This window comes from Lissotriton helveticus, chromosome 3_1, assembly GCF_964261635.1.
Source record: "Lissotriton helveticus chromosome 3_1, aLisHel1.1, whole genome shotgun sequence".
Taxonomy (NCBI): Eukaryota; Metazoa; Chordata; class Amphibia; order Caudata; family Salamandridae; genus Lissotriton; species Lissotriton helveticus.
The window spans coordinates 1,058,018,808-1,058,307,165 of NC_136061.1; positions in this window are offsets into that span (position 1 = coordinate 1,058,018,808).

A 288,358-nucleotide genomic window follows, 5' to 3' on the forward strand; every position below is an offset into this window, starting at 1 on the left:
CCCTCTGGTGGGCACCCAGCTTCATCAGCAACCCCCAGAGCTTGGTTTGTCCTCTCAAGCGGCCTTGCTGCCACAGCTGGATTTTCTTCTATGAGAGGAGCTGTTTCTTCTGAGGGTTCTGAAACTCTGAGAGTATGGAAGGTGTGAATCCAATTTGGCAAGCCTCCGCACTTCACCGCTGTATTTGTCACCAAAATCACCTGGTAAGGGCCTCTCTACCGGGCATCAGGCAACTCTTCCTCACATGCTTACGGACTAGCACCCAATCACCCGGGCACAGGTCGTGGCAGAGGTCCCTCGAGGTTGGGGCAGTTGCAGCTACAACCTGGTGAAACACAGAACAGACCACGTCAGCCATTCCTTTGCAATAATCAAGGATCAAATCATCTGTGATGTTTATCAAAGCTGTAGAGGGCACTGCTGGTAACCGCATCGCCCTCCCCATTAGGATCTCATGTGGTGAAAGGCCAGTTCTCCTATCGGGGATACTATGAACACTCATCAACACCAGCGGCAATGCATCAGGCCATTTCAGAGACGTGGACGAGCACACTTTTGCCATGTCCTGTTAATCTGTTCCACAATTCAGATATCTCTGGTCGATAGCTACAATGGAGTCTCTGATCAACATGTAAAGTGGCACAGAGTAGCTTCATAATTTCTCTGTGGAAGTGTGTTCCTCTATCCTACTCCAATGAAGTTGGAAACCCAAACTGTGGTATCAGCTCTCTGAGTAAAAATGTTGCTATTGGGAGGCTATCACATCTCCTTGTCGGATAAGCATACACCCATCGTGAGAAGACACACACCACAACCAAAATGTACCTCACGCCATTGCACCTAGGCATCTCTATGAAATCGAGATGGATTCTATTGAAAGGCCCTCCAGACCTCCCAATGTGAATCAATGTAACCACAGTTTTCTTTCCAGCATTCATTTGCTGACATATGACACACGTATGACACACTGCCTCAGCAAGCGCACAGAACCGTGGATTTTACCACGTTTGTCTGAATACTTGCACCATAGCATCCCTTCCAATGTGCATTGCTCAGGGAATCTGTCTTGCCATTGGGCTCAATAAGTCATCTGGTAACACTGCTCGACCATCATTTGAAACCCAAATGCCATCATCTCTTTTCTCACATCCTGCTCAAATCCAAGCGGCCTCTTCCTGTTCTGAAACTTCTCCCTGCAGACGCTTGAGCTCATCCCAGGTGTCTGCCATGGCATGCTGAGCTCGGTTCTTTCTGGGCTCTCGCCAGTATAATCTCCATTGAAAATGCACCCCTGTTCAGCACAAAAAACAGCAACTTCATCCGCATAGCGATTTCCCAAGGACTCAAAATCATTCCCCCTCCCATGGGCCAGACATTTTATAACAGCTGTTTCTTGTGGTTGCTGCAAAGCTTCCAATAGTTGTCATACATATTCCCCATTTCTGATAGGTGATCCTGATGATGTTAAAAATTCTCTTTGTGACCATAGCTGTCAAAAGTCGTGAACCACACCAAAGCCGTACTGGCTGTCGGTGTAGATGGTGACTCGAATTTGATCAGCAACCAAACAGGGATGAGTCAAGCCAATGATTTCAGCTACTTGTGTGGAGTAACTTCCTTAACTCCAGAGCTGGTATATACAGCAAAGGCTGCTCTCAAATGACCCACATTGTCCCTTAAGCATGAAAAATCTACAAAAAAGATTTCATCAGACTCGGGCAGAGGTTCATCAACAATGTCAGGTCTCGGTTTGGTGCAAAGTTCAGTCACATCGAGGCAGTCATGGTCCTCACAATCTTCATCATCAACAATTGGCAAAGGCATCAAAGTAGCAGGGTTTAACACAGAACACCATTTCAGAGTCACATTCTCTGAGGCAACTATACCCTGCTCATAAGATGTGAGTCTGTAATGCGTTAGGTGCTGTGTCTTAGTCCTCGTAATCAGGAGTTCAACTGAATGTGGAACAAAAACTGTAAGTTGATGACCCATAACAATGCTCTCACATCTCTCAATGCTGAAACCAGTTGCAGCAACGGATTTGAAACATTCGGGCAACGCTGAAGCTACTGGATCCAAATGAGCTGAGAAATAGGCAACTGGTCTACAGACACCTCCATGACTTTGAGTAAGAACTGACAATGCGCAACCATCTCGCTCATATCAGAACAATGAAAAAGATTTGTTGTAATTTGGCATCCCTAGAGCTGGAACACGACACATGACCTCTCTCAACTCCAAAAACGCAATCAGACAGTCATGATCCCATGGTACTGGATCACTCACATCCTTGTGTGTCAGCCTCTGCAAGGGCTTCGCTTTCAAGGAAAATTTGGGGATCCATTGGCGACAGTACCCAACCATTCCCAGACACATCCCGACTTCCTTCTGAATGGTAGGCACAGTCATATTCATGATCGCCTCAATCCAATCTGGTGACACCTTTCTATTGCCTTTCTCGATCCAATGACCAAAATACTGAATCTCAGTCAGATAATACTGTAACTGGTCAGACAATTCCAACTCTGGGTGTCTTCCACATCACAAATGTATCCTGGGATCTTAGGTTGCTTCTTGAGCCTGAAAAAATCCCAAAACAAATCACCTGGACCACGCACGTTCAGTCCATCCCAACTCCGCAAGACATCACACAATCAAATCATCGCCACAATGTAACAGACATATATCCCTATTCATACTCACTCCACCACGAACTGGTGTTTCCGCCGTACCCTCACTCTCCGACGGTCTCCACCAAGGGCCGTCTTTCTCTGCTCTCAATCCTCTGGACAACCATCTCTTGGGCTCATTGGGGCTTACAACTATCTTTTCCCTAGCTTCTCCCTTTACTGCAGAGGTAACCGTCCTCTCGCTACCAACTGATAAGGGCGAGTTCTGCTACCTGAATTTAACTAGGAAGCCTAGGTCAATGGCTACTGCTGAGAAGTGTAAAGGGGAGAAATAACTCATTCAGGGACAATCCAACATTCCCAAATATCGTGACTCCAAAGATTACAGACTCCGAATTCTAAGATTAGTTTGTTTATTACAAAGTCAAAAAGTACATGGGAACTAATACAAAGCCAGATCTACGAGTGAGCTTAATCCGATGGATCATGAACAGAATGAAAAGTTCCAAAAACAGAACACAGGCGAGGACTGCCCCAATGTCTATGTCAGACTTCATCTGTGGCTGAAAAGTGAAAAGCATTACGCTATCCCTACTCTATCTCTAAAGTGACATCCCTACTTAGCATTCTCCAGGCAAGATCAATTAAAGGTGTCAGCTCGTGAAGACTTCAAAGTACACTCACGTTGTATGGGCCAGGTAGCCAAAGCTACAGAGCTCATTCTAAGAGACTCACTCCTTCTCTCCAGATCGATCTCCTCACCCCTTCTCCTAACTCCGTCCCATGGGACACTGTCCCTAAAACAAAATGCACAGATGTAAAACATGCCCACAAATTACCTCATTTCACTGGACACTTCTCATAGTAAAATTTCCACCGTCTTCCTTACTTCATCCAAGTTCAGCTCGATGACCTTGATTCCCAGGCCTCCTTAGTAAGAAAGAACACTGGCTCCCAATTATCGACATTCCTTTTACAAAGTATCTCTTCTCCTCCATGCCTAACTCCTAAAACAAAAGGCATTAGTTTTAACTAACAAAGGCAGCTTCTTCCTCCTGCAATGGATATGTGAGAACAGAAAAACCTTGCATGTACATGAAATTCGCTGGCTACCTCCAAATGCGAGAGCTTACCAGGGAAATTACATGTTCAGGCCTGAACAAATCGACCAACATAAGAATACGAATAGGCCTTTCAATTACACAGAATTGAACATTTCATTTAGGCCTTTAAACATCAAACTATACATTCAAGTTAACTGTGCTTTCCTTTGCAAGCATCTACAATTGTTACACGTTAAGCACAATTAGTCATCTTCATGTGCAGACTCCAACATGATGCACCTTTAAATCAAAATGCATTACATTACACATGAGCTTTTCGTTAGGCAATTGCAATATACCAAAGGTTACTCTTTCCAACCAAAATGTCATTTCATTTCTCTTACATGCAAGAAACAATTTATATCAATTCACTTGAAGTTATTATTACAACACGTTTTCTAATGACCAAATATTAATTCAACACAGGAGTATATGCAGGTGCGGACTATCCATGATTATGATGCACCCCTACAATTTTAGGGCACTATGGCGCTCCATCACAGGTAGTGGTCCAATGTATCGAAGTGTGCTGTGAGTAGCCTGCTGCTCCAGCCTACCAATTGCCTGCAGAAGTCTAATGCACCATGACAATCAAACATGTGTGCCTCCTTAAGCCACAGTGCTCTCTGTCCTCTTCCCACACTTAGGAAAAACAAAGTATTGATCTGATGGGGTAAGGCGGTGCCAGCCCACAGCATTGGGGGTCCTTCTGTAGCATAATTGGATTTTTCTGAGCCAGCTTCTTCACTGGGAACAAACCAAAGAAACCCCTAATTTGATCTGCGCAGGAGTCAAACCAAAAGGAAGCAGTGCACCATAACTGCCTGGTTACAGAGAAATGTGCATGGCAAAGCTCTGAGATTTTCAGATCCCATAAAACAGGATTTTGACATTCATTTAGTTAAAATCAGTTTTTTTGTATTCTGTACCTTATAAACCAGGATTTTATACACTGGACTACAAGTACCAGAATGCAAAAGAAAAATCTGGATAGCACAATATACCAATACTGTTTCAAAAGGTGAGAAATTAGAGGCAAGACCCCGCGCTCTCCAGCACCTGCTCAGGAAAAAAATCATTCTCGGCGTGTGCACGTATTTCTTATAGAAAGTTTTGCAAACAAACTGGCATCGACTGTGTAATACCATGCAAAAGTACAGAATGTTGACTAAAGGAATAGCACTGCGATGCCAGATGCTTATCACCCTTTCATTCCATTTGAAGCTTCAAAAGACCGCACTCCAGAAGAGAAAACATAGTGTGATGATAAATAAACTCAGCAATGAGGCTGCAGCAAAAAGAAATAAGAGCAGAGATAAGGAAGAGAAAGAAGGCAGAGTGAAAGTTAGGGTAGAGACTGCCCATTAAATTCACTTGTCATAAATGTTCAATGTTAATATTAAATACCCACTTCCAGTAAGGCAGCATACTACACTCTACTTACTGATGTGTGAAGAACCTATTAGTGTGAAGCACCATTATTTTTAATGTAAATGAATACTTGTGAAATACCTAAACGGTGTTCGTTGTTCACTAATGAACAAATAATTCATACATTATCTATAAGTCTTATTTTTTGTAACTAAAATGAAACCATAACAGAGAAAGTAATAAGCAATTCCTCCTCAAAACACCAGGGCCAGTTTAATTTTGAGAGTGCCTATGAAGTAAACAGATAGTCATCTTTAAAGCATCCTCAAATCATCAGGAACCATCTCATCTTGAGAAGTCATCAACTGCTCATCGTCTGATCATCAGGAACAATCACATCTCATGGAGTCATCGGATACTCATTGTAAAGTCATCCTCAAATCATCAGGCTCACATTTCAAAGCTCTGCTGATGACTTCAAGAGCTTGATGATGTCTGATGGTGTGAAAATGACTTCTAGAGTAGTTGGATGATCATTTGACGAGTCTGGGATGGCTTCTAAAGTAATCCTGTTTGACCAGGAACAATGCTTTCTGCCTTATTTGGCTTCACTCGCATAAAAAGATCTCTTTTAGTGCCTGGCAGGCTAATGGAGATGGTTCTTACTCACAAGTCTGTTTATATGTTCCTCACAAATCCTGTTTGTATTAGGCTAATATGTGTCCTTACTGTAGTGAGGGAGTCTGTAGCACTTGATGGTGCAAATGTCACACATTGTCGCTACTTAATCCTGGTTTCCACAGTAGGACACAGTCAATGTCTGTTCCAATGAACTTCAAACCAGAGCTAAATCACTACTGAATCACAGGCAACACTTTGTGACTCTTAACTACAGCTATGACAGGGAATGGCCTTAACTAAGAACATTGCAGCATTCATGATAGGTATACATCTGTAGCAAAAGAACTACTAAATTTTAGTAAAGAAAATATTGCAAAATAAATGCCTTTCAATCTACATCCCTTTGTTGCTTGTTCAAGTACTGAAAGAAACCATATTTTCATGTCTGCTTCAAAATCTTATTTTATGGTGTACGCCTGATAAGAGGTGCTTCTGAGCATTTGGTTCATATTATGAGCAACAATAAAGTATTTTTTTTCCCTTTATATTCAAATATGAGCATGTTTGAGTTTGAAGTTCAGTTTTTGCTTTCCACCAGTACATGTTCTCATGCCAATTCACTGATTGTCCTCTCCAGTGGAATTACCACTCTGGGAGGGGGGAGACCTTCTGCCTATGTAATGATTGGTTTTGCAACCAGATGTTCCTGCTTGCCTTTTAGATTAGCGTGATGGGTACCTGCTGTCACAGATGACTTCTGTGTCTCCTGAGATGGACATTTAACTATGATATTCAATTACCTGGACTTACACTCTGGTTTCAATTGTATCATATTTAAAATAGCAGCAATGTGTTCTATTTATTGGCTGTATTCAAAGCAGTAGACCAACACTTTGTACCTGCAGTCTTTAGCCATCAAGTCTGAACATGTACTTTAGTCAGAAACACCAAGCAGAGTACAGGCTGCATTTTTGCGGGTCAGCTGACAGTAGCATCTGTTCTTACTTCCATATACATTTACATCGGTTATAGTTTGTAAATTTGGAGTCGCTGATACGGCTGCTCTGTATCTTTAATAACATTATCAGCAACAACTTGGAAAGTATTGAATGAAATAAATGCATTTACAGTGTAGCTAGCATGACATATAGCTCAAAAAGAGGTGTATGGGCACTCTTAACCCCGACCATTCAGTAAGAAAGAAAGAATGAAAAGCTGGAAACTGAAACGGAAAATAGGAACTTAGAGCCAGATATATGAAGGCCCTGTTTTGTGATTTCCTATTTGCGAATCATTGCGATTAGGAAATTGCAAAATCGAATGCATGAAAGTGTGTTTAACACTTTTTGTAATTCGTAGGGGATAGCAAATGACATACCTCATGAATATGAATGAGGTAGGTTGCAATTTGCGACACCCTAGGAATCACAAAAACCACAGGGTTGGTGGCCTGCTGGGCTCTGCAGACTACCATGTCTGTGATTGCTTTTAAATAAAGCAATTATTTTTTTTGAAATGCAGCCCGTTTTCTTTAAAGAAAAAAGGGGTGCATTTAAAAAAAAAATGAAGTTTATCTTTAATTTTTTAAGAGCAGGCAGTAGTCCCTGTCACAAACATTCATACATACCGATGTGATTCGGTATTGGGAAGGGACGTCCTAAACACACCTCTTCCTAATATCGAATCGCAAACCCAAATTGCGGTTCGGTAACAGGTTACCAAATTGCAAATGGGTTAGATACATTTGAAAAACATTTTTTCCGTTTGCAATAGGGCAGAATCTGTGAATTGGACCGTTTGCAAGACAAAAACAGGTACATACATCTGGCCCTGAAACTGTTAGGTTAAAAAGGTAGGTTTTAAGATGTTTGCGCAAACTTGCCAAGTTTTTCGAGTACAGTGAGAAATTGGGTTGTTGGTTGAGGGAGGTGTAAGCCCTTTTCAAACAACAACCGCAATCCTTGTAGGGATGAACTCGAAAAGCAATTAAGTTAACCTGTAATTAACCCTCTGGTAGCTTGGCACAAAGGCAGCCAGGCTTAACTTAGAGCCAATGTGTAAAGTATTTATGCAGCACTTAAACAGTATTAAAGTGAAAACAAGACACAAGAGAAATCCCAAAACAATTTTGTTTTTATTAAATAAAATGATATCAGAGCGACAAAAACGCAATCTGTAGAACTGGAGATATGCAATTTTAAAGTCTTAGATAAAAGTAACACCAAAAAGCACAAACCACCAAACTGTGGTCATCTGGTTGTTCCAGCTGGACAAAAATCACAAGTTCAGGTTGACCACTATGGGCTGGATGCAGGAACTTGGTTAGCCCCACTGAGAATAGTACCTTACTTCGTTGATGCAGAGTCTTGCATCGTGCTGCATCAGCTCCTATCAGGAGATGTTAGGGCTCGAATGCGAGGTTCGTCATTGAGTTGCATAGTGCTGCGCTCGTTCCAATGAAGTTGTCGATCAGGAGCTGTGAGGTTCTGCATTGCAAGGACCTGCATCACACTGCGTCGAGTTGCATTGTGCTGTGTTGGTGCTAAGGCAACCCACAGTTCGGTCAGGAAGAGAAACGTGGACTAATATTGAAAATAGAAACTTTAAGATCTTGAAATGCTGGCTATCCCTCCGCCTCATTCATCTGGGTGGTCCAGATGTCTGATTTGATAGACTGCCACTGTGGTCTGTTTAGTCTCCAGTATGGAATCCTCTTGTAGCTAGGTATCTGTAATAAAAAGACAATATCAGTTGTGTTCCAGGATAATGTGGGAAATGTATATGCTCTGCGTAATTAGGGAGTGAACATTAGGAAGGGCACACATAAAGTTATGATACCCGGCAGGGCTGAGTTTTGCTCTCTTGTGCCGACCACTGGAAATTCCTCGTACAGTTAAAATAAAGTAAAATATTTGCAAGTAAGATGTGATCAAGTAGGTTGTGTGAGAGGGTGCATCTAGATGGCCACCACCCAGTAGCCCACAGTCAGCCTGTCACCTACAACAAACATTAATATATATTAAGGGCCATTTTCTTCACGTAAAAGGTAATTCTTGTTTACCTTTTTGCCTTAGGCTCTACTTCGTGCGCCGGTCGGCAATATGTGCTGTTATTTGCAGAGCCAAATGCCTCTTGGTGGCTCTGCTTGGGATCTCCACACTATTGAGCTGAAGTCCCTGTTAGCAGGAGCAGATCTCTCATCAGGAAAGGACAGACTTGGGCCTACGATCCCCCTACAGCTGGGTTTAGCTGCTGTACCTTCAGAATCTCATTGGTTTGACTGAATTCAGAATTTCTATTCCTTTCTTCCTGCTTGCCTATAATTTTCCTCTCATATTCATCGCTATGGAAGACAAAAATATATCTTTGAAAATCAATAAGCATAGACAAACAGTTTTTCCACCACCTACTATATGCAATATTGTTGACACCTTTGAACCATCACTTGTCACGATTAAGGAAAAGTTACAAGTTGTTCACTCTAATACTGACAACAGTGTCATGGAAACTAAAAGCATTCACAAAGATATGGCTGGTCTCTCTATAAAGTTTCTGATAACAAAATTAAAATACATGACAATAAATCTGAGAAAGACCAGCTACTTCCTCTCACAGCTAAAATTCTGCATATTAATTAATTACTATTGGATTTGGAAACAAGAAACAGACAATACAAGTTATGAATATTCAGTCTGCCTGATGACATAGAGGGCATTGATTGCCAATGCTATTTAGAGAACTTATTACCTAGATTTCTGAATTAAACATTTCCAGAGACATTTGAGATTGACAAAGCCCACTTTATATCAGCACACTGTAAACCTGGTCAAACCAAACCATGTCAAGTTATTTTTAAGGTTTTGGATAACAACCATTTAGTGATAATAAGAAAAGCTGCAGGAGATATTCCTTCTCTCCTGGTCAATAGCAATACAATCTTAATTTATCAAGATATTGCTAAGGAAACAGTCTGCCTCCATAAATAATTCACTGCTCTATGACTGACTATGTAGTTCTGGATTCAAATATGAACTTTTCAACCCTGCAAATATGCGATTTGGAAAGATTACATTTCTAGATCATTTCATCGTCCTGAAGACCTCCAAGCATTTCTGGATCATCATTTTCCTTTCTCTGTGAATACTTATGAGCCTTCCAACTTATATACCTATAGTACTCTCTCTTCTTTCTATAATGGTCTTCACTTAATATGACTTTTTCACTACAGAGTTGCTCTTCCACAGACTATTCTTCTGGATGTGTGTATGTGTTTCACAACCATTATTAATGTTCTCTGTTGTTTTCTCCATGTTGGCATTTGTCTTTTTTCTTTACTATAAATCTCCTTTTTCAGAGCTACTTCACCATCTTACCTCCGTATTTACTTGCTTATCTTATGGACTATGATTGTTTTTGTTTCCTTATTTTCTTTTATTTTTTACAGTTATGGATACTTCTAACCAGATGAAACTTATTTCTCTTCAGTTAATCAATCAGTCAGGGGCTGGTAAAGCGCAACTACCCACCCGTGATGGTCTCAAGGCACTGGGGGGTGTTGGGGTGCGGGTTCGGCTCCATAGTCAGCTGAGATCTTCCGAACAGCCAGGTCTTGAAGTCCTTCTTGAACTCGGGCATTGTGGGAGATTGCCAGAGGTGGATGGGTAGAGTGCTCCAGGCTTTGGCTGCGAGGTAGGCAAAGGACTTTCCTCCTGTTCAAGTCTTGACATGAGGGACGGTGGCCAGAGAGAGCTGGGCTGATCGAAGGTGTCTTTTGGGTGCGTGGAGGGAGAGGTGACTGTTCAGGTATGCAGGTCATGTGTTGTGGAGGGCCTTGTATACATTGGTGAGGAGCTTGAAAGTTATTCTTCTTTCGACTGAAAGTCAGTCAAGATAGTGCTGCCGGGTGATGTGACTGCAATGGGGAATGACGAGGATCAGTTTTGCTGCGGCGTTCCAGACAGTCTGGAGTTTGCAGAGGAGTTTCTTATTGATTCCAGTTCAGAGAGTGTTGCCGTAGTTCAGTTTGAGGCTGATAAGTGTGTGTGTGATGGTTTTTCTGGTTTGGATCCATCTGAAAGTCAGAGTATGTGGAGGGTGTTTAAGCAGGTTGAGGATATGGTATTGATCCTGCAGTTCATTGTGAGCGATATGTCTAGTATGATGCTGAGGTTTCGAGCATGGTCCATCGGGGTGGGAGGATTTCCGAGGACAGAGGGTCATCCGGAGTCATTCCATGTGGAGGGGGTGGAGCCAAGGAAGAGGACTTCTATCTTTTTTGAGTTGAGTTTCAGGCAGCAGTTCTTCATCCAGGTGGCGACAGCTTTCTTTCCTTCTTGGAAGTTGTGTTTGTGATGTTGAGTTCATTGGTGAGGGAGAGGATCAGCTGGGTGTCATCGGCATAAGAAACAATGTTGAACCTGTAGTTCCTGACGCTGGTTGCAAGGTGGACCTCGCAACCATGTTATAGGGTTCCGCCATCCAGTTAAACGTGTGAAAATATTAGTCTACTTGGCTATACATAAAGCTAATATTTGTATGCTTCAAGAAACCCATGTTGACAACAATATTTTATCATACAGCATAAAAAATGGGTAGGTCACATTCTTTCCATTCTAGCCTTAGGTAAAAAAAAAAATGAGAGCAGCCCTTTTCTTTTCTAAAAAACTTCGAGTACAGATAATGGATACGCATTCTGATGCAAATAGTAGATACTTATTTGCTAAAATCAAAATCGATATTACTATATTGCATTTAATCAATATTTATGGTCCAAGAGGTGGTGAACCAATTTGTTTTGGATAATGTCACATCAGAAATTGTTAAATTGGGCAACGTTCCGCTTATTGTTGGTGGTAACTTTAACCTAATATGTGATCTTCTATTAGAGTCTCCTGTACCAAATCTAGACCTTCCCAAACTTTTTCTTCACTAAAAACATTGTTCGAAGCTTTTAAACTTGTTGTTATATGGTGCTTGCATTCCCCATCTCATAAAGATTTTAGCTTTTTCTCTAACCCTCATAACTCATATTCACGGATTGATTCTTTAATATATTCAAGATCTTTAGTCCATTCTATTACTGAACCCATAATTGGCAATATTGACATATCTGATCATGCTATGACTCAGCACGTCCCTTTCAGTACCTTTGGGGCAGCCTCAAAGGCATGCAGGCTTACCCAGGACGGTGAGGAGGAGGAGACAAGCACCGCACTAATTTTTCCGACTTGACAGCAACAACAAGCACATTTAGAATGGTGTGGGGAGGAGATGAAGTGCCACGCTTATTTCTCTGACTTGCCAGCAGCAACAGACATGCTCTAGACAGTGCGAGGATGAGGTGGAGCACTTCGCTCACTTCTCTGACTTGCCAGCAGCAACAGGCATGCTCAGAATGGTGCAGGGCTGTGGTGAAGCACAGCGCTCACCTCTCTCACTTGCCAATGGCAACAGGCCCATCAGGACAGTGCTGGGATGATGTGGAGCACCATGCTCACTTCTCCCACTTGTCAATGGCAACAGACACACTCAGGATAGTGCAGGGATGGGGTCAAGCACCACGCTTACTTCTCCATTTTGCCAGTGACACAGACATGGATGGAGCAATGCAGGGGCTGAGATGAAGCACATGGTCTTTAATGTCCCTGAGACCTCAGAGCAAAAAGAGGGCAAGCCAAGAAGCCCATGGAGATCACATCAGGGGAGAAAACAAAGTGCAGCTCTGCTTCCACGGAATCAGGGAGCTGGACAACAGCCACGAAAGCAGTCCAGATGAGTCCTTTGGACAGCACTTGAGTCCTTCTGACAGAGTTTCAGTCCAAGGTCCAGAAGTGTCTGATTTGATGGGGTCCGAGAACTAGTGCGTATACCCAAATGTGCCTTTGATAGGGGGTAAGCTTCAAATAGTGGTTTTGAATTGCACCATTATCCATTTCAACCCAGCCTTGGCTCCAGACTACCAGTGCGGGGTAAACAGATGATTAAAATCATCCCAATATCAAAGTCATACGTAGTACATTTGTAGCTTGACTGCTTATGCTGGCACTAGTACTTTGGTTCCAATTGCCCAAGCTATGTACAAGAATTTAGAGGCACAACCAAAATTGAGGCAGTGTCGCTTTTGCATATTCTAAAAGCTTCCACTAGAATTTGTAAGCTAAGGGATCTGCACAAGGGGATGATCCATTTGGGTCCTGGATTGGCGTTGACTGGGCAGAAAAATATCAAGTACTCATCACTTTCTTTGACAGTTTTACAGTAGAAACAACAGTCAGATCATTGCTTCTGCTTCCCCCAGTTATCAGTGAAAGCTGCTACTGGTAGGGTCCTGTACCTAAATTGTAGAAAAAGGGATCGAGTACGCACGGGGTGGATAAAATCCAGGTATTCCTCGCCCTTTGTCACAAATTTGTGGAGAAGGAAAGGACATGTTGGGCAGGCTAGGGTAGATGAACAGTCCCCACTGCTAATAACTTTCTACTGAGACACTTTTTAAACTTTGAGAGCATCTGCTTGATGAATAGATTGGGGCTTAGTCCCAATTTTCTCAAGCCCTAGCTCGATCCAGGCATTTTTAAGCAGCCCCAGCCATCTAAACTTTCCTTCCCTATTGGAATCAATGACTTCCTGCAGGCCCTCCCTAACGTGGCACAGTTCATGTGTACTCCAATCCAATCCCCAAACAAAAATGGTGTCAACGCTATCTGCACTGATATCTCATGGATCCCCAAATGAAGATGAAGGGGGACAGACAGTGTGCCTTTCCCTTAGCTCAGGAGACCCCATAGAAAATTATTTTCTGCTCTGCTAAAGGGACTCGTCTTGCAATGACCCTACAATTCTACTCCATATAAGGCACCCCTCCCTAGCTTATGCCTTGTACATTTCAATTGCTTGATGGGGATGGGTATAGGCTGCTTTTTTGGCGAATTTGTGAATGGCTCCAGCTCGGTGGTTCACCCATACATATCACAAAGTTTTCACTTTACATGGAACCCTGTGTACCTTCAGTGCAATCAAGGTTCTCAATGATTTACATAGATAGACTCAGCTCATTCACCCAAATGGCTTCAAGCTGAACGAACTCTAGTTTCACCCTTACCTTTGCCTTCAATATTATCCATATCTAATTTCAATATTATAGTCAAATCCTCTATCATTATTAAATCCACTAAATTAATTGTACAGGACTTTGGCTCTGTATTTCAATATCTGATTCTCTCAATCTCTGATTCTCTAAAATTGTTTTATTGCATAATCTGGGATAAAATATGCTCATAGCATTCAATTCTTGAAATCTGAATTGATGCAGTACTTTGAACCTCCGTGATTACTTTTATCTTTCATAATTACAACATAAGCTTCCATTACCCTCTAGTGATACTTCTAAATATGATATTTTTTGTAACTCTATTCTTAATTGTTTTCCTACTAATATACCAGTTATCAAAATCTCTGATTTAGAGATATGCATCAATGCTTTCAATGCGTCTTCACATGCGGTTTCTGAATTCTATAAAAAAAATTACACAACACATGTGAGGTGAATTTACTTTTTATTAGTAATTTTGGGAATATGGAACTTTACACTTCCTTTTGTTTGGATACTTAAAGAAAATATGCTTAGCTAACATTTCCGTTTGATTCTCCGTTACCCTATATAAACAAATACTCTTGTTCAACTGTCTATGGACACCACATACATTATTGAAAGTCAAATTATTCGACTATATTGTGTTGGCATTTCAATGCAATTGATAGCTCATTCAAACATGCACTGTCTGATTGTACTGGGAGTTCAGACTTGAAAAGATACATGGGACATTATTTTGAAAATACCTCACTTTCTGATAATCTCTCCTATGACACGTGTATATGTAAATCCTTTTCTCTGAATAATACATGATCTGATATACAAAACAAATTGTAGATCTTTCTGTGAGCTGCAGCTCTCAAATCAGTTATAACTAATTGGAAAAGTGCATCTTTATTATCAGTTCACACTTAGTGGTCCTGGATTACATGTGCATGTCAAGAAGCCCATTTATTTATTAAAGGTTTTGTTAATAATACTTCCTCTTTTCAACAGTTCTGGAAACCTATTGAGGATTATATTACATTGTATTTATAATGTTCACTACTTAGTTATTTAGATCGTTTTAATCTAGCAATGTCATATCTTCTATACGAAGTGGCTCTTGTTTGTTTTTCTTCCTTTTTAGTTCCATTTCAGTTCATGTACAAATCGCAGCAGTAATACTTTTAACCGGTTGCTTCTGATATCTTACTTCAAGATTTAACTTTTTGGGATACCTTTATGTATTGTCCTTTCCATTTTAAAAATGTTACTACAATATTTTGAATTGGAAGATGCAATCGAGTAACTTATTTTTAAATATTTAATGGTGAAATGACATTCACAATCCTAATGATTATCCATGCTTTAATAATATAAATGATATATAGGAGGGTTATTCAAATAGAAAACATGTTTCGTGAGGGAGACCAGTGGAGGTGGACTTTGAGAGTAGATTATTGGCAGTTTTATCCAGGTTTTACTGTGGTTAACTGCACACTGATTATGCTGTTTAATGGCTTACTGTCTTGTGTGAATGGAGGAAGAACCGTTTGCGGTATTAACTGTGTTGATCCCTCGGCAGGGAAGATAGCTGATGAAAAGCATGCTCTGAAAGCTAGCTGAGGTCTTCAAGCTAGATATGATGCACAGTGGTAACCTAAGCTTTGCATTTGCGTGCTTATTTTGAAATATGTTTCCTGGCAAACATATTTTTGGGCTACTTACCCAAGCAATCGATAGCCATGAAGAGTCTGTTCTCAAATTTTGGCTCTGAAATATAAGCATTTTAGGAATATCAGAATGTTTATATAAATGCACAGAAAGTTGTTAACCAATAGGAAAATTAACGTTAATGTGAAATATTTCCCATGTTGTGTATCACTTTTCAGTGGATCCAAGTCCAATGTCTTTCTAGTTTTTGTTGTTTCGAATAATGCCAAGTCCTCTACAAAAAATGTGATTTCAGTCTGTCCAGCAAGGTGAATTTATTGTCTAGAAACCCAGAGTGTGTATGGAAATAGTATATTACGTACATAGGTCATGTTGTGATTGGGTAGACAAGCATCACGAAACTAAGAGTGACTTTGAAGCCCGTTAAATGCAGACACGTTTTGTATATAAAAAACAGAAGAAAGATCACAGGCTTCCAGTTTACTTCTTCACTACAATATACACAATCATATTATCATATGCAGGGCCAACTAGCTAACACTGTATACAAGAACCAGCAACGAACAGATCAGCATCGGCACTGCAATGTGTACTGCACAAAGGTGGCGCTTTTGCTCTACTTGGGCATTATACAACATGTAGATAATGCATTAGAATACTGAGCACTGCTACTACTGAGAATATTGCTGGCAAGGTAGCTCAGCAACTTAACACCTCGCCGCTGATTCATGCAAATCATGATTTTCATTCATGTCAAGGTGACCTTAGTCTTCCATCCTTCCAAACTCAGTAAATGGAGTATCATTAAACATCTGTGACACTTGTTAATGACAGCGAAACAGCAGGAGTTCTAATAGAGCTAAGCATAAAAATAATGGAGTGGAAAAAGGAAGGAGAAGAGGAGGAGGTGATTTGCTATGTGTAACCTAGTAAAGCGGAGTTGCCATTCTGACAACAGTAACAAGTAGGTATTTTCATTGCCTAATTAAATGTGCTGAAATGATAGACCTCAGAAGTAATAAGGGATGAGTAAACCATGTGGAAGTTCGATCTCGTGACCAAAAGGATGTACACAGACTCATTTATGTATTAATTATTCGAAGCAGTACATGAAGAAAGCTGATGACAACGCCAAGGAAGAGGGATTATTTCGAAGACTATCCTAACACTAGTGAAATTACTTCAATCACAGCTAATCAAGCACAATCAATCACAATAGGACAAATCGACATTTTGGAAATGGAAGTGAATATGAAAGTAGCAAACGCTATAGCAGCACAAACATGTCAACAGAGAAAGATCAGAGTCAGAGATAGACCTGTGCATTGCATTCACTATAGCTTTGAAATTCATAGCCCCCCATTTTGAGTGGTCTGATAAATATGCCGGTTTTTTTTCCATTGCCAGAGTTACTAATGCAAAGGATTCTGGTAACTCTGGGGGTGAAGAAAATCCAGCTCATACTAGTCAAATCCAGGGGCACAACATACAAATTAGGAAATATAGAGGGAATCAGTATTTCGGAACCAATTCCCCATGTTGTTTCTTAGCTTGGGCAGATCTCTTAATTCCACTGGGTGCAATTAGCGGCTGTTACTGGCCCCATCGGAATCAAGAAGCCACTTGAAATGAGAATGTTAGTGTTTGACCCAGTGAGTGGAATGTTGAGGGTATTTTAACATTTATTTTGTGGTTTTATATAATGCTTGTGAGAAAATGGATTGTTGATTGAAGGGGGTGGCGACCCCTGTCCAAATAACCCACAATCCCTGTCAAGGTGAATCATAAAAGTCAGTAAATTAACCTGTGCTTAGCCCTCTGGCAGCTTAGCACAAAAGCAGTCCGGCTTAATGTAGAGGCTATGTGTAAAGGAGTTATGCAGCACACCAAAAATAATAAAGTGGAAAACACAATGCAGGAAAAATCCCACACCAGGTTAGAAAAAGGGAGTACATTTTAACAAAATATTTAACAGCAAAATGACAAAAATCCAATTAGCACAACTGGAGTTATGTATTTTTAAAGTTTAAGGAAAATGGAAACACCCAAAATATCAAAGTGCCAACCACGGACATCTAGTTGCGCACAACTTGATCAAAGTTGATAAATATGGCCAACTGCGAAGGAGTGCTGATTGCATACAGTGGATTAGGACCAATCAGCACTTATCTTCGGGCTTAGAAGAAATTCTGAGAAAAATGTGCTAAGAAGGTAAAGTTCAGCAGTGCAAGGATGCAGGAGGTGTCTGAGGAGGGAGCATCGTCTTTAGGGAGTCGCTTGACGAACTTGCTGTGAAGATTTCTACGTTTGGCTTAGCCCTTTTTGAAAAGTCAGAAATCGCCAGAGACAAGGCAGGAGGCTGCAGCTGACAATAGTTCAATGGAGATGGATACCCCTATGGCAAAGGACCCCTGAACGGGATTTGCTGCTCTGAGAAGAACGCAGTGGGAGCTACTGTGAAGTCAGGCCAACCGACGACGCTCCTTGAACTGATAGGTGACTATGTTGATACTCTCCTTCTCTCTGTTGTCAGAGCTGTTTTTAGTAGTTTATTTCTGGTCTCCTCTCAGTGCAGTATTTAGTACAAGATTTTAAATGTCCCTAGTTTTGGACTGTGGCTATCTGGGCAGCTTTAGGACCCCCAACAGGAGTCCAGGACAAGAGATGCACCACTTGCGGGGGTTAGGACTCACTCAGTCTGGGTCTAGGTGCAGGTTCAAGATGGTGGGAGCCTTTTGCAGTCCCTGAGGCTCTAAACAGGAGGCCAGCTAACTAGCCCTTGTAGTCACTCTGGACAACCATTACAATGCAGTCATTACAACCCACTACATTTACAACACAGTCATTGCAACGCAACAGCCTTTACATCGCATGCCATTACAACGCAGCCAAAACAACGCATGTCACTGCAATGCATGCCATTACAACGCATGTCACTACAACGCATGGCATTATAACACATTTTAAGGTAAGTAATGGGGAATAGTAGTTTTTAACTCTACATTATCCAACACTTACCCTACTGTTGCACTCACTGGAGTGGGAATAGTATGTTTTACCCCTACACCATCCAACACTTACCATACTGTTGCACTCACTGGAGTGGGAATAGTAATTTTTACCCCTACACTATCCAACACTTACCCTGCTGTTGACCTAAAAGTATTATGCGTTGTAATGGTATGCGTTGTAATGTTATGCATTGTAATGGAATACGTTGTAAATGTAGCTTCTAAAAATGCGTTGTGATGGTATGTGTTATAAAATCATGCGTTGTAATGGATGTTGCGATGTGAAAACTGCATAGTAAAGGCATGCATTGTAAAGTTTTTGTTGTAACGTGTCCTATTTAGTCACTGTATTAGTCCATGGGTTAGGTGATGTAACAGGGCTCAAGCAACATGGCAGTCCTCTGAGGGATCAAGGTAGGCTATAGGCAGAAAAGCAGTCCTTCCAGGTGCACCAAAGCAATCTTGTGGAGTACAAAGCAGGCCACAGAAGCAGCCAGTCCTTTGGGAGTCCTTTCACAGGTCCAGAAAATGGGTCTGAGAGTCCTATTTTTACATGGGGCCTTCTTTGAAGAAGAAATTCAACACAATTCCCTTTGAAGTACATGAAGATTCCTTAACTCATCTGCCCTGGGTCCAAGTTGACTGCATGAACAATGCAGGGATGACAAGTCTAAAGAGTGAAGCAGAGCCTATTCAGTTGCAAGTGGGTATGTGTCCAGCTCCGACCACCCATCCTGCCATTTGATGGCCCATCCAGGCACATCTATTCTCTCTAGTGTGTGGTTGTTTGAGAGGATTAAACAAACTACTAACTATACCCAGTAGTTTGACTCAGGAACAGGCTGTAGGCATCAAACAGGCCATGAAAGTGCCAAATTTCTAAAAGTGGAAATTTCAAAGTTGTAACTTAAAATCTGACTCTACCATTAAAGAGGATTTTTGATTACAATTGCTCAGACACCAAAGATGAATTTCTCACCTGTTCCCAATCAAAAGATAGCACCTATTAAATGTAATAGGATAACCCAATATTATCCTATGGGAGAGGTAGGCCTCACAGTAGTGAAAAACACATTTAAGAGTTTTGCACTGCCTGGATATGTAAATTTTAAACATACATGTCCAACCTTTTCCTTACAATGCACCCTGCCCTGTGGGATACCTATGGTCTACTATGGGGGTGACTTATGTGCAGTAAAAGGAAAGTTTAGGGCTTGGCAAGCGGGTTATATTATCAAGTCAAATTGGCGGTTTAAAACTCCATTCAGGCTGCAGTGGCAGGCCTGGGACATGGTTTAAGGGGCTACCTACATGGGTGGCACAATAAGTACTGCAGGCCCACTAGTAACATTTAATTTACAAGCCCTGGGTATATAGCATAACACTCTACAAGGTAATTATAAGTAAATTAAATATACCAATCAGGTATAAGCCACTATTATCATGGTTAAATGGGAGAACACATACCTTAGCACTGGTTAGCAGTTTTAAAGTGAGCAGAGTCCTAGAGCCAACAAAAACGAATTTCAGCAAAAATAGGAGGGGTGAATGCAAAATGTTTGGGGGTGACTCTGCAGAGAGGTCCAAGTTCAACATTACTTTTCCACTATGGGGCATTGTGGTGTTTTTCAATAAAACAGAGAATAATACTTCGTAAAAAGATAAATAGTAGAGTGATAGCACCACATTAAGTGTCAGCTTTGAAGAGTGGAAACATTATTTGAGTTAGGTAGCTGTCATGCAATCCAAGTCTATTCAGAAAAGAAGCATTTTTTGTTTGTTTCTTATATGCCGCACGGAAGATGCTGTCATAGCTCAGAAGGGCGGTTGCAGTCACATGCTAACATGTAAGAAAAGGATTGGTTCAGTGCTTCAAAAGGTTTTAAGTTCTGGAGTGGAACACTTCTACTTCTCTGACCTCTTTTGCCTCCTGAGATGTTTTGAAGAATAGCTATATAATTGGGGCTATAAAGTCGGACAATACATTTTTCATGCAAGGTATCATTGGATGTGGAGCCTGGACCTGACTTTATCAAACCTATCCTCTAAGATGGGTTTAATGTGGTCAAATTTGAGAGAAGAGGGGGCGTGCCACAGATGAGATTACCGCTTTGATGGGAGCCAGAGATCATTTCAGTGTGCTTGACAGAAATGCATTTCCACAATGTAGATGAGAGAGGATGTGCTCTTATTTTTTAGTGACGCGAGGCATGAGAGATATTTTTTACTTCTTGAGCTGGAGCATGTAGAAGTAGGCTCACTTGGTGATTCAGTTTATGTGTGGGATGAAGGATAGAGCTAGATCAAGGGTGGAACTCAGCTCAACAATCACTTTTAGATCAATTTGTCTTATTTATGGAAAAACCATGAACCCTGTTCAGAAAGATTGAGCTGCAAGGCACTGTTTGACATCCAATGTTTGAACTGGAGATGGTTTGTGTGGTTATCATGGATAAATGTGGTTTTTTTATTTTATTTATTTATTATTAGAGAGTTTTATTGAATGTGTACATGAACCTCAGCTATTAGATTTCTGTCCATAGCACAGATTGCTTTAACATAGAAAGTGAATAAAACATAAGGGCGCTGCTTACTAACAGTATGTGCAGGTAAGTATTACACTACAAGATCCTGGGTAAACCATAGATGGGATGCGTACTTGCACTCTATACAGGTAATATAAGGTAGCATGAACTCTAGTCCATGACCATCAGTGAGTACAAGCAATGGCCTGTGAGTTGCTGTGTTTGACTTTGTCAGTCTGTGGAAGATCGGGTGGTTGTCATGGACCCAAGTATTTCTCAAACAGTATAACTTTCATGTTTCTTTTTAAGAAAGCTGTGGAGGGGCAGGTCTTTTTTGTTGTGGTGGGGGGTTCCAGGATTCTGGAGCATTTCCTGAAACGGATCATGTCTGCAATATTTCTTTCTTCAATCTGGCCTGTTCCAAAAGCATCAGGTCTGCACTACCTAGTGCAAGCAGATTTCCAGAGCTGATGTTTTTGCTAGGTATTTTAAAATTCCAAGATGGAGTTCTTTGTAGGTAATGCATGCAGTCTTCTAGATACAGTGGGCTTGATGGGGAACCCATTTAAACCTGGTGAGCATTGGTGCGATATGATTATATTGCCAGACTCCTGGGACAAACCTGGATGCAGCATTAAAAGTTGCTGTCAAGGGGGCCTTGGACGTTTTTGAGGGTCAGTAATAGTTGAATTTCTGTAATTCGGTCTGGAAATGACGAGCACCTGTACCACATTTTTTAGGACATTTTCATGGATGAAAGTATTGAGTTTTTTCTCAGCCATAGGCAATGCACCACTGAGCTGGCAGTAGCATTGATATTGGCAGTCATCTAAACCTTCTTGTCCAGTGTTATTCCCAGTGATTTGGTAGACTCCATGGTTTTCATATTGTAGTTGTGTGCATTTATATTTGAGATTGAGTCTTGGAGATGAGGGAAACAATATGGAGGACAGATGAATTGAATTTCTGAAAGTGATTGGTTTAGGTGCTGCATGCCATGCCGTACAGTTTGTACTACATCAGAAAGACTGTGCAAATCGACACCATAAATTTGCGAGAATAAATCCACACACACACACCATCGGAATATGTTGGCCTTAATCCGGGCTAGCTCCCTGTGCACCATCTGGACCTCTAAACCTTACAAGGCACTGGATTGTATGTGCAACCTCAGAACATGATAACTACGATTACCCAAGGAAATGGGGGAAACAGATTAGTCCCTTACGTTAGTAGCTCATGCTTACCCAAAGGGGGAAATACGATAAATACTTGAATTGGTATTTCAATCATTTATTGAAGCAATATGATTTTTGTGTTAAATATGTAGACTGCAATGATTAATAGAAGGAAACAAAACAGAGTAATCAGCATTACTAGAATGGTAAACAACATAAACAATTCAACCATGGTGCTGTGACATTGATTTTAGTGAGCTTAAGCCTGGTGCAGAATTTTCAAGGCCCTGATAATATGCCTATGAAGACGTGTAAACGTAAGTAAGTCCATTTCAGATAATATTATCCTACATGTGCATGCATGTAAATGTGTGTCAAGAGTTAACATTTAAGAAAGATGTCAACTTTAAACGTGACCATGTCAACTGGTGTTGTTCCCTGTCCGAGACCTACATAACTACATTACAGTCATGGACAGAGTTGTGCTTCTTTGGTAGAGGTGGACTGAATTGGCGGAATTTGAGTCTGCAAAATTCAGTCAAATTACATTGAAATTTCACAAGAATCAGCTGAATCCTGCAGTTGGCAGAGTGGGCATTTTGTGTTATTTTCTTTGGATGCGAGAATGCATTTTGTGCTAAGAAAATAGCTCAGCTAAATGCGACTCGGTACCCCTGCATACTCTGCAGTGATTACTGCAAAATGTGTAAGGGCACCGCACTTAAGTGGTATGCAGTGGTTTCTAAACTTTAGAACCCACTGCATATCACTCTGCAATGCATACTCCTTGGCGCCTTTACAACTCTGTTGCAATTACTGCAGAGTATGTAAGGGAGTTGAGAGGTGTGCACTGCAGTGATTTTTGAACATGGCCAAAAGAGGCAGCAGTCCCTCTATGTTTAAAAACCACTACAGTGGTTGGGTCAGAAGAGGTAGTAGTCCCTCTATGTTTAAACACCACTGCAGTGGTTTTTAAACACAGAAGGACTGCTTCCTCTTCTGGCCCTGCTTAAAAATCATTGCGGTGCACTACTCTCTGTGCCCTTACATACAGATTGTAAGGGTGCTGAGTGGTATGCACTGCAGTGTTTGTTTCTCCCTAAACAGGGCCACAAAAGGGAGCAGTCCCACTGTGTTTAAAACCACTGCAGATCAAACTTTAATCTGCAGTGCTTTTTAAAGATAGAGGGAATGCTCCCTCTTGCAGCCCTCTCATAAACAGATAATTACTGCAGAATAATTCCACTGGCAGAGAATAGGAAATGAAAGTAATTCTGTGTTAAAAAGTGTTGTTTCACACAGGTACCCCGATATAGGCTCAGGTAGTAACCAGACCTTTCACCTATATTTCCCCTGCCATTACACTACATAACGCTTCTTGGTACAGGCCTTTTACCTAGTTACGGTACTGCTTGAATTACATGGGGTTTTCTCTGAAAAATAACCACATTCACTATGCATGAAGAGTAAGCATGGGCGCAAAATCCGTTCCACTCGCGGATTTTGCGGATTTTTGGCAAATTCGCAATCCGCGAATTCCCGAATTGCTGAAAATCCGCAATCCGCGAGCGGAACGGATCCGGGGGCAAAATTTCAAGCTTCAAGCTTGTAACTATTTTAGAATGGCGCCGGCAAGCTGCCAGCGCCATTCTAAAATAGTTACTAAGTTAGCTTCAACAGGAAGCACTAATAGAAGCAGGTGCTCGAGTTTAACTGAATTCGAGCACCTGCTTTATTTTATCTATTAGTGCTTCCTGATGAAGCTAACTTAGTAACTATTTTAGAATGGCGCTGGCAGCTTGCCAGCGCCATTCTAAAATAAAACAGGAGAGGGGCAGAGGGCAGAAGGGCACAACAACGAGTGGGTAGAGGGCAGAAGGGCACAACAACAAGGCTGGCAGAGGGCAAAATGGCACAACAATGAGTGGGGCAGAGGGCAGAAGGGCACAACAACAAGTGGGGCAGAATGGCACAACAACGAGTGGGGCAGAGGGCAGAAGGGCACAACAACAAGTGGGGCAGAGGGCAGAATGGCACAAAAACGAGTGGAGCAGAGGGCAGAAGGGCACAAAAACGAGTGGGGCAGAGGGCAGAATGGCACAAAAACGAGTGGGGCAGAGGGCAGAAGGGCACAACAACAAGCGGTCTCGCACAAAAACCCCCCCGCAAACACGCAAAGCGCCCCCCGAACACGCAAATCGCCCCGTGAACACGCAAACCGCCCCGCGAACAAGCAAAAATAAAAAAATCCGCAAATTTGCACGAATTCGCGAATTTTGCGGATTACGAATTCGCAAATCCGCAAATTTGCGGATTGCGAATTCGCAAAATTTGCCCATGCTTAATGAAGAGTCTTGGAATCCCAGCAGGACTACCATCTTCTCCATAATAACTATGTATAAGGGTCATTCCTTCCGTCATCCAAGTCCAACATGACACAGAAAGGTAGATCCCCTGAGAGTACCCTTTGGGTACATAAACACAATATCTTTGCTGAGGCAGAGAGAGGAGAAAAAGGACTTCATGCTGACACACTGATGCAAGACTCTGAGGTTCCTGCATGCAGACACTCTAGCTCTCAGTGGTTTGTCATCCCTCGCTGGATGTCCATCTGGAGTCCAAGATTGGGTCCCACAGTCTCTCACTTCAGGTAATGGGGTTAGCTTTATCCTGAGGAGATACTTAGCTCTATACCTATATACATGATAGTTACACTTAGGTACTTCTAGTTAGCGTCTCATTGTAGGAGTATGCATTATCACTGTCATGTATTTTTATACCTACCTGTATTCATTGTTTTAGCACTATGGTAGGAATCTACCATCCTTTTACTTTGTTGGTGCTTGTAATCATGTATGTCTGTTTCTGTATTATGGTTGTTTCAGCACACCTATTTTACACTAGAATTACTCTGGTTCAATATATGCTTATTGAAAACGTCCCCTCCGAATATTCTGTGTATATCTTTGAAACAAAATGAGTACGAGTGACTGAGCGAAAGGTACCGTACTGTTTCCAAGATCCCTGATTGGACAGCGTTATCATGTTCCATAGTTGCCAAGAACTAAGAGGAGTTTACGGTGGAACTGTGAGCTAGCTGATATACATGTGAACGTACCCGGTGGGGGTGTCTGGAACCAGTCTGGACACCATTCCAACAGTCTATGTTGTCTAAACATACAGATCCTATATAGGTTTATAGGAACTACACAACATGTCGCCGCCAATGTTGGTTTGGTACTTATGTAATGGTTACATCTGAGTAGTTCAGTCGTGCTATTCTCACAGACCCTTACTCACATTTTCCCAGAGACATCTGGAGTGGGAAAGGGAACAATCCGCCACAGCTGAGTATGCATATTCTATGTATTGGCTGAAGGAATGTCTGACAAAATATCGACATTCACAATATCGACGTACAAAAATATCGGAGCAAAAATATCGAAATCAAAAATATCGGCTTCCTATACTTAACTAGATATATACACAAATATCGATTTTTTAATATCGATATACAAAAACATCGTTTACTTTTATATCGACTACATTAACATCGGAAAACAAAAATATCGCTATCTACAAAAAATAATGACATTAACTATAATATCGACATCAAAAATATCGTGCACTTAAATATTGGATTATCAGCTATATTGACTTTTTATATGCATCTGTTTGCATAATTAATTAACGTTTTATATGTTTTCACATCTAAATAAACACACAATACTTACATTAATACTATAGACACACCATTAATCGGTCAAAAATATCCTATTGGTATAATTATATCACCTACACATATAAAAATATTCTATACTACTTTGTATAATTTTATAATTTTTGGGGGATTTTCACTTCTATTACAAAGTAATCACAACTTAAATTCAAATATACTAACTAACCAATCACAAACCTAATTTTTTAAATGAACCAAAAGCAAAGTAATTACTACTGACACTCCCCTATATAAACAATTAAAATCTAAGCACAAACTACTTGCCAAAAGTCACTGAAGGAGATTCATCTCTATCCGAATTGCTGCACAACAACTAGAAGAACCAGACTATCAACCTACTATCACATCTTCTAAGTAAGTAAATAAAATAGAAACTGCATTATTTGCTACTACTACTTACTTACCTGCTAAATACCCAGTGCCCCTTTGCTATTCATACTACTTAACATGCTAAATAATTATATGAAACCATTTTTTGTAGATACAACGAATACTGAATATTCTACTCAAAATAACTGTGAACAAACCCTAGGAATACAGATTCTAATAACTATGTAAGTAATTTCACATTGTTTCATTATGTGCACATAAATCTAAACACACAGAAATAATGACTTTTGCCCCACATATTTCTTTTTTTCTGTAGATTCTACTACTGAAAACTGCACTACTAATGAACTAAGGACATCAGTACTATTTCTCCAATACATTTTACTAAGTAAGTATTATGCAACTGAAATAAATGTGCAAAAACAATACAAACATTTAGAACTGTTCTAATTATTTTCTATTATATATTTTTTATTTACAGAGCAAACACAACGAATAGATATACAGACATAATACAGAACTCCACATTCTGAATAATACAGATACTAATCACAAAGTAAGTATATTAAAGAACATAATTACCAGATAATCTATTAAAAAACATACCAACATGGTGATTATTCTAACACATATGTTCCTTTTTTATTTAAGATAACACTACAAACTACTCTCCAGAAGCAGAAGAAACAACTATACTGGCAAAGACCAACCTAAAAAAATATGTAAGTATCTTCACAATGTGAATCATGAAGATACACTTTTGTAGTAGAAATGAGCTCTAACATTGCAAATGTACCGAAACATTAATTAATAATATACTACTTTCATGTTTTTCATAACAGCTACAACAACATCACAAACAATTATCCCCAACTAAAGAAGCAAGCAACTCCTAATTTTGCTGTAAATTCTACAACACGTAAGTATAAACATTCCTACTTATCACTAACATAGATTATTTATCACATTTAATTTGACATTAACTATTATATATATATATTTTATAGATATACAAAGTACAAAATGACCGAAGGAGCCGAATTTGTGACCAGCCAGAAAGGAAAACTATTACTATGCTACATGGGTTACACTTATACACAAGAAAAGCAATATGGCAGGAAAGTTAATTGGAAATGTTGTAAATATTATTCTAACAAGTGCTATGGCAGAGCAACAACTAGAGAAGCTACAGTACTGTATACTAGGGAACACAATCATCCACCTAATGTTACAGAAATAGAAGTTAGAACAGCTTTGGAAAATATAAAAGAAGCTAGTACAGGTTCCCAAAAGCAAACAAATGTCATTTTAAAAGAAGCCATTCCTAAAATCCCAAAAACTGCCACAACTCAAATGCCAAATATCCTCTCCTTAAAAAGAACTATAGCACGAACTAAAAAAGCTACTACTGCTACAACACAATCTCCCAGAACATATCAGGATATAAATTTAACTGCTAACCAAATAATAACTTTAAATAAACAACCATTTATAGTTTACGACAATGAAAACAATGACAAAAGGCTTATAATTTTTGGTACCAATATGAATTTAGTTAAACTGCAGCAAAGCCAATATTGGATGATGGATGGAACATTTAACGTCTGTCCCAAACCATTTTTCCAATTATACACAATACATGGCCTCTACCACAACTGCAACATACCTTTGCTATATGCACTATTACCAAACAAAAATAATTCCACATATATGGAATTAATAAATATAATTAAACAAAAAACTAATGATTTTTCTCCTGAAAGTATCATTCTTGATTTTGAGCAAGCAATGCTCTCAACTATCCTAAAAATCCACCCCCATACCTGCATTCAAGGCTGCTATTATCATTTCAACCAGTGTTTATGGAGACACCTTCAAAAAACTACCCTAAGTGTTGAATATGCTACAAACTCATCTTTTGCTTTCCAAATTAAAAAACTCATTGCACTTGCTTATGTCCCTGAAACAGACGTAGCTGAACACTACAACATTGTTATAGACAGCCCCTTCTACAAACAAAATGAAGCTAAATTAAGTCCATTTCTCGACTACTTTGAAGACACCTGGGTAGGCAGACTCCACAGATCTGGCCACAGACGAAATCCCAAATTCCTCATACCCTGGTGGAACGTTTACAGAAGTACCCTTAACGGAGATTCAAAAACTAACAATGCAGTGGAAGGTTGGCACAATGCATTTGTACAATCAACTGGCAGAACCAAACCTACTCTAGAACATTTCATTAAATGCCTACAGAAAGAACAGAGCTACCAGGAATTTAGAATGGACCAATCTGTAACTGAACTTGTCCCTAAAACATCAAAGCAAAATAAACAAATGCACAAGTACCTGGAAGAACAAGTTAAAGTTTACCCTAGTACAAAAGGCATAGAATACCTAAACATCATTGCCAAAACACTACTCTAATTAATTCCCAAAAAGGTAAACAACACTAAAAGTATCACCTAAGTATGCAAAAATATGTAACGTGAGCTTCTAAAGTATTTAATGTATGCAATATATAGAGATATTATTATAATATATGCACACATTAAAACTAAATAACAAGTAAAAAACAATTCCATAATAAAAATAACATTACCCACCCACACAAAATAAGAAAGCAAGGACTTATCAATCATGTTGTCAATCCAATAACGTCCTCCTCCCCCAAAGTAATCCAGGTAGTGCAAAATTAACCCAAAAAAAATGTAAAAATACAACTGTTCCAAAATTAAGACATCCACGTTGTCCAGAGCCATCGAATAACCATAAAAAACCCGGAAAATTGGAAAAATAGAAAGAATCGCTCCAGCAAAACCGAAAAATATAAAGAAGTGTTTGTAAAGCAGTGTTGAATTAAACAAACAAACACTTCCTTTAAAAAAAAACGGAACTTCCGATGTAGCGTACACCTATGACAAAAACATAGAAAACAGACATTCCCACCCACATTAATTAGCTAGTAATTAGGTACAAACATATTAAAATTGATGATTTCACTTGTAGATATACCGTAAAAGACTAAAATTCACTCTATATATAATGAGTTAACTAACTAACACTACGTGTATATACCATAAGTAATTATCTGTTTTCGAAATCTAAAACATAACTCCCTCACATTCAACAACACAAAATATAAGGTCACTAGTCTCAAAACATCATTAAAATACACATAAAACATATAAAATAAACCTTACCTGAAGCGACGTGAAGTGTCTCCCAACCGCGATCAACCCTTCTTCCAAATAACCCAAAACGACCTAACCCGGTTACAAAATAAAGCACCCAAATGCAATAAAATAGTCCCAAGTATAAAATATAATATCTATACTTAACTAAATAGGCAAAAATAAACCTTAAGTTTCTATTATTGTAAAGAAATATTTACTTTAATCCTACAATGATTTGATTAACAAATATGTAAATGAATGTAATAAATACATATTATGAAAAGAATAATATTTATGTTAACAATGTCTAGAAATATAAGTACATTATCACAAATTATAATAATTGAAAAATGTGTTAAAACTTTTTGTACAAAAGTATGAAAATAATAATGCTTCTGTATAGTTGCTTATCATTGTGTTTATAAAATATGTTTATAAAACCAAATGTAATAAAAAGATTTTTGTTATGAAATAACATTTTATTTGTGAAACATAAATAAAAATAATGTTTCTACAATCATGTTGAACTATTTGTATCATTATCTTACTATAATGTAACAATCTTATGAGAAAATTTGCACTGTATATTAAATGTGAGTATATGTTGGACTCTAATAATTTAATTATTACTATACCAAATCCAGCTTACATTAAATTAAAACTGACCCTGAACCCAAAAAATACCCCTTTACCCAAAAACTGAGAACTGACCCTGAACCCTAAAAATACCCCTTTACCCAAAAACCCAAAACTGACCCTGAACCCTAAAAATACCCCTTTACCCAAAAACCCTAAACTGACCCTGAACCCTAAAAATACCCCTTTACCCAAAAACTGAAAACTGACCTTGAACCCAAAAAATACCCCTTTACCCAAAAACTGAAAACTGACCCTGAACCCTAAAAATACCCCTTTACCCAAAATCCCAAAACTGACCCTGAACCCTAAAAATACCCCTTTACCCAAAAACCCCAAACTGACCCTGAACCCTAAAAATACCCCTTTACCCAAAAACCCAAAACTGACCCTGAACCCTAAAAATACCCCTTTACCCAAAAACTGAAAACTGACCCTGAACCCAAAAAATACCCCTTTACCCAAAAACTGAAAACTGACCCTGAACTCTAAAAATACCCCTTTACCCAAAAACCCAAAACTGACCCTGAACCCTAAAAATACCCCTTTACCCAAAAACTGAAAACTGACCCTGAACCCAAAAAATACCCCTTTAACCAAAAACTGAAAACTGACCCTGAACCCAAAAAATACCCCTTTACCCAAAAACTGAAAACTGACCCTGAACCCAAGAAATACACCTTTACCCAAAAACTGTAAACTGACCCTGAACCCAAGAAATACCCCTTTACCCAAAAACTGAAAACTGACCCTGAACCCAAGAAATACCCCTTTACCCAAAAACTGAAAACTGACCCTGAACCCTAAAAATACCCCTTTAACCAAGAACTGAAAACTGACCCTGAACTCTAACAATACTCCTTTACCCAAAAATAACAATTATGTAATTACAAATTAATTATTAATTAACAATAACAATAAATTAAATATATTAGCACATTAGCTGTAAATAAATAAATTTAATTATTAATATTTTTTTTCCAAATTAATTTACAATAAGTAAAAAATATATATTAAACTAAATGAAGCTAATTAATATAATTAACTAATTAATATTAATTAATTACCAATTAATTATTATTTAACATTCTGTAAAAAATTATATTAAGTAATTAACTAATTAATAATAATTAATTACCAATTAATTATTATTTAAAATTATGTACAAAATTATTTTAATTAATTAACTAATTAATATTAATTAATTAGCAATTAATTATTATTATTTAATTACCAATTATTTATTATTTAAAATGATGTCCAAAATTGTATTAATAAATTAATTAACTAATTAATAATAATTAATTACCAATTAATTATTATATAAATTAATGTACAAAATTATATTAATTAACTAATTAATATTAATTATTTACCAATTAATTATTAATAAAAAAAATGACAAACATATATTAATTTATTAATTATTTTTAAATTACTTCCCACCCACCCTTATCCCCTATAAACCCAATAACCCGCTCCTAAAACTTGATATCTATTATTATTTTTTAATATTATTAATTTAAATATTATTTTAAATGTTATCTTTTTTTTAATCTTTTTTATTATTTTATGTATTTTTACATACATTTTTATACACTCCCCACCCTTATCCCCTATAAACCCAATTACCCGCTACTAAAACTAGATATGTTTTTTAAAAATATTTTTTTATTAAATATATTGTAATTTTTTAATATAGACCTTTTTATCAAATTTTTATGTACAATTATTATATTTTTTCCTATACTATTTATTTTTTCCATTACTACACGATATTTTGTATTGTTGATATTTCGTCATACGATATTATTATTTTCGATATTTATACTTACTTACCTATTACGATATTTTTGTATCCGATATTTTTGCTTCCCAATATTTTTTACCTTCGATATTTTAACTTCGATATTTTGTCTTTACGATATTTTATTTTCGATATTTTGTCTGTGTACCGGCTGAAGGTTTATCAAGCTTGAAGGACAAACAGTTCCCTAATGTGCTTAAAACCTTATCTGAGTTGTATTGAATCTCTTTCCTGCTTCAAATAATTGCTAAGGAAGAGGTGCTGCTTCAGCACAATGTGCGAACACAGTATAGGAAAGAGAACAAGAAGGCGAAATAAACATATCAGAAAATGTCAGAACTGCCCTTGTCTTAAAACCAGCAAACTATGGAGTCACAGCTAGGGGTTGGACAGTAACATTTGTGATTGAAGCACACGAGTCATATAGAACAGAGTTATTCTATTCTTGGGTCAAATTCCCACAAGTAGATGCACGCACAAATAAATTTCATTCTTACACTGAAGATGAAACACCAGATGAATACTGTCCATATGAGGACATTGAAATTCAGCTCAATTACCAGGAGCACATAAAGGCACCCTCCCACATACAGAAGAAAAAGTGAGACTCAGTCCGTACGGAGGAGATGGAACAACCTGGCCAGTCCTAGCTTCATCTAGACATAGACACAATGCATGTAGCAGACTTACATCCACTTCATAAAGAAATAACAAAACTTTACAGAAACCTGACGCAGTTTGTGATGAGAACACTCACACTTCAGCCAACGAGGACTACACCTACAGGACAAAATCAGGAAACTACAAATACAATAACTCCACAAATGCTACACGCAGTTATGGGCAAAATGCCCACTAAACGGGAGGGAATGCCAGTCTGGATAGCTCAATAAATTTCACAGTTAGAGGCAGTGTTTCCTTACACAAGCCCTCAATAAAAACACAGGATGCTAACAATCTGCTTGCCAATGGGGATAGGTCCCCAGATAGTGGATTTTACCTCTGGGGGAACAGTCTTCGCTGCCATATATACCAGAATTCATGGTATCCTTTCAATAGCAGTAATACCAGATGTATTAAGACAAATACAGAACCTGCTCTGATCTTAGGGATGAAATTGTTAGGAAACTTTGCCCAGGTATCAACTATTATAATAGCAAACATAAAAGAAGAGGAGGCAGTAGTGGCAATACGCCAACGCCTGAGGGATTTCACTCATTTACAGCTGAGCTCGTCATGACCACGCCCGTTACATGGAACGCTCACACACTGGGCTGATTCCCCTGCTGTGCTGAACGTTCCATTGGAACAGGCGCGGTCATGACGAGCTCAGCTCGTCATGAGCACCAGAGCGCCGTGGCTAATGACGAGCTGACCTCGTCATGAGCATGGGGCGCTGTACGCGCCCCCCATGCCCTCCAGCACAGCGGGGGAATCCCGCCAGCAGCAAAGGGGCTAAAAAACCTGGCAGGTATCAGGATACTGATACACGTTCCTTTCAGGATTCATCAAAAAAGTCAGAGCGAGAAGGACGTTCAGAACACAGACAAGAAGAGCATACAAAGTCCAGACCAGTATTTTTATGTTTATGTTTTTTTTGGGGGGGATTTATTAAGCCCTTGTATACCAAACGGTCTCTTGGTGCTGTGAGAGGTGGGAGAGCCTTCCTAAGGAGCTCTACCAGTAGGCTAGGGTGAACAAGCATGTTCTCAGTTTTTTCCTAAAACTGGTGTACTCAGATGTTAGTCTGATGTCTATCGGCAAGGAATTCCAAAGTGTGGGGCCAAGTACCAAAAAGCGAGAGCCACCCATTCTCTTATGCTTCGATCTAGAAATAGTCAGAATATTCATAGTGGCTGATCTAAGATTTCATTTAGGTAAGTACCTTGAGACCTTTGTAGATATCAATTGGGGGCCCGTCTCGTAAAGTGCATTAAAGACCATGCACCCTTTCTTAAACATGGACTGCTGAGTCACAGGGAGCCAGTGTAGCTGCATCATAAGTGGCTTAGTGTGACAGCGCCTTGAGACCCTCCGGGTGAGTAGTGCGCTCTATAAATGTCTGTGATTGATTGATTGATTGATTGCTGAAAGACTAGCCTAGCCGCTTGATTTTGAATGAGCTGCAGCCTATGTGTTTGATTGGCAGGGAGCCCTAAATAGATGGCGATGGCATAGTCCAGCCTGGACATAATCAGGGTCAGCATGATAACCATGCTTGCCTCCCTGGTGAAACACTTCCTGATTTTCTTAAAGGTCTTCAGGTGGTAGACACAAGATGAGGTAGCCAGGTTGATAAGTTCCTGCATGGATAGATTGCCATTTATTTTAATCCCCAGACTTTTGACTGAATTTTTAGGGATAGGTGGAGTACCCAATGCAGCTGGCCAGTGTGCTGGCGTCCTCTGATCAAGTCTGTTGTTGGAGATATCTACCTTTGTTTTATCAGAGTTTAATTTGAGATCGTTGTGACTCATCCAATCTTTAATCAAAAGCATAGTGTGTTGGAAGAAGTCCTTGGATTCCTCTGTCTCAGCAATCGGGAAAATCAGCTGCATGTCGGCTGCATATTTATATACCTTCACTCCCTGGTTTTAAAGCGCGTGGATCAGGGGACAAATATAGATGTTGAACAGATATGTGGAAAGTGATGATCCTTGAGGTACACCACATGTAATATTGACCAAGGCTGAATTGAAAGATGGCAACCTAACAGACTGGGTACGTTCCCCTAAAAATGAGAGCATCCATTCCAGAGCCGTGCCCCTCTTTTCCGCTGTTGCCATTCTATCCGCTAATATGGAATAATCCACGGTATCGAACGCAGCGGACAGGTCTAGTAATACCAAGGCCTGTGTATACCCCCTATCTGCACCTTCCCTTAGATCATCCACAACACTCAAGATAACTGATTCAGTAGAGTGTGATGGTCTGAATTGGTACTGTTAATGCTTTACTCTAGTTCCTTAGATTAATCCTTGCTGCTCACAGCCACAGCTACCCAGAGTTGAGCTTAACATTTTACAAACAAGTCTGACTGGACTTTAGAGTTTTTGTGAGTGTATCACATGGTAGGGCCACACAGGCATGCTATATAATACATCAAAATCCTCACAGGTTGGAGTGAAACGGCTTAGTGAAGTATCAAGAGGGAATTCCTATGAGTCAATGATGTAGTCAGGATTGAGTTTGAGATAGTGGTGGGTTTGGTACAGGAGAGTCTTCTGGTGGTAGGGGTTTAATGGAGTGTAGTCTTGGAGAGTGGAGGTTAATGAGGGGTCTCTGGGGAATGGACAAGTTGGTTGGAGGATGGGCTAATAGGAGGTGTCCTGATGCCCGGGGACATTTGTGAGTGTCGTGAGGGCTGGGGATGGGCTTGGAAGTATTGCTTGTGTGGATAACTCTTTGTATGAATAGTTGTAGATCATCCACTTATTAATACTCTATCCCATTTGCCCACTGGATCACCAAGCTCAGTGTGTGAGCCAGTATGGGACCCTGTGGAACTGTGCGGGATATTGGGGTTTGTGTCAAAGGTGTACTGACCAGTTAAAAACAGTTTGGCAGGACTAATGTTAGAAAATGGGGAGAAATTACCAATCCCTTTGCGCCGCTGATGCATCATTTTTAATATGGGAAAAAGTGACATACCGGTGGTACAAGGAGCTTGTAAATACACTTCTGGGTCTCTGGTTAACAGAGGCACCTTGTTCAAGTAGGAACCACATGTCTAGCCAGGGTAAGCTAGATGCACACTAAAATATAACATGTGCTCACCCTCTGGTAGCTTGGCACAGAGCAGTCAGACTTATCTGAATAGGTAGTGTGTAATGTATTTGTGCAACACACACACACACACACACAGAGTAACACAATGGAAACACCACAAAAATATTCCACAAAGGTTGATAAAAATAAAATATATTTTTAGGAGAAAATCAAGACCAAAATGACAAAAATCGAATAAGTAGGACTAGAGTTATGAATTTCTAAATAATAAACCAAACATAGTGCTTAGAAGTCAATTGCGCTAAGGGGTTATTTGATGTTGTGCTAGACCGGGGTAAATCCAGAGTTACACATGACTGCGAGGGCGGGCAGGCTAGCTACAGGACTTAATTGATGGGTTTGTCTCCTTTATGCGCGGGCTGGATTTGTCTCCCAATTTTGTTAAGTTGTTTGTGATGGAAGTGGGTTGTCGAGGAAACTATACAACATCCTATAAGCAGACTCTTCCAGTATATCCAAAGTTCCAGCCTTTAAATATTTGGGGGGTTTATTTGATGCCAAATTAAACTGGAGCACTTTGAAAGGAGAGAAGGTGACGAACACAAAGAAAGCAATGGGATCTATAGCAAGGTTTGCACACAGATTAGGTACATAGTCGCCTGGGGTGATTTAAAAAATATATCAATGAATTTGAATTTCTATGGCTGTGTCAAGGACTAATATCTGGGGGTACAAGGTAGTGGCGGAATTACAGACAACGCACAATAAATATCTGAGACGGCTGTTAAAAGTCCCACAGGGAACCCCCGCCTATTCAGTCCATGAAGAACTTTGGGTGAGGTATGTGTCTGATCTAGTCACGTTCAAGCCTCTCCTTTGCTGGGTGAATAATGGGTCCAATGAGGATGTCTCCATTTCACCAAGCTGTAATTTTGGACTGCCTTTCCTTGGATCATGCACTCAAAATACCCTAGCTAAGATACATGAAAGAAACACAATGTTGCCTAGGAAGGTTAGATGTTTTCACAAACTATAGAACAGTGAAGAAAGGGGATAAAGAATCATTAAATGATATATTCTTCAAGAAGGTTAGCACAGAGCAAGAAGGCAAGTAATTGATCAAGCCAAAAGTTAGAGCACATGCCCTAGCTAAATCAGCACTGGGAATAGAACACTAGCTCACAATTTTAACTAGCGCCTATGATCGTTTTTTAATTACCTGGTTTAGATTTAAGATATTTCATCATTTAGTGGCCTCCCCTAGGAAAAAGGGCCCTGTGCCTGCGACAATAGATCTCCACTGGATATTTTACATTTTGTTTTTTATGCAAATATTTGACGTATCCCCGACGACTTTATCTTAAAGCATATTTAAAAGACATGAGTTTTAGACAGGCTTGAATTGCACTGATGCACATTCAACTTTTGCAAAACAATCGCAATTTATTCGTGGTCACAGACTTTTGAAGAGCAATGGTGAGATCCAGGAAAACTAGAAATGACCAAGATTGAGAGGTGTATCCAAGAGTAGTAAGATGTGGACATAGGCTTGGTAGGTAACCAGTTGGCTCTTACAGTCATAGAGCTGATGAGATGAATTTGGCATTTGATTGAATATGATATTTTAATGTATTATATATATTCCTGGGCTCTATGCTTTGCCGAATAAAGATTGTTTAATAATAAATACAGGACTCATGCAGGTCATGATGACAAAGTATCTTGAATGGAGCATGTGCTGAGAACTTGATGCAAGGAGTTGAGGAAGCGTTGTGTCTTCATCGATCCTGAAGGTGGAGGCGAATTGTTGGTGCCGATCCGCGCTGTCAATGAAGGCTCTGGTATCAAACCCCCTTATGATGCTGGCACTGCATCAATCTCAAGATGGGCTGTAGGTCATCGTCAAGCCGCGCAGTCAGTTGGGGTGATGTCATCTATCAGCTCCTGCCATGACACAGAAGGCAATGTGTTGGTTCCATTCAGCATAAAGTCCTCACTGCATCAATTTTGATGGCTCTGGATAATATAAATCACCTTTAAAGGGCTCAATACTGGATTGTCACAACTTGGCAGGGCAGGACTCACAGATGGTCGAGTCCAGGTGCCATTGCAAAGTTGAAGGGAGTCATTGATGGCTCTGAGACTTAAGAACAGAGGGCAAGTCAGCAAGCCCTTGGAGTTACAATGGGTTCAAGTGAGAAGGGTCCAGTTCTTATCCTCACCAGGGCAGAGTTCAGCAGGTAGCAGTGCAGCTCAGCAAAGCAGAAAGTAGTTCTTCAGTTATGCAAAGTGGCAACCCTTGTAGCACAGCAGACTTTACTCCTGGCAGAGTTATTCACAGGCCCAGTATTGTACTGCCTTGGTAGAATCAGAGATCCAGTGCATATACACAAATGTGCCTTTGAAGTGGTGGGGACTTCAAAGCAGGCACTTAAAGTACACAGGCCCCCTTTTATACCAGCTCTGTCTGCTAGGCTATCTGGGGGATGGGGTAATCAGCCCTTTGTGCAGGACACAGTATGCTGCCTATTCAGGTTTAAGTGTCAACTCCCCCTTCCTCTTCATGCCCAGGAAGAGCTTTCAGAATGTAGATGAATGCAGATGAATACAGATAGGTTCTCTGTCACACCTACTCTTTTTGTGTTTGTGGCTGTCTAGAGGGAATGCAGAAAGTGTAGCTGTCACCCACCCCAGACGTGTATTGGAGACAGGCTGTTAGGCTCTCAGAGCAGTAAGAGCAGAGAAATGTCCACTTTCTAACAGTTACATTTTTAAAGTAGTATTGTTAAATACAACTTTAAAATTAAAGATGATTGATCATTACCATTCTAAAGATATAAAACATAATGCTACTACTCCTTTCTGATTAGGAATTACAGTTATAAAGTGTTGCAGGAATTCTCAATGCTAGCCTATGAGAATAGTAGTCCTCACAGTAGTGAAAAAATGATTTCAGATGTTTGTCATTACCAGGACATGTAAAACCTAAAAGTACATGCCCTGCCTTTAAGTTACACAGTACCCTGTAGGATATGGCCTACCTTAGTGGTGACTGATGTGTAATAAAAGGGAAGTTTCAGTCTGGCAAGTGGTTTAAATGCCAAGTCGATGTGACAGTGAACTCCACACACAGGCCTTGCAATGGCAGGCCTGAGACAGGTTTGCACAGGGTGGCACAACCAGTGCTGTAGGCTCACTAGTAGCATTTCAATTACAGTCACTGGGTATATGGTATACCACTTTACAAGGTACATAATTAAACTAAATATGCAATTTGGGTGTACACCAATGTCACCATGTTTAGGGGAGAAGCACATGCACGTTAGCACTGGTTAGCAGTGGTAACGTGCTCAGAGTCCTATGCCAACAAAAAGAAACAGCAAAAAGCGAAGGTAAGCAGTAAAACACATGTGGAAAGACCACCCTAAGGATAACAGGTCTAACAACTAAGGAAACCCATTTTTGGACTTAACTACGAAAGCCTATGTAATTGTAAGATAATGCCTCTCCTTGTATGCTCACCCCCACATTCTATTGACTAATTCTCCTGGTTTTTTCGACACAGAGAGTGTACTAAGGTCTGCTAAACAGACCTCAGAGCTAGTGTTCTTAACCCTTAACAAGCTTATATTGAATTGTCTATACCAAAGATGTCCCTAATATATGGTACCCAGGGCACCTAGGACATGTATGGCAGAGTGTCCACAAAGGAATACAGCACTGAGTGTGCCACTCTGAGTGTGATAAAGGAAAAAATGGCTCCCAGCCTACCACTGAAGACTGGAAGGGCAGTGTGTACATGGATAGTCCTATTTTGCCATTAAAACTAATGACAAAGCCACCACTCTCTTGACATTATATGTCAGAATCCCCTAATGAAGGCCTTTGAAGTCCTATGACAGGGAGATGTATACAGTTAAGTAAGACATATATCTTTTAAATGTTTTACAGCAGCACTTCAATATTATCATTTTGCTTGGGAAAATTTAGTAGCCCCATCTGCTAACACAGAGTTACCAGCTGTTATCCTACTAGAAAGTCCTAATGCTGGTCCAAATTGCTGGCCACCAGTATCCTTCCCTAATTCTTTCCTTTGTCTTAGATAAGCCCATATGACTTGCGTGGGTGCTATCAATCAGTTTTCTCCTTAGCTTTTGAGGTTGTACCAATTTGCGACCTATTAGCAGTAACCCATTCATCACCGTCAATTCATTTCTCATCTACCAAAACCCATAAATATCATCATCACATTTGTTTCTGTCAAACAAACCACATGTCATCATCTTAATGACCTTCTGTATGCACTCATCCTCTTGAAGTTCCTTCTTCCACTCATCTTCTTGTATGACTCCATCTGTAATCAAACAGACATTCACTTTTTAATAAAACTCTTCATCTCCAAAACATTAATCGGAGAGATAATTATCTCCTTCCTGCACCAGGCACATCCTTGAGAGGCAATCTGCTTGCAAGTTGCTTGCCCCAGCCCCTAGGACAATTCAAACTCCTGAAGTGAAACCACTCACTTTGGAATACGATTGGATGTCTGATCAATACATTTCTTTAAACAATCCTCTTTGAGAGGCTTTTGGTCTGTCTTGATTTTTATTCTATGCCCCCACAGAAACTTCCTTAGTTTCCTTACAGCCCATAAAACATCTAGGGCCTCCGTCTCAATAACTGATTAATTGGTTTCAGTACCTCTGAAACCTCTTGACACGGACAGAATAGTTCTAGACACACCCCCTGACCTTTGCAATAAGATGTCTCCTAAACCTTTGGAGCAGTCATGATAATAGTCTCATCTTTGGTGTCAAGACTTATTAGACCCGCAGAATTTTCCAAACTAAATTTCACATTGTCAAATTCTTTCTGACTTGTCCCACACCATAGAAACTCCTTCCCTTCTTAAGAAGCAATCTCGTCCATTTAGTCCTGACTACAAACTTGGGAATTAACTTATTGTAAAACTCTGTCATCCCCAGAAAGTTTACTAACTCCCCTTTACACTCTTAGGACGGTAAGTTCTTGATTGCCTCCACCAAGCTACCTTTAGGCCAGATTCCAGCACTCATTATTAAATGTTACAAGTACTTTATTTCTGGGGCATTAAACTTGCAATTTTCCTACTTCCTCTGCAATCTCTTCAATAAGTCAAGCAACCTCCCATTGTGCTCACCTATGTTAAGTTTAGTTACCAACACATTATCGTGATACATTCTAACCCCTTCTACTCCCTTTAACAATCGTTCCATGGCTCTCTGAAAAACAAAGGCCACAGATATTAGTCTGAACGAAATCCTTAAAAATGTATACCAAAAAAAGAGTAGTAAAAGTTATTAAATCTTGTGAAGCTCAATCAAAATCAATTTGATGGTATACTGAACTCAAATCAAAAGACAAAAAATATTTGCCACCATTAAGAGAACTGAACATTTCAATAATATTAGAAGTGGGTAGTGGTCCTTCATCACAGAATTGTTGCGTTCTCTCAAGTCCACACAGAATCTAGTCTCACCATTGGCTTTTCCACTTCTTCTATATTGCCAGTATCTATCAACTTATTCTATCCCTTCCTCATACTCTCCGATGTACATTCCTAACTCTGACAATCTTTGGTGAGCATCTGCCTTGAGTTTGAGCACTTGGTGCTGCAACAAATGCTGGATAGAATGCAGAATAAATCAAACATTCACCCTAGTCAAGAGTTCTGGGTTAAATCCGACATTCTTTTGCTCACCACACCACCCCAGTTTGGACCCAACCATATGCAAATCAGTCTTGAGCCTGCTCCTCATGAGAACAGTCTAGACTGAACTGCCAAACTGGGTTCTCCCTGGACCGGAAACAAGGACCCTGGGACTGGTTTAGGGGTAACATCGCTCATCAATCAGGCTAGTTCTAATCCAGTGGCACAGCGAGCAAAGTGACCAATGTCTGGGTATACCCATCCCACTTAGGGTGAAAATTGCTGCTGCAGTAAATGATGAACGGAATGTTGAATAGATCAAACATTCTCCACCAGTTAAGAGATCTGGGTTAAAGCCAACATTCATTTGCTCACTACATCCCCCCAGTTTGAACCAGTCACATGCAAATCAGTCGTAACCATGCTCCTCATAGGAACAGTCCAGTCCAAACTACCAAGCCAGGTCCTCCCTGGATCGGAAACAAGCATCCTGGAACTGGTTTTGGGGTTTCACCCCTCATCAGCTAGGCTATGTTGAATCCAAAGATACAACAAGCAAAGGACCGACGTCTGGGAATACCCATCTCACTTAGGGTGACATGTGTGTAGTTATCACGAGGGAAGTGTAAATATGTTGTTAAATTTAGAGGGCTAGCAATTTTCTCTGTTTTCTGGACACGATACAACCTCACACTGCTTGCAATGTGATGAAAATGTTGGGTGAAAATGTGATGTCCATATAGACATGACTGTATGTCAGAATATTGCATAAAACAGTGTCAACATATCAGCTATGTTGGACTTGGCCTATTTTGCAGGGTTATCACTGAACATTTTGCCTTCCTCCTGTATTTTGTCTGACCTGTTTTAGTTGGTTTTATGACTCTGGGCACACTACCACTGCTGATCGGTGCTAACGTGCATATGCTCTCCTATGGTAAATTGTTTTATGGATTAGTGACTCCATGATTGGCTGGTTTGGTTTACTTGTCAGACCCTAGTTCAGTGCACAGCGTGTGCCCAGGGCTTGTAAATCAAATGCTGCTGGTGGGCTTGCAGCACTGGTTGTGCCATCCACAGAAGCAGCCTGTAAAGTGTGTCTCAGGCCTGCCATTGCAGAGTCTGTGTGCAGTCTGGTACTGCCCTGTTGACTGGCAAGTGCATCCACTTGCCAGTCCCTAAACCTTCCCTTTCTACATATCAGACAGCCCTATGGTAGGTCCTAGGGCAGGGTGCTTTGTAGGTAAAAGGTAGGACATACCCTGATGTGTGTGGCATTTCCTAATAGTGAATTACAGCCATTTTCGTTTTTCACTATTGCAAGGCTACCTGTTCCCCATAGGCCAGAATGGGCAGTTTGATTATAACATCTTAGAATCCTAACTGACCCAGGGAACATGATAGAAATTTTAATTTAGTATGCCTGAACTCAGAATTATAAAATACATCTTTTAGTGAAATTGGTTTTAACATTCTGTGTTTGAAAATACCACTTTCAGAAAGTTCAGTGCACAGCGTGTGCCCAGGGCTTGTAAATCAAATGCTGCTGGTAGGCTTGCAGCACTGGTTGTGCCATCCACAGAAGCAGCCTGTAAAGTGTGTCTCAGGCCTGCCATTGCAGAGTCTGTGTGCAGTCTGGTACTGCCCTGTTGACTGGCAAGTGCATCCACTTGCCAGTCCCTAAACCTTCCCTTTCTACATATCAGACAGCCCTATGGTAGGTCCTAGGGCAGGGTGCATTGTAGGTAAAAGGTAGGACATACCCTGATGTGTGTGGCATTTCCTAATAGTGAATTACAGCCATTTTCGTTTTTCACTATTGCAAGGCTACCTGTTCCCCATAGGCCAGAATGGGCAGTTTGATTATAACATCTTAGAATCCTAACTGACCCAGGGAACATGATAGAAATTTTAATTTAGAATGCCTGAACTCAAAATTATAAAATACATCTTTTAGTGAAATTGGTTTTAACATTCTGTGTTTGAAAATACCACTTTCAGAAAGTTCAGTGCACAGCGTGTGCCCAGGGCTTGTAAATCAAATGCTGCTGGTAGGCTTGCAGCACTGGTTGTGCCATCCACAGAAGCAGCCTGTAAAGTGTGTCTCAGGCCTGCCATTGCAGAGCCTGTGTGCAGTCTGGTACTGCCCTGTTGACTGGCAAGTGCATCCACTTGCCAGTCCCTAAACCTTCCCTTTCTACATATCAGACAGCCCTATGGTAGGTCCTAGGGCAGGGTGCATTGTAGGTAAAAGGTAGGACATACCCTGATGTGTGTGGCATTTCCTAATAGTGAATTACAGCCATTTTCATTTTTCACTATTGCAAGGCTACCTGTTCCCCATAGGCCAGAATGGGCAGTTTGATTATAACATCTTAGAATCCTAACTGACCCAGGGAACATGATAGAAATTTTAATTTAGTATGCCTGAACTCAGAATGATAAAATACATCTTTTAGTGAAGTTGGTTTTAACATTCTGTGTTTGTAAATACCACTTTCAGAAAGTAGATATTTTCTTGCCTAACTGTCCAAGCCTGTCTCTGCTAGTTTGTGTATTCCCTGTCTGGAGTTTGAGTGACAGGGGCTGGGGGATTCCAGGAGACAGGGTGAGTCAGCATAGGGCTGAATAGAGCTATCTGCATGTAGATGAGTGGGAGGAGTTGCACCTAGGCCGTGAATAGGGCTGTTTCTTCCCTCCACAATGCTGGCTCCACCTCCTGTGATGCGTCTGATGTCCCTGGTCTACACTGTGAAAGGAAAGAAGGAGTCTTGTCAACAAAGTGCTCCAGTACTGACCAGAACTAGTTTGGACTAGGCAAAGGCCTCTCTGCCTTCAGAGAACAAAGGGAAAATGAGTATAAAAGAGGGGACCCAAACCTCAGAACTTAAGATCACTTTTGGGAAACATGAAGAAACCTTTGCTGAGGAGAGGAACCAGAGGAACTGTGAAAGAGACTATCCCTAAGCTGAATGCTGTGTGGGGGATTGGCCTACAGTGGTTGCCTTACTGCCAAAGAAAGGAGAAAGGACTTTGTGCTACTTTCATTCAACTTGTAAAGGATCTCCAAGGGATTGAGAGAGAGCTTGCCTCCTGCTGAAGACTCAGGGACAACAGAGTTCACCCACCAGCTCCCCAAGAGTTCTTTTGAAGTGCCTGCTGTTGTGTTGGGCCTTCTGAAGGAAAGCATGTCAAAAGGAGCTGGATGCGCGTATCACAAAGCAGAAGCGTATTGCTGTCCCAGTCGCTGTTGTCGCATCGCTGAAAAAGGGTATCACCGCTGCAGCTGGCGCTTCGCAACACAGAAGCGACTCACATCGCCAGAGAAGAGGATTGACGTTGCATCAGATGCTCCTGCATCACCGAAGAAGCATGTTGCAGGGTCTGTGGTGGCTCAGAAGAATCGTTGAGTCGCCGCATGGCCGTCGGGCGCTCACGCATCGTCTTGCATCAAGAAGACACCATCTCTGTTTCATTGCACCGGATCTTCATTGCATCACGGCGTTGCTGGTCGCATCGCCACGGAAGCGCAGTAAGAAACTGACGCATCATCTCCCCATGCCGAGAAGAACCAACGTATCCCCTAGGCATCAGTGGGGACTCGACGCATCACTATTCTGGCGTGTAAGGAACAAACGCATCACCTTCCCTGCAACGCTTTCATTCTATAGCGTTAGGCATTCAAAGGTACATTGAACTCAAAGTGTCGCATTTTACATCTTAAGAGAACTAAGCTAATTCTACTATTTTTAAAGTACAGTATTGTGGATTTTTGCCGTTTGTGGTCTTGTGTTAAGTCTATATAAAAATATTTATTTTTGTACTACACCTTGTGTGGTGTCCATCTGTAGTGTTGTCACTGGGTTACTGTATGTGTTCACAAATGCTTCACACACTGCCTCTGAGGTAAGCCTGCTTGCTTGTGCCAAGCTACCAAAGAGGTGAGCAGGGGTTATTTTAGTAGTGTACCCCCTTACCCTGATAGACGCAAGGGTCCGTATTTGGACAAAGGTACCTACCTCTGCCAACTAGAGACCCCCAAATCTAACAAACAAGTTAGAGGAAGCATAAGGGGAATACAGCTCTATTATTCTAACTCCTCTCATTACTTTGATGTTATTGTGTAAGTCAATAACTTGTAGTCGCCATTACTGTAGTTCAATATTTAAAATTGTGGGACACAAAACGATTAGCATCTGATAAATCACATACTGCATGTTAATAACCTTTCATTGAAGCTGTAGGTCAAGCCAAATGAATATGTACAGGCTCTGGATATTTTGGGTCATCTAGTCCCCGTGGTTTCCTTTTTTTAACTGGCCTATTAAGCCCCTTCTATATTCTGAAAGTTTGTTTTCATAAACCATGTCTCAGATGTTCACTTGAGTCACTTGAGGGCATGACTCTAAGGGGCATATTTACAAGGTGTTAACACCACCAGGACATCTCTTTTTCCGGCGTTCTATTGGTGTTAACTCCTTCGCCTTATTTACAAGGCGACATTCAGTCACTTAACATGGCTTAATGCCGCCTTGTAAATCATGCCCCTATTCACGCAGCACTTAGTGAGAAAGAGGTGTGCAATGGATGCTATAGTGGGTGTTCCACTGCAACACACATTGCTTTTTGACGCTGTCCCATATTTACAAGGTATGTGGCAGCACAAAAAATATTGCATGGAAATTCCTGGTCTGAAGCAGGTGATACGAGGAGAAATGTTTCATTTCGCCTTGTATTTTACACATTCTGCAGCACACATAGAAACAGCAAAACGCCTGTAAAGATCGTTTATGAGCAGGAAGGTATCCCTTCCTGCACATAAACAATCACCCCTGCAGTGCAGGAACCCTTGCAACATGGCGCAAGGGTGCCTGAAGTGGAGCTAGGTAGCTTCTTTAGCACCAGCGCTAGGTGAAATGCAGGGTTGTGCCTCATTCTTGTAAATACAGGCCATCCCTGCGTTTTGAAACTAGCGGAGCGCGGCATTACCAAATTTGGCATAACACTGCCCTCCGCCAATTTCTAGTAAATATGCCCCAAAGATACTAAGGAATAACTGATGACAAGAGCGGACACAACAATTCACAATACAAGACAGTTGAGACAGACTAGTGCTCCGGGTAGATATAAAGAGTAAAGTTGAGTTATTTTGTCTCTTTTATCCGAGACAGGAGGCTGTTCTGAATTCACATTCCAAGGTCTTGAAAAGCATGGCCAGTGTTTTTTTTATCCTCTGAGGACACACCTATGATTGTGAGAGATTGATCTGGGGAAAGAAGTGTGGCACTTTGATGTATTTCAGAGGCATAAGTGGAAAAAACTAGATCTGTTTCAACATTGAAAAATTTTCCTTTTCTTAATCTATTATTGAACAGTAACCCACCTACAATTAACTTAGTAATATTTACAAATAGCTGCTGGAAGTTATTTTCTGCCCAGTGCCTTGGAACAGTACCATCAGATTTGGTGATAATCTCTCATATTACTGCCTCCTCTGCAGCCTTCTCCAGAAGCGATGTTCTTTCTGTACACCATTTTAATCCACAGTGGTCGGTCAATGCTGAATTACGTACCTCTTATACATGGGAATCAGATGTTGCACGATCATTTACAAACCTCAAGGAACAGTAGATGCATTCATTAGGTTCAGGGTATGTAGTGGAGTAGCTAGGCCTTTTGCAGCCCGCGGTGGTCCCAGCCTTTGCCACCCCGTGGCTGCCGTAAGAGCGGGATGGTGTGCTGGTGATCGATTTCTGCGGTTGCTGGTAAAAGCGGGGGGTAGGGAAGGCCGCCACCCCCAAAACTTGTGCCACCAAGGGGGGCCCGCCCTGCTGCCCCCCTGGCTACGCCACTGGTGGTATGCCTCAAACACCGTGCTGATATGTCCCAATGACCTTCTCTAGTTCTTAGGCTATCATCTTTGCCTATTGAGTTTGAGGCAGTGGCTTAGCAGCAGCATGAGAAGGAGACACTGGGCGTACTGAAGAGCAGCAGCGGGTCCTTTCATTCCACCTGCAGGTATACTGATGTGTTGCAGAGATGCAGCAGTCAGGGAACAGGATGAAAAGGAGGCGAGGGGCACATGGGGCCCTATTACAGATCAGCTCTGTGGCAGGATGATGGGTGCACTTAACAGTAGCATCTGTTCCTTCTCATCCTGCAGCCGTGTGCTTTGGAGGGTGACAGTGGCTAGGCAGCAGGATGAAAAGGCACAACCCATGAATGACAATGACATCCGAAGTTTTGCAAGGCCATGCCTTTTGAAGTTGAAGTTGATATCTTGATATTTGATATTTGATAGTTGATATTTTTAAAATAGTAAGGGACTTCACTAAACCATTAGCTTTGTCACAAGAGATTCCCCCCTCACAGGACCTCTGCAATTCAATTGCCGATTATTTTGACAACAAGATTGCTGATATTGTGAAGACTTTTCCTCTACCGTTTTCCTCTCCTTGCAGCTTAGAGCGGGCTGAGGGAGTTGAAACGGCGAGGGGGACTTCACGCTTTGAGTCCTTCACACCTGTCTCGTTGGAGGACACAGCTAAAGCCATCTTGGCCAGTAAATCTGGATCGCCTTTTGATCCTTGCCCACCCTTGGTCCTTCAGGCGGCGGTGGAGGTTGTTAACCCCATCATCAACGACCTCATAAACTCATCGCTAGCCACAGCGGTAATTCCACCTGAGTGGAAACTCGCAGCAGTTAAACCCCTTCACAAAAAGACCATCGCTGATCCGTCGACTCTCTCCAACATGCGACCGATATCCCTGCTTCCCGTGGTTTTCAAATTGGTTGAAAAGTTCGTTAACAATCAACTTACGGACTACTTGGAGGTGAATAACATTCTACATCCCAACCAAGCTGGGTTTCGGTCGAAACATTCCACCGAGTCTGCCCTCCTGTTCACGGCGGAAACCTTACGAATGGCTGTCGACCAAGGCAAGAAGGCTGTCCTAATACTATTAGACTTGTCGGCAGCCTTCGACACGGTCTCTCATACCATTTTAGTAGACCGGATGGTGGCTGCAGGAATAGGAGGGACAGTTTTGGGTTGGTTGAGAAATTTTCTGAACAACAGACGACAAATTACTGTCTTGGGCAAATTCCAGTCAGAAGCTAAGGTCATCAGCTCCGGGGTTCCTCAGGGATCGAGGTTAAGCCCGATCCTGTTTAACCTATATATGGTACCCCTGCTTGAGCTAATTGCATCGTTTAACATCAGCACAATATCATATGCAGATGACACTCAGCTAATTCTGGTACTGGATGGAGAACTGCTGGGAGCGGAAGAAAACTTGAAGAATTGCTTAACAGCCACATTCAAATGGATGACTGAAAACCACCTTAAATGCAATTCCGGCAAAACGGAGATCTTGCCGTTTGGAAATCGAAACCTGTTTTCTCCAAAACAATGGTGGCCAGACGATGTTGAATCGCCCCCTGAGACCATAACATCTGCTCGGAATCTGGGCATCAAATTTGACGACCAGTTGTGCTTTAAACAGCAAGCGGTGGCCGTAGCTGGTATGTGTTTTCACACCATTAAATCCTTGAGGAAGTTTTTTGACCTCCTTCCTCTGTCAGCCAGGAAAGCAGTTGCAGTAGCCTTAATAAACTCATGGCTAGATTATTGTAACAGCCTGTATGCTGGAGTTAATAAGTCCGTACTCCATAGGCTGCAGATGATCCAACATGCCGCTGCCAGACTTGTGCTACGCTGGCCCCGAAAATCATCTGCGTCAGCTGCACTAAAAGCGCTACACTGGTTGTCAGTTGGTAAAAGGATCCTTTTCAAAATCCTGTTGATCACATTTAGAGCCTTCCATCAGCATGGGCCTAAATATCTGTGCACTGGCTTTAAGCGATATTATCCCACTCGCTGCCTGAGGTCTGCTAACCAGAATCTATTAACCATCCCCAGATTTAGATTGGCCACCAAGGGAGGAAAGTCTCTTTTTGTCCTGGGTTCCAGAGCCTGGAACAAGCTTCCTCCTCACCTTAGGTTACTATGTCATGAAACACAGTTCAGGAAGGCGCTAAAGACCTGGGTGTTTTCCCTCACAGATGCAGCCTGCATAGCACTGGTTTAAGCGCCCCCATCGATCCATCTCTCCCTAAACCGTTTTCCATCTGGTTGAGCGCCAAGATACTCCATGGAGTGATAGATGCGCTATATAAGTGTCCCCTACATTTACATTTACATATCACAAGTCTGTGACCATCTTGAGGGGAGGCTGGCCCAATGTAGAAAGTGGCATGCCTGAGGAGTCAAAAGATGCTTAAAAATGGACACAACAGTGCAAGAACAAACAGGTTGTTTTTGATAAAAATGCATGTGACTCATAAACTATAGAATGTGAGAAAATGTGTAAGGATGGACCCTCAATTGTTTATATGAAATGGACCCTTATGACTACATGTAGCATAATCATGCAGAATTACTTAAGAATTCAGAGAGATTATGATTGAATGAGGTAAGAAGATTGATTCCGCATATGGTGTAATTGCTTAGCAGAAAAACTCCCCCTCCCATCCAAAATGGACATGAGGGCATTTTTCACTAAGAAATAGCGCTACGTGTAACAGAATACGAATAGCCTCACCCTTGATAAATATATTCTTGGGGTAGGATTTCCCCTCAATTTACTACTGGCATTCAGTGCTCTATCCTTAGTGCAAAATTCACCCTTGAATCCAAAATGGAGGTGAGGAATCATTTTGTACTAAGAAAACGCTAAATGTAACAGAACAAAAATAGCGAGAGTCAGCTTTCGCCCTCCAAATGTGCTCTTGCTAAAAGATATTTTTTACTTAATTACTCATGCAGGAGTAATTTAGTAATTATCGGTGATTCCACATCAAAGAGTAATGCAGAATTATCAAACGTACAGTGAATGCGCCATCGTAATCGAAATTCTGCCCAGGCTTAGTCTCAAGCCAAAAGCTCGGTTATCCATATCCAAAGAAGCCATTGGCTGAAGGAGGCCAAGCAAATCTCACTATATATGTATATTACATTGTTTTGGAAAAAAATATCATTCTTAGCTCATTGGAGGCTTAACACGTAATTATATTAATTATGAATGTGTACACTTTCCTACTCTGTAGCATAGACGTCAAATGGGAAAAATAGGCATAGACAGGAGTGCCGGCCCAGAGTATTCTCCAGCTGTTGATATTAATTCAAGCATTTCATCAATCATCAATTGTTTTACCCCAGTGCACTGCATTAAAGCCACGCCGAGCTTACAGGTTACCACCTACCTTACCCTACGCACAGGCTATTGCACCTATTAATGCAAAAACAACAATTGATGGACAGAATGCAGAACAATGTCATACATTCCCCCCAGTACAGAGATCTGGGCCTAAATACATCATTTGTTTGCACTCCACACCACCCCAGGTCAGACATGGCTATATGCAAATCAGCCTTGACCCTGTGCCTCATGGGAACAGTCCAGCCTGAACTGCCAAGCCATGTCTTTCCTGGACCGGAATCAAGCATCCAAGGACCGGTTTCTGGCTATCAGCCTTCATCAGCCTGGATAGCTTGACTCCAGTGGTGTGGAGAGCATGGGACTCACGTCTGAGCATACCCATCCCACTCGGGGTGACAAATGCAAAAACAACAATTGATGGACAGAATTCAGAACAATGTCATACATTCACCCCAGTACAGAGATCTGGGCCTAAATCCATCATTTTTTTGCACTCCACACCACCCCAGGTCAGACATGGCTATATGCAAATCAGCCTTGACCCTGTGCCTCATGGGAACAGTCCAGCCCGAACTGCCAAGCCATGTCTTTCCTGGACCGGAATCAATCATCCAAGGACTGGTTTCTGGCTATCAGCCTTCATCAGCCTGGATAGCTTGACTCCAGTGGTGTGGAGAGCATGGGACTCACGTCTGAGCATACCCATCCCACTCGGGGTGACAAATGCAAAAACAACAATTGATGGACAGAATGCAGAACAATGTCATACATTCACCCCAGTACAGAGATCTGGGCCTAAATCCATCGTTTTTTTGCACTCCACACCACCCCAGGTCAGACATGGCTTTATGCAAATCAGCCTTGACCCTGTGCCTCATGCGAACAGTCCAGCCCGAACTGCCAAGCCATGTCTTTCCTGGACCAGAATCAAGCATCCAAGGACCGGTTTCTGGCAATCAGCCTTCATCAGCCAGGATAGCTTGACTCAAGTGGTGTGGAGAGTATGGGACTCACGTCTGAGCATACCCATCCCACTCGGGGTGACAAATGCAAAAACAACAATTGATGGACAGAATGCAGAACAATGTCATACATTCACCCCAGTACAGAGATCTGGGCCTAAATCCATCGTTTTTTTGCACTCCACATCACCATAGGTCAGACATGGCTATATGCAAATCAGCCTTGACCCTGTACCTCATGGGAACAGTCCAGCCCGAATTGCCAAGCCATGTCTTTCCTGGACCGGAATCAAGCATCCAAGGACCGGTTTCTGGCTATCAGCCTTCATCAGCCTGGATAGCTTGACTCCAGTGGTGTTGAGAGCATGGGACTCACGTCTGAGCATACCCATCCCACTCGGGGTGACAAATGCCAAAACAACAATTGATGGACAGAATGCAGAACAATGTCATACATTCACCCCAGTACAGAGATTTGGGCGTAAATCCATCATTTTTTTGCACTCCACACCACCCCAGGTCAGACATGGCTATATGCAAATCAGCCTTGACCCTGTGCCTCATGGGAACAGTCCAGCCCGAACTGCCAAGCCATGTCTTTCCTGGACCGGAATCAAGCATCCAAGGACCGGTTTCTGGCTATCAGCCTTCATCAGCCTGGATAGCTTGACTCCAGTGGTGTGGAGAGCATGGGACTCACGTCTGAGCATACCCATCCCACTCGGGGTGACAAATGCAAAAACAACAATTGATGGACAGAATGCAGAACAATGTCATACATTCACCCCAGTACAAAGATCTGGGCCTAAATCAATCGTTTTTTGCACTCCACACCACCCCAGGACAGACATGGCTATATGCAAATCAGCCTTGACCCTGTGCCTCATGGGAACAGTCCAGCCCGAACTGCCAAGCCATGTCTTTCCTGGACCGGAATCAAGCATCCAAGGACCGGTTTCTGGCTATCAGCCTTCATTAGCCTGGATAGCTTGACTCCAGTGGTGTGGAGAGCATGGGACTCACGTCTGAGCATACCCATCCCACTCGGGGTGACAAATGCAAAAACAACAATTGATGGACAGAATGCAGAACAATGTCATACATTCACCCCAGTACAGAGATCTGGGCCTCAATCCATTTTTTTTTGCACTCCACACCACCCCAGGTCAGACAAGGCTATATGCAAATCAGCCTTGACAATGTGCCTCATGGGAACAGTCCAGCCCGAACTGCCAAGCCATATCTTTCCTGGACCGGAATCAAGCATCCAAGGACCGGTTTCTGGCTATCAGCCTTCATCAGCCTGGATAGCTTGACTCCAGTGGTGTGGAGAGCATGGGACTCACGTCTGAGCATACCCATCCCACTCGGGGTGACAAATGCAAAAACAACAATTGATGGACAGAATGCAGAACAATGTCATACATTCACCCCAGTACAGAGATCTGGGCGTAAATCCATCGTTTTTTTTGCACTCCACACCACCCCAGATCAGACATGGCTATATGCAAATCAGCCTTGACCCTGTGCCTCATGGGAACAGTCCAGCCCAAACTGCCAAGCCATGTCTTTCCTGGACCGGAATCAAGCATCCAAGGACCGGTTTCTGGCTATCAGCCTTCATCAGCCTGGATAGCTTGACTCCAGTGGTGTGGAGAGCATGGGACTCACGTCTGAGCAAACCCATCCCACTCGGGGTGACAAATGCAAAAACAACAATTGATGGACAGAATGCAGAACAATGTCATACATTCACCCCAGTACAGAGATCTGGGCCTAAATCCATCGTTTTTTGCACTCCACACCACCCCAGGTCAGACATGGCTTTATGCAAATCAGCCTTGACCCTGTGCCTCATGCGAACAGTCCAGCCCGAACTGCCAAGCCATGTCTTTCCTGGACCGGAATCAAGCATCCAAGGACCGGTTTCTGGCTATCAGCCTTCATCAGCCAAATAGCTTGACTCCAGTGGTGTGGAGAGCATGGAACTCACGTCTGAGCATACCCATCCCACTCGGGGTGACAAATGCAAAAACAACAATTGATGGACAGAATGCAGAACAATGTCATACATTCACCCCAGTACAGAGATCTGGGCGTAAATCCATCGTTTTTTTTGCACTCCACACCACCCCAGGTCAGACATGGCTATATGCAAATCAGCCTTGACCCTGTGCCTCATGGGAACAGTCCAGCCCGAACTGCCAAGCCATGTCTTTCCTGGACCGGAATCAAGCATCCAAGGACCGGTTTCTGGCTATCAGCCTTCATCAGCCTGGATAGCTTGACTCCAGTGGTGTGGAGAGCATGGGACTCACGTCTGAGCATACCCATCCCACTCGGGGTGACAAATGCAAAAACAACAATTGATGGACAGAATGCAGAACAATGTCATACATTCACCCCAGTACAGAGATCTGGGACTAAATCCATCGTTTTTTTGCACTCCACACCACCCCAGGTCAGACATGGCTATATGCAAATCAGCCTTGACCCTGTACCTCATGGGAACAGTCCAGCCCGAATTGCCAAGCCATGTCTTTCCTGGACCGGAATCAAGCATCCAAGGACCGGTTTCTGTCTATCAGCCTTCATCAGCCTGGATAGCTTGACTCCAGTGGTGTGGAGAGCATGGGACTCACGTCTGAGCATACCCATCCCACTCGGGGTGACGAATGCAAAAACAACAATTGATGGACAGAATGCAGAACAATGTCATACATTCACCCCAGTACAGAGATCTGGGCCTAAATCAATCGTTTTTTGCACTCCACACCACCCCAGGACAGACATGGCTATATGCAAATCAGCCTTGACCCTGTGCCTCATGGGAACAGTCCAGCCCGAACTGCCAAGCCATGTCTTTCCTGGACCGGAATCAAGCATCCAAGGACCGGTTTCTGGCTATCAGCCTTCATTAGCCTGGATAGCTTGACTCCAGTGGTGTGGAGAGCATGGGACTCACGTCTGAGCATGCCCATCCCACTCGGGGTGACAAATGCAAAAACAACAATTGATGGACAGAATGCAGAACAATGTCATACATTCACCCCAGTACAGAGATCTGGGCCTCAATCCATTTTTTTTTGCACTCCACACCACCCCAGGTCAGACATGGCTATATGCAAATCAGCCTTGACAATGTGCCTCCTTCGAACAGTCCAGCCCGAACTGCCAAGCCATATCTTTCCTGGACCGGAATCAAGCATCCAAGAACCGGTTTCTGGCTATCAGCCTTCATCAGCCTGGATAGCTTGACTCCAGTGGTGTGGAGAGCATGGGACTCACGTCTGAGCATACCCATCCCACTCGGGGTGACAAATGCAAAAACAACAATTGATGGACAGAATGCAGAACAATGTCATACATTCACCCCAGTACAGAGATCTGGGCGTAAATCCATCGTTTTTTTTGCACTCCACACCACCCCAGGTCAGACATGGCTATATGCAAATCAGCCTTGACCCTGTGCCTCATGGGAACAGTCCAGCCCGAACTGCCAAGCCATGTCTTTCCTGGACCGGAATCAAGCATCCAAGGACCAGTTTCTGGCTATCAGCCTTCATCAGCCTGGATAGCTTGACTCCAGTGGTGTGGAGAGCATGGGACTCACGTCTGAGCATACCCATCCCACTCGGGGTGACAAATGCAAAAACAACAATTGATGGACAGAATGCAGAACAATGTCATACATTCACCCCAGTACAGAGATCTGGGCCTAAATCCATCGTTTTTTGCACTCCACACCACCCCAGGTCAGACATGGCTTTATGCAAATCAGCCTTGACCCTGTGCCTCATGCGAACAGTCCAGCCCGAACTGCCAAGCCATGTCTTTCCTGGACCGGAATCAAGCATCCAAGGACCGGTTTCTGGCTATCAGCCTTCATCAGCCAAATAGCTTGACTCCAGTGGTGTGGAGAGCATGGAACTCACGTCTGAGCATACCCATCCCACTCGGGGTGACAAATGCAAAAACAACAATTGATGGACAGAATGCAGAACAATGTCATACATTCACCCCAGTACAGAGATCTGGGCGTAAATCCATCGTTTTTTTTGCACTCCACACCACCCCAGGTCAGACATGGCTATATGCAAATCAGCCTTGACCCTGTGCCTCATGGGAACAGTCCAGCCCGAACTGCCAAGCCATGTCTTTCTTGGACCGGAATCAAGCATCCAAGGACCGGTTTCTGGCTATCAGCCTTCATCAGCCTGGATAGCTTGACTCCAGTGGTGTGGAGAGCATGGGACTCACGTCTGAGCATACCCATCCCACTCGGGGTGACAAATGCAAAAACAACAATTGATGGACAGAATGCAGAACAATGTCATACATTCACCCCAGTACAGAGATCTGGGACTAAATCCATCGTTTTTTTGCACTCCACACCACCCCAGGTCAGACATGGCTATATGCAAATCAGCCTTGACCCTGTACCTTATGGGAACAGTCCAGCCCGAATTGCCAAGCCATGTCTTTCCTGGACCGGAATCAAGCATCCAAGGACCGGTTTCTGTCTATCAGCCTTCATCAGCCTGGATAGCTTGACTCCAGTGGTGTGGAGAGCATGGGACTCACGTCTGAGCATACCCATCCCACTCGGGGTGACAAATGCAAAAACAACAATTGATGGACAGAATGCAGAACAATGTCATACATTCACCCCAGTACAGAGATCTGGGCGTAAATCCATCGTTTTTTTTGCACTCCACACCACCCCAGGTCAGATATGGCTATATGCAAATCAGCCTTGACCCTGTGCCTCATGGGAACAGTCCAGCCCGAACTGCCAAGCCATGTCTTTCCTGGACCGGAATCAAGCATCCAAGGACCGGTTTCTGGCTATCAGCCTTCATCAGCCTGGATAGCTTGACTCCAGTGGTGTGGAGAGCATGGGACTCACGTCTGAGCATACCCATCCCACTCGGGGTGACAAATGCAAAAACAACAATTGATGGACAGAATGCAGAACAATGTCATACATTCACCCCAGTACAGAGATCTGGGCCTAAATCAATCGTTTTTTGCACTCCACACCACCCCAGGACAGACATGGCTATATGCAAATCAGCCTTGACCCTGTGCCTCATGGGAACAGTCCAGCCCGAACTACCAAGCCATGTCTTTCCTGGACCGGAATCAAGCATCCAAGGACCGGTTTCTGGCTATCAGCCTTCATCAGCCTGGATAGCTTGACTCCAGTGGTGTGGAGAGCATGGGACTCACGTCTGAGCATACCCATCCCACTCTGGGTGACAAATGCAAAAACAACAATTGATGGACAGAATGCAGAACAATGTCATACATTCACCCCAGTACAGAGATCTGGGCCTAAATCAATCGTTTTTTGCACTCCACACCACCCCAGGTCAGACATGGCTATATGCAAATCAGCCTTGACCCTGTGCCTCATGGGAACAGTCCAGCCCGAACTGCCAAGCCATGTCTTTCCTAGACCGGAATCAAGCATCCAAGGACCGGTTTCTGGCTATCAGCCTTCATCAGCCTGGATAGCTTGACTCCAGTGGTGTGGAGAGCATGGGACTCACGTCTGAGCATACCCATCGCACTCGGGGTGACAAATGCAAAAACAACAATTGATGGACAGAATGCAGAACAATGTCATACATTCACCCCAGTACAGAGATCTGGGCCTAAATCCATCGCTTTTTTGCACTCCACACCACCCCAGGTCAGACATGGCTATATGCAAATCAGCCTTGACCCTGTGCCTCATGGGAACAGTCCAGCCCGAACTGCCAAGCCATGTCTTTCCTGGACCGGAATCAAGCATCCAAGGACCAGTTTCTGGCTATCAGCCTTCATCAGCCTGGATAGCTTGACTCCAGTGGTGTGGAGAGCATGGGACTCACGTCTGAGCATACCCATCCCACTCGGGGTGACAAATGCAAAAACAACAATTGATGGACAGAATGCAGAACAATGTCATACATTCACCCCAGTACAGAGATCTGGGCCTAAATCAATAGTTTTTTGGACTCCACACCACCCCAGGTCAAACATGGCTGTATGCAAATCAGCCTTGACCCTGTGCCTCATGGGAACAGTCCAGCCCGAACTGCCAAGCCATGTCTTTCCTGGACCGGAATCAAGCATCCAAGGACCGGTTTCTGGCTATCAGCCTTCATCAGCCTGGATAGCTTGACTCCAGTGGTGTGGAGAGCATGGGACTCACGTCTGAGCATACCCATCCCACTCGGGGTGACAAATGCAAAAACAACAATTGATGGACAGAATGAAGAACATTGTCATTCATTCACCCCAGTACAGAGATCTGGGCCTCAATCCATTTTTTTTTGCACTCCACACCACCCCAGGTCAGACATGGCTATATGCAAATCAGCCTTGACAATGTGCCTCATGGGAACAGTCCAGCCCGAACTGCCAAGCCATGTCTTTCCTGGACCGGAATCAAGCATCCAAGGACCGGTTTCTGGCTATCAGCCTTCATCAGCCTGGATAGCTTGACTCCAGTGGTGTGGAGAGCATCAATCAAAGACATTTATAGAGCGCACTACTCACCCGTAGGGTCTCAAGGCGCTAGGAGCATGGGACTCACGTCTGAGCATACCCATCCCACTCGGGGTGACAAATGCAAAAACAACAATTGATGGACAGAATGCAGAACAATGTCATACATTCACCCCAGTACAGAGATCTGGGCCTAAATCCATCGTTTTTTTGCACTCCACACCACCGCAGGTCAGACTTGGCTTTATGCAAATCAGCCTTGACCCTGTGCCTCATGGGAACAGTCCAGCCCGAACTGCCAAGCCATGTCTTTCCTGGACCGGAATCAAGCATCCAAGGACCGGTTTCTGGCTATCAGCCTTCATCAGCCAGGATAGCTTGACTCCTGTGGTGTGGAGAGCATGGGACTCACGTCTGAGCATACCCATCCCACTCGGGGTGACAAATGCAAAAACAACAATTGATGGACAGAATGCAGAACAATGTCATACATTCACCCCAGTACAGAGATCTGGGCCTAAATCCATCGTTTTTTTGCACTCCACACCACCCCAGGTCAGACATGGCTATATGCAAATCAGCCTTGACCCTGTGCCTCATGGGAACAGTCCAGCCCGAACTGCCAAGCCATGTCTTTCCTGGACCGGAATCAAGCATCCAAGGACCGGTTTCTGGCTATCAGCCTTCATCAGCCTGGATAGCTTGACTCCAGTGGTGTGGAGAGCATGGGACTCACGTCTGAGCATACCCATCCCACTCGGGGTGACAAATGCAAAAACAACAATTGATGGACAGAATGCAGAACAATGTCATACATTCACCCCAGTACAGAGATCTGGGCCTAAATCCATCGCTTTTTTGCACTCCACACCACCCCAGGTCAGACATGGCTATATGCAAATCAGCCTTGACCCTGTGCCTCATGGGAACAGTCCAGCCCGAACTGCCAAGCCATGTCTTTCCTGGACCGGAATCAAGCATCCAAGGACCAGTTTCTGGCTATCAGCCTTCATCAGCCTGGATAGCTTGACTCCAGTGGTGTGGAGAGCATGGGACTCACGTCTGAGCATACCCATCCCACTCGGGGTGACAAATGCAAAAACAACAATTGATGGACAGAATGCAGAACAATGTCATACATTCACCCCAGTACAGAGATCTGGGCCTAAATCAATAGTTTTTTGGACTCCACACCACCCCAGGTCAAACATGGCTGTATGCAAATCAGCCTTGACCCTGTGCCTCATGGGAACAGTCCAGCCCGAACTGCCAAGCCATGTCTTTCCTGGACCGGAATCAAGCATCCAAGGACCGGTTTCTGGCTATCAGCCTTCATCAGCCTGGATAGCTTGACTCCAGTGGTGTGGAGAGCATGGGACTCACGTCTGAGCATACCCATCCCACTCGGGGTGACAAATGCAAAAACAACAATTGATGGACAGAATGAAGAACATTGTCATTCATTCACCCCAGTACAGAGATCTGGGCCTCAATCCATTTTTTTTTGCACTCCACACCACCCCAGGTCAGACATGGCTATATGCAAATCAGCCTTGACAATGTGCCTCATGGGAACAGTCCAGCCCGAACTGCCAAGCCATGTCTTTCCTGGACCGGAATCAAGCATCCAAGGACCGGTTTCTGGCTATCAGCCTTCATCAGCCTGGATAGCTTGACTCCAGTGGTGTGGAGAGCATCAATCAAAGACATTTATAGAGCGCACTACTCACCCGTAGGGTCTCAAGGCGCTAGGAGCATGGGACTCACGTCTGAGCATACCCATCCCACTCGGGGTGACAAATGCAAAAACAACAATTGATGGACAGAATGCAGAACAATGTCATACATTCACCCCAGTACAGAGATCTGGGCCTAAATCCATCGTTTTTTTGCACTCCACACCACCGCAGGTCAGACTTGGCTTTATGCAAATCAGCCTTGACCCTGTGCCTCATGGGAACAGTCCAGCCCGAACTGCCAAGCCATGTCTTTCCTGGACCGGAATCAAGCATCCAAGGACCGGTTTCTGGCTATCAGCCTTCATCAGCCAGGATAGCTTGACTCCTGTGGTGTGGAGAGCATGGGACTCACGTCTGAGCATACCCATCCCACTCGGGGTGACAAATGCAAAAACAACAATTGATGGACAGAATGCAGAACAATGTCATACATTCACCCCAGTACAGAGATCTGGGCCTAAATCCATCGTTTTTTTGCACTCCACACCACCCCAGGTCAGACATGGCTATATGCAAATCAGCCTTGACCCTGTGCCTCATGGGAACAGTCCAGCCCGAACTGCCAAGCCATGTCTTTCCTGGACCGGAATCAAGCATCCAAGGACCGGTTTCTGGCTATCAGCCTTCATCAGCCTGGATAGCTTGACTCCAGTGGTGTGGAGAGCATGGGACTCACGTCTGAGCATACCCATCCCACTCGGGGTGACAAATGCAAAAACAACAATTGATGGACAGAATGCAGAACAATGTCATACATTCACCCCAGTACAGAGATCTGGGCCTAAATCCATCGTTTTTTTGCACTCCACACCATCCCAGGTCAGACATGGCTATATGCAAATCAGCCTTGACCCTGTGCCTCATGGGAACAGTCCAGCCCGAACTGCCAAGCCATGTCTTTCCTGGACCGGAATCAAGCATCCAAGGACCGGTTTCTGGCTATCAGCCTTCATCAGCCTGGATAGCTTGACTCCAGTGGTGTGGAGAGCATGGGACTCACGTCTGAGCATACCCATCCCACTCGGGGTGACAAATGCAAAAACAACAATTGATGGACAGAATGCAGAACAATGTCATACATTCACCCCAGTACAGAGATCTGGGCCTAAATCCATCGTTTTTTTGCACTCCACACCATCCCAGGTCAGACATGGCTATATGCAAATCAGCCTTGACCCTGTGCCTCATGGGAACAGTCCAGCCCGAACTGCCAAGCCATGTCTTTCCTGGACCGGAATCAAGCATCCAAGGACCGGTTTCTGGCTATCCAGCCTTCATCAGCCTGGATAGCTTGACTCCAGTGGTGTGGAGAGCATGGGACTCACGTCTGAGCATACCCATCCCACTCGGGGTGACAAATGCAAAAACAACAATTGATGGACAGAATGCAGAACAATGTCATACATTCACCCCAGTACAGAGATCTGGGCCTAAATCAATCGTTTTTTGCACTCCACACCACCCCAGGACAGACATGGCTATATGCAAATCAGCCTTGACCCTGTGCCTCATGGGAACAGTCCAGCCCGAACTGCCAAGCCATGTCTTTCCTGGACCGGAATCAAGCATCCAAGGACCAGTTTCTGGCTATCAGCCTTCATCAGCCTGGATAGCTTGACTCCAGTGGTGTGGAGAGCATGGGACTCACGTCTGAGCATACCCATCCCACTCGGGGTGACAAATGCAAAAACAACAATTGATGGACAGAATGCAGAACAATGTCATACATTCACCCCAGTACAGAGATCTGGGCCTAAATCAATCGTTTTTTGCACTCCACACCACCCCAGGTCAGACATGGCTGTATGCAAATCAGCCTTGACCCTGTGCCTCATGGGAACAGTCCAGCCCGAACTGCCAAGCCATGTCTTTCCTGGACCGGAATCAAGCATCCAAGGACCGGTTTCTGGCTATCAGCCTTCATCAGCCTGGATAGCTTGACTCCAGTGGTGTGGAGAGCATGGGACTCACGTCTGAGCATACCCATCCACTCGGGGTGACAAATGCAAAAACAACAATTGATGGTCAGAATGCAGAACAATGTCATTCATTCACCCCAGTACAGAGATCTGGGCCTCAATCAATTTTTTTTGCACTCCACACCACCCCAGGTCAGACATGGCTATATGCAAATCAGCCTTGACAATGTGCCTCATGGGAACAGTCCAGCCCGAACTGCCAAGCCATGTCTTTCCTGGACCGGAATCAAGCATCCAAGGACCGGTTTCTGGCTATCAGCCTTCATCAGCCTGGATAGCTTGACTCCAGTGGTGTGGAGAGCATGGGACTCACGTCTGAGCATACCCATCCCACTCGGGGTGAAAAATGCAAAAACAACAATTGATGGACAGAATGCAGAACAATGTCATACATTCACCCCAGTACAGAGATCTGGGCCTAAATCCATCGTTTTTTTGCACTCCAAACCACCCCAGGTCAGACATGGCTATATGCAAATCAGCCTTGACCCTTGGCCTCATGGGAACAGGCCAGCCCGAACTGCCAAGCCATGTCTTTCCTGGACCGGAATCAAGCATCCAAGGACCAGTTTCTGGCTATCAGCCTTCATCAGCCTGGATAGCTTGACTCCAGTGGTGTGGAGAGCATGGGACTCACGTCTGAGCATACCCATCCCACTCGGGGTGACAAATGCAAAAACAACAATTGATGGACAGAATGCAGAACAATGTCATACATTCACCCCAGTACAGAGATCTGGGCCTAAATCAATCGTTTTTTGGACTCCACACCACCCCAGGTCAAACATGGCTGTATGCAAATCAGCCTTGACCCTGTGCCTCATGGGAACAGTCCAGCCCGAACTGCCAAGCCATGTCTTTCCTGGACGGGAATCAAGCATCCAAGGACCGGTTTCTGGCTATCAGCCTTCATCAGCCTGGATAGCTTGACTCCAGTGGTGTGGAGAGCATGGGACTCACGTCTGAGCATACCCATCCCACTCGGGGTGACAAATGCAAAAACAACAATTGATGGACAGAATGAAGAACAATGTCATTCATTCACCCCAGTACAGAGATCTGGGCCTCAATCCATTTTTTTTGCACTCCACACCACCCCAGGTAAGACATGGCTATATGCAAATCAGCCTTGACAATGTGCCTCATGGGAACAGTCCAGCCCGAACTGCCAAGCCATGTCTTTCCTGGACCGGAATCAAGCATCCAAGGACCGGTTTCTGGCTATCAGCCTTCATCAGCCTGGATAGCTTGACTCCAGTGGTGTGGAGAGCATCAATCAAAGACATTTATAGAGCGCACTACTCACCCGTAGGGTCTCAAGGCGCTAGGAGCATGGGACTCACGTCTGAGCATACCCATCCCACTCGGGGTGACAAATGCAAAAACAACAATTGATGGACAGAATGCAGAACAATGTCATACATTCACCCCAGTACAGAGATCTGGGCCTAAATCCATCGTTTTTTTGCACTCCACACCACCGCAGGTCAGACATGGCTTTATGCAAATCAGCCTTGACCCTGTGCCTCATGCGAACAGTCCAGCCCGAACTGCCAAGCCATGTCTTTCCTGGATCGGAATCAAGCATCCAAGGACCGGTTTCTGGCTATCAGCCTTCATCAGCCAGGATAGCTTGACTCCAGTGGTGTGGAGAGCATGGGACTCACGTCTGAGCATACCCATCCCACTCGGGGTGACAAATGCAAAAACAACAATTGATGGACAGAATGCAGAACAATGTCATACATTCACCCCAGTACAGAGATCTGGGCGTAAATCCATCGTTTTTTTGCACTCCACACCACCCCAGGTCAGACATGGCTATATGCAAATCAGCCTTGACCCTGTGCCTCATGGGAACAGTCCAGCCCGAACTGCCAAGCCATGTCTTTCCTGGACCGGAATCAAGCATCCAAGGACCGGTTTCTGGCTATCAGCCTTCATCAGCCTGGATAGCTTGACTCCAGTGGTGTGGAGAGCATGGGACTCACGTCTGAGCATACCCATCCCACTCGGGGTGACAAATGCAAAAACAACAATTGATGGACAGAATGCAGAACAATGTCATACATTCACCCCAGTACAGAGATCTGGGCCTAAATCCATCGTTTTTTTTGCACTCCACACCATCCCAGGTCAGACATGGCTATATGCAAATCAGCCTTGACCCTGTGCCTCATGGGAACAGTCCAGCCCGAACTGCCAAGCCATGTCTTTCCTGGACCGGAATCAAGCATCCAAGGACCGGTTTCTGGCTATCAGCCTTCATCAGCCTGGATAGCTTGACTCCAGTGGTGTGGAGAGCATGGGACTCACGTCTGAGCATACCCATCCCACTCGGGGTGACAAATGCAAAAACAACAATTGATGGACAGAATGAAGAACAATGTCATTCATTCACCCCAGTACAGAGATCTGGGCCTCAATCCATTTTTTTTGCACTCCACACCACCCCAGGTAAGACATGGCTATATGCAAATCAGCCTTGACAATGTGCCTCATGGGAACAGTCCAGCCCGAACTGCCAAGCCATGTCTTTCCTGGACCGGAATCAAGCATCCAAGGACCGGTTTCTGGCTATCAGCCTTCATCAGCCTGGATAGCTTGACTCCAGTGGTGTGGAGAGCATCAATCAAAGACATTTATAGAGCGCACTACTCACCCGTAGGGTCTCAAGGCGCTAGGAGCATGGGACTCACGTCTGAGCATACCCATCCCACTCGGGGTGACAAATGCAAAAACAACAATTGATGGACAGAATGCAGAACAATGTCATACATTCACCCCAGTACAGAGATCTGGGCCTAAATCCATAGTTTTTTTGCACTCCACACCACCGCAGGTCAGACATGGCTTTATGCAAATCAGCCTTGACCCTGTGCCTCATGCGAACAGTCCAGCCCGAACTGCCAAGCCATGTCTTTCCTGGACCGGAATCAAGCATCCAAGGACCGGTTTCTGGCTATCAGCCTTCATCAGCCTGGATAGCTTGACTCCAGTGGTGTGGAGAGCATCAATCAAAGACATTTATAGAGCGCACTACTCACCCGTAGGGTCTCAAGGCGCTAGGAGCATGGGACTCACGTCTGAGCATACCCATCCCACTCGGGGTGACAAATGCAAAAACAACAATTGATGGACAGAATGCAGAACAATGTCATACATTCACCCCAGTACAGAGATCTGGGCCTAAATCCATAGTTTTTTTGCACTCCACACCACCGCAGGTCAGACATGGCTTTATGCAAATCAGCCTTGACCCTGTGCCTCATGCGAACAGTCCAGCCCGAACTGCCAAGCCATGTCTTTCCTGGACCGGAATCAAGCATCCAAGGACCGGTTTCTGGCTATCAGCCTTCATCAGCCAGGATAGCTTGACTCCAGTGGTGTGGAGAGCATGGGACTCACGTCTGAGCATACCCATCCCACTCGGGGTGACAAATGCAAAAACAACAATTGATGGACAGAATGCAGAACAATGTCATACATTCACCCCAGTACAGAGATCTGGGCCTAAATCCATAGTTTTTTTGCACTCCAAACCACCCCAGGTCAGACATGGCTATATGCAAATCAGCCTTGACCCTTGGCCTCATGGGAACAGGCCAGCCCGAACTGCCAAGCCATGTCTTTCCTGGACCGGAATCAAGCATCCAAGGACCAGTTTCTGGCTATCAGCCTTCATCAGCCTGGATAGCTTGACTCCAGTGGTGTGGAGAGCATGGGACTCACGTCTGAGCATACCCATCCCACTCGGGGTGACAAATGCAAAAACAACAATTGATGGACAGAATGCAGAACAATGTCATACATTCACCCCAGTACAGAGATCTGGGCCTAAATCAATCGTTTTTTGGACTCCACACCACCCCAGGTCAAACATGGCTGTATGCAAATCAGCCTTGACCCTGTGCCTCATGGGAACAGTCCAGCCCGAACTGCCAAGCCATGTCTTTCCTGGACGGGAATCAAGCATCCAAGGACCGGTTTCTGGCTATCAGCCTTCATCAGCCTGGATAGCTTGACTCCAGTGGTGTGGAGAGCATGGGACTCACGTCTGAGCATACCCATCCCACTCGGGGTGACAAATGCAAAAACAACAATTGATGGACAGAATGAAGAACAATGTCATTCATTCACCCCAGTACAGAGATCTGGGCCTCAATCCATTTTTTTTGCACTCCACACCACCCCAGGTAAGACATGGCTATATGCAAATCAGCCTTGACAATGTGCCTCATGGGAACAGTCCAGCCCGAACTGCCAAGCCATGTCTTTCCTGGACCGGAATCAAGCATCCAAGGACCGGTTTCTGGCTATCAGCCTTCATCAGCCTGGATAGCTTGACTCCAGTGGTGTGGAGAGCATCAATCAAAGACATTTATAGAGCGCACTACTCACCCGTAGGGTCTCAAGGCGCTAGGAGCATGGGACTCACGTCTGAGCATACCCATCCCACTCGGGGTGACAAATGCAAAAACAACAATTGATGGACAGAATGCAGAACAATGTCATACATTCACCCCAGTACAGAGATCTGGGCCTAAATCCATCGTTTTTTTGCACTCCACACCACCGCAGGTCAGACATGGCTTTATGCAAATCAGCCTTGACCCTGTGCCTCATGCGAACAGTCCAGCCCGAACTGCCAAGCCATGTCTTTCCTGGATCGGAATCAAGCATCCAAGGACCGGTTTCTGGCTATCAGCCTTCATCAGCCAGGATAGCTTGACTCCAGTGGTGTGGAGAGCATGGGACTCACGTCTGAGCATACCCATCCCACTCGGGGTGACAAATGCAAAAACAACAATTGATGGACAGAATGCAGAACAATGTCATACATTCACCCCAGTACAGAGATCTGGGCGTAAATCCATCGTTTTTTTGCACTCCACACCACCCCAGGTCAGACATGGCTATATGCAAATCAGCCTTGACCCTGTGCCTCATGGGAACAGTCCAGCCCGAACTGCCAAGCCATGTCTTTCCTGGACCGGAATCAAGCATCCAAGGACCGGTTTCTGGCTATCAGCCTTCATCAGCCTGGATAGCTTGACTCCAGTGGTGTGGAGAGCATGGGACTCACGTCTGAGCATACCCATCCCACTCGGGGTGACAAATGCAAAAACAACAATTGATGGACAGAATGCAGAACAATGTCATACATTCACCCCAGTACAGAGATCTGGGCCTAAATCCATCGTTTTTTTTGCACTCCACACCATCCCAGGTCAGACATGGCTATATGCAAATCAGCCTTGACCCTGTGCCTCATGGGAACAGTCCAGCCCGAACTGCCAAGCCATGTCTTTCCTGGACCGGAATCAAGCATCCAAGGACCGGTTTCTGGCTATCAGCCTTCATCAGCCTGGATAGCTTGACTCCAGTGGTGTGGAGAGCATGGGACTCACGTCTGAGCATACCCATCCCACTCGGGGTGACAAATGCAAAAACAACAATTGATGGACAGAATGAAGAACAATGTCATTCATTCACCCCAGTACAGAGATCTGGGCCTCAATCCATTTTTTTTGCACTCCACACCACCCCAGGTAAGACATGGCTATATGCAAATCAGCCTTGACAATGTGCCTCATGGGAACAGTCCAGCCCGAACTGCCAAGCCATGTCTTTCCTGGACCGGAATCAAGCATCCAAGGACCGGTTTCTGGCTATCAGCCTTCATCAGCCTGGATAGCTTGACTCCAGTGGTGTGGAGAGCATCAATCAAAGACATTTATAGAGCGCACTACTCACCCGTAGGGTCTCAAGGCGCTAGGAGCATGGGACTCACGTCTGAGCATACCCATCCCACTCGGGGTGACAAATGCAAAAACAACAATTGATGGACAGAATGCAGAACAATGTCATACATTCACCCCAGTACAGAGATCTGGGCCTAAATCCATAGTTTTTTTGCACTCCACACCACCGCAGGTCAGACATGGCTTTATGCAAATCAGCCTTGACCCTGTGCCTCATGCGAACAGTCCAGCCCGAACTGCCAAGCCATGTCTTTCCTGGACCGGAATCAAGCATCCAAGGACCGGTTTCTGGCTATCAGCCTTCATCAGCCAGGATAGCTTGACTCCAGTGGTGTGGAGAGCATGGGACTCACGTCTGAGCATACCCATCCCACTCGGGGTGACAAATGCAAAAACAACAATTGATGGACAGAATGCAGAACAATGTCATACATTCACCCCAGTACAGAGATCTGGGCCTAAATCCATCGTTTTTTTGCACTCCACACCACCCCAGGTCAGACATGGCTATATGCAAATCAGCCTTGACCCTGTGCCTCATGGGAACAGTCCAGCCCGAACTGCCAAGCCATGTCTTTCCTGGACCGGAATCAAGCATCCAAGGACCGGTTTCTGGCTATCAGCCTTCATCAGCCTGGATAGCTTGACTCCAGTGGTGTGGAGAGCATGGGACTCACGTCTGAGCATACCCATCCCACTCGGGGTGACAAATGCAAAAACAACAATTGATGGACAGAATGCAGAACAATGTCATACATTCACCCCAGTACAGAGATCTGGGCCTAAATCCATCGTTTTATTTGCACTCCACACCATCCCAGGTCAGACATGGCTATATGCAAATCAGCCTTGACCCTGTGCCTCATGGGAACAGTCCAGCCCGAACTGCCAAGCCATGTCTTTCCTGGACCGGAATCAAGCATCCAAGGACCGGTTTCTGGCTATCCAGCCTTCATCAGCCTGGATAGCTTGACTCCAGTGGTGTGGAGAGCATGGGACTCACGTCTGAGCATACCCATCCCACTCGGGGTGACAAATGCAAAAAACAACAATTGATGGACAGAATGCAGAACAATGTCATACATTCACCCCAGTACAGAGATCTGGGCCTAAATCAATTGTTTTTTGCACTCCACACCACCCCAGGACAGACATGGCTATATGCAAATCAGCCTTGACCCTGTGCCTCATGGGAACAGTCCAGCCCGAACTACCAAGCCATGTCTTTCCTGGACCGGAATCAATCATCCAAGGACCGGTTTCTGGCTATCAGCCTTCATCAGCCTGGATAGCTTGACTCCAGTGGTGTGGAGAGCATGGGACTCACGTCTGAGCATACCCATCCCACTCGGGGTGACAAATGCAAAAACAACAATTGATGGACAGAATGCAGAACAATGTCATACATTCACCCCAGTACAGAGATCTGGGCCTAAATCCATCGCTTTTTTGCACTCCACACCACCCCAGGTCAGACATGGCTATATGCAAATCAGCCTTGACCCTGTGCCTCATGGGAACAGTCCAGCCCGAACTGCCAAGCCATGTCTTTCCTGGACCGGAATCAAGCATCCAAGGACCAGTTTCTGGCTATCAGCCTTCATCAGCCTGGATAGCTTGACTCCAGTGGTGTGGAGAGCATGGGACTCACGTCTGAGCATACCCATCCCACTCGGGGTGACAAATGCAAAAACAACAATTGATGGGCAGAATGCAGAACAACGTCATACATTCACCCCAGTACAGAGATCTGGGCCTAAATCAATCGTTTTTTGCACTCCACACCACCCCAGGTCAGACATGGCTGTATGCAAATCAGCCTTGACCCTGTGCCTCATGGGAACAGTCCAGCCCGAACTGCCAAGCCATGTCTTTCCTGGACCGGAATCAAGCATCCAAGGACCGGTTTCTGGCTATCAGCCTTCATCAGCCTGGATAGCTTGACTCCAGTGGTGTGGAGAGCATGGGACTCACGTCTGAGCATACCCATCCCACTCGGGGTGACAAATGCAAAAACAACAATTGATGGTCAGAATGCAGAACAATGTCATTCATTCACCCCAGTACAGAGATCTGGGCCTCAATCCATTTTTTTTTGCACTCCACACCACCCCAGGTCAGACATGGCTATATGCAAATCAGCCTTGACAATATGCCTCATGGGAACAGTCCAGCCCGAACTGCCAAGCCATGTCTTTCCTGGACCGGAATCAAGCATCCAAGGACCGGTTTCTGGCTATCAGCCTTCATCAGCCTGGATAGCTTGACTCCAGTGGTGTGGAGAGCATGGGACTCACGTCTGAGCATACCCATCCCACTCGGGGTGACAAATGCAAAACCAACAATTGATGGACAGAATGCAGAACAATGTAATACATTCACCCCAGTACAGAGATCTGGGCCTAAATCCATCGTTTTTTTGCACTCCAAACCACCCCAGGTCAGACATGGCTATATGCAAATCAGCCTTGACCCTTGGCCTCATGGGAACAGTCCAGCCCGAACTGCCAAGCCATGTCTTTCCTGGACCGGACTCAAGCATCCAAGGACCGGTTTCTGGCTATCAGCCTTCATCAGCCTGGATAGCTTGACTCCAGTGGTGTGGAGAGCATGGGACTCACGTCTGAGCATACCCATCGCACTCGGGGTGACAAATGCAAAAACAACAATTGATGGACAGAATGCAGAACAATGTCATACATTCACCCCAGTACAGAGATCTGGGCATAAATCCATCACTTTTTTGCACTCCACACCACCCCAGGTCAGACATGGCTATATGCAAATCAGCCTTGACCCTGTGCCTCATGGGAACAGTCCAGCCCGAACTGCCAAGCCATGTCTTTCCTGGACCGGAATCAAGCATCCAAGGACCAGTTTCTGGCTATCAGCCTTCATCAGCCTGGATAGCTTGACTCCAGTGGTGTGGAGAGCATGGGACTCACGTCTGAGCATACCCATCCCACTCGGGGTGACAAATGCAAAAACAACAATTGATGGACAGAATGCAGAACAATGTCATACATTCACCCCAGTACAGAGATCTGGGCCTAAATCAATCGTTTTTTGCACTCCACACCACCCCAGGTCAGACATGGCTGTATGCAAATCAGCCTTGACCCTGTGCCTCATGGGAACAGTCCAGCCCGAACTGCCAAGCCAATGTCTTTCCTGGACCGGAATCAAGCATACAAGGACCAGTTTCTGGCTATCAGCCTTCATCAGCCTGGATAGCTTGACTCCAGTGGTGTGGAGAGCATGGGACTCACGTCTGAGCATACCCATCCCACTCGGGGTGACAAATGCAAAAACAACAATTGATGGACAGAATGCAGAACAATGTCATTCATTCACCCCAGTACAGAGATCTGGGCCTCAATCCATTTTTTTTGCACTCCACACCACCCCAGGTCAGACATGGCTATATGCAAATATGCAAATCAGCCTTGACAATGTGCCTCATGGGAACAGTCCAGCCCGAACTGCCAAGCCATATCTTTCCTGGACCGGAATCAAGCATCCAAGGACCGGTTTCTGGCTATCAGCCTTCATCAGCCTGGATAGCTTGACTCCAGTGGTGTGGAGAGCATGGGACTCACGTCTGAGCATACCCATCCCACTCGGGGTGACAAATGCAAAAACAACAATTGATGGACAGAATGCAGAACAATGTCATACATTCACCCCAGTACAGAGATCTGGGCCTAAATCCATCGTTTTTTGCACTCCACACCACCCCAGGTCAGACATGGCTTTATGCAAATCAGCCTTGACCCTGTGCCTCATGCGAACAGTCCAGCCCGAACTGCCAAGCCATGTCTTTCCTGGACCGGAATCAAGCATCCAAGGACCGGTTTCTGGCTATCAGCCTTCATCAGCCAAATAGCTTGACTCCAGTGGTGTGGAGAGCATGGAACTCACGTCTGAGCATACCCATCCCACTCGGGGTGACAAATGCAAAAACAACAGTGGATGGACAGAATGCAGAACAATGTCATACATTCACCCCAGTACAGAGATCTGGGCCTAAATCCATTGTTTTTTTGCACTCCACACTACCCCAGGTCAGACATGGCTATATGCAAATCAGCCTTGACCCTGTGCCTCATGGGAACAGTCCAGCCCGAACTGCCAAGCCATGTCTTTCCTGTTCCGGAATCAAGCATCCAAGGACCGGTTTCTGGCTATCAGCCTTCATCAGCCTGGATAGCTTTACTCCAGTGGTGTGGAGAGCATGGGACTCACGTCTGAGCATACCCATCCCACTCGGGGTGACAAATGCAAAAACAACAATTGATGGACAGAATGCAGAACAATGTCATATATTCACCCCAGTACAGAGATCTGGGCCTAAATCCATCGTTTTTTTGCACTCCACACCACCCCAGGTCAGACATGGCTATATGCAAATCAGCCTTGACCCTGTACCTCATGGGAACAGTCCAGCCCGAATTGCCAAGCCATGTCTTTCCTGGACCGGAATCAAGCATCCAAGGACCAGTTTCTGGCTATCAGCCTTCATCAGCCTGGATAGCTTGACTCCAGTGGTGTGGAGAGCATGGGACTCACGTCTGAGCATACCCATCCGACTCGGGGTGACAAATGCAAAAACAACAATTGATGGACAGAATGCAGAACAATGTCATACATTCACCCCAGTACAGAGATCTGGGCCTAAATCAATCGTTTTTTGCACTCCACACCACCCCAGGTCAGACATGGCTGTATGCAAATCAGCCTTGACCCTGTGCCTCATGGGAACAGTCCAGCCCGAACTGCCAAGCCATGTCTTTCCTGGACCGGAATCAAGCATACAAGGACCGGTTTCTGGCTATCAGCCTTCATCAGCCTGGATAGCTTGACTCCAGTGGTGTGGAGAGCATGGGACTCACGTCTGAGCATACCCATCCCACTCGGGGTGACAAATGCAAAAACAACAATTGATGGACAGAATGCAGAACAATGTCATTCATTCACCCCAGTACAGAGATCTGGGCCTCAATCCATTTTTTTTGCACTCCACACCACCCCAGGTCAGACATGGCTATATGCAAATATGCAAATCAGCCTTGACAATGTGCCTCATGGGAACAGTCCAGCCCGAACTGCCAAGCCATATCTTTCCTGGACCGGAATCAAGCATCCAAGGACCGGTTTCTGGCTATCAGCCTTCATCAGCCTGGATAGCTTGACTCCAGTGGTGTGGAGAGCATGGGACTCACGTCTGAGCATACCCATCCCACTCGGGGTGACAAATGCAAAAACAACAATTGATGGACAGAATGCAGAACAATGTCATACATTCACCCCAGTACAGAGATCTGGGCCTAAATCCATCGTTTTTTGCAATCCACACCACCCCAGGTCAGACATGGCTTTATGCAAATCAGCCTTGACCCTGTGCCTCATGCGAACAGTCCAGCCCGAACTGCCAAGCCATGTCTTTCCTGGACCGGAATCAAGCATCCAAGGACCGGTTTCTGGCTATCAGCCTTCATCAGCCAAATAGCTTGACTCCAGTGGTGTGGAGAGCATGAAACTCACGTCTGAGCATACCCATCCCACTCGGGGTGACAAATGCAAAAACAACAGTGGATGGACAGAATGCAGAACAATGTCATACATTCACCCCAGTACAGAAATCTGGGCCTAAATCCATTGTTTTTTTGCACTCCACACCACCCCAGGTCAGACATGGCTATATGCAAATCAGCCTTGACCCTGTGCCTCATGGGAACAGTCCAGCCCGAACTCCCAAGCCATGTCTTTCCTGGACCGGAATCAAGCATCCAAGGACCGGTTTCTGGCTATCAGCCTTCATCAGCCTGGATAGCTTGACTCCAGTGGTGTGGAGAGCATGGGACTCACGTCTGAGCATACCCATCCCACTCGGGGTGACAAATGCAAAAACAACAATTGATGGACAGAATGCAGAACAATGTCATACATTCACCCCAGTACAGAGATCTGAGCCTAAATCCATCGTTTTTTTGCACTCCACACCACCCCAGGTCAGACATGGCTATATGCAAATCAGCCTTGACCCTGTACCTCATGGGAACAGTCCAGCCCGAATTGCCAAGCCATGTCTTTCCTGGACCGGAATCAAGCATCCAAGGACCGGTTTCTGGCTATCAGCCTTCATCAGCCTGGATAGCTTGACTCCAGTGGTGTGGAGAGCATGGGACTCACGTCTGAGCATACCCATCCCACTCGGGGTGACAAATGCAAAAACAACAATTGATGGACAGAATGCAGAACAATGTCATACATTCACCCCAGTACAGAGATCTGGGCCTAAATCAATCGTTTTTTGGACTCCACACCACCCCAGGTCAAACATGGCTGTATGCAAATCAGCCTTGACCCTGTGCCTCATGGGAACAGTCCAGCCCGAACTGCCAAGCCATGTCTTTCCTGGACCGGAATCAAGCATCCAAGGACCGGTTTCTGGCTATCAGCCTTCATCAGCCTGGATAGCTTGACTCCAGTGGTGTGGAGAGCATGGGACTCACGTCTGAGCATACCCATCCCACTCGGGGTGACAAATGCAAAAACAACAATTGATGGACAGAATGAAGAACAATGTCATTCATTCACCCCAGTACAGAGATCTGGGCCTCAATCCATTTTTTTTGCACTCCACACCACCCCAGGTCAGACATGGCTATATGCAAATCAGCCTTGACAATGTGCCTCATGGGAACAGTCCAGCCCGAACTGCCAAGCCATGTCTTTCCTGGACCGGAATCAAGCATCCAAGGACCGGTTTCTGGCTATCAGCCTTCATCAGCCTGGATAGCTTGACTCCAGTGGTGTGGAGAGCATCAATCAAAGACATTTATAGAGCGCACTACTCACCCGTAGGGTCTCAAGGCGCTAGGAGCATGGGACTCACGTCTGAGCATACCCATCCCACTCGGGGTGACAAATGCAAAAACAACAATTGATGGACAGAATGCAGAACAATGTCATACATTCACCCCAGTACAGAGATCTGGGCCTAAATCCATAGTTTTTTTGCACTCCACACCACCGCAGGTCAGACATGGCTTTATGCAAATCAGCCTTGACCCTGTGCCTCATGCGAACAGTCCAGCCCGAACTGCCAAGCCATGTCTTTCCTGGACCGGAATCAAGCATCCAAGGACCGGTTTCTGGCTATCAGCCTTCATCAGCCAGGATAGCTTGACTCCAGTGGTGTGGAGAGCATGGGACTCACGTCTGAGCATACCCATCCCACTCGGGGTGACAAATGCAAAAACAACAATTGATGGACAGAATGCAGAACAATGTCATACATTCACCCCAGTACAGAGATCTGGGCCTAAATCCATCGTTTTTTTGCACTCCACACCACCCCAGGTCAGACATGGCTATATGCAAATCAGCCTTGACCCTGTGCCTCATGGGAACAGTCCAGCCCGAACTGCCAAGCCATGTCTTTCCTGGACCGGAATCAAGCATCCAAGGACCGGTTTCTGGCTATCAGCCTTAATCAGCCTGGATAGCTTGACTCCAGTGGTGTGGAGAGCATGGGACTCACGTCTGAGCATACCCATCCCACTCGGGGTGACAAATGCAAAAACAACAATTGATGGACAGAATGCAGAAAAATGTCATACATTCACCCCAGTACATAGATCTGGGCCTAAATCCATCGTTTTTTTTGCACTCCACACCATCCCAGGTCAGACAAGGCTATATGCAAATCAGCCTTGACCCTGTGCCTCATGGGAACAGTCCAGCCCGAACTGCCAAGCCATGTCTTTCCTGGACCGGAATCAAGCATCCAAGGACCGGTTTCTGGCTATCCAGCCTTCATCAGCCTGGATAGCTTGACTCCAGTGGTGTGGAGAGCATGGGACTCACGTCTGAGCATACCCATCCCACTCGGGGTGACAAATGCAAAAAACAACAATTGATGGACAGAATGCAGAACAATGTCATACATTCACCCCAGTACAGAGATCTGGGCCTAAATCAATTGTTTTTTGCACTCCACACCACCCCAGGACAGACATGGCTATATGCAAATCAGCCTTGACCCTGTGCCTCATGGGAACAGTCCAGCCCGAACTACCAAGCCATGTCTTTCCTGGACCGGAATCAATCATCCAAGGACCGGTTTCTGGCTATCAGCCTTCATCAGCCTGGATAGCTTGACTCCAGTGGTGTGGAGAGCATGGGACTCACGTCTGAGCATACCCATCCCACTCGGGGTGACAAATGCAAAAACAACAATTGATGGACAGAATGCAGAACAACGTCATACATTCACCCCAGTACAGAGATCTGGGCCTAAATCAATCGTTTTTTGCACTCCACACCACCCCAGGTCAGACATGGCTGTATGCAAATCAGCCTTGACCCTGTGCCTCATGGGAACAGTCCAGCCCGAACTGCCAAGCCATGTCTTTCCTGGACCGGAATCAAGCATCCAAGGACCGGTTTCTGGCTATCAGCCTTCATCAGCCTGGATAGCTTGACTCCAGTGGTGTGGAGAGCATGGGACTCACGTCTGAGCATACCCATCCCACTCGGGGTGACAAATGCAAAAACAACAGTGGATGGACAGAATGCAGAACAATGTCATACATTCACCCCAGTACAGAAATCTGGGCCTAAATCCATTGTTTTTTTGCACTCCACACCACCCCAGGTCAGACATGGCTATATGCAAATCAGCCTTGACCCTGTGCCTCATGGGAACAGTCCAGCCCGAACTGCCAAGCCATGTCTTTCCTGGACCGGAATCAAGCATCCAAGGACCGGTTTCTGGCTATCAGCCTTCATCAGCCTGGATAGCTTGACTCCAGTGGTGTGGAGAGCATGGGACTCACGTCTGAGCATACCCATCCCACTCGGGGTGACAAATGCAAAAACAACAATTGATGGACAGAATGCAGAACAATGTCATACATTCACCCCAGTACAGAGATCTGAGCCTAAATCCATCGTTTTTTTGCACTCCACACCACCCCAGGTCAGACATGGCTATATGCAAATCAGCCTTGACCCTGTACCTCATGGGAACAGTCCAGCCCGAATTGCCAAGCCATGTCTTTCCTGGACCGGAATCAAGCATCCAAGGACCGGTTTCTGGCTATCAGCCTTCATCAGCCTGGATAGCTTGACTCCAGTGGTGTGGAGAGCATGGGACTCACGTCTGAGCATACCCATCCCACTCGGGGTGACAAATGCAAAAACAACAATTGATGGACAGAATGCAGAACAATGTCATACATTCACCCCAGTACAGAGATCTGGGCCTAAATCAATCGTTTTTTGGACTCCACACCACCCCAGGTCAAACATGGCTGTATGCAAATCAGCCTTGACCCTGTGCCTCATGGGAACAGTCCAGCCCGAACTGCCAAGCCATGTCTTTCCTGGACCGGAATCAAGCATCCAAGGACCGGTTTCTGGCTATCAGCCTTCATCAGCCTGGATAGCTTGACTCCAGTGGTGTGGAGAGCATGGGACTCACGTCTGAGCATACCCATCCCACTCGGGGTGACAAATGCAAAAACAACAATTGATGGACAGAATGAAGAACAATGTCATTCATTCACCCCAGTACAGAGATCTGGGCCTCAATCCATTTTTTTGCACTCCACACCACCCCAGGTCAGACATGGCTATATGCAAATCAGCCTTGACAATGTGCCTCATGGGAACAGTCCAGCCCGAACTGCCAAGCCATGTCTTTCCTGGACCGGAATCAAGCATCCAAGGACCGGTTTCTGGCTATCAGCCTTCATCAGCCTGGATAGCTTGACTCCAGTGGTGTGGAGAGCATCAATCAAAGACATTTATAGAGCGCACTACTCACCCGTAGGGTCTCAAGGCGCTAGGAGCATGGGACTCACGTCTGAGCATTCCCATCCCACTCGGGGTGACAAATGCAAAAACAACAATTGATGGACAGAATGCAGAACAATGTCATACATTCACCCCAGTACAGAGATCTGGGCCTAAATCCATAGTTTTTTTGCACTCCACACCACCGCAGGTCAGACATGGCTTTATGCAAATCAGCCTTGACCCTGTGCCTCATGCGAACAGTCCAGCCCGAACTGCCAAGCCATGTCTTTCCTGGACCGGAATCAAGCATCCAAGGACCGGTTTCTGGCTATCAGCCTTCATCAGCCAGGATAGCTTGACTCCAGTGGTGTGGAGAGCATGGGACTCACGTCTGAGCATACCCATCCCACTCGGGGTGACAAATGCAAAAACAACAATTGATGGACAGAATGCAGAACAATGTCATACATTCACCCCAGTATAGAGATCTGGGCCTAAATCCATCGTTTTTTTGCACTCCACACCACCCCAGGTTAGACATGGCTATATGCAAATCAGCCTTGACCCTGTGCCTCATGGGAACAGTCCAGCCCGAACTGCCAAGCCATGTCTTTCCTGGACCGGAATCAAGCATCCAAGGACCGGTTTCTGGCTATCAGCCTTCATCAGCCTGGATAGCTTGACTCCAGTGGTGTGGAGAGCATGGGACTCACGTCTGAGCATACCCATCCCACTCGGGGTGACAAATGCAAAAACAACAATTGATGGACAGAATGCAGAACAATGTCATACATTCACCCCAGTACATAGATCTGGGCCTAAATCCATCGTTTTTTTTGCACTCCACACCATCCCAGGTCAGACAAGGCTATATGCAAATCAGCCTTGACCCTGTGCCTCATGGGAACAGTCCAGCCCGAACTGCCAAGCCATGTCTTTCCTGGACCGGAATCAAGCATCCAAGGACCGGTTTCTGGCTATCCAGCCTTCATCAGCCTGGATAGCTTGACTCCAGTGGTGTGGAGAGCATGGGACTCACGTCTGAGCATACCCATCCCACTCGGGGTGACAAATGCAAAAAACAACAATTGATGGACAGAATGCAGAACAATGTCATACATTCACCCCAGTACAGAGATCTGGGCCTAAATCAATTGTTTTTTGCACTCCACACCACCCCAGGACAGACATGGCTATATGCAAATCAGCCTTGACCCTGTGCCTCATGGGAACAGTCCAGCCCGAACTGCCAAGCCATGTCTTTCCTGGACCGGAATCAAGCATCCAAGGACCAGTTTCTGGCTATCAGCCTTCATCAGCCTGGATAGCTTGACTCCAGTGGTGTGGAGAGCATGGGACTCACGTCTGAGCATACCCATCCCACTCGGGGTGACAAATGCAAAAACAACAATTGATGGACAGAATGCAGAACAACGTCATACATTCACCCCAGTACAGAGATCTGGGCCTAAATCAATCGTTTTTTGCACTCCACACCACCCCTGGTCAGACATGGCTGTATGCAAATCAGCCTTGACCCTGTGCCTCATGGGAACAGTCCAGCCCGAACTGCCAAGCCATGTCTTTCCTGGACCGGAATCAAGCATCAAAGGACCGGTTTCTGGCTATCAGCCTTCATCAGCCTGGATAGCTTGACTCCAGTGGTGTGGAGAGCATGGGACTCACGTCTGAGCATACCCATCCCACTCGGGGTGACAAATGCAAAAACAACAATTGATGGTCAGAATGCAGAACAATGTCATTCATTCACCCCAGTACAGAGATCTGGGCCTCAATCCATTTTTTTTTGCACTCCACACCACCCCAGGTCAGACATGGCTATATGCAAATCAGCCTTGACAATGTGCCTCATGGGAACAGTCCAGCCCGAACTGCCAAGCCATGTCTTTCCTGGACCGGAATCAAGCATCCAAGGACCGGTTTCTGGCTATCAGCCTTCATCAGCCTGGATAGCTTGACTCCAGTGGTGTGGAGAGCATGGGACTCACGTCTGAGCATACCCATCCCACTCGGGATGACAAATGCAAAAACAACAATTGATGGACAGAATGCAGAACAATGTCATACATTCACCCCAGTACAGAGATCTGGGCCTAAATCCATCGTTTTTTTGCATTCCAAACCACCCCAGGTCAGACATGGCTATATGGAAATCAGCCTTGACCCTTGGCCTCATGGGAACAGTCCAGCCCGAACTGCCAAGCCATGTCTTTCCTGGACCGGACTCAAGCATCCAAGGACCGGTTTCTGGCTATCAGCCTTCATCAGCCTGGATAGCTTGACTCCAGTGGTGTGGAGAGCATGGGACTCACGTCTGAGCATACCCATCGCACTCGGGGTGACAAATGCAAAAACAACAATTGATGGACAGAATGCAGAACAATGTCATACATTCACCCCAGTACAGAGATCTGGGCCTAAATCCATCACTTTTTTGCACTCCACACCACCCCAGGTCAGACATGGCTATATGCAAATCAGCCTTGACCCTGTGCCTCATGGGAACAGTCCAGCCCGAACTGCCAAGCCATGTCTTTCCTGGACCGGAATCAAGCATCCAAGGACCAGTTTCTGGCTATCAGCCTTCATCAGCCTGGATAGCTTGACTCCAGTGGTGTGGAGAGCATGGGACTCACGTCTGAGCATACCCATCCCACTCGGGGTGACAAATGCAAAAACAACAATTGATGGACAGAATGCAGAACAATGTCATACATTCACCCCAGTACAGAGATCTGGGCCTAAATCAATCGTTTTTTGCACTCCACACCACCCCAGGTCAGACATGGCTGTATGCAAATCAGCCTTGACCCTGTGCCTCATGGGAACAGTCCAGCCCGAACTGCCAAGCCATGTCTTTCCTGGACCGGAATCAAGCATACAAGGACCAGTTTCTGGCTATCAGCCTTCATCAGCCTGGATAGCTTGACTCCAGTGGTGTGGAGAGCATGGGACTCACGTCTGAGCATACCCATCCCACTCGGGGTGACAAATGCAAAAACAACAATTGATGGACAGAATGCAGAACAATGTCATTCATTCACCCCAGTACAGAGATCTGGGCCTCAATCCATTTTTTTTTGCACTCCACACCACCCCAGGTCAGACATGGCTATATGCAAATATGCAAATCAGCCTTGACAATGTGCCTCATGGGAACAGTCCAGCCCGAACTGCCAAGCCATATCTTTCCTGGACCGGAATCAAGCATCCAAGGACCGGTTTCTGGCTATCAGCCTTCATCAGCCTGGATAGCTTGACTCCAGTGGTGTGGAGAGCATGGGACTCACGTCTGAGCATACCCATCCCACTCGGGGTGACAAATGCAAAAACAACAATTGATGGACAGAATGCAGAACAATGTCATACATTCACCCCAGTACAGAGATCTGGGCCTAAATCCATCGTTTTTTGCACTCCACACCACCCCAGGTCAGACATGGCTTTATGCAAATCAGCCTTGACCCTGTGCCTCATGCGAACAGTCCAGCCCGAACTGCCAAGCCATGTCTTTCCTGGACCGGAATCAAGCATCCAAGGACCGGTTTCTGGCTATCAGCCTTCATCAGCCAAATAGCTTGACTCCAGTGGTGTGGAGAGCATGGAACTCACGCCTGAGCATACCCATCCCACTCGGGATGACAAATGCAAAAACAACAGTGGATGGACAGAATGCAGAACAATGTCATACATTCACCCCAGTACAGAGATCTGGGCCTAAATCCATTGTTTTTTTGCACTCCACACCACCCCAGGTCAGACATGGCTATATGCAAATCAGCCTTGACCCTGTGCCTCATGGGAACAGTCCAGCCCGAACTGCCAAGCCATGTCTTTCCTGGACCGGAATCAAGCATCCAAGGACCGGTTTCTGGCTATCAGCCTTCATCAGCCTGGATGGCTTTACTCCAGTGGTGTGGAGAGCATGGGACTCACGTCTGAGCATACCCATCCCACTCGGGGTGACAAATGCAAAAACAACAATTGATGGACAGAATGCAGAACAATGTCATACATTCACCCCAGTACAGAGATCTGGGCCTAAATCCATCGTTTTTTTGCACTCCACACCATCCCAGGTCAGACATGGCTATATGCAAATCAGCCTTGACCCTGTACCTCATGGGAACAGTCCAGCCTGAATTGCCAAGCCATGTCTTTCCTGGACCGGAATCAAGCATCCAAGGACCGGTTTCTGGCTATCAGCCTTCATCAGCCTGGATAGCTTGACTCCAGTGGTGTGGAGAGCATGGGACTCACGTCTGAGCATACCCATCCCACTCGGGGTGACAAATGCAAAAACAACAATTGATGGACAGAATGCAGAACAATGTCATACATTCACCCCAGTACAGAGATCTGGGCCTAAATCAATCGTTTTTTGCACTCCACACCACCCCAGGTCAGACATGGCTGTATGCAAATCAGCCTTGACCCTGTGCCTCATGGGAACAGTCCAGCCCGAACTGCCAAGCCATGTCTTTCCTGGACCGGAATCAAGCATACAAGGACCAGTTTCTGGCTATCAGCCTTCATCAGCCTGGATAGCTTGACTCCAGTGGTGTGGAGAGCATGGGACTCACGTCTGAGCATACCCATCCCACTCGGGGTGACAAATGCAAAAACAACAATTGATGGACAGAATGCAGAACAATGTCATTCATTCACCCCAGTACAGAGATCTGGACCTCAATCCATTTTTTTTTGCACTCCACACCACCCCAGGTCAGACATGGCTATATGCAAATATGCAAATCAGCCTTGACAATGTGCCTCATGGGAACAGTCCAGCCCGAACTGCCAAGCCATATCTTTCCTGGACCGGAATCAAGCATCCAAGGACCGGTTTCTGGCTATCAGCCTTCATCAGCCTGGATAGCTTGACTCCAGTGGTGTGGAGAGCATGGGACTCACGTCTGAGCATACCCATCCCACTCGGGGTGACAAATGCAAAAACAACAATTGATGGACAGAATGCAGAACAATGTCATACATTCACCCCAGTACAGAGATCTGGGCCTAAATCCATTGTTTTTTTGCACTCCACACCACCCCAGGTCAGACATGGCTATATGCAAATCAGCCTTGACCCTGTGCCTCATGGGAACAGTCCAGCCCGAACTGCCAAGCCATGTCTTTCCTGGACCGGAATCAAGCATCCAAGGACCGGTTTCTGGCTATCAGCCTTCATCAGCCTGGATAGCTTTACTCCAGTGGTGTGGAGAGCATGGGACTCACGTCTGAGCATACCCATCCCACTCGGGGTGACAAATGCAAAAACAACAATTGATGGACAGAATGCAGAACAATGTCATATATTCACCCCAGTACAGAGATCTGGGCCTAAATCCATCGTTTTTTTGCACTTCACACCACCCCAGGTCAGACATGGCTATATGCAAATCAGCCTTGACCCTGTACCTCATGGGAACAGTCCATCCCGAATTGCCAAGCCATGTCTTTCCTGGACCGGAATCAAGCATCCAAGGACCGGTTTCTGGCTATCAGCCTTCATCAGCCTGGATAGCTTGACTCCAGTGGTGTGGAGAGCATGGGACTCACGTCTGAGCATACCCATCCCACTCGGGGTGACAAATGCAAAAACAACAATTGATGGACAGAATGCAGAACAATGTCATACATTCACCCCAGTACAGAGATCTGGGCGTAAATCCATCGTTTTTTTTGCACTCCACACCACCCCAGGTCAGACATGGCTATATGCAAATCAGCCTTGACCCTGTGCCTCATGGGAACAGTCCAGCCCGAACTGCCAAGCCATGTCTTTCCTGGACCGGAATCAAGCATCCAAGGACCAGTTTCTGGCTATCAGCCTTCATCAGCCTGGATAGCTTGACTCCAGTGGTGTGGAGAGCATGGGACTCACGTCTGAGCATACCCATCCCACTCGGGGTGACGAATGCAAAAACAACAATTGATGGACAGAATGCAGAACAATGTCATACATTCACCCCAGTACAGAGATCTGGGCCTAAATCAATCGTTTTTTGCACTCCACACCACCCCAGGTCAGACATGGCTGTATGCAAATCAGCCTTGACCCTGTGCCTCATGGGAACAGTCCAGCCCGAACTGCCAAGCCATGTCTTTCCTGGACCGGAATCAAGCATACAAGGACCGGTTTCTGGCTATCAGCCTTCATCAGCCTGGATAGCTTGACTCCAGTGGTGTGGAGAGCATGGGACTCACGTCTGAGCATACCCATCCCACTCGGGGTGACAAATGCAAAAACAACAATTGATGGACAGAATGCAGAACAATGTCATTCATTCACCCCAGTACAGAGATCTGGGCCTCAATCCATTTTTTTTGCACTCCACACCACCCCAGGTCAGACATGGATATATGCAAATATGCAAATCAGCCTTGACAATGTGCCTCATGGGAACAGTCCAGCCCGAACTGCCAAGCCATATCTTTCCTGGACCGGAATCAAGCATCCAAGGACCGGTTTCTGGCTATCAGCCTTCATCAGCCTGGATAGCTTGACTCCAGTGGTGTGGAGAGCATGGGACTCACGTCTGAGCATACCCATCCCACTCGGGGTGACAAATGCAAAAACAACAATTGATGGACAGAATGCAGAACAATGTCATACATTCACCCCAGTACAGAGATCTGGGCCTAAATCCATCGTTTTTTGCAATCCACACCACCCCAGGTCAGACATGGCTTTATGCAAATCAGCCTTGACCCTGTGCCTCATGCGAACAGTCCAGCCCGAACTGCCAAGCCATGTCTTTCCTAGACCGGAATCAAGCATCCAAGGACCGGTTTCTGGCTATCAGCCTTCATCAGCCAAATAGCTTGACTCCAGTGGTGTGGAGAGCATGGAACTCACGTCTGAGCATACCCATCCCACTCGGGGTGACAAATGCAAAAACAACAGTGGATGGACAGAATGCAGAACAATGTCATACATTCACCCCAGTACAGAAATCTGGGCCTAAATCCATTGTTTTTTTGCACTCCACACCACCCCAGGTCAGACATGGCTATATGCAAATCAGCCTTGACCCTGTGCCTCATGGGAACAGTCCAGCCCGAACTGCCAAGCCATGTCTTTCCTGGACCGGAATCAAGCATCCAAGGACCGGTTTCTGGCTATCAGCCTTCATCAGCCTGGATAGCTTGACTCCAGTGGTGTGAAGAGCATGGGACTCACGTCTGAGCATACCCATCCCACTCGGGGTGACAAATGCAAAAACAACAATTGATGGACAGAATGCAGAACAATGTCATACATTCACCCCAGTACAGCGATCTGGGCCTAAATCCATCGTTTTTTTGCACTCCACACCACCCCAGGTCAGACATGGCTATATGTAAATCAGCCTTGACCCTGTACCTCATGGGAACAGTCCAGCCCGAATTGCCAAGCCATGTCTTTCCTGGACCGGAATCAAGCATCCAAGGACCGGTTTCTGGCTATCAGCCTTCAACAGCCTGGATAGCTTGACTCCAGTGGTGTGGAGAGCATGGGACTCACGTCTGAGCATACCCATCCCACTCGGGGTGACAAATGCAAAAACAACAATTGATGGACAGAATGCAGAACAATGTCATACATTCACCCCAGTACAGAGATCTGGGCGTAAATCCATCGTTTTTTTTGCACTCCACACCACCCCAGGTCAGACATGGCTATATGCAAATCAGCCTTGACCCTGTGCCTCATGGGAACAGTCCAGCCCGAACTGCCAAGCCATGTCTTTCCTGGACCGGAATCAAGCATCCAAGGACCGGTTTCTGGCTATCAGCCTTCATCAGCCTGGATAGCTTGACTCCAGTGGTGTGGAGAGCATGGGACTCACGTCTGAGCATACCCATCCCACTCGGGGTGACAAATGCAAAAACAACAATTGATGGACAGAATGCAGAACAATGTCATACATTCACCCCAGTACAGAGATCTGGGCCTAAATCAATCGTTTTTTGCACTCCACACCACCCCAGGACAGACATGGCTATATGCAAATCAGCCTTGACCCTGTGCCTCATGGGAACAGTCCAGCCCGAACTACCAAGCCATGTCTTTCCTGGACCGGAATCAAGCATCCAAGGACCGGTTTCTGGCTATCAGCCTTCATCAGCCTGGATAGCTTGACTCCAGTGGTGTGGAGAGCATGGGACTCACGTCTGAGCATACCCATCCCACTCGGGGTGACAAATGCAAAAACAACAATTGATGGACAGAATGCAGAACAATGTCATACATTCACCCCAGTACAGAGATCTGGGCGTAAATCCATCGTTTTTTTTGCACTCCACACCACCCCAGGTCAGACATGGCTATATGCAAATCAGCCTTGACCCTGTGCCTCATGGGAACAGTCCAGCCCGAACTGCCAAGCCATGTCTTTCCTGGACCGGAATCAAGCATCCAAGGACCAGTTTCTGGCTATCAGCCTTCATCAGCCTGGATAGCTTGACTCCAGTGGTGTGGAGAGCATGGGACTCACGTCTGAGCATACCCATCCCACTCGGGGTGCGAATGCAAAAACAACAATTGATGGACAGAATGCAGAACAATGTCATACATTCACCCCAGTACAGAGATCTGGGCCTAAATCAATCGTTTTTTGCACTACACACCACCCCAGGTCAGACATGGCTGTATGCAAATCAGCCTTGACCCTGTGCCTCATGGGAACAGTCCAGCCCGAACTGCCAAGCCATGTCTTTCCTGGACCGGAATCAAGCATACAAGGACCGGTTTCTGGCTATCAGCCTTCATCAGCCTGGATAGCTTGACTCCAGTGGTGTGGAGAGCATGGGACTCACGTCTGAGCATACCCATCCCACTCGAGGTGACAAATGCAAAAACAACAATTGATGGACAGAATGCAGAACAATGTCATTCATTCACCCCAGTACAGAGATCTGGGCCTCAATCCATTTTTTTTGCACTCCACACCACCCCAGGTCAGACATGGATATATGCAAATATGCAAATCAGCCTTGACAATGTGCCTCATGGGAACAGTCCAGCCCGAACTGCCAAGCCATATCTTTCCTGGACCGGAATCAAGCATCCAAGGACCGGTTTCTGGCTATCAGCCTTCATCAGCCTGGATAGCTTGACTCCAGTGGTGTGGAGAGCATGGGACTCACGTCTGAGCATACCCATCCCACTCGGGGTGACAAATGCAAAAACAACAATTGATGGACAGAATGCAGAACAATGTCATACATTCACCCCAGTACAGAGATCTGGGCCTAAATCCATCGTTTTTTGCAATCCACACCACCCCAGGTCAGACATGGCTTTATGCAAATCAGCCTTGACCCTGTGCCTCATGCGAACAGTCCAGCCCGAACTGCCAAGCCATGTCTTTCCTGGACCGGAATCAAGCATCCAAGGACCGGTTTCTGGCTATCAGCCTTCATCAGCCAAATAGCTTGACTCCAGTGGTGTGGAGAGCATGGAACTCACGTCTGAGCATACCCATCCCACTCGGGGTGACAAATGCAAAAACAACAGTGGACGGACAGAATGCAGAACAATGTCATACATTCACCCCAGTACAGAAATCTGGGCCTAAATCCATTGTTTTTTTGCACTCCACACCACCCCAGGTCAGACATGGCTATATGCAAATCAGCCTTGACCCTGTGCCTCATGGGAACAGTCCAGCCCGAACTGCCAAGCCATGTCTTTCCTGGACCGGAATCAAGCATCCAAGGACCGGTTTCTGGCTATCAGCCTTCATCAGCCTGGATAGCTTGACTCCAGTGGTGTGGAGAGCATGGGACTCACGTCTGAGCATACCCATCCCACTCGGGGTGACAAATGCAAAAACAACAATTGATGGACAGAATGCAGAACAATGTCATACATTCACCCCAGTACAGCGATCTGGGCCTAAATCCATCGTTTTTTTGCACTCCACACCACCCCAGGTCAGACATGGCTATATGCAAATCAGCCTTGACCCTGTACCTCATGGGAACAGTCCAGCCCGAATTGCCAAGCCATGTCTTTCCTGGACCGGAATCAAGCATCCAAGGACCGGTTTCTGGCTATCAGCCTTCAACAGCCTGGATAGCTTGACTCCAGTGGTGTGGAGAGCATGGGACTCACGTCTGAGCATACCCATCCCACTCGGGGTGACAAATGCAAAAACAGCAATTGATGGACAGAATGCAGAACAATGTCATACATTCACCCCAGTACAGAGATCTGGGCGTAAATCCATCGTTTTTTTTGCACTCCACACCACCCCAGGTCAGACATGGCTATATGCAAATCAGCCTTGACCCTGTGCCTCATGGGAACAGTCCAGCCCGAACTGCCAAGCCATGTCTTTCCTGGACCGGAATCAAGCATCCAAGGACCGGTTTCTGGCTATCAGCCTTCATCAGCCTGGATAGCTTGACTCCAGTGGTGTGGAGAGCATGGGACTCACGTCTGAGCATACCCATCCCACTCGGGGTGACAAATGCAAAAACAACAATTGATGGACAGAATGCAGAACAATGTCATACATTCACCCCAGTACAGAGATCTGGGCCTAAATCAATCGTTTTTTGCACTCCACACCACCCCAGGACAGACATGGCTATATGCAAATCAGCCTTGACCCTGTGCCTCATGGGAACAGTCCAGCCCGAACTACCAAGCCATGTCTTTCCTGGACCGGAATCAAGCATCCAAGGACCGGTTTCTGGCTATCAGCCTTCATCAGCCTGGATAGCTTGACTCCAGTGGTGTGGAGAGCATGGGACTCACGTCTGAGCATACCCATCCCACCCGGGGTGACAAATGCAAAAACAACAATTGATGGACAGAATGCAGAACAATGTCATACATTCACCTCAGTACAGAGATCTGGGCCTAAATCCATCGCTTTTTTGCACTCCACACCACCCCAGGTCAGACATGGCTATATGCAAATCAGCCTTGACCCTGTGCCTCATGGGAACAGTCCAGCCCGAACTGCCAAGCCATGTCTTTCCTGGACCGGAATCAAGCATCCAAGGACCAGTTTCTGGCTATCAGCCTTCATCAGCCTGGATAGCTTGACTCCAGTGGTGTGGAGAGCATGGGACTCACGTCTGAGCATACCCATCCCACTCGGGGTGACAAATGCAAAAACAACAATTGATGGACAGAATGCAGAACAATGTCATACATTCACCCCAGTACAGAGATCTGGGCCTAAATCAATCGTTTTTTGCACTCCACACCACCCCAGGTCAGACATGGCTATATGCAAATCAGCCTTGACCCTGTGCCTCATGGGAACAGTCCAGCCCGAACTGCCAAGCCATGTCTTTCCTGGACCGGAATCAAGCATCCAAGGACCGGTTTCTGGCTATCAGCCTTCATCAGCCTGGATAGCTTGACTCCAGTGGTGTGGAGAGCATGGGACTCACGTCTGAGCATACCCATCGCACTCGGGGTGACAAATGCAAAAACAACAATTGATGGACAGAATGCAGAACAATGTCATACATTCACCCCAGTACAGAGATCTGGGCCTAAATCCATCGCTTGTTTGCACTCCACACCACCCCAGGTCAGACATGGCTATATGCAAATCATCCTTGACCCTGTGCCTCATGGGAACAGTCCAGCCGAACTGCCAAGCCATGTCTTTCCTGGACCGGAATCAAGCATCCAAGGACCAGTTTCTGGCTATCAGCCTTCATCAGCCTGGATAGCTTGACTCCAGTGGTGTGGAGAGCATGGGACTCACGTCTGAGCATACCCATCCCACTCGGGGTGACAAATGCAAAAACAACAATTGATGGACAGAATGCAGAACAATGCCATACATTCACCCCAGTACAGAGATCTGGGCCTAAATCAATCGTTTTTTGGACTCCACACCACCCCAGGTCAAACATGGCTGTATGCAAATCAGCCTTGACCCTGTGCCTCATGGGAACAGTCCAGCCCGAACTGCCAAGCCATGTCTTTCCTGGACCGGAATCAAGCATCCAAGGACCGGTTTCTGGCTATCAGCCTTCATCAGCCTGGATAGCTTGACTCCAGTGGTGTGGAGAGCATGGGACTCACGTCTGAGCATACCCATCCCACTCAGGGTGACAAATGCAAAAACAACAATTGATGGACAGAATGCAGAACAATGTCATTCATTCACCCCAGTACAGAGATCTGGGCCTCAATCCATTTTTTTTTGCACTCCACACCACCCCAGGTCAGACATGGCTATATGCAAATCAGCCTTGACAATGTGCCTCATGGGAACAGTACAGCCCGAACTGCCAAGCCATGTCTTTCCTGGACCGGAATCAAGCATCCAAGGACCGGTTTCTGGCTATCAGCCTTCATCAGCCTGGATAGCTTGACTCCAGTGGTGTGGAGAGCATCAATCAAAGACATTTATAGAGCGCACTACTCACCCGTAGGGTCTCAAGGCACTAGGAGCATGGGACTCACGTCTGAGCATACCCATCCCACTCGGGGTGACAAATGCAAAAACAACAATTGATGGACAGAATGCAGAACAATGTCATACATTCACCCCAGTACAGAGATCTGGGCCTAAATCCATCGTTTTTTTGCACTTCACACCACCGCAGGTCAGACATGGCTTTATGCAAATCAGCCTTGACCCTGTGCCTCATGCGAACAGTCCAGCCCGAACTGCCAAGCCATGTCTTTCCTGGACCGGAATCAAGCATCCAAGGACCGGTTTCTGGCTATCAGCCTTCATCAGCCAGGATAGCTTGACTCCAGTGGTGTGGAGAGCATGGGACTCACGTCTGAGCATACCCATCCCACTCGGGGTGACAAATGCAAAAACAACAATTGATGGACAGAATGCAGAACAATGTCATACATTCACCCCAGTACAGAGATCTGGGCCTAAATCCATCGTTTTTTTGCACTCCACACCACCCCAGGTCAGACATGGCTATATGCAAATCAGCCTTGACCCTGTGCCTCATGGGAACAGTCCAGCCCGAACTGCCAAGCCATGTCTTTCCTGGACCGGAATCAAGCATCCAAGGACCGGTTTCTGGCTATCAGCCTTCATCAGCCTGGATAGCTTGACTCCAGTGGTGTGGAGAGCATGGGACTCACGTCTGAGCATACCCATCCCACTCGGGGTGACAAATGCAAAAACAACAATTGATGGACAGAATGCAGAACAATGTCATTCATTCACCCCAGTACAGAGATCTGGGCCTCAATCCATTTTTTTTTGCACTCCACACCACCCCAGGTCAGACATGGCTATATGCAAATATGCAAATCAGCCTTGACAATGTGCCTCATGGGAACAGTCCAGCCCGAACTGCCAAGCCATATCTTTCCTGGACCGGAATCAAGCATCCAAGGACCGGTTTCTGGCTATCAGCCTTCATCAGCCTGGATAGCTTGACTCCAGTGGTGTGGAGAGCATGGGACTCACGTCTGAGCATACCCATCCCACTCGGGGTGACAAATGCAAAAACAACAATTGATGGACAGAATGCAGAACAATGTCATACATTCACCCCAGTACAGAGATCTGGGCCTAAATCCATCGTTTTTTGCACTCCACACCACCCCAGGTCAGACATGGCTTTATGCAAATCAGCCTTGACCCTGTGCCTCATGCGAACAGTCCAGCCCGAACTGCCAAGCCATGTCTTTCCTGGACCGGAATCAAGCATCCAAGGACCGGTTTCTGGCTATCAGCCTTCATCAGCCAAATAGCTTGACTCCAGTGGTGTGGAGAGCATGGAACTCACGTCTGAGCATACCCATCCCACTCGGGGTGACAAATGCAAAAACAACAGTGGATGGACAGAATGCAGAACAATGTCATACATTCACCCCAGTACAGAGATCTGGGCCTAAATCCATTGTTTTTTTGCACTCCACACCACCCCAGGTCAGACATGGCTATATGCAAATCAGCCTTGACCCTGTGCCTCATGGGAACAGTCCAGCCCGAACTGCCAAGCCATGTCTTTCCTGGACCGGAATCAAGCATCCAAGGACCGGTTTCTGGCTATCAGCCTTCATCAGCCTGGATAGCTTTACTCCAGTGGTGTGGAGAGCATGGGACTCACGTCTGAGCATACCCATCCCACTCGGGGTGACAAATGCAAAAACAACAATTGATGGACAGAATGCAGAACAATGTCATATATTCACCCCAGTACAGAGATCTGGGCCTAAATCCATCGTTTTTTTGCACTCCACACCACCCCAGGTCAGACATGGCTATATGCAAATCAGCCTTGACCCTGTACCTCATGGGAACAGTCTAGCCCGAATTGCCAAGCCATGTCTTTCCTGGACCGGAATCAAGCATCCAAGGACCGGTTTCTGGCTATCAGCCTTCATCAGCCTGGATAGCTTGACTCCAGTGGTGTGGAGAGCATGGGACTCACGTCTGAGCATACCCATCCCACTCGGGGTGACAAATGCAAAAACAACAATTGATGGACAGAATGCAGAACAATGTCATACATTCACCCCAGTACAGAGATCTGGGCGTAAATCCATCGTTTTTTTTGCACTCCACACCACCCCAGGTCAGACATGGCTATATGCAAATCAGCCTTGACCCTGTGCCTCATGGGAACAGTCCAGCCCGAACTGCCAAGCCATGTCTTTCCTGGACCGGAATCAAGCATCCAAGGACCAGTTTCTGGCTATCAGCCTTCATCAGCCTGGATAGCTTGACTCCAGTGGTGTGGAGAGCATGGGACTCACGTCTGAGCATACCCATCCCACTCGGGGTGACGAATGCAAAAACAACAATTGATGGACAGAATGCAGAACAATGTCATACATTCACCCCAGTACAGAGATCTGGGCCTAAATCAATCGTTTTTTGCACTCCACACCACCCCAGGTCAGACATGGCTGTATGCAAATCAGCCTTGACCCTGTGCCTCATGGGAACAGTCCAGCCCGAACTGCCAAGCCATGTCTTTCCTGGACCGGAATCAAGCATACAAGGACCGGTTTCTGGCTATCAGCCTTCATCAGCCTGGATAGCTTGACTCCAGTGGTGTGGAGAGCATGGGACTCACGTCTGAGCATACCCATCCCACTCGGGGTGACAAATGCAAAAACAACAATTGATGGACAGAATGCAGAACAATGTCATTCATTCACCCCAGTACAGAGATCTGGGCCTCAATCCATTTTTTTTGCACTCCACACCACCCCAGGTCAGACATGGCTATATGCAAATATGCAAATCAGCCTTGACAATGTGCCTCATGGGAACAGTCCAGCCCGAACTGCCAAGCCATATCTTTCCTGGACCGGAATCAAGCATCCAAGGACCGGTTTCTGGCTATCAGCCTTCATCAGCCTGGATAGCTTGACTCCAGTGGTGTGGAGAGCATGGGACTCACGTCTGAGCATACCCATCCCACTCGGGGTGACAAATGCAAAAACAACAATTGATGGACAGAATGCAGAACAATGTCATACATTCACCCCAGTACAGAGATCTGGGCCTAAATCCATCGTTTTTTGCAATCCACACCACCCCAGGTCAGACATGGCTTTATGCAAATCAGCCTTGACCCTGTGCCTCATGCGAACAGTCCAGCCCAAACTGCCAAGCCATGTCTTTCCTGGACCGGAATCAAGCATCCAAGGACCGGTTTCTGGCTATCAGCCTTCATCAGCCAAATAGCTTGACTCCAGTGGTGTGGAGAGCATGGGACTCACGTCTGAGCATACCCATCCCACTCGGGGTGACAAATGCAAAAACAACAATTGATGGACAGAATGCAGAACAATGTCATACATTCACCCCAGTACAGAGATCTGGGCCTAAATCCATCGTTTTTTTGCACTCCACACCACCCCAGGTCAGACATGGCTATATGCAAATCAGCCTTGACCCTGTACCTCATGGGAACAGTCCAGCCCGAATTGCCAAGCCATGTCTTTCCTGGACCGGAATCAAGCATCCAAGGACCGGTTTCTGGCTATCAGCCTTCATCAGCCTGGATAGCTTGACTCCAGTGGTGTGGAGAGCATGGGACTCACGTCTGAGCATACCCATCCCACTCGGGGTGACAAATGCAAAAACAACAATTGATGGACAGAATGCAGAACAATGTCATACATTCACCCCAGTACAGAGATCTGGGCGTAAATCCATCGTTTTTTTTGCACTCCACACCACCCCAGGTCAGACATGGCTATATGCAAATCAGCCTTGACCCTGTGCCTCATGGGAACAGTCCAGCCCGAACTGCCAAGCCATGTCTTTCCTGGACCGGAATCAAGCATCCAAGGACCGGTTTCTGGCTATCAGCCTTCATCAGCCTGGATAGCTTGACTCCAGTGGTGTGGAGAGCATGGGACTCACGTCTGAGCATACCCATCCCACTCGGGGTGACAAATGCAAAAACAACAATTGATGGACAGAATGCAGAACAATGTCATACATTCACCCCAGTACAGAGATCTGGGCCTAAATCAATCGTTTTTTGCACTCCACACCACCCCAGGACAGACATGGCTATATGCAAATCAGCCTTGACCCTGTGCCTCATGGGAACAGTCCAGCCCGAACTACCAAGCCATGTCTTTCCTGGACCGGAATCAAGCATCCAAGGACCGGTTTCTGGCTATCAGCCTTCATCAGCCTGGATAGCTTGACTCCAGTGGTGTGGAGAGCATGGGACTCACGTCTGAGCATACCCATCCCACTCGGGGTGACAAATGCAAAAACAACAATTGATGGACAGAATGCAGAACAATGTCATACATTCACCCCAGTACAGAGATCTGGGCCTAAATCCATCGCTTTTTTGCACTCCACACCACCCCAGGTCAGACATGGCTATATGCAAATCAGCCTTGACCCTGTGCCTCATGGGAACAGTCCAGCCCGAACTGCCAAGCCATGTCTTTCCTGGACCGGAATCAAGCATCCAAGGACCAGTTTCTGGCTATCAGCCTTCATCAGCCTGGATAGCTTGACTCCAGTGGTGTGGAGAGCATGGGACTCACGTCTGAGCATACCCATCCCACTCGGGGTGACAAATGCAAAAACAACAATTGATGGACAGAATGCAGAACAATGTCATACATTCACCCCAGTACAGAGATCTGGGCCTAAATCAATCGTTTTTTGCACTCCACACCACCCCAGGTCAGACATGGCTATATGCAAATCAGCCTTGACCCTGTGCCTCATGGGAACAGTCCAGCCCGAACTGCCAAGCCATGTCTTTCCTGGACCGGAATCAAGCATCCAAGGACCGGTTTCTGGCTATCAGCCTTCATCAGCCTGGATAGCTTGACTCCAGTGGTGTGGAGAGCATGGGACTCACGTCTGAGCATACCCATCGCACTCGGGGTGACAAATGCAAAAACAACAATTGATGGACAGAATGCAGAACAATGTCATACATTCACCCCAGTACAGAGATCTGGGCCTAAATCCATCGCTTTTTTGCACTCCACACCACCCCAGGTCAGACATGGCTATATGCAAATCATCCTAGACCCTGTGCCTCATGGGAACAGTCCAGCCCGAACTGCCAAGCCATGTCTTTCCTGGACCGGAATCAAGCATCCAAGGACCAGTTTCTGGCTATCAGCCTTCATCAGCCTGGATAGCTTGACTCCAGTGGTGTGGAGAGCATGGGACTCACGTCTGAGCATACCCATCCCACTCGGGGTGACAAATGCAAAAACAACAATTGATGGACAGAATGCAGAACAATGCCATACATTCACCCCAGTACAGAGATCTGGGCCTAAATCAATCGTTTTTTGGACTCCACACCACCCCAGGTCAAACATGGCTGTATGCAAATCAGCCTTGACCCTGTGCCTCATGGGAACAGTCCAGCCCGAACTGCCAAGCCATGTCTTTCCTGGACCGGAATCAAGCATCCAAGGACCGGTTTCTTGCTATCAGCCTTCATCAGCCTGGATAGCTTGACTCCAGTGGTGTGGAGAGCATGGGACTCACGTCTGAGCATACCCATCCCACTCGGGGTGACAAATGCAAAAACAACAATTGATGGACAGAATGCAGATCAATGTCATACATTCACCCCAGTACAGAGATCTGGGCGTAAATCAATCGTTTTTTTTGCACTCCACACCACCCCAGGTCAGACATGGCTATATGCAAATCAGCCTTGACCCTGTGCCTCATGGGAACAGTCCAGCCCGAACTGCCAAGCCATGTCTTTCCTGGACCGGAATCAAGCATCCAAGGACCAGTTTCTGGCTATCAGCCTTCATCAGCCTGGATAGCTTGACTCCAGTGGTGTGGAGAGCATGGGACTCACGTCTGAGCATACCCATCCCACTCGGGGTGACGAATGCAAAAACAACAATTGATGGACAGAATGCAGAACAATGTCATACATTCACCCCAGTACAGAGATCTGGGCCTAAATCAATCGTTTTTTGCACTCCACACCACCCCAGGTCAGACATGGCTGTATGCAAATCAGCCTTGACCCTGTGCCTCATGGGAACAGTCCAGCCCGAACTGCCAAGCCATGTCTTTCCTGGACCGGAATCAAGCATACAAGGACCGGTTTCTGGCTATCAGCCTTCATCAGCCTGGATAGCTTGACTCCAGTGGTGTGGAGAGCATGGGACTCACGTCTGAGCATACCCATCCCACTCGGGGTGACAAATGCAAAAACAACAATTGATGGACAGAATGCAGAACAATGTCATTCATTCACCCCAGTACAGAGATCTGGGCCTCAATCCATTTTTTTTGCACTCCACACCACCCCAGGTCAGACATGGCTATATGCAAATATGCAAATCAGCCTTGACAATGTGCCTCATGGGAACAGTCCAGCCCGAACTGCCAAGCCATATCTTTCCTGGACCGGAATCAAGCATCCAAGGACCGGTTTCTGGCTATCAGCCTTCATCAGCCTGGATAGCTTGACTCCAGTGGTGTGGAGAGCATGGGACTCACGTCTGAGCATACCCATCCCACTCGGGGTGACAAATGCAAAAACAACAATTGATGGACAGAATGCAGAACAATGTCATACATTCACCCCAGTACAGAGATCTGGGCCTAAATCCATCGTTTTTTGCAATCCACACCACCCCAGGTCAGACATGGCTTTATGCAAATCAGCCTTGACCCTGTGCCTCATGCGAACAGTCCAGCCCAAACTGCCAAGCCATGTCTTTCCTGGACCGGAATCAAGCATCCAAGGACCGGTTTCTGGCTATCAGCCTTCATCAGCCAAATAGCTTGACTCCAGTGGTGTGGAGAGCATGGGACTCACGTCTGAGCATACCCATCCCACTCGGGGTGACAAATGCAAAAACAACAATTGATGGACAGAATGCAGAACAATGTCATACATTCACCCCAGTACAGAGATCTGGGCGTAAATCCATCGTTTTTTTTGCACTCCACACCACCCCAGGTCAGACATGGCTATATGCATATCAGCCTTGACCCTGTGCCTCATGGGAACAGTCCAGCCCGAACTGCCAAGCCATGTCTTTCCTGGACCGGAATCAAGCATCCAAGGACCGGTTTCTGGCTATCAGCCTTCATCAGCCTGGATAGCTTGACTCCAGTGGTGTGGAGAGCATGGGACTCACGTCTGAGCATACCCATCCCACTCGGGGTGACAAATGCAAAAACAACAATTGATGGACAGAATGCAGAACAATGTCATACATTCACCCCAGTACAGAGATCTGGGCCTAAATCAATCGTTTTTTGCACTCCACACCACCCCAGGACAGACATGGCTATATGCAAATCAGCCTTGACCCTGTGCCTCATGGGAACAGTCCAGCCCGAACTACCAAGCCATGTCTTTCCTGGACCGGAATCAAGCATCCAAGGACCGGTTTCTGGCTATCAGCCTTCATCAGCCTGGATAGCTTGACTCCAGTGGTGTGGAGAGCATGGGACTCACGTCTGAGCATACCCATCCCACCCGGGGTGACAAATGCAAAAACAACAATTGATGGACAGAATGCAGAACAATGTCATACATTCACCTCAGTACAGAGATCTGGGCCTAAATCCATCGCTTTTTTGCACTCCACACCACCCCAGGTCAGACATGGCTATATGCAAATCAGCCTTGACCCTGTGCCTCATGGGAACAGTCCAGCCCGAACTGCCAAGCCATGTCTTTCCTGGACCGGAATCAAGCATCCAAGGACCAGTTTCTGGCTATCAGCCTTCATCAGCCTGGATAGCTTGACTCCAGTGGTGTGGAGAGCATGGGACTCACGTCTGAGCATACCCATCCCACTCGGGGTGACAAATGCAAAAACAACAATTGATGGACAGAATGCAGAACAATGTCATACATTCACCCCAGTACAGAGATCTGGGCCTAAATCAATCGTTTTTTGCACTCCACACCACCCCAGGTCAGACATGGCTATATGCAAATCAGCCTTGACCCTGTGCCTCATGGGAACAGTCCAGCCCGAACTGCCAAGCCATGTCTTTCCTGGACCGGAATCAAGCATCCAAGGACCGGTTTCTGGCTATCAGCCTTCATCAGCCTGGATAGCTTGACTCCAGTGGTGTGGAGAGCATGGGACTCACGTCTGAGCATACCCATCGCACTCGGGGTGACAAATGCAAAAACAACAATTGATGGACAGAATGCAGAACAATGTCATACATTCACCCCAGTACAGAGATCTGGGCCTAAATCCATCGCTTGTTTGCACTCCACACCACCCCAGGTCAGACATGGCTATATGCAAATCATCCTTGACCCTGTGCCTCATGGGAACAGTCCAGCCGAACTGCCAAGCCATGTCTTTCCTGGACCGGAATCAAGCATCCAAGGACCAGTTTCTGGCTATCAGCCTTCATCAGCCTGGATAGCTTGACTCCAGTGGTGTGGAGAGCATGGGACTCACGTCTGAGCATACCCATCCCACTCGGGGTGACAAATGCAAAAACAACAATTGATGGACAGAATGCAGAACAATGCCATACATTCACCCCAGTACAGAGATCTGGGCCTAAATCAATCGTTTTTTGGACTCCACACCACCCCAGGTCAAACATGGCTGTATGCAAATCAGCCTTGACCCTGTGCCTCATGGGAACAGTCCAGCCCGAACTGCCAAGCCATGTCTTTCCTGGACCGGAATCAAGCATCCAAGGACCGGTTTCTGGCTATCAGCCTTCATCAGCCTGGATAGCTTGACTCCAGTGGTGTGGAGAGCATGGGACTCACGTCTGAGCATACCCATCCCACTCAGGGTGACAAATGCAAAAACAACAATTGATGGACAGAATGCAGAACAATGTCATTCATTCACCCCAGTACAGAGATCTGGGCCTCAATCCATTTTTTTTTGCACTCCACACCACCCCAGGTCAGACATGGCTATATGCAAATCAGCCTTGACAATGTGCCTCATGGGAACAGTCCAGCCCGAACTGCCAAGCCATGTCTTTCCTGGACCGGAATCAAGCATCCAAGGACCGGTTTCTGGCTATCAGCCTTCATCAGCCTGGATAGCTTGACTCCAGTGGTGTGGAGAGCATCAATCAAAGACATTTATAGAGCGCACTACTCACCCGTAGGGTCTCAAGGCACTAGGAGCATGGGACTCACGTCTGAGCATACCCATCCCACTCGGGGTGACAAATGCAAAAACAACAATTGATGGACAGAATGCAGAACAATGTCATACATTCACCCCAGTACAGAGATCTGGGCCTAAATCCATCGTTTTTTTGCACTTCACACCACCGCAGGTCAGACATGGCTTTATGCAAATCAGCCTTGACCCTGTGCCTCATGCGAACAGTCCAGCCCGAACTGCCAAGCCATGTCTTTCCTGGACCGGAATCAAGCATCCAAGGACCGGTTTCTGGCTATCAGCCTTCATCAGCCAGGATAGCTTGACTCCAGTGGTGTGGAGAGCATGGGACTCACGTCTGAGCATACCCATCCCACTCGGGGTGACAAATGCAAAAACAACAATTGATGGACAGAATGCAGAACAATGTCATACATTCACCCCAGTACAGAGATCTGGGCCTAAATCCATCGTTTTTTTGCACTCCACACCACCCCAGGTCAGACATGGCTATATGCAAATCAGCCTTGACCCTGTGCCTCATGGGAACAGTCCAGCCCGAACTGCCAAGCCATGTCTTTCCTGGACCGGAATCAAGCATCCAAGGACCGGTTTCTGGCTATCAGCCTTCATCAGCCTGGATAGCTTGACTCCAGTGGTGTGGAGAGCATAGGACTCACGTCTGAGCATACCCATCCCACTCGGGGTGACAAATGCAAAAACAACAATTGATGGACAGAATGCAGAACAATGTCATTCATTCACCCCAGTACAGAGATCTGGGCCTCAATCCATTTTTTTTTGCACTCCACACCACCCCAGGTCAGACATGGCTATATGCAAATATGCAAATCAGCCTTGACAATGTGCCTCATGGGAACAGTCCAGCCCGAACTGCCAAGCCATATCTTTCCTGGACCGGAATCAAGCATCCAAGGACCGGTTTCTGGCTATCAGCCTTCATCAGCCTGGATAGCTTGACTCCAGTGGTGTGGAGAGCATGGGACTCACGTCTGAGCATACCCATCCCACTCGGGGTGACAAATGCAAAAACAACAATTGATGGACAGAATGCAGAACAATGTCATACATTCACCCCAGTACAGAGATCTGGGCCTAAATCCATCGTTTTTTGCACTCCACACCACCCCAGGTCAGACATGGCTTTATGCAAATCAGCCTTGACCCTGTGCCTCATGCGAACAGTCCAGCCCGAACTGCCAAGCCATGTCTTTCCTGGACCGGAATCAAGCATCCAAGGACCGGTTTCTGGCTATCAGCCTTCATCAGCCAAATAGCTTGACTCCAGTGGTGTGGAGAGCATGGAACTCACGTCTGAGCATACCCATCCCACTCGGGGTGACAAATGCAAAAACAACAGTGGATGGACAGAATGCAGAACAATGTCATACATTCACCCCAGTACAGAGATCTGGGCCTAAATCCATTGTTTTTTTGCACTCCACACCACCCCAGGTCAGACATGGCTATATGCAAATCAGCCTTGACCCTGTGCCTCATGGGAACAGTCCAGCCCGAACTGCCAAGCCATGTCTTTCCTGGACCGGAATCAAGCATCCAAGGACCGGTTTCTGGCTATCAGCCTTCATCAGCCTGGATAGCTTTACTCCAGTGGTGTGGAGAGCATGGGACTCACGTCTGAGCATACCCATCCCACTCGGGGTGACAAATGCAAAAACAACAATTGATGGACAGAATGCAGAACAATGTCATATATTCACCCCAGTACAGAGATCTGGGCCTAAATCCATCGTTTTTTTGCACTCCACACCACCCCAGGTCAGACATGGCTATATGCAAATCAGCCTTGACCCTGTACCTCATGGGAACAGTCTAGCCCGAATTGCCAAGCCATGTCTTTCCTGGACCGGAATCAAGCATCCAAGGACCGGTTTCTGGCTATCAGCCTTCATCAGCCTGGATAGCTTGACTCCAGTGGTGTGGAGAGCATGGGACTCACGTCTGAGCATACCCATCCCACTCGGGGTGACAAATGCAAAAACAACAATTGATGGACAGAATGCAGAACAATGTCATACATTCACCCCAGTACAGAGATCTGGGCGTAAATCCATCGTTTTTTTTGCACTCCACACCACCCCAGGTCAGACATGGCTATATGCAAATCAGCCTTGACCCTGTGCCTCATGGAAACAGTCCAGCCCGAACTGCCAAGCCATGTCTTTCCTGGACCGGAATCAAGCATCCAAGGACCAGTTTCTGGCTATCAGCCTTCATCAGCCTGGATAGCTTGACTCCAGTGGTGTGGAGAGCATGGGACTCACGTCTGAGCATACCCATCCCACTCGGGGTGACGAATGCAAAAACAACAATTGATGGACAGAATGCAGAACAATGTCATACATTCACCCCAGTACAGAGATCTGGGCCTAAATCAATCGTTTTTTGCACTCCACACCACCCCAGGTCAGACATGGCTGTATGCAAATCAGCCTTGACCCTGTGCCTCATGGGAACAGTCCAGCCCGAACTGCCAAGCCATGTCTTTCCTGGACCGGAATCAAGCATACAAGGACCGGTTTCTGGCTATCAGCCTTCATCAGCCTGGATAGCTTGACTCCAGTGGTGTGGAGAGCATGGGACTCACGTCTGAGCATACCCATCCCACTCGGGGTGACAAATGCAAAAACAACAATTGATGGACAGAATGCAGAACAATGTCATTCATTCACCCCAGTACAGAGATCTGGGCCTCAATCCATTTTTTTTGCACTCCACACCACCCCAGGTCAGACATGGCTATATGCAAATATGCAAATCAGCCTTGACAATGTGCCTCATGGGAACAGTCCAGCCCGAACTGCCAAGCCATATCTTTCCTGGACCGGAATCAAGCATCCAAGGACCGGTTTCTGGCTATCAGCCTTCATCAGCCTGGATAGCTTGACTCCAGTGGTGTGGAGAGCATGGGACTCACGTCTGAGCATACCCATCCCACTCGGGGTGACAAATGCAAAAACAACAATTGATGGACAGAATGCAGAACAATGTCATACATTCACCCCAGTACAGAGATCTGGGCCTAAATCCATCGTTTTTTGCAATCCACACCACCCCAGGTCAGACATGGCTTTATGCAAATCAGCCTTGACCCTGTGCCTCATGCGAACAGTCCAGCCCAAACTGCCAAGCCATGTCTTTCCTGGACCGGAATCAAGCATCCAAGGACCGGTTTCTGGCTATCAGCCTTCATCAGCCAAATAGCTTGACTCCAGTGGTGTGGAGAGCATGGGACTCACGTCTGAGCATACCCATCCCACTCGGGGTGACAAATGCAAAAACAACAATTGATGGACAGAATGCAGAACAATGTCATACATTCACCCCAGTACAGAGATCTGGGCCTAAATCCATCGCTTTTTTGCACTCCACACCACCCCAGGTCAGACATGGCTATATGCAAATCAGCCTTGACCCTGTGCCTCATGGGAACAGTCCAGCCCGAACTGCCAAGCCATGTCTTTCCTGGACCGGAATCAAGCATCCAAGGACCGGTTTCTGGCTATCAGCCTTCATCAGCCTGGATAGCTTTACTCCAGTGGTGTGGAGAGCATGGGACTCACGTCTGAGCATACCCATCCCACTCGGGGTGACAAATGCAAAAACAACAATTGATGGACAGAATGCAGAACAATGTCATATATTCACCCCAGTACAGAGATCTGGGCCTAAATCCATCGTTTTTTTGCACTCCACACCACCCCAGGTCAGACATGGCTATATGCAAATCAGCCTTGACCCTGTACCTCATGGGAACAGTCTAGCCCGAATTGCCAAGCCATGTCTTTCCTGGACCGGAATCAAGCATCCAAGGACCGGTTTCTGGCTATCAGCCTTCATCAGCCTGGATAGCTTGACTCCAGTGGTGTGGAGAGCATGGGACTCACGTCTGAGCATACCCATCCCACTCGGGGTGACAAATGCAAAAACAACAATTGATGGACAGAATGCAGAACAATGTCATACATTCACCCCAGTACAGAGATCTGGGCGTAAATCCATCGTTTTTTTTGCACTCCACACCACCCCAGGTCAGACATGGCTATATGCAAATCAGCCTTGACCCTGTGCCTCATGGAAACAGTCCAGCCCGAACTGCCAAGCCATGTCTTTCCTGGACCGGAATCAAGCATCCAAGGACCAGTTTCTGGCTATCAGCCTTCATCAGCCTGGATAGCTTGACTCCAGTGGTGTGGAGAGCATGGGACTCACGTCTGAGCATACCCATCCCACTCGGGGTGACGAATGCAAAAACAACAATTGATGGACAGAATGCAGAACAATGTCATACATTCACCCCAGTACAGAGATCTGGGCCTAAATCAATCGTTTTTTGCACTCCACACCACCCCAGGTCAGACATGGCTGTATGCAAATCAGCCTTGACCCTGTGCCTCATGGGAACAGTCCAGCCCGAACTGCCAAGCCATGTCTTTCCTGGACCGGAATCAAGCATACAAGGACCGGTTTCTGGCTATCAGCCTTCATCAGCCTGGATAGCTTGACTCCAGTGGTGTGGAGAGCATGGGACTCACGTCTGAGCATACCCATCCCACTCGGGGTGACAAATGCAAAAACAACAATTGATGGACAGAATGCAGAACAATGTCATTCATTCACCCCAGTACAGAGATCTGGGCCTCAATCCATTTTTTTTGCACTCCACACCACCCCAGGTCAGACATGGCTATATGCAAATATGCAAATCAGCCTTGACAATGTGCCTCATGGGAACAGTCCAGCCCGAACTGCCAAGCCATATCTTTCCTGGACCGGAATCAAGCATCCAAGGACCGGTTTCTGGCTATCAGCCTTCATCAGCCTGGATAGCTTGACTCCAGTGGTGTGGAGAGCATGGGACTCACGTCTGAGCATACCCATCCCACTCGGGGTGACAAATGCAAAAACAACAATTGATGGACAGAATGCAGAACAATGTCATACATTCACCCCAGTACAGAGATCTGGGCCTAAATCCATCGTTTTTTGCAATCCACACCACCCCAGGTCAGACATGGCTTTATGCAAATCAGCCTTGACCCTGTGCCTCATGCGAACAGTCCAGCCCAAACTGCCAAGCCATGTCTTTCCTGGACCGGAATCAAGCATCCAAGGACCGGTTTCTGGCTATCAGCCTTCATCAGCCAAATAGCTTGACTCCAGTGGTGTGGAGAGCATGGGACTCACGTCTGAGCATACCCATCCCACTCGGGGTGACAAATGCAAAAACAACAATTGATGGACAGAATGCAGAACAATGTCATACATTCACCCCAGTACAGAGATCTGGGCCTAAATCCATCGCTTTTTTGCACTCCACACCACCCCAGGTCAGACATGGCTATATGCAAATCAGCCTTGACCCTGTGCCTCATGGGAACAGTCCAGCCCGAACTGCCAAGCCATGTCTTTCCTGGACCGGAATCAAGCATCCAAGGACCAGTTTCTGGCTATCAGCCTTCATCAGCCTGGATAGCTTGACTCCAGTGGTGTGGAGAGCATGGGACTCACGTCTGAGCATACCCATCCCACTCGGGGTGACAAATGCAAAAACAACAATTGATGGACAGAATGCAGAACAATGTCATACATTCACCCCAGTACAGAGATCTGGGCCTAAATCAATCGTTTTTTGCACTCCACACCACCCCAGGTCAGACATGGCTATATGCAAATCAGCCTTGACCCTGTGCCTCATGGGAACAGTCCAGCCCGAACTGCCAAGCCATGTCTTTCCTGGACCGGAATCAAGCATCCAAGGACCGGTTTCTGGCTATCAGCCTTCATCAGCCTGGATAGCTTGACTCCAGTGGTGTGGAGAGCATGGGACTCACGTCTGAGCATACCCATCGCACTCGGGATGACAAATGCAAAAACAACAATTGATGGACAGAATGCAGAACAATGTCATACATTCACCCCAGTACAGAGATCTGGGCCTAAATCCATCGCTTTTTTGCACTCCACACCACCCCAGGTCAGACATGGCTATATGCAAATCATCCTAGACCCTGTGCCTCATGGGAACAGTCCAGCCCGAACTGCCAAGCCATGTCTTTCCTGGACCGGAATCAAGCATCCAAGGACCAGTTTCTGGCTATCAGCCTTCATCAGCCTGGATAGCTTGACTCCAGTGGTGTGGAGAGCATGGGACTCACGTCTGAGCATACCCATCCCACTCGGGGTGACAAATGCAAAAACAACAATTGATGGACAGAATGCAGAACAATGCCATACATTCACCCCAGTACAGAGATCTGGGCCTAAATCAATCGTTTTTTGGACTCCACACCACCCCAGGTCAAACATGGCTGTATGCAAATCAGCCTTGACCCTGTGCCTCATGGGAACAGTCCAGCCCGAACTGCCAAGCCATGTCTTTCCTGGACCGGAATCAAGCATCCAAGGACCGGTTTCTTGCTATCAGCCTTCATCAGCCTGGATAGCTTGACTCCAGTGGTGTGGAGAGCATGGGACTCACGTCTGAGCATACCCATCCCACTCGGGGTGACAAATGCAAAAACAACAATTGATGGACAGAATGCAGATCAATGTCATACATTCACCCCAGTACAGAGATCTGGGCGTAAATCAATCGTTTTTTTTTGCACTCCACACCACCCCAGGTCAGACATGGCTATATGCAAATCAGCCTTGACCCTGTGCCTCATGGGAACAGTCCAGCCCGAACTGCCAAGCCATGTCTTTCCTGGACCGGAATCAAGCATCCAAGGACCAGTTTCTGGCTATCAGCCTTCATCAGCCTGGATAGCTTGACTCCAGTGGTGTGGAGAGCATGGGACTCACGTCTGAGCATACCCATCCCACTCGGGGTGACGAATGCAAAAACAACAATTGATGGACAGAATGCAGAACAATGTCATACATTCACCCCAGTACAGAGATCTGGGCCTAAATCAATCGTTTTTTGCACTCCACACCACCCCAGGTCAGACATGGCTGTATGCAAATCAGCCTTGACCCTGTGCCTCATGGGAACAGTCCAGCCCGAACTGCCAAGCCATGTCTTTCCTGGACCGGAATCAAGCATACAAGGACCGGTTTCTGGCTATCAGCCTTCATCAGCCTGGATAGCTTGACTCCAGTGGTGTGGAGAGCATGGGACTCACGTCTGAGCATACCCATCCCACTCGGGGTGACAAATGCAAAAACAACAATTGATGGACAGAATGCAGAACAATGTCATTCATTCACCCCAGTACAGAGATCTGGGCCTCAATCCATTTTTTTTGCACTCCACACCACCCCAGGTCAGACATGGCTATATGCAAATATGCAAATCAGCCTTGACAATGTGCCTCATGGGAACAGTCCAGCCCGAACTGCCAAGCCATATCTTTCCTGGACCGGAATCAAGCATCCAAGGACCGGTTTCTGGCTATCAGCCTTCATCAGCCTGGATAGCTTGACTCCAGTGGTGTGGAGAGCATGGGACTCACGTCTGAGCATACCCATCCCACTCGGGGTGACAAATGCAAAAACAACAATTGATGGACAGAATGCAGAACAATGTCATACATTCACCCCAGTACAGAGATCTGGGCCTAAATCCATCGTTTTTTGCAATCCACACCACCCCAGGTCAGACATGGCTTTATGCAAATCAGCCTTGACCCTGTGCCTCATGCGAACAGTCCAGCCCAAACTGCCAAGCCATGTCTTTCCTGGACCGGAATCAAGCATCCAAGGACCGGTTTCTGGCTATCAGCCTTCATCAGCCAAATAGCTTGACTCCAGTGGTGTGGAGAGCATGGGACTCACGTCTGAGCATACCCATCCCACTCGGGGTGACAAATGCAAAAACAACAATTGATGGACAGAATGCAGAACAATGTCATACATTCACCCCAGTACAGAGATCTGGGCCTAAATCCATCGTTTTTTTGCACTCCACACCACCCCAGGTCAGACATGGCTATATGCAAATCAGCCTTGACCCTGTACCTCATGGGAACAGTCCAGCCCGAATTGCCAAGCCATGTCTTTCCTGGACCGGAATCAAGCATCCAAGGACCGGTTTCTGGCTATCAGCCTTCATCAGCCTGGATAGCTTGACTCCAGTGGTGTGGAGATCATGGGACTCACGTCTGAGCATACCCATCCCACTCGGGGTGACAAATGCAAAAACAACAATTGATGGACAGAATGCAGAACAATGTCATACATTCACCCCAGTACAGAGATCTGGGCGTAAATCCATCGTTTTTTTTGCACTCCACACCACCCCAGGTCAGACATGGCTATATGCAAATCAGCCTTGACCCTGTGCCTCATGGGAACAGTCCAGCCCGAACTGCCAAGCCATGTCTTTCCTGGACCGGAATCAAGCATCCAAGGACCGGTTTCTGGCTATCAGCCTTCATCAGCCTGGATAGCTTGACTCCAGTGGTGTGGAGAGCATGGGACTCACGTCTGAGCATACCCATCCCACTCGGGGTGACAAATGCAAAAACAACAATTGATGGACAGAATGCAGAACAATGTCATACATTCACCCCAGTACAGAGATCTGGGCCTAAATCAATCGTTTTTTGCACTCCACACCACCCCAGGACAGACATGGCTATATGCAAATCAGCCTTGACCCTGTGCCTCATGGGAACAGTCCAGCCCGAACTACCAAGCCATGTCTTTCCTGGACCGGAATCAAGCATCCAAGGACCGGTTTCTGGCTATCAGCCTTCATCAGCCTGGATAGCTTGACTCCAGTGGTGTGGAGAGCATGGGACTCACGTCTGAGCATACCCATCCCACTCGGGGTGACAAATGCAAAAACAACAATTGATGGACAGAATGCAGAACAATGTCATACATTCACCCCAGTACAGAGATCTGGGCCTAAATCCATCGCTTTTTTGCACTCCACACCACCCCAGGTCAGACATGGCTATATGCAAATCAGCCTTGACCCTGTGCCTCATGGGAACAGTCCAGCCCGAACTGCCAAGCCATGTCTTTCCTGGACCGGAATCAAGCATCCAAGGACCAGTTTCTGGCTATCAGCCTTCATCAGCCTGGATAGCTTGACTCCAGTGGTGTGGAGAGCATGGGACTCACGTCTGAGCATACCCATCCCACTCGGGGTGACAAATGCAAAAACAACAATTGATGGACAGAATGCAGAACAATGTCATACATTCACCCCAGTACAGAGATCTGGGCCTAAATCAATCGTTTTTTGCACTCCACACCACCCCAGGTCAGACATGGCTATATGCAAATCAGCCTTGACCCTGTGCCTCATGGGAACAGTCCAGCCCGAACTGCCAAGCCATGTCTTTCCTGGACCGGAATCAAGCATCCAAGGACCGGTTTCTGGCTATCAGCCTTCATCAGCCTGGATAGCTTGACTCCAGTGGTGTGGAGAGCATGGGACTCACGTCTGAGCATACCCATCGCACTCGGGGTGACAAATGCAAAAACAACAATTGATGGACAGAATGCAGAACAATGTCATACATTCACCCCAGTACAGAGATCTGGGCCTAAATCCATCGCTTTTTTGCACTCCACACCACCCCAGGTCAGACATGGCTATATGCAAATCATCCCTGACCCTGTGCCTCATGGGAACAGTCCAGCCCGAACTGCCAAGCCATGTCTTTCCTGGACCGGAATCAAGCATCCAAGGACCAGTTTCTGGCTATCAGCCTTCATCAGCCTGGATAGCTTGACTCCAGTGGTGTGGAGAGCATGGGACTCACGTCTGAGCATACCCATCCCACTCGGGGTGACAAATGCAAAAACAACAATTGATGGACAGAATGCAGAACAATGCCATACATTCACCCCAGTACAGAGATCTGGGCCTAAATCAATCGTTTTTTGGACTCCACACCACCCCAGGTCAAACATGGCTGTATGCAAATCAGCCTTGACCCTGTGCCTCATGGGAACAGTCCAGCCCGAACTGCCAAGCCATGTCTTTCCTGGACCGGAATCAAGCATCCAAGGACCGGTTTCTTGCTATCAGCCTTCATCAGCCTGGATAGCTTGACTCCAGTGGTGTGGAGAGCATGGGACTCACGTCTGAGCATACCCATCCCACTCGGGGTGACAAATGCAAAAACAACAATTGATGGACAGAATGCAGAACAATGTCATTCATTCACCCCAGTACAGAGATCTGGGCCTCAATCCATTTTTTTTTGCACTCCACACCACCCCAGGTCAGACATGGCTATATGCAAATCAGCCTTGACAATGTGCCTCATGGGAACAGTCCAGCCCGAACTGCCAAGCCATGTCTTTCCTGGACCGGAATCAAGCATCCAAGGACCGGTTTCTGCCTATCAGCCTTCATCAGCCTGGATAGCTTGACTCCAGTGGTGTGGAGAGCATCAATCAAAGACATTTATAGAGCGCACTACTCACCCGTAGGGTCTCAAGGCACTAGGAGCATGGGACTCACGTCTGAGCATACCCATCCCACTCGGGGTGACAAATGCAAAAACAACAATTGATGGACAGAATGCAGAACAATGTCATACATTCACCCCAGTACAGAGATCTGGGCCTAAATCCATCGTTTTTTTGCACTTCACACCACCGCAGGTCAGACATGGCTTTATGCAAATCAGCCTTGACCCTGTGCCTCATGCGAACAGTCCAGCCCGAACTGCCAAGCCATGTCTTTCCTGGACCGGAATCAAGCATCCAAGGACCGGTTTCTGGCTATCAGCCTTCATCAGCCAGGAAAGCTTGACTCCAGTGGTGTGGAGAGCATGGGACTCACGTCTGAGCATACCCATCCCACTCGGGGTGACAAATGCAAAAACAACAATTGATGGACAGAATGCAGAACAATGTCATACATTCACCCCAGTACAGAGATCTGGGCCTAAATCCATCGTTTTTTTGCACTCCACACCACCCCAGGTCAGACATGGCTATATGCAAATCAGCCTTGACCCTGTGCCTCATGGGAACAGTCCAGCCCGAACTGCCAAGCCATGTCTTTCCTGGACCGGAATCAAGCATCCAAGGACCGGTTTCTGGCTATCAGCCTTCATCAGCCTGGATAGCTTGACTCCAGTGGTGTGGAGAGCATGGGACTCACGTCTGAGCATACCCATCCCACTCGGGGTAACAAATGCAAAAACAACAATTGATGGACAGAATGCAGAACAATGTCATACATTCACCCCAGTACAGAGATCTGGGCCTAAATCCATCGTTTTTTTGCACTCCACACCATCCCAGGTCAGACATGGCTATATGCAAATCAGCCTTGACCCTGTACCTCATGGGAACAGTCCAGCCCGAATTGCCAAGCCATGTCTTTCCTGGACCGGAATCAAGCATCCAAGGACCGGTTTCTGGCTATCAGCCTTCATCAGCCTGGATAGCTTGACTCCAGTGGTGTGGAGAGCATGGGACTCACGTCTGAGCATACCCATCCCACTCGGGGTGACAAATGCAAAAACAACAATTGATGGACAGAATGCAGAACAATGTCATACATTCACCCCAGTACAGAGATCTGGGCGTAAATCCATCGTTTTTTTGCACTCCACACCACCCCAGGTCAGACATGGCTATATGCAAATCAGCCTTGACCCTGTGCCTCATGGGAACAGTCCAGCCCGAACTGCCAAGCCATGTCTTTCCTGGACCGGAATCAAGCATCCAAGGACCGGTTTCTGGCTATCCAGCCTTCATCAGCCTGGATAGCTTGACTCCAGTGGTGTGGAGAGCATGGGACTCACGTCTGAGCATACCCATCCCACTCGGGGTGACAAATGCAAAAACAACAATTGATGGACAGAATGCAGAACAATGTCATACATTCACCCCAGTACAGAGATCTGGGCCTAAATCAATCGTTTTTTGCACTCCACACCAGCCCAGGACAGACATGGCTATATGCAAATCAGCCTTGACAATGTGCCTCATGGGAACAGTCCAGCCCGAACTGCCAAGCCATGTCTTTCCTGGACCGGAATCAAGCATCCAAGGACCGGTTTCTGGCTATCAGCCTTCATCAGCCTGGATAGCTTGACTCCAGTGGTGTGGAGAGCATCAATCAAAGACATTTATAGAGCGCACTACTCACCCGTAGGGTCTCAAGGCACTAGGAGTATGGGACTCACGTCTGAGCATACCCATCCCACTCGGGGTGACAAATGCAAAAACAACAATTGATGGACAGAATGCAGAACAATGTCATACATTCACCCCAGTACAGAGATCTGGGCCTAAATCCATCGTTTTTTTGCACTCCACACCACCGCAGGTCAGACATGGCTTTATGCAAATCAGCCTTGACCCTGTGCCTCATGCGAACAGTCCAGCCCGAACTGCCAAGCCATGTCTTTCCTGGACCGGAATCAAGCATCCAAGGACCGGTTTCTGGCTATCAGCCTTCATCAGCCAGGATAGCTTGACTCCAGTGGTGTGGAGAGCATGGGACTCACGTCTGAGCATACCCATCCCACTCGGGGTGACAAATGCAAAAACAACAATTGATGGACAGAATGCAGAACAATGTCATACATTCACCCCAGTACAGAGATCTGGGCCTAAATCCATCGTTTTTTTGCACTCCACACCACCCCAGGTCAGACATGGCTATATGCAAATCAGCCTTGACCCTGTGCCTCATGGGAACAGTCCAGCCCGAACTGCCAAGCCATGTCTTTCCTGGACCGGAATCAAGCATCCAAGGACCGGTTTCTGGCTATCAGCCTTCATCAGCCAGGAAAGCTTGACTCCAGTGGTGTGGAGAGCATGGGACTCACGTCTGAGCATACCCATCCCACTCGGGGTGACAAATGCAAAAACAACAATTGATGGACAGAATGCAGAACAATGTCATACATTCACCCCAGTACAGAGATCTGGGCCTAAATCCATCGTTTTTTTGCACTCCACACCACCCCAGGTCAGACATGGCTATATGCAAATCAGCCTTGACCCTGTGCCTCATGGGAACAGTCCAGCCCGAACTGCCAAGCCATGTCTTTCCTGGACCGGAATCAAGCATCCAAGGACCGGTTTCTGGCTATCAGCCTTCATCAGCCTGGATAGCTTGACTCCAGTGGTGTGGAGAGCATGGGACTCACGTCTGAGCATACCCATCCCACTCGGGGTAACAAATGCAAAAACAACAATTGATGGACAGAATGCAGAACAATGTCATACATTCACCCCAGTACAGAGATCTGGGCCTAAATCCATCGTTTTTTTGCACTCCACACCATCCCAGGTCAGACATGGCTATATGCAAATCAGCCTTGACCCTGTACCTCATGGGAACAGTCCAGCCCGAATTGCCAAGCCATGTCTTTCCTGGACCGGAATCAAGCATCCAAGGACCGGTTTCTGGCTATCCAGCCTTCATCAGCCTGGATAGCTTGACTCCAGTGGTGTGGAGAGCATGGGACTCACGTCTGAGCATACCCATCCCACTCGGGGTGACAAATGCAAAAACAACAATTGATGGACAGAATGCAGAACAATGTCATACATTCACCCCAGTACAGAGATCTGGGCCTAAATCAATCGTTTTTTGCACTCCACACCAGCCCAGGACAGACATGGCTATATGCAAATCAGCCTTGACAATGTGCCTCATGGGAACAGTCCAGCCCGAACTGCCAAGCCATGTCTTTCCTGGACCGGAATCAAGCATCCAAGGACCGGTTTCTGGCTATCAGCCTTCATCAGCCTGGATAGCTTGACTCCAGTGGTGTGGAGAGCATCAATCAAAGACATTTATAGAGCGCACTACTCACCCGTAGGGTCTCAAGGCACTAGGAGTATGGGACTCACGTCTGAGCATACCCATCCCACTCGGGGTGACAAATGCAAAAACAACAATTGATGGACAGAATGCAGAACAATGTCATACATTCACCCCAGTACAGAGATCTGGGCCTAAATCCATCGTTTTTTTGCACTCCACACCACCCCAGGTCAGACATGGCTATATGCAAATCAGCCTTGACCCTGTGCCTCATGGGAACAGTCCAGCCCGAACTGCCAAGCCATGTCTTTCCTGGACCGGAATCAAGCATCCAAGGACCGGTTTCTGGCTATCAGCCTTCATCAGCCTGGATAGCTTGACTCCAGTGGTGTGGAGAGCATGGGACTCACGTCTGAGCATACCCATCCCACTCGGGGTGACAAATGCAAAAACAACAATTGATGGACAGAATGCAGAACAATGTCATACATTCACCCCAGTACAGAGATCTGGGCCTAAATCCATCGTTTTTTTGCACTCCACACCATCCCAGGTCAGACATGGCTATATGCAAATCAGCCTTGACCCTGTACCTCATGGGATAAGTCCAGCCCGAATTGCCAAGCCATGTCTTTCCTGGACCGGAATCAAGCATCCAAGGACCGGTTTCTGGCTATCAGCCTTCATCAGCCTGGATAGCTTGACTCCAGTGGTGTGGAGAGCATGGGACTCACGTCTGAGCATACCCATCCCACTCGGGGTGACAAATGCAAAAACAACAATTGATGGACAGAATGCAGAACAATGTCATACATTCACCCCAGTACAGAGATCTGGGCGTAAATCCATCGTTTTTTTGCACTCCACACCACCCCAGGTCAGACATGGCTATATGCAAATCAGCCTTGACCCTGTGCCTCATGGGAACAGTCCAGCCCGAACTGCCAAGCCATGTCTTTCCTGGACCGGAATCAAGCATCCAAGGACCGGTTTCTGGCTATCCAGCCTTCATCAGCCTGGATAGCTTGACTCCAGTGGTGTGGAGAGCATGGGACTCACGTCTGAGCATACCCATCCCACTCGGGGTGACAAATGCAAAAACAACAATTGATGGACAGAATGCAGAACAATGTCATACATTCACCCCAGTACAGAGATCTGGGCCTAAATCCATCGTTTTTTTGCACTTCACACCACCGCAGGTCAGACATGGCTTTATGCAAATCAGCCTTGACCCTGTGCCTCATGCGAACAGTCCAGCCCGAATTGCCAAGCCATGTCTTTCCTGGACCGGAATCAAGCATCCAAGGACCGGTTTCTGGCTATCAGCCTTCATCATCCAGGATAGCTTGACTCCAGTGGTGTGGAGAGCATGGGACTCACGTCTGAGCATACCCATCCCACTCGGGGTGACAAATGCAAAAACAACAATTGATGGACAGAATGCAGAACAATGTCATACATTCACCCCACTACAGAGATCTGGGCGTAAATCCATCGTTTTTTTGCACTCCACACCACCCCAGGTCAGACATGGCTATATGCAAATCAGCCTTGACCCTGTGCCTCATGGGAACAGTCCAGCCCGAACTGCCAAGCCATGTCTTTCCTGGACCGGAATCAAGCATCCAAGGACCGGTTTCTGGCTATCCAGCCTTCATCAGCCTGGATAGCTTGACTCCAGTGGTGTGGAGAGCATGGGACTCACGTCTGAGCATACCCATCCCACTCGGGGTGACAAATGCAAAAACAACAATTGATGGACAGAATGCAGAACAATGTCATACATTCACCCCAGTACAGAGATCTAGGCCTAAATCAATCGTTGTTTGCACTCCACACCACCCCAGGACAGACATGGCTATATGCAAATCAGCCTTGACAATGTGCCTCATGGGAACAGTCCAGCCCGAACTGCCAAGCCATGTCTTTCCTGGACCGGAATCAAGCATCCAAGGACCGGTTTCTGGCTATCAGCCTTCATCAGCCTGGATAGCTTGACTCCAGTGGTGTGGAGAGCATCAATCAAAGACATTTATAGAGCGCACTACTCACCCGTAGGGTCTCAAGGCACTAGGAGTATGGGACTCACGTCTGAGCATACCCATCCCACTCGGGGTGACAAATGCAAAAACAACAATTGATGGACAGAATGCAGAACAATGTCATACATTCACCCCAGTACAGAGATCTGGGCCTAAATCCATCGTTTTTTTGCACTCCACACCACCGCAGGTCAGACATGGCTTTATGCAAATCAGCCTTGACCCTGTGCCTCATGCGAACAGTCCAGCCCGAACTGCCAAGCCATGTCTTTCCTGGACCGGAATCAAGCATCCAAGGACCGGTTTCTGGCTATCAGCCTTCATCAGCCAGGATAGCTTGACTCCAGTGGTGTGGAGAGCATGGGACTCACGTCTGAGCATACCCATCCCACTCGGGGTGACAAATGCAAAAACAACAATTGATGGACAGAATGCAGAACAATGTCATACATTCACCCCAGTACAGAGATCTGGGCCTAAATCCATCGTTTTTTTGCACTCCACACCACCCCAGGTCAGACATGGCTATATGCAAATCAGCCTTGACCCTGTGCCTCATGGGAACAGTCCAGCCCGAACTGCCAAGCCACGTCTTTCCTGGACCGGAATCAAGCATCCAAGGACCGGTTTCTGGCTATCAGCCTTCATCAGCCTGGATAGCTTGACTCCAGTGGTGTGGAGAGCATGGGACTCACGTCTGAGCATACCCATCCCACTCGGGGTGACAAATGCAAAAACAACAATTGATGGACAGAATGCAGAACAATGTCATACATTCACCCCAGTACAGAGATCTGGGCCTAAATCCATCGTTTTTTTGCACTCCACACCATCCCAGGTCAGACATGGCTATATGCAAATCAGCCTTGACCCTGTACCTCATGGGAACAGTCCAGCCCAAATTGCCAAGCCATGTCTTTCCTGGACCGGAATCAAGCATCCAAGGACCGGTTTCTGGCTATCAGCCTTCATCAGCCTGGATAGCTTGACTCCAGTGGTGTGGAGAGCATGGGACTCACGTCTGAGCATACCCATCCCACTCGGGGTGACAAATGCAAAAACAACAATTGATGGACAGAATGCAGAACAATGTCATACATTCACCCCAGTACAGAGATCTGGGCGTAAATCCATCGTTTTTTTGCACTCCACACCACCCCAGGTCAGACATGGCTATATGCAAATCAGCCTTGACCCTGTGCCTCATGGGAACAGTCCAGCCCGAACTGCCAAGCCATGTCTTTCCTGGACCGGAATCAAGCATCCAAGGACCGGTTTCTGGCTATCCAGCCTTCATCAGCCTGGATAGCTTGACTCCAGTGGTGTGGAGAGCATGGGACTCACGTCTGAGCATACCCATCCCACTCGGGGTGACAAATGCAAAAACAACAATTGATGGACAGAATGCAGAACAATGTCATACATTCACCCCAGTACAGAGATCTGGGCCTAAATCAATCGTTTTTTGCACTCCACACCACCCCAGGACAGACATGGCTATATGCAAATCAGCCTTGACCCTGTGCCTCATGGGAACAGTCCAGCCCGAACTACCAAGCCATGTCTTTCCTGGACCGGAATCAATCATCCAAGGACCGGTTTCTGGCTATCAGCCTTCATCAGCCTGGATAGCTTGACTCCAGTGGTGTGGAGAGCATGGGACTCACGTCTGAGCATACCCATCCCACTCGGGGTGACAAATGCAAAAACAACAATTGATGGACAGAATGCAGAACAATGTCATACATTCACCCCAGTACAGAGATCTGGGCCTAAATCCATTGCTTTTTTGCACTCCACACCACCCCAGGTCAGACATGGCTATATGCAAATCAGCCTTGACCCTGTGCCTCATGGGAACAGTCCAGCCCGAACTGCCAAGCCATGTCTTTCCTGGACCGGAATCAAGCATCCAAGGACCAGTTTCTGGCCATCAGCCTTCATCAGCCTGGATAGCTTGACTCCAGTGGTGTGGAGAGCATGGGACTCACGTCTGAGCATACCCATCCCACTCGGGGTGACAAATGCAAAAACAATAATTGATGGACAGAATGCAGAACAATGTCATACATTCACCCCAGTACAGAGATCTGGGCCTAAATCAATCGTTTTTTGCACTCCACACCACCCCAGGTCAGACATGGCTGTATGCAAATCAGCCTTGACCCTGTGCCTCATGGGAACAGTCCAGCCCGAACTGCCAAGCCATGTCTTTCCTGGACCGGAATCAAGCATCCAAGGACCGGTTTCTGGCTATCAGCCTTCATCAGCCTGGATAGCTTGACTCCAGTGGTGTGGAGAGCATGGGACTCACGTCTGAGCATACCCATCCCACTCGGGGTGACAAATGCAAAAACAACAATTGATGGTCAGAATGCAGAACAATGTCATTCATTCACCCCAGTACAGAGATCTGGGCCTCAATCCATTTTTTTTTGCACTCCACACCACCCCAGGTCAGACATGGCTATATGCAAATCAGCCTTGACAATGTGCCTCATGGGAACAGTCCAGCCCGAACTGCCAAGCCATGTCTTTCCTGGACCGGAATCAAGCATCCAAGGACCGGTTTCTGGCTATCAGCCTTCATCAGCCTGGATAGCTTGACTCCAGTGGTGTGGAGAGCATGGGACTCACGTCTGAGCATACCCATCCCACTCGGGGTGACAAATGCAAAAACAACAATTGATGGACAGAATGCAGAACAATGTCATACATTCACCCCAGTACAGAGATCTGGGCCTAAATCCATCGTTTTTTTGCACTCCACACCATCCCAGGTCAGACATGGCTATATGCAAATCAGCCTTGACCCTGTGCCTTATGGGAACAGTCCAGCCCAAACTGCCAAGCCATGTCTTTCCTGGACCGGAATCAAGCATCCAAGGACCGGTTTCTGGCTATCAGCCTTCATCAGCCTGGATAGCTTGACTCCAGTAGTGTGGAGAGCATGGGACTCACGTCTGAGCATACCCATCCCACTCGGGGTGACAAATGCAAAAACAACAATTGATGGACAGAATGCAGAACAATGTCATACATTCACCCCAGTACAGAGATCTGGGCCTAAATCCATCGTTTTTTTGCACTCCAAACCACCCCAGGTCAGACATGGCTATATGCAAATCAGCCTTGACCCTTGGCCTCATGGGAACAGTCCAGCTGGAACTGCCAAGCCATGTCTTTCCTGGACCGGAATCAAGCATCCAAGGACCGGGTTTTGGCTATCAGCCTTCATCAGCCTGGATAGCTTGACTCCAGTGGTGTGGAGAGCATGGGACTCACGTCTGAGCATACCCATCCCACTCGGGTGACAATATGCAAAAACAACAATTGATCTTTTGACTGGGTGTGAGTGTTTGATTGGCTCAGATGCTCCGTCCATCACCACCCCCTTTTGTTCCGCTTTGGCCGCCATAAGTTTGGCAGGGTATGCTCAGACGTGAGTCCCTTGCTCACTTTGCCACTGAATTCAAGCAAGCCGGGCTGAAGACGGCTGTAATGCCAGAAACCGGTCCTCGGAAGCTTGTTTCCGGTCCAGGGAAGGCATGGCTTGGCAGTTCGGGCTGGACTGCTCCCATGAGGCACAGGGTCAGACTGATTTGCATATAGCCTTGTCTGAACTGGGGTGGCAGAGTGAGCTAAAGAACGGTGATGGATCAAACCCAGATCTTTTGACTGGGTGTGAGTGTTTGATTGGCTCAGATGCTCTGTCCATCACCACCCCCTTTTGTACCGCCATTGCACCTATTAAAGCAGACAAAAAGTTGCATGCAAGTCGTCACTTCTGATATTCAGCTTGATTTTTAAACAAACGATCCATTCACTTGCAAACGAGGGCAAAGACCAACTCCCTAATGTGCTAATTTAGTGAATCTCTACACGATTCGGAAAACGTAGAATCATCTAATTACTTGGCTGCCGTCAACATGACTGTGACATTCGTTAATGAACAGGCCTCTCTAGATTTACCCAAATTACTGATCGTATCAGGTAAAGCATTAACTCAGCACTCAAACTGAAAACAGACAGACACTGTGCAGTTTCTCATGACTACCAGTGAACCTTACTGGAAAAGCCTCAGGATTTCGAGGAGCACAAATAGTAATGCACACATTTTTTAATTTTTTTTATGAAGAACACATCTTTATTATAAATGGTTATTTAAATCCTTTACATTGTACGATACCAATAAAAACAGATTCAAAAGTAGGCAGAATACTCTAGCATTATAAATGAAACAAATAATTTGCAGATTAAAAAACATATTGCCCATACTTGTAATATCATCAAAGGGAAACAAGTTTGCAAATCTCACTGAATTCTCTTCCGGTACAGCGTGCCGAATTAGATTAATCTGGGCAAAATTCACAACTTTATTTTCGCACTTATATTTAACATACCTGCCCAAATAAACCAATTTGTGGTCAGAAGCGAAACATTCCAGTGGCGGTAAAAATATTTGAAAGTGGTGAGATGTAAATACAACCTTAGATTGCACTGAATGCGTGATTGAGGGAACCAAGCAAGAATTACTCCCTCTTGGAGAATGTCTCCCCTCAAATATTTTAAAACAATGAGGCCGGATAGAACATCTTATAGTACAGTTGTTACATACACTTTAGAAAACTTGCATTTAAGATCACTTATGAAATATTAAAATATGTTCGCGTTGTTTCAAGCAAGTATGAGCTACCCCAGGAGTTACCTAGTAAAAGAAAAAATTGGAAAACTTGTGACAAATTATGCACTGTGCAGGATAAAATCCCTAAAACGTGTAAAGAGCCGTTTCAGAAATTGCAGAATAGCACCCTATACATTCACAGCTTCTTTCCTCACTTCTGTTTCACTTTCTTTTTTGCATTTCTCTCTTTTTGATCATACACTTTCTGAGGAGATGAACAGTCACGTGTTATGACCACAGGCCCCACACTATTCCAAAATCAGCAGCTTTAGCTAGTAGGCCACATCTCCGTCCACAGATGGTAACTTGGGCATTATTATACCATGGATGCTCACACTGTGGCAAGAATGTCCATCCTTATGCCACTGTTAGCATTATTTTAGAGAGAGGCAGTGTCATGAAATAAATGTCTACAATAAACCAAATCACGACCATTATGCCAATCCCAACATCAATGGTTTGCATAAATGTCCTCGTTCATAGCTGGATACATCTGTGAATCTTCAAAACGTTGGAAATGAACTCTAATCATGGGAGGAACCTAAAATCAGTAGACTTTTAACTTTAAAAAATAGACATGTGAATGAAACTTTGTTTTGAAAGCTACCAGACATGAGAAGGAGACGGAGCATGAGGTGCTTGTGTCATTTAACTTAGATTAGAATTAGGACATACTCTCTGACTCCCTGACTTTGTCATCTGAAGAATTGCCATGTGAGGGATCCAAGAACTCAGAAAGTTAGAGATGTATGAGTTTATTTCCTTATTTACAATCATCAGATGTGAATATCTTTTCAACTAATAAGAAGAATGCCCCTAACGTTCACTATAGAACGACCTATGGTAATGTGATTTTTTTCCAGTGGAAATTCTTCGAACTATATCTAAGCTTTTGTTTTCTGAATAATATCTTTTTTTAGCTGTACTGGTGTATTATCTCGGCACAGGCTACATTAGTAATAGTTGAGAACGTTAATGAATATATGCTATCAGCAATTTAAATGTAATGTTCTAGCAAATTAGCGGTGACAGTAAACTTTGCTAATATTCGTAAATATTTTAAAAGTAAATCACATAATATATGTTAGGACAGCGTTAAGCATTATGTTTGTTATTTTAGTGTAAAAAAGTAAATCACATAATATATGTTAGGACGGCGTTAAGCATTATGTTTGTTATTTTAGTGTAATAATAGGGCAGAGTGGTGTAAGGTTGTTCAGCAACTTGTGCAATGTGTGTGGTGTGCGGGATGTAGTATGTTCAACGTAGTGTACTGGTGTCAATGTGTGTTGAGTCTGAGTGGTTTTAGTGCATGACTATATATCACAGGTAGTGATCAGATGGTTTCTTTGAACATGATAGTACTGGGCAGGTATTGTCTTGTAGTACTTTGCCATGTATTGAGCTATGTTGGGGAAAGAGTGTAACAGGTTATTAAGCATTGGGAAATAAAGCTCCTATAAAATTGCTCTGCTTAGGGGACGCTGTGTAGACTATTTTTGCGCTGAACATAAATCTATGATGTCGAAAGGGGTGGAGAGGAGTTTCAGAAGATGAATATTACCGTAAACAAAGCCCTTATGTACTGTGGGGATTGTGTATCTGCATGAAAATATCCCCTATGGGCTTAACTGCCTGAGAATATTGTAGTCGGTAGGTGGCTTTTTATGTAGATTAAAGCGGGGTAGAGAAAATTATGTTCTATTTGAAATACCAGGAAAGTCTAGTGCAGGGATAGGAGCGAGGACGAAGACCAGAATATGCAGGGTTGGCTAGATGATGTACAAGCTGAGAGTGGTGGGTATGTACTAGGAGATAACATGGGCAAATTAAGAGAAGGCTGTTCTGTGGATAAATGAGTTGACCCCATTGAGGAATTTGTTCTTGTGTGTGTTGTGGCAGAACTCCACCCTGCTCCATTTTCAAAAGAATTGAATAGAAGAGAATCAGAGGAGCATACACATTTCTAGATGCGAGGGCTAGGACAGACGTTAGTGTTCTGAAAAGGAGAATGTGATAAGACAGTCAATTGTGCAGATTTTGCCATGGTTATCAGTCAGATAACCTACTTGATAGTCATAGCTCCAATGCAGGGTCGAGGACTGTTTTGCCCTCAATAATAGCTGAGGAAATGTGTCCCTATATATTAGATTCAAACCAGCATTTCAAATAACAGTGGATAGCATGAGGATGGACTCCAAAAGGGTGTGACATCAGTAAATGTGACAACCATAAAGGATTATTAAAAATATTAAAGTGCTATATAAAAGCAAAAAAATATAGCTGGCCTCAGCAAATCAGTCATAACGCTCGGAAATCATTTGTCAAAAAGGCTTTTAGCATTTAAAATCGAAGCAGCAATGAACAAGTCTGGACATTAGACTAAGTCCATAGTGTGCAGCAAATCAATAAAGAAATGGGCAGCAATTGGAGACCTAAAAGAAAATTGTCTCACCCACAAAATCATGGCTTTTTATAAAAATTTTACAATAGAATGTAATGGAAATTGCACAGTCAGCATAGGGTGAACAAATGTCTCAACCCATTGTCTAGTCAGAATAGGCATTATAAATCGTCATATAATGCCACCATCTTAGCACTACCCCACTAAATGAATACTTATCTGTCTCTCTCTCCTAATGTCAAAAGTCTCATAAAGGAATAGGCCACGGTGAGAAAACAGGAAGAGCCTTGAAAAGTAACAAAGGTCTTTACTCAGTAGTTCTTCCAGAACAGCACATCATCACAAAACAAGATTGCATGTTTTGCTGCACAGCAGTCTCAATGAAAAGTATAAGCACACATTGAATATGGATGCGCCAAGAAACAAGTTGGAGTCAACGCCTAGTTAAACCCTAATTTGGCCTATCCCAGAAATACATGGTTCTCTAAATCACAGCATTATCTTTCCAATTGCAAAAGGTTCATATTAACAAGCAAATATGATGCTAATCTGAAAATAAATAGTTACATTGGGTAGCCTTGATTAGGATGAAACAAGAGAGTTTTATTTTGACTTCTGAGATTTCTGGGAGACGGAAATGTACCGATGTTGTTTCGGTGAAAATGAGGTGGGGGAAGATGTGTGCCCTATTTTACCTGAGTGGCTCATGAAGCTGTACAGAGTCATTATGCAGGGATTGCCTGTCAGGCAATTTGTGACCCAACCGGTGGAGCAAAATGGTAAGGAGGGAAAGGCCAGAAAGAAAAGCAGATTTGAGTAGGAGCCACAAAGACTAAGGGCTATGATGCTGCCCAGAATATTGTTATGGAGGGGGCACAGCAGAAGACCAAATTGCCTAAGGTCACAGCCTTCAGGGGTACTATCAAACAGTGGGGTGAGAGTTGAGTTGGTATAACACTATGACACAGAGGAGTCACTTTCCAAGTAAAAGGGAAGGGGATAATGCACTGTGCATATGATACCAATGGAGGATAGTTTTGGGGGCGTGGCTTGGCGCCAACGATGATGGCTGCCTGACGAAAGAGCTCTGCCGGAGTCGAGCCCTAAAACCCCATACAAATCCATCTACGATCCAGCAGGAGGAGACCCAGAGCATTGCGAGTGTTAGTAAAGTAGGCGGGGACCGGATCGCTGCGAAATCCGGCTTTGAACGAAAATCCTGAGACCGCCCCGTAACTCGGTGATGCCGCAGTGGCAGCCCGGAGTAATCGAACGTGGCCTAGAAGAAACGCTCTCAGCCACTGGTGTAGGGCCCTGCATGGTGGCTCGATTAGCTGTGGGAGGACCTGCGCTGCCCTCTTAGAGCCCCCCTCCCCAACTCCCTCTGTGACACCCAGCTGGCATTGGCCTTCGGCCTGGGGGCACGCTTGGATATCGGCGGCCCTGGTGGGGTGTGGAGCTACGCGGCCCGGGCCTCTGGAGGGCCACTTCTACAACCGTGGACACTGGGCGGGGGCAGACGCTTGAGGCCCCACAACACTGCTGCCCCTGCGCCATTCCACTGACTCAGGTGAGCGGGGACACACAGGTACACCTTCCCCTTTTCTGGACCTCTCCAGCCCGGCACACCTTTACATCCAGGGGCGGGGTGGAGCGCAGCAAGGCGGCCTCACAGAGACACCCGACGACCACGAATGTTAAGACGAAAGGCTCCCTTCTCCTCTAGCTTGCAGGGATGGCCTACCCGGAGACGAGGACTATAACAATAGCAGGCGCACCCTGGGGCGATTGGGCAGCCTGCGCCTGAGGCGAACGTGTGTGTAGGGAGCGATGTGCTGGCAACGGGGGGGTCGCTCTCTTTCCTGGACTTGGGGGAGTAGGCCCGCGTGCAAAATACCAGACACTGAAAAATCTATATCGGGGCCTGCAGGTGCGGCACGCGCTGTGGCTGTTGGACTTTTCCAAGGCATCCTGGATCCTATTGTCTGCCTAAAAGTGAGGGAGCATACAAAAAATGGAACAGGGGGCAGAAACCACCACCTGGCGAAGAAGTGCGCATACCCCTGAGGACCCAGGGGGGAGGCCACATCCCCTGCCACATGAGCATACCGACATACCTGCCGCAGACGGCGGTCAAAGGGGTCCACTGCTCAAACGAACTGCAGTTTTTCGGGAGGAAGACACAGCATCACTGGGAGAGGGTGAGTCCTTTTGCGGTATGGCCCGGATAAGTGCGAATACACAATGAAGCCCAAGGGTACCAAAACAGTGCAAAAAAACAAACTTGATAATTATGCTGTCCCAAAGTCAGCCCCACAAGATGGGGGAGCTCAAGATGATCAGTCTGACACCAACTAGACGTCTCTCACATCCATAATGGCGGCCATCCAGGAGCTGGGGACCACTCTCAAAACAAAAATCGACAAAGTATCCATTGAAATTAAGTTGTTGAGAGATGATATGAACAAAACGGTGGACAAAGGCAAAGCTAACGTAGCTTATGTCCTGGAACTCCAAACCTCCACGAAGAAGCTCGAAGAACGGGTCAACACACTGGTTCTCTAATACCATCAAATGGCTCTGAAACTTGAAGACCAAGAAGGGAGGGCCCGTCGAAATAACATCAGAGTGGTCGGAGTCCCGGACGGCGTGGTAGGGCTGAGTATGGACCTTTTCCTTGAAAATCTAATCCTTAACCACCTTAAACCGAAGCGGCTCTCCTCGCTATTCACCACTGAGAGGGCGCACCGGGTGCCAATCCTCAAACCCAAACCAGGTGCAGCCCCTAGGACTATAATCGCCGAAATCCTCAACTATAAGGACCGCAAAGCAATATTACAGGCAGCTCAAGTCCAGGGAGACCTACAATACGAAAATTCAACAATACGATTCTTCCCGGATTTTATGCTTAAAGTCCAACAATAACAATGGTCCTTCAACGGGGTGAAGGCTGTACTTAGACAAAGAGGGATCAAATATATGATGTTCTTCCCAGCAAAGCTCAAAGTCATAGTGGATGGAAAATCGCTCTTCCTCACTACTCCACCGGAGGTGCAGGACTGGCTGGATGGGATGGCCCTGCAGAGAACAGCAGCAGCGAAAGGGGGCAGTTGGAGAAAGGTCCAAACCCGATTGCCGGGATCAACAGATGGAAGATCGGACACAGATTAACGAAGCCAGCATTCCAGGAGATCGAGATCCAGCAGCCCGGGAACGCTAGTAACCCAGAGAGACTGATTGACTCTGGTTTCCTGATGTGGCGCTGACGAGACTACCTCGACAAACTGTAATATATAATCTTTCTTGATGATAAAGTGAGTGGGGGGTGTCCCATGAGGCGTTGGCCAGTAAGACTGTGGAGCCGCACATCTTGATATTCCTCAGCAAAGATGGGGGTGGACCTACGGCCAGAGACATTAAATGAAATAGACTCTGTGTACTGGACTCCTAAACTGGCCTTACGTCACTAATGGTACAATATGTTTCTCACAGGAAGGATGGGCGGGAGCTATGTTGTGTGGGATGGGGCCTATACTACCCCGGGGTTCCAAACCTGACAAGCCTCTTAAAGTTATGGGGATGGGCCTCTGGCGGCCAGAGTTGGTACTAGCTCACTTCCCCACGTCACTAGTGACTAGTTTCTAGGGTGATAGGCACTCTGCTAATTGGGGATATGGGTAGTTTCAAACCTACGTGGCAGGGTAGCAGGGAAGGGGGGCTGATGTCTGGGATGTTCGAGTGTTGAATGTGTTCTACACTTTTCTTGTTGTTTTTGGGGGGGGTGGGAACGGGGGCGCGTTGGTCATGCAGGAAACAATATATTGTGATTTGGTGGTGTTGCATACTTCGAAGGTTGTACAGAAATGTATATTGCCACAATCAGTACGAAGTGGGATAAAAGCTTGAAGCTCTTGAGTTGGAGCATCAACGGGTTGGGAGACAAGATAAAAAGAAGTGTTGCTCTCCAGCATATAAAGCGTCTCCTCCCAGATGTCGCTTTACTCCAGGAAACGCACTTAATCGGAAACAATTGTAAGGCACTAAACAGATGGGGGTACACAATGGTGGCGCACTACGGCTTCACATCTGGGTCCCGAGGGGTGAGTATCCTACTCAGGCATACCCTCCCACTCAGTATTAAACACACCTGGACCGACCCGCTGGGATACTTCACGGCGGTCTCGGAACAATGGGAAGGGCTTACACTCACATTGTTAATGGTTTATATACTACCAGGTCTCCAAACAATCATACAAAGACCTTGGGACGCTCCTACTCTCTCCTTTCCCGAGGGGCAACTCATAATTGGTGGGGACTTCAACTCAGTTGTATCGGGCCTGCTAGATCGTCACCCACCACGAGATATCAGTGCTGGGCAAAACTGGCTCTCTAATTTTATTAGGCATTTGGCCTCACAGACCTCTGGAGACAGCGCTACCCAAACCTCCAGAAATACACATTCTTATCAGGATCACACCATACCTTCTCTAGGATAGACTATATTCTCATGCTTCTCCACTTACACACGATCACGCAGGACATTAAACACTTGGCACGGGGCATTTCCGATCACACCCCTCTGTGGATCCATCTCACCATTGGGGAGAAGAGGGTAGGCTGCATAGCACCTAGAAATCCTTGGTATCTCCACAACCCGGAGGCCAAAGCTACTATCAACCAGGCCATTGACCAATATTTCCAAGAAAACAAAGGTACAGGGGATTCCTCTACCACCCTGTGGGAAGCGTTTAAAACGGTAATTAGGGGGCACACCCTCTCGGCTATAGCAGGGATGCGTATAGAAAGAGAAAAACATATTGTCCCTATTGAATGTGACCTCCTTCGTCTCAAAGAGGTCGCAAATGATGCCGAAGATCAAGCTGCTCTTCACCAAATGGAAATTAAAGCGGCCGAATACAAAGGAATAGCAACCGACGCTTCTAAAACCCTCGCAAGAGACAAAAACTGACACCTATACGACCAGGGGGACAAAGCGGGCAAACTGATAGCCTGGCTTGACAAACAAGAAAAGGCACAGAGACTAGTATTGGAGCTAAAAAGCAGTTCCGGTGCTGCTTTTACGGAACCTCATGACATAGTCTACAAGTTTGCAGCGCGTTTCAAGCGAGTGTATCGAAGGGGCTCAGAACTCTCGGAGGAAGACTCCTCCAAATTACTTGCAGACATCCGATTACTTACCCTCGCTGACCCCAATTGAGAGGCATTGGAGAGCGCACTCACCAACGACGAGCTGGCTACGGCGATCAGGGACCTCCGGCCAGGGAAATGCTTAGGCCCAAAAGGTCTACCTATTGAGCTATACAAGCTAAAACCCGACAGATTGGCACCTTATCTGAAACGTATGTATGAAGACAGTAGAGAGGTGAGAATGCTGCCACGAGACTAGCATTTCGCCACACTGGTGGCCATTCCTAAGGCAGGGAAACCTAAAGACGAATGTGCCTTGTATAGACCGATTTCTTTATTGAATGCATAGCCCAAAATACATGCGAAGCTCCTAGCAAATAGACTAAAGCCAATAATAGATAAATTAGTCCACCCAGATCAATCGGGCTTCATGCCACACCGCAACACTGCTCTTAACCTGCGTCGACTTCACGGAGTGTTGGGGCGCTGCTCCACTATCCCAGAGGATGCAATAGTAGTTTCTTTAGATGCGACAATGGCGTTCGATACACTGGAATGGGCATACATGATGGCGGTCCTTAAAAAGTTGAGCTTTGGCCCTAATTTAATCGGATGGGTGCGGTCCCTCTATACGGAACCTTTGGCCCAAGTGGTAGTTAACAACAAAAAATCGGAAGTGTTCACACTTGGTAGGGGGACGAGGCAGTGCTGTCCACTCTCGCCATTGCTTTTCGCTCTATCCCTTGAGCCTCTTGTGGCCTGGATACGAAGGGACTCTTCTATCCGGAGACTTAAATGGCCGAAGGGTGGGAATACCGGATCTCCTTATACGCAGACGACATCCTTCTCTATCGCACCTCCCCCCAACAGTAATTAAGGGTGGTTCTGGACATATTCACTAGCTTCGGGAAAAACTCTCGTTACAGAATTAACTGGAGCAAATCGTTGTTATACGTCCTGCATGGGAATCCCCCCTCAATGCCAAAGGACTGCCCGATTCAGACAGTCACAGATGGATTCAAATACCTAGGTATTTTCCTTACTACTGATGCCAAAACCAGCTACAAACGGAACCTCCTCCCACCCTTGCAGAGGTTCAAGCGAGATACCACTACCTGGAAAACGCTCCCGCTGTCTCTGCTAGGATGTGCAGCGCTCTTTAAAATGATGGCACTGCCACGTTTCCTATATGCCCTCCAGAATTGCCCAGATCTAGTCCCAAAGGGGTTTTTAAATACATGGAAGCCACACAAAGAGACCTACTATGGGACGGGAAACCACGTTTATCGCTCCATAAACGAACACTCGGTTGGTATGATGGGGGTATTGCCCTCTCGGGCATTGCATCAACCAATGTACATACCGCAGTGGTGATGATCCCGGCTATGGCATGGACAGGTGGATTTTCCCGGGTGGTGATTTCACGAGGGCGCTTTACTCTAAGCCAAACAAATATCCCCTTATAGGGCCTACAAGACAGTCGGTCAAACTTTGGCACGCAGTAAACCGCAGCTTGGGGTGGGCCAATAAACTCACGCTCATGACTCCACTCTGGGATTCCGAGCACCTAGGTACATTGGGTCGGACTAAGGTGTTTGACAAGTGGGATCTAATAGGGCTCTCCCGCATAAGAGACCTCTGGGGACCGCACAGAGTGGTGTCATTTGCCTCACTGCAGCTGACACATGAGATGGCCGAATTGGAGTACTTTAGATATGTACAAGTCTGGCACTCCCTTCAGACCAACATCCCAACAGGTTTATCCCTTCCGGAGTCCTCTCCTCTTGAAGATAGACTACTTGACGGATACCTGCCTGAAAAAAGCTTTATCCCTCACATATAAAAAGCTCATACATCACACTCCTGATCCCCTACTGACATTGAGGGAGAAATGGGGGAGGGGCGGTCTAGAAATAGATGACGAGGAATAGCAGGAAGCACTCTCTTCCCCTGAGGAACTTGCCATCTCCGTGAAACTAAGGCTGCTCCAATTAAAGATTCTACATCGGGTGTATCTTTCTGGACATAGATTGGTGCTGATGGGCAGGAGTGAAGATGGGATGTGTAAGAGGCAATGTGGCCTGGAGGGGACTTTTCTACACATACTCTGGGAGTGACCACTAATCCAAAACTACTGGAAAAAAGTTCATGAATGTATGAGCACAGTATAGGGGTGGAAATTCGACTTGAGGCCAAAAGATGTCTCCTGAATATTTGGGAGCCCACGGATTTGAACGCAAAGGGCAAAACATGGGCAACGCTTGGACAGATGGTAGCTAAGAGAAACATCGCCCGCCTCTGGGGAGCAGCAACACCACCAACACTTAGCGCCTGGAAAGAGAACTTGGATTGGTGTATGATACGGGAGAAAACAGTATATGTAGCTCGTGGCTGTCCCTGAAAATGGATAGCGCTCTGGACTTAATGGAATGTTTATCGTGGGAATGTGTGTGAGCCCCCATGTGTACCCTCCCTTGACGAACCACTAACTCCCTGATGTAAATAGAATGTGAACATCTTAGTACTGTCCACTATCATAATGTATGACACTTCGGCCTCACGACGAAAATGTAACACTGATATAAGTAATGATCTCTTGTATGTAATGACCATTTCCTTGATTGTTTAATAAAATAATTATAAATAAAAAGAGAGGATAGTGTTGTGATTACCACAGTTTATAGTCTATTTTGGCTTTTGCCAAATTTAAGCTAGTTGTCAGAGAACTGATATTGCACCGAAGTCTCTCCATTTTCATTTAGAAATAAAAAAAATTATACAGCTACAGTATATGTTACAACTGCAATTCATGGGTTTGCATTCAAAATATCCATTACAAGTCTTAAAGACATCCTTCTCAGATATTTCGCAAGTATCAGAAAACCATTATTTACTCATTACATATCAATTTAACAGTTTATGGATTGTAGGCAACACAAATTAATATGTTTCTGTAATCTCTTTCAATACTCAATAATCGATACAGCGGACACTATGTTCACGTAAATAAGTTTTGCCCCTTTTGGTGATGTAGAAATCTGAATGTTAGCTAAACGTGAGGCAATATGTCTCTGTGAAGGCCTTATTTGTCTTTCAAAATCCCTGTTGTTACCAGTTCCTATTTTTACTCATATATAAAGTATCATTAAAATATATAGGTGCCTTTAAATCTAACATAGTTAACATTCTTTAAATGAGCTGAAATGACTTGCTTAAAATTCAATGAAGATGCGAATACTGGCTTAGCAAATGATCTCGCTTGGATGGAGTAATGTAAATACGGGCTCAACAGTTTTCCTTGCTGATTAATCTTGAGAAGAATTTATATCTGCTAATTATGTTAATATTTAAATTTTCTACCATCAGAAGCATGTTAGTAAGGTTTCTGACAGTGTCTTTCTATCTTCATATCTTGATCTCCAGATGTGTGCTGAAAGGAAGATCTGAGGTTACCATACATAGTCTGATGAACAAAGCTCATTTTTAATGATAGTAGTATTAGTTTAGGATAATTTAGTTTTTCTCTTTCAGACATAACCTTGCAGGAATTATGAGGGATCTGTTGTGTTTTTTATCATGTAGAGGTGGGGTTGAAATACCCCCCTGGGAAGTGTGGCGAGGCAATAGGCCTAGAACACCTTTAGTGAACACACTAAGCACAATTATAATGTGTTTATGATGGGAATCCACATACATTGGAAGTATGTATGTATTATTTATTATGTATTATTTAATAGCCTGAACAGCTATTAGATTAAAAACATCTAACTAAGGAATAATTAATGTAAAACAAGCAAAAGGGTAGCCAACATGCCCATACGTCTTTTTGGATGTGGACAACCCCTCCCCCCCGTTTGAAATTTTATTTAGCTAGATGTATTCAGCAACTTTTGTTTTATGTTCCAAAGTCCCACATTATTTACTGTTATTACCAAGATTAGGCCTAATGTACAACTGTGTCTAATCGCTCAATCTCCCCCACTTAACTGTGGTACGAAAATATGTTAACCCCTTCCATGCTCATGACGGAACGGTTCCGTCATGAGCTACGGTTGAGCTGTGCTCATGACGGAACCGTTCCGTCATGACCACGCCCGTTTCTATTAGGGCCCAGCACCGGAGGGGGAAACGCGGTCGCGCTGAAAAGGTTAAAGTTTTGATGGATTAATTGAGCAAGGAGGTAAGGTGCTGATTCACAGAGGACCTTCAACTGCATGAGGTGAGTTTATTTATAGGAAATCGTAGGACATTTTGGGTTACCTGGGGGATTTGTAAGATGAGTGTGAGCCTTGTATAGTCATTTAAAAGGTAGATTGGTTGTGTACTGTCATGTATCAAATTAATTTTATGTAGTTGGAGGCACAATACAGGCGCTGGCTTTCCCTGCTTCTGTTCACCCTAGCCGTAGAGCCATTTAGATGAATGCATCTTATCTAAATTGAAATCAAGATTCTATGCAAAAGATTTTATTTCATACACAGGTAATGTTGGGGCTGCTCCTAAGGCTGTCTCTATGCTTTTGAAAAGGATATACTTGTTTCAGAATATAACACAAACTGAAAAAAGTGTGATTTCATTCAGGAAAACAGACAGACATAACTTGAGAATCCCTTGGTAAAAATAATTAGGGTCCAGCAACGACATGACTTGGGAAGTTATGAATCAGACAAATTTTGCTTTAGAATTTGCAGAGGTACATGTATTATTTAAAACAAATGGTACCACTTGGTTATTTTTAATATTACTGCAGTTCACATCTTTTGAAGAACAAGGTGAATTTCGAGTAATACCTTTTGCAATTATTAGTCCTCCTATAACACACTTTTGTATGGATAATTTTTTTATTCAGTAGAACAATCGTACATAATACATTAAAATTACATTTTACATACAACTGAATATAGAGGATGAAGCCAAGGCTCGGAGAACATGGATGCTTCGTGAAGCTCCCTAGAACCTGAATCCGATGAATCCATACGCAGCTAATATCATCTTATGGCAGCGCTATATAGATGATGTGCTGATGATCTGGAAGGGAGAGGAGAGTTTACTAATCAACTTCTTTGCCTGGGTCAACACATGTAATAGACACCAGAAATTCACACATGAATATGCAGTGGACAAAATCACCTTCCTGGATGTTACTATCAACAGGAAGGGTGACCTATTATAGACAAAAACTTTCTATAAACCAACGGCGAAGAATAACTTACTCCATTTTTCAAGTTACCATCCCAGATCCCTACGGGAGAATCTCCCGTATGGGCAGTATCTCCGGATACGCCGAAATTGTAGTAATCTGTCCGATTACAAACAACAGGCAGGTGACCTGACAATGAAGTTGGCACAGAGAGGGTATCCCAAAGGTATAATTGATAAAAGTAAAAAAAGAGCCAGAAATCAATAACGTGATATACTTTTGGATGATCACCCCAAGACTGACAACAAAGAGATTCCCCTGACATGTGTGACTACTTATAACCCTTTATCAAACGCAGTTAGCAAATGCATTTCAAAGAATTGGAGAATACTCACCAGTCATAAAAACAGATGGGACAAGCCTCTATTTTCATACAAGAGAGCCACAAGCCTAAAGGATTTTTTGGTGCACACACGTCCCAGGGATATGGCAACGGAAAACGAGAAGCCAATGTCTTAAATGCTTGGGGTCTACCCTCAGTCACTGGGTATTTCCCATGTGGGAATTGTAACATCTGTCATCTCACAACCCCCACGAAAACACTGAATACGACTGATGGCACTCGATGGGAACAGCGCAGTCACACAAACTGCAATACCACCAATGTTGTTTATTTAATAACATGTCGATGTAACCTTCAGTATGTGGGCATGACCACGAGACGCATCAAGACAAGGATATGCGAACATCGCAGCAATATCCGTTGTCATAGAGCAACAACCAAGCTGACTGTACACTTCTTAGAGAAAAACCATACTCCCAATGATTTACATTGGACAATTCTGGAACATCTAGAATCATGCTCTGAGGCAGTGTTGTTTGAAAAAGAACAGCGCTGGATTTATCGCTTGGCCACAAATAAGAGTGGGTTGAACGATGAGATTCCATGAGGCACAGTTAGGCGTTGCTAACTGGAGGATACAGTCTATGGGTTATGAAACTACTCCATTCGAACTGTCAAGAAATTAGTGCCTATACTTTTGGTTTGCAGTCATTTAATACTATGATTAGAATGGTGGCATTTTTTACTCATCCCTTGTTCACCTCTCATGAATGAGTAATTGTATTGCCTGTCCACCAGTATCTCTACGGGGGGGGTTTAACAGAGGTTGTGATTTCTGAATTCTCAACTTGATTCTTCCTCGTCTTTCCCAATCGAAATAGCCTAATTCTGACAAGTCCCGTCATATTTGATTGGACATTTCTGATGGTCTTTATAATCAGTCATCTTTAAATCTGGCGATTCTAACAGCAGGATGAGTGACGATTATTATGGACGCAACTGGTTCGGTTTGTGGTTAGGCCTCACACCCAATAATTCTTTTACATTCTGAGTCATTTTCGGGTCCATAACATCATCCGATTACTTACACTAGAATTATCCCACTGCAGGTTCGAACCCTGCTGTAGGAGTGATAATTCATACACTTCCCCTTTAATGAGAAACAGCCCGTCCTTCGATCACGTTGTGCACGTGATCGGGACGGTCGGAGAACGACTAAAAGACACGATCATGGCTGATGCACTTCACTTCCGGGCGGACAACTACCCAGAGTACAGGTACCATGCGGGGAGTCGTGGTTACTTAAGTAAGTGACGATTCAACCACAGATTCAGACAATCGGTTAACCGGCAGGAATATTTACCGCTTGATGGGTAACATGTTTTTCTCCTTTTTCTAAGATCGGTACCGCGTGAAGATATCCCGCGTTGTCTCGACCCAAGGGGAGAGCATTGTTCTCTTGAAATGTGAGTCCCTTGTTTTTATTCACAATGCCACTGATTCCTCTAGAGGGATTTTCCTGGTTCTTTCTGGTTTCTTGTGCATCAATAAGGAGCACATCTTGAGCTGAGACGAATCACTATTGATACATTGGTCTGAACTAATATAGTTGGCGGTATAGATGTTGTGTTAAGTAGGGAATGTTCCCACCACACCCTGCCTACGTTCATAAAGTGCCTTGAAATTAGTGACTTTAGTGACCCCTGGTTGATAAATTACTAATCAATGGAAGGGGAAATCATCTATACCTGTATACCCTTGATACAAATAGAGATGTGTGTTTATCAATGGTAAACATGACAAAAACAAAGGTTCAATGAACACCTGACAACGAGTATACTACATTACTACTGAATAATTTGTAACAAATGAAAACTTGTGTCATTTCGTGTTCTGTCTGTGTTTTGTTCCCTCTCTATAGGTTTTTTTGTTTGCTCCTGTGATTGTCAGTGAGCGTCCACGGGTACTAACCGTGAGTAACATATAATAATTGGATTTTTCACACTAAGAGCCTCACGGGAGGGTGCGCCTTAGCGCGCGCACACCACCGGAGGACCATCTTCTACTTTACTTAGGTCCTGGCGAATGCTGACCGAAATAGCAAAATGAACAGCAGAAACATGTTGACCACTTGTTTTATTTACAGGACACAGGTTTCCTAATATAGAACCTAGCTTGTCCGCCCACTTTGCTTTTAACCTATTACAGGTTGGCCTTTATTAAAAAAAAATTGTATAGGCTTCAACTTGTATTTTTAATTTTGCACTCACAGTTAATCTCACATATTTAGTTGGTACACTGTTGCACACACCGCCATCTAGCTCCGCTGTAATTCAGGAGTTGTAGCACGCTGGGGAGGCACTCGGCCACCCCAGCGGGGACCCAATGATGAAGCATGTCACCAACTAGTGGTGAGTGAGGGTCCTTTTTAAAAGAGAAAGATCTGTTCTTTCCTGGTTCACTTATTAGGTAGGGTTACAAAACCATTAAATATAACAAACAATTTTGCTTTATTTTTTATTTTTTATTCCTTTTTCACTTAGTAACTCCTTAGTTGTTTATGATAGACTGACAGGGGTATAGGAGTGTCTGCTCATGCCCTATCTCTCTTGTTGATAATTTTGCTCCCTAGGACCTGCCATGCCAGGGCACTCAGAGGCAGGATATGATTTGGAGGTCTTGACATAGCTGGCGGGTCATTATCCTCCTGTCATGCTCTAAAAACTGGCCCTTCATGCCCTATGGGGGTGACTCCGGATGCCGCCTCCCTCATCCGGCCTCTGAGGAAAGGGCCTCCAGACACAACGGAGAAGGAGAGTGGCACAGAGTCCTGGTGGGGGTACTGGCAGCCAGGGGAACTGAAGTGAGCAGGGGAACCCACCCTCTTACAAGACACTTGGCGCCCGACAGACACACTCTCCACAGGGACAGCGCAAGGAGTCCAGAGAGGGGCAGAACCACTTCATGGATGGGGATGTGCTCGTCCACACTGCTTCCGCATCCTACTATTAACTTACATTTCAGAGGAACGACTTTGCAGAAGTAGCCATCCAAAAACCTTTAGATGACTGCGAGACACTTTTGTACATAAGTCTGAGCCAGATAGGTAGCCACAATCTAGACATCCTTGTTGAATGAGTGATCGTGCAGAACACAATGCATTGAGAGGTGTCTGGGGACTTCTTAGCACCCGAGTATAAATCCCTGCTTCGACCAACCCAGGTGTTAGTGGGTAGATGTGCACCGCCCAGTAGAACGTGTGCCCACCGTATGATTAAAAGATATTAGTGTTGGCACAAATCATGCATGCTGACAACTGCAAATGCATACTGGTAAGAGATGAGGAACTGGAATTGGCGCAGGAGGCCACCATAACTCTGGGACAGGAATAGGGTCGAACAGTGCTTTCCAGGGGCCTCCATTCAAAAGCTGCACTCTATTGTATATAGAAGATTTAGAAACCATTAAAAAGTGGAAACAAATGTCGTCCAACTGACAAGCCAGGCAACTGTTGTGTACAGAGACAGTCGGTCAAAAATACAGCCCGCTGACACAAGTGACAAAGACCACAGAAACCACCCTTGAGACTATTAGGAAGCATATTACCACAGCAGGTTTTTCGGTGGAGGCAATGGAGAGTAAATTAACAGAAACAAGCACACAAATCAAGCCCACAATGCCAGATATTGCATCATTTCAGTCAAGTCTTGATTCCACTGACAAATGAATGAACGCACTGCGCTGTGTCTTGTTTTCGTCTGTCAGATGCCTTCTGACAGTGGTGAGTTTTTGGATACCGAGGCGATAGCCTCATTACTTCACATTCATTTTGAGTTTTTTAGTCGCTGTTTAGGTTGTCTTATTGAAGTGTGACGCTTTGTCACAGTTGAGGTTGGATCACAAGGTCAGCGCTGTGATAGGCCGCGGGTTGCGGTCAATTGGGTTTTGCAGAAGTGTCAGCAAGTTGTATTGCAGAGTCTTGTTTTGGTCTGTCAGATGTCTTCTGATGGTGATGAGTTTTGATGGCTGCCGCGGCGGTTGCCTTCTGACAGTGTTGAGTTTTCGGTGCCTGCCGGGGTGGTTGCCATCTGGCAGTGATTCGTTTTGGATGCCTGCCGAGGCAGTTGCTTACAGGCAGTGATGGGTTTTTGGATGCTGTGTTACTGTTTCAGTTTCACAAGGTTAGCACTTCGATGGGCCACGGATACCGGTCAAAAGGGTTTGTTGAAATGTCTGCAAGTTTCCTGATCAGTGGGTTTTCTTTTTGATCCAATCCTTTGTAAAATGTCCTGTTGAGCTTGCGGAGATGGTTGTTCAACATCTCAACGCCTAAGTCTCTGTGGAGGTGCTGTTCTAGTGAAGATAGGAGCACCTGCTGCAATCCGTAAGGTCTTGCTCTGTAGTCTCTGTAGGTATCTCCTATGCTGCGAGCGGCAGCCACTCCAAACTGGTGAAGCGTATGTCATAGTTGGTCAAATTATTGCAGTTATTCCTCGCACCTTGCTCTGCATGGGCATCGACTTGGTCTTCAGGAGTGGGTATAATGCAGCCAGTTTTGCTGCTGCTTTCTGGCAAGTCTTCTCTATGTGGTTTCTCCAGCTGAGTTTAGAGTCCAGAGTCACCCCAAGGTAGGAGCTGCTGTTTTCCCATTTGATCTCTTCCCCATTGAGGAGGATCTGTGGAGGTTTCCTGATCAGCTTCCTGGTGAATAATGTTGCTGTGGTTTTGCTTGTGTTCAGGGTGATCTGCCAGCCGCTGTACCATTCGGAGAGTCTGTAGAGGGATGTCTCAAGGTTCTTAGCCACTTCTTTGTCGCTGAAGAATTGGGAAGGAACTGCAACGTCATCAGCGTAAGGGGCAAGAACAATCTTCTTTAGGTCCGTGGGGATGTCGTTTGTGAATATGTTAAAGAGGAATGGTCCTAGGATTGATCCCTGAGGCACTCCAGCCAGACTTGGGCGTGGCGTTGATCATTCTTTTCGTACCGCCACGTGAAAGGTCCGTTTTGACAAGTAGCTAGAGAGCAGCTTAACCAGGTAGCTTGGAAACTTGAGCTTGATAATTTTGTAAAGCAGTCCCTCATGCCATACTCGGTCGATTGCTTTGGCTACATCCAGAAAGACTACTCCAGTAGACCTGTTGATGTTGAATCCATGGCTAATGATGTTCACAACTCTGAAGAGTTGGTGATTGGTTGAGTAGTCTTTCCAGAACCCAAACTGTTCTTTGGCGAGGAGGTTTTCGCTTGTCGCAAAGTCCACGAGACGGGCAAGGATAACTTTTTCGAAGAGCTTTGATAGGCCAGATAGCAGGCTTATGGGGCGGTAATTTGCAGGATCTCATAGTGGTTTCCCAGCCCTGAGGAATATGATGACTCTTGCTTCTTTCAGGCTTTGGGGAAACACTGGTGCTGCATACACGCGTAGAATATTTCTGCAAGATGATCTACTGCGGCCTCTGGGAGCATCTTGATGGCTTGGTTGGCTATTCTGTCCTTTCCTGGTGCCTTGCAGTTTTTCAGTGTCTTTGCCAGGGCCAGATTTTCCCCTTTGAGCATTCCTCAATGTTTGCAGCTTCTGTTTCTGGTGGGTGCTCCCGGTGGTGCTTAGCCACCTCTTGCTGGACTTCTGCTGCCAGTTTGCTTGCCTGGTTAGGCCTGAAGGATGCCTCCAATCTGTCAGTGAAGACCTCGGCCTTGTCCCTGTTGCTGCATGCCAAGTGAGTCTTCCCTTGTATCAGTGGGTTTGGTTCCTGCTTCCCAGTCAGGCGTCGGGTCATTCTCCAGAGGGAGTTGTCCGAGTCCTTCAAGATAGCCGTAGCTGCTTCCCATTTTTCACCTCTGTGCTGGCTTATTTGCATCTTCAGTTGTCTTGTCAGCTCATTGTATTTCTTCAATAGGTCGGGGTGTGATTCCTTTGCCACTCTCTCCGGTCTCTGTTCTTGTCAGCTATCGACTGCTTGATGCCCTTCGGGAGGTCGTAGATAAAGCAGCGTTGGAGTTTCTGCTCGGGAACGCTGCGCTCAATAGCAGTGTGGACTGCAGCTGTGAAGTAGTGAACCACCTGGTCAATGTCTTCAATGCAGCGTAGGGGACCTGGGACCAGTGTCTCTTCAAGACTTCTCTTGTACAGGCTCCAGTCTGCCTTCTTGTAGATGTGCCTGGTGTCCTGTTGCAAGTCTTAGAGCACGTCTCCAATTGTGATCAACACTGGGTTGTGGTCGGACATCAGCACTGTTAAGGTTTACAGCTCCATAGACTGGGAAATATTCTTCATGACGATGATGTCCAGAACGTCCGGTTAATGCAGTGCAGAGCCTGGCAAGTGTGGTGGTTGAGTTGGGCCGGCCACTACAATGTCCTCCTTCGTTGAGTGGGCAAGAAGTGCTTGTCCTTTGCTGTTTACAGTGCGAGAGTTCCAGCACTGGTGCTTGGCATTAAGGTCGCCTCCAATTAATGTGGGGAAGCTGGAGTCCAATAAAGCATCCAAGTCCTTTGGGCTTAGCTTGCCTGGGGGTGAGTAGGCGGCAATCAGCCATAGGGGGCCTGCAGGTGTCTGGATCTGTACGCCGGTTGCTTCAATACTCCCCACTGATGATAGTGAGATCTCGTGGTGCTTCACTTTTGTGCTGACAATCACCGCTGTTCCTCTGCCCTTGGCTCCGGTGGTGCGATCTGCGAGGTACACCCTGTGGTTTGCTTAGTTGAGCTTCTGGCTTCCTTAGAGATGGGTCTCAGAGATAAGCGATATACTCACATCCATGGTTTCCATCAGGTGCAGGAGTTCTGCTGTTTTCTTCTGAATGCTGTTAGCATTCCACATCAAGAAGAGGGAGTTTCCTTTAGATTTTGCTGCCATGGCGGGTGTTCTCTTCACCGTGGAAAAGTCCAGCGATGAGAATCGCCACCATTGTTACCACAGGGTGGATGTTCATGTCTGCAACTGTTTTTGCAATCTTCGTGATGAGTTCCTGCCAGTTGAGGGCTTATCCTTTTTCACTCGATGGTGCTGGGGCAGTTGTTGGTGGTGGGCTGTCCTGTTTGGGTTTTGTTGCTTCTGCGCCGGCAGTTGTAGCTCATGACCGGTCCTCGTTTCCCTTTTGGTGCTTCTGTGGTGACGGTGCAGCTGCAGGGCCGTATGACTGCTGAGAGATCTGCTGGATTCCCATCATGGCTTGCCGACAGGGTTACAACAAAGAGGGGAAATTTCTTGTTCTTGTCCACTGGAGAGGCAATCTGTGTTATATTTTTGACTGGAAGACCAAGTTCCGATAAGTCGTGAGTGATGTGTCCAAGGGATGCGTTTGCTGGGAGTCCCCGTATTACAAAGCACTGGGCTTTTGTAGTGGTCAATGAAAAGGTGTGGTACTCCATTTTCTGTTCTGTAAGAATGCTGGTCACACTCCTGTAGTCATCTGGTGTGGTGAGCATGATCTTGGCATGGTCCTGCCTGGGCTTGATTGTGAAGGAGGAGGTGCAGTGTTCCTCCAATAGCTCCATGAGGACCTTGTGTGTGGCTAAGTTCTTCAGGATGATGGTAGGGATCCGTAGTCGCTTTGTGGGACCTGAAGAGATCTTGGGTTCATTTTCCTCGTGGTCCTGAAGTTGGGCGTCGCAGTCCTGGGAATGTTGGAGAACCAGAAAGCGGTTTGAGGTTGCAGTTGTTATATGTTGCCTTCGGTGTTGCTGGAATGAGCCCTGATGTCTGCATCCATGGTTGATGCTGCTTGGTGGGGGTGGTGTGGAGCTCCTTGGGCATACATAATGTAATAGCTCAGGGGCTTCTACAGATACAATAGCTCAGCTGCTGCTGTTACGGTCGCTGCCCCTTTAGCCGGCCCGATCCTATACCTGGCCGTAGCGTTTTATGAAGGCCCTTTCCCTGAGGTTCCGTCACAATCAGCGCAGCCTTGCTCCAGGAAAGCCAGAGGACGAAGGCCCAGCTTTGGGGTTCAGTCGCACAGGGTATGGACTCTCAACCCCTGTCCACCGCGGTGCGCAGCCTGGCCCCGGTCAAGCCGGGAGACGCAGGCCCAGCACCCAGGAGGAGCGGGGAGAGAGGGCAGAGTGGGTCAAAGTGCGAGTCTCCCCTGATATCACACCCATCAAGCAAAGGGGAGGGGAGGATCACTCAGTAACACTCAGCTTTGCTGAGAAGAATATCACAATCAGTTTGCTGGGAGAATCGCAAGATCCAGAGTATCACAAAATCAAATGATGTAAAATCACAAAATCAGATGGTGCAAAATAGCCAATGCAAGCGATGCAAGAGAATATCACAGCATTTACCAGTTCAGAAGCACACAAACAAATGATGCAAAATCAACAGTGCAAGTGATGCAAGTGAATATCACAGCGTTTACCAGGTCAAAAGCACAGAATCAAATGATGTAAAATCACCAATACAAGTGAAGCAAGTACTCACTGTTTTGCTGACCCCTGGTAATCCAGCGGCGACTCACAGGTAGGCTGTATGTCCAGCACGGGCAACGGCGGGAGCGGTCAATCCGGGAGAACTCCGGGCAGAGTACAAGTCTCCCGCCAAAATTCGCGGAAAACTGTAATCGGATTTCCTCAGGCTCTGCCGCCGGTGGGTTTGCGGGCCGTCTGCCCGATGCGGGCCATGGTGGATGCGGTCTCTGAATCAATCTAATCGAATCAATCAGGAATGCCAATGATGAATCAATGAATGAACGCACTAGTGAACTCTTTGCATAATATAGAGAGGCGGGGCCGGCGGTATGGCGGTCGTGCCGGCCCCCAGTGACCAAACAGGGGCGGGCCAGTCGTGCATAATGATGATGCGACAGGACAGGACCGCCTACCATTGGTCGGTGTTTCTGGTGTGTGCCCCGGAAGTGATTACAATGCTAGGCCGGATAGAACCGGCCTGGCCTAGTGTATGGGGGATAATAAAAGGCTGGGGAGCGGGAGAGTCTGCCTCTTTGCTCTCCGCTCCCCAGCCCGCCATATGCGATACCAGCCTCGCTAGGAGGCTGTCTATTTAATTTCTTTTCTTTTCATTACAGGTTGCTTAGAAAAGTGCTCAAGCAGCCTCGTGGAGCCTTATGGGAGCTGTTGGATCGGCGTGCATCACAGGCGAGGAGCGACGTAGTCAGCGTAGTGAAGGATTCCTCGGCTGCAGCGAGCGAGGAGCACGGAGCTGGTATCTGCTGGTATCGGATTTGGGCATTTTTTGTCACACGGCCAGCAGGTAGACAAGCCCTGAATATATATAAGCGCAGGGAGTTCGCTGGGTCAGCCACTGAACATGAGTGATTAGCGGGTGTTACTTGGCCCCTTTTTTTAAACGGTGCATGTATGCGAGCAGCGCGTATGAGGCACTAGTGGAGTTTTCAGCTGTGACACTGTGCATTGATGCAAGCAGCGTGCACGGGGCACTAGTCGGGGGATCAGCTGTTTGAGGAAGTCGAGCAATTTTTGCTACGTGCGCCAGCCGAGTACATCGCTGGTTGCTCTCACTCACTTGTGGCAGAGCCGACTAAGCTGTGTGCGTGTTTGGGAGCTCAGGACTGACTGAATGGGTGGGGCGCTTTCTGTCTGAGAAAGCAGCACTCTTGTCGAGCCTCTATTAACAGCAGGCGTTGGGTTGGCGGCATGAAAGTTCACAAGCGATTGGTCATAACGCGAAGGGGAGAGTTTGCCGGGGCAGCCATTGAAGGTACATGATTAGCGTGCAGGCGCGGTAAAGAGCGCAAGCTCACAAGCGTGTGGAGCTTCATCCTAGCGTGTAGGGGAACGTTTTCTGGGGCAGCCATTGAAGACATCGATAAACAGTTTGTGGTATGGTTGTGTCTGCTCTCTGTTCGGTGATGTGTGACTAATGATAGGTGGTGTATTGTAACAGCTTAGTCTAAGAATTAATTAAGCTGAATAGTTATTTTCAGAAGCTGTTCATAGGCAGCAAGATTTGCTGCTCATTGATGGTTCTGCCTTGGTTTATAGTGTAAATGCTTTTTGTTTAGCTATGCTGGTTTAGAATATGTGCATTTATTATTTATAAATATTCCTAAATAGGGCATAACACCTTTTTGCAAAACTTAATGAGACTGTTTACTTGTCTGACATTTTCCTTGTTACCTGATTCTCTTCCTGTAGCACCGAATATGGGGTGGCTGCAGTTTCAGTCTGGGGCTAAATTCAGACCAACTGGAATTCAGATTTGGGTTAATAATTTCCTCATATTTTGAATAACTCACCGGAAGGCATTTTAGGGCTCTAGTTTGAAGGAAAATGGCCACATGCATCCCAGGCAATGGAAGGACAGACTTGCTTCTTAATAAAAAAATACTGTAGCAACCAAACATGTTTATATCTGTTCAGCCTATTGACACTAACAAGCGGAGTAGCGATTGCAAAAACAGTGCGCCACTCTCAACCACCGCTTGTCTGCTTTGAGGGCATCTCATTTTCTTGTCTATAGCTTACTGGTATTTGTTTTTCTGTTAAGCCCAGTTTATTGCGCTACTGCAGTAAGTAATTGCGTCGAGAGCAGTCAATGCGAACCAGACGCATTAATGAATTACAGTTAGTAATATATTTACTAATCCCCAGCACTTCCGCTTTAGTCAAGTCGCTGGTTTTCACCATCAACTGGGAAAGTAGCGGGAGTGTTCATCGCAGGCCTGTTTGGTTTTCAATATTTGTGTAGCACAGGCTTGCATGTTGACACTTAATGAATCTCTACATTGATAAACTAGTTCAGGGTGGGGTGAGACCTTTTTCGAATTGGGACTTCATCTGCCCTCAAGATATGCTAATGTTCACTGATATATCGAGCATTGTCCGCAAGTTATGGCACAATCCATTTGCAAAAAAGCAATACTGACTAATGCTCTCCCATCCCCATACAAGTGGAGACATGGGAGATTAGAATATTTGCAGAGCTTGTGGGTAGCGTTGTCTATAGCGCAGTAAATACATTGGTTACCCCAAATGCTATTGTAAGAGGGATTTCGGAGTTGCTTTACAAGTGTAGCTATCCAGTTAAAGGAAAGCCCGATGTTAATAATTTAAATGCATGAAAGAGCTGCAACTAGTGGGGTTAGAGAAATGTCCAGCCTTATATAGGTACTTACCTACACCTCCTTCCTACAGGAGTAATCTGTCTTTTGAATATGGTTATTACACCTACGTGTTCGCATATATCACATAGTCAAAGGAAGGAGTTCACCGGGTTTGCCACAAGTGTTTTCTCTAGGCTCCGAAGGCCTTATTAACACAGTAGCCAGGCCTGCCTGTTTGTCTTTCCTCTAAGCTCCTGAGCAGTCATCATTATTACCGAGAGCCTTGGTTAGACAGAAGCAAAGGGGCAAAGATAATTGCGAGTTGCTAGTTAAAGGGGCACAGGGCATATCACTCACGAGCTTTGCATGAACAGTCATGTGCAATGGACTTTGTTTTAGATCTGGAGATAATAAAATGGTCACACGGGGAGGGCCCCTCCCCATGCACGCGATAGTGGGTTGGAATTTAATAGGTGCACTGAAAAGGCATGCACTAGGTAACCCATTCTGTGTAGATTCTCCTTGAATTTTGACCAAACGTTTTAGCTTCAGCATTCTTTAAATAACCATGAATGCGCTATTACACTCAACTTTGCACCGGATCCATTCTTTAATTAGTGGGGCACGCACATGGTATCTGTAAATATTAGCCCGTTCTATAAAGGAGTTAGTCAATTGCATTTCCTTCTCATTGGTCAAGGGGGGGCGTTTAGCCATGGGCATTTCATTTTGTCTGCAGCTCTCCTAATAGGGATCCAAGATGGGAGCCGGCATTCGACCTTCCCTTTCAAAGGTTTCATTTCTCGGGTCATATCAAGGACCTAGAACGCAGGTGATGCTGGGCAAATCCTTTAATATCCGGCAGAAATATATGAAGGGGTCCTCATGTAATGCAACAGGTGCTATACTAAGCACGCCCACTGTAACCCTAATTTCAATGTCCCTCATATAATACAATTGGCGCGATGCTAAGTGCTCTCAGTTAAAAGTCTGATGGTAATATAATTTGTGCTTTACTAGGCGCTTTCATTGAAAATCTGATTTCAATGTTCTTTATGTAATATAACTGATGCTATGCTGGACTATCACAATAAAATGTCTGATTTCAATGTAAGTTAGAATCCCGGTTTCGGGTCAGCCAGCCGTTGCAGGCCAAGGAACATTCACGGTTAAATCGAGTTTGGGCCGGTTCACGAGACACACAAGGTTTATATTCAGCATATTACTGTTTACTGTGATGGTTGCTCCATGAATTTAACCCTTGCTGAAGCGAACACCTCCTCGCTTGCTAAGGATCTATGACAGCCAGATTGGCTCGCTCAAATTATCATTCCACATTTGGTGGTATTACTTACTGAGGGAGTTACGCTTAGCATATCACAGCAATTTATTCAGAGGTTTTGAGGCAGTCCTGCGAGGTACTGGCCTTGGCGAGGTCACTCAGGTACATTATCAGCAATTATGATGTCAAATCAGTACGTCCCAGGCCTTGTTGTCACACCTGCAAGAATACTTCTTCTCGCGTGTGCGGTTACACATATAAATTAGGGGTCTGTGTCAAAAGCATCTAGGTAGCCATTGCAGGTACACGTATGCTTTAGAAGCTTGTGATGTCACCGGTGCGCTTATACACGTATGCATTAGATGCCGGTGGTTTGTAACATTGTACCTATGCACCCTTGTGCTCATATATGTATGCACAATAATGTAATATGTCACACAATGCCTCTGCACATAGGTGCCTGAGTACCTGTGCATTGGATGTCCGTGTGGCATCACATGGTACCGGTACACATCTTTGCCTGTACAATGAAGCATTATATGCCTGTGGTTTGTCACGTAGCATCTCTGCACCCTTGTGCCTGAACACTTATGCAGTGAGATGTCCGTGTGGGGTCACACGTTACCGATGTCCTTGGGCCTGTATAATTAAGCATTCTATTCCTGTGTTGTGTTGCACTATACCTATTCCCCTTGGGGCTTGTGCACATTTGGTGCATTTGGATGCCTATGTTGTCACACAGTACCTGTACACCATTGGCACGTAAATCTTTGCACTGGATACAGGTTTAGTGTCACGCAGTATCGATGCATCCATTTGCCGACACAGTAGATGTCCATGTTGTGTCACACAGTATCTAAGCCCCCTGGGCTGGGGGGTGTGGGTGTAAAGGGGGTACATTCTCATGAAGTAGCTGATAGGGCCGGCATGTAAACTGTATCTTTTATCCAAAGGCTTAAAGCACTAATCATTTGTGTTTGATTTTCATTTATGTATGGCTGGATCCATGACTGTGATACCTGGGAAGTGCTCCACACCGCAATGATTGCAAGAGGTGGACAGGCAATGGGACCGGAATATCTGGAACGTGAGTGGCAAGCAACAGCATCAAGTGTGATGGTCAATCAATTCAAGGGCTCAAGAAGTGCCAGCAAGCATGGGTGAGATGGTGCGGCCCATGCACTGTATTAGTCAGGTATAGGTATGATAATCATATGTTGAGTCAGCTGGGGTATTGTAACAGTACGCTGCTTTACAGGTTTAGGTCTTGCCAGCTTGACCAAACCCAGGGGTAACGGGCAGATGCAACACCTCAGCACCCCTGTCTTGAAAACGTATTCTGCCACTACGGTGCTTTTGCACGCAGGTGCCATCTTAATGGACACTGCGCGGTGTTGGGATGCTCCGGAGTAGAGGGAGAAGCCTATGCGGAGCCTATCCCAGAACATAGTGGTCAAGTGTAGGTTGTTCGCGCATTCCATGGCTAGGTTTATGGGAGAGCTTGGGGCCTGTGGGGCACTCCCTATGTAGTCTTCCAAATGTTACAATTTCAGGAGTCAGTCAATTATTCCAATAGGGCACCAACCCCTTTTGAGATGGGTGCAGTTGCAGCAGCAATGAGTATCATTGTCTAGGGCAACGTGTCTCTCGGGCGAATCATGCTGTTAATTGAGGCCACTTAGTGGTTCCGGGATGGTATGTGAATCTCCTCTCAGTCAGCCAGCCCTAGCATTATTATCCTGCACTTGGAGGAGGGGGGAATGATTTGGTACGCCTGCGTGGAAGGGGCTCGGGTCAAAACACTAATCACTAAAGTGGATTGGTTGGCATGTCTATGCCCGGGGTACACCCTGGTCTGTTCACAGATAGTGCAGGGATTCCAATGGTAGGGGGGTGAGTCTGTGGGGGCATTGACCCACTCGGTGAAAGGATTATTAACAAATTTGTTGAGGCTATCTAGGGCTCTACACTGTAGACTATCGCCCATGGGTGCATCTGAGGGGAGTAGTCCTTCTTAAAAAGACAGCAACCATTTGTCCAAATTACCAAGGGCATGAAATGAAATCTTCATGGGTGATCTTCTGGCCTGGTTAGTTGTGTATCGGGACAGGGCATGACCTTTCAGTGAGCTTTTGGGGGGGCCTGTAGTGGTAAGGTCATGATTAGTGAGCAGTAAATGTAAGGTCCTTAGAGGGCGGTGCCATTCTTGAATGGGGTCGCCCAAGGGGGAGGGACAAGTGGTTTCTCATAGTACTCCAGGGGCAGTTACAGCCGGTTGGCTGGATGGATGTGGGGGAGTGGGATTTATGCTTTCCAGTAGGCTGGTTGGCCACCCCGCACGTGCACAATGGCGCAAGTAAACGGCGCATAACTGCAAAGGCCCCTTATGAAGATTATCAACAGGGGGTACGGGGGGTGCCCTGGGGGGGAAGCACCCTTTTGCTGAACGGGCCCTCTGCGCATGCACACTCCGGTTGGAGGGCGGGCATAAGGGCGTATGGGTGCGACCTGGGGGAAGTACCCTCACGGAGAACGGGCTCTCTGTGCCTGCGCACTCCGGCTGGAGGGCGGGCATAATTTGATAAGGATCTGGTGCCAGTTATTGACCTAGCCGTAGGCTCAAATATGGATACGCAGAAAAGTTAATGCTATTGTGATTATTTTGAATAAGGTATGTTTAGATTCGGATAGGAATATCTTTGTATTAGAGATATGATAAGGTTAGCAATCTGACATCTGTACCTACCAATGTAATACAATATTTTCTGCATGTTATGTAAATGTATAAAAATGTGTTACATTTTTTTTTAATGTAAATAAATAATGCCAGGGGGTTTCACGACTCCCTAATCCAAAAACTCAATTCTAGTAGTAAACCAACCTGTTACTATCTGGGGTATTGAGAAGGGAGGAGGGGGTCTAGACCGTACCTGGCCATATGCCCGATGGTTGTCAACATATGTCACCTACACAAAAACATTCTGATGCCAAAAAATCGCACCGGAAGAGATAATGTGAGATGTGCCAGAGAGTCTTGAGGAAATGTGTATTGAGGAATTTTCTCAATCCCTTATACTTTGCCTACGAGACAGAGTTTACCCTTGCCTTGGTAATTTAGCAACCCCTTCATGTCAGTATGTGCAATGCCCCTAAATCTACTTGCCCATGCCCCGTCTCCATTTGTTTCCTGTGACAAACAGGCTACACAAGCCATGTAAATCACTGAGGGTGGAGCAGTGCAATTTTGACTCCCCTCTTGCATGTGTAATTAGGCCACATATATGTACGTATGGCATCATGTATGTTTGTAACCTTAGTAATGTAATGCACTTGAACAGTTACAGAAAATGCACCTGCTGTATAATCTCAACATTTATTAGTGTGTATATTAATGTTTTCTTTACAGTAACAACGAGTTGCAGTTCTCACGTTTATCTGCAATTGTGTGGTTTGAATAACATTGTATTCCTTATATGATCAGATATTTCTTTACATAATGCGCTTCATTTATTTTATAACTGAATCTATATTCATTTAAATAGTGCTCTACATCTATGTTGTAACTGTATCGGTAATTATGCATTTAAACATGTACTGAAATGCTGGTCATATTAAAGTTGACCAAAGGCCATAAGCTTTTTGATTTCCCAATGCTTTACTTTTAACAGTAATGATTGCTTTGGATGCCATGTTTTTCTCTCCTTTGCAGGTGCAGTTGCATTAGCGTATAGTCAAAGAATGGCACGTTGTGTGAAAGAGATAGTGAGGCTTGAAGAGGTATCTCTTGGCAATAATAAGAAGTCTTAACGAAGAAAGGGAGGACTACAGTCCAAGAAGAAAAAGGAGATGGGAGAAATCCTAAGACATTTTAATGTGCACGCCAAAGGAAAGAAAGCTTGAGTGTAGTTGCCAAGTTTGTCATTTGAAGTTAAGAATTAATTGGATGTGTGACCTGATATTCTTAAAGGTTCTTTTGGTGGCTATAATCGGGCATTGCACTTTGGCTTTGTTCATATTCCCTTTATACTCTAGAGGTACAGACCTCTTTGTGACATCTCTGTTGTGTGGCTGTATACTATACAATATACTTTACTTTTGAGAACTTCTACAGAAGTTCTGCTATGCTAGCACCTTTCTCTGATTTCCCGAATAATAGGGTTTCGCGGATTCCCAGTTAGAACAGGGTTTAGTATGTCTTCCTAGACTACCTCATGTATAGGCAAGAGGATTAAAACTTTCAATCGAAGTTATCAGACTGCATTTCTCCTTCTGTGTATAGCAGCTACTGAATTCCCCATTTTTTTCTGTTATTCAAGAACAGTTTTATCTCTCACTTCGGAAATCCTTTATTGATTTTGTGTTTTTATACTATGTTTTTGGTGATTGATTTATTTCAGCTTGATATATATCAGCTTGGCTTTTTATTTATTGTAAATTCATCCTTAATACCATCAATCAACTCTTAGCTTTACTGTGTGACCAAATGGGTGATACTGTATTTGGTAAACTGTAGTTGATCCTAACTCTTTTTATTCCGCAGGCACCTAGAACCTTCCATTGCAGGGGGGCAGGAATAAGCAGTCCATGTTCTATGCATTCTCAATGGTCTCATGGGGCATAGCACTGCAGACTTCTCATTTGAAAAACAGTTAGGGAGAAATATAAATTTGGTAAATTCTAGACTATGTGAAAATGACATAAAATTGCAAAAGTAACACACTTGATGGCTGGAATGCAGAACAAATAAAAACATACACCCCAGTCAACAGATTTGGGGTAAATCCATAATTCTTTTGCTCACCATGCCACCCAGTTCAGACCTGGCCTTATGCAAATCAGTCTTGACCCTGTGCCTCATGGGAACAGTCCAGCCCGAACTGCCAAGCTAGTTCCTCCCTGGACCAAAAACAAACATCCTAGGACTGGTTTCGGGGTTTCACCCCTCATCAGACAAGACAGCTTAAATCCAGTGGCACAGTGAGCCCGGGACCCAAGTCTGAGCATACCCAGCGCACTTAGGGTGAGAAAGCAAAAGACACACAATTGATGGACAAAATGCATGGGGAGCAAAAAAACTGTGGATTTAGGCCCAGATCGCTGTACTGGGGTGAATGTATGACATTGTTCTGCATTTTGTCCATCAATTGTTCTTTTTTCATTTGTCACCCTGAGTGGGACAGGCATGCCCATACGTGGATCCTGTGCTTTTCATGCCACTCGAGTCAAGTTATCCTAGCTGATGAGGGATGAAACCCCCGAAACCGGTCCTAGGATGCTTGTTTCAAGTCCAGGGAGGACCTGGCCTGGCAGTTCGGCTGGACTGATTGGCACAAGGCTGGGAAACTGGAATTGCATGGGGATCAAAAAAAGATGGATTTAGGCCCAGATGTCTGTACTGGGGTGAATGTATGACATTGTTCTGTATTCTGTCCATCAGTTGTTCTTTTAGCAAGAACATACAATTGAGCTTAGTTGAACCAGCCACCACAATCCTCACTTTTAGCAGCAAAACTACAGAATATACAGAACCTGAAGATGTGGAACTATTTCTAGACAATAAGAACACTGTGGATATGGAAAATACAGGAGTGGATGTCAAGGACATGACTGACCAACAACGAGAGTGGAGACAATTGCCACAAGACCCACACCAACACGGACAGCAGTCAGACAAAGATAGGTTGAACAAGTGGTAGAATGCCTTATTAGGGAGCCAAACAAATAAAGTCATCTCTTAAAGGTCGAAAAGACCCCAGGCATTACACTTGGAGATGCTCGAACAATGTATCCCCCATGCCTGGCCTGGATGACCTGTTTGCAGGTTTGTCCAGTTCTGTTTATTTGGTCTCGCTATATACTAAACAGAGTGAGACATTTTGCTTGTTACCCTACTTACCTCTATCAAACACTTGGTCCTGGTGTATATTATACCTAATGATCCATACTATCCCTGTACTGCAGAAAAATTGAACTCAGAAGCCTGTACACAGTGCTCATTAGGGAAATCTCAGTTTAAATTACCTTCTCCACTGTTATCTCTGCATTGTTAGGGGTGGAGACAAGATGTTAACGAGGACTGTGGACTTAGGACCCATCTCAGGTCTAGGCATCCATGCTCCTCACAGGTCAGTATGGGCTTTCATATCGATATATACCTGAAGTTAGGCCACTAGGCCACGATGCCTGCTTTTTCAATCCAACACTTTTCCTCCCAACAGGGGATGCTCTAGAACTCCATGGCATTAGCTTGATGCTTAAATCATACCTTATCCATCTTTTTGAAGCTGTAACAAGACATACCCACATGAGTATCTGACATCACTCTAGTAGCTGGGAAAAGTGGAAATCATTGGGAGAGGTAACCATCATATATACACCTCTCGGTGACTGATACACCACACAAGCTTACTTATCATTTGAACTCTGCAGCACGCATTTGTTTTTGTGGTAACCCTTTTAACAATAGTCAGACATCATTCCCTTCTTAAGGCTCCTTTAATCCAGCTTTTACAAACTGAGGGTAAGAATCCAACCTCTGGAGTTCTCATCACCATATACCCACTGATGCCAATTTGCTTGCCATGCCCGGAAGGGAAACTTCCCATGAGACCTTATTTAAAATAATTTGAGTTTGCTGGTTCACAGGAATGTAGATATTCCCATTTTTGTTTGTGCAGTCCACACTTATCCCCCATACATCCCACCTGTCCTATGTCTCTTCTGCCCCCTTTTGCTCTCTTTGAACCTAATACTCTAAATGTAGATAAGACCATGCCACCATCCTTGGCAACACTTCCAGGGAGGATAATATCCTTAAATGTAATTGATTATGACATTGTGGTAAATGATACAAGTGTACTGCCTGCATTGAAAAATGCTGACATAGCTCTCACACAGGAGACCCACCTCTTGCCTAATGATTTAGACAAACTGTGATGAAACTGAGTTGGTTGCATAGTGAACAGTAGCCAAACATGTGAGGAACATGGGAGACAGGGTAGCTCTAACCACTATAAAAAGTGGGGGATGGCCTTTCTCACCAGAAAGAACATGCCATACAAGATCTTAACATTTCAGAGTGATGAGGAGGGACGCTGCACTTATCTAAGATCATACTGGATGGGGAAATACTGATAGTAGGCTCAGTATCCACCCCTCACCGCCCCAGACTAATTTTCTTCACTACACATAATAAACTACTGGTGGAATTCATCTGCACCAAAGTGAATCTGGCTGTGCAGTGTCACTTAGCCATTGACCCAGTCAATAATTAGTCAGGTCCCTCTGCTAGGGCAAGTGCAACTTACAGAGTACTTTTGATAGAGGACATGCAGGACAGTTACTTTGTTAAAGTTTAGAGACTAATACACCCCAACTATAGAGGATATACAATCCTTCCCTGTGTACATGGTTTTACTTCCCATATTTGTTGCTCTTGTCCAGAGTCACCCTCCAGACAGGAGTTGGTTGTGATATTTGGGAGGGTGGTATTTCAGATTGTGCTCCAATTACATTAGACATTGAACTGGATAGGGTAGCATCCCCGCTTAAAATTTGGGATAAGGGCACAATACAATTAAAGATAGAAAATCTGTTCTATCAAAAAGGAATTATTTTGGCAATGAGGCATCAGTATTATTAGGACAAGTCATCTGAACATGAGGAAAGACCACCTGTGAGACTCAATTATGAAAGAATACAGCCTAACCAGGAAAAACTAGGCAGAAGACTAATCCAACTTGAAATATCCATCAGAAACCTCAAAAGGCACTATATCTGCAACTCCTCCGAAGGCAGACTGAGAGACCTTCAAAGACAGAAATGTGTGTTGATATATGGCTGAATATGAATTAACCCACTCTATTAAGTGCCATTATGAGAATTGAGGAAAAAGCATGGTGCTTTTTGACAGCCTAGCTGAAACAGCAGAAAGCAAGACAGTCATCCCAGCGATGTGAGATGAACACTACCATCTGCAATCCCACTGGGTTGAGCATGTGGAGATATTCAGCTTTTCTTGAAGACACTGTGTCATTCTGAACATGAATACACTCGGGAAATAGCGAAAAGGTCCCTGTCCTCCCTCCTTAGTCCTACACTTATCAATAAATGGAGATCACTATTAGAGTGTAAAATCAGATATGATGAGATAGAATCTGGAATTACCAGTACATATAATAAATTCCCAGGGAGTATGGCTTCCCAGGTCAGTTTTGTAAAACTGGCAAGTCATTATTAGTAAAATGCTTGGATCCAGTCTGTCTGAATAGAGAAAGTGGATGCAAATTCTGTTACACTAGGAGATGTGGCGTTCTTTTTTTAATACTTCTTATTTTCTTGATTTTCTGACAATTGCAACCTAATATCCAATTAGAGAACTGACACACATTTTTAGATCAGATAAATTAACATTTCAAAACAATTCAATTCATACTGTTACTTAATAAAAATATCATATTCTTGATCTGCATCAACTTCCTTCATGTAAGATACTTTATCCACTCCCATCTTCTTTGCATATATATTTTCTTTACTTTATACGTTATGGATCTTAGTAGCCACATCTGCTTTCCAACAAGTTGTAATTAGAGAGCAAGCTATCGATATTGTTATATAAATCATCAGGTGCGGGCACCCTTTCAACTTAACTCCAAATTCCTAGACCTTTCTAAAAGAACAGATATTGTATTTTGGAATATGGAAACTCCTAGTGAGGTCTGGGTAAATGTAATAACTTTTCCCATAATTTTCTTAGCCTCTCAGAGTCCCAGATCATGTGGAGCCATGTTCAAAGTTGATAACATCTAGGACATTGATCAGTAATATTTGAATTCCAACTATGTAGTTGTACTGGAGTGTAGTACACCGACCACTGTGCACACATCAACACAAGCTTAATGTTGGGTCCTCTTACCCCACGTTGTGATTGAGCAAAGATATTTGTTCCCACTCTTCCTGAGTTTGATTTGTAACAGTTTCTTTATGCCATTTATTTGCTCTGTTCAAAACAATTTTATGAAAATACTCTGACAGGCTCACAGTCACCGTACCCACTAACCAATCTTTTTGGAAATTTTAGATGGATTACAGAGATACCCCACTATATTCCATCAAAGCTCTAATGTGAAGCGGTGTGAGTTTGCTCATTACCCTACGGACTTGAAATAGGGGTGTCTGTTCTCAACCCATGAAGGTGGTAATTTAATTTTAGCGATCTCCCGTTGTATTAACTACTTGTTTCTAAAGCAATCCCCTAATTTCCTGAGGTCAACTTTTTGCAGCTCAATATTTTGTCTTGGAGGTCCTGGGAACATAGCGATTTAAGTTGATTTTGATATATGTAGGGCAGAAATGTTCCAAAATACTCCAAAGTTGTCTTTGTTAAAAAATGGCTATAGTATGGTATATCACCAATTTGGGATTTCGGGTTTGGGGAGTGTAAGGCTCAGGATAAGGGAAATTCCCACTTTTCATCCCTGGCATTTGTTATTTAGAAGGCTGCAAGGTAGTGTTTCTTCCAGACTGGGAAAGCCAGTCCTCCGCCCTCCCGTAACAGATTACATTTTTGCTGACTTAGCCGTAATTGATGTTTGCTGCAGAAGAAGCTATGAATCTCTGAATTATTTTCAAGAAATCATTTGTTATTTGAGCAGCATGGAATTGGCAAAACAAATAAAAGAGGTAATATATGCATTTTAACCATTGCTATTCTACCTATAATGGAGAATGGGAACTTGTTCCTTTTATCCGGCATGGATTTAATCTGATAAATAAGTAGGTTGTATAGTTCAGTTTTTATTTATGTTCTTATTTCTTCGATATTCTAATCCCTGAATAACTCATTGTTTTTTTGTGATAAATTGCTAGTAGAAATTGAGGTAGAAATTTAACATCAGTGTTGAAAAGTAGAGTTTACATCTAGCAGTACCTGTAAAAGATGATAGTGTATCAAAAGGTTTGTTAATTACTTTATTATTAGAGTATGTAAAGCACCAAATCATAAGCACAGTGTTTCAGTTTGGATGCACCGTGGTTTGTACCTTGTCTCACTTTTCCGCAGTGTATAAGCCAGTGGTTCTGTGAAGATGATGAATAGCTAAGGTGAAATTGTACAACCCTGTCTGGTGCTTCTTGTAATCCTTATGGGAGCAGGGACTCTTCCATTCAGCACCAGTGATGCACTTGATCCCTCAAATATACATGCATTGGACCTGGTGAACTGGTTAGGGAATCCTCTTTTGTACACAACTTTAAAAAAGAATGTCTAGTTCATCAAGCCAAACACCTTCTCGACATCCGTAAATAATACTGTTACTGGGATTTTATTTGCTGTCAAGTAATCTTAGATTACTTGACAGCAAATAAAATCCCAGTAACAGTAATCTATTGCTTCTACTAAAAAGTGCATATTAGAATGTAACTGACGAGTTGGGATAAACCCATTCTGATCCTTATTTATTGATTTTGGGATTACCACTGATTTTCTTAGTATTCAAATATCCATGAACAATTTTATAACCCGCGTTTAGTAGGGTTATTGGGTGGAAATAATTCATATCTTCTAGATTTGTTTCTTTTTAAAGAAGTCACAACAATGTTCCTCTTCTAAATTAGGGTTACCCCTTTTCAGAATTTGGTTGAACATATCTGTTGAGGGGACTTTTAACTGTTTGATTAGATACTTGTACCATTGCAGCAGATAGCCATCTTCACCTGCAGCTTTACATTTGGAGTGGGACTTCATGACTTTCTCTAATTTCACTTGCTCCTAAGGAGGATACGATTGGTTGCTGCTATGACCATGTTTGACGGAATTTGAATTTGAGCCAAAAAGTTAGTTATTATGCTCTCTTGGGAATGTATATCTTCTTTATAAATTTAGCAAAAAGGATCAAGAAAGATTGTTTCAATTTGTTGACTTTCAGTAGCTACTTATCCACTGTTAAGGTCCCTAATTTTGGAGACTGTATCGTGGGTTTTATGGGCCCTTGTCTGCCAGACTTTTCCCACTAAATTACCCTTCCTGAAACAGGTGTTGGCTGAATGTTTGAGCGTTAAGAACTTTTCTTTAAAGTAAAAAATTCTGAAGTGTCTCTATCTAAATAATTCTGCCTGTGACTTAATTGATAGAGTTTGGCTTTGATTGAGTCTTCTGTGGGCCAGGGCTCAATCTCCTGTCAATAATAAGCCTCTTCTGTCAATATTAAGCCTCTTCTTTTGGGTTACCTACCCCAATACATAATCTATAGGGATGAGGTTACATGTTGTGCCAGGTATGAACCATAAAGAACTTTTCTTTTAAAACGATACCTGCACACACATATTTTTCTCACCCCCCGGTCTCTATTTAACAATGACTGCAATCATTGCCATACTCTTAGCCATCCTTCAACAACAACTTTATTTTCTAAAGAATTAAGTTTTCATACTCTATCCCCACCAGTTATCATTATGAATAAGGTTACATGAAATGTCAGATATAAACAAGCATTTCCAGAGTTAGCTAGAGGAGCACTTGCTGTCATTGCGAGGTCACTACACACTAAAATCTCAGCAGAGCTGCTTGCTGAGCCCTCTGCGAGAAGAGATGTCAAACCTGTGACAAAGACAGGGACATACATTATTTCCCGTCAGGTAATGGGGCTGGTTCATCCCATAGGTTATTCTTGTCTTGGCAGATTACATGCATCCACTCTAGGCATCTAGGTTAGGGAATGCATAGTAGGAGTATATATATATATATATATATCTATACTAATATTATAAAGAGAGAGCCCAAACTATTGAGGCGGGTAATCTCAGGAACCACAGCACCAATCACAACACCCAATACAGCATTGGAAAGGGCAGTTGCAGCAGAAGGACATAGGCTATACATATGCCCACCATATACATTTTAAAGGTAAAAGAACCTTACCAGCAAAGTAGTCCCTTGTGGGCGTGGGCGGGGCACGGCATGACGACAAAAAAAAGCGTCCATTAAACGCGTGCGTTGTGCTGGGGGCGTGAACAAGGCCAATGGGTGCGGTAATTGCGCGGCAGCAAGGGGTGTGGCCAATGGGCGCGACAACCGACAACAATCGCGCGGCACATCCCCCAAAAAAAAGGCGTGCCTTGAGGGCGTGTGGAAAACAAATGTGTGCGTTGGGCCGGGGGCGTGGCCAAGGCCAATGGATGCGGCAATTGCGTGAGAGCAAGGGGCTTGGCCAATGGGCGCTGCAATTTCCGGGGCTTAGGCGGGGGCAGACGCGACTGATCGTGCCTGCGGGGACAATAACTGCACAGTATCCTGCGCACTGTCAGCCAGTCAACTCTCTGCATAAAGGACCGTGCCTGCGGGGACACTAACTGCAGCGTCTCCTGTGCGCTGTCACACACTCAACTCTCTGTATAAACGAATTGACACCAGGCGCACAACATCAACCAGGGCTGGAGCCGGGCTCAGGCGGCGGATGACGCGACTAAGTGTGCCTGCTGGGACACTAACCTTTGAACTGACTGCACTTTCCCACATGCGCAGCGTCTCCAGCGAGCACTGTCACCCACTCAACTCTCTGCATCAATGACTTTAAACCACAAGCACAACATCAAACAAAACTGGAGCCGGGCCTCAAGCGGGGGATGACGCGATTCAGCGTGCCTGCGGGCACACGAAATTTACAACTGAATGCACTTTCACACACGCTTACCTACGGAAGTGGAGTACATACACACTAGAGACATCTGCTAATACTTCTTACTCTGAGATACACACAGTATCTGCACACACATGCCTAACTATTGTGACACTTCATGCTAAAAATGTTCTCTACAGCGAGATTTTAAAATAAATTTCCCTTGCCTATTACACACATTCTATTTCATACCCGGACAACGTCGGGACGGGCTGCTAGTATATATATATATATATATATATATATATATATATATATATATATATATATACTTATTATAGCAAGATGGTGGAACTGTTTATTCTGCTCACTGTCCTTATATTTCTAATAACTTTCATCTGCTTCTGTCTATTGATCACTGCAGCATATCAATTCATGATGTTTCAATAAATATAGAATAACACCCCTCTGTGATTTTCTTCTATATTTCACTGAGAGAAAGAAAGCATGAGTGACTGAGCGATAGGGTTTTAACGATTCCTCGGGAGGATCGAGGTTGTCATGTTCTGGGGTACCAAAACCATTTGCTACCCATCTAGGTATAAGGGTCACATGGTGGCACTGTGACCTAGCTTGTCTCTTAGACAACGTATCCTGAGGAGGTGCACAGAATCAGTCTGGCACCATCCCTATGTTTATGCTGCCCAACAAACACACAGTTCCTACTGGACAGTGGGAAACTACATGACAACTGAACACTATATCTGGCAGGTCACCTGGTTGTAGAAGGCTCAGTGACCACCTAATGCCTACTTTGCAACCTCTGTAAGACTTGTTCTAGAGGTGTAGGACCATGTCTTTGAGCAAAATACTGGTCTTTACAACAGTGTACCGTGACCTTGATAGTGAAGGTTTTGACACCTTCATTATCTATGACAGCAAAATAACTTGACTTCTCAATTGAGTCTTCACTAGTGGTGAGTCCCCACATCAATAACGTTGCACAATTAGCCAATGTCCACTTGCATTCTATAAATTGATCAAGTATATTCTATCTAAAGTCACCCATTTTGCTCTACTGTGTGGAATGTGGTTGCTGGTTGAGGGTGTGTTAGCATTTCTCAAGCAAAAGCCACAGTCCCTGTCAGGGTGAACCACAAAAGTCACTAAATTAACCTGTGCGTAACCCTCTGTTAGCTTGGCACAAAGGCAGTCATTCCTAACTTAGAGGAAAAATGTAAAATATTTATACTGCCCACACACAGAAATATAGTAAAACACAGAAAAAGTCCTAACACATTTGGAAAAATAGAGAAAACTTTAATAAAACAAATGACAGTAAAATGACAAAAATACGATCAGTAGAACTGGAGATATGCAATTATAAAGGTTTAGGTCAAAATAATGCCTTAGCAGAAAGAACCAACTGTCGTTATCTGGTTGCACCATACCATGAAAACGTCATGATTTCAGACCAACCACTGTGGAGTGTGGACTGGATACTGCTGTCATGTGAGTCCCTCCGAGTATTGCACATTATGTCCTTAATGTAGGACGTTCCGCTGCATTCCGCTGTGCTGCATCGGTTCTGATGAGAAGCCGCAAGGGCTGCGATGCAAGGTCCTGTATCGAGTTGCATCACTCTGCATCGGTTCAGATGAAGAGCTGTGAGGGATGCAATGCGAGGTCCTTCAAAGAGTTGTGTTATGTTGTGTCAGTTCTGATGAAGGGCTGTGAGGGCCTGCTCCGAGTTACATCGTGCTGCATCAATTTTGATGGAACCCACAGTTTGGCTGGTACAGCACCTTTAGCCCGATTTCCAAGAGTCCTGGACTGGAGGCGGCACCAATTGAGGGGTGGGCCAGGGCTCAATGCAGGCAGAGGGGCAGTTATGTTTGCAGCAGGGCATCAGAATAGACCTTCTAGTAGCAGGGCATCAAAGCAGTCTTTCTTCTGTGTATTCCACAGGTCCAGAAGTGATCTGAAGACTGGGTGTGAGGGTCCTGTTTTTTTACTTGTGCCTCCTCTGAAGTGAGCGAAGTGCTTGTGTTTTCCCCCACAGGTGTCTGGAATTTCCTCCCTCCCTGCCCCGGCCCCAAGCTGTCTGTATTCACAATAGACTAGTGTGAAATCCTTTGTAAGTATGCTGAGGCAACCCCTTTGATGTGTAATTGTGGGAGGTAACAGCTGCACCCTATCATCATGCTAGAAATTGACCATTCTCCCAACAACTAGTCTCCCTTTGTGATACTGTCTGGGAGGAATACATAGGCCAACTGTACCTAGTCATGTGACTTAGGAAACAGATTGCAGGTACCAAATGGTTAGAACAAAGAAATGCCAACTTACTGAAAGTCGCATTTTCAAAATAGTGATTTACATTCTGACTTTACCACTTAAGAGGATTTTAAATGACAGTTTCTTAGACAACAAACATGAATTTCCTACCTGCTCCCTAGCAAAAATTAGCACTTATTAAATGTAATATGGTAAGGGTAACCCAATGTTCTCAAATGGGAGAGCGTAGTGGTTAAAAAGCTAATACTGGCACTGCCCTTCTGAAGCAGTGGTAGGAGCTATGGTGGTGCCAGTTACAGTGCACTCCTGTGAAGAATTTTGGGTTGCAGCACCTACATTTAACTTTGGGTCCCAGCACCTACATTTTTACAAATTAAGCACTGACCCAATAGTTTACTTAAAGCACATCATCTGATTTTGAATTGTATGTAAGGATAGAGGTATTTGATTTTCTAACCATTTGTGCTTCTTTATTTTCCCTATTTGCATCTATTCTTCCCTTAAAGCATTTGACTGCAACCTGACATCTCTGTTCAAACTGCAACTGTTTAGTCTCTTCAACATTGTCTCTTTTATGTCACTCAGAACCACTCGGTGAAACACCTACCAAGTAAATACTGGTAACAGCTACAATTCTGTATATTAGGACTCACTTTTTACATTTCTTCTGCCTTCCTATCCAGTGTTGCATTACCACCTAAAACGTTATGTATCACTTTCCAAAAGATGACATTATGTTGGCACTTTGTGTTCCAAGTGTGTAATTGGCTTTTTCTTTTTTGTATTTATCTCAATGTGTAATTTTCTTTGTTATATCAGTTCAGGGTATACATAATGCATCTTGAGTAATAAAAAAAAGTTGGGGAAAAGAAAGTGCTTGACTGAGTGATCTCATCAATAAAATGAAATAGGTTGGAAACAGAATATTTTTAAGGAACTCAGTAGAACAAGAAAGGCACATAACTGGTATGCAAAACAGAAAAGAACAATGCCAATTGTCAGAAAGTAACCTTGCACAATGGCTTTATGAATGCATACCAAGTACAAATTAAAGTCAAACTCAGCATCAATGTTTTGCAAATGCTGTAAGTCATACATAAAATTTGAACTAAATGCTCATGAGTAAATTTTATGTTGAGTAGAGAGGGGATTTAGAAAATAATTTTGCTGAGGAAAAAATGACCCAGGCCCTAGTCACAAAACTTTTACCACACGCAAGTCACTTTGTTGCTTGAAAAAGTTATTGTAATTTTCACATGCGAACACTATATGCATTTGAAACACATCACAAGAGAAACAATGTCAGAATGTATATTTCGTAGACTGATATTTGAAGCACACATGTGCAATGTATGTAAAGTATGCAATCATTATGTAAATTTGTGCAGGATGTAGGCAGTGGCACTCATTTATGGTAACCTGACCTATTTTTCATGATCACACTTTTACCCAATGCAAGAGGGAGAAAGACTAAAGATGGGTGGAAAAAAGAAGAAAAAGAAAAATAGAAAAACAGAGTCAAAGATATATCATAGAGATAATGATCATGCACTAGTGAAATAAAGAGATTTGACCTGGACTATGATTCAAGAAACAGGCATGAGTTGGAATCAAGAAAAGGCAGATTTGGTGTTTGGAAACCATGGAATTTCTTATCATTGTTGGTAAACTCCTAAAAAACGTACACTTGGCTCCTGTACCAATTTTAATTTTTTTAAACTAAGCACTAGACATGTGTAGAAAGCAATGCTAATAATGAAAAAAGACTTTTTAGAAAGGTGGAATTTTACTTGTTGGTCCTTTCCCCTGGATGGTGGTCCATGTGGTAATGGTCCCTTTGGACATTTAGGATGTCGGCTTGACTATGTGATGTAACAACGCGACTTGTGCTGGAGGGCGCTGGATTTAGGAATAGTAAAATTTACCATTCCAACACCAATCTACGTACAGTAGGGAAGGTGTTGGAATAGTATATCTTACTATTCCTTAGGTCATAGCACCATCCAGCAACCCCCCCTGCTGAAGAAACTGCATTGATTGGCTCTCCGTTCTTCAACGTTGCGCCTTTAAAACAGGCTACCTTATCTTCAAATCCCTGCATGGCAATAGACCCGAATTCTTTAACAGCCTGATATTCAGGCACACTCCCTCATGTAACCTATGCTCTGCTCACCTCTCACTCCTCACCACCCTTGCGTTCAATCGGGTATGTCAGGAAGGTCGCAGATTTGATACCCTCGCCCCCAAACTGTGAAACTGCCTCCTGTTGGAAATACGGTCCTGCGCTGACCTTCTGTAATTCAGGAAGTCCCTTAAAGCATGGCTATTTGCACAAGCCTACAATTAATGTCTTCGCCTATAGCATACAGAGCCTTTTACAGCGCCATGAAACCACCCGGTGTACGCGCGCTTTATAAATTATTTTTAACATTAACATCCTGCGCACGACTTGCTTTGTAACGGCTGCATTGCAACTGCATCGTGGTATACTCACCGCAATGTAAAGGATGTTTCCCTGTCGGCTTGTGCCTGTTCTCATGCAACTACATGGCAGGCAATTGGTGAATTTCAGTGGTTTTAGACATTTGAGTGTGAAAAATAACTCGGGGCCTGATTCACAAAGATAAACGTATACTTTTGCACAAGTTTACTATTTTGATACTATTCACAGACTCCGATTCCATAGTAAGTTTACAACGGTGGAGAATCCACATTCGGCTATGCACAGAGGGTCCAGAGGCCAGGCCCTCCTGCCATGCTCTGTGCCCAACCCACCGTTGCTTCTCAACTCACACTCTGCACAGCCAGTGTCAGTGAAGTGTGGGGGTTGGCTGCAAGCCAAGCCCCTGTTGTGACCACCCAAACCTCACTATGCACATCGTGCCATTAATCCATTCTGTGCTATCCACAGCCTTTGGTCTGGGCCTGTGCCAAACCACCTTCTGCTTTGTGCAGTGGGTGTAGGTTACAGGGTTTGCCTGGCACTGCACTGGGCTCACTTTGCTTGCTGGCAAATTTCCTACAGATTGATTAGACAGCAATGTATTTGTGAATACAACTTTTTTGCTCTTTCATTTATCTTTGCATCCTTTGACAAATCTGCTCAGAAATTGAAATAACAAACAAGAAGCTAACCATGTTGAATGTCTGTTAAATGTGTGTAGATTCATCAAATATTGCCAAATTTATTATCAGATGAACACCTCCCCTTTCCACCTCTCCCCTCCATAAATGTCATCATCCTTTGGGGTACATGCAAGAATGTGAGAATGCAAAGAGTAGGCCAAACATGCTGCCAAATTTCATGCAGATCCATCAGAGACAAAGTTATTATTCAATCAAAAAAGTTTTACCCCCTCATTAATGCCTTCTCCCCACAGGATCTGCACCAAAACCTGAAATAACTCCATTCGCTATAACTTGCCTACAACCAGTCACATTTTATTCTGATTCTAATAACAATGCTAATGTATAAGAAATTGAAAATGTTATTACCCCCGTTTTACTTTGCGACACACTTATTGGATTGACACAAAACATAACATACCAATCAAAAACTAAACTTTTACAGATTCACCCAAATGTATTGCAGATTCTTCACAAAGTGCCAATATTATTATGAAATGAATTTTTATTGCCCATCTTCTTAACTTGTTCACCATTGGCGACTCTGCAACAGCTTAAAACATCTAAAATGAGTTATAAAAAACAATGCCCCTGCCATATTTTGTGCGGATCCATCAAATTATGCCAAAGTTGGTAGTAAATCAAAAATAATGTTGTCCCCTTTAACTTTGCCCCCATTGCATCTTCGCAAAACATATTAGGGTATTTGTATCAAAAAAAGTTTTGCCAGTCTCGAATAGCGAATTTTAATGAATCGCTATTTGAGAATTGCAAAACGGGATGTAAATATTCGCAAAAACTTAGCGAATCTGTAATAATTGCAATCACTATTACCGATTACCAAAGTTACGATTTCTTATTTGCAAATTTGCTATTAAGAAATCGCAATTTTGCAAAACCTCTATTTCGGAGCAGATTGATAACATCACAACCAGGAAGTGTGACTGCCCATGCTGTTCCTGATTGCCTGAGGCTGTGTCAGAGGCTGGGGGCAGGAGCACACCACTTTGAACTTCAACACCATCCAAACACAATGAACACGCAGGAGAAGGACAAGGAGGCAGCTGGAAGGAAAAGAAAACAGAAATTTAGGGAGAAGGAATAGGAGGTCCTCATTGTGGATATAGTTAAGAGCCATGAAGTGCTTTTTGGCAAGAAATCCCTGCACATCCAAGAGTCTGAAAAGGGCAAAATCTCGCTGGACATACAGGCTAAGGTTAATGCTATAGGTGTGACACAACGCTCCATTGGTGATCTACGCAAGCGCTGGTATGACATGCGCTCAAAGTCTAAGGACAAAGTTGACACCAGGCTTGCGAAGGCAAAGAAAATTGGTGGGGGTCTATCCACAGAGCCACACCCCTTGAGGATTTGGTGGAGTCCACCCTATAGCCAGAAAGCATCCGCGGGGTTGCAGTTATTGACAGCTCTACCACGCCCAACACCAGACAAGGTAAGATGCATGCTAAATCAGCTCTGACACATTACCCACTTACGAACACACTCAGGAAAGCCCCCATTTCAAAGTAAAAATGCAACTACATTCCACATTTTCCTGCCCACCCAGCAATGCATCATGAGAGATGTAGTCACACACATAACACAGTTGAGCAATTACACACAGCACTTAATCTGCAGTTGACATAAAATAGTAGAACCAAAAATGTAACACAGCACTTAGGTACCTAAAATGCAACCAAGTTTATTCAGTGAACAATGGAAAGCAGGACACACAATTAGTAGGGCTTTTGTATTTACAGGTGAACCTGCAACACAGGGTGACAACATAGAACCTGAGGCCACAGGACCAGGCAGGGGGATAGGACACAGATTATACAACACAGCTAACACCTGTGCCAAAAAAATGGCGTCACACTGTGTCTCCACTACCGGAGTTGGAGGGAGAACTCGAAGGCATACAGGATGAAGCACATCCAGAACAAGAAGAGCAGGCACGGCAGGAACATGAACAGCCCCCGATGCTCCGTAGGGACGACAGTTGCCAGTTGCCGGAGACACAGGCCAGTGACACAAACCAGCACAGTGGTAGGAGACGACCCTTCCGTATTCTCAGGCCTGGAAGGCACATTGGTCCAGGTCCAGCACCTGCAGGCCAAACGCATGCAATCAATAAACGGGCAGCTGGTGTCTGTCAACCATAATCTCACAGACATGAAGGAGGGCATTAAATAGCTCAATCACACAGTTGTGGAGGGCAATAAGGCATGTGCAGACAGTATTATAGAAATGACTGGAGCAATCAAAGAGCTCTGTGCTTCAATGCAAAGGGACCATGCATCCAGACGCAGGGAAAAACAATGTCTGTTCACCTGTCTGGATTGATACAGTAAGGCGGTCAACATTTTTTGCAATGCCACACCTGTATTGTCAAGATGCACAGCGGCAATGCAGATATAAATGGCACACTGCAGCCAGGATGTTGAAAAAGGTTTGATGCAGGTCACAAATGCAGTTGACCAGCTGCAGACTGCAAATATAGGTGGCACAGGTCTCCTGGGGCAGGGGACAGGGAGGAGGTCTGCAGCCACAGCAGGATCACCCCACCAATGACAGAACCCAGACGGCATAGTGTGATGCAGGGAACTCCATCAGATGCCTCATCAAAGGAAGTCAGTCAGCACACTAAGCATGCAACTGCAGGACGTGGACGGAAGAAATAGACAGAGTTGCCACAGCTGAATGCTAATGGGTGAAGTAACCCATGGCATACGTACATTTGTCATTCCATTACTCATGTCCTGTGTACATATTATGTGCAACAGCATGTGCCACACATAACTTGTGTTTGTAGGCTGTGTGAATGCAATTTACCTGACGCTAAGGTACAATAAAACAAAGTCAATCTCCCATCATTATTGGCTGTGTGTCATCATTACTCACCTAGAAATAGTTGTGTGTTATTTCTTCATGTCTATGTCAGCCATCAGCTGCTCCTACACCACCTGCTGGTCTGTGACGTGGACCTGGTACCGCATCCTCATCTGAGTCTGTATCTGTGAGTTCCACTAGTATGCCTTTTCTTGTCACAATGTTGTGCAGCATAGCACAAGTAGCCACAATCTTGCAGCAGGTCTCTGGCCCATATTGCAGTATTCTTCCACTCTTTGTGCAGGCAGTGGAACCTGCTCTTCAGTATACCAAATGTCTGCTCGATTACACAGCACATTGACTAGTGTGAGCAATTGTATCTTCCCTTACTCGGATTAGCCGGATTGAGGTACGGTGTGAGGATGAATGCACTCACAGCATATGCACTGTCACCTACAGGTTGAAAGACATACGGTTAATCACTGTCCTATCACTTCAGTTCTAAAGCGTATATCAGAGTGATTGACTTGCATTTACCTAGCCGGTATCCCTTGCCAAATTTACCCCCAGTGAGACGTGTGTATATTACACTATGTCTAAAAATGAAGGAATCGTGTGTACTGCCAGGATATTTTGCAACTATATCAGTTATGATGTGTTTTGCATTGCAAATGATGTGTATGTTGATTGAATGGAATGATTTCCTGTTTCCGAGTAGGTTCTCATTGTCTGAGGGGGGTGACAGGGCTACATGTGTCCCATCTATGCAACCAATGACATGGGGAAACTGGGAAATCTGGTAGAAGTCCAGTTTGGTCTGCTGCAATGCCTTTTGTGTGTTGGAGAATATGCTGTGATGGTGTATTCTCTAGCCCATTCCATCCAAGAATGCATGGAAAAAGTGTGTCAGGCAACTCTGGGACACCCCTCCAGCTGTAGCTATCACCCCGTGGAAGTTCTCTGATGCCAGTAAGTGCAGTGAACCTGCACATGTGGTGGAGTTGTTTGGGTCCTGCAGGTTGGGTGTTCAAGCATATGTTTTAGCTCAGCAATCAAGTCTAGTATGGTAGCTGAGTCCAGCCTATACTGCTCATGTATCTCTTCCTATGTCTGCTGTAACAGAATGATGCACACTCTGAAGACTCGTTCCTGTCTCCTCCTTCTCTGTGCTGCTGCTTGAATCCGCATCCTCCTGGCTTAGACATACAGCGCTGCCAATGTGGAAGTCCCTGGGGCATTCTGGGCCTGTTTAAATAGGTTGCACCTGGTTACCACCTGGCTTGAGTTAGTGCTAAATTCTAGGTGCAAAATTGCAAATTCCACATATTTGCAATTTGCAAGTTTTTGATAAATTGGTTTGCAAAGTCTCAATTTGCGACATTCTATTTTGCGAATTCGCAGATAGTGGCACGGTAATTGCAAACTCGCAATTGACTTTTCGCAAAACAGTGGCCTTGCAAAACTGGTATTCGCTATTATTGCAGTCACAAACACGTTTGTTTTGCTATTTGCAGCGTTTGAGACCTCAAAATTGCTTGATACATATGCCCCAATATACCTGTGCTGGCTTTCACTTGCTAACTAATTGCCACGTTTGACACAGATCCATCAAACAGCGCCAAATGATAAGCAAATAAAACTTGCATTGGTACCCCTTTTAACTATGCCCCCTCTTTATGGATTGACATAGAACTTGATATACAAATGGAAAATGAATTATTCCTTCTAGCAGCAATCTGCACTGATTCACACAGTGCCTAATTTAGTAGCAAATTAATGCGTCCCGCTTTTCAAACTCCCCACCTCTTAAGGGGATGTACAAATTCTAAAATTCCAGTAGCAATCTGAATGCACTAAGAGCCTTATCTAGTTTGGTGGACAAGAAACTTTGACACATACATGGCAAGTGTCCTGTCCACTTTTTGGAAGTGCTTTATAGCTTATGGCACTTTAAATATGGGCGTCACAATATACAATATATTTTGATGGTGTATCCTGTCCCTCAACTCGAAATATCACCATAAGTTTTTTATGAATGTCAGCCATATTCGTCAATTGATGCCTAAGCTATAAACAAATTAACAAATGGCTTTTGAACTGACAAGATAAACAAAGGTGTTAAAACTGTCAAGCCAGCCCGGCACCTTTTTCAATGTTTATATTGCAAAAGCTATTGAACGGATTCCAGCCAAACAAAACAAAGCATGCTTTCTGAATAAAGTTGTAAACATTCAAGCTAAGTGGGAGTAGAACTGTGCAGAAGGTTTGCTTCATCTTTCACCAACATTTACTGGGAAGTTTAATTCGAAAGTTATACACTACCTTTAAAGTTTCGTCGTAGGGATGGATCGATGTTGGATGGATGAAACTTGAATGCCGAAACATAGCAAACAGGAAGTGGATTACCAGCTTTCTTGTATATCGATCTTTGGAGTCTATAGTTATAGCCAAATCAGAAAATGGCACTGTGTAAGTATATTAGTGAGAAGGAATTAATGCTGCTACAAGCAGGATAGCTGGATCTACCAGTGAATATATTTATATTCACTGAAACAAATTAAAGGTTAAAGTGACAATATAGTTAGGTTTTAAAATAAGGTAGACACTACTGTTTAAAAAGCAAAAATCACTTAAATTCACGAGTTATGGCAACTTCATGGAAAAGGCCTCTTGCAGCTTGTAGTGGCCCTGTAGCCACAAAGGAGGTCAGATACGGAACCCTGGAGTGCACTTCTTTGCCCTGGGCAGAAGTGGGAACAGGTCCAGCCCTTCGGGTTAGTGACAGATCTCAAACAGGAGGTGCAGCCATTCTTCAGTTCATTCACAGATTCAGAGTGTTCTGAGGAGTGTACCTTGGGTAATACATGTATGGCTGACACCAGCTAGTGAGTAGGGTAGACTCCTGTCTCCTCCATAAACAGTGGTGTAAAAGTTCAGAGAATCAGTCTATCCACTTTTTCTGCAGTTCTTGTTTGCCCTACTGCAAACAATCCCAAAATGTACCTTGTTCCCAAATTCCAAGATTGGGGAGCCCTTCTCCCCTTATGCAGATCCTGTGTGGCCAACCAGAGGTAGGGCCAGATTAATGTGAAGTCCCCTTCTCTGTGATCACAAATTCTCGGGATAGCTTTTCCTCCACTGGATTTGTGCCATCCTGACTATGGGGACCGGGCCTTCCCAGGTGTCACCTGGCATTTGCTTGTGATAGGGTAGGTCCCTTTGAAATGTTTAAAGTTCTCGCGCCCACCCAAATTGGTCTTCCTGCCAGGGGAAGAAAACACCTTCCCACTCTCAGGACATTGTTCCTGCAACAAGAGCAGTTTTCACACTTCATTAGGTCAAGCACTTGATTGACGATTGCTAGACAGCTAAAGTAAATTAGCCTCCTCTAGCTTCAGACATCGAAAGGGTAACATTCTAAAAGTTACTTTTCGTATACATTAGGAGAAGAGCTGGAGAGACTGTAGGAGAAGTACTGCCCCTTTGCTGTGTGCTGTGTGGGGTTGGCCTGCAGTTGCTGTTTCTGCCAAGGAAAGGACAAGGACGTTGCTGTGTGCTGTATCCCCTGTTTGCAGAAGATCTCCACGGTCTTGAAGTAGAGCTTGCCTCCTGTTCTGAAGTCTCAGGGACACAAACACTTCAACCCGAGCTCCCCTGAACTCTGCTGCTGTGAGTTCTGAGCAGCCAGGAGGTGTCAGTGCCAGTTTTGGGCCTCTGGAAGTTGTTGTTGCTGTTTGGGAGCTGAAAGAAAGAAGAAACTTGAGGAACTTCAAAACTCAATGCATCGCTCTTCTTGAGGCAGTTTTTCCAATGCATCCTTGCAGTGCGAGAGAAATTTCCACGCATTGCTGCCCGAAACTGACACTGCGCCTGTCGCTGCTGCAAGAATCGATGCATCGAGGGATCATGGCTGAAGAAAACCAAAACAGCGCCACTCATCGATACCGCATCGATTGTCGACATATCCCGGATTTCCACGCATCCTACCTGTGAGGCAAGTCTTCTTGACGATTCACCAGCGGACCAGAATCATCTCAGAATCGACGCATTACTTCCCCCTACAGAACCGATTCAACTCATCACTTCTCCTGCGTGCAGCAGAACTGTTGCATCGCCTCTACAAGGTCTCAGGAACTGACTCATCACTGTATTTTCAACGCTTCCCATCTCTGCGGCTGTTTTGCACTGTGAATTTTGACGCAACTACAGGTACTTTGTGTAAAAGTCACGCATCCATAGCTTTCTATGGTACAAGTTCTTGAAACCTTTTGAAAGTCATATTTTTAACTGTGTATGTTGGATATTTGTCTTAGAAAAATACATTTTATTGTTTAAACTGGTGTGGTGTTCATTTGTGGTGTTTTCATTGTGTTACTGTGACTGTTGGTACAAATACTTCACACATTGCCTTTGGGATAAGCCTGTCTGCTCATGCTAAGCTACCGTGGGGCTGAGCAGGGGTTATCTAAATTGGGTATCCCACTTTCCCTGACTAAAGCAAGGATCCCTATTTGGACAAAGGTACCTACCTCTGCCAACTAGAGACCCCCATTTCAAACAAGGATGGCTTAATAATCTATAAAAATCTGAGTTTTCCCTGTAAAAAGGTTTATTTGACAGTCAGGCAACACTGGTAGGCCTACAGTCATGTTTTCTCTATCACACTAGTAGATGGCCCAATAAGCGCTGCAGTCCTTAGATGACATTTAATTTCCCATGCCATGGGTGTATTTCTGCACCATTTACTATGGCCCTTATATCATAAGAGTTCCTAAGTAAGTGAAAAGACTCTAGAAAAATCTAACACCAATTTATAAACATAGGGTAAATTTTTATGTAAAACACACTAAATAGTATACATATAGCAGAAGTTATGGATTTTCAAAGCATTAGAAAATAAGTGCATTTAATAGTGCAGACATTAAACATTGCGGTCAATGGGAAAATCTGCTAGTTACCAGACTGGTGACTAACAAGCCTTGGCAGCAGTAAAAGTAACATAAGTATTTTGACATCTGGAGGTCCAGGGGAGTGCGCTAGCAGCTGGAAACTTCATTGAAGACCAGACTATACTTCCCACAATGCACAACACCATTTATTTTTGGGTGCTCCTCGAAGGGCCTGATGGCCAGTGCTTCTTTGGTTCCAGAGTGTCGTTTTACCTGCAGTTTGCATGGTACTGGTCTCACCAATCCAGTGAAAGTCCAAGGATGCTTCTTGCTCCCACAAGGATCCTTCACTTATGGAGTTTTGAATTTTAGCCATTGACCAGGGTTGTTTACTCAGGTCCAAGTATATTGCCTCAGAGATACAATATCCCTCTTTTGCTTTGTGCTGGTGGGCAAAGCCCTGTTGTTGGTGACATGAGTCTCCTCTTGGTCCTTCTATGACGTAAGTGGTTCAGATCTGAGCTTCTGGTGTCACCAGGGTCCCTTAAATCCCATATTTAGGGTAGTTGGGGGTGTGGGAGCTAGTAGCCAATGGTGTAGGCTACCTTTTCCACCCAAACTCCATTATGTCTGCCCTCCTAAAGATGACAGAAATCAATTTTAGGAGTAAGGATCAGGCAGCTAACTCTGGAGGTATGACAAGCCTTGATGGAGGTGTATAACTCCTGCATACCTAATTCCCCACTTTGCCAGGGTGAAAGGGTTCCTGGGCCAAGGGGAGGGTTGCTTCCCCCTCAGAGGGACAGCCCAGATGCATATTAGAGGTTTTGTAGAATTTGTAGATCACCGCTCTGATGAGCCAATTCACCAGCCCACTTGGGAGGGGGAGGTGTGACCTCCTTCCAGTCCAAGCATTTGTTCTGACTCTTGGGAGTGCCCACTCTGCATGGCAAACCTGTCTTGGCAGCTGCTGGGGCAAGTAAACCCATGTTTGCTAGCCAGAGCGTTTGACAGCCAGGGTAACTAGGTGGGTAACCACTAGGTAGCCACCTGGGTGAATGCCAGCCTTTCCTTGGCACCAGATTTATGTTAGGGTAAAGAAGGCATGTTTTTTGACACCAAACTCTACATATTTAGGTGGTACTATAATGGAGCTAGTGTGTGCAAGCCTTATGTTATCCTATGAACCACCTATCCCTCATAGGGGCATATTTAGAAGGATTTAATGCTACATCAGCTTTTATGTATCGCCATATTCACAAGTTACTCCGTCAGAAAAACTTCCACAAAACGCACAATGAGATATTTACAAGCGTTTTCCTTGTACGTCGATAAAAAAGAAAAACTGCTGCTATGTCACATTAGCAGCAGTTTCTTAATGCTAGGAATTACCTGGTCTTAAAAATGACGCTAACACACTTGTACAACAAAGGCCTCATTTATGAGGCTTTAGAGCAGGGCAGCGCAGCAAGGAATCTTGCTGCACTGCCCTGCGTCAAAAGAAAGGGCAGGAGTCTGCCGTATCTGTAAGATATGGTACATTTTCCCTTTTCACCAGCGCTGGTGCACAATGGGATGCCATGTGCCAGCGCAGGCACCCTTGCACTATGGTGCAAGGGTGCCTGCGCTGCGGGGCTGATTGATTTTGCGCAGGAATTAAACAATCAATCAGGCATTTATATATTACAGCCACTCACCTTTGAGGGTCTCAAGCCACTGAGGGGGGGGAGGGGGGGCTACTGATCTGTCTGGGTGTGGAGGTTTCAGTCGAAGAGCCAGGAGTTGAGGTCCTTGCTGAATTGGGTCAACAACGCGGATTGCCTAAGGTGGATGTCAGGGTGTTCCAGGTCTTGGCAGCAAGGTAGGAGAAGGATCTTCCTCCGGTTCTGGTCTTGTAGATCCGTGGGATGGAGTCCAGGGCGAGTTGGGCAGACCAGAGTTGTCTGGCGGGGGCATGTGGAAAGCAAGGCAGTGGTTCAGATGTACTGGTCCTGTGTTGTGGAGATGATTCTCTTGTTGATTGGGAGCCAGTAGAGTTTTCGGAGGTGTTGTGTCATGTGGCTGCAGTGAGGGATGATGAGGGCCTGTCTAGCTGCAGTGTTTTAGACGTTCTGTAGCTTTTCTGGGCAGTTTCTGGTTGACGCCGGCATACAGTGCATTGCCGTAGTTGAGTCTGCTGGTGATGAGTGAGTGGGCGATCATCTTTCTTGACTCTGTGGGGATCCATCTGAATTTCTTCCAAATCAGGCAGAGCGTGTGGAAGCAGGATGAGGATACTGCATTGATTTGGCAGTTCTTGTGAGTCCAGTAGTGTTAGATTTGGCGATCGTCATCTGTAAAAAAAATTGCTGCTAAACAGTTTGAAAACTGCTTAGCTGCAATTCTTGTAAATATACCCCAAAGTGTACTTTAATAGCAAAGGCACTATAGAGACATATAAAATTACATTTGCATGTCTACACTTATTATACTGCACCCTGCCTCTTGGCACAAGAGACCTTCTCTAGGGGTGACTGACATATACTTAAGAGCAGTGCTGTGACTCTGTCACATATGGTGAGGACAAAGTCAAAATGGAGCAGTAAACGCTGTTCCTGCAGTCTACAATGGCAGGCCTGCTGCCGTGTGTTTACCTGGTTCAGTCATGGTGGCAAAACCAGTGCTGAAAGCCCTGAGTACCCCTTTACCACCCATACCCTGGATATCAAAGTACCTTTACCAGGGACTTACAAGGTGATCTGGTCTCTGTGAATTGGGGATGGCAATAACACATGTCACTTTTGGGGAGAGAGCACTGGCATTGGAGCCTAGTTAGCAGGCTTCAGTACACTGTCAGAGTCGAAAACCAACATCAAGTAATCGAAATGGGGCAAACAGTGTGTGGACCTCTGCAAAAAGCCCTGTATTCTTACATGCCAATTAGATAAGCTATTTTACCACATTTTAGTGGTCAGAGCTGGGGCCTGAAAAAAACAGCAGGTTCTGCCCAAAACAAGGAGAGTAATCATGTCAAAAAGGGCCCTTTCTCACAAAGGCTGTGCAATGCAGTGAATAAATGCACTACTCAAAGATGTGCCCTGCATATAGATTATCCACTGGATTGAACATATAAATTGCTTCTTGAAGCACAGACTGACAAGAGCGCCAATCCCCTTAATGGCAGTCTATCAAGCACTGACCTGAACACATCACTCTCCAAAGGTGAGGTCATTAGAGAGCCACCAACAAACATAAACACATTCGACCCATTCCTAAAGATGATAAACATTTCCTCAGTACTTATTCTCTGCTGTTTCAGGCTTGCTGTAGCCAGCATGCTGCCACTGTTCTTCCTGTAGACACACAATCATGGTCTTTCAACATTAAATAAGCTGCAGCATTCCTTCCTGCAGCATACGTGATACCATATTTACTTATTTTGTGCATGCCTACCTCTGGAAATGTGCACAGAAATTGTGCTATCAGATTCCATCTAGGCCTTGGCATGCTGTTACACATTTCAATTACATTTTTTATTTGTTATGGAACTCCGACGGAGGTCCACAATAATTCACCAGTACATTAAAAAAGACATACATTGAATACAATAAAAACATTTTTTTTAAAGTACACCAGTAGATTAAAAAGAGGAAAAGGGAAAGACATACTTTATATACAGTACAAAATTCTTCAATGTCCAACCATCAGACGTTACAACATACAAAATACCTTACAAAACGTCCTAATAAATAGCCAGAAATGTTTAAAAAAATTGATATATTCTATGGCAAACCATATCACTTGGTGGGGACAAGACAAATGTTCGGGCCTCCTGCGCAGAACGAATATTACATTTAATAAATGATGATCTTAAAAATGTGTGCCTGGCCCTTGAAGTTCCGGGCACACAAATAGCACATGATTAAGATCCTGAATTTGTTAGAAACACAAATCACAAATTCTCTCCTCTCTTGTTATTTTATCCCATATACCAGTAACTTCTCTTAAAGGCAACAGGTTGGTTCTCAAGAGAAGTATCAGCCTTCTAATCCCATGTGGGAGATTCCATGTTAAATAAAGCTGTGGTCTATTCCCCACAGCATTCCCACAGACCACCTCATTGCGGGAATTAGATTGACTTAATACAGTATCTCTAGCCATGCTAATCAAGCTTACGGACTTCTTTAAAAAAACTTCAAGGCAGACTTTGGCATAGTTGAATCACTATTTAAACTGAGCCCAAATAAATCCTTTGCTTGAGCACAGGACCAAAAGAATGCTGATTGTTCCATTAATTTATCAAAATATTCCATTTTCAAAGCGTCCCTAAGGGTGCCCTCATCCCCCCAAAAGAGGGAATCACCCCACCTCAGGACCGCTGACAAGGATAAAATATATTAAAAAACAAGCCGGAATTCCAAGCATAGAACATGTGGGGCAGTCGGAGAATTCAAATTACAGATTTGGTGGAAAATCCGGCCTTCAGCCTTATCAAAAGCGAGCCAGTAGTTCATATCCAGTACTCCTGCAGCATATGTTAATGAAGGAGGAATTTTGACCTTAAATACTGACAGAACATGACTAAAATGGCGTCTCCCACAGGTTTTTATAAAATTTGTTTAAAACTCCAGCCTGGGAGGCTGCCTTATCAACACACAGTTTAATATGCTCTTAATCTCACCCATTTTTTGAAAATATCTGCCCCAGATACAAATACAAATCAACCAATTATAGTTCTTCAAGCCCCAACGACCACTTATACCCTTTCTTTATTCTAAGACCTCTCTTGCGGAAGACAAAAATTTTGCTTTTAGTAATATTGATTTTCAAAAAATTGTCCTCCACATATTCAGTTAGGGTGTCCAGATGACGTTGCAAGCCAATAGGAGTTAAATCGAAAATTGCAACTTCATCTGCATATAATAAAGAACTTATGGACATTGTACCAATTCTAGGGGCATCCTCCCTCACTGAGTTTAATGCACCGGGGAGATCATATATATAAACGGAAAACAAAAGAGGGACCAACAGGCAACCCTGATTAAGCCCATTATGAATCTTAATCCTACAAAATAACCCCTGCAATCCTGCAAAATAACCCCTGCAAACCTCCCATCACCAGACACCAGGTGTCTGTATGAAATTCTATGATGAGGCTCAAGAGGTTGTGTGGCATACCAAGATAGGAGAGCTTTCTCCACAGCGTTTGACGATCCACTTTATCAAACGCCGTGGAAAAATCTATAAATGCTGTATAAACTGGCGTGCTTCATGAGAAAGCATATTTCTCTACAATGGTCTGGACAGCCGCAATATTGTCCAGGGTTCCATAGTTCTTTCTAAAACCAGCTTGTTTGGTGGTAAGATGTTCTGGTCATGGGCCCACTGCTGCAGGTGAGAAAATATACTTTTTGCAAATAATTTACACGATGCATCCAACACCGCAATTTGTCTGAAACTCGTAGGTAACGTTTTCAGGCCCTTTTTATACAAAGGAACTATAATACTCCCCTTCCAAGGGGAGGGAATATTAATCGTTCGAAAGCAGAACTTAAACAATGGCACTAAAAAGACCCCCCATGCAGCTGACTCCTTTTTAATTAAAACAGTCGGTATTCCATCCGGCCCTAATGCGCTGAAGGTTCTTACATTCTTTATATAACCCACTACTTCATCCCTTAACGGGGGGCCATATTCCAGAAAAGAACACTCCTTTATGGTGGGCCTCACAAAAGGTACTGACCTGTTGTCTTTATATAATAGTGGGATATAGTCCACCCTCTCCCTTTCTGGGATCAGAATATGGAGAACCCTCTGTCTTGAGTCACAATATTCTGCAATCAGATGCCAGTACTTTCTCGAATCTAGGGCTCTTGCGGCCTCCCTCAACCCAATCCATTTAGTGTCAAACTCCATTCTTTTTTTCTCTAAGTTTATAATGACTTCTTACTCGCTTAAGGCAATTATTTTCCTGCTGTTTGCCCGTAGAGAATTGTAAATGTTGTTTTTGGACTAGACGGTTAATTCCTTGATTTAATGCTTTCAGCAAGGGCATACCCTGATTTGGCAGGCGGGGACCAGTGGATTCAGAGCCTACATTTTATATCTCCTCCATTTGAGCCTCACAGAATAGTATAATATTAGCAAAAGCATTACCCCGCTGTTCTACATAAGTTTTCTTCACTATCACACCTACCTCAGAGGTATTTTTTAACATCCAAAAAGAACATCCATTTGCTTTATTAAAAACCACCGAGCCCTGGCCCGAGTTCCCTTGGTCCAGTGCGAGTAGATTAAAGGCCATTGTCAAACTTATTACGCTGTGTTAACTCCATACTGACGGAGAGACAACTAGGTTTTCACAGGCCCGAAACATTTGATAGGCGATAACCACATAGTATAATAGGCTTTATGTATGATGAGAGTGAAAAGTAAATTGTGCTATTTTATCGACAGGCACCCTCCCATTTAAAATACCCAAATCCGTACTTATGATGCTATCAAGCAGGAGAAATCCCTGTTTGTCCGTTTTTATTTCAACCGGTAGTAAAGAATCTGGAATATGCCAAATTTCCTCTTTATCCGTATTGGCATAAATCTCCAGTGCCGAATAAGAGATTTTTGCATTTAGATATCCCACTAATACTACTAAGTGGCATTCTTCTGTGGTAGCTATCTCATGAATATATAAAAAGAGTGTGCTCAACAAACGGTCGAAATTTCTCCTAGGAGGAATATATAGATTTGCCACCAGGAAGAAGGTAGTCCTGCCAGACTCTACCAAACATGCCAGCTTCAGGCAAATACAGAGATTTGATAGATAACAAAAGACTTTCTGATTCCAGTTAATCGAATTCTTAAGCAAAATGTAGACCCCCACTTTCCCCCCAGCATGTCCCCTTTCGGAGTGCTTAGCGTAACAGGAGAAAACAAAGAAGCCATCACAATCACAATCTTTACACAACCAGGTTTCTTGTAAACATATAATTATCGGATTCATGGATTTTAAGAAGTTCCATTTTTCCTCCAGCCCCACAGAATTACATGCCCTCAAAGCTTTTGGGCACTGAGTTGCAGGATACATAGTAGGATATTCCTAAGATTCTAATACAGGTGTTATATCTAGCCCTCGTTTTAGAAAATGCTCACAATTCTGCATAACCAAATTGGCCACAATCGGGGAGCAAAAGGTGACTCTAGAGTAGAAAAAGCTCTCATGCAGATTAATCTTCACACTTAGAATATCCCTACATTCTATCAACTTTAGAGGCATATTCTCTAGGCCTGGGCGATAAGTTCTGTTCCACTCACAGAATTTGCAGAATTTGGATAATTTTGCGTCCCGCAGAGAACGCGGATTTGGCAAAAATTCCGTGATCCAATGATTTGCAGAATTTTTTGCTTGTTCGCACTTTCAAAATGCGCGTTCACAAGATATTTCCCCCCAAGCACGCTAACAGCATTCGCGAACAGGAAAAAAGCATTGCGAATGGGCAGAACAAGCAATTTCGTGTGTTCGCGGAACTCTGCGCGCTCGCACAGATTTTCTTACCATATTACAGAGCTTGGCATAGCTCGACCATGCAAATTCCGCCCACCTCTAATATTCCTAAGAACTTATTGCCGAGTTAGCGGAACTTTATCGCAGCGACAGTTGCGATAAATTTATCGCCCTATTCACAAGCTGGTGCTAACATCTGATATCACCAGTTTTCCTGCAATAGCAGCTGCAAAAAACATTGCCACAGATGACACGGGCAACTAACGCTAACGATATGCAGAGAAGGCGTTCCCGTGCAAAAAGCCGCAACAACACCACTTCGCAACACTCTCAACGACCAGCCAAATCTGCAATAAGATCCCAAAAAATTTGATAAGGGGCGTTAGCAGAAGGGATTTAACACCTGCTCTTACCTGGTGTAAAGTCGGACGACAACCTGCACCATAAAAGAGAGCCCAGCCCAGAGCCACACCTGAAGAACAACGGATGCCATGGAGCTATTGATCATGCAGCTCGGATACCCAAGAGGGCCACAACACCCACCACCACCACGTCCAGGACCCCCCCAGACAAAGATAATTTACTTTACGAAATCATGAACAAAACAATTTGCCTCATGATGCACACTTACAACAATTAACATACATGTCTGGTGTGAAAAAGGAGAATCATTCATTCATCTCTGAATTCCCCCCAAAAATATTTTATTCAAATTAAACTCAAAACAACTATTTGGAAGAGTCATAGCGGGTCTTCTCTGGACAATCTAAAGTCACTGCCTGCAAGACAAAATTCAAGATAAGAAGGTGTGTCATGCACTCATTAAAGGACAGAGAGAGAGAGAGTACGAGAGAGAGAAAGAAAGAGAGAGAGAGAAAGGAAGAGAGGGAGAGAGAGAGAAAGAGAGAGAGAGATGGTGAGAGAGTGAGAAAGAGAGATAAAGAGAGAGAGAGACAGTGAAAAGAAGAGAGAGAGAGAGAGAAAGAGAGAGCAAGAGAGAGAGAGAGAGAAATAGAGAGAGAAAGAGAGAGGGGGAGAGAGAGAGAAAGAGACAGTGAAAGGAAGAGAGAGAGAGAGAAGGAGAGAGAAAGAGAGAGAGAGAAAGAGAGAGAAAGAGAAAGAGAGAAAGAGAGAGAATGAGAGTGAGAGAGAGAAAGAGAGAGAGAGAAAGAGAGAGAGACAGAGAGAAAGAGAGAGAAAGAGAGGAAGAGAGAGACAGTGAAAGGAAGAGAGAGAGTGGGAGTGGGAGAGAGAGTGCCGACACTGCGGACCCAGGCCTCACTGCTCACCTGCTGCCAACAGTTTGATATACACTGCAGTCCACCAGGTCCCTTATCTGAAACAGAGTCCAGATTTATGAATCGCAGAGTTCAAATAATTGCACAAGCCATAACTGCTTGCCTGCCTCTGCACACATAGGCTGCTGCACCCCAGCCCCTCCCGCCGCCCAGGGGTGATTGCCTGTCCCTGCGGACCCATGTCTCACTGTTCACCTTCCGCCACCAGTGTTTCTCCAAGAGGGCCCACCACGTGCCAGTGCAAGCTCCAAGTCCACGACTTTGGCAGCCTCCACATCATGCAGCCCCACACAACAGGCCACCAGATAACACACATGATTCTGGGTCTTGATTTTGCAATGGCAGAGATCATATCAGTGCACGCTCTGTGAACTGTGAGGCAGCACCATGTGGCGGTAGGCCCACTCTGCCTGCTGGCTCAGGCCTACACTGTGGTCCAGCAGGGCTCACACAAATCCTTACCAGTCCGGACTGCCAGGACAGCGCATCATCACAGGCTGCACACCTGCTCAGCACTTAAGGTGAGGCGGTAGGCCAGTGTCGGTCACATTGTATCTGGTACCACCAAGACTGTGCAGCACAAGTCATGGACCCTTCATGATTGAGTATCGTGGTGAGGACGCAGCCATGTCACCTCCGGCAGTGGGGAATGTGATATGATAGGGCCCTAGTCCCTCATGTATAAATAATAACCACACGGATACACCCAGATAGACAGTGGAAATGGCATTGAGCATGTGTGCCCGGCCTTTTTTATTGGCAGGGTCACATGTCCTGTGACCCCTGTGCTGGATGGGTGTGGTGTGGATGTAAACTAGCCCTCATGGAGTGGCTGTGGCATGCTGACAACTAGACCAGTGATCAGCAGAGCACTGCAGGGAAGACCTGGGACATGTAGCGTTGTCGTCCCCCCCCTGTAAGCGTGTGCCAGTCCAGCGCAGGGGTGTGAACAACGACCACAGGGCTCTGGCCGTGGTTCCATCCTGGGCTGGACAAGGAAGTAACTAATGCTTGTGTCTCTTTAGTAGTTTCGGCGCCATCCGGACCGCAAGGTGAGTGTTGCAGAGTGTATTGGGTGACAGTGGAAGGTGATGATGTAGAGGGCAGAACCAAGCAGAAACAGGCCATATGGCAGAGATGAATGCTACTGCTTCCTTCTTACCAGTAAGGCAGATTCATCCACATCTTCATTCTCTGCTGTTTCATGTGCCTCACATCTGGGTGGTGGTGTTCTGTCTCCAGCACTGTGTGGCAGTGACACATCAGGGGCCAGAGGTGGAATGTCTGCCGCACTGTGTTGCACTGACACTTCAGGGGGCGGAGAAGTGGATGGAGTGGTAGCAGCAGCATTCATCCGCGCCAGGCCTTGTGGCAGCAATGCCATGAGAAGGGTCTGCAGGTCATGGAAGAACCCAGCTACCTCCTCTCGCGGGTGTGCAGCAGTGGCAGCTGCTCTTTCCGCCTGTGTCCACTCCATGTTCTCCATGATTCTCTTCATGTATCCCAACTCCCGGGTGACATCGCTGGAGCCACTCTGACTAGACATTTGTTCTTGTCTCCAAGTCAGGACTCCAGCGATGTCAGCCAAGGATCGTTGGAGGGCATGGAGTGGACTGTGGGTGTCCGTTAGGGGCTGGCAGTGGTCCCTAATGGGACTTAGACACCCACGTATGGCATCTAGTTTGGCTGCCATGCGGTCGAACCCCATCCGCACCTCTTTAGCCATCTTCTCCTGGCACCCCAACACACAGCGTTTCTCGTGGGGATCCTGGGAGGCAGCCGTGGTGGTGGGTACTACCTGGTGTGTGGTCTGTGCAGTGGGTGGGGTCTCCTTGATGCAGCACTGCTGCCCTGCTCCTGGAGGTGGGTTGACGTAGCTGTCAATGAACTCTTGGAGGGCGTCGGTGTCGAAGGTCTGGAGGTCCTCTTCGTCATCAGTGAAGAGAGGTTCGGTCTGCTCTGCAGGAGGTGTTGGTTTTCCCTCTGCAATGTGAATGGGAGATGCAGTTTAACATTGTGTTCACATGCATGTTGACGCATTGTACATGTTTACATACAGACTGCATGACATGGTAAGTTGTGACTGTTTGGGAGGAGCTGCCTATTTGATGCGGGACAGTGGAGACTTCAACAACATCACAGATGTGTGTTTTTACTTGTACATTATCAACTCACATTTCCCTGCTATGCCAAATGTGATTGGCTATTTTCTACACACAAGCGACACCAGTTGTGTCCTCTTTTCTGTTGTGAACGTGTTGTGGTTTGTACCACATTGTTGTCAATGTTGATGTGCTCTGCATGTTATTTGTGTGCTCCATTTTGGGAGAGTCACCCCTGCAGCTCTGATTTTGCTGCCCCTTATTCATTTCATGCGGTGTGCCTTTGACTTTTGTGCTTATACAGTACTGAGATGTTGCATACTTTGGTACATTGGGCTCTTGGTGGGAGTTGGGAGTCTGGGGCATGGTTTGTCCGCACATGTGTTGTTGAAGTCAGGGGTAGTTTGTACACGTGGATGTGTCAGAGTGTGACCTGCTCCTTTACAGATGTGGTCCACAGTAAGCCACCTCAGTGTCGTGGTGCGCAACATTTCATGATCTGTTGACTGCAGCAATGCTATTCGTCATGCAGTGCCACTTGCATTGTCAGTGTTGCTCAGGGCTGCTGGGTTTAACACATGTGCATGGGTTGGTTGTGATATTGGTGGTGTGTGGGAAGGGCCCCCTCTGTGCACATAGTCGACGGGGCCTACTTGCTGTTTCTAGGTGTGCAGCAGTGTTCAGAGGGGATCAGAGACATGCTCCAGAGTCATTGTGGGTGTGCACTGTGCTATACCTAATTGTGCATGTGTGCCATTGTGCCCATATCCCCCCATCCCCCAGTCCTGAGATGTTGCATACTTTGGTACATTGGGTTCTTGGTGGGATTTGGGAGTCTGGGGCATGGTTTGTCTGCAGATGTGTTGTTGAAGTCAGAGGTTGTTTGTGCACGTGGATGTGTCAGAGTGTGACCTGCTCCTTTACGGATGTGGTCCACACTCAGCCACCTCAGTGTCGTGGTGCGCAACATTTCATGATATGTTGACTGCAGCAATGTTATTCGTCATGCAGTGTCACTTGCATTGTTAGTGTTGCTCAGGGCTGCTGTGTTTAACACATGTGCATGGGTTGGTTGTGAGATTGGTGGTGTGTGGGAAGGGCCCCCTCTGGGCACATAGTCGACGGGGCCTACTTGCTGTTTCTAGGTATGCTGCAGTGTTCCAAGGGGATCAGAGACACGCTCCAGAGTCATTGTGGATGTGCACTGTGCTATACTTAATTGTGCATGTGTGCCATTGTGCCCATCTCCCCCCCGCCCCCAGTCCCTGGTCGTTACCCACCCTGTTGCTGTTGTGTCAGGTCATGTTGAGCAGTGTCCGGTCCCCTAACTCCTGCCACCATCTCCACATTGATGACTGTGGACACCGTTTCCTCCATCTCATCCAGCTCCTCCTGTGGTGCTGGACTCCAACCTCCAGTCTGCATTGTTGCCTTCTGGTTGTAGGCTAGTTTCTAATTGGTTTTTCGTTTTACATCAATCCAGCTGTCCGGTGACTTTATCGTGGACATTTGACGTTATCGGGAAATTACCGCATGTTATCGCCGTGTTGTGAATAGGACGTTAACACAGAGTTATTTTACCGCGATAGACGGCATATGAAACATTGCGTTATCCGATTTCGGCGATGATTATCGCACGCTCTTGAGAATATCCCCCTTAGTGCCTCTATTTCTGAGAAAAGAGTGAGAATGAATCCTATATTTACAGGACAGGATTCATTATCAAATAGCCCAAAAAAATCCACAATGGGAGATGAAACATTCTGCACCACATTGTCTTTCTTTACAGAATCTCTTGGGGAATCCATAGAGGCACCCAATCACTGCGACTAACGGCTTGTACCCCATCATCGGGCTGAGTCTTCAAGTGGGACACAATGGTGGTGGTTGGGACCCCTGACTTTCTATTAAGCAATGCTGTTGTCCCTGTAAGAGTTCTATTCGACGCCATCTGTGGATTATCCAGTGTTTGGGGCCCCACCTCTAGGTTGCCATCCACTCCTGCCCCCAAAACCCTGAACCATGTCTGGGGTATGGGAACCCCACCTCCCATTAGCGATCCCCTTCCCAAAGGATCACCAAGCTCACTAGACAGGAGAGAATGAGGTACTTGTGGGGACTGCAACAATAGACTTGATGGAGTTGCTGCTGTTCCAGTAACCCCCACTCTCCTGGCTGGTGTCAAATGCACTGTAATGGTGCACCCTCCTCAGATGGCGGTTTGGGACCTCCCTCCTCCTTTATAGTCTGAATAGCACTCTGGCTATCGGGGATCTGTTTAAAATATAGTGTTGACACTTTTCGTTCAGGGAATCGTCTTGTCTTGTAATGTAGTTCCTATATTTCCAATAGGCTCTGCGCATTGGAATAGTGTATCCTGTAGTTTAGATGTAGGACTGAAGTCAACTAGGTCTCTACCGAATATACTAAACTTAATTGTGTGTGTGCCAGCTAGCTCAGAGGTCACTAGAAACTTTCTTGAACAAACAAGAAGGGATTAGTTCCTGACAACCACTTAAAACATGACAACTTTGTTTCCCAAGAATAAGAAATATATCTCTAGAGTTGCGGAAACAATAGATAGTTATTTCACTCAGTCAATCATGCATGCTTCGTTTCACCAGAGGTGCAGAGAAATTGAGACACGGGCGTTTTCAATAGGGTATTTATTGAACAGTCTTCTTTCTCAAGCATAAGAAATGAACTGCTGCAATCGTAATACTTGCTGTAAAGTACAGAGCATATAATAGGAAGAGTATTATGAAATAGTACTGTAAAAGCATGATATGGTTTCTAAGCCATAAGATACCTAAAATGCATAAAATACATACAGTGATAAATAATGACTAAAAGTACTCAACTGGTGCTTCTAAAATACGCCTACCCCGGTGTACCCAAACTATGGTCTAGTACAAGGGAAGAAGTAAGTGAGGTGTAGCCTAGTTTTAGTATTAGTTGCCAAGAATCTATTCCAAGAATTCTCTTAGGGTCTAATCAGCTCCGTACCTTGGTTTTAGAATGTAGGAGGTCTTGTATCTCTCTCTCAGGACTCGATTTCCCAGCAACCCGGAAGGGTAGCCTGGAAACCCCAGAGCTGGATTTCTTGACAAGAGAAAAGACAGCGTCTCTCAGTGCGTCAGCTGGAGGGTCGGCTTCCTTCGGCATTTGATGCAGCAGGGCGCGTCGGGCAAGTAGATAGTCGAACTGCTCCAAACCACTGTGTGTTTGTTTGGACAAGTGTGGGCATATTTATACCTTGATGGTGCCGAGTGTGATGTAAGATTGGACATAAGAATGTAATCAGAGACTTAATTCTCTGAAAACTCCATGATTTATTGGATAACTTAATATTCATGCAGGGGGAAGTCCCTGACTGCTGAAGGCGCGTTTTTCCAAGAAATCGTTGTAGATTTTCGGAACTGGTGGAAGTAGCCAAGCCGTATTAGGACTATTTGAGCTATGTCTTAATATGGTTATGATTTCTATGCCTATATTAGGATACGGTATTTTATATCTATATAAGGGCATGAATCGGGAAAATAACAGTAGGGTCCTAAAACGCTATACAACACCCACTCCAGGTATTATGTCTAATATTACTAAATCTATAAGCATAAGAAACATAACTAAAGCATGTGTTTATAATCCCACCCAGAATACATGAAATGCATTAAACATGGCTTATACACATACATGAGTATTTGTCTTGTACGCATTTTACAAGGAATGGCTGTCACTAAAAAATGCTATCCAAATGAAACATGAAATGACAGTCATGAAATGGCTCTAAATTTACAGAAGATAAAGATCGAGACCATTCCATAGCATAATATTTAAACAGTTGAAGTTTTTTTTAAATAATGCCAAATATTTGTCTATAGGAAGTATCAAATGAATCTCTTGTTCTCTAAGAATAGCTCTACTTTAAGCAGATTACTTTGTGCCAAGTGAAAAGGGTCTATTCTGGGAAGAAGAGAAAAAAGTTTTCAAATGTAGATTGTGGAAACATAGAGTTCCCAAGTTTTAGGGTTTGTTTTGAAAAACCGAAGGCCGAATTTCAGAGTTCATGGAACGCTGTATGCACTTTCGAAAGTTATTCTCGGTGTCGGGAGAAAACATCAAATCATCTAAGCTGGCAAAGAAACGGTCTACCCTAGTTGGTGAAAGTGGAACTACTTCATCAAGTAGATCAAATGTGCAAAGATGTGAAGCATCGCCGTCAGGTCAGTCGCATTAGCAATGTTCGATGTAGATGGTACCTGTGTGCCTGTTGTTCCAGGTACCTCACCAAGAGCTGGATTCGCTGGTGAGATCTCAATGAATGCCGTCATCAGGATTGGCAGCCGTTGGGGGCAACACGATGCATGAGTCGTTACCGGACCTAGCAAGGTATCAACATCCGTTGGCAATGCTGATGGAAGTGTAAGACAGATGTCTAACACACATTCTTCTCCGCAAAGCAGGCATTGTAGAATAGGTAATAATAATATTGCTAGATTGGTCTGAATGAAAGGAACCAAGTGGTATTCAGATCTCTTAACCGAGCCAAGCCAAGAATCTGTGTAATCCTTTCACAATACCGTATGGCTAGGAGCGCTTGTTCCATGGTAGTCTGGGTATTGTTGGTGACTGGACTTGCCACATCGGAGCAGGAGAAATAAAAATAGAATTCCTGCTACGAGTCCCAAAATGAGAGGCAGACCGCCGAACACATGGTGCACGAAATTTGGAAAAATGGAGAACTGCGTTGAATGGTGTTAACAGTCCCGAAAAGATCGTCTTAAATACATGTGCGATGCCACTGGTATCAGACACGTTTAAGATTTGACGTAACATTTTGGCGAAATGTACTGGGCAGTTTGTTGATAATAAGGCATGTATCTCCGCAGAAGTCCTTGCAACTTGCAGATCATACGTTCCTCTAGACGAGGTCAGTGGCACAGTTTTTTGTAAAAGAATGGCTTTCAGTCTGCTTAAAGTATCAATTCGTATAGAAGAGATATTCAGTGAAGGCCATAACGCCGTCTCCATGTCTGTAGTAGTCTTTGGATACAATACTTGCATACAACAAGTGACCCTGGCTGACACACTAACCAGATAGGCTCTTCCTGGCAACATGCCACAACAGCTGTGATCGTTGAGCATAACGTAGCTCCCATTGGAAAGCTGCCTAAAAATTGGTTTTAGCACGGCTACTGGAGTACCGTGCATGTGGCAAGAAAGGATATTTAAAGAACCTTCGCAGGCTCCATGTAAATGAATACCTTTACATAAAAGTGTACCCGCTTAGTGAGTTTTTACAATTTTTTGTACTAAGAAATACCTCCTTTCCCCCATTCAACATTTGTGAGTATATGGTAAATTCCAGGTTGACTTAATGTATCCTTTACCCAACCTTTCAGGCCTGCTGGTATGTGCTGGAGACAATACTGAAATTGGAAAATCGTCACTGGTATTGAGATGGTGCCATGTATTATCCATTCAATGACAGGTTTCTCAGAAATTGTCAATGGTAATCTTTCCAGTTTTTCAATGCTCAGCACAGTATAGTCTGCTCCTCTTTGTGCCGAAGAGATTTGTTTATCTGTAAGGTTACGGACAGTAAACAATGACGTAGTATTGATTAGACACCAAGGCACATGGCCTGAACGGAGATTTTGCAACGTCCAGCCTAGTAGCATTATAGAACGCAATTGAGACTGGCCATGTTGTAACATTAGCAAATCCTGTTCTATTATGTCAATGGCAGATGATACAATGCTGTCCAAAGAATAGATTATGGAGGATAGAGTCGTTACCCATTGCCCACTACAGAGAGTGCTTTCGCTAAATTAATACAATCAATTTCTCATAATTTTTCTGCAGTTTCCATTTGCGTTATTTTGCAAGCTTCGTTGTACGCAGCGTATATACCGGCTTATATGAAACGTTTTCGTTGTTTGCGAGGCCAGAGTAAGAAGTCTCGCAAGTCAACGTCTTCTTTAAGTAAAGTCAAGTGTTGTTTAATTTCAGGGAGTGTGGATGTCTGTAGCCAATCAAGGCATAGTTTTTCAACACTGTATGTGGTGACTATCCCTGGATGTTGTCTCTGGGAGTACCTTGGATCTGGCCTATTCATTTTGAACCCTTCTGTTTTGTTCATGAATCTATCTTGACAGTTATTCGTGTCTATCGGCCAGATTAACCATTGTTTCCAATCAGGATTGGTTCTGTTGTGTTTTAAAATCTGTTTTACGTCTACCTCATCTGCAGTGCCATTACTGTCAGGTGTGGCCTTAGGTATGGTCAGTTTGTTTAAATCTTTTATCTTAGCTAAGACAAGACATGATGTTTGTTGAACGCTGTCATTCAAAAATATAATTTGTTCTGGTATAATGCAGGGTCTGAACAAGGCTTCTAAACCCTGCACCTGCCATTCTTTTGTGCCCCAGACAGTTTTTGTCTCAATGTTGTCTTTCCAAAAGTTAAAACCTAATGTAGACAGCTGAGCATAAAAGTTTGCAGAATAAATTTGTTTAGTATTGTTCAACATGGTTTTCATTCCTGTCTTAATCACAGTTTTTTAAATAAAACGTTTCTGGGTTTGTGACATTAAAACCTGTAAAGTATGGAAATTTCCCACAAAATGTTTTAGCGCTGCCTTTTGGTGGCGTTAGACAATGTTCCCATTGATTATAAATAAAAACATTTCTAGGATCTACAGATTTGTGCAAATAATGGTGACCAAAATGATTATAACAATACAGTTCTTCATAACTTGTTGAACCTTCTAAGTGTTCATGTTTTTTAAATTTTGCTGACATTTCTAAGTCTGACATCATATTATTAACAGTTTCAAAGTCCCAATCATCTGAAAAGGTGCGTGATGAAACAAAATCACTTAAAGAAACCTTGAACTGGTGTGAAATTTTCAACAGTTCTACCGGGCCCAAAATGTCATAATCAGTTGTGTCCCATGCAATAACCCCAGGTATAGGAACAGCTGTGATGTTTACTGATGACAGGTCTCTTTGCTCACGATGAGATGATTTGTAAGGTTGCAGGAGTAAGTTGATGTTCTTACTTGCTGTGTCCATTGTACTGTATTTTCCATCTATCATTCGTCCCAAACTTAAAACCAGAATGAGCCATAGTAGTAAAAAAGTACACCCAATCCTATCCAAAATTCAACCCATGGTGAAACCAGATATGTTTTCTCAAGTTGATGAAAGAGTTCTGTTATTTTTTCTTTGAAAGTTTTATTAACTGGCGTTGTTTCAGGTTCACTGGGATCCTCAGAAAAGTTATCGAAGTTGATAAAATAGCCACAGGCAGTTCTGTCAATAGTTGGTATTGCATCCGGATTCTTTGAAATCACTGGAGTTGCTTCCTCTTTTGTCATGTTTGTAAAGTCAGATGCTACATCATTGTAGACAGGAGTTTCTTGACGAACTGAGATTTGGGTATCAAGAGGGACGAGTTCCATAGCTTTGTTGCTTAGTCCTTCTTTTCTCACTGTAGGTTTACCAAACGTGATAAGTCTTTCAGTTTGAACCTCTTGAATAGTAGCCAGATTTGGTTGCCTGCTCCTTCTTGGGAGTCGACAGGCCCTACTACTTATTATTGGCCACATGATGTGGTTTTACCAGGTCAATTGATACTGTTCTGTTCTCCCTTTTACCAGCAAGCGGCGGTAGTAACACTGATCTTGTTCCAAGAATTGCTAAGACAGGTACTGCTTTTCTATAAGAAGGCCCAAATTCCTTCTTCATCGCAATCTTTTCCCTGACTAGATCCCCAATCTTCGGAATCCAGACAGGTCTTGCTGAGACAGGTGTTTTTTCTTCAGTGGTCGTCAGCTTTTGTGTTGTGTTATTCAGACTTCTTCTTGTTTTATTTAAGTTTTGTAAAACAGCCAAATGGTCTTTGATATCAAAGGGTTTCTTTTCAACCACTGAAGTGCGACAATCAAGGTCCTGGATAAGCATTTTAGTACCAAATAATAATTCATATGGAGTGATTCCCCCCAGAGAATTTCTTGGCTGATTATTAAGACTTCTTTGGAGACCATTTAGATGTTTGACCCACCCGTCTCCCGAACCTAATACCCTAGCTGTTATAGATTGCTTTATGTCACAGTTTTTTCTTTCCACTACCGCATTTCCCTCAGGATGGAAAGGACTCGAAAACCGCAATGCAACGCCCAAGCTGGACATGGCCTCCTTGTAAGCTCAAGAGCTAAAAGCAGGACCCTGGTCAGAATGTAGCGTGCCAATTGTGTATGTGCCGATAAAGACTCACAAATCTTTTATAACATTTCTGGCGTCAGCCGAGCGCTGGGGCAACATCCAAATGCATCTTGTTCTAATAGTTTTGGGACCTCATTCGTCTATAGTGACGGCTGCGTGTAGATAGTCTAATGCAGTCTAACAGTGGTGTCTGTACTGGGCTGGCTTCACTGTAGTCAGGTACCTGGTGGCTTTCACTGCTGCAATCTCTGTTGCAGTTAGGGCAATGCATTGTGAAATTGTAAACTTCAATGCTCATTCCCGGCCACCAGTACATCTTTTCTAATTCTATTAAAGATTCTAAGATCCCTTGATGTCTCAGACCCTCTCCCATATGTGCTCCATGAACAAAAGCATCTCTCTGGTTCCTGTTTGGAATTACTCTGTCCCCCACTCCAGGGATTCCAGCAAAAGGAACAGAGTTTGTATCAATTATGTATGTATTACCGACTGGATAGTTTACAGGTAACGCTGCATAGCTACACTCCTTTGAGGCTTTGACTGCTAGCATTGTTTCACAGTCTATTTTCGTTTTTTAACGAGTGATTGCAGCTACGGAAGCCGTTTGCACAGCTGCCTTTGCGGCTTCGTCAGCCAATGAATTTCATTACAAGACAGGAGGCTACATTATGCATTAATCCTTTTAATGCAGCTCACACAGCCGCCTACATCACAAAGGTTTAGAATAATAACAAGGTGACATCACAGTATCTATAAGAGGCGTGTGCCAGGAGAGATCAGCCTCTTTTAAATGCGGCTCACAACAGATAAGTAGCCTCTCTACTCTCTCCTTTATTTTGTATGATTATTGAATTATCGAATTCGTTCATATATTGTATGATTTATTGAATTTTTGAATTCGTTCACTGTTACCTGATACTACTGCCTTATGACTTTTCATGACTAAAGTTTTCCCCATGTACTACCTTTAAGACAGCTCCCATCCTGTCCTTTCACCCCTTCTCGTTCCCCGACTTCCAATGTATGGTTGTCGCTTTCTTCCCCCCTCCCCTCTCCTCACCCTCTGACTCCACGGCGAGTGCGTGGGATGTTATTCAATCGCGACCTCGGCCTTAGCGCCTCGTTCTCGACGGCCTCAGCGCCTCTCCGTTCTCTACTCCTTTACCCCGTCACGACTCTGCCCGCAATATGTATTGTTTTGAAGGATTCCCCTTCTCTCTCATAGACCCCCCTTCCCAGCGCGAGCCGCGCCAGAGCCGCTCCGATCCTCCGACGCGGTGCAGAGGAATGCACCCTGGCAACGGCGACGCAACGCGGTATGCCTCCTAGGGTGCTTTCCTCTCCCTCTCCCTTCAGCTGCTCGAGCGCGTCAGTTACCTTGCCGGTTGCGCTACGATCTCCCTGGGATATTTCGCTGAGAGTCCTTGAGCCCCTCCGTTTTAGAAAAACGATAAATAGGCTTAATTCCACACTGGCTTTCAGATTATAAGGTTCTAAGTAAAAAAAAAAAAAAAAAAGGGAAGGAATAAGTATTTTGAAGGCATTGTGTACCTACCCTACCTCAACCTGCCTGTAGCTCATATGCAAACGCTCCCTTTAGCCTAACTAAAGCCTTGGATATTTCTTATAGATGTTATGACATGTTTGGTGTTAAATTCGAGATTCATAGGAGAACCAAGACTATGTCTGATTTCATTTCCTACCCTCGTTTTGATTTCTGCAAAAAACTTTGTGTTGTTAACTGCATGAAAGAATATGACTCTAGAATGAAGGACCTTCGCCCACCTGATGCGAATCAGCTTCTTATCTCCTACGTCAAACCTTTTAAACCCATTTCATCTTGCTCCATTGCTAGATGGGTTAAGTTGGCCATGAGCCTTGCTGGTATTGACCTTTCTAAATTCCAAGCTCACTCCCTAAGGAGTGCTATGTCCAGCAAGTCCTTTTGGTCTGGTGGTAAGTTGAATGTAATTCTAAACTGTGCTGACTGGTCTAATGCTTCTACCTTTGCACACCATTACTGCAAACCCATAGAACACGTCTCAGATGCTGTTCTTCAGGGCTACCAACATGCATAATGTAGCCTCCTGTCTTGTAATGAAATTGCGATTCTCCTATTAACATGACCAGAGAATCTGGATTTCATTAAAGACACGGAGGCTAACATTATCCCTCCCGTCCCTCCCTTGAGGGATATGGAGAATTGACTTGTTTTATTTTGCCTTTATTGATTCATGCCTTCTAACCTCATGCTTTCCTTGTTACTGCTTCTGAAGGTTACCTTGTGTCCTTTTTGACTCCCTCTATTTTCTTTCAGACAATTCTAATTGATGAATCTCCAGGGATTCTCCAGGTCTCTCCAGGGATCTTCCAAGTTTCTTCATTACCTCCTTCAAGTTCCGAGATGCATTCTTCGTTCCTTCTGTCGTTCAAGGCATTTAAAAGAGGCTGATCTCTCCTGGCACACGCCTCTTATAGATACTGTGATGTCACCTTGTTATTATTCTAAACCTTTGTGATGTAGGCGGCTGTGTGAGCTGCATTAAAAGGATTAATGCATAATGTTAGCCTCCGTGTCTTTAATGAAATCCAGATTCTCTGGTCATGTTAATAGGAGAATCGCAATTCTCTTCAACGTGAACGCCATCACGCTGATGACTCAGTGTATGAATCATGTGAAAGAACTACTTGTTCCCAAAGTTTTTATGCTTTATTGTTCCACCTTTTGTACTTTTGAAACCATTTTGAACCCAGGTCTGCAGATATTCATTATAATTCCTGACACAGTTATACGAATCGCACACTATCAGTGTGGGGAATTCGCGATAGGTATTTTCAAGCGCCATCTTGAATGCCTGTAGTTCAGCGCGCTGAGCTGTACAGTCTCCGAGGGATTGAGTTTTAGTGACCATAGGTCTGAATTTACCTTCTCGCCAGCGACCTTTAACAATCGCACACGCAGCACTATAGGCTTGTTTACCCCCAATTGCGGGTTGTGCTGATCCGTCTGTATATATTATACAGCCGTAATGTTCAAGTGGCAGAATGTCAGTCGGCAGAGGACATTCTAATTCGTATTGTAGGAATTCTTGTGTTTTTAAATACGGGTCAAATACGTATTCAACGTCTGTTGCAGCAAGATAATTAACCCATTGTATCCATCTAGGATGTAAAGCTTTAGCATTTGGAATGCTTGTGTTTGTCACTGCCTCTATGGCAGGTACAGGTGTAACGATTTTTATGCGTTTACCCTGCGCGAGGGCTCTTTCTTTTGCTACAGCAGTCTGAACCGCTGTCATTATCTTTCCTGTTGAAGTGAATTTCATTGCAGCTTGTGTGTACAAGTGTGACTTGTATGCTATTGGTACCGTCTCACCTTCGTTAAAGGTAGGGTATTTGAATCCGCATATCCCTGGGATGATTCGGATCACTAGGTTACGCACGTTGTCGCGTGTTTGTAACTGTGTTTTTGCTAACATGCCTGTTTGCACTGAACGCAAAATTTCTGTGTGTTTTTGTGTCCAATTAGTAGGTTTGAAATCAGGATCATGTATTTGTAGCTGAATTAACCTTCTGTCCAACAAGTGAGATTGCACCCGCAAAAGGAGAAGTGATGAGTTGAACAGGTTTAATTAATTGGACGTTAACATCAACATTTTGTGCAGGAGTGATGTTTCCTTGTCATGCACGATTTTAACTTATGAATAGAACTTCTTTCAGTAATGATTCCTGTTGCAAAGATCTTAGTTTGTAGCTTGTTATCATTTTATAAGCATGTCAATAGCAATCATAGGTGATGTATTATTATATTTTTTCATTATAGATACTCCCGAAGAAGGGTTTTTACCCGAAATGCATTGGGTGTTTTTCAATAAAGCGTGACATCTGGAAACATGCATCATTCCTGTGCTTATTTAATAAACATGGAATTGAAATAAAGATGAGTAAAATGAATTGAAGAAAACAAAAGAGGACAAAATGAAACGAATACAATTGTGGAATAAATGGAGAGTTTTATGGATTTAATTAATTGGATTCGTTTTGAAAACAATGGCTGTGCAGCTTGATGGGGATCGGAATGTGGTGCCCTCGTGTTCTTTCTACTTTGGCAGCGCAATTGGACAGAGCGCAGAGCAAGCGAGCACGCCTACCAGGTCGAATTGAAAGAGTACATGAAATGAGGTTTACATTGATAATTGAGCATATAGGTGTGCATCTCACTATCCTGTATTTGTAGCATAATTATATCTTCGCCATGTGGGCACTCCCTGACAAATTCAGGTGGCCAGTCTTGTTCAGATTGTTGGATGTCATAACCCTTAGAGAGCTTCTCCCAAAAGAGTGCTCTATTTTTCTTGGTTTGTCCCCCTCCATTCGAAGTATTAGTTCATATAACCTATGTGGTACACTAACCATGGTAACTGCAGTTTCAACTTGAATATTTTCAAAAGAGTCCACTGTCTCCAGATGATCCTTCAGGATCTTGTGAGCTATGGTTACCTCTGCTGCGCTGTCTAGCATTGTTTGGGCCTACTCCCCATTCTTGAGTTGTGTCCTCAAGATCCTCGGCATGTCTGATCTTTAGACTTGCTACCTCCTTTGTTGAAAATTGGCTTTTCTTATTTTTTGGAACGCGCTGTTCGTCTTTGGACTTCACCTGTTATTCTTTTTGTTCTGAATGTCCTCTTCTTTCAGATTTCATTATCTTGATATCTATCAGGTTTTCTCAAATTATCCCTATTTCCAAGGTTATATCTTTTTTCGGAGGGCTCCTGCTAAGGAGACTTTCCTCTGGACTGGGAACGCTTCTCTCTAGGAAGTGTCTGTTTAGTGCTTTCCCACTTCTTCTTAGGAGTAGTGAGAGTGTTTTTGATAAAAACTTTTTCAGGATTTTCAGTTAGTTGGGGTTTTAATGGTTTCCCACCCAAACTATATCTACCTAGTTCTTCATAGGATTTTTCAATAATTCTGGCAAGCTCATACGGTTGCTCAGTAATATCTGTTTCTTTTAGTTTTTGGCAGATCGCCACTGATTCTGCTTCACCTTTAATGTTGGCTAATAGTATAGCCGAGACCTGTTTGAAATCCTTCAGTAATTTCATACCCAGATTTAAGGCCGGTTCTGGACCATTTTGAATCTGTCTTAGAATGTCTGGTATTACCGCCATAGACGGGACACCATGTGTTTTTGTGTAGTTTGAAGCAAAGACCGTACCCCAAGTGTCACAGTCCTCTATGTGTGGTGCAATCCCGATTGGTAAACAGATTGTCAGAATCCTGTGTTTCTCAGGAGGTGTACTATTAGCGAATACTGCCTCTATTTGAGTAATTTTTTATGCTAACCAGAACGGAATTTGTTCTCGTTTTGCAGACAATTTACCAATGACTGACTGTATAGTCTGTGGTGTAATTTTGTTGGTATTCCCCTGGTGAGGGGTGTGCTGTGGAATTCTTACAGCTGGTTGGACTGTTAAAGTCCGCATGACATATTGAACCAAATGCCTGTGTATTTTAATCAGCTGTTTTCGCTGAGCTAACAATTCAGGAGCTGTCATTGTTTCAATGTCAGGATGTGGTTTATAGCTGGCTAGTACCGGCCATGTTGCTCTTGGTCTACCTAGTGGACCGAGCCTGTTAATGTGGTTTTGATGTTGTAGGGTGCCTTTAAACCAGAGCTGATGCTCTTGGTAAGTTAGTGGAATTTCAACGTCCTCGAAAGGAACGTATCCGCTGGAGGTTCCTCTAATTTATAGTAGTGGAACTCATGTGTTGCTCAGGAAACAGATTCCATGAATAGAATACCTCTGTCTGCCGATATTCATGTGCCTCTATAGCAAATATTACTTTACCACCTCTTGGTGATATTCCATTTTCTATAAGTTTTATAGTAATGGTTTTCCTTATATTTTCCGGGATGAGTATAGCATCCAGGTCATTTTGTTGGAGACTTGTGTCATCCAAAACTGCTTGAGCGGCAGCTGCAACTCTCTCTAATTCTTCGTCACTCATTGTGTTCACCGAAAGTTTGCAGAGCAAGTTTCAAGGAAACAAAGATTAGGTGCACAATACTTTGGAACACTGTATCCTTCAACGTTGAACAAACTAAAAACTAATACATAGGATTTTTTTGTCCTACTCAGTTTAAAGCGGATATTTTATCCTTTAACCCACTCCAGACGTCTATTGAAGTATTTTACGGGAAAAAGGGGTCTGTGTGAAAAGCACGACTGAGTTACTCTACTATCTAGCGTTAAATTATCGCCTTACCAAACGTTGGGCGCCATGTAGTGTAGTTCCTATATTCCCAATTGGTTCTGCGCATTGGAATAGTGTATCCTGTAGTTTAGACGTAGGAATGAAGTCAACTAGATCTCTACCGAATATACTAAACTTAATTGTGTGTGTGCCAGCTAGCTCAGAGGTCACTAGAAACTTTCTTGAATAAATAAGAAAGGATTAGTTTCTGACAACCGCTTAAAACATGACAACTTTGTTTCCCAAGAATAAGAAATATATCTCTAGAGTTGCGGAAACAATAGATAGTTATTTCACTCAGTCAATCATGCATGCTTCGTTTCACCAGAGGTGCAGAGAAATTGAGACACGGGCATTTTCAATAAAAGGGTATTTATTGAACAGTCTTCTTTCTCAAGCATAAGAAATGAACTGCTGCAATCGTAATACTTGCTGTAAAGTACAGAGCATATAATACGAAGAGTATTATAAAATAGTACTGTAAAAGCATGATATGGTTTCTAAGCCATAAGATACCTAACATGCATAAAATACATACAGTGATAAATAATGACTAAAAGTACTTAACTGGTGCTTCTAAAATACGCCTACCCCGGTGTATCTAACCTAGGTCTAGTACAAGGGAAGAAGTAAGTGAGGTGTAGCCTAGTTTTAGTATTAGTTGCCAAGAATCTGTTCCAAGAATTCTCTTAGGGTCTAATCAGCTCCGTACCTTGGTTTTAGAATGTAGGAGGTCTTGTATCTCTCTCTCAGGACTCGCTTTCCCAGCAACTCGCAAGGGTAGCATGGAAACAGCTGGATTTCTCGACAAGAGAAAAGACAGCGTATCTCAGTGCCTCAGCTGGAGGGTCGGCTTCCTTCAGCCCTTGCTGCAGCAGGGCGCGTCGGGCAAGTAGATAGTCGAACTGCTCCAAACCACTGTGTGTTTGTTTGGACAAGTGTGGGCATATTTATACCTTGAAGGTGCCGAGTTTGACGTAAGATTGGACATAAGAACGTCATCAGAGACTTAATTCTCTGAAAACTCCATGATTTCTTGGATAACTTAATATTCATGCAGGGGGAAGTCCCTGACTGCTGAAGGCCGGTTTTTCCAAGAAATCGTTGTAGATTTTCGGAACTGGTGGAAGTAGCCAAGCCATATTAGGACTACTTGAGCTATGTCTTAATATGGTTATGATTTCTATGCCTATATAAGGATACAGTATTTTATATCTATATAAGGGCATGAATCAGGAAAATTACACTAGGGTCCTAAAACGCTATACAACAGTCTTTTTATGTTTCTTTTTCATATTTTCCCCTTTGAAGTTTATTGAAAGACCTCCCCTCTTCACTACTTTTGACCATCCTTTCTCTAATGAGTTAGGGGGTTGAGTCTTTGAGGGAGAAGGGGTTGGGACCTCCACCTCCATCTCTCCCCTGCCCACTCGCCCTACATGACCCCTAATTTTCTCATCTTTCTCAATGTCTCTACTGCCCCCCTTTTTACCCTAATGAACAAAGGGAAATATTTTAGTATGGCATTTCTCAAAGGGGGACTCACTTCAGCCTCCCCAAATATTAGGCTTAGGCAGAACACTTCCTTTTCAAGATTACACAAAGGTTCAATGGGGGGACAATAAGAAAAGAGGAATTCCCGCTTGAACTGACACATCTCTCTGCTCTCCCCTTGGAACGAGTGAGAGAGGCCTAACATCTATCTGATCTTCCATTTGCGAAGATATCTTAAGCGAAGGTTTAATGGTGTCGAATTTTGTTAGCTTTTGCACTTCAAACAACATTACAGAGATCATTTCCAGCATATGATCTGAACTTAATAAAGATTTCTCCAAAAAAGATAAAATGGAACTTAATATTCTTTCGATTCAAACAAAATATTCCGAAAGCAGACTATCCCTCTCATTTTCCAGCTTCAGTTGTGAAGAAGGCAGGAATACATCATGAGCATCATGAGCATCATAAGCAGACTCCAAAGAGGAACCAATCAAGTGACTTGTGCTACAGTATAAAAGAGGCAAAGAGAGACGCCTAGGGGAAGAGCTTACAATTGGGGTGTTCTTCTCCCTGAATCTACTCATTGCATAATTGTCCTCATCAGCCTGATCATGAGGGACTCCCCATCCCCTTATTTCGGCTTCTATATAAATTTCTGGAAGAGTAGAATTATTCCTTGTATTTAATTTTTCACATACCATTGCCTTCTCAACCGTAGCAGAAACATCCCTCCCTGAATCCTCCTGGAATCCTCTGACACACCATGGCACACCATCATCACTTGTTCCCTTACCAGTGCCCCCTGCACCAGAGAGACAACAGATGCAGCCACATTCATGCAGTTTTATTTTACCCTATTCAAGGAAGTGTTTTGCTGATTCTGCTGGTTGACAAGATGTTCTGAACCCAACTTTGCATACAAATCAACGTCCAATGCAACGGATATACCAACAGGTAGGCGCTCTAGCTTTAAAATGTTCGAGGAAATATGTTGCTGGCCCTGCTGGCTATGTTGAATTGGATGATTAGCACTAGAACCAGGACCCAGGTTTACGCATAAGAAGGTGTCAGATGACTGCCCGCTGAAGCCGTCTTCCGCACCTAATTTTGTCTGGCCCGGGCCCCTTCGCAGGACTTTATCTGACCCCCGCAAGACCACAAGAGTCTCCCCGCACTTCCCCCATAGACAGGGGGGGAGGCGTTACTAGGAGGGACTTGATAAACAGACCGACTTGACCCAATATTGCCTCCTCAGGTGCAGTGTGTGGAATGTTTTGAATAAAGCCAGTAATGGCTGGGTGGGATTTATAGCAAAGATGCTGTATATGTCTAGTCCCGCTATATGATCTCCTTAATTTACTTGAACGGCTTTGTGACAAGGAAAGTACATGCCCAGAATGTAATTTTTGGGAAGTCATCTTGCACCAGCTTATTTGACTGTCAAAATAACTCTCACCTCCACTCAATTGCTTGTTCAGTGATTCAGTTGTCACCTTACACCGCTGGTCAGAATTTTAAGGCCACAGGGCCTCTAAGTCGATTCAACTTACCGGCTGCCAACCGGCTAGAGTGCTAAGACCAAACACAGCCGATTCCAAATGTTTCCAGGGGCTTAGACCAGATAAACTGGGTGGGAGGAGGGGGCGGGCTCTGGGTGGGACTATGGAGCTGCCCTGCCAACCCGACTCCCCTGCACCCCCCGAGCCTCTTACCTTAAGGCACACCTTTTCGCCTCTCAGCACAGCAAGGATCAGCACAGAGCTGCTGCTCCTGCTCGGCTCCGGTTAAGCTCCGCCTCTGCTCTATGTCCGGTCTCACACCTGAGTTCCTCGAAATCCGTAGGGCTCCGAGCTGTTACGCGATTGCGATCATCTGGTGTGTTGCACCATTCTCTCTTGGAGCTAAAGTGCTGTGCTGCTCTTGCTCTTTCCACCTCACTCTCATCTCTCTGCCTCACGTTAACCTGTGCATATCTCAGTCCCCTATCAATCAATACCTCTTGCCCCTCATCTCTATGGCTCATGCTCCTCACTTACATCAACAAACCCTGCCCCACACCATGAGACTTATCAGGTTTTTGCTCAGCACATCCATATTTACGTATGCCCACACACTTATTGAAGCTTGCAGCGCTACTACACATGCTTTAACTAATCTATGAGTTTGTGTGTTTGAGAGAGAGCGTGAGAGAGAATGTGTGTGCGTGTGAACAATCATGCAGTCTATGCTGAAATGATTGTCCATGTAAGGGAAGGTTGTACTGCTGTTCCAAATGTGCTTGTTTTATGTGTGTGAACAAGCATGCACTGCTGGTCATTGTATTCGACCTGCTTTGTGTGCTCTATTTGAGAGAAGCATGTACTGATACTGAGCAGGCTTTGGGTATGGTATGTGACCCTGAAGTGAAAAACTTTCACTGGTGATCATGTACAGACTTAAATAGTTGCTGCTACATTGCACTCCACAAGATTAGAATGAGTATATATTTTGCAGATAACTCAAAAACATTTTAAAAACTCTGACAACAAGCTTTCCTTCTGTAGAACAGCATTATATTTCAATGTTCCATAACGCTAAAGGACACGTTTATTAGACACCTTAAAACAAGATGACAAACCTCTGTAATTAAGAAAGATGCATACAAATAAAATCTACTGAAAAAATATGAAATGTTAGTCAACTTGACACATTGACAAAAAAATTAGATGAGTAGGTGGAATTGCTTGATGGAGATGAGCAATATATTTGACAAAAATGTAGGCGTGTTGTTCTATTTAAAAAGGCAAGAAATGAAAGAATCCAGTGGCATAGCTCAATATACTACGTGAGCTAATACCTTTCACCTGTCCTATTAAATAATGATTCTATGTGCTATAGTTGAAAAGCAGGCATCTAGAGACTAGCCGAAACTACTTAAAACATTGTTTAAAGGGTTACTAAATAGAAATTTGTGGGCAGTTTTACAAAGTGTTTTTGCCGTTGCAAACCCTCCGATTCAGTAAAATACTTAAGGGCTTATTTACAAGCCCCTAGTGGCACTGAAGGATCACTTTTTGTGACGCTCGGGTGGCGCTGTGTGCTGGCCCATATTTACAAGGCCATGCAAAGTCACTTTGCATAGCTTTAAACAGCCTTGTAAATATGGCCCTCTATCACGCAGTACTCTGTGCCAAAGGGTCGGGTCGTTGATGTTGCTGTGTGTGTTCCCACGTAACACCCATGGCTTTTTGATTCAGCCCCAGATTTACAAGCATTTGTGAATCTGAGGCAGCCCCAAAAAATAACCCCTTTCCATGGGAGGCATTAAAGTGGTGCAATGAGTGAGAAATACTTGTATTTCTCCTCGTTCTCTTCTCTTTCTATGTATGCTGCATTCTGTCCAAATACAATCATCCCTATAACGCAGGCACCCTTGTATCATGCTGCAAGGGGGCCTGCATTGGCTCACAGCTGCTATTTGTGCACTGGCGCAGGGGAGGAGACAGGGGTGCACCGTATTCTTGTAAATACAGTGTATCCCTCTGTTTTTTAAATGATGCAGATCAGCGCAGCAAAATTGCTTGCTGCATTGTGCTGCACCATTTCATTGTAAATATGCACCAGAGATTGTAAATGAAAAAAACACTTTTACATATCTACTGACCTCATTTTCTGATTTGGAAAAGTTTTTCCAAATTGCAAAATGGTTTTAGAAAACATTTCAAAATTACAATTCTGAATGGAAATGTTAGCAGTGCGCCTTCCAAGTTGTGATTCAGTAACCTATATACTAATAATTTGTGACAATAATCCATTGATCAGTAACTGACTCACAAGGTGGGGTGGTAACTGATTCACAAAGCGGAAGGAGTGCCCTGTGGGCGCCTTTCCCTTTGTGAAGAAGGGTGACAGCTTCAGAGGGAGTAGCCAATGACCACGTGACCACTTTCTGCTCTCACTGAAGTTAACAACAAAAAATATATATTTAGCCCTAGTTACTCTAAAGAATTTGAGCTGCTTTAAAGGTCTGATGTTCCTTGCCAGCTACTATCATGCCCTCATGACCAATTGGATTCAAAAACATCGAACAATAAAGTGAGCTGAATACTAAAAAGTTGTAAAAATATATAGAAAAATATACATACATGTCTTTGCTTATTACCACTTTAATAAAGTAAAGTAGTAATAGGTAGGGAACACAATAGAACTTACTATTGACCTATATGTAAGGCCCTAACCCAGAATGCAGCCAAACATAGAAGCAGAACACAGCAATAATGTGCTTAAAATAAAATGGCTGCCTTTTACGTTTGGTTAAAAAAAAACATTTGCCAATCAAATACTGCCTTCTTATCTGCATGTGCACGGTATACTGCAAACTTACCACAGTACAATATATAACTAAATAGTTTGGAACTTATAACTTTAAATCTACTTACACTATTTACACATATTCCTAAAAATTGCCATTTACCCCTCATAATGTATATTCTTCCCACATTATATCTACATATGTTCACCCACTGTCACGCCACATCTGTTATAAATACTGCAATCCACCATACACTACTCCGCTCTTTCTGACTCCCCTCTATGCTACTCCAATCTATGTTACTCCACTCTACATCACTTCACTATATGCTAAACCACTCTACACCACTCCTCGCTACACCATTCCACTGTACTTTTTTATACTCTATGCCACTCAATTCTATGACACTCCAGTCTACACCACTTTACTTTATGCCCCTCCACTCTATGCTTCTCCACTGTATACTCTGTACACAACTCCACTCTACGCTATTCCACTCTCTGCCACTCCACTGTATGCCACCTCTGGGTACACTGCTGCACTATACACAATTTCTCTCTATGCCACTTCACTCTATGCAACTCAACTGTACACCACTCCACAATACAACACTCTACTCTACTCCAGTAGGGTACAGTGGAGTGTTATAGAGTAGAATAACTTGTAGTGTAGTGGTGTACAGTGAGTGTAGTGACATAGACTGGAGTGCCCATAGTGGAATAGCATGCAGTACAGTCGCTTAGACTGGAGTGCCGTACAGTGGAATAGCATAGAGTGTAGTAGCATAGAGTGGAGTGGCATAGAGTGGAGTAGCGTAAAATGGAGTGGTGTACAGTGTAATAGCGTACTTGTATCTTACATTTATAACCTATGCAACACCTTCAAATTATCAAAACTCATGCAACGCGATGCATAGTGTAGTAGCAAGCCCCAGCCAGGCCTACTAGTGCAAGGGATTCGCCCTTCTCTGCTCAGAGTGCTTAGACCAATAGTAAGAAGTTGGCACAGAAACTGGAATAGAAAAGACAGAGTTTATTAAACCTCATGGGGTGGAACTACATTCACACAACACCCTTCGGTATAGTATGAGGTAGCACACTGACTGGAAGGAGCTGGGTCCTTTTATACCCACACAGGGGCTCAAAATAAGGTGGTACAAGTACAAGCTGCTGTTCTTAGGCACATACAAGGTCATACAGAAAATGCACAGTCGACAAGTGGGAGGAGCTAACAGTTAGCTAGTTGGAGTAAGAACATCCTGACAGTTACATGTTAGGGACAGCTGTATGCTCTTCTGAGCATGTGCAAAGTAGAGGAGACTAAACATATCGTGTCTCTAGGCAGATTTCAAGCAGTTGACAGGAAGGTAGGACAGAGCACATGGCATACAAAATGGCCGATAGAAATACAAAATGGATTCCGTAAAACGGGCAATATAGGTCGAAAAACTGGATGTCGTCTGCTAATGCTTAACTTAATGATTTGCTAAACTATCACAATAGTATATTCAGCTTCTTAGTCACACTACATTAACAACAAGTCACCACTCTAAAATGCACTGTCTTCTCACAAATCATATGATTTACATTGTTATAAGCGTTATTGTAAATGCTATTATTTTAGTTAGTATAACTAATACAATATAAAAGGATATAAGAAGTGCATGAAGAAGGTACCAGGTATAGTTGCTATAGTGTGGCTACACAGTTAAATACACTGTATACAGAGGTGCACGAGTTATACTATTAGAAGATGTTGCATAATTTATAAATTAAATTTATAACTATAAGTTTACAAATTTACATTTTGTATAGTCAATAATATCCAGTCTCATTAAACATAAAGCTGGTCCCTTTGCTTTAAGATTGGCGTAAATCTGTACAAATTTGATATAATCACCATTAGAGAGTTGGTATTTACTTTTTAGATGAGTAAATGTAGTTTCAAAATTATTTAACAAAAAATCCTTTATTCTACAAATTCCGAGCCTTTGCCATTTCCTAGCTATAACATCGTGGGAGAAACCATAAGTAAGCTTCGATTGCCATAATGAAGTATATCTGTTAAATTTCCTGATATTCATATGCTTGGCAATCTTGGCCCATACCTTCCAAGCACTGTTTACGATTTCAAATTTACGTTTCTTTTTAATATCTTTTGCCTCTATTTGTTGTAAGAACAACCCATTTGCATCCCTCCCAAGAACCAGCTCATATATTGATGGTAAGACATTAGCGTCTAGGGTATCCATCGCTGGACTAAAATTGACCAGCGGTGAGATTTGTTTAAGAAGTGCTGCCCAATGGTAAAGACTAGTGTTTGGAATAGCAAGCCCACCTCTATCTCTAGGTAGTGACAATAACTTATGAGATCTCCTGATCTTACCTTGTTGCCATAGGAATTGGCTCATAAGAGAGTCGAGTATTTTTAAAGTCTTGGCCGCTACAGCAAGGGGAATTGCGCGGAACAGATATAAGCATCTAGGCAGCACATTCATTTTAAGAAAGTTGCCTCTTCCGATGATTGATAGGTGAAGACCATTGACCCGAAACAAATCTTTTTTGATTTTTTCAATAAGAGGGTTAAAGTTAAGGCCAGTTATTAACTTAACATCAGAACTAATAATAATTCCCAGATAGGTAGCTTTATCAGCCCTTCTCTGATCGATGTAATTAGTATTATCAGTGGATAATACAATTGTCTTCCCCCTGTTCAGAGAGTACCCTGAGTGGATACCATATTCGGAGGTTAAGGTCACAATTTCCTCCATAGCCTCAACCGGGTCAGATGTAATAACCGCGATATCATCGGCATAAGCCAAAAACTTTTGTCGCATATTGATCACATATGATTGGGTTAATAGATTGGCTCTCAAGAAATTTTAAATTAATGGGTTTATATAGAGCGCGAATAATAAGGGTGAGCAAGGGCACCCTTGTCTGGTGCCCCTGGTGATGTTAATATACCCATATTCAGACCCTAACATCTGAAGTTTTGCTCTAGGAGATATATACATGGATTTAATAGCTTTAATAAATTTAGGGCCAAAATTATTGTGTAACATAACTGCCCAAAGGAAGCTCCACGAGACACGATCAAAAGCCTTTTCAGCATCCAGTAGGATCATTGACATCCCCCCGTGACAGACATGGCATCGAAGAGGGCTATCGCCCTACACGTGTGATCGGTAGTACCTTTACCAGGAACGAAGCCATGTTACCACGGGGAGACAAGATGTTCAAACACCCCACTGAGTCTCGTGGCTATCACTTTGGCGTATAATTTAGAGTCCGAATTAATTAAAGAGATGGGACGATATGAAGTTAGTTGCTCAGGGGGTTTTCCTTTCTTAGGGAAGACAATTATATTTGTTTCGTTCCATGAATAGGGGGACACACCATTCCATTGGATCCCTAGAAAAAGACCATGGAGCAAAGGACAAAGTTGATGACTTAATATCTTGTACAAGTCTATTGGTATTTTATCGGGTCCAGCGGCTTTACCCGATGAGAGTGACAACAAAGCAGCTTCCACTTCATGTAAAGTAATATTCAGCTTCTAGATCTTCCCGGGTAATATCATCTAGGGTTCTTGATGCTTCATCATTGTGAAGGAGATTATTAAGAAACCCATATATTTCATTATCAGTGGATTTAACTTCTTCAGAGTAGAGTTTCTGATAGTATTGCTGAAATTGTTGAATAATATCGGGCGTATTAGTGTATACCTTACCACTATCAGATATCTGATTGATGTGGTTAGATACATATTTTTGTCGTGTACGTAGAGCCAGCTGCCTACCAACTCTCTCACCACTCTCATAAATGTCTTTCCTATGAGCTTTATACGTTTGAGCCGCTTTTTTGCTAAGGCTTGCATTCAGCTCCGCTTTTATTATTGACAATTGATACATCGAGTGTTTAGCCTCTAGTCCTTGCGAGATAATCGTAGTGTGATTTTCTTCCGCCTTCGCTAAGGCCGCCAGTTTCAAATTGTAGTTACTAATATTTTGTTTTCTAGCCCTGGCATGAAAGCTTATGGTTTCCCCCCTGAGTGCGGATTAGTAGCAGTCCCATAACACATTCCTTGTGGGCTAAAACGATTAATATTGAAAAATTCTTCTGTCCAATTTTTGATAAACGTGATATATTCATTATTAGAAAGCAATTTACGATCAAATGTCCATTGTCTAGTTTGTTTAACTGAAGCGCCTGCCATCATCGTGAAGACAAGGGCGTTGTGGTCTGATATAATTTTAGGGCATTTATTGATAGATGATTGTGTAGCTAAATCCCTAGTTGAAAATATATAATGTATTCGGACGTGCTTCTCATGTGGGTGCGAAAAATAAGTGTACCCGGAATTCTGATTGTTTAGATTTTTTGCCTGTAGCACACCTCTTCAATGTAATATGAGGTGCTAACAGTGTCAATTCGTATCCTGTCAGGCGAGCACTAGTCAAATGTTGTGTTCTAGTCTGATTCAAAAGGGCATCTACTGCATGAGGTACTAGCACCAACAGTTTGTGTGACAAAACTATCCCTTCACTCTGACGTATGGACACAGCTGTTGCTGCAACTGAACGAAAACATCCAGGCAACGCACGAGTAACAGGATCAAGAACTGCAGAGAAATATGCACAGGGACGCTGCTTGTCACCGTTTGTCTGTACTAAAACTGACAATGCACATCCATCTTTCTCGTGTACATAGAGTGTAAAAGCTTTTGTATTATCTGGTGTACCTAACACTGGTGCAGAGCAAAGAGCTTGTTTCAACTGGCGAAAAGCATTTTGACATTCATCTGTCCAAGGAAGAGGAATCGGAGTGTTTTTTAGTCAAAAGTGCTAACAGTGGTTTAACAATGTGTGAAAAACTCAAAATCCATTGCCTACAAAATGAAGTGAAACCAATGAATGCACGGACATCTTTCTGTGTTGAAGGTACTGGCGTGTTTAGAATTGCTTGAATGCGGTCTGGTGTCAATGCACGTCCCTCCTCAGACAGAAGATGACCTAAGTAGGTCACCTTCATTCTACAATATTGCAATTTCTTCCGTCATACTTTATGGTGATGTGTCGCAAGAAAAGAAAGCAAGGACAAAGTACATGTTTCACACTGTTCAGGTGTATCAGCTGCCAACAAGATGTCATCAACATATTGTATGAGAGCCACTCCATGAGGCAAAATAAAAGAATCAAGTTGTTGTTTCAAGGCTTGACTACAGATACTCAGACTCTCGGTGTACCCTTGAGGAACTCTACAAAATCGATATGATCTATTATTCAAAGTGAAACCGAACAAATATCGGCTATCAAGATGAATAGGAATCGAGAAGAAAGTGTTCTTCAAGTCCACTACTGAAAATGTAGTTGCTGTTGGAGGAACCAGGGTAAGCAATGTCGTAATGTCAGATACTACAGGATACTGTGGTACTACAATATTATTGACCTCCCTCAAGTCAATGATAAATCTATAAATCTTAGTGTCAGTATCTTTTTTCAAAATAGCAAGAATCGGACTATTGCAAACATTGTAAGGAACTTCTTCCACAACCCCCACTTTAATTAAGTCATGAACAGCGCGTGTAAGTGCTTCCTCTCCTTCTCGAGAAATTTTATACTGAGGCAATCTTGGCAGTATAGCACCCTCCTTGACACTAATATGCACTGGTGGAATAACCATTTGTCCTACATCGGTATCTGAAGTTGCCCAAAAAGTACTAGGGAGTGAAGCTAGGGCAATGTCCTCTTTAACAATACAGGATCTCTCAATCATGGGGTGATTGTCATTTAAAATAACCTGTACTCCTTCCGGAGAACATCGTATCGTGGCCCTGAAATATTTGAGCATGTCAAGACCCACAAAATTGTCTGGTGTAATTGGAGAAAACAAAAATGCACATGGAGCAGTAAACTTATCAACATGGAGTGCAAGTGGTTGTGACAATGGGCTAAGGGTGGATGTTCCATCGAAACCTATCGATGTAATAGTTAAGCCAGACAGAGGAGCCCTAGGAATCAAGTATTTAGACAAGGCGCTACGAGTAGCTCCTGTATCAACCAGAAACTGATCAGTAAAACCCAAAACATGTGCTGTAACATAGGGACCCTTCTGATCTACTGGAACTTCAACTGATTCCTTACCCCATCCTAGGCAATCCTATGCATAAGCAGAACCTTGCAAATCAGATGGCTCATAGTCGGACATTTGATATTGATTCCGTCTGTCAAAAGTATTAGCCCCTTCTTGCTCACGTGCATTAGCATCAAACCGAGCACGATCATTTGTATTTCCTCTAAGCCCTGAATATCCTGAACGATTTCTCAGTTGTTCCCGACCACGTGAACCGTGCTGGGCACGTAGCACCGGACAATTAGAAATCCAATGGCCAAATTGTCTGCAATATGCGCACTGATTAATAGACAAATCTCCACGAGTAGAGGGAGGAAAAGACGAACCATAAGATCAACGTCCTCCTCTATTATCACCTCTATAAGGTGAGCCATAAGCTTGAACCATCATAACCTTCGTTTTTAAGTCTTTAGATTTTTTATCCTCCTTACTTTTTGCTTCTAATTCCTGTTGTTCATAATACTGAGCCATAGTTAGGAGAGAAGCCGGAGAGGAGGTAGTCCATGAACTTTCGCTGGCCTTTAGGCGACTAGCTATTTCTGGCAACAGGTTTGTGACATATTTATCGACAAACAGATGCCTACCCGTGTCAACTGTCAATGACTGGCCACTAAAATCGTGGAATGCTTCTTCAAAGCGTGTGAAAAAATCTGAAACTGATTCATCTATTGTTTGCTTGCAAGATGCTAACATAGTCCAATCTATCTTTTTAGGGGGAATAATCGTTTTTAATTTAACCAATCTAGCTGCTGGAAGATCTAAAATTTGCTGACACAGTTTTTGTGCAGGTTCTCTATCTTTATCTGATTGTTCTATATCTGACCACAACGCTCAAAATACCGCACAATCGTCAACTTTACACACAGTTCTCCACATATCAGTTGGTAACATTAATCCAAAAAACAAATCAATGTCAGACAAAGTCATAGTACAAGAACTAATGGCACCCTCAATTTCTTCATAAAAAGCTGTTGGATTCTTACGCGGATCAGGCAATGCATTTTAAGAGCCATGACATCTTCTCTATTCCAAGGAGTGTAAACCCAATTATAAAAAAAAATACCCTTTCACGTCAATAGAAGTATTATCATCACTTGTACCTGTTCCTTTAGGAGGAACATATAAAGGCGCGGCTTCCCGCATGGGTTTCACATTTACAACATTCTTATCTGTGTCGGGCGTTGGAGCTCGTGCCATGTTGAGTCGAGATGCTTGTACAGCTGCGTCTGCTGCCTTTTTCTCCTCCCGCAAACGGACTGCTTCATCACGTAGTTTAACCAAGCGTCTGATCGTATCAGCCACCTTGGAGAAGACAAAAGAACCTTCACGTAATTGCTTACAATCAGCTGCTATATCATCTGGCTCTACTTCCACCGAATGTTTCCTAAATCGCTCAACAACCTTTGTAGCCAATATCTCAGTAAAATATTTCTGTTCCTTTTCTGACCAATTCTTAATAGTATCTAGAAGTTCAGAAGCAGTGAGAGTACCATGATCGGCTTTTCGCGCCGCAGATCTAATCTCAGAGGAACGTTCGGTAGTTAACATTGAGCGAGTGTCTCTGGCGTTATCCCGATCAGTAGGAGAGTCCTCATCTGACTCATTAGGAGCAGAAGGGAAAATATACGGAGGTGGAGAACGATCTAATAAGAGAGAATCATCTTGGGGTTTATTAAGAATAGGATAGAGAGGCCTACGAATAGCATATTGGCCATTTACCTGTAACTGATGCTCCCTATCTTCCCTTTCTTTAGTTTCTCTCATCTCTTTATTTTTCATATCTAAGGCTTTCGCATGCACACTTTTACGCTGTTCTTTTTCAATCAAGGCCTTTTCACGCTTCATTTGCTCACGCACTTCTTTCTCCCACTTTCGCACACAGTCAAACATATCTTGCCTTGCCTTTCGCTTGAACATTTGTTCCTCCATATACTGAATCTTTCGGAAATCAAATGACCCATGCATAGGCCAACGCTGACGACACTCAGTTGGTGCTGGCTATAAAGGGCGACGGACAAAGGGTGGCAGAGAGATTCCAAAGTGGGATGATTGCTATCGGCGAGTGGATGGCAAAGAACTGCCTAAAGCTCAACTCCGCTAAAACGGAGGTGGTCATCTTTGGTAATCTCTCCCCAGCGTGGTCGGCTACTTGGTGGCCATCGGCCTTGGGCACACCCCCCAGCCCCACGGTCAAAGTCAGAAACCTAGGGGTTACTTTCGATGACCAGCTTAATTTTATGGCCCATGCAAACAAGGTGGCAGCTAACGCCCACTTCAAGCTTAGAATGGTAAGAAAAATTACACCCTATCTACCAGACTCAGCAGCAAAAACCTTAGTCACCTCCTTAGTGCTTACTTCGCTAGACTACTGCAACGGTCTGCTGCTCAATGCTCAGAGCAGAGTCACCAAAAAACTACAGACCGTGCAGAATGCTGCCGCTCGCGTTCTGTCAAAAAAACCCAAGTTTGCACCTATTTCAGACACGCTTAAAAGCTACCATTGGCTGCCCATCCACAACCGGGTAAAATTTAAATCTCTGTGTACAGTATATAAATCCCTACAGGATCAAGGACCTCGTCACATCAAACATCAACTGATTCCCTACAACCCATCCAGAACTCTCAGATCCACTTCTCTTAACCAATTAGTGGTTCAACGAAGCCGAACAGTTTCCTGGGGCGATCGCCGCTTTTCAATCGCAGCCCCTAGACTCTGGAACACTTTACCTAACCATATAAAAGCAAGTCCCACACTTCTCCAGTTCAGAAAAAAACTGAAAACATGGTTATTCAATCAGTGATCCAATACTTCCTGATCAAGGTGAGACTTCAATGCACTTTTTAGCGCCGAGACGCCCAAGGGTAATTGTACGCGCTCTATAAATTGCAGTAATAAATAAATAAATAAATAAACGCAACTCAGGATCCTTGCGAGTGTATTTATTCCAAAATTTGCTGTACATTATGGACGAAATACCATATTTAATATACATATCCCTATTAGGTGTCCCCTTCGGGGGGGCCGGTTGTGCTTCATTAAGTTTCAAATTGGTACCACTACAAAAGCAACACAACTTACGAAGTGTTCTAAAAACAGGCATGCCGAAAATAGTGCAAAATATGCAGTATTATAAAAAGTTGGCGCTTAAAGTACTCTTTGTACGTTGCGCCGTTTGAATTTCATAGGAGTAGAGAAAAATCTCCTCATTACCTGCCTATATGTGTTGCAAGTCATATATCAACTTTACATAGAATCATTTCAAACTTTTGGCCAATACATAGAAAAATGCCGTAGTAAGCATATCTAAACTACCTTACTAATTACAAGGCGTCATACTTACAGCAAGTGCTGTAAAACGGCTCTTACCAGTGAAATAGTGTCCAGGTTCCTCCTGCCAAGTTCTCAAATCGACCAAACGGTCACTACACAGCGGATCAACAGAAGAGATCTCAGTCGAGAACCGGCACCACCTGGATGGTCAGATCAGAAAGAAAGGGAAAACGCCATGGATGTCAAGACTTGGGTCTCCTGTGGCAGTGATCACGTCCAAAGCGAGATTCCAATCCTTCGTCTAGACAAGTCCTTCGGGCATCCGAGTCGCCAATGAGCCCCACATTGGATGCGCCAATTTGTAGTAGCAAGCCCCAGCCAGGCCTACTTGTGCAAGGGATTCGCCCTTCTCTTCTCAGAGTCCTTGGGACCAATAGTAAGAAGTTGGCACAGAAACTGGAATAGAAAAGACAGAGTTTATTAAACCTCATGAGGTGGAACTACATTCACACAACACCCTTCATTATATGAGGTAGTACACTGACTGGAAGGAGCTGGGTCCTTTTTTACCCACACAGGGGCTCAAAAGAAGGCAGTACAAGTACAAGCTGCTGTTCTTAGGCACATACAAGGTCATACAGAAAATGCACAGTCGACAAGTGGGAAGAGCTAACAGTTAGCTAGTTTGACTAAACACATCCTGATAGTTACATGCTAGGGACAGCTGTATGCTCTTCTGAGCATGTGCAAAGTAGAGGAGACTAAACATATCTTGTCTCTAGGCAGATTTCAAGAGCAGTTGACAGGAAGGTAGGACAGCGCACATGGCATACAAAATGGCCGATAGAAATACAAAATGGATTCCGTAAAACGGGCAATATAGGTCGAAAAACTGGATGTCTTTTGCTAATGCTTAACTTAATGATTTGCTAAACTACCACAATAGTATATTCAGCTTCGTAGTCACACTACATTAACAATAAGTCACCACTCTAAAATGCACTGTGTTCTCACAAATCTTATGATTTACAGTGTTATAAGCGTTATTGTAAATGCTATTATTTTAGTTAGTATAACTAATACAGTATAAAAGGATAAAAGAAGTGCATGAAGAAGGTACCAGGTATAGTTGCTGTAGTGTGGCTACCGAGTTAAATACACTGTATACAGAGGTGCACGAGTTATAATACTAGAAGATGTTGCATAATTTATACATTAAATGTATAACTATAAGTTTACAAATTTAAATTTTGTATAGTTTAAGTTTAGTTTGTAGTTATAGAATGCATAATTTATAAAGAACTTTCAAATTTTTAATATTTGTGTTTTTTAAGTTTGGTCTGAATAGGAAGAATATTTAAAGTTTTCCTAACTATAACAAAGGTTTAAACTTTTTTCTGAATATATATATATATATAGATTCACTGAAAAAACCATAGGTTCCAGGGACTTTATAGTTATAAAGTAGTATTTAAAAAACCTTTGAAATTCACTGAAAAAACAATAGGTTTCAGGGACATTATAGTTAGTTGGACATTTCACTCATACAAAACTATCGAAATTCTGCCGTTATAGTTAGTTGAGCTAACTATAACTCACGCCCCCACAATGCACTTCGGATGACATCACATATTACATCATTCATGACATGGTCAGTGACATAACTGAAGACATCACTGATGACATGTCCAATGACATCACTGATGACATCACTGATGACATCATCCAGTGACTGTGTTACTGTAAAGTTTAAATATGTTTTATATATATATATTGGCCAAGGTTTATTGAATAATGGGTGGGTGTATAAGTGTATGGATGGAGGATTTAGTAGGTGCGTGACTGACTGTATATGTGAGTGATTAAATGTGTCTTACTGAATGCATGGGTTAGTGACTAAACTGTGAATGTCTGTATCAGTCTTTCTATTGTTGTATAAGCTGCTGCATCAGTTGGTGAGTAGCTACATGAGTGCCTATATGGGATATTGATTAGTTCCCTAAGTATTTGTACGGGTGCCTGAGTATGTGTGTGAGTGGGTGGGAGGTGTGTGACTCTGTGCATAGATGTGTGAGTACTACATTCACTGGGTGTATGGGTTCAAGAGTGCATGTCGAAACAGCTGTATGGGTGGGTGAGTGTGAGTATGGGTGTGTTGGTGAGTGAATGGATATCTCAGTGCTACATGTTCACGCAACTACATATGTAAAAGGCAGTGTATGTGAGAGTTGGAGTATATAAATGACTATACGTGAGAGTCAGTGATTGTGAGAGTGGCTGTATGGATGAGTGTGTACTTGTATCAGTGATTGTATAAGAGTAATTATAAGTTAGCATCTGTATGAATAAGTGAGTATGTATGTGTATAACTGTATAGGTGAGTAAATAGAAGTGTGAATGATTCTTTGCAGGACTGACTAGATGTATGAGTAAATCTGGATGAGTGGAGGTGTGTGAGTGTTTATAGAGGTGTATGAGTGCCTATAATAGTGTTGTATTGATGAGTCACTGCATGTATGAGTGACTGTATGGGTGAATGAGGGGATGTGTGGTAGACCCAGGAATCAGTGAGTGCGTACGTAGTAACTGGTATTTGTGCCTCTATTGTTTCGAAAATGGTAGTCTGTATTTTAGAGTGGATGTATCAAACGTTTTATTAAACTGTGAGGAGGTGCATCAGATGTTCACGTGGATGATGTTGTCAGTGATGTCACCAGTGATGTAATTTGAGATGTCATCAGTGATGTCACTGACCATATCATGAATGATGTAATATGTGACGTCATCAGCAGTGCATTGCGGACGGCAGAATTTCTATGGTTTTGTATGAGTGAAATGTCCAACTAACTATAAAGTCCCTGAAACCTATAGTTTTTTCAGTGAATTTCAAAGGTTTTTTAAATACTAATGTGTAACTATAACGTCCCTGAAACCTATGGTTCTTTCAGTGAATTTCAAAGGTTTTTTTAAATGCTAATTTGTAACTATAACATCCCTCAAACCTATGTTTTTTTCAGTGAATTTCAATGTTCCTAGTGGCCTTATTGAGGCACAATTCAATAGGTAAACCACATTGTTCCGAGTGCAGCCCCTCCCCGGACCACGCATCAACGCAGGGTATGTACAGGCTGAGCGCCAAAGCTACTACTAACTCAGTGCACCATAAGTCATCGCAAGGCAGACTGAACAGTTTTATGTCAGCAGTGAGGCATACTGTCACTCGAAAATCACCCAAAAATACTTAGAATATAAAAAGAACAGAACAATTGAAGTACATTAATGCTAACAATCTGCTGATTTTGAAGATATGGAATGCAAATATGGACATACAATATGTTTCAGATAACTGAATTGCTGTTTCTCACTATATCACATCATATATTACCAAGTCTGAGAAGACTGAATTGAAAGAAATCTGTGAAGAAATTTCACAGAACAAGACACTTAGCAAAAAATTGTGCAGCTTCACCTTGAAGATGCTTTCACGTCGAGAAATTAGATCCTACGTACGTTCGCAACAATAGACATCAGCAAGTTTATATTCAAAGTCAAGAGGAATCATCTGGATAAGTCTAGATCTTGCTGCTGCACGAAATCGAGTTTTAATATAAATGATATAAAACAAGTTTGTAATGATATAGAGTTATGTTTCTTTGGTAGTCAAGAGAAGTGTACAGAAATTAACAGTTTGATAAGTGTTGAAGAAGAGATGAAAGATAATAGTGATGTGAAGTTTCAAAAAGAAATAACAAAGTTTAAAGTAGTTTCTGGTGAAAACCCCAACTAAGTATAACGTCCCTCAAATCTACACAATATCCTTTTAGTATCCTCGCTCCAAGAACTTGTTCTATGTCAGTTATAGCTTTACTATAATGACCAAATTCATCTTGCAAGTCCAAACGAACACTGAATGGCAGTCTACACTGCAGACAGCAGAGCTCACAATTTTAACTATAATGTCCCTGAAACCTACATATTTCGACAGTGTATTTAATCAATGTTTCATATTTTGTTCCATCCACCTACACTGCGAACAGCAGGGCTCTCAATTCACATTGAGTCGCAATAGCAGATGACACTGTCCAATAGGCAAGAGACATTGCTCCCAGTGCGGCCCCCCAGACCACGCATCATCACTGACTGAGCACAAGCTAAATGCTTCCTATGCCCCTACGTCAGTGGAGCACAACTCATGCACCCTTTCTGATACAATATTTTGTGTATAATTTTACATCTGCTGTCCTACCTCAGTGTATCACAAGTCATAAACCCTTTACGATAGAATCTTTTCTCTATGATTTCATATCCGGTCCCCGTACCATAGTGCAGCACAAATTATTGACCCTTTATGATTGAATCTCTGTGTCTGATTCAATGATTACTGTTGTACTTGTTGCCATCACCAACCATTCACGGAGGGTTGGCTTACAATCACCCCAGATGCATCTACAACAGACGTCACTGGACATGTGACCCTGTTAATAAAAAGGAGTCGAGCGCACGTACCTGTCCCCAGTTGCACTATCTATCTGCGTCCATGTGTTCATTATGTATGCAGCATTCTGCCCTAGGCCCTACCACATTACATAGTGCTCTGGACAGTGTATGCAACCATCTTACCTTTGACACTGGGGGAAAACTTTAGTTATGAAACTTTGTATTGAGATTGTATAAGTATGTACGTAGAGACTGCATCATTAGAGTACTGCAAGGAGAGTGTATACTGAATTTATAAGTGTGTCTGGATCGTCAGAGTGTCTGTATAAGTACATATGTTGGCACAGCCTACCTTCGACAACGACCTTGTCTCTAATTGGCTTCCCTCCATGTGCCAAAAAAATGAAACTTCACTTTCCACGGCCCTGTATTGCTACAGCTACAACACTCCACTGAATGTGCAATAAACATTCATATCCACACAGATGTTTCATGTCCACTATCTTTCTTGTGTGCAACTACGGATGAATATAGGGACAGTAATTCACCGTACCTTCCATGTTGACCATATTGTGGGACTTGGCTCACAGAGTGACACTTTGGATACCACTCCAACACGGACACACGCATCCAGTGTTGTGAGATTTTTCAAGATTTCTATAGCCCAAAGCCAACTAAAAAGTAGCCCAAACTAGCCTAATATGGCCACTTTAGGGAAGGAGGGGCAGGGACAGCATCAAGCAGGCGGTGAATGCATTGGAATTGATGTTGCAGCAGTATGCAAAGTAAATATTTGTCTAAGAAAATGCTTTAACATACTAGTTTGCTGGAAATATATATTTATAATCTGGCAACTAGCACAAACCAACATTTTACAACACAACCGGAAAAATATAGCCCAATTGTGTGTGATCTAGCCTAATCTGGCAACACTGATGCCAAAGCCACTCCCTCACGGCTGGTATACACCCACACCACACCCATCCAGCAAAGGCTTCACAGGACACGTGACCCTGCTAATAAAAAATACTGTGTGTACCTACTCTGCACCATTTTAGAGTTTAGAGTATGTGGTCTCACTTCTTACTGAGTTCGAAGCACTGCAAGCACTGAGTGGGTGTACAACCTGCGATGATGAAAGGTGCACTAGTATGTCCTCTGCCATAGCCATATCAAGACTCAGTAGCACATGTGAGACATATTACCTCCATAACTGAACTGCATGATGTGGAGAGTGCAGTGACCATGAAAAGGTGAGCAGAGAGGCTTTGGTGTGCAGCGTCGCGCAGATAACTCTGGGTGGCGGGAGTGGATGGGGTACACCGCTATGAATGCAGAAAGATGGCAGAGCGATTTAGGCATACACACTCGTATATACTCTGCCACAGCATCGGATTGGTAACACGAGCACTGGTGCAATGCCCGAGGGGCCGGTGCTGAGTTCCAACTATTGGCTCTCACAGCTCGTGGTTGCCTCGCGTCCCTTTCGGAATCTTATGTTTTGAATGTGAAAAGGTTGCAAGGTAGAAGTTAACGGGGGTTCAGTCATTCTTCCTTTATTCTTGCTGCTTACAAAACATGTTCTGAGGATAAACCACATCTAGAGAGTTACCGTCTCTGTGTTTTCATTCCTGCATACTGGTCTTTCCTACAATTACTATTTCTGTACTATCTTTCAGATGTGGGAGCTTGAGGGTGCACTATGTCCTGGCAAGTGGTTGGAGACACACTGGTGACACAAAGGTGAGCTGCAAAGATTTTCTCCAGTGTCACTCTCTCAATCTCTCTCCTTTGATGGACGCATGACGTACAATCTTATCTTGCTTTTTATCTAACAGGCTCTGATTCACAAATTGACGTCCCCCGCCAAACACCACCAGAGCTGAACACATGTAGAACCTGCGATAATGCGTGGCCATCCTGGCAATCAACACCTAGCCTGAGTTGTGAGCTCTGTTCACCGCGTGTACTGAGGGTGAGGAGGTTCCTACGGCAAGTGGTTGATTCTCTTTGACACACGTTGGTGGCAGAAGGTGAGCAGAGAGGCTTGTTTGCACCGCATCGGGCACTCACCTGCGAACATTTTCTCCAGTGTCAACACTCCCTCTCCATCTCTTCTTTTCTTTCTCTCTCACTCATTTTTTCTTTTTCTGTCACTCTTTCTCTTTCTTCCTCTCTCACACTGTTTCTCTCTTTCTATCTTCCTTATATCTAACTCTTCCTCTTTTTCTCTCTCCTTATTTTTCTTTTTCTCTTGCAGGCTGTGATTCACAAATTTTCGAGGGATGACATGCCGGGGACATACATAGTTTTATTTGTTGTTATTTTGTTGTAATAAAATGTTTTACACACATAGTTTTATTTTTTGTTTGTTTTAATAACATGTTTTATATGTAAATCCATACAGGACTAAGATTCTTATTTATTGAACCTCACAAGCATATCTTTTATTAAAACTGCAACACCAGCCAATTTGTTAGGCTCCACATTAAAAAACGTTCCTGTCACATTTAATGTTAAGTGTCCCACCTGCATCACCGACCGGCAAGCCGGCGGGCTGCTCCTAAAAATGCGGGCCCTAGCAGTCACACCGGAAGAGCTGCGAGCCCACCAGTGGTTCGCAGAGGGAGACTTGCGGGTCCAAGAAGGTTGTTGACGGGATGGTGGTGATGTGGTAAGAGGGCGCGTTACCTGCTGATGTGAGGAGAGGCAGCGTGAAAGGGGTATCTCTGACAGACAGAGCTCCGGTATGTTTCAGAAATACCTCGGACAGATGCTAGCTGACAGACTGAATAACAAAATGGCTTTTCAATACTGATATAGTGAGACATATGAACAGTTCGTACCCAAGAACACAGAGGGACAACTGTGGCCCGACCCCTCAACTCACAGAGTCAGAACTAAGAGCTGTCCACTCCCAAAGGAACTACAGCGTAGTAGCTTGCAGAGATACAGGCACACCATCGTACTAGCTCGCAAAGGTAGAGAGCTGCGAGCCAACAGACTAGCTTCTAAAGACATACCTCTGAAGTAGTGATGTTGGGCAGAGGGAGCGTAGTAGTGTCCTGCAGTGGAAGTCGTGCTGCCTGGCACTCACCTGCTTCTCCTTTATTGTTATTAAATCTTAAACCTTCACTGCATCCAAATCATCATTACACAGAGCTCCGCTATATTAAATTGCCCCCGGAACCTTTCTTTTATATTTTCACTCGATGCGAGGCACAAGATGGCTGCTAACACTTCCTGGTTTGAAGTGTTAGCAGCCAATCAGAGGCCACTTCCTGCTTTGAAGTGTTAGCAGCCAATCATAGGCAAGCTCATGCTCGGAAGTTGGGCACCAACCAGATATATTGATATATTTTTCCTTTTATATCTCAAAAACTACTGTACGGATTTACACCATTTCTACAACACCGCGCTTTCTGGACCAAGACCTTTCTCCTTGCCAAATTTGGCGTAATTCCGTTCAGCAATTTGACCTGTAGCCTTGTCTAAAGTTGCCTATGAAAAATTCATTGAAAAACATGTTTTCGCACCACTTTTATCAGCCTCCCCTTAACCAATCACCCCTAAACTTTCAAGATAGGAGCTGATCAAAAAAGAGAACCTTTTTTGAAGATTTCGTAAACAATCATCAAACGACGCCAACGTTACAAATCCATAGAAGACTCCAGTAGGGGGACAGCGCCACCCTCCACCCAACATGAGAGTAGCCCCGGGGCTGCACGGACCCCCGCAACCCCTGCGAGCCTCTGCTATTTTTTTTTAAGAAATACCCCCGGAACCTAGCACACCCAAGGACCTCATTAAAATGAAACGCGAGAACCAGCGACCCCAGCGCAAATTTTTGCCGATTCTTTTTTTTTTTTTAATTAATTGTTTGGGCCCTGGGGACCACTGAGCAGACCTAGTAAGTCAGGGTTTTTCTACACTGCTCCCTTCTCTTGTGTTACCTTAGTTTCTCAGTTTTCAGGTGACTCGCTTCTACTGAGCCACAAGATGGCTGCCAACATTTCCTGGTTTGGAGTGCTAGCAGCCAATCACAGTGAAGCTCACACGTGCGACTTAAGCTCTGCCCAGATATTGAAACTTTTATTTTTCTAATTTCTCAGCAACTACTGAATGGATTTACACCATTTTTGAAAAGGTCGCTTTCTGCCCCAAGCACTACCTCACTGCCAAATTCGGAGTAATTCCGTTCAGTAGTTTCAGCTGTAGCCTTGCACAAAGTTTCCTATGGGAAAATTATTTTTTCACTATTCATTTTTGAACTCCTCAAAAACCACTGAACGGATTTACACCATTTAAAAAAAAGGTCGCTTTCTAAACCAAGCTCTACCTTTTAGCCAAATTTAGGGTAATTCCGTTCAGCAGTTCGGGCTGTAGCTCGTCGCAAACTTTCCTATGCACATTAACATGGAGAAAACGCACCTTAACTTTCAGGCTAGGACCTGACCTGGAAAGACCTTTTTTTTGAGAATTTCAGGAAGATTCGTCAAACAACGCCAAAGTTATTAGCAAATCAAAAAATGCTTTTCCTATGGAAACTAGGTTGTAACTATAACTACCTACTGGTGACCTACTGGCGACCAACTTTTCATGTAGACAAAAGGCCTCATTTACACTGCAAGCCTTTTCGCTGTGCCATGCTGCAGCTCTTTCAAAGCACAGGGATGTGACAAATTTACAATAATATGTCGCATTTCTGTGCTCTCCCCAGCGCTGGTGGATAATGGGCTGCTATGCGCCGACTCAAGCACTCTTGCACCACGGTGGAAGGATGCCTGCAAACCTACAAGCGGAAACAGGTAGTAGCAAATGGGCTACTTAACTTTAAGGTGTCTATACCCTGTCCTATGGGAGAGGCACTACCCTAGTCCTGATTGGAGGTTTTCTCACCATCTCAATATGGTGGAATTTCAGGAAAGGGGCTCACCTTGCCAGCCCCATGCAAGGTGTGGTGCAGGCTGAGGGGGGTCCCTCCTCCTCATCAAACTATTTTTCCCATCTTTTCCCCTGTCAAAAGTGAAGCAGGATAGGAGACTTGGCCTACCCACTATCTAGGTTGGATTTCAAAGGCGACATTGCCTTTGAAGCTTCCCGCCTTGGAAGGCCATCCTATCCTGGAGGTGTGTGAAACACCCTTGCCCAGAGCAGGCTTTGTTTCTGTCATCTGAGAGCACTGGCTCTCATCCCATGTGGTAAGAAACATGTCTGGTGCTGGCAGTCTGGTGAAAACAGGCCAGAGACCCCAGTAGTGTTTTGTTAGGTTTCATGGGACCCTATAAAAGAGTATCCTGTGTAATTTTACGAATAAATCCAACAATGGCATCAGTGAGGATTAATTATGGCAAGATATTTGGAACAAAACATATTAGATGTCAGTGAAGCCATCATGGAGCTAGGAAACTCATGTTGACAAGTATCCAGCCCATGTACTATTCATGGATTCTCTGTTCACCTACAACATCACAGATTGGACTGGACATTGTAGGGGCATATCTGCTCATGCTGATATGTCCAAACATAGGATATAGTGCATCCTGCCTTAGGGCTAAAGGCCTGCAGTAGGTGTGACTTGTCAATATCTTATGCAGTGTATGGGTGGCATAGCACACAGGGCTGTGTGCCATGTTGACTCTTCAGAATGTTTTGCACCAAGACATGTGGCCTGTAATGGCAGAGTGCATAGACTTGGTGAGGGGGCCCTGTGATGGTACAGCATGTGCCGCTGCCATAGGGGACCCTCTTCAGTATCCATGCCCTTGATACCAGAGGTACCATTTTCTAGAGACTTACAGTGTTTTTAGGAAAGAGCACTGGCACTGGGAACTTGTTTAGCAGGGACACATTACACCTCAGTCAAAGTTGCATCAAAATCCAGGAAAAAAGTGTGGGGGGGGCTGCAACAAACACCCAGTTTCTCACAATAAATATAATTTGTGTACTACTAATGAGACATACCATTTGTAGTATATATTATGGGATTGGCTGTGAGTGTGTGTATCCATGTGTGAGTAGGTGTCTGAGTGACTCTACAGGTGTGTGAGTTGTTGTATGGGTGAATGGCTGTATGAGCGAGTGAGTGACTGTGTGTGGCTGTGTGGGTGAGGGAGTCAGTGTGTCAATGGTATATTGGTTAGTGAGTGGGTAAGTGAGAGGCTAAACAGGGGAAGATTGGGTCCATAAGTGGTGTATGGGTGAGTGAATGGGTGTTTGAGTGACTGTATGAGTGAGTGAATGTGAGAGTGCCTGTATGGGTGAGTGTGTGCTTGTGTCAGTGACTGTATAGGTGAGTGTATATATATGATTAAGTGAGTGGGTATGTGAGTAACTGTATGGGTGAGTGAGTGGCTATGTGAGTGATTGTGTGGGTGAGTGAGTAGGTATGTGAGCTGTATGAGGACTGACTCAGTGTGTGAGTGGCTGTATGGGTGGGTGTATGCATGGCTATATTGGTGAGTGACTGGGTGCATACATGGCGGTATGGGTGAGTTAGTGGTTATGTAAGTGGCTGTATGGGTGTATGAGTGTGTGTGTTAGTGTCTGCATATCTGTGTGGCTGGGTGTATGAGTGGCTGTATTAGTGAGTGGCTGGGTGCATAAGTGGCTGTTTGGGTGAGTTAGTGGTTGTGTGAGTGGCTGTATGAATGAGTAGATGTGTGAGTGGCTCTATGAATCAGTGTGTGAATGAAAACTTGTATGGGTCTGTGAATGGGTATGCGAGTGGTTGTGTGGTAGTAGGAGTGTATGTATGAAAGGTTGTATGGGGTGTGAGTGGGTGTGTGAACAGTTCTGCGGAGGTTGTCATCAGTGATGTCATCAGTGATGACACTGACCATGTACTGAGTGATGTAATATATGAGGTCATACGCAGTGCATTGTGGGGGCGTAGGTTATGATTAGCTCAGGTGACTATAACTGCTGAATTTCACTGGTTTTGTACAAGTGAGCCTGGCTATAACGTCACTGTAACCGTTGTTTTTTTCAGTGAGTTTCAAAGGTTTACTAATTTTATTTCCTAACTGTAACCTGTGACCTTTGAGAGTGAGGATGTGAGTGAGTGCATGAGTGTCTCAGTGGGTGTGTGAGCGAGTGTGTGAGTGTCTCAATGGGTGTGTGAGTGGGTACATGTGTCTTTGAGTGAGTATGTGAGTGGGTGTGTGACTCTCTGAGTGAGTCTGTGAGTGAATGCGTGAGTGGGTCTTTCAACTAGTGCTTGAGTGTGTTAGTGGGTGTATAAGTGTCTGTGTGGGTCTGTAAATGGGTGCATGTGTCTCTGAGTGGGTCTTTTAAGTGGGTTCGTGAGTGGGTGCATGAATGTCTGAGTAAAACTGTGAGTAGGTGCATGAGTCTCTGAGTGGATCTGTGAATGGGTCTGTGAGTCTCTGAGTGGATCTATGCTTGGGTGTAAGCCTCTGAGTGGGATTGTGAGTGGGTGTATGAGTTTCTGGGTGGGTGTGTGAGTGAGTTCATGAGTCTCTGAGTGGGTCTGTGAGTGGGTGCATGAGTGTATGAGGTGATGAGTGAAAGGTTGCATGAGTCTCTGAGTGGATCTGTGAGTGTGTGTAAGTGAGTGGGTATGTGAGTGGGTGCATGAATGGCTGAGTTGGTTTATGAGTAGGTACACAACTCACTTAATGGTTGTTTGTAAGAATGTGTCTCTTTTGACAAAGTTAGCCCCCACATTTTGCTTGATGCCTGAAATGATTTCGAACTGTAAGTGCTCAGGGTCTCTGCTTACCAGGTTCCCAGTGCCAGATATCTTTCCAAAACTGTACCACAATTGACACAACTTCAGCCACCCCTGTAAGTCCCTAATAAATGGTACTCCTGTTTCCTAGGGCATGAGGCCACACCAAGAACCCCTCATCAAGACCATGCACACTGCCATTGCGGGCTGCGTGTCTTGGTGCAGAGAAAATCAAAAAGAGTTGACATGTCAGACAGCCCTAGGTGTCATGCCCTCATACATTGCATGAGGTATAAGTAAGTCACCCCTACTGCTGGCCTTACAGCCCAAAGGTTGGGCGCACTATTGAATTGAAGTGGTATTTATATAGCGCATGGCGACCCGAAGGCATCCCAGCGCTTGTAGACCCCCGGGCAGATGATCCACGGGATTATGGGAATAACCAAGTCTTGAGGGATCTGCGGAAGGAAAGATGATTGGGTTCGGCCCGAAGGGGGAGAGGAAGAGAATTCCACAGTTTTGTAGCGTTTAGAGAGAATAGTCGACCTCCACTTCTGGTTTTCTTGATTTTAGGGATGAACGCCAGGAGTAGAGATTTAGAACGGAGGGTTCTATTCGGCTCATACCGCTGTATAATGTTCTTAAGGATGGGAGGACCTTGATTATAGAAAGATTTATGAACAATGCATAATGATTTGAAATTAATGCGCTCCTGGATAGGAAGCCAATGTGAGGCCTTAAGAGCTGGTCTGGCTGATTGAGTTTTGGGAACATTAAGCAATAATCGAACAGCCTGATTTTGGGTAATTTGTAGCCTGGCGATGGTAGCCAGCGGGGACCCCAAATACAGTGCGTTGGCATAATCCAACCTGGACAAGACCAAAGCTTGTACCATGATTCTCCTCGCCCCAAACGGTAGAATGGGAAGAATTTTCCGCGCAGTTTGAAGTATGCCGAAGCAGGTTACGGCTGTCTTTCTGGCTTGGGGTTTAAAGGAAAGGTCTTTGTCCAACCAAACACCCAGGCTTTTAAGCTGGGGTTTAGGCAAACGGGCAGGGCCTAGGATGGAGGGCCAAATATCTTTCACATTCAGTGGCGAGCGATTTCCCAAGACCATGATTTTACTTTTATCTCCATTAAGTTTTAGGAAGGAGTCTCTCATCCAAGAGGCTATCTCTTGAAGGCACTTGTAGGGATCAGGGGAGGTATTGTCAGATTTGCTAAGTCCAATCACCAATTGAGTATCGTCAGCGTACGTGACGATATGGATCCCAAAAGGGAGAACTGCCTCAGCTAGGGTGCAGGTATAAGCGTTAAAAAGGGTAGGGCTCAGGGACGAGCCCTGTGGGACTCCACAGCAGAGGGGAGTTCTCTTAGAGGTAGCTTCGTTGTGGAAGACTTGGAAGGGCCTATTCTCGAGGAACGACTGGAACCATGCCAGCGCGAGTCCAGAGATACCTAGATTGTGCAGCCATCGAAACCCATGTGTGGACATACCTACATGAGCAGATATGACCCTGTAATATATGAGCCATTCTTGGATATTGTAAGTGCACAGGGAAGCCATAAAAGTACAGATGTTTCCTAGCTCCATGATGACTTCACTGTACCCTGTGTCTTAATGAATCCTCACTGATGCCAGTGTTGGATTTATTCATAAAGGCACTTAGAATACCCTTTAGAGGGTTCCCTGAAATTGTACCAAACACTGGTGTGGTCTCTGATTAGTCATAGCCCACCTGTCACCACCAGACATGTTTCTGAGCTCATGGGGAAAGAACCTGCACTCTCAGAGGCCCGAAACAAAGCCTGATCTGGGCGTAGGTGCCTCGCACCTCTTCCAGGCCAGAATGGTCTTCCAGAGCAGAAAGCTTCAAAAGCCTTTGAAGTGCAACCCAGGCTTCCCCAGATAGTGGAGGATGCCAACCCCCTTGGCCTGCTCCACATGTGGTGGAAGGACTGGTAGAAAGTTAATTGGACGAGGAGTGTCCACATTCAGCCAGCACCACCCCTAAGGTGTGGCAGGCATTTTAAACACTACTTTTGAAAATCCACCATCTTGAGATGGTGGGAAAATAACCTATCAGGGCTACAGAGTGTCCCTTCCCACAGGACGTGGTCACTTAGAGGTTGTAGATACCCTAAAGGTAGGTAGTCCAATGGCTACTAACTGTCTCCCCCTTTAACACCCCTAAATTTATTATTTTGGTGGCATCCCTGGGCATTTAACCTTAGATTCAATGGAAACAAAGAAGAAACAGACCAAGAAGTACTGCTGCCCGAGACCTGAAGCCCTGCTGCAGAGAAATTGGTGCTGACCCCTGCCTGCTGCCTTAGGGTCTCAACAGTCGTGGTATGCTGCCTCACCTTGCCACTGTGAGGACTCTAAGACCCCCAGAGCACCTACAGTCTTTGACAAATTGGCAAAGAACCTCCCTTGGAGCAGAGGTTCTGCTCCCCTGCGACAGAGCGGTACAAAAGGGGATGGTGATGGACGGAGCATCTGAACCAATCAAACACTCACCCCAGTCAACAGATCTGGGTTTAATCCATCACCTTTCTTTAGCCCACTCTGCCACCCCAGTTCAGACATGGCCATATGCAAATCAGTCTGACCCTGTGCCTCATGGGAACAGTCCAGCCCAAAACTGCCAAGCCATGCCTTCCCTGGACCAGAATCAAGCTTCCTAGGACCGGTTTCTGGCATTTCAGCCGTCTTCAGCCAGGCTTGCTTGACCAGTGGCAAAGTGAGCAAGGGACTCAACGTCTGAGCATACCCTGCCAACTTATGGCGAACAAAGCGGTACAAAAGGGGTGGTAATGGATGGAGCATCTGAACCAATCAAACACTCACACCCAGTGAACAGATCTGGGTTTAATCCATCACCGTTCTTTAGCCCACTCTGCCACCCCAGTTCAGACATGGCCATATGCAAATAAGTCTGACCCTGTGCCGCATGGGAACAGTCCAGCCCGAACTGCCAAGCCTTCCCTGGACCGGAATCAAGCTTCCTAGGACCGGTTTCTGGCATTTCAGCCGTCTTCAGCCAGGCTTGCTTGAATCCAGTGGCAAAGTGAGCAAGGGACTCAACGTCTGAGCATACCCTGCCAACTTATGGCGAACAAAGCGGTACAAAAGGGGGTGGGGATGGACGGAGCATCTGAACCAATCAAACACTCACACCCAGTCAACAGATCTGGGTTTAATCCATCACTGTTCTTTAGCCCACTCTGCCACCCCAGTGCGACAGCAGGCACAGAACCGCAGACTCTGGACTTACCGACTTGCTGCTCCCCGCTGACTCTGATGCAGCACCAGACCAAAACTGGTACACCAGCTCCAAAGGGACAGATCTGTCCCCCCACCAGGTTGGAGGACATCAGGACTTACCAAATCTGAGCCACAGTAAGACTTGGGGTACCGGACCTCCTGCAACCTGCATCGAGATGAAGAGTCCCTTCTGGTCTCCATCGTCCCAGGAAGCAAGCACCTGTCAAGGGAAATCATGACCCCTGAGACCGACATCTTGACTGGCCCAGCTATCCCAAAATGACCTCTTAAAGTGTCCTGCTCCTGACCGCAAGGACATCTTGAATCACGCTGCCCAGCTGACCTATCTGCTCTGCACCTAGCCCGCCAGCCCCAGTAATGATGATACAGCTGTGCTGCCATGGTCCTGAGGCTCTTGTGACCTGCTCCCTCAAGTGGGCCTCCTCAGACTACCTGTAAGGCCCTTTATGTGGTTTGTGTTCAAGTGGCACCCTCTCCTGTAATCCTCAGCTACCAACGACCTCAACCCCCCCCTCTCAGCCGAGTCCAGAATGCTCCTGAAACGCTGCTGGTGGAGCATTGTACCTGACCTTGCTAACTACCAAAATCCAAGAGGTGAACCTTGAAAGTCAACTGTTCAATATTACATTAATTTTAGCCTTTTGCCCTATTGATTTCAATGGTGAGTAATGGCGCACAAATTTGAATGATTTTGTGGACTCTAAAAATGTATAACTTTAAAAGTACTTACTGTAGAATGAAGTTCTTGGACTGGAAAATTATATAAAAATCTATATTATGTTTGCAAATTAGTACTGGATTTATTCTTGAGTGTGTGCCTCATTTATTCCATCTTTGAGTACAATAAATGCTTAGCACTACCCTCTGATAAGCCAAACTATTTGCCCTGACTACCACAAATAGAGCGTTAGTATTATATAGTTTTGCCTCTGTGAAATAATAAGGGACTCACTAGAGTCTCTGCGCAGTGTTCTTCATTTATGTACTCTAGCTAGAGAGCCAGCTTCCTACATTGCTGGATCAGGGGAGAGGTCTACGAATTTGAGTTTTCTGGCACCACTCTGTCAATAAGTGACCACATGAATAAATACAAAAATTGCCTTTAGTTAGTTTTATTTTTCGATTGGTTTATTTTTCTAAATTTTAAAATGGACTGTTAGGGCCTTGGTTAAGTCCCTGTATCCAGTTGTTCGAATTTAAAAAAATCTTACTGTAGTTAGGACGATGAAAAGTGTCAAAGTTTTTAAAAAAAACTTTATAAAAAGGACCCAAATTCAGTAAAATAATGGGTGATACAGATGACCAGGATCAGGAGCTTGACCTGACCCCTTATAGAGACCTGTCCTATGTCAGATGCAGGCCCCTCTGTAAAGGCTATGGTAGCAAGACTGGCTTTCGCGCCAACAAAGAAAAGCTTAGAAGGCTTATAGCAGGATTTGAGCGAGACCATCCAGATATAGTAGCTGAATCTGAAGAAGATGAGACTACTAAAGAAAATCCTTCTGAGGAGGTGGCTGAGTCCCTCCACTCAGAAACAGATTGCAAGGCCTCAGATGAAGAACTCATGCTGGAAAGGTTGGCCAGGAGATTGAACTTAGAAGCTCAGCTCCTGGACATTGAAAGACAAACGAATGAGATGGGCCGAGGACCTATCTCTGGTGGCAGAAATTTTGTAACTAGGGATTATTTTAGCTCAAAACTCCCCAAAGGGATTTCCCCTAAATATTCAGATGGTGATGACATCACTATATGGTTGACTGCTTTTCGAGAGAGCCTGCACAGCCTGAAGAGTAGACCAAAAGAACTGGAGCTCTCTTGTGGGAACTATTCTCAGTTAAATGGCGGATTATACTCCTGACATTGAATGAGAAAGATGCTGAGTCATTTGACCTCATGAAGTCTACCCTGATTGAGGACTTTGGACTCACCACTGAAGATTACAGGATAAAATTCAGGGAGACTCGAAAAACCCACAGTCAGTCCTGAGTAGAATTGGTTCACTTTTCAGTGAAAACTCTAGGTGGTTGGTTAACTGGTAACAATGTGCATGACTATGTTCCTTAAAATGTAACAATGAAAGAACATCTGCTAAGTGATTGTTACAATGAGAAGTTACATCAGCATCTGGTAGCCTACGTTTACTTTCTCCTCTGGAGTTGAGGAAAAAGGCAGACCACAGGGTCAAAAAAAGGGTACCCAAGACTAACACCGGTGATGGTGACCAAAATAAAGAGGCCACAAGGACCACCCAATGGAAAGATGGTGACCAAAAAGATAAAAACAAAAATGAGTCTTCTTCAGGTACCCAAAACCCTGCTCAGGTGGGTGGACCCAGACACACTCCACATCCCATATATGGGTGTCATGGTATGAACTGGACTTCCCAAAAAGGTTCAGTGTCATGATTGTTAGGCCCTTGGACACCAAACTGGAGACCCTAGCTGTAAAACAAAAAAGAATGCTTCTAGCACACCTTCTGTAAAGGAAGTAGTGAATCTCCTTATGGGATCACAGGTGAGCCCTGACCATGTCAAGGTGCTCACTGAGGCAACTCTAATCTCAGAGGGAGGGGTGAGTGTAGCTACCCTGGTTGTCTAGCCTACTAACCTAGATAAATACAGACAAGAGCCAAATATCAATGGGGTTAGAGTGGAAGCCCTAAGCCTACTGGCTTCAAAGGGAAGTGGTATCTTCTGCTATCCCTGTACAGTGTTTGCTTGGCAATTATTTGGAGTACTCAGCACGGACTGAGGTAGAAAGAAAACCCATGCAGAAATACCTGAATAGGTGTGGGTGAAAAGTAGCGCACAGTGTAGACTCCAAGGAGAAAAAGAAGTGTTGTAGCCTGAAAGTATGGACCAACCCTCCAAGACAAAGGACAAGATGTCTGGGAATCCAGCTTCTTTTAGGACACCAGATCAAGTACCCTGTCCCGGGGGAACTGAGCCCCAGGAGCTTGAGCCTTACACGCCAAAGCATTTGAACTCAGGGGGACCCTCTAGGAAAGATCTGTCCCACTCTTGAAAGCCTGAGGCAGCAAGCTGCGGATAAGGAAAAGAGAAGTGTCAGTGGTCCCTATTGGGTGGAGGAACTCCTATACACTGAGGCCGAGACCCCAAATCTGGTACCACTAAGAAAGTGAAAGTGCCTCAGCAGTTTAGAGAATATCTCCTAACAATGGCCCATGACATTCCCTTGCTGGGCATCTTGGCCAAACTAAAACACGGAGTAGATGGTGAACCACTTCTACTGGCCAGGAATTTCTCTGAAGGTGAAGGAGTTTTGTAACTCCTTTGCCACTGTTAAGCCAGTCGCAAGACAGGTAGCCACCTAAAGGCTCTCATAAATTCCACTTCCAGAGGTTGGGGTGCCCTTTGAGAGGGTTCTGATTCACATTGTTGGTCCCTTTAAGCCCCAACCAGCATCGGGAAACCAAATTAATCTGGTGGTAGTCTATCAGGCCACCAGGTATCCTTAGGCAATTCCTCCAAAGACCACCACTGCCCCTGAAGTGGCAAAAGTCCTACTTGGTATCTTCACAAAGGTTGTGTTTCCTAAGGAGGTAGTGTCAGACAGAGGTACCAACTTTATGTCTACATAATCAAAGCACCTGTGGAGTGTGGAGTGACCTATAGGTTCACTACCCCATGCCATCTGCAAACAAATGGGCTTTTTGAAAGGTTTAACAACACCCTAAAAGGTATGATTAGTGGACTAAATGAAAAGCTCAGGAGATGGGATATCTTGCTACCCTGCCTGCTTTTTGCTTACTGAGAGGTGCCATAAAAGGAAGTAGGGCTTTACCCTTTTGACCTTTTGTTTGGACACCCTGTAAGTAGACCAATGTGTCTTGTCAAGGAAAAATGATAAAGACCTCTCAAAGAACCTAAGCAAGATATTGTGAATTTTGTGCTTGGCCTTCATTCCATGATGGTTGAGTACATGAAGAAAAGCCAATAAAAACCTTGAGGCCAGCCAAAAGCTCCAGAATATCTGGTGTTGCCGGAATGTGCCATGGTGGAGTTTCAATCAGGGCGAGAGGTGTGGGTTTTGGAGCCTGTGGCTCCTAGGGCCCAACGGGACAAATGAACTGGGCCCTACCCTATCCTTGAAAGAAAAGAAGAGGTCACCTATTTGGCAGACCTTGACATGTGCAGGAACTCCAAGAGGGTCATACATGTAAACCGACTGAAACCCCATAATGGCACGGCTGAAGTGACCATGTTCCCAGTCACAGATGAGGATCAGGAAGAAGAGAGTGAACCTTTCCCTGACCTCCTCTCAAACAGCCCTAAAGGTGGGTCAGTTGAAGGAGGGGTCTTGGCAGACACTCTCACTGCCCAACAGCAGACCAAATGCAGGCAAGCCCTAAATTAGTTTGCCGAGCTCTTCTGTCTGCCCCCTACCCAGAATACCTGGTGTACACATGATGTGGACACTGGCAACAGCCTCCCTGGCAAAAATACAATCTGCAGGCAGTCTGATCATGTCAAAGAGAGCATAAAGGCTGAAGTAACCAAGTTGCTGGAAGTGAGTGCCTGTGAACCCTTAGAGAGACCCTGGCCTAGTCCAGTTGTGTTAGTCCCCAAACCTCACTTCCAGGGTGGAAAGAAAGAAATTAGGTTTTGTTGGACTACAGGGACCTCAATGCTGTGGCAAAAACTGATGCACATTCAAGTCCTAGGGCTGATGCATGAATTGACAGGTTATGGGCAGCCAAATATTTCAGTACTTTTGATCTCAGGGTACAGGCAAAAGTGGTGGTAGTGAGCTCCTGGGTAAGTGAGAATAGAGAAGTGAACAGCCCCAAAAATAGGCTGCCATCTCTCTGCTGATATAGTAACAGTGTAGGGGAAAGGCTGGCAACCCCCCCCCACTGACCCATCCTGCTCCTTGGAAGATAGGTGGTCGGAGAAAGGTTCACTCTCCTCTTCCACCCCATCATCAGTGACCAAGAGCATGGTAATCTCAAACCTCTCAAAATGGGGCTTGAGGCGATTAACATGCTCAGCCCTCAAAGTGTTCCTCTGAGTGTTCGGATCCATCAGGTAGGTGACATCCCTCTTGGACTCCTTGACCCATAGGGTGCACACCTGCGGTCTTACAGAGCTCTGCGCTCCACAGACTCCATCATCCACACTTTTTTAGGCAGACTGAAACTCAACCAGAGTGGCATTCTGGTCATAGCGTAGACCAAAACCATCAAGTATTGACGGTCACTTGACCCTGCCTGCACAGCTGCTGGCTAACGTCCGTCTGCCCAAATTAATCAACAAATTTCTGTGTTCTATGATATCATTTTTACTTTGCTAAATATATTTTGTACATCAAAATACCAAATTATGAACAATTTCTTTACATTATATTTCAGTGAGCATCATCAATTTTTTCAATGCCCTCAACTAAACATGAACACACCTATCTAGGTGAATAATAAACAAAATACAAATTTAAAAACGATTTGGCTGTTGCTTAGAGATCCCCGTTTTCCAGTTTTCCAGTCCCAATGCATTTTGGGAATAAATCCCTTCTTCAGGGGAGCAACTATCTTGCAATAGAAATGCCTCTGCAAGTTCGACTGGCGAAAACAAATATCTTCTTTATGAGTCAGGCTCAGAACTTAGACTCATATAAATCGCTGCAATATGGTGGACACCGGCCCCTCCTTTTTCTTGTACACTAGATATCACCGTACTCCGTTCTAGAACTACTCCGTGCTTCACCACTGCTTTAACACATCAAAAAATCACCACGATGCCGTGGACTTCAACCCCTCCGCTCTCATTAATACTGCTGGTCAACAAACTCCTTTCGGAACCCGCTGCACTCTATCACGTTTCCGTTACTTGCTCTAATGAGTGCTTCCTCTGTAAAAATTTGCCTCCGGTATGAAGCATCCACCCTCATAGACTCTTATTCTCAGCTGTGCAGGCAGGGTCAAGTGACCGTCGTCACTTGATGGTTTTGGTCTACGGTTGAACTTGGAGGGTAGCATCCTCCTCCCCGCCCAGCACGCCCCTAGTAACAATTGATTAAATAGGTAATACATTTGAATTGAGTTCAGGTGTGCACTGCACAATCCCCTATTATTCATTCTGGTCATAGCAGCATTTAATGTCCTCCAGGCTAGCTTCCAGCTTCTACTAGGTGAGTTTACGGAAGAGGGCAGTTTGGTTGCAAAGGGCCAGTGTTAGGATTTGGGTCAAGTCCCTTTTTAGTGACTATGGACTGTCATCACATGACCTACTAGGGCAGGGATAAAAGTTAGTCTTACCTCTATTTCCTTGCTTGATATTGTTAGTGGAGGGTTCCTCCTTCCTGGTGCCTGGTTCCTGTGTTTGCCGATTTATTGGATTCTGTTTCCTCACGGGCTCGTGTGTGCTTCCAGATCCTTATTCTAGCCTCAGTTTTCCTTCCCCCCTCCTTGTCCTATTCCTTGTTTCCTTATTCCCCGTAGCTAGTCAGTTTCCTTCTGTCCCTTTTCCCCCCTCATTTGTTTCTAGTCCTAGTTAATTGGTACTTTAGGGGGAGGTTTCCAGGGGCTCCTGCTCCCCTTATGTGACTGTTGGTGAAGCGGCTTTCTTTTGACTTGACGCGCTTCGAAAAACGAACTTTCGGATCGTTTTCCTTTCGCGTCTGTTGTAGCGCTTCTAGTCGTTGTAAGCGGAAATGACGTTTTAGGTCATTCCGCGAGTCTGCTCCCAATCCGAGGTTAGGATCCTGGGTTTTGAATGCCCCCTATGACTTGCCCTGAGTACATTAGCAGGGTTTTTTTTATGCCTGTAAACAGGCGTTTTTCCCCTAAATACTTTATGAGACACTTTGGATTCGTTTGGACGCTACCCATATTTGCCGATTCTGAGAGGAGTTATCTTGGAATGGATTCGGTGCTGTCTGCTGCCCCAGGATACCACGAAGCAAAACCTGCACATGTGACCGGTAGGATCAAAGTGATTGTGGTGACAGGACATGGTTATATGTTTATACTCTGTGGGACATATACTTAAAGGCTGTTTTTGTCTGTTTAGGTGCGGAAGCGTGGAGGAGGGAGCGGTTATCTCGTTATACTGACCAGGGTGGTATTTGACTTGGTGTCTCCTCATAATATCACCCCCTTTCCTGATTCATGTGCACACTCATAGTTATCTCTTGTGAGTGGCATATGGGCAGGAGAAGTGGGCTGGTTCATACTTCGTTCCTGCAGTGTGTGGGCCAAGTGGACGGAACCCAACAGCCAGCATGTGGCTGGCCAAATCCTAGGTGACTCTCATGGGAGCTTGCTCCTAGCCCTCCTTTACCAAACTGAGATGCCATCTTACAGGATGTCCATACAGAAGTTCAATGGGTCTGAAGCCAACCCCCTTTGGTGTTACCTCCCTGTATGCAAACAAAAGACAAGACAGATGAACATCCCCGTTATTCCTCATGGGTTCTGGTAGATCCATATTCATGTCTTTTAGGGTTCAGCTGAACCTCCTAACTAGCCCATTGGTATGGGGGTGGTAAGGAGAGGAGAACTTGTAGGTTACCCCACACTCCTTCCGCATGGCCTTCCTGTAATTAGACATGAAGTTAGTATCCCAGTCAGATACCACCTCCTTGGGGAAACCCACATGGGTGAAGATCCCCATCAGTGCCCTGGCCACAGCGGGTGCTGACACTGTCCACAAAGTGATAGCTTTCAAGTACCGGATGTCTTGGACCACCAAGACGAGAACAAATCTGTTGCTCTTTGGGTCCTTATGTACGGATACCCAAACCAACCCTATCCACAACCTGGACCAATGTGGTTCCCTCCATATGCAGGACCCCCCACAGGGTTTTCCCCAACAACTACAAGGTTTTCAACAACCATTCTTCCAAAACCCTCCTCTACCTTTTTCAGAACAGAGGCAGGGGCAGAGGCAGAGAAAGAAGAAGAGGCAACAAACAGGTACAGTGTCAGGATACAGAAGACCAACTGAGAAAAACAAGGAGCATGACGAACCAAAAAAAAAATTATTGTCAACCTATCATCAAAGGGAACTCTCTTCCGAGAAGACAACAGCATTGGAGATGGGTCTAGGATTTGTGCCCACACCAAAAGAGGATAACTTCAGGCTCAATGAAGAGCTACACCAACTCTTTAGGAAAATAAGACTCAGATCTTTCTTCAAGGATAATGTCAGACCGGATCGAGAAGACACAGGGCTAAGACTACCTTCCAAATTTACACCCACGGCAGGGATGGTGCCTAGTTGGGTGCTGACATTTGAAAAGGCTGTTCTCAAGGAGGCTAATCTCCTGGAAAGTATACCATCGTACAACAATATGTCTAACAAAGTACGTGAGGCAGTCAAATCCCTCAATGATTACCCTACGATTATAATCAAACCAGCGGATAAAGGTGGTGCAACAGTAATCTTAAACTTGGAGGACTATGAACACGAATGCGCCAGGCAACTGAACGATACTAAGTACTACAAAGCATTGACCAACGACCCGACAACCAATCTACTCGGACAGATTTGCATCCTGGTGAATGAGGCCTCTGCAGAGGGCTGGATCACAGCGAAGGAAGCCGCTTTTCTAGTAAATAACAACCCCAAGATGCCGTATTTCTATCTCCTCCCAAAGATTCATAAGGGCATAAGCCCTCCACCTGGACGTCCATTTGTATCAGGCATTGGCTCACTCTTGGAACCACTAAGCCAATTCAGTGATTTTTTCCTACGGCCTCTGGTCCAAGCCACTCCGGCATACCTGAAAGACACGAGGGATGTCTTGAACCTGTTGCAAACAATCAACGATGACAACACGGAAGAGATCAACCTGCTACTTACACTCGACGTGGAGGCCTTATACACCAATATCCCACAGGCAGCCACTATTGAAGTCATTGAAGATTTTGTAAGAAACACTGAGCTACCGACAACAACTCCGGTGAACTTCATTGGAGCTCTGATCAATCTGGCAATGACCAACAACTTCTTTATGCACAACACAACCATATATCACCAGATACAGGGGACCAGCATGGGGAGCACTTTCGCGCCGAGTCTGGCGGGCCTCTACATGGCCCATTTTGAAGCAACACACATCTTCAACGACACTAACCCAGTCCAACTTAATATGGTGACCTGGAAGAGATATATTGACGATATCTTGATCCTCTAGAGAGGCACCCCAATGATGGCCGAAAACTTCCATGAGTGGATCAACAAGAAGGACCCACATCTACGATTCACAATGACAGCCAGTGAAAAAGAGATACCATTCCTGGATCTACTGATCAACCTTGAAGACGGCAACCTTCGGACCTCCGTTTACAGAAAAATCACTGATTGCAACAATCTCCTGAGTTTCAAGAGCTATCACCTAAGAGAGAATCTGCCATATGGACAATTTCTGAGGATCCGTCGAAATTGCAGCAGCCTGGCAGATTTTGAGATCCAGTCAGCTACCCTGACCAACAACCTAGAGGAGAGACACTATCCAAAGGATATTATCTCGAAAGCCAAGAAACGGGCAAGAAATAACAACTGCCAAGGATTGCTGGAGCCCAAGGTACCAAAAACTAACAACTTGATCACATGTGTTACCACTTACACTCCACTATCCAACAGGATAAAAAAGATAATCAATTGAAACTGGAAGGTCCTCAACAGCAACTCTCTAGATCTCCCACCACCATGCTTTGCGTTCAAGAGAACTAAAAATCTCCGAGACGAGTTGGTACACACACGCCCGCAACCCTCAAGAACTACTAAGGAGAGTACCCTGTGGCACCTGCCCGCAGTCACAGGACATCACCCATTTGGCACCTGTGGTGTATGTACCCTCACTGAACACGAAAACACTGCAACTCTGGGACTTCAGATGGGAACAACGAAAGCACACCAATTGCAACACCACAAACTGTATTTACCTGATTACATGCCCCTTTAATCTGGCATACATTGGTATGACCACTCGAGCAGCTAAAGTGAGGATCACTGAACATAAAAGTACCATCAAACGGAAACGTACAGCCACAAAACTCACCAACCATTTTATTGACACAGGCCACCCCTGCAAAGCAATTAGATGGACTATCCTCAAAGCTAACTCAGGGTGGAACAGTCACTCCCTGCTCAGACGTGAACAGGGATGGGTCCACCGCCTAAAAACTAATACTTGTGATCTGAAGGATGAATTTCCATGGGTAGAACTCTGATCAAGGCTAGTACCCTCAGTAACCACAGGCCCAGACCAAGAGAATATCATATGTGGGAGTCTTTCTCTATACTACTGTGTCCCAGTGTGTGGACACTCTATGCATGTTCAATAGCTATAGATTGCCCATCCAGCAACTCTTTAATTATTCCTAATGCCTAAAACGAAGTACTAATCCTTTTCACACAAGACAATGGCACTCCAATATGTCTGAATACTTTTCCCACTAATTTGGCCTTTGACTGCTTTCCGAGAATTAAAACCCAGCATGGTACTGATTCCTATTCAATTGATTTACAGTTTCTCTGCACTTCATAATTGACATTGGTGCACAGCCCCTTACTTTGAGATGATCACATCACACTAGGTCGATTACAGTAGTTATACTTTCTGCTCTAGACACATGCGCGTCAGAGTATGAATCTATTGCGCAGGCGCCGAAAAACACTACTCCCTGACACAGCTGCAGACGAGATGCCGATGACACCGCAGACCAGAAGACGGAACCTCCCCACCGCACCCAGCCGGACCAGTATATCTCGTGGCTCTGAACATAGGGAGCCTGTCAGACCAGCAGGCGTCAGGACGGGGCAGGTTCTTCGTGCCGACACCCGAATCTATTCGTGAGTATACCCCACGGGACCGAGCAGTAAGAAACTCCACCCCCACAAGTAAGTTCATGAAATGGCGGACTTTTGTCCTTGTCGACATAGACCGAGGAAGTAATTGTTTTCTCTCTGCCTTCTACCCATAGCGCAGTAAGGTGCGGGCCTCCTACGCAAACTGCATATGGAGTACCCATCGGGCTCCGTTAGGTAAGACAGTCTACCTTCACTTTATGTGATCTTTTACCTTAGGTCCGATCACCGACTACAGACCGGCAGTACCCTAGCAATGTTGGACATTAGAAATATGCTCAGTATTCCGCCTTCATCTGAGATATAATCGCGAAGTAATCAAACACTCAGTATGATGACGGTATCTAAGGCATAATTCATGTGTGATATGTTTACTTTTGGTACAGGTTTGCCATTCATCAGTCAGTTCACAGTCAGTTGAGATCTGTGGGATGCTTGCACATACGGGCTGCGGGCAGCCGATTACCCAGTTTGATATGATATGTTTTACGATCTTGGATTGCTGTTTAGACACTTGGTGTCCTCAATTATACACCGCTCGGTGTTTTTTTCTTCTTCCTCTCTTTCACTTTTGGGCTTAATTGGTGCTTCTTTTTGGTGTGTTTCTTTCTTTTTTTTGACACTGGCCAAACAATAGAGGCTTGTGAACTTGCAAAGGAGTGATGTATAAAGTACCATTGGAAGGTTCACTTTAGTGTTAATAAATGTCATTATGTCGTATATGTTTTTAGATGTATCAATGTTTGTATTGGTCACAAACATGACCCATTGATATTGTATTTACAGCCCTGAGGAAGCCCCGTGTGGGGCGAAACGCGTTGGCTGTTCTGGCTGTGCTGCTGGTTTTGAAATACCTTTTGGCATTCTATGTGAAGAGAAGACAATATTAGGGCTTCATGAGACAAGATTTGTCTTTCCTAGCATCTCACCTTAGACCAACCATGGAGTCCATGATCTAAACACTCCTCTTACCCTACCCTCTGTTAGGATCTGTGCCCCCCACTTGCTGTAGCTCTTTGGGTCCAGACACCCAATGATGTTGAAGCCCCCCTCTCAAAGGGGGTGGTAATGACAGGATAAGGTTCCAGGGGGCCTTGTACTTCCGCCCTGTCTTGCCACTTGCCTGGAAGATAGGACAGTACCCACAGTACGCATCTGAGACCTTTCTCATTTGAAGCCAATAAAAGTGGGTGACAAGCATTTCAAAGGTCTTGTTATGCCCCAACTAACACATCCACCACCTGGTTAGTGTTCGAACGCTTTAGGAATCTGAAAGACATACTTGTCCATACCAGACCACCACACAGTACCCACTGTGGCTAATGACCCCTGTGGGGTCATTTTCCATGTGGGTCCTGCACTGTATGTGCCCTCACTGAATCTACAAAGGACATCCAGTTTTCCAACACTTTTAAATGGGTACAAAATAGACACACAAACTGCTAGAGTAGTAACTGTGATGACGCTGGGATTCACATACAGATTTCTCCTTACCTATCATCAGAATCCCTGGCTGACTGAATCTTTTTGCCTGCAAGAAAGTGTAAAGGGAAGTTCTCATACTTGTGACAATTTTGCAAAGACCAAATACATCTCAAATCAAAGGACCACTGACTACAAAGTAAATTTTAAAATTTTATTACAAAGCCAAAAACAACTGAACATACTAGCACCTCAGCAAGAGGTTCAAGAAATAAACTGGCACTAATACAAACATAATCCTACGCAGGAGTCTCAGAAGACTCAAAATGAAAAGTATAGTAAGTTCAAGAAGCATTAGGCATACTATTATTGTTCCCACTTGAAGTCTTGACTGCATCTAAGGTGACATCCCTACATAACATACCTCTCAGGCAAGCGAAAAAGGTGTCAGCTCTGAAGGCTCCCTAAGAAGCACATTCACTTTTTCCACGAAAGTAGCTAAAGCTACCGAGCTCGTTCTAAGATGCTCCTTCCTTTCTCCTGCCTAGTTCCCCCTAAAACCCCCTGTCTAACTGCATCTCCAGCTGGACTGCCTTAGGCTGAACTAAACTCTCCTTCCTCTGGCACTTTCCCTAATACAAAATCCCAAAACAGTAGACATGCCCATAAACACTCCCCTTCAGGCAGGTGCGGCCTCTTGTATTTTTCCAGTGCAGGTCCATCTTTTTCTAAAAACCGTTGCTGTGTCCTTGGGTCCCAGGCACATTCTCCACCAAATGTTGCACTTGTGCATACCAGTAGACTTCCTTTGTTCTCACTTCTACCAACCTAACTCCTAAAACAATGGATTATTCTACCTAACAAGCTACGTGGCCTTGCACCTGCAAAAGAAATACATGAGAAGCAATCTTACACACGCTCTAAGTTACATTTCGAATTCAACTGTGGAAAGGAGTCTTTTCCCAAGGAAACCATTTCTCAAACCTGTAACATTAGCCAAACTAAGACAATACAGTTAGGCTCGGCTAGCGATTTCATGTCTCAGGCCTTTACACTTTTAAATGCATTTCTAATACAACAACCGAAGCATTACATTTAAACCATTCTAAATCGTTATTTCATTACATTTCGAAACATTATTCTTTCTCATGGTAGCATCATTCGTTTCTTTAATAGGCAACCTACACGTGCAACTTTAATATGGCACGTCCAAATCTAATGCAACATTTTAAACACAAAACAATAGTTTCTGCTTTACTTCAGACATATTCTCGAATCTGACACTACATTAGTCTCCAAATGATATGAGCAGACTTCTACACTTCGCAATACACTCGAATAGTTCTACATGTCTAAGAATCACACGTTAATACAGTCCTCTAAATAGGCGGGTGCTGACTACGAGTGGTTGTGGTGTACCCCTACAATTTTCAAAATAACATGGCGCTCTATCAGTCCCCCTCTGATGACCTGTGTCATCACAAACTACACATTCCTGGGGAAAGAACCGACTTAAACAGAACTTGTTGCCACTCTTCCTCTCCTGAGCATTTCCATGTTCTTCAGATTCTAGTATTGACTGTCCTGCACCTTCGCGGTACAAAAGGAGGTGGTGATGGACGGAGCATCTGAACCAATCAAACACTCACACCCAGTCAAAAGATCTGGGTTTGACCCATCACCGTTCTTTAGCCCACTCTGCCTCCCCAGTTCAGACATGGCCATATGCAAATCAGTCATAAATTGGCAGGGTATGCTCAGACGTGAGTCCCTTGCTCACTTTGCCACTGGATTCAAGCAAGCCGGGCTGAAGAAGGCTGAAATGCCAGAAATCGGTCCTCGGTAGCTTGTTTCCGGTCCAGGGAAGGCATGGCTTGGCAGTTCGGGCTGGACTGTTCCCATGAGGCACAGGGTCAGACTGATTTACATAGGGCCATGTCTGAACTGGGGTGGCAAAGTGGGCTAAAGAATGGTGATGGATTAATCCCAGATCAGTTGACTGGGGGTGAGTGCTTGTATTGTCAACGCTCCGTCCATCATTTCCTTTGGTTTTTCTTTGTTCGCCATAGGTTGGCAGGGTATGCTCAGACGTGAGTCCCTTGCTCACTTTGCCACTGGATTCAAGCAAGCCGGGCTGAAGAAGGCTGAAATGCCAGAAACCGGTCCTCGGTAGCTTGTTTCCGGTCCAGGGAAGGCATGGCTTGGCAGTTCGGGCTGGACTGTTCCCATGAGGCACAGGGTCAGACTGATTTGCATATGGCCATGTCTGAACTGGGGTGGCAGAGTGGGCTAAAGAATGGTGATGGATTAAACCCAGATCAGTTGACTGGGGGTGAGTGCTTGTATTGTCAACGCTCCGTCCATCATTTCCTTTGTTTTTTCTTTGTTCGCCATAAGTTGGCAGGGTATGCTCAGACGTGAGTCCCTTGCTCACTTTGCCACTGTATTCAAGCAAGCCGGGCTGAAGAAGGCTGAAATGCCAGAAACCGGTCCTCGGTAGCTTGTTTCCGGTCCAGGGAAGGCATGACTTGGCAGTTCGGGCTGGACTGTTCCCATGAGGCACAGGTTCAGACTGATTTGCATATGGCCATGTCTGAACTGGGGTGGCAGAGTGGGCTAAAGAATGGTGAAGGATTAAACCCATATCAGTTGACTGGGGGTGAGTGCTTGTATTGTCAACGCTCCGTCCATCATTTCCTTTGGTTTTTCTTTGTTCGCCATAAGTTGGCAGGGTATGCTCAGACGTGAGTCCCTAGCTCACTTTGCCACTGGATTCAAGCAAGCCGGGCTGAGAAGGATGAAATGCCAGAAACCTGCCCTTGGGAGCTTGTTTCCGGTCCAGGGAAGGCATGGCTTGGCGGTTCGGGCTGGACTGTTCCCATGAGGCACAGGGTCAGACTGATTTGCATATGGCCATGTCTGAACTGGGGTGGCAGAGTGGGCTAAAGAATGGTGATGGATTAAACCCAGATCAGTTGACTGGGGGTGAGTGCTTGTATTGTCAACGCTCCGTCCATCATTTCCTTTGGTTTTTCTTTGTTCGCCATAAGTTGGCAGGGTATGCTCAGACATGAGTCCCTTGCTCACTTTGCCACTGGATTCAAGCAAGCCGGGCTGAAGAAGGCTGAAATGCCAGAAACCGGTCCTCGGTAGCTTGTTTCCGGTCCAGGGAAGGCATGGCTTGGCAGTTCGGGCTGGACTGTTCCCATGAGGCACAGGGTCAGACTGATTTGCATATGGCCATGTCTGAACTGGGGTGGCAGAGTGGGCTAAAGAATGGTGATGGATTAAACCCAGATCAGTTGACTGGGTGTGAGTGCTTGTATTGTCAACACTCCATCCATCATTTCCTTTGGTTTTTCTTTGTCCTGCCGCCTCTCCATCCGTCTCTCTTGCACTCTCAGCGATCTCTCCAATCTTCCGGACTTACACCACTTGTAAGCTCCACAATCCAATCACACATGCCAAAACTATGATAAGAGGTTTTAACACATAGCCAAGAAACCCTTTTCCAAGGTTCGCAAGCCAACTCCCTACTTTGCCAAACCTTTACCACTTTTTTCCCACACAATTTCTTCAGTCAAATCCTCAATCTCATAGTGAATGGCAGTGATGTTACTTATATATTTCTCCAGATTCTTGCTGGTATCTGGTATATAAGTACAGCACTCTTGGATCTTCAAAAGTGTATAGACTGCTCCCTCTTTTGCCAGAAGGACGTCTAAAGCAAGACGATTTTAGAAAACCATGGGGCATATTACCAACAACTAGCGAAATTTATCGCTAAATGCGCTTAGCGACTTTTTTTTTATCGCTGCCTATCGCTGGATATTTTAGAGGAGAAAACATGCTATTAGCAACGTTTTTCTCCATAGCGCTAAAATATCCAGCGAAAGCGGCGAAATGCGAGAATATCGCTGAGAATACAGCGATATTCTCGCATTAGCGACAAAATGCTCTTAGCCATGTTATCCACCTCCCATTGGATAACATGGCTAAGAACTGGTCAGAGCAGGCGTTCGTTTTTGGCGATAGCGGGATTATTTCCATCGCTACGCCAGCCTTGTGAATAGGCGATAGCGAAGTTGTCATGTATTCCTATAGGTTCTGAATCGATCCCCCTATTCCTGACCCTATTCTGGTTAAACTAACTATCAAGTTAACTAACAGTCAGCCCATGAGGCAAGAAAAACCCCCATGATGCAGATACCGTTATCTGACGCAGTCACACTACGGCACAGGAACGTGTTATCTGATTAGGTCATAACGCTTGAGATCTAATTAGACAAGCGACATTCCTCCAGCCCCTGATAAGGCATACGACGTTCTCATAACAAATCAAACCTATGACAACCTGGATAATCCGTGCGGCCATTGTTTTGATTTCACAGAGAACTTTAGTAAAAGAATGTGCTAACGAGCAAGTCGTATGACATCTTTATTGACGTATCTATGTCCATCCTTACGTCAATCTCGGCACCTTTAAGGTATAAATATTGCCGATCTTGCCCTATGCAAACACACGCGTGGTGACGAGACGGAGCAGCCATACTTGCCGAAGCCGAGAGCAGAAGCAGACCCCGCTGGCAGCAGCCCCGCCTTCCTGACGCGCTGAGAGACGCGCTGCTATCTCAAGCCGAGAGACCCAGCACCGGCGCTTCCGGGTAGCCCTCGCAGGCAGCCTGGAATATCGAGAGCAGAGAACGAGATACCATTCCTCATTCATCCTAAATTCCAGGTACAGAACTGAATAACCCCTCACAGAGAATTATTTAGTTATTCACTTGGCAAAAACAAACTTAACTTAAACTGTAACTTTTTATTCCCGCCCACGCATTAGACTTAGGTCAGGTACACGGGGTAGGCGTATTTAGAAACACCAGTTGAGTACGTTTAGTCAAATGTATATGTGTATGTAAATATATTTTAATCATTTTAAACATCATATGGCTCAGAAACCATATCAATGTTTTTACAGTATTATTTTATACTATTGCTTTTAATGTATGCACTTTACTTAACTATAAGTATTGCAATAATATCGATCCATTTCTCATGTATGAGAAAAGAGACTGATCAATAAATAACACCTTTTTATTGAACACGCCCGTCTCTCTTCCTTTTCTCTACATTCTGATGAGACTAAGAATGCACGTACTGACTGAGTAAAATAATTGCCTTGTGCTCACACGACTCTCGAGATTGACTCTTTATTAGGGGAGAGCAAAGTTGTCATGTTCTATGGTTGTCAGAAACTAAATCCCTTCTTGTCTAATCAGGGAAGTTAATTCCTCCTTGAACATTCGAGAAAGTTTCTAGCGAACTCTGAGCTTAGCTGGCAAACCCAAAAATTAAGTCTAGTATCGACAGTAGTAGACCTAGTTAACGTCTGGTCTAGGCCTTTACTGCTGTAGGTATTATTCCAATGCGCAGAGCCTATTGGGAAAATAGGAGCTACACTACATGGCGCCCAACGCGTTTGGAAAGGGCGATAAAACTAACGTAAGACATTTAGAGTAACTCAGTCGTGCTTTCTCACTCAGACCCCTTTTCCCAAATACTCCAAAGACGTCTGGAGTGGGTGAAAGGTAATATCCTCCAAAACCTCGCAGGAGGGGACTCCTATGTATGGTTCTTGGTATAGTCAACGTTGAAGGATAAACAGTTCCAAAATATTGTGCATCTAATCTCTGTTTCCATAAGAAACCTGATCTGCAAACAAACATAATACCATCCTGTCGGTAAAATGGGAGACAGTGATGAAGAAAGAGAGGCAGTTAGATTAGCAACTGAACTCGCAGACGCTGATGCTACCATGCAAACAGCAGACCCGGATATAATACTCATCCCGGTCGCCAAAAGGAGATCTATAACTCTAAAACTTATAGAAAATGGACTGACACCTAGAGGTGGCACAGTCATATTCGTAATTGAGGCACACGAATATCGGCAGACAGAGGTATATTATTCATGGATACATTTTCCAGCAGCAAATGCTGTAACAAAGTACTTCCACTATTACAAAATAGAGGTACCACCTGACATTTACACTCCTTTCGAGGAGGTGGAAGTACCACTCAAATTCCAAGAGCATTTGCTCTTATTTGATGGCGCCCTAATACATAACAATCACATTACAAGGCTCGGTCCTTTAGGTAGACCAGGAGCAACGTGGCCGGTCTTAGCCGGATACACACCACATCCAGACATCGAAAGAATGCCTGCAGCAGAGCTGTTAATACAGCTAAAACAATTACAAAAAATTCACAGACAATTAGTTCAGTATGTAATGCGGACTTCAACAATTCAGCCAGCGATTAAACTTCCACAGCTGACCCCCCATCAGGGGAACACAAATAAAATTACACCACAGAACATCCAATCCTGCCTAGGTAAAGTTCCAGCTAAACGGGACCAAATACCATTCTGGTTGGCACAGAAAATTACCCAAATAGAGGCGGTGTTTCCTGACACCACCCCATTAGAAAAACACAGGATTCTGACTATATGTCTCCCAATGGGAATCGCACCACACATTGAGGACTGTGACACTTGGGGTACAGTCTTTGCTTCCATCTACACAAAAACGCACGGTGTTCCATCAATTTCGGTAATACCAGATGTGCTAAAACAAATTCAAGACGAATATGGTCCAGAGCCTGCTTTAACTCTTGGTATGAAATTACTGAAAGACTTCAAGCAGGTCTCGGCTATATTATTAGCCAACATAAAAGGTGAAGCAGCAAACGTGGCGATCCGCCAGAGGTTAAAAGAGACAGATATAGCAGACCAACCAGCTGAAATTGCCAGAATCATAGAAAAATCCTATGAGGAACTAGGCAGAGATAGTCTAGGTGGAATACCAGTAAAACCGCAACTGACTGAAAGTCCAGAAAAAATATTTTTTAATAATAATTCACCAAAAAAGAACTGGGATGGAAACAAACAATCCAATCCTAAAGAAAAGAAATTCCAGTCCCGAGGAAGGTCTCCTAGGCGAAGAGAGAAATCTCCAAACCGAAGACAGGGGTCACCGCAGAGTGACCCCTCTGGGAATAGATATAACCTTAGAAATAGGGATAATATTAAAAAACCTGATAGATATCAAGACATTGATACACGTCCCTCTCAATCTTTTCAGACTTCCTCGCAGAAATCGGAAAGAAGAGGACGATCAGAAGAGCACGCCAAGTCCAAAGACAAGGAACCTGCTCAACTAAAAAAGAAATTACAATTTCCAAAAAAGAAGGTAGCCAGTATCAAGGTAGTTAACAATGCCGAGAATACTGAGGACACAACTGAAAAACGGAGAGTGGGCTCAGACAATGCTAGACAGCGCAGCAGAGGTGAGCATAGCTCGCAAAGTCCTTATGAATCATCTGGAGACAGTGGACACGAATGAATATCTTCAAGTGGAAACTGCAGACACCAGAGTTAGCAAGCCCCACAAGATATACGAGATAACATTGCGTATAGAGGGTGATAAGACTAGGAAAATAAGGGGACTATTTTGGGATAATCTCTCCAGGGGCTATGATATCCTTCTAGCTGAAAAAGACTGGCCACCAGAGTTTGTCAGGGAGTGCCCTCATGGCGAAGAAGTAATTATGCCTGCCTTCTCGAATCAAATCCCGATTCATAAAAAATACACACTTGCTAGAAAGTGGGCAGTGGCCTTAGCACCTGCTTTATATAAAAATCATGTAGGATGGGATGAGGACTCCCCTCCTCACAAAATCCAGTTAAAATCACAACCTACTGCACAAAGGCAGTACCCAATTAAGCAAGAAGCTAAAAAACAGGTAAATGAAATACTAGATCAGCTAGAATACCAGGGGGTGATTGAAACTTGCACCTCACAAATGAACAATCCTTTGTTTCCGGTCTCCAAACCAGACAATTCATATCGTCTAGTTTTGGATTACCGACACCTTAACACATGTTGCAAAACTTTTGCAGTGCAAAACTCACACAGTGCTGCACTAATGAATAACATAGTGCGCAAAAAATACAAAACAACCTTGGACATCTCCAATGGATTCTTTTGTCAAAATATAGCACCAGAGAGCAGATATTTAACTGCATTCTCTGTAAATGGCACTCAAAAACAATTCTGTCGGTTAGCCCAGGGGTACAAGAACAGCCCGGGGGTATTCTCAGCGAGAGTAACAGAATTACTACAACTATATGATGATGAAGCATTATCTTATGTCGATGACATTTACTTAACAGATGATGACTTGGAGACTCACTTGAAAAGAGTGAACACCATAATACTTGGGTTCGCTGCAGAGGGTTACAAATTCAACTTTAAAAAGTCCAGAATTGCCCATCTGACAGTCCTGTTCTTAGGATATGAGTTATCAAGTGAAGGCAAAAGCCTGGCTGACAATTTCCTAGAGAAATGTGCCGTAATCCAAGCTCCTAAAACACTAAAAAACCTACAGTCAATTCTAGGCTTCCTAAATTTCGGAAGAACATACATTGCAAATTACGCAGAAAGGGTCAAACCACTTTATGATCTAATTAAACCAGACTTTAAAAGATCCAGTTGGACTCAAACACACACAGAAATTTTGAGATCCTTACAAACAGACATGATAATTAAAACAAAATTAGAAACACGTGATAACACACGCAATCTTGTGATTCGAGTCATCCCAGGGAGATGCGGATTCACATACCTGACCTCTAATGAGGGAGAAAAGGTACCAATTGCATTCAAATCACACTTGTACACAAAAGCTGAACAGAGATTCAGCAACAAGGAAAAAATTGTTCATGCAGTTCAAACCGCAATAGCTAGAGAAAAAGACATAGCTGACGGTAGACATATCACAGTCAGAACAGCTGAATCAGCCTTTGAGGCATTAACAACACCGTGTAATTTACCAACAACAACATTGGATCCGGAATGGTTACAATGGGTAAATTCAATCACAACGAACAAAGTATACTACTACTTTGATCCAGAACTAGAAGAAATGGAAAATCTAGAATATGAAAAAACATACCCTCTGCCAATCGACATTCTGCCTCTACGACATTACGCCTGTGTAATCTATACAGACGGACATGCTCAACCTTCCGTTTGGGGAGAACAAGCATACAACCCCACATGTGAGATTACAAAAGAAGTGTGGCGCGGAGGTAAACTAAGACCTCTATTAACAAAATCACACTCGGTAGAAACTAATTCAGAAAAACAAACTGAAATAATAGCATTGAAAATGGCGCTAGATAATGCGGATCGCGAATTCCCGACACTTATAGTGTCAGATTCATATTACTGCGTCAAATCATACAACAAGGATTTGCAGACATGGATTCAAAACGGTTACAAAGATAACACAGATGCACCAATAAAGCTGAGACTGCTCTGGGAACAAATAGCTCTTTTACAAAAAGAACTACCAAAGACTCACGTGACTCACTCACTGAGTCATCAGCGTGATGGCGTTCACGTTGTAGGGAATTCATTGGCTGAAACAGCCGCAGCGGCAGCCACTAACTCGGCTCCCGTAGTTCGAAAAAAGCGTACATTAAAATATATTGACGGTGAAACAGTGCTGGCGGTGAAAACGTCATCGAAAGGCGACTGCTCAGCACTACCGATCAACTATCCACTCAATTATACATACATAATCGATGCAAACTCCGTCCCTTTTGCTCGAATCCCTGGAGTGGGGGATAGAGTGATTCCAAACATGGACAGGAGAAACTTGTTAATCGCAGACGCACACATGGGCGAGGGTCTCAGACACCTTAAATTAAAAGATTCTCTGGAAGAATTACAATCACGGTACTGGTGGCCAGGCATGAGCCTGCATCACACCATGTTTGTAAAACGCTGCCCAAACTGCAATAGAGATCGCAGTGGGGAGAGAAACAGTTTGATACCTCGTCGTATTACGGCAGATAATATCAGCAGTAAAAAGCAGGGCTTGCGATTAACATATACAGGCTAGTTCCACTTATAATGTAGATCACCAGCACTCGGCTGACGTCCGGACTGTTATACCAGATTTGCGAGTCTAAATGGCATATACGCTAAGAGCATGCTACGTTCGACCATTGTTTTCACTCAAGCCCACCAGCCTGGGGGGAAACATGGCCAAATGAGCACAGCCCAGCGGGAATCTTCTCACTTCCTTCCTGAGGGTACGGGATGGTGTAAAGAAAAAACCAAGGCAGAAAGCAATCTATAATAGAAAGGATATTAGGTTCGGGAGCTGGGTGGGTCAAACATCTAATAAGTGTCCAACGTAGTCTAAATAACTTGCCAAGAAATTCTCTGAAGGGATTCAGTCCGTACGAATTATTATTTGGAACTAGGATGTTGATCTCTGACCTTGATAGTCAGACTTCAGTGGTAAAAGATAAAAGCTTTGATGTCAAAGACCGTTTGGCTATTTTGCAGGACTTAAACAAAACAAGAAAAGACCTGAGCAACATACAGTTGAAACAGCAGCCAACAACCACTGAAGAATCACCACCTGTCCCAGCAAGACCTGTCTGGATTCCAAAAGTCGGGGATCTAGTCAGGGAGAAGATCGCGGTAAAGAAGGAATTTGGGCCTTCTTACAGAAAAGCAGTTCCTGTCTTGTCTGTCAACTGGACAAGATCAGTTGTACTACCGCCGCTTGCTGGAAAAAAGGAGAACCGAGTTGTATCCATCGACCTGGTAAAACCACAACATGTGGCCGATAACAAACAGTAGGCCAAGTGGACTCCCAATAAGTAGCAGAACACCAAGGTTTGCTACCAGTACAGAGGTCCTATCAAAAAGGCTCATCACATTCGAAACGCCTACAGAAGAACAACAAGGACTATGCAACAATGCAATAGAACTAAGACCTCTGAAAACCCAAATAAAAACATTTAGCAGAGACACACCAATCTATAGTGAAGTACCAAGTGACAATGCAAGAAACAAAAATCCTGAAGCAATTGGAACAATTGACAGAACTGCATCCGGGTACTTCATCAACTTCGATGATTCCTCTGAAGGCTTCAGTGAATCAAAGACACAGCCATCATCAAAATCCTTTAAAGACAAAGCGAAGGAACTTTTGAAACAACTGAAAGAAACATATCTGATTTCTCCATGGATTGAATTTTGGGTGGGTTTTGGTGCATTTATCCTCATACTTTGGCTCATCATGGTATTAACTTTGGGACGCTTCGTTGAGGGAAAATATGCTAAAATGGACACAGCAAGTCAGAACATCAACTTGGTCCTCAAACCACACACATCTTCACACGTCGAGAAAAGAGAACTTTCTTCAGCCAACTTCACAGCCAATCCTATACCTGGTGGGGTAGCCTGGGACAACACTGACTATGAAATTTATGGTCCGGTCGAGATCCTGAAATATCCACACCAAATCAAGATCTCCTTGAGTGACTTTGTAAAAGCAAACTCATTTGCTGATGATTGGGACTTCGAAAGCATTAATAATATGATGTCTGACTTAGTAATGTCTGCTAAATTTACCAAACATGATTATTTGCAGGGTTCTACAAATTATGATAGTATGTATTGCTATAACCACTATGGTAACCATTTTATACATAGATCTGCACAACCTAGAAATGTTTTAAATTATAATCAATGGGAACATTGTGCTACACCTCCAAAAGGGAGCTCAAGAACCGTTTATGACAAATATTCATATTTTTCAGGTTTTAACACAAGTAATGCTGAAACATTTTATTTCAAATTGTCAAACAAGACAGGGATGAAAACCATGATAACCAACACAAAATTGATTTATTCGGACTCATTCTTTGAACAAATGAATACTTTTGGATTTGATTATTGGGACAAAAATGTTGAATTGAAAAGTGTTTGGGGTACAAAAGATTGGCAAGTACAGGGTTTAGAAGCTTTGTTTAGAGCCTGCATGATCCCAGAACAAATGATATTTTTAAATGACACTGTTCAACAAACCACCTGTCTTGGCTTAGCCAAAATCAAAGATTTAAATAAACCGTCTATTCCAAAGCCAACAATGTTTAGCAATAGCTCTGATACAGATGAAGAGATAGACGTGCACCATATATTAAACCAAAACAGAACACATCCTGATTGGAAACAATGGTTGATCTGGCCCACAGATACAAATAACTGTCAAGACAGATTCCTGAATAAAACACAGGGGTTCAAAATGACCAGGCCAGACCCTAGATATCCCCAAAGACATCACCCAGGGATAATAACAACCTACAGTGTGGGCAAATTATGCCTTCAATGGCTTCAAACTTCCACACTGCCTGAAATTAAGCAACACCTAAATTTACTTACTGATGGTGCTGACTTGCGTGATTTCATTCTGGGACCACGCAAACAGCGTCAAAAGCGTTTCATAGCAGCCTCTGTATATGCAGCATATAATGAGGCCTGGAAGGTTACTCAAATTGAAACAGCAGAGAGAATACGGGAAATTGACCGTATTAATTTGGAAAAATCACTTTCTGTAGTGGACAATGGGTTAATGACTCTGTCCTCCAGAATTTTTTCTTTGGACAGCATTGTGTCTTCAGCAATCGATATATTATCGCAAGACTTACTGTTATTACAACATGGTCAGTCACAATTGCGTTCTATTGTACATCTTGGCTGGACGTTACAAAATTTGCGTTCAGGCTATGTGCCTTGGCGTTTAATCAACACAACGTCACTATTCCAAATCTTTAACCTTACTGATACACAAATCGGTATGGCGCAAAAGGGTGCTGATTATACAATCTTGAGCATTGAAAAACTAGAAAGATTACCAATGACAATGTCAGAACGACCTGTCAGTGAATGGATAATACACGGAATCATAAATATTCCAATCTCAACCTTCAGGTTTCAATACTGCCAAAAATATATACAGGCTGGCATGTACGAGAAATTGGGTAAGGGGTACCTTAAAACAACTTGGAACCTGCCCTATTCACATGCATGTGTCAGTAATAAAGGACAGAAAGTGTTTCTTAGTGGCAACAATTGTGCTATGTCACTAAGCGGCACGCTTCTGTGTAACGGTATTAGTTTGCACGGAGCCTGTGAAGGGAATTCATACAACCTTTCATGTCACCAGCAAGGCGCACCTGCAACTGAAATAGAACCATTCTTTCAAAGACTCTATAATGGGAGTTACATTCTTATTGTAGATCGCAGATGTTGTAGTCTTATGCCCGGGACTCCTTATCTAGTCACTACGACTGCGAAGGTCAAGTGCTGTGGACGTTCTTTGTTCCCCAGCTCCTTTCCAGACAGGGAGGCAAGGGCATGGCCCAATTTGAAAATTACTTCTATTCGAATAGATACTTTAAGCAGAATGAAAACAGTGCTTCTTCAGACGCCTACAAGGCTCACGTCATCAAAAGAAACGTATGATCTACAAGTCGCAAGGACGACTGCAGAGATACATACATTATTATCAACTAATTCCCCCGTACATTTCGCGGAAATCCTAAGCGAAATCTTAAATATTTCTGATACCAATGGGATCTCAGGGGTATTTAAGACAATATTTTCGATGGCATTAACACCATTCAAAGCCATACTGGGTATTTTTCCAGATTTCGTCCATTCGATTTTTGGCGGACTTCCCCTGATCCTGGGACTAATTGCAGGAATCCTATTCTTAGTCCTTATTTTTCGTTATGGCAACCCATGTCACAGATCAAACTCTCGCGACAATGGAAGATACGATCCTAGCCATTGGATACCGGGACCGGATATCAAAAATCCTGGGACTCTCCCGGCTTAGAGACCTGAACATGACTTGGTTTCTATCATTTCGACCAATGTGGCAAAGGTGTGTTTTACCTGTACTAAGGTGTCTGCTATGCGGAGAAGAATGCGTGTTAGACACCTGTCTGACGCTACAATCGGATGCGCCAATGGATGCAGATACACTGTTGGTTCCTACCAAGGTTCACGCTTTGTGCTGCCCTCAAAGGCTGCCAATCCTGATGACGGCATTCGTGGAAGCTTCACCACTACGATTGAAGAGTAGTGAAGTTCAAGATGAAAGCAGCATCGAACAGGTACGACCTTCTGTCAGCAATGCGAATCAGAATGTCAATGGAGACAATCATGCGCATGAATGCATGGTAACACCTATTTCCGACTTAGTGGAACTTTCCCATGAAGCTGTTGACAGTTTTTTCGAAAGCCTGAATGATATGATGTTCTCTCCAGAACAGAAATAGAGACTTTTGAGTAAACTCGCACACGGCGTTCCCTGAATTCGGCCTTCAACTTTAAAAATAAAGTCACATGAACAATTACACTCCAGTTCACGGACAGCGATTTTTCAGCAACCCCCTAAAATATTTTTCCATATTTTTTCCGGGACACTGATCTTCTGCTTAAAGTAAGAAACTATTCCTAGAGAACTAAGATTTCTATTTTTAGATACTTTATAGACTTTAGCTGCCCGCTGGTATGTTCACAAATATTTTATTATGTGATGAAATGGTCTCGAACTTTCTTTCTGTATAGCCATATTAAGAGCCATTTCATGTGTATTTCTCAAATACCAAATTAGCATTAATGCATACTAATGCGTTTTTACTTTTGCATTTAATTCATAGCTTAAGTGCATACAATATATATGACTGCAATTTTTCAGTATATTTGAAAATTTCAAAATGCATTTATGTATTTTGGGGTGGTAAGGTATACACTATACTCTATAGTATGTTGTACTATGTTATACTATGCATAGATTAGTAATTATGACCATAGTTAGCGTGGAGTGGGTGTCATGTATTCCTATAGGTTCTGAATCGATCCCCCTATTCCTGACCCTATTCTGGTTAAACTAACTATCAAGTTAACTAACAGTCAGCCCATGAGGCAAGAAAAACCCCCATGATGCAGATACCGTTATCTGACGCAGTCACACTACGGCACAGGAACGTGTTATCTGATTAGGTCATAACGCTTGAGATCTAATTAGACAAGCAACATTCCTCCAGCCCCTGATAAGGCATACGACGTTCTCATAACAAATCAAACCTATGACAACCTGGATAATCCGTGCGGCCATTGTTTTGATTTCACAGAGAACTTTAGTAAAAGAATGTGCTAACGAGCAAGTCGTATGACATCTTTATTGACGTATCTATGTCCATCCTTACGTCAATCTCGGCACCTTTAAGGTATAAATATTGCCGATCTTGCCCTATGCAAACACACGCGTGGTGACGAGACGGAGCAGCCATACTTGCCGAAGCCGAGAGCAGAAGCAGACCCCGCTGGCAGCAGCCCCGCCTTCCTGACGCGCTGAGAGACGCGCTGCTATCTCAAGCCGAGAGACCCAGCACCGGCGCTTCCGGGTAGCCCTCGCAGGCAGCCTGGAATATCGAGAGCAGAGAACGAGATACCATTCCTCATTCATCCTAAATTCCATGTACAGAACTGAATAACCCCTCACAGAGAATTCTTTAGTTATTCACTTGGCAAAAACAAACTTAACTTAAACTGTAACTTTCTATTCCCGCCCACGCATTAGACTTAGGTCAGGTACACGGGGTAGGCGTATTTAGAAACACCAGTTGAGTACGTTTAGTCAAATGTATATGTGTATGTAAATATATTTTAATCATTTTAAACATCATATGGCTCAGAAACCATATCAATGTTTTTACAGTATTATTTTATACTATTGCTTTTAATGTATGCACTTTACTTAACTATAAGTATTGCAATAATATCGATCCATTTCTCATGTATGAGAAAAGAGACTGATCAATAAATAACACCTTTTTATTGAACACGCCCGTCTCTCTTCCTTTTCTCTACATTCTGATGAGACTAAGAATGCACGTACTGACTGAGTAAAATAATTGCCTTGTGCTCACACGACTCTCGAGATTGACTCTTTATTAGGGGAGAGCAAAGTTGTCATGTTCTATGGTTGTCAGAAACTAAATCCCTTCTTGTCTAATCAGGGAAGTTAATTCCTCCTTGAACATTCGAGAAAGTTTCTAGCGAACTCTGAGCTTAGCTGGCAAACCCAAAAATTAAGTCTAGTATCGACAGTAGTAGACCTAGTTAACGTCTGGTCTAGGCCTTTACTGCTGTAGGTATTATTCCAATGCGCAGAGCCTATTGGGAAAATAGGAGCTACACTACAACGTTATTGACTGCTTTCAGTCGCTAATGGGTTGGGTACGCCCACTTTGCATGTCATTAGCGATAAATATCGCTGACACGCAAAGCGGGCCCCAAATCGCTCGCTATCGCCTTCAAGCTGTCGCTAACTGCTGTTAGCGACAGCTTGATAATAGGGCGATAGAATTTTCGCCGCTTATCGGCCGAAAACGGCCGCTAAACTGGCGAAAAGTGCCTATCGCCACCCTTGATAATATGCCCCCATTGTCCTTATCAATACCATCTCTCCTTCCACCAACACCAGCGATTTAGCTGTACTCATTGACAATTCGTCCACAACAGTCGACAACCTTCTAATCTTCACATCATTCAAAATCACTCCCAAAGTTGGTATTATTGCTCCAAAAATATCTCCAACCACAGCTGCTGCACTTTCACCTCGCTTCACTCTCACATGTTGTCCTCCCTCTAAGAACTCAAAATCTTCTGTATGATAAATCTTGGGAAAAATGATTGCTAAATAACACGTACCATACCATTTCTTAGGCAATCGTACATATGCATTCCTCCCACAAACAAAATACACAGTTGGCATTATCTGCACTACACTTTGCAAAAAGTCCTTTGTATAATACTCCAATGTAAAGGTATGCTCACTTGTGGTCTGCCCCTTATTGACTTTCTGATAGTAGGTCTGTGGTCTACTTATACACAACTTCCCCTTCTGCACTTAATCTAGAGCTATCGGACCATAACTCCCCTTCGACTTGTGTAACTTCTCTTCATCTGTTTAGTCTACTCTACCCAGTCCTGAAACTCGCAACTGCTTTTGTTTTGTGTATCTATCTTCTACTTGATCTATTAATTTCTTCTCCACATCTGACAACAGGCACGTCAGATTATGACGATGGGCATAAGCTGTATCCAACTCTTGAGTCAGAATGAAATACGTTCTAAGTCTATCCTCTGATTTGTAGTAATCATACTTATTCAAGTGCTCATAAGCTGGCACTTCAGGAAGTACTGCATCATAATTCGAACATGCAAACAAAAGACAAGACAGATGAACATCCCCGTTATTCCTCATGGGTTCTGGTAGATCCTTATTCATGTCTTTTAGGGTTTAGCTGAACCTCCTAACTAGCCCATTGGTATGGGGGTGGTAAGGAGAGGAGAACTTGTAGGTTACCCCACACTCCTTCCGCATGGCCTTCCTGTAATTAGACATGAAGTTAGTATCCCAGTCAGATACCACCTCCTTGGGGAAACCCACATGGGTGAAGATCCCCATCAGTGCCTGGCCACAGCGGGTGCTGACACTGTCCACAAAGTGATAGCTTTCAAGTACCGGATGTCTTGGACCACCAAGACGAGAACAAATCTGTTGCTCTTTGGGTCCTTATGTACGGATACCCAAACCAACCCTATCCACAACCTGGACCAATGTGGTTCCCTCCATATGCAGGACCCCCACAGGGTTTTCCCCAACAACTACAAGGTTTTCAACAACCATTCTTCCAAAACCCTCCTCCACCTTTTTCAGAACAGAGGCAGGGGCAGAGGCAGAGAAAGAAGAAGAGGCAACAAACAGGTACAGTGTCAGGATACAGAAGACCAACTGAGAAAAACAAGGAGCATGACGAACCCAAAAAAAAATGATTGTCAACCTATCATCAAAGGGAACTCTCTTCCGAGAAGACAACAGCATTGGAAATGGGTCTAGGATTTGTGCCCACACCAAAAGAGGATAACTTCAGGCTCAATGAAGAGCTACACCAACTCTTTAGGAAAATAAGACTCAGATCTTTCTTCAAGGATAATGTCAGACCAGATCGAGAAGACACAGGGCTAAGACTACCTTCCAAATTTACACCCACGGCAGGGATGGTGCCTAGTTGGGTGCTGACATTTGAAAAGGCTGTTCTCAAGGAGGCTAATCTCCTGGAAAGGATACCATCGTACAACAATATGTCTAACAAACTACGTGAGGCAGTCAAATCCCTCAATGATTACCCTACGATTATAATCAAACCAGCGGATAAAGGTGGTGCAACAGTAATCTTAAACCTGGAGGACTATGAACACGAATGCGCCAGGCAACTGAACGACACTAAGTACTACAAAGCATTGACCAACGACCCGACAACCAATCTACTCGGACAGATTTGCATCCTGGTGAATGAGGCCTCTGCTGAGGGCTGGATCACAGCGAAGGAAGCCGCTTTTCTAGTAAATAACAACCCCAAGATGCCGTATTTCTATCTCCTCCCAAAGATTCATAAGGGCATAAGCCCTCCACCTGGACGTCCATTTGTATCAGGCATTGGCTCACTCTTGGAACCACTAAGCCAATTCAGTGATTTTTTCCTACGGCCTCTGGTCCAAGCCACTCCGGCATACCTGAAAGACACGAGGGATGTCTTGAACCTGTTGCTAACAATCAACGATGACAACACGGAAGAGATGAACCTGCTACTTACACTCGACGTGGAGGCCTTATACACCAATATCCCACAGGCAGCCACTATTGAAGTCGTTGAAGATTTTGTAAGAAACACTGAGCTACCGACAACAACTCCGGTGAACTTCATTGGAGCTCTGATCAATCTGGCAATGACCAACAACTTCTTTATGCACAACACAACCATATATCACCAGATACAGGGGACCAGCATGGGGAGCACTTTCGCGCCGAGTCTGGCGGGCCTCTACATGGCCCATTTTGAAGCAACACACATCTTCAACGACACTAACCCATTCCAACTTAATATGGTGACCTGAAAGAGATATATTGACGATATCTTGATCCTCTAGAGAGGCACCCCAATGATGGCCGAAAACTTCCATGAGTGGATCAACAAGAAGGACCCACATCTACGATTCACAATGACAGCCAGTGAAAAAGAGATACCATTCCTGGATCTACTGATCAACCTTGAAGACGGCAACCTTCGGACCTCCGTTTACAGAAAAATCACTGATTGCAACAATCTCCTGAGTTTCAAGAGCTATCACCTAAGAGAGAATCTGCCATATGGACAATTTCTGAGGATCCGTCGAAATTGCAGCAGCCTGGCAGATTTTGAGATCCAGTCAGCTACCCTGACCAACAACCTAGAGGAGAGACACTATCCAAAGGATATTATCTCGAAAGCCAAGAAACGGGCAAGAAATAACAACTGCCAAGGATTGCTGGAGCCAAAGGTACCAAAAACTAACCACTTGATCACATGTGTTACCACTTACACTCCACTATCCAACAGGATAAAAAAGATAATCAATTGAAACTGGAAGGTCCTCAACAGCAACTCTCTAGATCTCCCACCACCATGCTTTGCGTTCAAGAGAACTACAAATCTCCGAGACCAGTTGGTACACACACGCCCGCAACCCTCAAGAACTACTAAGGAGAGTACCCTGTGGCACCTGCCCGCAGTCACAGGACATCACCCATTTGGCACCTGTGGTGTATGTACCCTCACTGAACACGAAAACACTGCACCTCTGGGACTTCAGATGGGAACAACGAAAGCACACCAATTGCAACACCACAAACTGTATTTACCTGATTACATGCCCCTTTAATCTGGCATACATTGGTATGACCACTCGAGCAGCTAAAGTGAGGATCACTGAACATAAAAGTACCATCAAACGGAAACGTACAGCCACAAAACTCACCAACCATTTTATTGACACAGGCCACCCCTGCAAAGCAATTAGATGGACTATCCTCAAAGCTAACTCAGGGTGGAACAGTCACTCCCTGCTCAGACATGAACAGAGATGGGTCCACCGCCTACAAACTAATACTTGTGGTCTGAAGGATGAAATTCCATGGGTAGAACTCTGATCAAGGCTAGTACCCTCAGTAACCACAGGCCCAGACCAAGAGAATATCATATGTGGGAGTCTTTCTCTATACTACTGTGTCCCAGTGTGTGGACACTCTATGCATGTTCAATAGCTATAGATTGCCCATCCAGCAACTCTTTAATTATTCCTAATGCCTAAAACGAAGTACTAATCCTTTTCACACAAGACAATGGCACTCCAATATGTCTGAATACTTTTCCCACTAATTTGGCCTTTGACTGCTTTCCGAGAATTAAAACCCAGCATGGTACTGATTCCTATTCAATTGATTTACAGTTTCTCTGCACTTCATAATTGACATTGGTGCACAGCCCCTTACTTTGAGATGATCACATCACACTAGGTCGATTACAGTAGTTATACTTTCTGCTCTAGACACATGCGCGTCAGAGTATGAATCTATTGCGCAGGCGCCGAAAAACACTACTCCCTGACACAGCTGCAGACGAGATGCCGATGACACCGCAGACCAGAAGACGGAACCTCCCCGCCGCACCCAGCCGGACCAGTATATCTCGTGGCTCTGAACATAGGGAGCCTGTCAGACCAGCAGGCGTCAGGACGGGGCAGGTTCTTCGTGCCGACACCCGAATCTATTCGTGAGTATACCCCACGGGACCGAGCAGTAAGAAACTCCACCCCCACAAGTAAGTTCATGAAATGGCCGACTTTTGTCCTTGTCGACATAGACCGAGGAAGTAATTGTTTTCTCTCTGCCTTCTACCCATAGCGCAGTAAGGTGCGGGCCTCCTACGCAAACTGCATATGGAGTACCCATCGGGCTCCGTTAGGTAAGACAGTCTACCTTCACTTTATGTGATCTTTTACCTTAGGTCCGATCACCGACTACAGACCGGCAGTACCCTAGCAATGTTGGACATTAGAAATATGCTCAGTATTCCGCCTTCATCTGAGATATAATCGCGAAGTAATCAAACACTCAGTATGATGACGGTATCTAAGGCATAATTCATGTGTGATATGTTTACTTTTGGTACAGGTTTGCCATTCATCAGTCAGTTCACAGTCAGTTGAGATCTGTGGGATGCGTGCACATACGGGCTGCGGGAAGCCGATTACCCAGTTTGATATGATATGTTTTACAATCTTGGATTGCTCTTTAGACACTTGGTGTCCTCAATTATACACCGCTCGGTGTTTTTTTCTTCTTCCTCTCTTTCACTTTTGGGCTTAATTGGTGCTTCTTTTTGGTGTGTTTCTTTCTTCCTTTTGACACTGGCCAAACAATAGAGGCTTGTTAACTTGCAAAGAGTGATGTATAAAGTACCATTGGAAGGTTCACTTTAGTGTTAATAAATGTCATTATGTCGTATATGTTTTTAGATGTATCAATGTTTGTATTGGTCACAAACATGACCCATTGATATTGTATTTACAGCCCTAAAGAAGCCCAGTGTGGGGCGAAACGCGTTGGCTGTTCTGGCTGTGCTGCTGGTTTTGAAATACCTTTTGGCATTCTATGTGAAGAGAAGACAAGATTAGGGCTTCATGAGACAAGATTTGTCTTTCCTAGCATCTCACCTTAGACCAACCATGGAGTCCATGATCTAAACACTCCTCTTACCCTACCCTCTGTTAGGAACTGTGCCCCCACTTGCTGTAGCTCTTTGGGTGCAGACACCCAATGATGTTGAAGCCCCCCTCTCAAAGGGGGTGGTAATGACAGGATAAGGTTGCAGGGGGCCTTGTACTTCCGCCCTGTCTTGCCACTTGCCTGGAAGATAGGACAGTACCTACAGTACGCATCTGAGACCTTTCTCATTTGAAGCCAATAAAAGTGGGTGACAAGCATTTCAAAGGTCTTGTTATGCCCCAACTAACACATCCACCACCTGGTTAGTGTTCGAACGCTTTAGGAATCTGAAAGACATACTTGTCCATACCAGACCACCACACAGTACCCACTGTGGCTAATGACCCCTGTGGGGTCATTTTCCATGTGGGTCCTGCACTGTATGTGCCCTCACTGAATCTACAAAGGACATCCAGTTTTCCAACACTTTTAAATGGGTACAAAATAGACACACAAACTGCTAGAGTAGTAACTGTGATGACACTGGGATTCACATACAGATTTCTCCTTACCTAGCATCAGAATCCCTGGCTGACTGAATCTTTTTGCCTGCAAGGAAGTGTAAAGGGAAGTTCTCTATTTTCATACTTGTGACAATTTTGCAAAGACCAAATACATCTCAAATCAAAGGACCACTGACTACAAAGTACATTTTAAAATTTTATTACAAAGCCAAAAACAACTGAACATACTAGCACCTCAGCAAGAGGTTCAAGAAATAAACTGGCACTAATACAAACATAATCCTACGCAGGAGTCTCAGAAGACTCAAAATGAAAAGTATAGTAAGTTCAAGAAGCATTAGGCATACTATTATTGTTCCCACTTGAAGTCTTGACTGCATCTAAGGTGACATCCCTACATAACATACCTCTCAGGCAAGCGAAAAAGGTGTCAGCTGTGAAGGCTCCCTAAGAAGCACATTCACTTTTTCCACGAAAGTAGCTAAAGCTACCGAGCTCGTTCTAAGATGCTCCTTCCTTTCTCCTGCCTAGTTCCCCCTAAAGTGGAGAAGTGTGGCTCAATGGTTAGAGCAGGCAGACCTTGATGCAGAGCTCTGGCCAGGGACCAGGGTTCGATTCCCGCCTCGGCGGGTCTCCGGCTCATTAATTCCCCTGAATGGATATTCTCGCCTCAGTACCTGTTCTGATCATGGGTCCCACGCTGCAACTCTGGGCAATAGCTTGCTTAGTCTCCACAACGGCCCCAAAAGCGCTGGGATGCCTGGCTGCACCTGGAGGGTGCCCAGGAGTGGACATTTCCCAGGAAAGCCAGGAAGGGTTCCTAAGCGGTATACGGACAGCGCCGGGACACCTCCGGTGGAGGTAGCTGTACGCTTTACAAATTCCGACATTTATATCTAAGGTGACATCCCTACATAACATACCTCTCAGGCAAGCGAAAAAGGTGTCAGCTGTGAAGGCTCCCTAAGAAGCACATTCACTTTTTCCACGAAAGTAGCTAAAGCTACCGAGCTCGTTCTAAGATGCTCCTTCCTTTCTCCTGCCTAGTTCCCCCTAAAACCCCCTGTCTAACTGCATCTCCAGCTGGACTGCCTTAGGCTGAACTAAACTCTCCTTCCTCTGGCACTTTCCCTAATACAAAATCCCAAAACAGTAGACATGCCCATAAACACTCCCCTTCAGGCAGGTGCGGCCTCTTGTATTTTTCCAGTGCAGGTCCATCTTTTTCTAAAAACCGTTGCTGTGTCCTTGGGTCCCAGGCACATTCTACACCAAATGTTGCAGTTGTGCATACCAGTAGACTTCCTTTGTTCTCACTTCTACCAACCTAACTCCTAAAACAATGGATTATTCTACCTAACAAGCTACGTGGCCTTGCACCTGCAAAAGAAATACATGAGAAACAATCTTACACACGCTCTAAGTTACATTTCGAATTCAACTGTGGAAAGGAGTCTTTTCCCAAGGAAACCATTTCTCAACCTGTAACATTAGCCAAACTAAGACAATACAGTTAGGCTCGGCTAGCGATTTCATGTCTCAGGCCTTTACACTTTTAAATGCATTTCTAATACAACAACCGAAGCATTACATTTAAACCATTCTAAATCGTTATTTCATTACATTTCGAAACATTATTCTTTCTCATGGTAGCATCACTCGTTTCTTTAATAGGCAACCTACACGTGCAACTTTAATATGGCACGTCCAAATCTAATGCAACATTTTAAACACGAAACAATAGTTTCTGCTTTACTTCAGACATATTCTCGAATCTGACACTACATTAGTCTCCAAATGATATGAGCAGACTTCTACACTTCGCAATACACTCGAATAGTTCTAGATGTCTGCGAATCACACGTTAATACAGTCCTCTAAATAGGCGGGTGCTGACTACGAGTGGTTGTGGTGTACCCCTACAATTTTCAAAATAACATGGCGCTCTATCAGTCCCCCTCTGATGACCTGTGTCATCACAAACTACACATTCCTGGGGAAAGAACCGACTTAAACAGAACTTGTTGCCACTCTTCCTCTCCTGAGCATTTCCATGTTCTTCAGATTCTAGTATTGACTGTCCTGCAGCCTCGCGGTACAAAAGGAGGTGGTGATGGACGGAGCATCTGAACCAATCAAACACTCACACCCAGTCAAAAGATCTGGGTTTGACCCATCACCGTTCTTTAGCCCACTCTGCCTCCCCAGTTCAGACATGGCCATATGCAAATCAGTCATAAATTGGCAGGGTATGCTCAGACGTGAGTCCCTTGCTCACTTTGCCACTGGATTCAAGCAAGCCGGGCTGAAGAAGGCTGAAATGCCAGAAACCGGTCCTCGGTAGCTTGTTTCCGGTCCAGGGAAGGCATGGCTTGGCAGTTCGGGCTGGACTGTTCCCATGAGGCACAGGGTCAGACTGATTTACATAGGGCCATGTCTGAACTGGGGTGGCAAAGTGGGCTAAAGAATGGTGATGGATTAAACCCAGATCAGTTGACTGGGGGTGAGTGCTTGTATTGTCAACGCTCCGTCCATCATTTCCTTTGGTTTTTCTTTGTTCGCCATAGGTTGGCAGGGTATGCTCAGACGTGAGTCCCTTGCTCACTTTGCCACTGGATTCAAGCAAGCCGGGCTGAAGAAGGCTGAAATGCCAGAAACCGGTCCTCGGTAGCTTGTTTCCGGTCCAGGGAAGGCATGGCTTGGCAGTTCGGGCTGGACTGTTCCCATGAGGCACAGGGTCAGACTGATTTGCATATGGCCATGTCTGAACTGGGGTGGCAGAGTGGGCTAAAGAATGGTGATGGATTAAACCCAGATCAGTTGACTGGGGGTGAGTGCTTGTATTGTCAACGCTCCGTCCATCATTTCCTTTGTTTTTTCTTTGTTCGCCATAAGTTGGCAGGGTATGCTCAGACGTGAGTCCCTTGCTCACTTTGCCACTGTATTCAAGCAAGCCGGGCTGAAGAAGGCTGATATGCCAGAAACCGGTCCTCGGTAGCTTGTTTCCGGTCCAGGGAAGGCATGACTTGGCAGTTCGGGCTGGACTGTTCCCATGAGGCACAGGGTCAGACTGATTTGCATATGGCCATGTCTGAACTGGGGTGGCAGAGTGGGCTAAAGAATGGTGATGGATTAAACCCAGATCAGTTGACTGGGGGTGAGTGCTTGTATTGTCAACGCTCCGTCCATCATTTCCTTTGGTTTTTCTTTGTTCGCCATAAGTTGGCAGGGTATGCTCAGACGTGAGTCCCTTGCTCACTTTGCCACTGGATTCAAGCAAGCCGGGCTGAAGAAGGATGAAATGCCAGAAACAGGTCCTTGGGAGCTTGTTTCCGGTCCAGGGAAGGCATGGCTTGGCAGTTCGGGCTGGACTGTTCCCATGAGGCACAGGGTCAGACTGATTTGCATATGGCCATGTCTGAACTGGGGTGGCAGAGTGGGCTAAAGAATGGTGATGGATTAAACCCAGATCAGTTGACTGGGGGTGAGTGCTTGTATTGTCAACGCTCTGTCCATCATTTCCTTTGGTTTTTCTTTGTTCGCCATAAGTTGGCAGGGTATGCTCAGACATGAGTCCCTTGCTCACTTTGCCACTGGATTCAAGCAGGCCGGGCTGAAGAAGGCTGAAATGCCAGAAACCGGTCCTCGGTAGCTTGTTTCCGGTCCAGGGAAGGCATGGCTTGGCAGTTCGGGCTGGACTGTTCCCATGAGGCACAGGGTCAGACTGATTTGCATATGGCCATGTCTGAACTGGGGTGGCAGAGTGGGCTAAAGAATGGTGATGGATTAAACCCAGATCAGTTGACTGGGGGTGAGTGCTTGTATTGTCAACACTCCATCCATCATTTCCTTTGGTTTTTCTTTGTCCTGCAGCCTCTCCATCCGTCTCTCTTGCACTCTCAGCGATCTCTCCAATCTTCCGGACTTACACCACTTGTAAGCTCCACAATCCAATCACACATGCCAACACTATGATAAGAGGTTTTAACACATAGCCAAGAAACCCTTTTCCAAGGTTCGCAAGCCAACTCCCTACTTTGCCAAACCTTTACCACTTTTTTCCCACACAATTTCTTCAGTCAAATCCTCAATCTCATAGTGAATGGCAGTGATGTTACTTATATATTTCTCCAGATTCTTGCTGGTATCTGGTATATAAGTACAGCACTCTTGGATCTTCAAAAGTGTATAGACTGCTCCCTCTTTTGCCAGAAGGACGTCTAAAGCAAGACAATTTTAGAAAACCATGGGGCATATTACCAACAACTAGCGAAATTTATCGCTAAATGCGCTTAGCGACTTTTTTTTTATCGCTGCCTATCGCTGGATATTTTAGAGGAGAAAACATGCTATTAGCAACGTTTTTCTCCATAGCGCTAAAATATCCAGCGAAAGCGGCGAAATGCGAGAATATCGCTGAGAATACAGCGATATTCTCGCATTAGCGACAAAATGCTCTTAGCCATGTTATCCACCTCCCATTGGATAACATGGCTAAGAACTGGTCAGAGCAGGCGTTCGTTTTTGGCGATAGCGGGATTATTTCCATCGCTACGCCAGCCTTGTGAATAGGCGATAGCGACGTTATTGACTGCTTTCAGTCGCTAATGGGTTGGGTACGCCCACTTTGCATGTCATTAGCGATAAATATCGCTGACACGCAAAGCGGGCCCCAAACCGCTCGCTATCGCCTTCAAGCTGTCGCTAACTGCTGTTAGCGACAGCTTGATAATAGGGCGATAGAATTTTCGCCGCTTATCGGCCGAAAACGGACGCTAAACTGGCGAAAAGTGCCTATCGCCACCCTTGATAATATGCCCCCATTGTCCTTATCAATAACATCTCTCCTTCCACCAACACCAGCGATTTAGCTGTACTCATTGACAATTCGTCCACAACAGTCGACAACCTTCTAATCTTCACATCATTCAAAATCACTCCCAAAGTTGGTATTATTGCTCCAAAAATATCTCCAACCACAGCTGCTGCACTTTCACCTCGCTTCACTCTCACATGTTGTGCTCCCTCTAAGAACTCAAAATCTTCTGTATGATAAATCTTGGGAAAAATGATTGCTAAATAACACGTACCATACCATTTCTTAGGCAATCGTACATATGCATTCCTCCCACAAACAAAATACACAGTTGGCATTATCTGCACTACACTTTGCAAAAATTCCTTTGTATAATACTCCAATGTAAAGGTTTGCTCACTTGTGGTCTGCCCCTTATTGACTTTCTGATAGTAGGTCTGTGGTCTACTTATACACAACTTCCCCTTCTGCACTTAATCTAGAGCTATCGGACCATAACTCCCCTTCGACTTGTGTAACTTCTCTTCATCTCTTTAGTCTACTCTACCCTGTCCTGCAACTCGCAACTGCTTTTGTTTTGTGTATCTATCTTCTACTTGATCTATTAATTTCTTCTCCACATCTGACAACAGGCACGTCAGATTATGACTATGGGCATAAGCTGTATCCAACTCTTGAGTCAGAATGAAATACGTTCTAAGTCTATCCTCTGATTTGTAGTAATCATACTTATTCAAGTGCTCATAAGCTGGCACTTCAGGAAGTACTGCATCATAATTCGAAAAGAAATACTCAAAATGATTTCGTCCATAGAAAATGCTAAGAAACAAACTACATGAAATACCATATGTCAATGGGAGACGGTGGTATCTGATATCCTCATCCACTGAAGCTGGCAACTGCATAGACAAATAACAATCTTTCGCATCCATTGCATCAATATACTCATACAACAACTTTGCATACTCATTCAGCTTAAAGTTACCTCTAAACAGATCTGCATGTGACCTACGACTCTCCTCTAGCAGCAAAGCTCTTTTGTTTCCTATTTTGTCCTCTTCTTTGCTAGGAGTGGTAGGTGTAGGTGTTCCCTCTACCTCCACTGCCTGCTCATGTGGTGCTAAATACGAAACCATGACTACTAGAATTATTAAGAGTATCACTCCTCCTACAAGTGTGCCTACTATGCACCTAGCCTTATGATTTGGGTTTCCTGCCTCCATGGTCTCAGAAATACTTTCAGATTCTTGGTTCAGCAATAAACACTCAAGAGTCTCTTTTCTCCTTCATCAGATGCTTGTGAACCAACTCAAACCACACCTCGGAAAGCCGGAAGTCCCCTTTTTGTTTCAGTTCCTTGTTTACAGCAAGCAAAAGACAACCTTAACCCTTCTCCGTCCTCTGTGGAAAACCCCTACATTTCTTCTTCTTTCACTCGGACCTAGGTTATCTAATTCAGCTATTTACAACAAAGTCTCTTTAATCCAAAAACAGATTTGCTCCAACAGCTTCTAGAACATGCTGCAAAAGTTCAAGACAAAGAACAAAAGATTCATAAGATGGTTTCTCACTTCCAAATGTAAGGAATATCAGTCTATTCAAGATCAAGTTGCGAATTCTGCTTAGAATCTGAAGATTCGGAACTGTGATGGTCGGCACTCCTTCAATTTCAAGTCCTGGTACTAACAACACCACATTCAATCAATCAATCAATCAGAGCATTTGTATAGCGCACTACTCACCCGGAGGGTCTCAAGGCGCTGGGGGGGGGGGGGTCCGCTACTGCTCGAACAGCCAGGTCTTGAGCTGCTTCCTGAAGGCGAGGTGGTCCTGGGTCAGGCGGAGGTGGGTCGGAAGGGAGTTCCAAGTCTTGGCAGCCAGGTAGGAGAAGGACCTTCCTCCTGTGGTGGCTCTTCGGATGCGGGGGACGGTGGCGAGGGCGTGGCTGGTCGATCGAAGCTGGCGTTTGGGAGCGTAGAAGTTGAGGCGGCTGTTGAGGTATCCTGGTCCTTGGTTGTGTAGGGCTTTGTGTGCGTGGGTGAGGAGCCGGAAGGTGATTCTCTTGTTGACCGGGAGCCAGTGCAGGTCTCTCAGGTGTCCGGAGATGTGGCTGCGGCGGGGGATGTCCAGGATGAGTCGTGCTGAGGTGTTCTGGATCCGCTGGAGTCTTTTCTGGAGTTTGGCGGTGGTTCCAGCGTAGAGGGAGTTGCCGTAGTCCAGACGGCTGGTGACGAGGGCCTGGGTGACCGTCTTCCTGGTCTCGGTGGGGATCCATCGGAAGATCTTTCGTAGCATGCGCAGGATGTTGAAGCATGACGAGGAGACGGCGTTGACTTGTCTGGTCATGGAGAGGGAGGAGTCCAGGATGAAGCCCAGGTTGCGTGCGTGGTCTGTTGGTTTGGGTGCGCTGCCCAGGGCGGGGGGCCACCAGGAGTCGTCCCAGGTGGAGGGTGAGGATCCCAGGATGAGGACTTCCGTCTTGTCCGAGTTCAGTTTCAGGCGGCTGTTCGACATCCATTTGGCTACGTCTGTCATCCCTTCGTGCAGGTTGGGTCTGGCGGTGGCGGGGTCGTTAGTGAGGGAGAGGATCAGCTGGGTGTCGTCGGCGTAGGAGATGATGTTCAGGTTGTGCTGGCGTGCGATGGCTGCGAGGGGGCTCATGTAGACGTTGAAGAGTGTTGGGCTGAGCGAGGAGCCTTGAGGAACGCCGCAGATGACTTCGGTGGCTTCCGATCTGAACGGGGGGAGGCGGACTCTCTGTGTCCTTCCGGCGAGGAAGGAGGTGATCCACTCCAGTGCCTTCTCCTGGATTCCGACGTTGCTGAGGCGCTGTACTAGGGTGCGGTGGCAGACAGTGTCGAAGGCCGCGGAGAGGTCCAGGAGGATGAGGGCCGCTGTTTCTCTGTTGTCGAGCAGGGCTCGGATGTCATCGGTGGCTGCGAACAGGGCGGTCTCGGTGCTGTGGTTGGCCCGGAAGCCAGACTGCGAGAGGTCGAGGGAACCGTTCGTCTCGAGGAAGGCGGCCAGTTGCTTGTTGACGGTCTTCTCGATGACTTTGGCCGGAAACGGGAGCAGCGAGATGGGGCGGTAGTTCTTGAGGTCGGTTGGGTCTGCTGATGGTTTCTTGAGTAGAGCGCTGAGTTCGGCGTGCTTCCAGCTCTCCGGGAAGGTGGCGATGTCGAAGGGGGTGTTGATGATGTCCCGCAGGTGGGGTGCGATGACAGCGTCGGCCTTGTTGAAGACGTGGTGAGGGCAGGGGTCTGTCGGAGATCCGGAGTGGATGGAGTTCATTGTGCGGATGGTGTCTTTGGTGCTGATCGGGGTCCAGGCGCGGAGGGTGGTGGTGGGGGGCGGTGGTTCGGTCGTGGCGTGCGTCGGTTGAGTGCTGAAGCTGTTGTGTATGTCCGCGATCTTGTTGTGGAAGTAGGAGGCGAGGGAGTTGCAGAGGTCTTGCGAAGGGGTGATGTCATTGTTTCCGGCGTTGGGGTTGGAGAGCTCTTTCACGATGTTGAAGAGTTCCTTGCTGTTGTGTGCGTTGTTGTCCAGTCGTTCCTTGAAAGCGGTTTTCTTGGTGGCGTGGCTCAGCTGGTGGTGTTTTCGGGTGGCGAGCTTGAGGGCAGTCATGTTGTCCGGTGTTGGGTCTCTGCGCCAGGTTTTCTCGAGTGCTCTGCAGTTCTTCTTGGAGCTCTTGAGGTCGTCGTTAAACCATGGGGCTTTCTTGCTGCCGGGTCTGCTCGGCGGGGTCTTCAGCGGGGCGAGGTCGTCTGCGCAGTCGCTGATCCATTTCGTGAGGTTGGTGGCTGCTTGGCTGGGGTTTGTTGTGCTGGTGGGAGGGTTCTTGTTCAGGGAAGTAGCGAGCTGGTCTGCAGTGATCTTGTTCCAGCTTCTGCGGGGAGCCTGTTGCTGGTGATGGTGGAGCGTGGTCCTTCTGAAGCTGAAGTGGACGCAGCTGTGGTCCGTCCAGTGGAGCCCCGTGGCGTGGCTGAAGGCGATGTCCTTGCTGGAAGAGAAGACCGGGTCGAGAGTGTGTCCGGCGTAGTGAGTGGGGGTGGTCACCAGTTCCTTGAGTCCGAGGTTGGAACTGCCTCAGAAAGGGGAAGTTGCTGTGAGAGTGGTCCAGAGTCAGACTCAGCCGAGAAAAGTTGTGAGCAGGGTGAGCAAAAAGAACTTCACGTTAGGGCTGGTACTAATCACTGTCACTGCCCTGAGCCTCCCTGATCTCAGCACTCCTGGCATCAGTGCTGAATGGTTAGAGCTCAATGGTTAGAGCGGGAGACCATGATGCAGAGGTCTAGCCCGGGACCAGGGTTCAATTCCCCGCCTCGGCGGGTCTTGGGGTCAAAAATTCCACGGACCTGATAATTCTCGCCTCAGTGCCTATTCCAATCATGGAGTCCCACTCTGCAACTCTGGGCAATAGCTTGCTTAATCTCCACAACGGCCCCCACAACGCTAAGGATGCCTGGCCTCCACCTTGGGGGTGCCCAGGAGTGGACACCTCACAGGGAAAGCCAGGATGGGTTCCACAGCGGTATTCGTACAAGCGCCTTGAGACCCTTGCGGGTGAGTAATGCGCTATACAAGTATCAATTTACAATTTTTTACGTATAACCACTCTGGAGTCGCGTTCTTTCGGCAAGGCACTCTCTTTCGTCTTGATCTTCTCAGACCTCCACTGCTTGCTCTTCTTCACCTTCGTCTGACTCGGACTCTTTGGACACAGGAGCAAGATCCCTCTCTGAGACCAGTCTCAAGTTCAGTTGCCTCTGTCTCTCTGGCCACTGTACTTCTTCTCCACTTGTTCTCCTGGTTTCTTTTTGCTCACCCTGCTCACAACTTTTCTCGGCTGAGTCTGACTCTGGACCACTCTCACAGCAACTTCCCCTTTCTGAGGCAGTTTCAGTGTTACTGTCGTCGTGACCCTCCTCAGCTCAATCTGATGAGCAACCAACTTCTTCAAACACCCTCACAGCTTGGCTTGTCCCCTCCTGTGACCCTGCCACTTCAGCTGGTTTTTCATCTGGGAGAGGAGCTGTTTCTTCCAAGGGTGCTGAAACACTATGGGTGTGAGAAGCATGCACCCAATTCGGCAATCCTCCACACTTTATTGCAGGGTTCATCACCAAGATAATCTGGTAAGGGCATCTCCAGCAAACATCCAAGCAGCTCTTTCGCACGTGCTTTCAAACCAGCACCCAGTCCCCCGGACTTAGGTCGTGACAGAGATCACTTGAAGCCGGAACCACAGCAGCCTGCCCCTGATGGGACACAGAACGGATGACATCAGCTAGTCCCTTGCAATAATCAAGGATCAGATCATCGGTGATGGTTATCAGAGCTGTCAATAGAACCACTGGTAACCTCATAGCCCTCCTCATCAGTACTTCATGAGGTGAAAGACCTGTTCTCCTGTCTGGGGTACTGCACATACTCATTAACATCAAAGGCAAAGCATCAGGCCATTTCAGAGACGTGGATGAACACACTTTTCCCATTCAAGCTTTCAAAGTCCCATTGATCTGCTCCACTATCCCAGAAGCCTCTGGATGATAACTACAATGGAGTCTCTGATCAACCTGCAATGCTGTACAAAGCATCTTCATGAGTTCGCTATGGAAGTGTGTTCCCCTGTCCGATTCCAAAGAGGTCAGAATTCCAAACCTAGGAATGAGTTCCCTCAACAACAGCTTTGCTACAGTGAGTGTATCACACCTATGGGTGGGGTAAGCCTCCATCTACCTTGAGAACACACACACCACTACCAGAATGTACCTCAGCACGTTGCACCTAGGCATCTCAATGAAATCCAACTGCATCCTGTTGAAAGGTCCCCTGGACCTCCCAATATGACTCATTGTAACCACAGTTTTCTTTCCAGCATTCATTTGCTGAAATGTAACACACCTCTGATACACAGCTTCTGCCACTGCATGAAATAACGGATTGTACCAAGTTTGTCTGAACACTCGCACCATGGCATCTCTCCCCAAATGTACCGCACCATGAATCTGTCTTGCCATTGGGCTCAACAACTCATCTGGCAACTCTGCTCTTCCATCACTTGAAACCCAAATATCCGCATCCCCTTTCACACAGCCTGAATTGATCCACACATTCTTCTCCTGGTCTGAATCCTCTTCCTGCATGCACTTGAGTTCATCCCAAGTATCTGCCATGGCCAACATCATGTTGAACTCGGTTCTTTCTTGGCTCCCATCTACATGATTCTTAGTGAATGAACAACCTTGTTCAGCACAGAAACGTGCAACTTCGTCTGCATAACGATTTCCAAGTGACACGAAATCTGTCCCCTTTCCATGAGCCGTGCACTTAACAACTGCAATTGTCTTGGGATGCTGTAAGGCCTCTAGGAGCAACCTCACAAACTCCCCGTTTCGGATGGGTGATCCAGACGATGTCATGTAACCTCTCTGGGACCATGGCTGTCATGAACCATACCAAACACATACTGACTGTTGGTGTAAATGGTAATTTGAATTTGGTCTGCTGCTAAGTAGGCACGAGTCAAAGCAATGATCTTAGCCACCTGAGCGGAGTTTATTCCTTCCAGGCATGCAGCTTCAACTACTTCTGTAATGGTACCTACAGCAAATGCTGCTCTCAAATGGCCAACACTGTCTCTTAAGCATGAACCATCGACAAAGAAAATCTCACCAGGGTCAGGCAACGGTTCATCAACAATGTCAGGTCTCAGTTTGGTGCAAAGCTCAGGTACATCAAGACAATCATGGTCCGCACAATCTTCATCAAGTGTGTTTGGCAACAGCATCAATGTGGCAGGACTTGCTTGAATTGTAAAAACTGTAACAATATGATCAAAGGCTCCACACTGAAACACCCCCTGAAGGGCACTAACATCAGACTTAAACTGAACGCGACATGTGACACTGAGAATGTGATCTACATTATCAAATGCCCGTGCGGCTTGGTGTACACTGGAAAAACGTCAAGGAAACTTAAAGTGAGGATTAATGAACACAAAAGCAATATAAGAACAGTGAACTTGAAATCCAACCTTGCTGTACATTTCAAAGACAATCGACACAACATCAGTCAACTGCGGTTCGCTGCTGTGGAAGTGGTGAAGAAACGGGATGGCAGAGATAACAATGACTTTTTACTGCAACGCGAGAACCACTGGATAAAGTTTCTTCAATCCATGAAGCCATCTGGTCTCAATGATCGGATGGAATTTACTTGTTACCTGTAACTGACCTGATGATACACTATTACTTGCCTGTATTTTATTTTGAATGTTATCACTATGTTGAATACCATTTTGCATTTCTCATTTTCGTTTTGAATCCAAGTAACGCTGCCCTTGTTGGTACAAAGGTTTCTCAATCATAGTTTCCATGGCATTTGGGAATACAGAAAGCACTCAATTCACCTTTTAATGGTTTCATATACACATCGGCATTTATTTTAGACCTTTACAATATGGCCGCCACAGTCTCTGAGATCTGCATGTACCAGAGCATCCGTCATCTATGTTTACACTCTAATTTAAACACAGTCGGTAGACGCTAGCTTAGCACACGAGTGGGACGCGGGCTCTCACGCTCATCACTTTCTCGTAAGTTTACTTTGACCACTTTGAAATTTTTGGTGAGGGAATTTTGTTTATAATTTCAGACACAGAGCACTATACGATGATGTTTGAATGCATTGTTCAGGCGCACTGTTTACCGAGCACTGGGTGATGTAGAATCGGCTAGAACGACATCGAATCTATCTTTGTATTGTAACGTGCTTCGAGCAAACACAGCGGTGACGTTAACAACACGGTTAATATTAATCACAATCAGGGCCACGCTTGAACACTGGTTGAGCACTTTAGTTCATTTTTTAAAATTTCGGCGCACGTGATTCATGCAGCTAACTGATTCCTTGAACCCCGGGGGTGAAATGCTTAGACCATGTCTTTGCCTTTTAGGAATCCCCTGACGAAGGACAGAAGTCCGAAATGCATCGGGAGGGAAATGTTTAAAAACTTGAATACGACCATTGGATTGTATATATCATTCGTTGAATGAAGATTGATCAATGAACATGAATTATCACATGTGAATTAAACATGGATACCGAATTCATACATCTTTGGTACAAAGTGTGAATTTATCTCTTTAAGGTTGTGCTCTAGGAGTTGGTACTTATTCTAGGTACCACTGACCACATAGGACTCAAAACAGAACACCTCATAAGGGTCACATTCTCCGCAGCAAGTATAATCTGCTCGTAGCGTGTGAGCATATTATTGGTCTGGTGCTGTGTCTTGGTCCTGGTCATCAACAATTCAACAGAATGTGGAACGTGAACAATTAGTGGGTGAACCATGACAATACTCGCACATCTTTCAATGCTGACACCAGTTGCAGCAACAGACTTGAGAAATCCGGGCAACGAGGAAGCGACTGGATCTAAAGTAGCTGAAAAGTAGGCAACTAATCTACGGACACCTCCATGTTCTTGGACTAATACTGACAGTGCACAACATTCTCACTTACAACAGAACAGTGAAAAAGGTTTGTTGTAATCAGGCATCCCCAGTGCTGGAGCACAACAAAGATCCTCTCGCAACTCTAAGAACGCCTTCATGCTGTCATTGTCCCATGGTACCGGATCACTTATATCCTTGTGCGGAGTCTCTGTAAAGGCTTCGCCTTTAATGAGAAGTTGGTAATCCACTGACGACAGTAGCCAACCATCCCTAAGAACATCCTGACTTCTCTCTGAGTAGAAGGCACCATCATGCTCATCATTGCCCCAATCCTGTCTGGTGACACCTTCCTCTTGCCTTTTTCTATCCGGTGACCCAAATATTGCACCTCATTCAAGCAATACTGGAGCTTATTTGGCAACACCTATGTCTATTCTCTGCTAAATGGTTCAGTAAGGTGATGGTATCAATCCTGCATGCATCTTCAGTCTCTGACGCCACAAGGAGGTCGACTATGTACTGGATGAGAACAGAGTTCTACGGCAGTACAAGACACTCAAGGTTCTTCTTCAAGATCTGATTAAAGATCGATGGGCTCCCTGTTTTCCCCTGTGGGATACGACACCATGTTAAAACACGATTTTCCAGTTTAAACGCAAAAAGAAATTGTCTCTCCTCATGCAATGGAATTGAGAAGAAAGCCTTACACAGGTCAATCACAGTGAACCACTCCGCTTGACATGGAATCTGAAACAGTGTTACAGATGGATTGGGTACCACTGGACAACAGGGAACAACTATGTTGTTAACCCGGCGCAAATCCTGCACAATTCTGAATTTCCTGCTCGGTTTCTGCAGTCCAATAATAAGCGAGTTACATGGACTGCCCATTATCCCTTCAGAATTCCTTGCTTAATCATAGACTCATTCAGAGGCTTTATTCCTGCAACTGTCTCTGGCGTCAAATTGTACTGAGGTGCTCTGGGGAATTCAACATTCTGCTTGACCTGAATCTTAACTGGCTCAACTCTTTTGATCTAGCCTATGTCCTCACCAGTGAAGTTCCACACTTCCCGCGAGACTGAGTCTCTCAAATAAAGTGGCAGCTCTTCCACTGTCACAACAGAGTTCATGTCAATTTGTGACCTTAAAAGCAGCATGATCGTCATTGGTTTGCAGTTCCACTCCTTCAGGGGTGCAATATATGGTGCATTTGAGTTTACACAGGAGATCCCTCCCTAGTAAACAAACAGGGCTCAAATCGCACACCACAAACTGATGTCTGTCTCGAAACGTTCCTATTTTCACAGGAATCAGTTCAGTCAAAGGGCTTGTTATTTTCCTATTAGCAACAACTACAACTTGGATAGATTGTCCCGAGAGGGGTAGGTTGGGGACAACTGTAGATCTCACAGTAGAACGGGTAGCGCCAGTATCAACCAGAAAGGTGGTAGGGTGACCATTGACATCAGCTTCCACAAATGGTCCCCTCTGGTCTACCTCCAAGACTGCTCAAGAGTGTAGTCTTCCTCCCCCCTCAGGCACCGCCATGCCAATGGGTCTACGTAATAATCATTGCTGTAATCAAAAAGAGGCATCTGCTGGTCGGTCTGAGTCCCTGTCGGGATCCTCGGAGGCAGGGGAACCTGTACTTACGGAGCCGAAGTCCCCACTTTTATCGACTTTGGCTTTACTACTGTCTTTGTCACCTTGGGCGCTTGTACCTGCACTGCCTCTTCCTCCTGCTGCATCTGATTTGCAGGATTCACAGGACACTCGCGTCTTCAGTGTCCAATCTGATGACACTGATGACACTCAGTAGTCTTTTTCAGAGTTGCCAAATCAACTCTTGGCCTAGAATACTCTGTATTTCCCTTTCCCTTATTCTGACCATTCTGTTTCCTTCCCAGCGTTCCTCCACCTGACTGTACTTGGCCTCCCTTATCGGCAGCTAGCATCTGAACCAGCATCAGCTTCTCCTTGAGTTTCTTATGCTTCGAATTAACCTCATCCTGCAATATCTAGCTTACCTCAATATCTCACCCAGCGGCTTGTTCTGCCAACAAATCAAATGGTGCTGGATCATAAGACAAATCTTAGGTCTCAACCCTAGAACAAACTTCGATACAAACTGTCCCATATCTTTAGGATCCATTACATCCAACCCACTGTACTGCTTAAAGACTTGCAACAACCTTTCATAATACTCATGCACCGTCTCTTTTGGTTCCTCAACTGTCCGATCTACTTTCACCCAGTCAATATCCTGTTGCGGTACCTTGGATTTCAACCATGTGATCACTTGCTCGTACTTCTTCATAACAATCGGCGAAGGTCCATTGGTAACAACATCTCTGTCCGGTTCCGAAGTGGGTCATTCAACAGCAACCTTGGGCAAGATTGAACCATTAACACACGTTTATAACATCTTTGCTGATTCTGTATCACACTTCTTAGAAAATTGTTCTGGTGATCTAACTATAACTCAAGTACACTATTCGCTAATGGAGAGCATACAACCCCATTTAACAGAAGCAGTTTCGGCTAACAGCAAATATGACACTAAGTCCGAGCAGTCTAATCTTTGGTTTGACACCTATTGTGCGTTCGCTAAACAAAACTTGGTCAAGGCCTTGAGAACAGGAAATACAGTCTTGATCAGGAAATGTAGGGACATATATCGTAAAGTCCTGATAGTGGCATTCAGGAGGTGGGAAGATGACATTTGGGAGGATCTGATAGCAGCTATTAAGAAGGGCGACCAGTTTTTGTTCTGGAAGATCATTGCCAATGGTTCCAAGGTAAACATCAGGGCGCAGGATTACAACTTGGACTCTAGATCCTGGTATAACCACTTTGCCCATCTGTATGCTGCCCCTGGACGTACAATTCTAGATCCTATAACTGATATTAGTACACTCTTGTTCCCTAATACTTCCTCCCCTCTACATTTTAGTATGGCAGACACAATAAAGGCAATTGCTGCCATACAACCCTCTAAACCACCCGGACCTGATAAAATCCCGGGTGATCTATTTAAACATGCGGTGGATGTCTGGGCGCCCTATATCAATCTCTTTTCAAATGGAATAGCAAGTGGTCAGCCCATCCCTGACTCATGGAGAGGAGCGGAGATCGTTCCAATCTATAAGAAAGGTTCGAGGGACGAGCCAGCAAATTACAGACTGATTAGTCTGCTGGATATTTTGCAAAACGTTTATGCCAAACAGTGGATCTTAAACAATAATGTGCTCTCCCCTTGCCAAGCTGTTTTAGGAAGAAAATAAGCACCATAGACCAGGTCTTTAGGCTATTAATTATATCATGGAAATACACAAGGTTGTGGCATGGTCACTTTTATGTGGCCTTCATAGATTTTAAGGCCACATTTGATTCTATTCCTAGAGACCTTCTCTGGGCTAACCTACTATGGCAAGGAGTTCCAAGCAATATTGTAACGCAGCTGGTTAGGCGCCACGAAAACACATATGCAAAAGTGCGCTGGGGGAAATCAGGAGAATTGACGGAATAGATACCCGTACAAAGGGGTGTGCGCCAGGGCTGTGTCCTGGCGCCAACCCTATTCTTACTCTACGTCAATGACATGATTGAAACCCTTAAAAAACTACCCATGATTCCCCGAAAATAGGAGGTGAGCACATTTGTGCGTTAAATTTTGCCAATGATACCATCTTGTTATCGCAAACAGGTGTCTTCAGAATCTCTTAAATGCATTGGATGAGTATTGCAAGCAAAAGGGCCTTGAAATTAACCCAGCGAAAACCAAGTATATGACCATCAGACCACATAATTCTTTTACAAATAAATTGCAGTTAAATGACGTAATTTTGGAGCGTGTTTCCAATTTCGTATATCTTGGGGTTACCGTCGACTCTAAACTATCATGGAACCCCCAGATCACAAAATCTCAACTGATTCTTACCCAAAATGCGACTCCAATCATAAAGAAACTTTTCTCTACTACGTCAAAAGCGATTTCACCTGTACTGCAAGTATATAAATCCAGAGCACAGACAGCAGCTCTATATGGTTCAGAGTTATGGGGTGGGGGGGTATTATCATCAATAACTATAGGGGAAACAAAATTATGAGAAGGTTTACCGCCCTCCCGCAAAACATACATGTGATTCCCCTCATGCTGGATCTTGGCATTAAACGCATAGAGCATAGGGCTATTTGGATGACCCTTTAGTATTGGATCAGAATATGGACAACGGAGGAACTGCTTGTCAACAGGCAAGCTTTGCAAGAATTGATTAATCTGAACGCTTTTGTCACGTTCCCCTGGTTGGTCCATATTCATAGATGGTTCTTGGACTTGGGTCTGAGCAGATACTGGAAATATCCAGATTTTCTCACCCCTGGCTCTAAAATGGAATTCAAAACCATATTTTGGAATTTTATTGAGCAGAGTGTTATAGTAAGCTCTAGTAATGGATCACTCACAACTCAGTACCTGAGTCTTAAAATTAGTCCCTCCTTTGAACCTTTTTTAGATGAGGTGGAGCCTCTTTTAGCTAAAATGCTGTACCTAAAATTTAGATACCTCACATTGCAAATCAAGACATTCACATCCAGATGGGGGAAAAGGAATGACGAGGTAGAAGATCGTATTTGTACAGAGTGTTCCCTGGGAAGAGATGAGGATATTGCTCATGTTTTATTCTTCTGCAAATTATATAAAATTCCCAGGAAGAAATGGATTAAACCTTTGGGCAGGAATCTCGGTATCAGAAAATATATTGAGATGCTGCGTATTCTTAAGACAGATACCTGCAGACTGGTTGTATTTGGAATGAGCAAATTTTTATTGGCTGCCAACTTTATTAGAATAAAGCGAGGCTTAAGGTTCTGATAAGCAATGTATTTGATAAGTTATGATGCTTTGGTCTTTCTAAATGAATGTAATTTCATATATTTGAATTTGTATATAAAGGTAGTACATTTCTTCTCTTTTTTTTTTTTTGATTGCTAAACTCTACAATCTATTGAATAATTTTATCAGGCACTTGCACTTTATGTACCTAAGATTCTGTAGATGAATTGTTAACTATTACTTATTATTGACATGGAAATTGTTTTGGAAATTCCAAACAGTGGGTCCAATTACTGTATTCAAAATGTGAATGCTGATTCCTCGGATTGTTAGCATTGTTAACATCATCTTATGCTGCTAAAACTATAAGATTGTATCTTTAGGTACTTTTTAGCCAGACAATGTGTATTTAAAAAAAAATGTTTCCCTTTGCTGCCAAAATTAATTGTTTGGAAAGAAGATATTTGTCTGTTTTTATATAATTGTTTTTACTTTGATGATTCTGTAAATCGAATAAAGATGCTTAAACTAAACTAACAGCAACCTTACATGCTACCAGCAAGTCACTCGAAACCAAAATGTCGAACAATGTATTCAAGTCAATCCACAACACCTTCGAGATCTTGATAAACCTCTCAACCTGCTTGTACCATTTACCTGGACTTTCTCTCAGTTTTGAGAAATCATTTGTGAATGCTGCCAAATCTCCTCAACTCCAAGGCACATACACATACCCTCCGCTAGCTACCTCTCGTAAAGGGTAGTTCCCAATTCCTTGTACTCCCCCTCCTGGAGGAGGAGGGTTTGCCGCATTTCTCTTAACATTCTTTTCTTGGACCATCTTTCTTCCCACTTATCAAGCCTGTTCCATGCTTGTATCCTATAATCAGCTCTCTGATGTGGGTGTTCAGTCCAATTACCCTCTTTTCATCTAAATCTTGATCAGTATACTGTAACCGGTGACCACCTTGCAACATTTTTGTTTTAGACAAATCCACTTGATACCTGTTTGCCAATTCAGTTAGTTTCTCATGTGCCGACCTTGCTTTGCGGGTTACATTTTTGCCACAAACAACAACTCGTCTGGCTCATAGAGTTCCACTCTCTCTAGAGGCAAGTTCCCTTCAACAATCTCATCCACTTCTGCTTTCAATCGCATCAGATCTAACCTTGTTGCCCTTATTGCTGACCTAACGGTACCTCGACTAGATGCACCACCCAACTCTCTGCAGTCACTGTCCTGTTCTCTGCACCTATTCACTTCAGATGTGATATTCTCGGCACTCCCATGATCCCAGTCCTCCGTTTGCCTGTCACTCTGAGTCCCTTCAACCGACTCCCATGTCCTCAAATCTGACCTCAGTTCTACCAAAGATTTCGGTCTTGGTCCTCTCAGATCCATTGGTCCTCTTGAGGAATCTGCTGTAGCCAGCAACGATGTGTTCGACTCTACAGGCCTCGGCAATGGTAACAACTCATTCACTACACTGTATCCTTCAAGGCCAACACTCCCTTCCATTCCCGCCTGTGATGGGCTCCAATTCCTCACCTGCTCCGGATTGTACACTGACACTATGGGACCAATGGTAACCGGCACCCTAAGAGCATCCAGTAACCTCTGAGAATTTACACTTTCTGCATTTCCCCCATTGAGAGTTTTCCTACTACTTCAGAACTCGGTGGAGCCTGTGGTTCCCTAGCTCCCTCCATTGGGGCTGATCTATCCCACTCTGACTCTGGGTTGTCCGGAGGTGATCTCTCCGACAACAGCCTTTCTATCAAGCTATTGTCAGTATCACTGTGTTCATCCTCGGCCTTCTTTTTCTGCGTGTCCCCTGATTTGACCAACAATGGATACAATTTATCCCCCTCAATCTTCTGTACTCTCCATCTCTTTTCCAATGCATCCCATCTCGCATCTTGAAATGCCCTAACTGACCTCTTCACTCGTTTCTGTCTCCTGTCCCTGTTTCTTTCGTGTGCTGCCCTAATCCACGCATGCAGTCCCTCAAACTGTGTTGGTCTAGGCGAAGCCATAATCGATTTCAACTGGCATAACACTTCCAGTCTAAAAGTTCCATATCTGGGAAAGGTCAACTCCTCATTTCCTTCAGTCATTTTGCACCAATTCTCATTCTCTAAATTCTTTTCTCTTTTGAACAAATCTCTCAAATCTTTGAAACATTTCATGATGAAACCAGCGTTTCTCTTTTCGCAGCTCTTCCTGATGACAATCCACCAATCCCAGCGCGGCTTCTCACCAACCGCCCTATCACAGCGCGGCACCTTCTGACGTCACTTTTCCCCCACTCGCAGCAGTTCCCCTCCTTTAAAGTTCACTTTTCACTCACTCATACGTCCCATACATACACTGAAATAATCGCCTGTACATCCAAGCAATTACTTCACTGACTGTATGTCCACAGTCTGACTGTACGTCCGCAGTTGTGTAATTGTCTACCAAAAACTGGCAACTGTCTGTCCACAAAATGACCGGACAATCACCTCAACTGATAGGTTACAAATACTTAGCAACCCACGACCAGCGTCAGTTACTCACACACTCACAAATTTGTTCCCCCTATCTCGGTCCAGCAGGCAATCGATGGTACCTCACGATTCCCTTAACAATGGTCGACAATTACAGTGGGTGTCTGCCACACCCTAACTGCTTAAGCTACTCCTTGAGCCTAAGACTTTCTGGGGCAGCGCGCTCTCACAGCCTGATCTCCTTTCATACAACAGGCATTCCAACTCCGCAAGACATCACAACACAAACACCGCAATCTAACAACATTTAACCCTATTCATACTCATTCTCCCACGAACAGATGCTTTCGCCGCACCGTCACTCTCCATCAGTTTCCATGAAACGCTGTCTTCCGCTAGTAATCCTCTGGGTGGTCCTCCCCTGAATTCTATGGGCCTTGGGGAAACTCTCTTCCTAATCTAGAACTCCCTTACTTCCAGAGACAAACCGTCCTCTGGCTACCAACTGATAATGCTGGGATTCACATACATATTTTTTCTTACCTATCCTTAGAATCCCTGGCCGACTGAATCTTTTTGTCTGCAAGGAAGTGTAAAGTGAAATTCTCTATTTTTATACTTGTGATAATTTTGCAAAGACCAAATACATCCCAATCCAAAGGACCACTGACTACGAAGTAAAGTTTAACATTTTATTACAAGGCCAAAAACAACTGAACATACAAGCACCTCAGCAAGAGGTCCAAGAAATAAACTGGCACTAATACAAACATAATCCTACGCAGGAGTCTCAGACGACTCAAAATGAAAAGCAGAGTAAGTTCAAGAAGCATTAGGCATGCTATGAGTGTTTCCACTTGAAGTCTTGACAGCATCTGCTCCAATGGGAAAGAAAAGATCAATCTGTCCCTACACTAACTCTAAGGTGACATCCCTACATAACATACCTCCCAGGCAAGAGAAAAAGGTGTCAGCTGTGAAGGCTCCATAAGAAGCACATTCACTTTTTCCATGTAAGTAGCCAAAGCTACCGAGCTCTTTCTAAGATGCTCATTCCTTTCTCCTGCCTAGTTCCCCCTAAATACCCCTGTCTAACTGTATCTCCAGCTGGACTGCCTTAGACTGAACTAAACTCTCCTTCACTCTTGGCACTTTCCCTAATATAAAATTCCAAAACAGTTGACGCGCCCATAAAAACACCCCTTCAGGCAGGATCGGCCTCTCGTATTTTTCTAGTACAGGTCCATCTTCTTCCAAAAACCGTTGCTGTGTCCGTACACCAATTGCAACACGGCCAACGTTATATATATCATTCAATGCCCGTGTGAGAAAATATACGTTGGTCAAACTCAACAGAAGATCAAACAGAGGATCTTACAGCATGGGAGTAGGATACGTTGCAACGTACCAGGTGCACCCCTGGTCGAACATTGTCAAAGAATGGGGCACACTGCACAAGATCTAACATGGTTAGTCATAGAGAAAATCACTCTGGGCAGAAGGGGTGGGAACCTGGCAACACTGAAATGGAACTGAACTGAACTGGATGACCACATTTGATTCAATTGCTAATGGACTCAATGAAACTGATAGTAGCTATGCCCAGATGGCAACATTGGGACAGTAATTATAGTGGTTCATTGAGATGCACTTTTGTTGTAACCATTATAGAATTATATATGAATGCACTGATTACGTTTATACCCTCATGTTGTGACTATTATAGAAGTATATATGAATACACTGACTACGTTTACACCCTCATGTTTGAGAGGTGCACGTTTTGGTCTTACGGAATGTTTTGGTCATCTCCTAATCAGGCTTCTATTGAATTGGTCGTCCTTACTCTACAGCATGGATATTGACTGAACGCGTACTCTTCCTTTTAACAAAGTTGCATGTTTTGTAAATGGATGAGAATACTCCCTTGATTAACTAATGAGCTGGTTGGGATTATAATTAGTGATCTCCATTTGCCAATACTCTGAATCCCCTTAATGTGTGTGTCGTATCACCCTGGCGATTTAGTGAATTTTATGTGCCCATCAAAGAATTGAATTTTGTTTCTTTCTGTTAACACTCTGAAACACCCTATGTCTCTCTCAATTGTGGGATGTCGTATCACCCGTGTGGTGCATAGTTACCAACCTTTTAATACGGACTAAATTACATTAAAGATTAATTTAACAAGCGGGTTAGCATTTAAATAACTTAACAATAAATGGTTTAAATCCCAAACCATAATAAAATATCGCCCTAAATTGCGGAGTATTTTCCCCTTTTCCATTAATCACGTGACCTTTTGAGCAAAGCCGACAAGCTGTAATGCGGAAGTACATCCACTTCGCTTACATCGAGAAGCGAGTACTGATGAGAGGACAGACCGCGGCTGCGGCTACTTTTCCCGTGAGTGTTTGACAACGTTGGCAATTTCACTGCATCACGCGATTACTCACCACGAAATGATAACGGCATACTCATTCACCCCTTTAGATTCTGTAGACACTGAACTTAAAATGAAGCACGTCTAATGGGAATGGTCTGAGGCGATCAATTGGGAAATTCGACGCCCTTGGCTGACCTATGTAAGTTCTTGTTTCAATTATGGTTAAAGAATGATAATACACGATTGGGTCTCGTGCTCATGTGTTTATTAAGACCCTACTCCTCTTTGCTCCTTTAGTGGAAGCTTAAAGATAGACACCCTGTACTAACGCCCAGAACTAGCAAGTGAAATTGACATCCCACGTGACTGCCCGATAAATGTAAGTTTTTTTCTGTTCAGGGAATAATAAATACTCGCTTAGAAATGCTGGGTGTGGGCTTTGTCCTAAAACGATATCCCCCTCCTGTTTTCCCCCAGTGAAAGCAACGCTGAAGATACAATCTTCCCCCTGCATTTTCGGACAGATCCCAGCCTTCAATATAAGCCCACATGTGAGTTTGACATCCTTAGAACATGTTTATGTTCTAGTGAAACTGACAATTGCCGGTTATTTGACACTTGATTTTGCTCCTCTCTAGCTGGCCTTGACCACTAGCAACATACCACATAGAAGTTGGTCTTCTTTGATTCATGATTCTCGGAGCCGGCTGGCCCGTTACACCATGGTAAATAATATTACTTTACTAGTGCATAACTAATTTTAAACTCACTTTTTAATGTGAATTCATTATTATTCTCCTTCAATCTTTTAGAATTATCTGGCCCCGTCACTACCTTCTCTGTCCTGATGAAGACCCCGCCTAAGGGCTCAAGTTAACCTCCCACATAGGGGTCGAAACGTCGACGACTTTACCTGTTCTGTCATCAGGCATTATCCATGATTTAAATATGTACATATGACCGTGGAATGACTTTTGTATTAGTTGTATTGTAATTCTGGCATGAATAATATATAGCCTCTTCTATATTAATTATGAATGTGTTTGTCTCTGAATACGAAATTGTGTTTTTTCTTATGAATCACTTTTATTCCTTTTTCATCCTACACTTTATCTTTTTTCTCCTTCCTTTGCCATCGGGGCTGTGTTAACTTTGTACCGCATATGTGAATTAATTCAGTAGCATAGTGTTATTGATTGACAGTTTTTGCTTTATTAAATATGATGAACTTTCTAAACACAAAGGTTTCAAATCAATAATTGCGTACCCCTTCTAGATACGCCTTTCCTCTGGGACCCCTATATATGTATTACTTAGCACCCAGGTCCTAGTGACGCTTTGGGTAAACCCCTCTTTGGTAACAATAACCGTGTCCTTAGGTCCCAGGCACCTTCTCCGCCAAATGTTGCAGTTGTGCATACCAGGAGAATCCCTTCGTTCTCACTCCTACCAACCTAACTCCTAAAACAATGGATTATTCTACCTGACAAACTGTGTGGCCTTGCACCTGCAAAAGAAATACATGAGAAACAATCTTACACACGCTCTAAGTTACATTTCGAATTCAACTGTGGAAAGGAGCCTTTTCCCAAGGAAAGCATTTCTCAAACCTGTAACATTAGCCAAACTAAGAAAATACAGTTAGGCCTCTGCTAGCAAATTCATGTCTCAGGCCTTTACACTTTTAAATGCATTTCTAATACAACAACATAAAAATACATTTAAACCATTCTAAAGCATTATTTCATTACATTTCGAAACATTATTCTCTCTCATGTTAGCATCACACGTTTCTTTAATAGGCAACCTACATGTGTTTAATATGGCACATTCGAATCTAATGCAACATTTTAAACACGAAGCAATAATTTCTGCTTTACTTCAGGCATATTCTCGAATCAGACACTACATTAGTCTCCAAATGATATGAGCACACTTCCACAGTTCACAATAAACTCAAATAGTTCTACATGTCTAAGAATCACACTTTAATACAGTCTTCTAAATATGCGGGTGCACCCCTACAATTTTCAAAATAACATGGCGCTATATCTACTGCATTTACACCTGCACATATCCATGCAATCCATGATAGATAGGTATGACGAAGGGGATGGCCGAGACACGCATCATGGAACATTGCAGCAACATTCGTTGTCACAAGCTCAACACTAAGCTATGTTCACATTTATGAAGAGAATGGCTTCACACAGACAGCCGGCGATGGACCATAATAGAGGGACACCCTGAGAAGAACAAACAAGGAGAGAACAGTACTGGATTTTCCATCCCTCCTGAGACAAACATTGTCTTAATGAGGACATTCACTGGAATGAATCACCCACATGGGACTAAGGACACATATACCTATGAACTATAGGCTTCCACTTGTCTGTGCCCTCCACATGCCGTTCTCCGGTTTCGACATACCCCTTTGGTGCTTCTTTTAAACTGTCCCGCCGTAGCTGGGAGTACTGCGCCATCCTGCGCCGTCCTTGGTCTTACCTTGAGATACCCTCTCCTCGATGTCAATCTGTCACCTTCACCTATGTCGTCCCCTTTCCAGGTCTGTATGGTGTACACATATGTTACTATCAGTTAATGCACCACCATCCTACTGTAATCCCTTGAGTCTATTTCGACATTCTGAGACTCTATCCCCTCTTTTTTCTCATTTATAATCAGAAGCTCACAGCAACAATTATTTTTAATGTTGGGCGTTCTCTGTCACAAACACTGGTTTGGGGTCATCTGGTTTCACTACCAAGATGACACCCTCTTTGGGTCACCTCTTTTTTGGAAATACTTCCTTCCTATGCAGGCTTGCTGTCAACCCCGCCGTCCCATTGCACTGCAAGCTAGCATCCACCACACATGGTCCCACCCGCAGGCTGCAACCGGCGAGATGTACTTAATACAACCATGCCTCCCCCTCCACACTCTACCGAGCTGGCGGAGAGAGTGGTAGGTCATCCGGCGATCCACCCGCTGCTGAACTGTGAGTGATCTGTTAGCGCATTCACCACAAGGGACGCCATTCGGCACCCCCGTTTTTTACAAAACAGATGATATTCCTTTTGGAAACGCTGACGCTCGCACCACTATTTGTGCTAAACAATTTTGTGGTTATACTTTGTGCCAATTTAGGACGTTGGAAATATTAACATATCCTCTGCCAGTCATTCGAAGGAGCCGGATGAGCCGCCAGCGATGGGTGAGTTATGATTGTCAAATTAACCACGGTGGTTCTTTAACCACCTCATTTGCTTTAGTACTTAGATGTGTCACATGTTTGCCACATTATCTCTTCCTTCTCACAGTGCCTGTCTCTTTTGAGTTTTACTAACCACCTGAACATGTAACCTTTAAATGATGTTGCTCCAGAGGATGTTTTTACTCTTGTTCCTGATGATTCATGCTGATTTCCTTTCTCATCTTATGTTTTAGGTCGGATTGCTAATAAACTACCTCAATGTTAAGTTACTTATGTGTTTTTAGATTACACTTGACACTAACAATGTAACAAACCACTGTGTAGATAGTAAAAATGTGGTCCTGAAGAATTGCCATGTGATCACCATGACACATTAGGCAATAATCATGTTGACTCTTATTTCGTAGCCACCACAGTCCATTACCTCAGTAGTGACACAACTTTCAATTTTTAATTGGGACCAGTGGACTCACTGATTGAATTTGATCTGTAGTACCGCTGTGCCTCATTTTATCCCCCTGCACATTTCCCTCACATTTACTCCTCTCATCTACACTAATAGCCCCATACCCTTATGGCTTGGGACTAAAAGACCTCCGATAAAGAGTCCCTCTTATGGTGTCCGCCAGGCATTGCAGCGCTGGCCTGATGAGGAGCATGTCCTCATGAAGCATGACACCCAGCCGGGTGTGTCAGGGCCCCAATTCCCAAAGTGGGAGACACCATGTCTCCACCATAGGGATACTCTGATATTTTGATTCGGTCTTTGCCTCTACTCTCCATTAAGGAACTTCATACTACAGTTGATATACTCACACCCCTTGCCTTGCCCCTTTTTGACAGGCTCCTAGGCTATTCTTCCAAGCTCCAGGTCCTCTTGACCACTCTGTCGGGCTTCTATAAACCATGTGGTCAGGCACACCCACTCAGGCAACCTTAACATCTTCAAGTGAGATCTGAACTCTGCCTCCTATCAGGTGGTATGCTTCAGGGAATTGCCGAGCAGACAATCCACAGTAATATGAGACCCCCCCCCTTCAAATAAAAACCAGAGCCACTGGGTAGTCACTCTCACTGTTGTTAGCAGCAACAGCTTGGTGGAACACATTAAGAACTAACTTCTCTGAAGATACCAGATGGCACCTAACGGGTGTCATGCTTGCTCCTGTGTCTCTCAGAGCCTCTACCCTCTGTCAATTGATGGTGACCCACTGACTCTACTTCCTAGTATTGTTAGGCTTGTGCGTTCTCCGCATCATATCTCCGTCACCCAGAGACACTAGAGCAATCTCTATACTCTCCCCCAAACTATCTGGGGCAATCTCCTCCCCAAACGGTACATCAACCAACCCCAGTGACTGCATGTCCCTTGAAGTGTCCTTCTTGCTGACACTCATAACACTTAGGGGGTGGCTTCCCTGCAAACTTATTGCCAGGGAACCAGTTATTCTTCTTCTCAGTAGGGGG